Source organism: Eutrigla gurnardus (genome assembly GCF_963514095.1).
Source record: "Eutrigla gurnardus genome assembly, chromosome: 18".
Taxonomy (NCBI): domain Eukaryota; kingdom Metazoa; phylum Chordata; class Actinopteri; order Perciformes; family Triglidae; genus Eutrigla; species Eutrigla gurnardus.
This window is the reverse complement of record NC_139929.1, coordinates 5322045-5574556: the sequence shown is the minus strand read 5'-3', so window position 1 is coordinate 5574556 and position 252512 is coordinate 5322045. Positions and strand designations below refer to the sequence as shown.

General features: G+C 43.3%; 8 protein-coding genes across 11 annotated transcripts; 5 read left to right on the top strand and 3 right to left on the bottom strand.

Moving 5' to 3' along the window:
- Window positions 1-6903: 6903 nt before the first annotated feature.
- On the bottom strand, window positions 6904-50951 carry malrd1 (MAM and LDL receptor class A domain containing 1; the record flags this gene model as incomplete). The annotated part of the gene is made up of 34 exons (XM_084033654.1): window positions 6904-7069; window positions 7163-7270; window positions 8766-8826; window positions 8919-9015; window positions 9159-9250; window positions 11633-11699; window positions 13265-13390; window positions 13548-13826; window positions 14391-14592; window positions 15383-15540; window positions 17484-17645; window positions 17761-17889; window positions 19961-20141; window positions 25510-25667; window positions 26592-26837; window positions 31282-31570; window positions 32774-33021; window positions 33097-33310; window positions 33940-34050; window positions 34127-34283; window positions 35044-35200; window positions 35282-35461; window positions 35574-35661; window positions 36741-37186; window positions 37297-37664; window positions 38196-38301; window positions 39886-40032; window positions 40344-40460; window positions 43406-43502; window positions 44579-44743; window positions 44825-44913; window positions 45015-45146; window positions 49414-49438; window positions 50925-50951. The coding sequence occupies 34 exons, from the start codon at window positions 50949-50951 to the stop codon at window positions 6986-6988; spliced, it is 5313 nt and encodes a 1770-aa protein (XP_083889780.1). The 3' UTR covers window positions 6904-6985.
- A 5531-nt stretch (window positions 50952-56482) lies between these two features.
- LOC311028594 (leucine-rich repeat-containing protein 14-like) lies at window positions 56483-57867 on the top strand. The gene is made up of 2 exons (XM_084033261.1): window positions 56483-57098; window positions 57169-57867. The coding sequence occupies exons 1-2, from the start codon at window positions 56803-56805 to the stop codon at window positions 57785-57787; spliced, it is 915 nt and encodes a 304-aa protein (XP_083889387.1). The 5' UTR covers window positions 56483-56802; the 3' UTR covers window positions 57788-57867.
- Window positions 57868-58937: 1070 nt separating this feature from the next.
- On the top strand, window positions 58938-62118 carry LOC311028826 (leucine-rich repeat-containing protein 14-like). Its single transcript, XM_084033623.1, has 3 exons — window positions 58938-59581; window positions 59652-60464; window positions 60907-62118. The coding sequence occupies exons 1-3, from the start codon at window positions 59286-59288 to the stop codon at window positions 61472-61474; spliced, it is 1677 nt and encodes a 558-aa protein (XP_083889749.1). The 5' UTR covers window positions 58938-59285; the 3' UTR covers window positions 61475-62118.
- Window positions 62119-63138: 1020 nt separating this feature from the next.
- Window positions 63139-71030, bottom strand: dync2i1 (dynein 2 intermediate chain 1). The gene is made up of 22 exons (XM_084033260.1): window positions 70823-71030; window positions 70604-70657; window positions 69707-70508; window positions 69562-69629; window positions 69311-69484; window positions 69098-69148; window positions 68620-68851; window positions 68386-68482; window positions 68120-68249; window positions 67930-68041; window positions 67761-67846; window positions 67538-67667; window positions 67215-67387; window positions 66759-66921; window positions 65850-65963; window positions 65679-65740; window positions 65209-65260; window positions 65035-65095; window positions 64629-64728; window positions 64407-64538; window positions 63651-63874; window positions 63139-63563 (listed from the first exon to the last, which is right to left on the bottom strand). The coding sequence occupies exons 1-22, from the start codon at window positions 70835-70837 to the stop codon at window positions 63392-63394; spliced, it is 3204 nt and encodes a 1067-aa protein (XP_083889386.1). The 5' UTR covers window positions 70838-71030; the 3' UTR covers window positions 63139-63391.
- A 446-nt stretch (window positions 71031-71476) lies between these two features.
- esyt2b (extended synaptotagmin-like protein 2b) lies at window positions 71477-97560 on the top strand. Of its 3 annotated transcripts, none has more exons than XM_084034230.1 (23): window positions 71477-72143; window positions 76092-76133; window positions 76664-76798; window positions 77117-77193; window positions 78705-78777; window positions 80897-80986; window positions 83592-83647; window positions 87288-87408; window positions 88135-88311; window positions 88409-88491; window positions 88806-88854; window positions 88992-89081; window positions 89167-89262; window positions 89811-89912; window positions 91931-92005; window positions 92968-93054; window positions 93176-93325; window positions 94711-95063; window positions 95348-95446; window positions 95742-95873; window positions 96182-96287; window positions 96381-96430; window positions 96522-97560. In XM_084034230.1, the coding sequence occupies exons 1-23, from the start codon at window positions 71760-71762 to the stop codon at window positions 96589-96591; spliced, it is 2697 nt and encodes an 898-aa protein (XP_083890356.1). In that variant the 5' UTR covers window positions 71477-71759; the 3' UTR covers window positions 96592-97560. The 3 variants fall into 3 exon arrangements, with proteins under 3 accessions (XP_083890356.1, XP_083890357.1, XP_083890358.1); XM_084034231.1 differs by lacking the exon at window positions 89811-89912 and adding an exon at window positions 90552-90614 and having other exon boundaries at window positions 71478-72143; XM_084034232.1 differs by lacking the exon at window positions 89811-89912 and having other exon boundaries at window positions 71478-72143.
- Window positions 97561-98269: 709 nt separating this feature from the next.
- ncapg2 (non-SMC condensin II complex, subunit G2) lies at window positions 98270-107703 on the top strand. Of its 2 annotated transcripts, none has more exons than XM_084033682.1 (27): window positions 98270-98340; window positions 98577-98683; window positions 99437-99625; window positions 99739-99853; window positions 99948-100105; window positions 100194-100328; window positions 100421-100515; window positions 100587-100743; window positions 100829-100921; window positions 101011-101136; window positions 101266-101445; window positions 101667-101819; window positions 102421-102643; window positions 102753-102850; window positions 103167-103334; window positions 103415-103485; window positions 103585-103738; window positions 103827-103994; window positions 104102-104218; window positions 104297-104458; window positions 105548-105647; window positions 105753-105958; window positions 106050-106184; window positions 106291-106394; window positions 106553-106653; window positions 106739-106838; window positions 106955-107703. In XM_084033682.1, the coding sequence occupies exons 2-27, from the start codon at window positions 98606-98608 to the stop codon at window positions 107004-107006; spliced, it is 3438 nt and encodes a 1145-aa protein (XP_083889808.1). In that variant the 5' UTR covers window positions 98270-98340; window positions 98577-98605; the 3' UTR covers window positions 107007-107703. The 2 variants fall into 2 exon arrangements, with proteins under 2 accessions (XP_083889808.1, XP_083889807.1); XM_084033681.1 differs by having other exon boundaries at window positions 103164-103334.
- Window positions 107704-110426: 2723 nt separating this feature from the next.
- On the top strand, window positions 110427-217291 carry ptprn2 (protein tyrosine phosphatase receptor type N2). The gene is made up of 22 exons (XM_084034213.1): window positions 110427-110653; window positions 122034-122084; window positions 128534-128647; window positions 134800-135035; window positions 136915-137365; window positions 137489-137785; window positions 138037-138077; window positions 138604-139016; window positions 141535-141621; window positions 148424-148503; window positions 172031-172095; window positions 194252-194467; window positions 196520-196723; window positions 201133-201280; window positions 202692-202765; window positions 205905-205982; window positions 208815-208934; window positions 209020-209186; window positions 211155-211208; window positions 212227-212291; window positions 214051-214124; window positions 215868-217291. Exons 1-22 carry the CDS (start codon window positions 110569-110571, stop codon window positions 215937-215939), a joined length of 3192 nt encoding a protein of 1063 aa, XP_083890339.1. The 5' UTR covers window positions 110427-110568; the 3' UTR covers window positions 215940-217291.
- Window positions 217292-229248: 11957 nt separating this feature from the next.
- Window positions 229249-249224, bottom strand: dnajb6b (DnaJ heat shock protein family (Hsp40) member B6b). Its single transcript, XM_084034212.1, has 10 exons — window positions 249065-249224; window positions 242615-242739; window positions 241203-241312; window positions 240388-240447; window positions 240049-240153; window positions 237103-237240; window positions 236788-236980; window positions 236585-236655; window positions 230934-231092; window positions 229249-230038 (listed from the first exon to the last, which is right to left on the bottom strand). The coding sequence occupies exons 2-10, from the start codon at window positions 242677-242679 to the stop codon at window positions 229929-229931; spliced, it is 1011 nt and encodes a 336-aa protein (XP_083890338.1). The 5' UTR covers window positions 242680-242739; window positions 249065-249224; the 3' UTR covers window positions 229249-229928.
- Window positions 249225-252512: the final 3288 nt, after the last annotated feature.

Here is a 252512-nt window from a genome sequence, read left to right as displayed (position 1 = left end):
CATTATTTTCCCACAAACTGTAAATGAGCAAAAAAGCTTCGTTACTACACCAAATAAGCTCAGGTTTTATGTTGTTTGCTGTATTCCTTTTGTTTGATAAGAAAAAAATAAATTTACAGACAAACACAACCTCGTCGTCGTTTGGTTCCAGTTGGATCCCAGAGGTCTGATTTCCTGTCCCAGCTCTTAAACATCCAAACAGCTGTATTTAGGATTTGGTGGAGCTGCATAAAAAGTACAGTCAACACTGAATCACATAAACTGTGCACATTAAAATCCACTATATTTAACCACATTAACAACGAACAGAAGGGTTTTTCCGCAGGAGACGTGTCAAAGTCCTTTCATAAGCAATTCTCATAAATTCAGGCGTTTTGTGTGCCGTTAAAGAGGGCCGGGGGGTCTCCAGGACCCAACACATAAAACATGGGGTTAATGGATGGATGGGGACTTTGACTGACTCCCATTTTAATTACTCCTGGTTCCCTCCGTTGGCTATGTGCTGTCACTTTTCTGAGCAGCAGCCAGAGACCGAAGAACTTGGACACCTCTCATGTGAGGAAACACTCCCCCCCCCTCCCCCCCTTCCCATTGCTTAGTTTGTGCTCATTTTGAACAGGAAGGATAACTTGGACCACATGCTTGTTCCAATTAAGACACTCGCTGTGGGAATCCAGGAGCTGCAACTCATGGAAAAGCTAGAGAGAGGAAACTCTTGTATAAAGGACCACTTTTATAATTTACTTGGCTGCAGATCGAAGTGTTTTTTTTTTTACTTCGTGGTTAAAAGGGTAATAAAATACATCAAAATCAAAATGTGGGGGCACAAGTATTGTGACAGCCAGCCTCCCGAATAAAAACCGATCAATGAAAAGCAACTGCGTCACAAGCTTTATTAGTTATTCCCTTGATCATCTTCACTGGCTACTAAAATTCATCTGCTCCATTATCGTCGCAGCCGACTGCCAAATAAGCAGTGAATTGTTTTTGCACAAAAACGAACGCAGCTGCTGCTTTTGTGCCAGATGCAGAGGAGCGTTTGTGATGCTGCTTCATGAAGAGGAGCCCTTCAGTTTGTGTCTTCTTCTAAATAACTCACAGGAAAGTCAGCTCCGTAAAGGAAACGCTACGCCTAATGGTTTCTGAAAAGGACGCAGAGAAAGAGACTCCTTACGATAATTAATAGCATCATTTAACATGAAGGTGTGATGAGAATGTAACATCCAACTCTCCACCTAAGGACGTTATAAACGCCCTTCATTGAGCTTAGAAATCATATTAAAAAATACTCTCCTTATAGCTGCTGAACTTGCCTAAGAATTACCACGTTTTTACGTTTTCATCGATTTAAAAATAAACCCGTAATAGTTGTCCATGCATCCATGGGCACATTGTGAACAGGAGCTGCTAATAGCTAATTCGGCATACTTTTAATGGGGCCGGATCGAGACGGAAATAGAAAACAACCAAAAACAGGACTCAATTTGCAGTAACTGACTTCTTGGCAACATTATATTCCCTGCGTACATTTCTCTCTCATGAACATATTCGGAATGTGTTGAAAATCTGACAAAATATTCAAAATCCGCACCTTGCAGATCCATTCTCTAAGCTGGACTAATCTAAAAGACATTTGTTGAATAAACATCCCGTCCATGTAATGATGGTGCAGATTCTTATCCGTTGTTTGTCCGAGCCCTTACGTCCTGAGGGGTGAGGCGTTTAGGGACGTGTGAAAACATTTCAGAAGTAGAGGAAGCCAGTGGGTGAGGCACTTTCTCTTCCACTTCCCTCTAAAATAGCTCTGGGAGACATTTTTAAGATCATAAGACTGGGATAAATATCTGCTGACAGCGCCTGTCCATGATACTGTCACATCTACTATCTCCCATAAATCCTGGATCACCCTCCGCCCGGATTCAAGCAACACACACCTGCCGCGCACCCACGGGGACGTATATCAAACGTCTGTACGGCAAAAGCATACAATCCCACCCAGATAGACATGAAAATATGCTGCCCGGTGATGGATTTCTGTCATAAAAAGGAGATCTCTGTTGACAAATTTGGCGCGGCCATTTAAACCATAAAGCATCTTTTCAAATCGGGTCACGCGGTCCAGTACCGGCCTGGGATTTAAGTCCTGAGGCAAGCATCCTCCATCCACACACACTCTCTCTCTCTCTGCAACTCTTTCCAAGCACTTTAATCATCACAGTCGTTGAGTCTCAGCGGCCACAGCTCCCCATGCAGTCTGCCTCTCTAATCACCTTGTTCCACAACTCCAGCAAAACGAAGCCAAGCTGGTCCTCAGTTGACCACTCTGAAAATCTCTCTCTTTATCCACCCCTCCTCCTCCTTCTCTCGAAACTCCCCTTAAGCCTTTTCTATCTCAAACCTCCCCCCGAATCCTTCCCCGTGTGACAGAAAACACTTTCCCTCACATCATGACGTAAACTTTTGCTTGGCTGAAGACCAGGCCGACCTTAAAGGAGCATCAAAAACGCCTGGAATTAATGAAATGAGATGGGAGCGACATGAAGGGACTTAGATCGGATTGTGAACGTTCCCAAAGAGTGCTCGTGTGGAGATTTGGAGGTCCCACTTGTTGAGTGGCATAGCGCCGTGTCACCGCAGCATTTATGACGCCTGGCCACTTAATAAACAGAACAGGGTGAAGTCATAAACCGACAACACCGAGGAGAACAAGCTCCGCTCTGTTCCCGTCTTTCCATCGAGGGGATTGCGGATAATTAGCTTCGCCGTGCCACAATAATATGAACAAGTCCTGAAAGCACGCAATTATTTAGCTTTGCTTTGAGCAGAAGCTTGAAAAAAAAGGTCAACTTTCTTCCCTTTCTTTGTTTTCAGGCTCCAAATGTCAAATTGTTTTATCATAAATATGCTAACTTCGTCAGTCTTAATGATTTCTCCTCTTTTAACCATTTTAAATTGAATTTGATCGACGCAGCTCTCAGCATTGCAGCTAATAATGCTAAGGGCGCTCATAGCGCAAACAACGCAACATTGCTAATTAATTTACAGGAGGGAACTGGTTTGTAGTCTAGTGTTGACTAATCATCATCATCTGATACGATCAAATACATTCATAAAGGCTTAATTGACAGGAAGCGTCATTCTTTTCATTTCCTCTCATCAGGAAAACAAACCAAATGCACGCTAGCCTTTTACCGAACAATACGAACATAAGGCTCCCTCATGTGGCTGAAATGTGTACTGCAGATATAAATGTTAAATAAAAGACAGTAACAGGATGGCCCCTCCTCCTCCATGTGTGAAAACAGAGCTCCACCAGCTTTCTAACCAACAGTGATATTATTGATGACACTGCAGAGGTCATTCATCCCCATGCAATCATTCAAGGCCTCATTTGTGTATCTCATGAAGCAAACAATAAATAATAAAGCTCAACAATCTCTGTAATTCAGCAGTGTTTGATGATAAATTGGCGTCTCTGGCTGTAATGAGGTAACGGTCTAATTGGTTGCACAAGGTGCATTAGACAATTTGTGCTTTACAATTTATTTCAAGTCATAACGAGGCATCGCTGTACAACACAGTTAAGATCTGGTTTCAAGACCCCAAAAACCACAAGAGACCTCCTCTCCTCGGCCTCCACAACACACCGAGACCTTCTTTTTATTTTACGAAGGACGGTCGGAGGACGGCCCCCTCTCCACCTCCATCCACTCACGCTGGAGAAACAGACATTTTCCTCTGCACTCGGCCAGAGATGATGAGAGAGCCAATGGAGAGCTATCATTACGAGGGAAGGGGGTGGATTTCACCTCCACCTCGGGGCCCCCGCTGCAGGAGGAGGCTATCGGTCTGAGCGCTGCCATATCAGCTCGACAGTCGGGATGGGAGAGGACTCAGGTGTGCAGTTATGTAAATGAGGAATCAACCGTTATTTTGACAGACGGGGCCCTAAAGGCTGTCATTGTGGAGCGTTTTCATTACGGGAACCTTTTCCTAGTGGCACACAAACACAACAGTGACCTTTAGATGGACTCTGTGATTAACAATGGCCCTGCTGAGAAAAGCTGACTAACGCTGCCTTTACCAACAACAACACAAGGACAAAGGCTGGCGGCGTGCGGCGCGTGCTATTCAACGGGGCAAACAAATATGGAAGCTACCAGAGAAGCGTTGGGACAAAAAAGCCTTGATAGCTGCACATTCTCAGCCAGCAGGCCATCGTGGGAGATTGGCATCGTTTGTGTGGCGGCGGTGGCGGCGCTGCATCAGAAGGTTTTTGTGTGTCGCTGGGTTAAATGTCACGTGTCAGGGTTGAGACAAACAAACGTCGACGTAGACGCCGTGAAAAGGCTGAGCTGGTGTTTTTGTTGGTGTTTCACAGACTTCTATTGGCAGCTTGGCAGGTGTTAATAATGGTAATAAAGAGGGCTTCACAAATAAGAATGAACGTTTTACATCAATTCAACAATATTTGGAGAGATAGATGTATTTGCATGATCAATGAGATAACTGGGTTGACCTTTTTTAAGGAGGTAAATGCTTATTCAATGCTTAAAAAACAGTAACTCCAGAAGGTGTGAAATTAAGGGGAAATGGTTTAAAGTTTGCACAACAAATGCTGCTGTAGAAATGTTGCAACACCTTCATTTTCTACCCGTTTACAACTATTACGAAGCTGGATCATTCCCATAAAACTTAAAAAATATGTAGAAAATGCAGATCTATACTCTCTTTAAGGGAAACAGTATAAACAAACAAAATCATTTCTTTATTTTTGATTTACAGTCCGTAGGCTCTGTGTATGATGATATATGTATGTTTCAGCTTTTTGGCTTTGTAGGGCAGAATATTTTGTCAGAGGTAAAGGTGGCGGGCCAATATAAGAAGAGGGCACAAACAATAAAACAGTGCACAGCTCAAGGACGGAGATTGATCTTGTGGCTCTTTGATAAATCTCTGACCCAGAATCCATCTGGACTCAGCAAAGACTCCACAGTGATGGAGAACGAGAGTAAGCAGCAATGAAACCGGGGCTCGTGTTCATCCACAGTCTGGAAACCGATGTGGAGGAACAACACTCACAATAAAACAACACATTTACCCGACACTCATTATTAATGGGAATAAAAGCCAGATGTCGGCCAATCAGAGCCGGCCAAAGAAGTTGTTTTTGTTGCTACCAATAAAATCCATTAAGCGTTTGACATTAATTAAGACATCAGTAAATACGTCTCGTTTCACAGCAGACACTTTGAGTAAAAGCATCACAAAAGGAGTTACTATAACATTATTCTCACCATTGATTTTATTATTTCTCTGTGCCTTTACTTCTGTAATATGTCAAAATGTTTCCTGTGAAATTGACCTATTAAATGATGAAGGGCTGGTTGATAAGAAATGAAGCAGTGATTGCAGCAGCCCTGGCTTTTGCAAGTCAGTACTATTTCATAAATATTGAAAATATTTTTAAAAAAAAATGCTAATCGCATCAACTTTTTAATGGTTTCATCCAAATTCAACACACGTAGTCAAAGAGGCGAGTAAAATGTTCACAGAGCAACAAAGTGACCTTTTCTCTCCTCTTTTACCGCACAGCCGTTTGCTAAATGTCTTAAAAAATCCAATTAGGAGCAAACAGAAAGGAAGAGGATACGTTGAAGGCATTATTTATGCAACATTGGATTTAATTGTGTTGCCTAACACGAGATAACGTAATAGTGGGACACTTGAGGAAATGCATTTATTTCGCTTTCTGCCCTGAATTATGTAAGGTGGATATCACTCATCCCAGTCTTTATGATAAATATCGTAGTTAGAGGTTCATTTCCAGATTAGCTGCTTACACGTTTCCAGTCTTCATGCTGAGCTCCATATTTAACAGATAAGAGTGATATCAATCTTTTCACACACGTCTTGGCAAGAAAATAAGCGTTTTAACCAAAAATCAGTCCTCCCTACGACTAAGAGGAAGCTGTCGACACGAACCGATGCTCTCTTTAACATGTCGCCCCCATACAGAATGTGGAACTTAGTAAATCATCACGCTGGCTGTCAAATATGAAAAGGCCATTTACGATGAGACGCAGCTGAGGAGAGCCGTGACTGAACACTCGTCAAATTCATACCAGACCGGTTTAACTGTGCTGTTTACGGCCCGTCTGCTCAGCGCCGGGTTGACGGTTGATGCAGAGGATCCGAGAGACAAACTATTTTATTTGCACTTGTGGTGGATTACAAAGGAGGGCTAATGAAGTCGGGACTGTGTTTTGGAAGCTCCATGCTCCGTCTTTCAGTTCAATGAACTGGATGCTTTCTGCTTTTGCCAGCATTTTAGAAAACCTTTAATCACCATAAACAAGCTTCCACCACCCGACCATGCAGAGGCAGGAAGCCGCTTGATAAACTGCAACGCTGGCTGTGTTAAATGGAGAGAATGGCCAACACTTATTGTTCTAATGCACATTTTGACTTGTTTACTGCTAGATATCGACATTTCACTTCTTTTTATTTCAACACTCTCCCCAAATTCTTGTATTATTTAAAGGGAAAGGTTGTGAAATATGCTTATTCTCTCTCTTATGAGAATTAGATGAGAAGTTTGGTGCCAGTATCACAGACGTCTGTTAAATATGAAGCTACAGATTAGCTTAGTTTAGCATAAAACACTTTAGTTTTTGTATGAATTAAACAACCTTCTAGCTGTAGCTTCATATTTACTGTTTATATGTGACAGTGCTTTTTATTTGTGTATTTCCGAAAAATAAAACTATTACTTTGCTGCAATAATAGTAAAAAAAAGCTGTTTAAGAGAAAAATCAACACCACTGTCCACCTCTTTAAGTGTTTTTATTTAAATATATAAATGTATGGGTATTTATATGGACACAAGTTGTTTCTTTTAGCTTTTATAGTACCAGATGCATTAATAATTGAGTTCCCTATTACGTGCTGTTTGACCCGTGTCAATATGTAAAGTCAGGTGTTTCTATGCTTCAGAGCTATTAGCGTCAGACGGGTAATTGTACATTGGGTTGGTGAAGGACAGCTTGGCATCTTTCCAGACTGAGGCCTGCCGTGGACACAAAGAGACACAGATCACGTCAGCGACTTCTGCACGGACGATTTGGAGTAAAGCCCCGAAAACTGAGCGGAGACACCTTACCCCCACCTCCCTCCTCCAGGGGTAGACGCTGATGGAAAGCCCCCGACCGTCACTCCCGCCGGGGTCGACTCCGGGACGGCCGCCCGGACATTCGTGCAGGCTCGGAGGCTGAGGGAAAGACAATCACGCACAGTGGCTTTAAAATGAGATGAGCCGTAAAGTGCCGGAGCAATGCAGGCGCAATTCAAATCAAATTGACCCGCTATGTGTCCATTATTACACCTCCGACCTCCGTAAAGCAATCCTTCATCTTCCAGAGGTGGAATAAGCACTCAGTGTTACATTGTTGGCAGGAGTAAAACATACGATGAGCAGCAGCATGAGAACACACACACACACACACACACACACACACACACACACACACACACACACACACACACACACACACACACACACACACACACACACACACACACACACACACACACACACACACACACACACACACACACACACACACACAAGCATTAAGTCCATGATAATCTCCATCATCAGAGTCATGATGGTTCTGGCTCTCAACATCACCCTCACTTGTATTACTGGATGACACTAACAACGCAGATACATGTCATTTTTAGAAACACACACACACACACACACACACACACACACACACACACCATGTGATGCGATGGCACAGTGTGGGTGGTGCACAATAATAGCACGCCACCATCACACCTGTGAAGTGGTGGACAGCAGCTCGTTAAGTAGCCGCCATTTACTCAAGTATTGTACTTAAGCATAATTTTGAGGTACTTTATTATTTCCATTTTATGCTACTTTATACTTCTACTGCACACCATTTCAGAAGGGAATAATGTACCGCTACATTTACTTTCAAAATACAATGATTCTGATAATATTAACGTTTCATTTAGTTTCATTAGAATAACTGCTTGAGGCCCAAACTGGTCAAATTCAAAAAAGAAAATAGGAGCAAAGTCCTCACATTTAACACAGATATGTGTAGCAGAACTTTGTTTTTTTCTTCTTTCCTGCCATCATAAACCATCATTAATGATCTCATGATTGGGCGCCTGAACTGGTTGTGAATTGTATATAAAGAAGCTAAAAACAGTTCAACAACACCAAACAGGCCACATACATATTGATGCATCATTGGTAACAATGTGATAAGATATCATCTAATCACTCTCAGGGGATTTCCATGCAAAACATTTACATTTAGCTGATAATACTTTCACTGAGGTAAAAGATGTGAGAATGTCTTCCTGCCTTGTGATTTCTAAAGCCTCTTATGTGATATTTTTGTGGGATTGTATCAGAAAGCTGTTGATTAAACTGGTTATTTTTGGTGTTAAGCTTGTGTTGTTGGATTTGATCAAATTTAATGGTTTCATAATTGTGTCTGTCTGCAGTACGGCATATATATACATAAATCAAGTATCAGCTCAAATATCCACAAAATCAATAATCCTGAAGGAAAACTGTGATCCAAACTCAAACGCTCGCCGATCACCTTGTGACCTTCTCAAATGTTATGATCAGCTTATTGAATTAATGTGCGGCGCATGGTAGAAAAATGAGATTTGTATAACTGAGAAACCGAATGATGGATTGGACATTTCCGTTCGCTGACCTCTGCCCTCCGGTGCGACGCTGGGTTATCCATCACTCCGTAGTCCATCGGGCCTCGTGTTCTGTGGAGCCAGCGGAAAAAAACCCCACTCATCATCATGATCAACACCATCATCAGCAGCAAAACGGAGTCATTATTGTAGCCAGTACTCACACTGAGTAGCACTTCTCCTTGTAGAGAGCCAGAGTGCAGACGGCGACTCCGGCCACGAGCAGCAGCAGCCCGATGGCGATGCCAACATACGCGGCGTCTAAACAACAGGGACGGCACATTGAATTCTTGCACGGAGAGGTTTTTATGAACTGCGGAGACATTAACAAGAGCATGCGAGGATGGAGTAAATCAACTCGGGTTAAGACAGTTTAACTGAGCGGGGGAAGTTGCTTTTACTACCCAGCTGTGTGTCATCTGGTTTCGGGGTCGAGGTGGCGAGAGACGGCTTCTCCTTCACGTGGCAACGGTTGCCCGTCCATCCTGGAGAGCACCTGCCGTCAGATACCAGGAAACAAACAGAGTTACGATGCCGAGTAATCCCATGGAGAAAACAATTCCCAATGAAGGAATCAATAAAACCTAGTCTTATTTCAAGTTTGGACAAGGTTTGCATTCATATTTCTACCGATTTGGGTGCCAGAAGCTGGAGCGATTATTGTTATAATTATCACATTTGGTTGTTGGACCAATTGGACGTTTGGACTCTATTCACACACACTCAATAGTTCATAGTGTTATGGTGTTAAAACGTCCTCGGGTTGGTAGGAGGTGACTACTGGCTAATGGGAAGTTAGCGTCGCTCTGGTTCTCTCAACAAAAGCCTGATGGGATTTTTTTCCACTCATTTTGTTCATTAAGATAATCTTTGCAGATAAACACCACTGTTTGAAGCGTGAATGCAATCACAGGAAGTAAAAAGCCAACAAAGACACTAACCTACTGGCTTATTATTTGAGATGTTGCCTCTGTAGCCTCATTGAGCCGCTGGTTAGCAGCAGCCTTTTGTAAAACACGTAAAGCCTTCGAAATTCACAAGTGGAGGATTTATTGACTTATTTTTTGTTGTACAGCAACAATCTCTTAAGCTTATGTTAACCACGGATCTTTCAGGCATTTAACCCAAAAACCCATTCACAAAACCCACTGACTTTTTAAATGAGGGGACTGGAAATGCAAAAAAAGAATTGCTAACTCATAAATCACAATCTCTATTACCCAGAACGCACTCTTTCTCTCGGACCATTAATAAAACAAAACACGCATTACTATCTTGACAAATGGTGCAAGATTTATCTGCTGGACGTCCGGCGCGGAAAAACACACTAATTGCAAATAGTTTGGCCCGTCTAGTGAGGCTGCGTCTCTGGGAAAGAAAAGTGAGTCTTCGGCCTCCAGACTCCAAGTCGACATCTGTTCAGTATCAGCGTGATTTCCGCGCAACATTGAGCTTCTAATGCGAAACACACAGCTCTCAGCGACGCCAGACTGTGTCATTATCATTCAGAGGGGTCCGGGGTACATATTGTGTGACGGTCTGGCCGTGGCAGGGGGACGTCCCTGGCCTGCTTCCCCGGTGGATCCCGCTCAGCAGACAACGTGATGCAAATACTGAGCCAGAGGTGCCCTCAAAACGCCGGCCTTATCAACGCTGGAACAGCTACTGGAGCTCCACAACACACTGCGCAGTGAATGACGGCCGTGAAGTCCCGTTACATAATGCGAGGAGGCAGTTGTTGGCGGCGGGGAGACATTTGGGATTGTCGGACAGGAGAATGAATAAAAAGAGCAATCAAACAAACAAGCAGGCTGATTGAGAGCGGCGGAATATCTTCACGTTGCAGAAACCCCTTTTTATTTATTTATTTTTTGAACGTCCGACTGAAATCACATCCTTTTTGCATATAAAATGTCAGTGGCTGCGTTTGATTTACAGCAGCTGGCGGGCTGAGCTCCGGTGCTGGCGGCACGGTAACGAGAGACAGACTAAACGAACTTTTGGCCTACAAGCCGTGGACAGACAGTGTGCAGTTGCAGGATTATTGACTAGTAAGGACCACACAGGCGTTTAACGGATCAAAGTGGGTTTTGTTGGCACATTTGACACACAGACAGAGAGCGAGACAGATAGATAGATCCCACTGCAGAAAAAAAAAACATGCAATTCAAATTTCAGTTGGTCTGTTTTCATATTCCAGCGTTTTTTTGTATTTCCAGTAATATGACACTCGGATTGCATTGCAGACACATTGTGCAGCTAGTTATGTGAATCCATGCACATCCAGCCTGTGGAAACTGCAACCTTCGGACTCAAAGATGTGGATCCTTCAGAGAGGATTCAGTGGTGCATAATGATGTTAGCAGCTCCAGCAGCAAGTCTCATAATTGCATTCTTTCTATTATAATGAAATATCAAATTGTGGACATTCCAAGCTGCTGATGCAGACGACTACATTCATAAGCTCCTTGGAGGGAAAAAAAAAAACCTCCAACAGAGTGGGTTTTCTGTGGTCTTCCCACTAAGACCATTGGTTGTGGGGGCCGTGTTTAAATATTGACCGGGAGGATCCGTCGAGAGATTCCCAGGAAACACTGTGCTGGTGGATAAATGAAGGCACAACCAGCCTGGTTAAGCTGGAGGGGATAAGCAGATTCCCACATGCTCCGTGGAGCGTGTCTTTTCCAAGGAAAGAAACAAGACTGATGGGATTTCCATGTTTTAAGTCTCACAAAGAGAGATAAAGGACGGGAGGAGGAGTGGGGAGAGCAGACATGCTACTTATCTTTGTTTGTGCATGTTTACGAGCGTGGCAGGGTGGGTATCCGTGTGCTTATGAATGCGTGTCTATCTGTGTTGAGGATGGAGCTCAACTTACATGCAAACGGGCCCGTGATCCTCCACGAGGCATGAGCCACGATCCAGGCAATACAGCGGAGGGCAATCTGCGAATCACATAAGAAACTGCAGAATACCTTCGCAAAAAAAAAAATCACACAATATAAATCTTCTAAAAGGTTTCCCTCTGCTCTCCTTCTCTGCTACGAGCCGTCAGCCATACCTCTCCTCTCCTGCCAGGAAACAGACGTACACTCGAGCACGTCGCAGCACCGACATCACAACGCCAAATCAGTGAATTATGTTGCCGGGGGAAACGCTGCACTGTCAGGCATCATCCATTAACCTCTGCAGAGCGCGTCAGCTTGTACATTCAAGCACTTTAACGCATGTTTTTTTTTACTTCCATCCTGTACATTTCTCCTCCACCCTCCAGGTTGGGTGAGGGTTATCGGGGTTGCCTGTTAAATGATCATCATGTGTGAAAGTCCTGTTCAACCTCGACGTGGCAGCTTTGGCTTGGCAGCGAACGCCGACTAAATGTGAGGTTTGGTCTTGTTCCCTGAAAATGCAGGAAGGCAGAGGTTTTTAATGGATTTTGGCAGCTCGCTCGTAACTGTTGAGGTGTGCTTTGAAGACTAAGCAGCCAGACTCGAAAATGTCCTGGGAGTCACTGCTAAGGCTGGAAATGAGCAGACGTGAACCAAGTTGGGCAAAACTTGAGTCAGGATTGACTGGTGACTCATGAGACTATGATATAGAGAAAAGTAGTAAGATATGTATTAAACTACATAGAAGAATCCATGTATTTTCAAATATACCACTTTTGTAAACCAACTTAATGAGTCACCCAGCTTAAAGGCCTTTTTTTACTGTCATGGAGAGCCATATTTAAACTACATGTCACAATACATCTAGTGCAACTACGTGATGCATAGATGGACAAAATCTACATCTTTGTGAAAAAGTCTGAGCTTCAAGGTCTGGGAATCATAAGAGGGACCACAGTTAAAGTGGCAGTCCGTAAGATTTGAGATGCGGTTCTTCTAGCGGCCTCTCTGGCGGTAGATGGAACTGCAGGCGAGCCTCTGGGACGTCATCTTCCTCACCGAACCGTGTCGACTGTCTCTCATCTGCGTGATGCCTTCAAATGCTCCACCCTGAAAGGAGGTCCTTTGTTTTCTCTCGTCGGTGGTCACTTTGACTTTCCTTCTTCACTTGCATTAGTTTTTTGTTTCTTTTTCTTGGACTGGAAGTTGAATGGTCTTCTTTCTCTGGCTGTTGATCGTCCATTGTGAGTCAGCAGTAATGAAATGTACCTGGCTGCGATGGTCAAACACTTTAGAGTCTAGACTAGTGGGAGCCTGACTCAGCAGTTGGAAGTTACCGATTTCCGATTACAAGTAAACGCAGCATACTTCCGTGAGTAGCTCCACCTGGGCAGACCAACCACTGCTGACTAACGTTAAAAACCTCACTCATTTTGAATTGTGTGCGGGAATGTCGCCACAAACACGGAGATCCTATTTCTGGGCAAAGCAGCAAACTACAAGCATGTTTTAACTCTTTGATAGACAGTAACTTAAAAGACAATTAAATGGATGAAAAAGTTACCGACTGCCACTTTAATGGCGCCAAGCTCGAAAGGGCAAGGTATGTAAAAACACGTTACCATGGCAGCTGGACTCATCAGAGTGAAAAGGCAGACAGTCTGGAGAGCGATCACAGCGCTTCTGAAGGGAGATGCAACCAGGCCAACTTTCACACACCAGTTCTCCCAGCTCACACTGCAGCAGAGCTGGTGGGAAAATAACGAGGCAGAGATAAGGAAGTTGGTCATATGTGTAGAGGGATGTTCACTAAGAGCATACCACAAAAGATGACTCAAAACCACTTGATCCTTTATGTGCAAAGAGTGTACTTCTACCACAACAATCCAAGACTAATATACTTACGGCAGCTGTTCTCGTCCTCTCCATCGGGGCAGTCTGGGACGCCGTCACAGCGGAGTACGGAGGGGAGGCACAGATCATTCACGCACTGGTAATGTCCTGTAGGACAGCGATCCTGAGGAGGGAGAGTACCAGGCACCAGGGTCGGACAAAACTCCTCATCGGATTGGTCGGCACAGTCCAGCTCTCCGTCGCACCTCCAACTCTCTGGGATACACTGATAGGAGTACAAACACTGGTACTGGTCCGCGCCACAGGTCAGAGGCTGGGGAGTTACTGGTCCTGAGGAGACATATCACAGGGAGGATACATTACACATGCATGCAGAGAGCCTATCGCACCTTAAATCCCCCGTTATGGGTTTTAGTTCACATGCAGCCAGCATCCTCCAGTGAGGATTGTTTTAAGACGCCAGGTGTTTACGGGGGGAAAACAGAGTGCTATGCTAATGGTCTTCTTCAAGCAGTTCAGGGGTGAAGGGAGAACATTGGGTGGCAAAGGAAACAACACAATATAAATGTAATTGCTTTTCCCCACTATTGCCCTCTGTGCCATCCCTCGGCGCTGACCCGGTCTCCACAGTAAATTTATATGGACCTATAGGGCAACAGGCTCCATTTACTCACTACACTCACCTCGAGGGCCCACACAATTTATATGGGAACGGAGTAGAGGAGAATGGATGTTAGTGGACAGAAAATGTGGAGGAAAAAGGGGAAATGGGAGAAGGTGAAAATTGGTGGTAAATTGCATGAAAAATGAGCATGGCGCTGAGAGGACAGGAAACGATGAAAAAAAAACAAGAAATGGAAGCACAAGAAGAGACCAAAGACAAATAAGCTTTACCTTCTGCCAAGCACTCTGCCGTGAAGGAGACGTCATCCAAGGCGATGTCTGTCCACACGTCTCCACCCACCTCTGCTTGGAAGGTCACTCTGAAAGGCGCCGGGTTGGAAAGGATGACATTAGCGTACGTCCACTGGTTGCCATGGTTTCCAGTGGCTGCCCACATCAGCAGACTGGTGCCGCTGGGTCCGACCGTGTAGATCTGGTGAGGGGCCAAACAAAAAATGCACATTGTAGGTGACATGAGATGACATTGAAGACTAATAATAGAAAAAATAATTTAAAAAAAACCCTTAAAATTCACATTAAAATAAATTGTAGTCTTAATGATTTTCTCTCATTATGAAAGTCTTTTTATATTTTCAGCTAAATATCTATTTTTGACATCTCAAAAAATGTATTTGTGTTTTTATTTCCACATACTACACATTAATAATAATTAATAGGAGTTTAAGTGAACAGAATACTATGATTTAAGACATCAATAACTCTTTTATACAGTATTGCAATTGACTTGGACACTTTTTTTAAACTAATTAAAGTTACATTATAACACTGCACCTGAAAGGTGAATTCTTTTCTTCAGTGCACAAACCCAATTATTTCTTAAAAGGTTCTCTTATTGTTTGTTGTCTTGAAATTACCCCCGCTAACAAATACACCTAAAAAAAGACATGAAAAGATGGATTTGATGATCAGGTTTGAGAGGTGACATGCTTTGATGGATTATTTCCCGGCTGAGGGACTCGTTTTCTTCCTGTGGGTATCGGGTGATTGACAGTGAGCAGAGTGTAAAGTAGTGAAAGGAACAGTAAAATAGGAGAGACATTTATGTCAAAACCAAATTAAGCCTTCAGGTTGAGTGTGACGGATTATTTCAGCAAATGACAGAAAAAAAAAAAAAAAGGAGTTATGTTTGGAAGCTAGATGACACAAACAAACGCATGAAAGACTTTGAATTATTTATGGAAATGTGGCTCCGATTAAATCACCTTGAGCGTTCCCATCCTGTCTGAGCCGTGCATGTAGAACCAGAAGCGCAGGTGACACACGCCGATACTGGCTGGAAATGGACCCCTGGTCGTCACCGTGGCAACGTCGCCCTCCCTCTGAGTGGCTGAGTGTATGTACAGGAAGTTCCCGCCGCCGCCTTCAGAGATAAATACAGTGCGGAACACATTTGTAGTACATTTATGTCGTGTTTGAGTAATATTTCAGTGTGATGAATGCCGAAGCTGCAAGCATTCAATTCCAGCTTTACTGCAGGCCAGGAATCCAATAACGTTCTCCTGCTGCCTCCAATGTATACCCGATATTTCAACAGAAGAAAGCATTCGTGCCGTCGTGAAATGTTGTAGCCCGGAGCCAAACGCTGCAGAGCTTCTTCAGCTCGGCTAGGCTCGGAGATGAGACGGCTTCTGTGTGAGGGCCAGGACAAAGTGGGAGTTTTCCACATGAGTTAAAGAGGGTTTAAAGCCATCACAATCCACAGCCAAACCTGCTCCCACCCACAGCACCGGATTATTCTCTCCTGACTCGAAAAAACACATAAACACAGTCTGTGCATCCAGATAAAAGTGTGGACGCAAAACGTTGCTCCATCTGATCATGCAACTAAGTCTGCAGAATCGTGTGCACGTCTCGTCCCTGATGAGCATGTGTGTGTCACAGACGGCTGGGCTTATTGATCCGCTCTGGAGTGAGATCACAAGTTCATTCTGTGACACGCCGCCCGATGTCCACATTCATTCATCTCAGATCAATAAACTCAAATGGCCAAACAGAAGCGGGCGTGTGTTGGACGCAGCAGCGACTCACCCGCAGCCAATGCAAGGAGGAAATAGAGCAACACTGTAGGAGTCACTGAGTGCACAGTTAACAATGAAACCACATCACTGTCATAAATATAATGGAGGATATGATGACTTAGACAGGCGATAAATCAGTACTATCAAACAGCAATTATCCAAACTATTGAAAAGCCATAAGAAGGGCTGCCAAATTAATCAAAATGACAAAACAAAGTGTGAAATGTGTAGAAACTCCGTTTTAAATTACATATTGTTGTGGTGCATAGTTATCCTAGCCCACAAATCATATCCTCAGCCTGAAGAAAACCTCTTTATTTGTCATCTGTAGTTCTGGCTCCTTCACACACTCGCTTGCAAAAGTTCCCTGACGCCTCTGCGGGGGTTGACCCCTTGATTCAGTGCAGGTGGGAGAAAGGACAACCATGTCTAAGCCATCATCCCCGATGAAGACCATGTCCCCGCCCCCTGCTGGACACTCCGACAGCACCGGGCAGCTCCCTCAGCGAGAGGCTGCTTCACCCACGCTGTGTGATGGAGAGATAAGTCCTTCCTTCCTTCCTGCTATCAGACTGCACAAACAACACCGCTCTGAATTAATCAGTCGCAAAAATCACGTCGAGATTCCAGACAAACAACATGACGGATACTGTTAGGCTCCTCAGTTTGACTCAGTCTGACACTGACCAGGATGTATTATTAACCCTGCCTTCACATGCCTGTCGGAAGCTCCTATTTCCCAGCTGTCAGGTTGTAATTACAAAGGAGCTGCACTGAGCCGCCTGAGAGCCGAAAACATGGAGGACGAGAGGCGGACGCAGAAGTTGTCAGTTCTTAGGTTTGATTAATGATTTTTTTTTGTGCCGGCATTATTAAAAACGAGACAGTAAGCAAACGAATGCAGTGAGTTTTGAACGTAAACAAATAGCTGTGGGAATTTATAGCTGCGTGTCACAGTAAACCCACAAACTTGGGGCGTATCAGAACTGCTTTCTAAAGCTGCCGGTTGTGATTAGAACCTGAAGGGAGATTCATGTTCTGTGGTGAAGGTCGAGGATTATTATTTCTGTTAAGTTGTGTCTTCATGCTTCAGTTTTTCAATATTAAATCAAGATGATGATCAACCTTTTACAAATGTGCCTAAACAGAACCAGAAGTTGCTCTGAATGGAAATCTGAATGGATTTAATTTGTGACAGATGAAGTCCTCCTGCTGATAAGGGGCGGAGCCTGGATGAACGACATGTTTTCTCTGTCGAGGGTTGGAAAGGGAAGTGGGTACTGACCAGGACTGTGGTCGGTTTGAGGTCCAGCTCCTGGCGTCTCGCTCTGATGACCGACCCTCCAGTCAAAGTCATCATCGGCGTCCTGAGAAAGCTGGCAGGTGACTTCCCACTGGTTTTCATCCATGTCGAAATTACAAGCGCCCGGCAGGCCGAGGATGTGATCTACGAGAGAGGGAAGGCGTGAGAAGTCCGGGGCTGAAAGTAGTGTTTTCTGTTCTGCAATAAAGATGGCTCGACTCTCAATTCCAAAGAAAGCTATTTCCCATTTTCTACTCACCACAGTCCGTCTCATCGGATGCGTCGACACAGTCGGCCTTGCTGTCGCACACTAGGTGGGACTCGATGCAGTGGCCACTGTGACACACAAAGTCTGTGACTGCAGGGCAACTGTGTGGCTGCACAACATCTAGAGAAGCACACACAGAAAAACAGATCAGAGGGAGAAACTATCATCATTCGTGTTTACATTTCACATCAGGTAATTTATTCCTTTTAAAGGAACGACTCACTAGAGGAGAAACTATCTTCCCTTTTCCATTCAGACGGATCATATCTAGCTTCAGGGGAAAATGCATTCACATCTGTGTCTTATTAAAACTTCCTGTTCTCTGCTCTAAAGGACACGAGCAGCGGAGAAAACAGTAAACAAAAGCAGACAAAAGGCCTGTCAGGGAAGTCAGAGCCTCACTCCTCCAGCTCTGCTGCCTTGTATGAGATCAGGTGGAGCAGAGACCCAACCAATATAACTACATTACAGACTTCAGGCTCGGTTAATCCCATCACAGAATATACTAAAAAAAAACATTTAGCATGCATTTAAAATGTAGGGAAGTTGTTTGTAATACCCTTTTACCACCAAAATGATAACGTATATGCAGGAAACATGGTAAAATTTACTAAAATGATGATCGAGCTCTTTTTATATCCGTTACTTATACCAGAAGTGGTGATTATTGGAACAGTGGAAAGTCTAACCAAGATGGTTTTGATGAGTCAAGTTGATAATCACGGTGGTGAAAATACTGATGTCTGGCTGGAATCTGCTGGATTTGAGTGGGTCGTATTCATTGTTTTGTACTTAAATGACCTGTAATAGCAAATCTGTGTTGATTTTATTCATTATATATTCGCTTTAACGTCAAATCAAATGGCATCGCACCAAGCAAACATCAGCATGTCCACCCGGGTGTCGATCGGAGAAACTTTTCCACTAAAGTCAGATGTTGTGGGTTGTTTTTTGATCCGATGGTCTCGTTTTGGACCGACGCCCGTCTGCTTTGATCAATGTCAGCGAGTTTATCTCCAGGTCAGTGTTTATGTGTTGCAGAGAGCTTTGGCGAGGCCAGGACACATCCCGCATGGTGTCCAGCCTTGTGCCAGGTCCTGTTTAATATGCAACATCTGCCTCGGACATAAACATCGAATGGTGTCTGTCAGCGACTGTCTCCGTTCATAAACTGCTGCATCTCTACCAGCAGCGGAATCAGTTACATACCGCAAATGTTCAGTTGAAAAGGTTTTTCCAAGTACGTTTAACATTTTATTCTTGCATTTTCAAAGACGGTCAATTTACAGTAATTCAGTCATCTTCAAAGACATTTTTAAAGCAAGATATTATGAGATATTGACTGGTATGAAAAGACTGAATCGAGTGTGGGTTTAAAAGCATGAATATTTCTCTCAAACTATCAAAAGTTCAGTCGAATTAAAGTTCCTTTTTTAATGAAAAGTTTAACTTGTACTGCCCTTCTGCACAAAGCAACCTTAATATACTGACTGTAGAGGTTTGCTGAACACCAGTGACTCTGATTACTTTGCCAGCTGGTGAGATCGCCGGCTTTACTTTACCACTTTCCACTCCAACGCTCCAATTTTGGGGACGATGAAATTTCAAGGCATTTCCCCTCTACACACTCTTAACACCTCACACACAGATGAAAGTGCTGCGAGGTGTTGTCACACAATAACACTTCATTCTCCAGTTGTACAGCGCAAATGAGGTACTTGACTCGTTTTCATTTAAAACAGCCCGACTATGTAAACAAAAGCAAGGAGACGCTCAGTTAATGGAATTATATTGTAGGAAATAGTGGTTTGCTGCTATATTAATCATCTGGATGTTGTTTTTTGCTCATTTAAAACACTTATCTGCAGACCACTAGATGCAAAGAAGATTTACAAGATCAATACCGGTCTAAGTAGTTAGCCTAGCATACAATTTTGGACTTTTAGACGGAGCCAGGCTAGCCGTTTCCTAGATTTCCATGCTTTATGCTAAGCTAGGCTAAACATCTTACTTAAACTCTACCATACAAGTATGAGACAGGTACTGATGTTCTCAACTTACTCCTGGTAAATAAGCATTATTTGAGAAATGTCAAAGTTTGCCGTTAAAAGAGCAACTTAACACTAAATATAAAGATAATTAGACTGTCAAATTGTGAATTATATCTTTTATTGCTGTTCATATCACCTACTTGGGGCACAGTCTCTGAACTCCAGGTCATCCACGGCGGCTCCCCCGCTCACGTCCCTCGAGCGGACCCCCTCGAAGATCACCTCAAAGTTCCTCAGCTTCCTCAGAGGGACCTCCGCTCGGTTCCATTTGTTCCCTTGATGGCCCGTTTTGCTCCATGCCTCCCACAAATCATTCTCCGTCTGTGGAGGAGAGCGGCGTTGACAAAAAGGACGATCGCGTGGTGACAACGTCGACTGTAATCATTTCAGAGAACCTTTCAAGTGGATACGAGGATTCAGCAGTGATTATTTTCAGAAACATATACGTCAGATTTTGAAATGAGCTGAAATTCATTCTTGGGCAGACTGCTGAGAAACAGTGAACATCATCTAAGAGGAGTCATTAAAATCTCATTAGCATAACATTGTAGTAATAAGTCCCCCTGCTATGAGACCTGCTATTCAGCATGAAACTGTGCTCAGCCTGAGTGACGGTAATGGATTTCTCTCATGCCACATATGGAACATATTAAAAGACGGGCCGATGAGTATTCCTCCGTGAGCCCTCTCTGTCTTTTCCCATGGTGCGAGCCAGAGACTAAATCACGACTAATACAGCTTTGAAACAACAAATGTGACTTTTAAAAGGGGTTTAGTGGATGTATGTTGTAACTCTCCAGCGATTCTTTTATGTCCTGTCAAGAGCAAGAATGAGACATTTACAAAGTCATATCACGTCACATTAAAGATGCAGTTTTTGAAAGGAGAATAAGAGGAACTGATGCGGTTATTGTAGGAGAAAAACCAATCTATTCGGCATACCAACTGGGACATTTTGTAGCCAGCAAGGTAACAAAAACAAGCGTACCCAAGCACTTCACACACAATAAGGAAAAAACATTTAAATTATTTTGAACCGACAATAAATTGATCCCACCAAGTATTACCTCACCTATGCACCAAAGGTGTATTCATCCGCTGTAAATAGTCCCCAACAAACGCACCATTTCCTGTCATTCAAGTGACATTTGCTAAAAGATTGCAGTGCCCATGTGTTCAAGAAATTTGGCTTTTTAAGAAATTAAAGGATTAGACCCGAGGCATTAACATTATTAAGCAAGCCTGATGCATCACATGCTTCTGTGGCCAGAGAAGGAGGATATAAACTGAAAGGGCTTCCCTGCGACTTGCATCTAAATTATATCCATTTTGTGTGTGTTTTTGTCTCATTTCTCGCTTGAGGTGATTGGAGTGATTGTTAAAATCAGGTCAAAAGGGGAGAAGCGCTGCACGGTTAAACCACACAGTGTTTAATAGTGGAAAGTATAGATTTTACAACCCATCCTCCTGGAGTTCACGAGTCTAATATTGAGACTGCTATAACTCTGCAATTATTCATAACAGCTTCCTTGTCCTCGTGTTGTTTTAAAAGGAGGCAATCAATCTGGGTCTGAGGGTCTTTTTGGGACATGCAGGTGAGCAATACATTGGATTTCTAACGATACAACACGGAGATAACTTACTGTACTTGGGAGTAACAAGATGTGGCCAGAGGCTCGGCTGCAGTAAAAGGGACCTGGTGTAATGCACTCGAAACCAGAGGACAAGCAATGTCACATCCCACTCTGCAGTTTGAAAGCCTATTAAAATGCACCCTTGGGGTGAGGCGTGCACACGCTGTCTCCTCCGCTTTACGCCAGTGGAGCCCTGGCTTGAAATAATCTTGTTACTGTGAGAGTAGAGCAGAGATTATGAGGCAGCCTTACAGCACGACTTATCCAGATTTATGCCGTGGAGTAAAGGCACAATCCGTAAAGGCAGCCTTAGAGTGACGGACGAGTGTGCGACACCGGCATGTGTAGCTCACACTTGACGTCTCGGTCGAGGCTTTTATTCGATCAATTTGAAGTTTTATTTCCTGTGCTCGCAGTCAGCGAAAAGCGACCACAGTTTGCTGAAAATGAAGAGGTGATGTACATTTGCATAATTTTCTTTTATTATCCCCCAGCTGTGACTGTCAAGAGGCCAAAAAGGAAACAAAGAAAAATGCAATCACAATAAATTGCTTATTTTATCAAAATCCCCCTATATGTTAGCCTTATACTGAATGTTCCACTAAGCTGAAATCCAATTTGTATTCATGGCTTTTCATTGTACAGAACCGCTGGTAGCTGTTTCTCTGTCGGCTCGACTTCAATTCACAGCGCATCCATGTTTTTCCTCACTTAATCTTTGCTCGGTTAAGAAATATTACAACACTGATCTATTAGCATATTGTTTTTATCGTTACGCCATACGTAACCATTGAAAAGAGCAAATGGAAAGCTTTGTAACTTCATTTTAAAGTGAATAAAAAGTTTGTTTATGTGGATTCTTGCTAAGTTAGATGAAAAGACTGATCCCACATTACATTAAATATGAAGCTTATGTAGCTTAGCTTAGCATTCAACTTAACCATTTTAATGCAGACACATTTTAATGTCAGATGACAACTGACGTACTCGGGAGTTGTCCACTCACCTAACTCTCAAGAAAGCAATGAAGCGTATTTAATCACAGTTTTTATTCTAATCATACTTTTTAAATAACCTAATTGTTGGAGCTGACTAACAAAAACATGAGGTGTTCAGGATTAATTTTATCCCTGAACCCGAATCCCATCTAGAATTAATTTGCTAATCCCACATGACGTCCCCTTGTGATGCTGGAGCAGAATTTAATCAGACCATCACTTCTGTCAAAAAACACACAAGATCCGCATTTCAGAGTTTCCACAAATATTTGTGACAGAGTCGTTACTCCAAAAAAAAGACACGTTTTCGTTTCATTTTGAAACAATAACCAGGAGCAGGAAGAGCGGATGATTCCCGTCACCTCTAACTGCACCTGATAATGATTATTAAGTAATACCAAAAACAGAAAAAGTGCTTTTTTTGGGAGTCAATCTGGTAATTTCCTTGCACCACATGCAGTGATGCCTACATAAAAACGACTCCATGTCCAGTCGGAGGACGGTTATCAGTGTGATGAATAACGACTCAGTTCACAGGTGTGGTGATAAAAATAGACAGGACTATTGAGCCTCTTGTGAGGCTTCAGAGGGAAACACTTGCCAGGTAAATAAAATCCCCTCCCTCCCACTCTGTGTCTCTGCCCCGTTGAAGTCTCCGCCATCATCACCATAACTCCCTTTGTTCTTCAATCAACCTTTAAAAAGACGGCTCACACTAGATTTATACTATAAAGCTCACAGAGTGTGTTTATCTGTAGTCACGCCTGTACAAATACACGTTTGCCTTTAAGTAGCTGTTGTGACACGAGGCAACATCAGAGCTATGAAAATGCTAACATGTTGTAAATTATAACCCGGAGCAATAATGTGTAAGTGCTAATGCCTTTGAAACTTCTAGGTCACAAATGCACTTTACATCATTTATGATACACGGGTGACTGCCGGGACATAAAGTAAAATCATATAGGATAACCTCTGACCTCACCGCCCTCTCTGTCTGTGTCGTTGATTCTCTCATTTTCATGCCGAGAGCTGACCTTCTTTTACATTTCCCACCCAAACGTCAACAAGCGGGACATGTAAAACAGTCCACATGCATTCATCATGTGCTGCCTCTCACAGGCTCACGCCATCAATCAAACCAGCCGGCGGGCTCGACGGGAAGACTGGGGCGAATCCCATGATTGGAATTTCTAAGAGCGGCGTTGCCCTGTCTGGACCAAGACTTTAATGTGCAATCAATAACATACAGCAGTAGGGTGGCAGTAGGGTTGTATGATAATTAAATTGAAAACGGCATCGTTAAACGTAACATCCACAGAGTATGTGATGAGTATGAGAGACACAGCATTTTAAGTTACTTTACAGTCGGAACATTTAATGCTTGAATCGATTTATATTCTATATTTCCAAGAAAAAAACTGCCCTTTTTCTCTCTACTTACAGAGCGGCTGCTATGCTGTGGGTCGGGTCAGCGCTATCAGCTGTAGCCGCCATATGAGATATGATGTGAGGATTGCAGAGCGGCGTCCCGGTGGTAGACAGTGTGGCACGCTCGAACATACACTAAAAGCTCAGCTATGCAAACAAAGCGAGGGGAAGGTCAGATAACAACTTACACAGAGGGAGAGCGAATTCATTCATTCCTCAGAAAAATATTTCTCCACTATCTTTACATAGCAAAAAGTTGTTTGCTGTTATATTAATGTTCAGAGCGTTAAATACAGCTCCTTAAATAAATATCACGTAAAAAGAACATTAAATTCTGGGCCCTTCAACCGGGAAGCCAAGAATTAATCGGCTGAGACAGTAACGTTCACAGAGCAGAGGTTGTACAATGTAAACACTGTGGTTCAACGAGGACAGTCCATGTTCTTTCCAATATTGGTAACACTTGGAAAAATGTTGCACAGATTCCATTTTTCAATTCGTTTTTTCTTCGTCTTTGATTTATGGCAACATAGTAAAACATTGTGATTTGAAAAGCGATGCATGAATATATATATTTTCATCCTTAAAAAATAATTTTTCTAAAATCAGATGAGCACCGTCGATGACAAACATTACTCAGACAGAAATGAATCGTGCATCTGTTGGGAACTGCACTAACTGCGTCAATTAAGTTTGTTAATAGGATGCATTCATGGATGATTCTGGTCTTTTCATGGTGTTTTGTTTTACAATAAAAACAAAATTCTCAAGATTTACCCTTCCAGGTACTTTTGAATACTGAATAATTTTGACTTTCCCTCCTAAGAATCACATCATGAGCTCTGTTGCCTTAATGACTTCACTGCTGCAGCATGAGACAGTATGACTGTCATTTCTTTGCAAGAGTAATGACATGCGACCTCCTGCTATTTGAAGAAAAAAAAAGATCACAAATTTGCATGATAACTTGCTGACATGTTTTGCAAATTGTGCAAATGGTTTCTGCAGCGCTGACAGGGACACGCTAGTAATCACTGGCGTGCTGCGCATATGTGAGCATGTGAGCCAGATGTGCACGCTCGCGCACGCGACCGCAAGTCGAAAAAGATGAATCTACTCATGCACCTTGACCTTGAGTCCTGCCTGACGAAGTTAGAGTTGAGACTGCACACCCTAAAGGATGGAGGCACATTAAATCACAGCAGAATTACAAGTGCAGAAAAGCTGCAAGCAGAAATCTTAATCCATAAAAGTCAACCATGCATACACAAAAAGACGGCTGGATGCCTAATAAGCGGGAAGCCTTGAGAACTGGCAAGGTCTGGGTGTTCCCAGATGGTGGGGTGGGGCTGCTCTGGGCCGACCACCACCACCTTGACTCACCTCGAATCCCACAGAGTTTGACAGGCCCACCTCTCTTTTTTTACCAAAGTACTGACACCACTAGACATCAGGGCTAATACGATGTGATTACTGTCTACATGAACATGATTTAATATGTTCGGGCTCCGGTAACTACGCTTGATGGAAAGCGACGGCTCTGCAGGGTTCGTTTAATTCACCATCAGGAACTGGCATCAGTCAAATCCATCATTTCTTCTGAGGGCGTGCACAGGGATAGTTTACCTTGATCAGCAGGCGGATTGTTCCAGAGGCCTTGTGGGAAATGTAGTACCAGAAGGAAAGCTTGCAGATGGCACTCGACTCTTTCCAAACGGAGCTCCTAATATGAGCCTTATCGCCTTTGAGTCCCACCGGTGTGGCTTCCAGATAGACGAAATGACCTAAAGAGAGAAGAAAGAGACGTGGAGGAGACGGGCAGCGACCAGGGAGACGAGGAACTAGATAAATATCTCTGTATGAGCTGCTCTCGCAGCCGGTGACAAATTGCAGCGTGGGCCCCAAACAGTGTGGTCGGGGGAGCGGGGGGACCTGTGGTCCCAGAGTAATCTCTGACACAATCTCCTAATATCTCACTGCCGTTCGCCGTCCGGGGACCACTCTTAAAGTTTCTCACTCGAGTCAAGCTCATAAGGAAGGAAGAAAACCTGGGAGGAAGGCTGGGTGCAAAAGCAAAGGCATCTGTGGAGCCTCTATATTTCTAGCATTTGAGAGAGCTTTTTATCATTAAAACGTTCAGTAATGGACAATTTTCATGGTCTGCATTTCACACCATTTCCCCCGAGTTAAATTGTTAGCGGTGGAGTACGCCGTTCCCACTTTTTCAGATTCAGGCTGCCCTCTCACGAAAGGAAACCAGGCATGCACGTAATGTTTTTAATTACATCTCATTGATTCATGAATCCTGTTCATCAGTGCTGTATCAGCTTTAAGAGTACTTAAGAGAATCACCTCGATGAGTTGCGCGTGCAATTGTTGAAACGCACTTGTTTATTCATGCATATCCCTCGTTATCATGCACAATGGAATGGAATGGAATTACAGCTCCACGAGCCCCGCATCAATCTGAAAGCCTCACCTGCTGTACATCGATTTAGTCATGAATTAAACATTGTGGACCGCAGCAGCTTGGCTTTAACAGGTAGAATTCTAACAGTCAGCTCAGTTTCATTCTCTCCGATTACACAAAACCACCAAGAAGTGAAGACGCACTTCAATTACACAATGGTAATTCAAAGAGGAGGCTAGAACAGTACATTTTCCAGCTTTTAAAATGATTCATTTCAAGGAAAACCGTGAACACGTACCGCTTTCATTCGTCAGCGTGTGATCGTATGGAGGCCGTATGCTTTTCACAGATCCGGTCCCCAGAGTCCAATCGAAGTTATCGGCCAGGGAGCTCTTCCAGCCACAGCGTCCGGTCTCGAAGGAGCAGGAGGTCCCGCAAACCTTCTCATCGGTGCCGTCGCCACAGTCATCTGTGAAATCGCAGCTCTGCCCCGCGGCGAAACACCGGCCATTTTCACAAGGCAAGAAGCCTGAAGGGCAGGAACCTGGAAACAAGACATGCTCATATAATAAATCCTCATTTTTGTGACCTCAACGTCAGTCATTAGCCGGGTACATTTCCCAGCATGGACTTGATCATCGTCATATGGCTTAAAGCATATTTTTCAGCATTTAAATTACTCTAAATAGGACAATAATTTACTAAATTAACTTCAACTAGCATAAACTAATGTTTATAATGTTTAACAACACAATAAATCAAGTGAGAAGGAGGGTAATTTTCTCATGGTGGCACTGATCCTTTCATCCAAGCAAATAAACAGTTCTCAAAATGTCAAACTATTCCTTTAAAATTGGTTATTGCAATAAAAAATGCTGAGTTTTTTTCTTCCATCTTCTGTGTACTTCACCAGATTTAACAGCACCACAAGACTTCAGTATTAACTTCAAAGCAGAAGAAGTCGACCCAAGAGTGGGAGGAGCATCTGCATGCAGCGTCAGGGTCTCTTTAAGAAGCTTAAGGGGACAAGGAGGCATGGAGGCAAATCATTGTGTCATTGGGCGACGGTGCTGCAGGAGGCTGTAATCTGCTTCTTTTGGCGCCACACATTCCAGTGGTGTCAGTGCTTGGTTTTGGGGAGTGTTCGATAGGCAGACAAGGCGTGATGAAGAGGGGTAGTCCCTGTAAGTAAAGGAGAGACGGGGGTTTAAGTCCCTCCTAATCCTTTGTCCCTCTTCAGATGCGTAGGACCAGAAGCAATGAGTCCTAAACAAAAGGCACATGGGAAGCCAGGAAGCCACGGCTCCCGACTGTGAAGCCGTGCTGTCTCCACCTGATGTGGAGCATATTATGAATTCATTTTAAAAGTTAATAGGTCACTTCTTTCAGCATAAAATCTCTTTACATCAGCAGTCCTTCACCTGTTACTCTCTGAATGTACTTATCGCTCCTCTGTAGTTCCAGTGCATATCTTGTTACATGGTGTGTGCAATGTGACCTTCACACCAGCGACCCACTGTCCTCGGGTACAGCATGTCGGTCAGTCACCCTGGGTGGCATACTGCCCCCTGGTGCAAGGATGTCACTCCAGATTTTTTAATGAATTGAAATTGGAATTAGAAGTCTTGAGAGAGAAAGTGAAAGAAGTTGTCCATGATCCATTGTTGTCTTTTAACATCAAAATGTCCTGGTCCCTGCTTTGCTTTGTCTCGTACATGAAACACAGGCCGTCATAGCATTAAAACCTCTTATAGTAAGACAATCTGGCACAAAGAGTGTGCCTTGTGATCAAAAGCTGTCATTGAGAAAAGATTCAATTAAATGTGTGACACCTGAGGCCACCGATGACAAGCAGAGGACACGGAGATCACGTCTGCTAACTAGTCTAAATGATTGCTGGTTTCATCTATCCGCTGTAATAATGTTATGAGTGTGTGTCAGCTTCTTTCCCATACGGTCATAGAGGTGTTAATTAAATTGGAAGTAGCATTTACATCATAGTAATTGGTGGTGTTGTACTGGACTACATTACATTCAGAAGTGTATCTAATATTCTGCACGCCTCATGTGTATAAATAGAGAGGGGGGGGGGGGGGGGGGGGATGAGAAGCACCTCTGAATGTAATGAAGAAGAGTAAAACGGCATCTTTAACTACGACCTCAATAATCTACACACGATTCGTCATGAAAACGGAACATTATGAGCTTGGTACAGGTCGGTTTGATGGCAGGGCTGTTGTATGAGACTGCATTGTTAATACAGTACAGTGAGACAGTGATTTTGAGAAAGGGTTGCATGCAAAATGAAAGGGAGGAGGAAGAGAGTGCCATTAAAGCCTTAATTAAAGACCATTGTGAGCGCAGAAGACATCTTTCTATTTCTCTTCGAGTTAATGTGATACATTTTCTCATCGCTTTCATTATTTATAAGATAATCTGCTGCCTGGTTTATAGGCAAGACGATAAAATGTGAATCTTGTTTCTGATTTGCTCACATGCTGTTGTTTCAGGTATTCTACAAGGTCAAGATCAAATTCCCAGCCATAAAAAAACCAAACACAATGTGTCCCACCACTCCATCATACAATAAGTGACAGTGTGACAGAATGAAGCAGTGGATGAAAACGCTCCTGAGGCGCTTCGGTATATAATTACAGTTCCTGCTGTCTCATCACTACACCACGTTCTCTGCAGCCTGCAGCAGCTGAGGAGCAGTGAGAGCTCCTCTCCCGCCCAGGATGAACTTCACTGTCAGGGCAGCGGCGCTGCTCCCCGTCTAAACCGTCAAGAAATACATCCCATTCCTCTCCTTTCTATTTCCATCCTGCTTATTTGCCCTGCTTTTACTTTTTCTGAAAAATGAATGGAAGAAGAAGAAAAAAAAACATCTTTGTCCTTTCTCCCTTGCATATTTCTTGTCTGGTATTTCTCAACATAGTTATTCTTGTAGAATTCTTGATATGATTTGACTAGAATGACAGATAAGGCCAAATCTAAACATGGGACGATTTAAAACTTAAATTGCAATAGTGAGTCTGTTCTTTCTGAGAATTCCTGTTTTTTTTATTATTATCCTGATAATGAGAATTCACCGCGATCAACTTGTTAGTGTTTAAAATTCATAAAACATCATCTGAATGTGTACATGTATCTTACTTTCGATGCAATCACTGGGCTATACTGTCAACAGTACTTTCCCGTTGACAGTAATAGTAAGCTAGTAAGGGGTAAAAGGATTTATTTATGCATTATTCATGCACTTAAACCATTCACACACATTCAAACACTGAGGATCTAATATTATCTAATATACTTCGGCATGCAGACTGGAGGAGCCGGGATTCAAACCGCCAATCTTATTGGAGAACAACTCGCTATACCTCTGAGCCACAGCTGCCCCCAGTAAGTAGGGTAAAGAAGGCAGAAGGAGGACACATTGCTGTTTAATTATTTAAATGATATTATTACAGCATCATAAACAGCACTGCGTTCACCTCTACTTTCAATTGAGGCAGAAATGTCAGATGCTGATATCTCAAAACCTGGACAAATAAAGCCAAAATAGCTAAAAACATCTTGTTACAGCAGGCACCGATATTGGCACGCTGCTCAGGACAGAAAGATAATTTGAGCATCCTTTTGAACCTTGAGAATATTGGTGAAGGCGTCAAGCAGAGCGGGAGGGAAAGATAACAAACAGCATTAGCATGGATTCATCATTAGCAGGCAGACCTGCGTTACATCTCAGCGAGGCCGCACCACTTCACTGCTCTCTAGTGACTGATTAAAACCCCGACTCTGCGGGGGTCCACCTATTCACCGTAAGCGCCTTCACTGACAAATGCGGTGAGACAGCGAGACGAGCGAGAGAAAGAGACGGCTGTGAGGGGGGAATCCAACACATCACGCCACTGCTGCCCGACAGAAAGCTTCTCCGGCTCATCTCAAACAGACAAGGCGACTCCTGCAGAGGCCGCAGAGCTTCACAGTGTCTGAGCACAGACAATACAGAGACTTCTCTCCGACATCCAATTCAACAGAAAGCCAATACTATTAATGGGCCATTATAGCAGCGGTAACAAAGGCAATACATTCAGCTCTTGTTGATTTCTCCTGGCTTTCTCCCTCATAAAGATATAAGGGATGCAGATGAACCTCTAATAGAGGAATAACAGGATCTTTTTATCACGCTGTCAGTGATTTTTGAACATTTAGAAATATTTTTCCTGTAGGAAAGACTGCCGTCCAAGCATCGTCCATGCCGCAATGGAATTAAAAAGCTGTGATTGACTGGCGAGGTCTTTCAGAGCGATAATGAAAACCAATATGTGATAGCTTAGTCTACTATTGTTCCAGTATGAACAAACCAGAACTTTTACTATTGTTTTCCAAGGACAGCGCCTTCTCGACCCCGTAGTCTTTGTCTACTAAGCTGGAAGAAATACTTCACCGCCAAAGCGACTGTTTGTATATCAACTACTCATCCGTGTTACCTTGAATTCTTGAAGAAAATGTTTTCCTTGCATGCCTCCACGGTGAACGACGAATCACAAAACAGAGAAAGGTCTCGATGAATTGAAGAAAACTGTTACACAACTCTCACACAACTTGTTCTGTATAATCCATGACTCATTTATCCAATCATACGCTCAATACTTCAGCATCTTCTCTGAAGTCATCTCCATCAATACAACACCCACTGAGGAAATTATTGCTTCAATTGGCGACCTCAACACTAATTGAACGTCCACATAAAAGGCGCTTAATTTCAATTTAATTTTTGCATTAAAATCCGATAGTTGTTAAAACATTTCACTATGTACTAGATTTAATAGCAAACCATTTAATTAAATGTGATGGATAAAAGTCCTGACTATAAAAACAAAGAGATAAGTCCCTGGAAATAACAACATGAAAAACTCCAGTAGCAGATCTTCAAAAGGAGCTTATCATGTATAAAACAAGGGAGACAAAGTAGAGTGTCCAACCTGCGGGAGGCGAAGGAGTGCTGTCCTCTCCTCCAGCTGAGGAGACAAGCAGACATCCTGGAGAGAAAGTGATGTCATCCAGGCAGATGTCACCCTTCGGACTTCGGCCCACCTTGCCCTCAAACATGACCTGAAAGTCCCTGTCGTGGCTCAGCGGGATCTCCATCATCTGCCAGTAGTTGCCCTGATCCCCCGTCAGGTTTTGAACCGGATGAACATGTCCTCCACTTTTCCTGAAGACGCTGAGCGTCCCGATGCCATCTCCGGACATGTGGAAATAGAAACGCATCTGGAGAAAGGATGCATAATTAGAAATATGCCCAAACAAATTCTGACTCAAAAACTGATTTTGCAGCTACATATTTGAAGAATAATGCTCTAGCATACACATTCACTTGTTTGGCACTGCTTTCTTTCCATTATCTTGTTCACTTCACTTTCCCCCACAACAACTATTACTTCTCATGGAAGAATATGGAAAGAAACCAAAAATATGGCCGCAGAATGTTAATTAAGTTTTAAGCCAGTCGCTGGATCGATGCTTGAAGCTTGGCGATAAATTGTGTTTGTACATCACACAGCGCTGAGACAGTGCTGCGTTTTAGAGGCTCAAACAGCTACAGCTGTACAACTAACCCCCTCCGTCTCAGGAGGGAGACCGACCGTCCTCTGCTTCTCACCTCTCCCCTGAACAGGCCTCCCCGTCAGCTTAATTGGTGCCTTTTTTGCCGACTGCGTGACTGATTGACAGGCCTGGAGTCGGATAAGACAGACAGGATGCGTGGGGAGAACCGAGCAGTCAATCAAGACCACGTTCCCGGTGGGAGCGTCAGGCTGACAGCGGGGAGGACGCACACATCGCACTACGCACATTGACTCGATTTGTAATTGCTTGTTTAGTTGCAACACATTTTCAAATGCAAGCTCAAGGAATATCTATCTATATTCTAATAGAAGCATTAATCACAAGGGAAAATGCCTAAGTTTTGTTATTTCCTCACTGAAAATTATATTCAGTTATATGAACTTTACAGCTGATTACATCACTATTTCCACTTCCTCTTTAGTTATTTGTGCACTAAATTACATATACATAGAATATTAAAATATGCAGCATCTTCAGTGCGTAGTTAAACATGCCACACAGAGAGCAATGGAAATGTACATATTTGTCTCTTTAAAATTGAACAAACTGCAGGAGGTTTGGATGCACAGAATACAGATCAGCCTTCAAGTCATGAACGCCACATGAGTTCTTATGTTTTATTAATTTTTTTAGTGTAAATTATTCCATGTATTCTTTAATAGCTTTTTGCCTTTTATTTTTGTGGGTTGTCTTTATTTATTGAAGCTGTATATGCTATGCAGAACCTTTGTTCTCCATGGAGCCTCAATGCAAAACAAAAACAAAAGTACATTCAAAGTTATGGCATCATACTAACTTATTTTCCAGTTTGAATTTAGTGGCGTCTTGTTTTCTCTGCGACCTCACCTTGCACTCTGAGCTCCTGCGGCTCAGCACGGGTCCTGATATGCGGGCGGTGTCTCCGGCTGCCTGGGGGAAGGAGGTCTCCAGGTAGAGGTAGTGCCCCGCCGGGTCTCTAAGGGTGTGGTCGCTTGATGGCCCGGTGCCAACTGTGGGGGTGCTGCCCGCTTTTATCAGCCAATCAAAGTCATCCTGTCGACACTGACGCCAGGAGCAGAGGTCGAACTCAAAACTGCAGCGCCCCCTAAAGCCCTCTGAAAGACAGCAATAACGTAAATCAACCCAGGTTATCCATATTAATCTTTTGCACACACGAGTGGAGGCCTCACTGCAGACGTAGGGGTCCTCGTCGGAGTTGTCCCCGCAGTGGTTGACGAAGTCACACAGGTTGTCCTGAGGGATGCAGAGGCCGTTAGCGCAGGCGTACTGCTCAGGTGTACACGGCTGGTCTGAAGGCAGAGGAGGGGCGCAGTGCAGGAAGCTGACATCGTCTATCACCACATCGCCCATGTAGCTGATCCCTCGCTTGGCCCTGAACACCACCTGACAAAGGACAACAAAATGAAGACTCTGATCCCAATCCGTCACGTAAACATCACATTTATTTTAAGACACCAGGGTCGACGCTTAATATCATCGGACAAGGCGTTGGAACATAAGAGCCGATAGCTGCTGACCTAATGACTGATTTTATTCTGCTGTCAGTTGGTGAAGCTCCCAGAGAAAATAAGAAAATATACTTTGAGATTCATGGCTCCTCAGAGTGAAAATGACCTTAAGCTGCAGATTGTACTATCAGCAGAGATCTCACTATATCCAGTCTGACAAAGGTTGATATGCAAAAGTGAAAAAGGCCGCAGTACTTCGTCAAAGAGACGACCTCTGTCTGAATAGTCACAAAGATCCGGAGTAACTTCAGCAGGCAGACACCACGAAGGGACTGCAGCTCTGATTCCTGTCACACTCACAAGTTAACACTCATTAGGCTGAATTAGACTCAATCAAGTCATTGATCATCAAGTCTGGGTGTCCAATATAGTCTAGACCTGTTACATTGATGTGCACAGTCACTTAAGAGTCTTTCAAACTGAATGTCAATAACCTGAATAGCATGTCTATAAAACAGTCATCTGTTGTCGTATCATTGATTATAAACACAATCATTTACAGACCTGGATGTCATTTAATAACCCCAAAAACACTTCTCCACGTCTCCATTTGTTGCCCTGGTTACCAGACTGAGACCAAACCTCATGAGTGACATTTCCGTACTTCAGCAGCACCTGCAAATACAGAGAGAAACCTGTTACACCGAGTATGATTCTCACACTGAAAACAGTATTTTTTTACTAGCCTTACCTGCAGTGATCCCACTGTGAATCCACCCATGTGGTACCAGAAGACCAGGGTGCACTGTGGCCCAGTGGACGAGATGGCAGATGTCTGGAGGTCAGTGGTTTGACCGTAGCCACCATTTGAACTGTCTGCACACATGTACCAACCCTCTGGCCTGCCTCTAAAAGAGGAAAGGCATCAGAGTCCAGCAGTGCATGTTTGCATCAAGTGATAGCTTGCGTTATGTATGCTCTTGTATGCAAGTATTAAATACTACTGCTCTGAGGCAGGTTTCTGGACACTCATTGCTTTGATTGTGCAACACCTTTTTCTATTGTACGATGAATCGTTGTGAAGGTTTTCCACTTGAATGCCCAGAATGCCTCTCTTTCTCTTTTTTTGTGATGTTGAACAAACCCTGTTATATAAAAAGCACTAAAACTATCACTTCTTTGGTTCCTTATCTTATTTTTCTTCCACTGGCTCCTTCTACTGCAAATTCAAAGATCCCTTCCAGACACAAAATAAAATATTAACTTGTAACTTCTCCTTCTCCCTCATTGAAAAATCCAGAATCTATGAACCGCTGGTCATCAAACGTCTGGTTCTTCACTGTAAAGTTCGTGCACAACACGCATGCATGGATACGTCTCTCAAGTTTCCAGATCACGCTCGTGTAAGCTGCTTATTTAAGGCGAGTGCAGAGAAGCTTTCCCTATTCAGCAGATGAATGTGGAAACAGGCACGTACATCATTCTTCACAGTGAAACATCCAATAAGTAAACACATTTTATTTATTTCCATAGTCTACTCAGTTGTTATTTATCTCTTCTATAACAGTTGTGATCATTTTATTTGATTTTCATCCATTTGTTTGTTTTTAGATTCATCCATCTTTCTGTGTAAAAAATAGCACCATACATAGTTTTGCTGGTACTCACAGGGTGTGGTCATTGATGGGACGGTGGTACTGCTCCCCATCGTGAATGCTCTCCCCTTGGTCAGGTGACCAGCGAAATGCGTGGATTGGCACCAAAGAGGAGTCGGCGCTCTTCCATCCGCAAGTGTCACCGTCTTCAAAATCGCACCGTTCCTGCACTGGAGAAAGAGAAAGGTAAATAAATACACGAAAACACGAGACTGAACACATTCAAATGCAATAAGTAGATAATGTCTTACCACAGATTAATTCATCCGAGCCGTCAGAGCAATCCCGTCTGAAGTCGCACACTTTGCTGTTTGCAACGCACTCCCCATGCGCTCCACACACAAACTCTCCATCAGGGCAGCTGTGGGGCTGGACTGTGGGGGCTGGAGTGGTCACTGCAGGGGTGGTGGTGTTCACCGTGGGGAACTCTCCTGGAACGAAGCGTGGCAAAAACACACAAATCAACAGGGGGAAATTGAAAATAAGGGAACACAGGCATTACACGAAAACGTCGATATTTTCTGCTCTGGCATAATTATGTACCGTCGTATGGGACGCAGTCCAGGAAGGAGAGGTCGTCAATGGCAATGTCCCCATTAAAATCATCTCCAACGGTACCTTCTATCAAAATCTGACAACAGACAATATCGGTTAACAATTTAAGACTGCGTTGCACCAGCTATTTGTAAATCCATTTCCAGTTAGCCAGCACACATGGCGTGCAGGTATGACTTGTACATTCGGTGAACATAGTCTATATTTTGGCAGCTATTCTTTTGCCATTACAACATGCATACAAACAAAATCACCAAAAATAATCCCAACATTTGACACAAGGTTGTTACGTGCGGTGGCTTTTTTGTTGCTAATATTGTTAACAAATAACAAATGGTTAGCTAAAAGATTATTACTTCAGATGAGTTTTGTCAACAACCACCAGGTCTGTCTTTGTGCCAAGAAGTGGAATATCATTTGGAAATATTAAGTTTGATATTAGCTTTCAAAGAAAAGAGCGTGACCCTGAAAAATAAGGTGATTCTGCCGTAGTTGTTGTTGTAGTAATCATGCCAACACATGTGTGGAATGCAGATTAAAACATCTCATAAGAAAAGCCTATTTGAAGCGTGTTTTTTAAATGAATTAGCATATTTTAAGCAGCAGTGATGTTTTTAAATATTTTTCAGACATTTCCACTTGTTAGCTTGTCTGAGAAAACACTGGTTATATTAAATCTCAAAGGAGTGAGTTGGTACAACTGTCTTGATGTCAAATCATTATACAGCATGCCTATGTGGTAACAAATGGACCAGCCTGACTTTTTTCCACTTGTACTCGTTCTACAGTCAATTAACTTGACAAACAAAGCTCCTGTTTTCAATGCCACAATGAAGGAAAAGTCCTTAACTGCCTGTCAAGTTATACATACTCATGAGTAATGACAACAGAACATCCATCTTGGAGGGATCGATGTCGAGCAGTGAAGCTATTAAACGGCTCTTCGTTATACAACTCTATAGTCCACACTTAAACACAGACTCTTTGCTTCACTGGCGTTCCCTTAATGGCTGCTGGAACACCGTGTTTACCTGTGGCTCATGTTGACATGTCTGTTTTTGATTAACCAAGGGGACTGAATGAAATCATGATTTAAACTACCTAGCGTTAGAACATTAAACGCCCTTTTTGCACTAAAACTGAAGCATTAGTTACCTGGAAAGGCCGAGCGCTGCTGAGGTAGAGTGTCTTCCTGTGCCATAGGTTTCCTTGCGCTCCGTATCGCACCCACAGCATCTGCCCACGCCCGCCAGTGGCGGTCCTGAGGTACACCGCCAGGCAGAACACGTGCGAGCCGAACATGTGGTAATGGAAGCGGAAAACACAGCGGTGGCGGGACCTGGACGGGTCCTCGCCGCGCTGGTGGGTGGGCTGGAAGACTCTGCTCAGCAACACAGCTGTGTCTTTGAACTCCTGCGGGACAGAGGACTCGATGTAGAGGTAGTGACCGTAGCTGGTGCCCAGCGTGTGGTCCTTCCAGGGCCCCGTGTTGATGGTCGGAGTGGGGCCTCGGACGCGGGTCCAGTCGAACACGTCTCCTCCGCTCCGTTCTTGTTTCCAGCTGCACATCCCCCGTTCAAAGTTACACTGCAGCTCTGGAGCTGTGAGATATGACAGGAAATGACTTTTCAGATTAAGATTTTACAAACTTAAAAGATTTTTTTTGTATTTCTTCCATCGCTGAATATTTGTAACTAAAAGAGACACTCACAACAGCCCTCCTCATCGGATCCATCCCCACAGTCATCCACAAGGTCACACAGCTGCAGGTGCTCCACACATGCCTTGGTATGGACGCAGTGGAAATGTGTGTGTGCGGGGCACTCCGACACCGCGGGGGGCAACGAGCAGTTCTTGAAGGTGACATCATCCAAGGCAGAGACCCCATCAAACACACCGAGGCTGATCTTGGCCAGAGCGATCTGGAAGGGCTGGGTGATGCGTCCCAGCTGTACGGTGACCTGGTTCCAACGGGTCCCCTGGTCGTACAAAGTCCTCCATATGACGGTGTTGTTTTGGACGCCATGGATTCGGAGGTACATGTCTGCAGCGCCCACGGACATACCCGAGTTGTAATGCCTGAAGGAGATGAGGGCTAAAATGTTACTGACAAATTTGCAGCAAATTAATGTGTTCTGTGGGATTATACTTTTGAAATTATTTCCTCACACCAGATACTGTAAATCACAGATTCCTCTCGTGATAATGCATATGCTTGCAGGATATACTACATGAGGGCTTTGGATTACTATGCAGAAGAAATGGAATAAATAAACCTCTGCCAGGAGTACCCGTCCAACCATCCAGTGGGAAAATAAAACCTGTCATTTGACATAAACTTTTAGGGGCCACAAAGCTGTCAAAGTATGATGGATTCCAGTGCGTACCCTCTCATTGTGTTTGACTGTTGAATAAGGGATGCTGAGAGAGCAGAGCTGAGACAGGTGAAATGATGGTTGGTGGGGAAGGGAAAAAAAGATCAAGAAAAACACAAAAGGAAGAGACACAGAAAATGGAAAAAAGTTTGAAATTCCAGGCAGAACTACAGATTCGGCTTATGATAACGAGTCATGTCGAAAAAACTTCATAGAAAGGAAGCCACAGTCTCACCAGAAGGTCATGGAACACCCGGAGGCCGACTGTTTGAACCAGGGTCCTCTGAGAACAGCACTCGGATAAAGACTGCTACTGTTCTTCAATATAAACATGAAGTGTCCTGCAGAGAGGGAGACCACAAATTACTATTCATACCTTACCCACGTCTACTTTATTACACACACCCACACATCGCTGCAAACTTGTTCCCGCCAGACGGTGAATCACCTTTGAAGAAGCTGAAACAGTAATGGATGCACGGAGACTATTCCACTAAACGCCTTCGCTCTTTGTTGTCGTTGCCAGATGGGTCAATTTCATCCTCACAGAAACATCTCTCCCTCTGGGATTTTTTTTTGTGCACATCAAGGATATCAAGCATCATGGGACGGACAAAACGTATCCTGTTGACTGCGGTCGCCATGCCAACGGGGTTCTTGTTTGTGACACAGGTTGGAGGGCTTGATTGCTTCACAGCCGGGCTTCAAATGTGAAAATGGCTGCTGGGGGCGATGTGCAGGGGGCCCATTTAATTTCACACAACTTATCGAAACCATGCTGGGTTACTACACTCACTCACCAAACATGAGGATGCAGCTCCTTTTAAACAAAGTTGTTTTCAGGCTGACAATCAACAATATCGTACATTGATCTATGCAATTTAATAGCAGCTTAATCACACCGTTGACTAGCTAGGTTTTTATTCCTCTTCATGGCTGAACTTAGCTCCCGTCTCATGTATGTATTTGGAATAACAAACTGGTTGTTTACTTGATGTTGTTTCAAAATGTCTGTTTCTTATGAATTTCACAAATAGGAAAAAGCAATAAGTACATTTAGTTATAGCTATATCATAAGCTAACTATCTTATGGAGGAGTTGTGGAAGTTGGAAACTTTTCTTGGCTCCTATTAGGCGCCTAGCAGCCAAACAAACACAGCGTGAACATCACATACCTGCACGTTGTTGTGAACCTTTGAATGTTACAGTCACATTTTCTAAACCTTAAAGATGCTGCCACCTTGATACGTGTCATTTCACAAATCTCGCAGGATATAAAGAAGCTTCCCAGACACATAACTGGGACTTCAATTAACTGTCTACACCGTCTCCAAATCTGAATTTAGCATCCGAGAATCTTTTCACAGCATGTTCACACAATGAACATGACAAAACAACGGATGGTGTTGCTGGAGAAAATAACTGCATGATGTTATCAAGTCAATTTAGAACAAGATTCCTTGTTAAATCCACAAAGTCATCCTGAAAGAGAAATGTTTTCTGGAGGTTAGTTGTGGAGAAAAGCCTGAGTATAAAGACGTGATGGGGTATAATACACAGTACCATTCTGTGGAACATAAAGCCAGGAGAAACCAGCAGAGTATTGTGTATTCCAGTGACTGAGGGGGCGTTAATATTCAGAATGGGTACAGCATGTCGATTTTCTTTCTATTATTCAGACGACTGAGAAAGCATTTCTCCATGAAGTGCTTATCTCTCAAAAACACACAGACAAGGGATTTTCTTTCCTCCCACGAAAAAACCTCAATTTGATATATATTTTGCCGGTTATTTCACCCGGACACGGTGAAATCATCTTATCGGCTCATCATATTTCCATTCTTATTCCAGTGATGACAACTTCATAGTGCAGATGGAAGCGTTTGTACTGAGCATACACTATGTGGTGCCTTTGTTTTCTTTACCCTCGGTGCTGTTTGTAGAGTGGTCCAGAGGTGGTGGGTGGTAGTCTGGAGGCACCTCCACAGAGGAGCCCCATACCCAGTCAAAGCCATCGCCGAGGGTGTGCTCGTACCAGCCACAAGACCCGCCCTCAAAGTCACACTCAGAGGCTGAACGAGTAGAGGGAAGATGATTACGATTAAAAAAGAAAAGAAAGTTCTGTTCTGTGTGATGAAACCTCCAGAAAAGCTACAGAAGGTTGGTTTTAAACAGGCATGGATGAGAAGTCCTTAAGTGCTGTGAAAAATGTTGATGGGTAATAAAAAATAAAAACCAAAAAGGAGGAAATAGTCTTTAAATGTCAGCAGTTGCTATCATACTGGCGGACATATTTATATATACATCTCAAATCTGCTCACAGTCAAACGTAGAAATAGAACGTGAAGTCTTTAAATGGGTTACTTGGCAACAAGGTTCTTACGGCAGCTGTCTTCGTCCTCTCCGTGGGGACAATGTGGGGTGAAGTCACACACTTTGCTCTCCTCCATGTACTCGCCACCGTCACAGGCAAACAATGGAGGAGGAGACGCACTGCTCTCTGCCGCAGGAATCAGAAAAGCAAGATTAATAAAATCCATATTACAGTGTTTAGTTGCAACACTTTGATAATCGGGAACTATTAAATCAGATGTAGACCCCCCCCCCCCCCCCTTTCCCCGCCCCACCACCACAAGATAAGAAGAGCTACAGTCGTTATCGCTGACTCCTATCAAGTGATTTTATCATTAAAGAGCACTCCTAAGGAGCTCACGGTGGATTAATATAGATGAGCTCAGCGGCGTCCAGAGAAGAGCAAGTAGCCGTGTCATGGAAGATCAGACACCACTGTGAAGTAATGAACGGATATTTTGATCAATAGTACGTCCCCATCCTTAGAGACCCCATCCTTAAATCAACTTTACTCTAATCCTCTAATATTTTAGAGGTATTGGAAGCATAAAGTCAGAAATTGTTCCTTTTTTAAATGACTTTTGGCTGGCTATTGAAAAAAACGTTTTCTACTTTAACTGCAGTAACTTTTTGTTGAACTTGAGCTGAGCCAGAATGGCAATTACGTGAGGTCACCAAACTGCATTTACTTACAGACAGAATAAAAGCTGTCACACTCTAATAAAAAAATATATATATATAAAGAAAGAATAAAAACGTTCCACAGGGTTGTAGCAGCGTTCAAGGTAAACTTGGCTGTAAAGTTGCTATGGTTAACAAGATAGCAAACATTTACACATCCAGTATCCAACATACAACCCCTTTAACGTTGCACATTTAATTCATTAATAAAGGACAATATTGATTAGTGCAGCTTTAATAATTCCATATTGTCTTGTGCTTCTGTAGAACAGAACAGCCAGTCATTCCCAAAACACACGGATAACACATGGAGTGTGATTTGTGATAATAAGGTGTAAAGGAGGTGTCGAACTTTAGCTGAAAAGACAATCTACACAATAACATGTTTCTGTTTTTCCCCCTCACACCACCCACACATATCTATTTAACTAGTATTTATTATAATGTTACTATTTGTTACCGTGCACTTAATCCGATTTGATATTGTGAATCCATAACTCATCAAATGCAATGTGCAGCAGATTTATTGGCTGTGTAGGAGATAGGATAAAAAAAAAGTCAGATGGTACATTAAGAATCCGCTGTAAGTGACAGTGGCATGTTGTTGACAATATTAAATGTGAGCCACAAATCAAAAGGATATCCTTGTCACGTCAGCCTACACAAATATGTCAAACATACAGTCATAACTCTTTGCCTGTGTTATATAATGTTATTGGTAATTCAGGGTCACACCCATTGGTTATTTCCCCACTGGAGCTTCGACTATAAAACGAAGTTTGGGTTTAGGACTCTATCCGGCTCTTTGTCTTTTGCAAGGCGTTTTTAGGTTTAATGCTTGTTCATGATAACGAGGTCCATGCTTCTTGAGGTGTGGAGAATTGGACAAATCCACCCGAAGGGAGCAGAAGCTATGGGTGATTTCACATCGGAACGCTTTGGTCCGTTTCAACCTAACCCTGGAGCGTTTCGTCCAGTGGTCTGGATGGTTTGGGGTGCTGTGAAAGCTCATTTGAACTCTGGTCCGCCTGGAAACGTGGGTCTCGCTTCGGCACACTTTTGGGTGAGAATGCTATCCGAGCAAAATATAGGAAGCGAAACAAAAAAAGTGCAGTGTGGGTTGAGTGGACACTTTTAATCGCCCACAAGATCAAAACCCAGTTGGTAGCATTCGTGAACAATGTGTCTTATAGAGATGTGGTCAAATGAGGAAGAGGCGATCACATGGTGCAGCTACTCGTCATCATTTCTCCGTTATTTCCAATAGACCACAACCGTTTTGACAGTGTAACACTGGTTTATAATGTTTGGTGCTCAGCAAACTTCATGAAAAATTAAAAAAATATTGCAGCTTCACACTTCCACTGAACTACTGGTGTCAAGGTTCCCCCTTTTTCTTCTATTTAACACACATTTACTCAACTTAAAGCAGCATTACTTGATATTTTCAGCAATTTGGGATTAACTCAATAAACTGTAGATGCAACCCGGTATGATGAACAAGCTACAAACTTTAGAATTAATGCAGAGTCATTTAGAGTAAGAGTGAAAATTTTGGGCCAGAAAACCAAAATTAAGAGCTGGAAACGCTACAATAAAAACCCGGCATAGAACTGAGGGGTGTCAGGTGATAATTCTCTAGGTTTATCACCTATAAAAAAAGCTTTTTAGATTAATCCATAGTTAATAAAAATGATTGATATACAGCTGCTGATTCAGTTTGACAGAAATATGTCTGTTTCTCTAAAAGAAAACTTCAGCTCGACATGTTGCCAAGGAAAGGGATCAACGGAGGCAGCTCATTGTGGTCTTATGTACCATACTGTAGGGACAAACTGGAAATGTCAGCATCATGGTTAACTAAAACGTATCTCATCTACAGCTTTAGACAGCTTGCCTTCAGACCCTCCCTACTCTATAATATGTAATAAAATATGTATATTCTGTAAAAATCCTAAAACTGAAGGGTCACAGCCTAAATGACACAATCAATGGAGAGCAGGAACATCCTTCATTAGATGAATAATAGCAGCTGATAATATGTATATTATACATCAGCAAGGCAACATGTAAATAAGATTTCCAAAATGCTAGGACAGTCCTTCATCACACGCTCCCAGACACGATGTTAAGCGGTATCATATTCATCACTTAGCTGCAGGCAGCACACTGTAAAAGACATAAATAAACCCGTACATTGAGGCACTGACTGCTCCAGAGAAATGTATAGTAAGCACTATTTGAGTGATTCAGTTATTCTATCATGAATCCCTATTCATTAGGCGTCTCCCCCCGTTATCGGCATTCAAAACAGGTTTGTGGTGGCCTGTTTATGTGGGGTGATATTTCATAAATGATACGGTCTGGACTTGACCCATCTGTGCAGTGAGAGGTTATTAATGGTAGCAGTACCTGGCGCAGTCACACAGCCGGGACTGAAGGACAGATCGTCGATGGCCAGGACCTCGGAGGCTTTGCTGTCGGCTGAAAGTTGCCCTCGAATCACAACCTGGAAGGGAAAACATTCAAGAAATCAGTCTGTTTGTCTTTGTGCATCATGGCCTGTGTAGATCATTTGCATGTGATATATACTGTAAATATTACAGTCTGTGCTAGGTGCTAATGTCCTTAGTTTTGCAGATATAGTAAGTATAGTTGTAGATAGGATGCTACATCATTCATAATAATAAGGCTACACTGATCAAAGTCCACAGAACAGCTTTATCTCCACCAGTGGAGTTTTACAGCCCATCATTTAGGACTGATCTGAAGAAATGCTGGATTGTGCCATCCTGCATGATGGGAAAATGCACTCCAATATACATAATTGTCATTGGTCACACTCAGCTGGTACTTATTTATTTCCCATAAAAGTAATATAAATCGGAGGGATGGTAGCAATGAATGTATATATAAATGTTTATTTAGCATTTCCCAAACAAACCACAGTGTATTATCTGATCCAGACTATGTGCCCTTAGAACATCATTTTTAGTCACTTTGCTATTGCAAGTAGAATCAGCTCTACAAACTTAAATTGCCTCATTGATATGATTTTCTCTGTTTTGTTTCAAGTTGTAGGCGAGTTTACACTTCATACATATGCATATAACATTTAATATGCACACATCTAAATAAATCTGTCCCAAGGAAAGTGTTTTCTAGGTAACAACTGCAATATGGAGATTTTTAAGCAGGTGAAAAAAGTGCAGCACTGACTGAACTTGAAATCAACCCCGAAATCACCGCGGTAAACAAAAACCCAATTAACTCGGCTGCCTTTTAAACAGGTATTAGCTTAACGGAGGGGAAAGGGAATGTTAGCAGAGCCTCTTTACCATATAATGAAACTGATCTGGCTGAAGTCAGTGACAGATGGCGAAGGCGGAGAGGAGAAGGCTGACACACTGACATTGTGTCTGAGGATATACTGAAGGAAGACACCAGATGGCCTCTGAAGGGACCAGTTGGGTCGGTTACCCCCTCGCTGCACATAAACGGCTCCAGTCCTGCTGCTCATTTCTGCCGTGATGACTTTATCAGTCTCAGAGAAACTTAGTCAATATCAATATGAATGTCACATACCTGAAAACTGTGATTACTGGACAACGTAATCACTGTCTGCTGCCACATCTTCTTCGGCGGTCGAGTGGAGCGTTTCCACGCCTCTGTGCTCTGACCCGGCGTCTGAGTCTGAACCAAGACCTGAAGATCTCCGTGTTGTGCTCCGACATAATGATAGAAACTCATCTATTGTATCACAAATGAAAGAAAGACATCACCAGTTGTTGTAATGTGGTCGCTGAAGTTTTTTTGTGTGGATTTTGTTACCTGGCAAGTCCGACTGGGCAGGAAGACGGGACCGTTCAGGTCCGCAATGGTTCCGTTTCCACTGACCGGTAAAAGGGAGAGGAAATGTGCTAAAGGAGATGGGGTTGCATGCATGGAAAATATGAATTAACCAGAGTAAAAGGTTGTGAATTCAAATTTACAGTATATCCCATATGACATGTGCTCATACATGATGTGTTATTGGTGTGGTCTTGTTTGAGTCCTGGGACCTCAGTTGTTCTGGTCCATCCAGAGAGCGTCTCTGACCTCTGGACCAGGTCACAGAATCCCTCCTCGAAGTCACATCTCCTATAACTGGAGCCTTCAACAACAACAACAAACACTTCTCACTTGTGTGACTTGGTCATGAATCTGTGTAGGGGGATTAAGCTGTGGATTCTGCACACAATAAAGATTTGTCAACCCAGCAGAGCTCAGAAACAAAGCAGTTTCCTGTTAGGAGCATCCAAGTAATCCTATTTGAGGGTATGGCCAAATGTGCAACAAGGGACTGAAAAGAATTAGTGATAAAACTGTATTTTCAGAAGGATTAGTAAGGATGCAACAAAGAATTACTTTGATATTACTTCATATTTTTCACAGTTCCTGAATCACTTATAGATATTCTGTATAGCTACATCAACATATATACACAAACACACACTACAACTACTAATACATACATGCAGTGTAAATATACACACAGACACACATAAACACACACTACAACTACTAATACATACATGCAGTGTAAATACACACACACATACATATAAACACACACACATATGTATACATATATATTCCTGCTTTACTCACAGTCCTCCTCGTCGCTACCATCGCCACAGTTGTCAGTGAAGTCACACACACGATCCTCAGGCACACAAACCCCCCGCGAGCAGCTAAACTCCTGTGGCAAACAAGCTTCGACAGACACCAGAGAGAAGGCCAAGAGCAGCCACACCGAGCCCAGCGACAACTTCATCTGCCTGGTTATCGTTTGTCCTTTAACTACAACTCCTTCTCTTCACCTCCATGTAAAGCATTTTGTTGTTCGGGACGGTAAGGACGGACGTTAGACGAGGTAGCGCTTTCCCTTCCCGAGTACAGTTTGCCTGGATCTTGGAGGCTGTTAGCATGTTGTAAAGGGTAATAAATGGCTTTTATGGCTGTTGCTCAATAAGGTGACTTTGCTGGTTCCTGTGTTCAACACACCAGCATGCTAACCTGCTCACAATGATGATGCTAACACAATGCTGTTTTGCTTTTAACACATAAGTTCAGCATCCCAAACTGTTATAATTAGCACTAAATACAAAACAGGTATTTTTTATTATTAATTATATTATTATTATTATTATTAATATATATATTTCATGGCAATGCATCTTACAGTTTCATTAATAACCCACAAATGTCAACCTCATGGCAGCGCTAGAGGAAAAGTCATGGGGTCACTAACATCATTAGGATTCATCCTCTGGGCACCATGAGCACATGAATCCAATTCCACGCACATACATCCAATAGCTGTTGAGTTAGTTTAATTTTGTCCCTACAGCCACCCGTGGCTAAAAATCAGATAAGTACTTAGCTAAGCGTCTGTGTTTGTCTCCTGAGTGTATTTGAGTTGTAACCTGAACAGCATGCAACTATTTACTTTCCTATGATGAGCACAAAGGGATTTTCAAAATGATCTTTGCAAATAACACATAATTCAACTGGGAAAACTATGTCTGTACCGGTGCAAACTGCGAAGAGATTGCAGACAGCCCACTGTTTTCAACAACATAAAAATTAGCTCCGACTACGGGTTGGATTGAACCTATAAAAGAAGGCAGAGAAGAGATGAGGTTGGGAATATGAACTGCCATGAAAGGATCATTAACTGCGTCCTGTGGGGCTCGGTCCCACTTTACAGCGAGGCATAATTTCATTTCACAGGAATCAATAAAGACGGGAGCTTAAAACAGACATGCGGCACGCCAGGACAAGAGATGGTGTAGTTCAAATGAAATTAACCTTGAGAGAAAAGGCAAGCTCTACGGCTCCACGAGGGACGAGGGACTAATGGAACAAGGAAAAGATCACGTCTTTATTGACCTCTATTGGCAGTGGTGGTGAGCGTGAACCGAGAGGCGGTGGCAGCATGTTGCAACAGTGCCACATATAGTGCAGAATGTGTACTGTTGAGTTGTCGTTTCTGAATACCTCAGTCAATGGGTTAAGGTTAGGGGATAGGGGGTTAGTGTTTGGGTGTTAGGGTTAGGGTGTAAGGGGTTAGGGGTGATCCCCCGATAGTTGGAACACACCCTCCGATCCCCCTTTTTGAATAGAGGGACCACCACCCCGGTCTGCCAGTCCAGAGGCACTGTCCCCGACTGCGATACTGCAGAGACGTGTCAGCCAAGACAGCCCCACAACATCCAGAGACTTGAGGTACTCAGTGCGGATCTCATCCACCCCCGGTGCCTTGCCACCAGGGAGCTTCTTAACTTCCTCAGTGACTTTGGCATGGTTGATGGATGGATCAACCTCCGAGTCCCCAGCCTCTGCTTCCTCTATGGAAGGTGTGTCAGTGGGATTGAGGAGATCCTTGAAGTATTCCTTCCACCGCCCGACGATATCCCCAGTCGAGGTCAACAGCTCCCCACCTCCACCGTAAAAAGTGTTGGTGGAGGGCTGCTTCCCCTTCCTGAGGCGCCGGATGGTCAGAATTTCCTCGAGGCTGACCGGTAGTCCTCCTTCAATGTTGAGTTAGTATCATTTTGCCGTCCCTACAGCCACCCGTGGCTACAAATCGGATAAGTACTTAGCTAAGCGTCTGTGTTTGTCTCCTGAGTGAATTTGAGTTGTAACCTGAACAGCATGCAACTACTTCCATGTCCCCATGGCTAGTGTCACCGGCCGGGGATTGGGTCGCCCGGGCACCTGCCCAGGACAGCCACACAAATCACACCGCACCTGCCCCTTCTGAACCCTCCTGCGGGTGGTGAGCCTACTGGAGGGTAGGCCCACGTTGCTCCTTCGGGCGGTGCCCGGCCAGGTCCCGTGGGCAGAAACCCCGCCACCAGGCGCTCACCTGCGAGCCCCAACCCCGGGCCTGGCTCCAGGATGGGGCCCCGGTGACGTTAACTTCCTTGATCTTTTGTCAGTCATAGGGGGCTTAGAACCGCTCTTAGTCTGACCTGTCACCTAGGACCTGTTTGCCTTGGGAGACCCTACCAGGGGCATTAAGCCCCGGACAACATAGCTCCTAGGATCATTCAGGTGCTCAAACCCCTCCACCACGGTAAGGTGTCGGTTCAAGGAGGGGGTAGTGACAGACTAATCATATTATTCCAATTTCAACATGTGACAGGAAATGGCAATAGCAACGTGGTCAATCATGATGACTCATGACACAGTTAGCCAATATCAACAAGAGGGGAGTGATTATCATCGGCCAGCAAAGTGCAAATGACTTTAATGTGCAGTACATAAAAGGTGGGTGTTCATTAAATTAAGTTTTTTTTGTTTTACATCATATTAAGTGCAGCGGGATATCAAAGTAGTCCATTACACTAATACACTGAATTTCCCTTTACAAATATTCTGACTTCTGTGTGTTATAATGTAGGACAGAAGTGGTGAAAAGACTGCTGTAAGAGTTTCATCATGCTAGCAGCCCTTGATTCTGTTCTGCACAGGGGGTGCTTTGAGCATGCTCAGAATGACAATGCTAATATTTCATGACAATCGATCCAGTGCACTTCGGCAAGTCAAAGAAACGTGTCACATTTTCAACAAATCTTTCCTCCTCGGGAAGATTGAGTTCATGCATTTCCTTCCTCTTCCGTCTCACAGCGTATGAATTCTTAAGAACTCGGTGTGATTCAGTTCACCTTCATGAGTGAAATAGGGGTCAAAAGCAGCGTGTTAAGTGACTAAAATAAGACAAATGTATCAGTGAATTCCCCAGGGCTGGTGCAACCATTTGTCAAAGATGTGAACTAATCTATTTCACACATAGTTTTGTACATATTAAAACAAAGATGCGATTAAATCCTGTTCCCGTCTGTTACCAACTGATTGTCTTTGACCTCAATCTTTTGCCCTTCTGTTGATGTTTGTTCTGAGTAATGGGAGTTTAAAAAAACCCAATTATTAATTAAAAAAAAAAAGATACAGAAGGATTGTCTCGAATAGAAAGCCAAAGATGTATAAAGAAGTCTGCCTGGTGTGATTTGTTTAATGCAAAGCTGAAATAAATCAGGTAATGTCCTGCTGCAGTACAGACACAAAAAGGCAAAAGAACAATCAATGAAATCTCTGAGATCAATCAAGGACACACTTTAAAGTTTTCTGGCACATTTCCATTCTGTGCGACTGAATTTTATATTAAATGTAGCTGTTGGAGAGGAAGAAAAAACCGAGGTTAAGTTGCCTCATCATTCGTCTTCTACCCTTTCAACAGTTTGTTAATCGTAATGCATGCATTTCGAATGCAAATCGATCACTTTCAAAAATCCTTCTCTGAATGGAGAAGCCGGTGATTCACTTCTGAGTGAAGTCGTCATAACAGCTGGGGTTTCATCTTAACAGCGCACCTGCAGGAGGCATTTTACGCAGCACCTGCAACCAACAAAGGAGATCACGCAGTGCTCGTGAGGTGAGATTTGTGTGAAAAGCGGCAAACAGTGTTGACAAATGAGCTGCATAAGAGGAATGAGACAGAAACCCAGACTGCAGTAAACAGGCGACCCGTATGCATCCCATTTGGCAGAACCTTGTCCTGCCGGCCTGCCACCTGTCAGCGTTCAAGAGACACTCTGCCAGAATACTCACCGAGAAGTCACACAAGGTAAGGTACAGGAAGCCACTTCATTTTTTATAGCAATGACTGTGTCATCAGTCGCAATATTCATCTAAATCCTCGCCAAGCTAACAAATTGTATTGTAAAGCACTTCAGAGCTTCAATAAAGCTTTGGTGGAGAAAGTATACTGATAAAAAAATAAGTAAAAGTCCTGCATTGAAAATGTCACTTAAATTATGTTGGTGTCATCAGAAAAACATCCTTAAAAGTATCAAACAAATTTGAAAATCAGAATTCATAAAACCCCTTACTGGGGCGCAAATATGTAAAAGTACACGATTTCAGTACATTTACTTACATTCCAGTTCAGTGCAATACACATAAAAATCACTCACCTAATTACTAATTGACTTGTGTGTAACTTGCTGCAGATCAGCGTGACAGATGCTGTAAATAATGCATCAGATTATGACGAAGTGTTCTGAGATCAGATACCCTGTCATTCTCTCCCTCTGGATATTAGCCCTCAAAGCAAAATCATCTGCATAATTACAGCTTGATTAATGACGATGAAGAGAGGGAGGACGTTCATTAGACGGGAACGCAGGTTTTATAGCAGCCATGAAGAAAAGGTATATAAAAGAATAAATCTGACCAGCATTTCCTCCAACTGTAAATTTAACCTTTTTCCACACAACATTAAACTTAAACAGTCAGTGTTGTCTACATGATGAAAAATACGCTTCTAGCTGAGGAATGAAAAGGACAACTCAGACATGTTTGATATTCTAGTCCTGTAAGCTATAAATCCTAGGAGGGAAACGGCAGTATCCTCGACCGTGACAGGCCTGTGTGTGTGTGTGTGTGTGTGTGTGTGTGTGTGTGTGTGTGTGTGTGTGTGTGTGTGTGTGTGTAATGACTTTAAATCATGGCACGAATGGAGCATTTGTTTTAATTGAGGCTTTTAGTGAACACTTTTGGGTCAACATGCTGCCGGTGTCGTGCCCCGACAATTACCCTCAGATAGGAAGGTGTGCCCGTGGCAGTGGCCGCGGGAGCGCGCACGCAGGGAAGGTGGGCCTACGTTAGCTTTAAAAATATGATTTACAGCCGTATTGACTGGTTTATCGTGTTGGAACTGTTGTTTTATCAACGAGTTTTCCCAAAGTAACGCGTATGTATTTTAAATCTGCCACAAAACTACGCGCCCACCTCTCTATAACACAGCTTAGTCACAAGTTGAAAGACATTTACACCATTTTACAATTTAATAAACACGGATATAACAAGACTGAGCACGTACCTTCTGGTCTGCCGTTCTCCTCAACATGGTGCTAGCTTCCTAGCTTATGCTAACGTCAGCCATGTTTACGTGTTACGAGCAAACGACAACGGTCGCAAACAGCCAATCAGATTGTAGAACGCTGGCAATCAGCTTTGGGCATGCGCATTGCTGCTTTCCCACACTGGTCACTTGGGAACTCAATTAAAACACCACTTTCAAACTATTACACCAGCCACTGACCTTAGCTTGTAGAATAAGGATGTTTCATGTCATGCATGGGTCCAGAATTATATTAATTTCCAAATTAAATAGTACTAGTAAAACCATACACCACATGACAAAGTGTGCCCCAGGGGCCCATTCCTGATCCATTCCTGTTATCCGAGTACTAGGGCTACACGCTCCTCCCTGACAACATAATGTATCATAAGCCCTCTTGGAATATTGCTGATGATGACACATTGTATAATTCTCTGTTAATTGCAGTCATTTTTTGCAGCTAGAGTAATTCAAAGCAACCTCGGTGCCATAAAAGAAAATAAATCTCAAACTTTTCTGCAAATGAACTATGAAAAAATAGCCTAGAATGTAGGTTATGAAAAAAAAAACTCTGCTCATTAGCTTTGGATGATTATGCAAAACAGTATCTAGGCCCGAGACATAGTTTCGCACAATCATCCAAAGCTAATGAGCCACTTTGAACTGAATATTAAATATTACCTTTGTTTCAAAAGTCCCCCATGCCTTCATCACATCGTTCCTCTACCTCAAGCGCCGACTGACCAGGATGTTCATGTTTGATTTACAATGCATTAGTGTGACATATCAGACGAGCAATCCCCTCACCACTGGAGGAAGCCTCGGGCACCCAGAGAAGGCACACTTGGATGTTTCAATATCACAGCAGAAAGCTAAATGGGACTGTGTGATTGCTCTTTCTGCACCTTGAATTTGAAACCGCCTTCCTCGCCGTCTCAGAAAAGTGCATAGTATGTTCTCAGAGTTTAGCATTTTGTGCCTCTGGATGTTTATGCTTAGAGAGCTGCACAGGAAATGAAGGCAGAGAGATGAATGAATGACACGCAAGACTCAAGACGCTGCAGCCCTCGATCAGCACCCTAAACCTCGAAGCCACCAGGGCACCAGATGTCCATATGTCAAAAATGTTTCATTTATTTTTGTTTATTTGTTTCCACGTTAGCATATATTATATTCTGTATGTTAGTTTACTCCCATGGCATTATTAATTGCATTGCATGGCAGATCATAAGCAGCCTTTTTATTGCGACTAACTGTTTTAACAACTGTTTTCTCAGAGATGCTACTCACCCAGAACACAGCTTAGACACCATTAGATGTGTCTTTGCTCTGCTGGCTTGGATGATTCAGGTAATGCACTCCGGCCAGCCAGAAAGTTCAAAAGGCTCTCTTTTTGTGTGAAGTTCGCGTGGCCCGGGGTTCAAGGAGTTTTCCAGCAGATTCTGGCGGTGCCGGTGCTTCCTCTCCTGAATGCCCTCGATGTGCAGCGCCAGGAGGAGTTGCTTTTAACTTGTCAAAGTCACTTTTCTTTCTGCCTCATTTCAAGGGAGCCAAGTAACCAACTCGAAACACATGGACAGAACTGACATGAGGCTGACAAATTACCAAGTTTGTACTTGGACAGTTACAACGGATATTCTCAGTCTCACAAAATAGTCGATAAGTGTATTTTGTTGAAGAAAACTCACTTGGTTGTATGAGAACAGAAAACCCTGTTCCCTATGATAACAATTTACTCCAGTGTCAGAGAAGAGATATTATTATTTGGTTGTCCAAACTCTCTTCCAGATTGTTTTGCCCAGATTTCTGCATCATACACAATCCTCGGTCTTCCGCCACACCACATCAGCTAATGGTGCCGTTAACCTCACCCAGTGTTGCCAGACAATGGCTATTATATGTGTCAACTACCCTGCAATTTGAAAAAGGAAGTCATTTTAGATTTAGCAAAAGTTGGCTTATAAACCTGTTGCGATGTTAAACATGAACTATTAAACCACATAATATGTTTTACTCCTTTTATAAGTGTGTTTTTCTTTTAAATCTAGAAGCAATCTTTAAGGAAAAGACTGGTTTTACTCTCCATTTCTTGCTTTTTTTTGTGGGGTTTCAGTTCTTTATAGACAAAATTATGACAAAAATCAATGCAACTTGGAAGCAGGAAGCCCATTAGTGGGTGTTAATTGCCTCTTCATTTACTGTATCAAACTCTCACCAACAGCCACTAGAGGGAGTAATATACTTTAATTTTGTAAGACAAAAAAATGCATGTTGGTAACGAGATTTACACCAATGCAGCAATTTTCTGTTTTTGCAGAGGAAGACACTTTCTTACTCTTCCACTCTCTGGCTGTATTTTCTGTCTAGCCAAGCAACATGAAATGTATCGTCTATTTTCAGGGTTAGGGTCATATTTTCCATAAAAACATTCAGTCAGTGAGACGCGTCGGTTCTGTTTGGAAACAAAAAGGTTAATCACTTGTCCCCCAGCCCCCAGAGCAGTTGTCATAGGGACAAACTGAAAATGGCATTTTTCAAAGACTGCAAGAGATAAAACCTGAAAACAAGAGGCACACAGTAAGTTAAAGGACGTCAGCTTACAAATGGTTTGCTGCTGAATAACCGAACATCGTTATATAAACCATATCCGTACAGAAGTCATTCACAATGGTTCATTTTAAGAGCTTTGTGCGAGCTGTGCCATGCTGAGAGGGCTACGGTAAAGATTGCCTCTTGTACTACAAGCGTGCTCAGCGAGCATACTGGATGTATATGTGATGGAAGTACAGAGGTCATGGTTGAGCAACGAAGCATCCTCGCAAAATGCAAATCAAACTGCAGAATGTATAAGAGGACAGGCTTAAACTGACATTTATATGACAGGGCAAAATGGCATGAGAGCATTCGCTGCACAACACATCTCGGAAATTGAATTCTTCTATAAATGTATCAGCAGCCGAGGCACTGCGGTTATCTCCGAGCAGAGAATATCGGTCAAGCGAACACCGGTATTAATAGGAATGAATAATGAGAATGTTGACTGGTTGGGAAAGGGGGAATCAGCAAGATCCTGGAGTGTAGATATTGCTATTTGAGGATTGATGACAGGAAGAATTGCATGTTATATTAAATTAGAAGAGATTAGCAACAGAAGCTGCATGGATCAACACATTTGCAGCCATGAAACAAGAGATGACTTTACAGTTGAAAGAAGGTTGTTGGCCAATCATATAACAGGTTTCCTGTCAGTCCATGCAGTAGAAGTAGGACCTTTTGTCTGCAGTATGGATCAGTGGGTGGATTGTGTTTTTGAATGCTCCAAATCTGAGTTTTGGAGGGTATTTACTTTTTTTTTTTTAATGTGAGAACATCACAAGAATAAAGGTGTTTTCACTCTTCCTTGTGTTGTTGTACAAGTGCCCGAGGCGTCAATTCTGCCGGTCTGTTCAACATATGGTGTTTATTTCACCAATCCTAGTACAAATAATCAGTTTGGTCTCAATTCAAAATATTATTCCTGACAGATCAGCCCTGAGGAGGAAAAGCAACCCAGAACCTTGCATTGTTTGATAAGGTGTACATTTAAGAGTCTACACATGTGATAATAACAAGGCAAACATAACAGATTGTGAATAGAAGGTATTAAAATAAAAAGATTAGGCCTTGTTGATGAAAGTTGGTATTAAACTGCTTTCAAAGGCAGAAGTAATGAGATCGATAAAGATCCCCCCGCAGGTCATCTGAAGAGACTGCAGCAATAAATTAATGCATATTTATTTGTTTTGTGTGTGTGTTTGTGTTTTCACAAACAAAGCATCAACTACATCTAAGACATAAATCTAAAGCCTGAGTGAGTAGCGCAAAAACAACACTTCCATGCGTGATATATATCTGCTTATATTATTCATCCTAATCATAATCAGCAGTCCCAAAGTAAACAACACGTCTAAGGTCAGGATCAAGGACATCTGAGCCAATAGCTGACTGGAATATACAGTATATATAATATATATAATAAATGTGTGGTTTTCAGTAACAGCTAAAAGTATAGAAGGATAGTTTACAGGTGATTCATTAACTAATGATTCACAAAAGTATTGTTATCTTTATTATATATATATAAATACACCTGAGAGTGAATGAGAATGTATGTCTTTCTTTGTTAAAAGGCAGAGCCCACTCAGCTTACATGACCCTCTAGTGCCATCTAGTGACACACAATGTAGGCTTCTTTTAGGGCGATACAGCCAGTGAGACATACTTTACTTTCACCTTATTTCACCAGCATAATCCACTCAGCAAGTAAGTGTGGCGTTCCAACCAACTCCCCTATTTCTTGGACTGCTGTTTAATGTGTCTTTCTTCCTCAGTGCCAAATGCATATTGGCTCATTCTCCAGCCAACTGTTATCGTGCACAGAACATTTTTATTTTACACAGTGTTGTATAGCTTCTCTGCTTGTTATATATCACAGGTCCTGTGCTTCATAAGCTTCTCTGCAGTCATTATCACAGAACGTGGATGTTTCCCTGATGGATTATGGGAGAGTGGGCGTATGCACTGTGCTGGACTCATGGAGGTAGAGCTCTGCTGGCAACCAGCTGTGGAGCTTCTATAACTGTGTCCTTGTGCTGCTTCTATTTGCATTCACATGCACAACCACACCATTTGACAAATCAGAAATATGCCGTTGAATTATCAAATGAAATATTTAGTGTTTGATGTCGTGAATTCAAAAGGTATGATTCTGTCTCTTCTGCTGAATCAATCAGAGAAAAATAACTGAAGCTTAGGAAGCACAGGACCTGTGATATATACTGTAATTAGTCCTGGCAGTGGCACCATATGGTATCCTCCTTACAGACCTCTTTCATCATCGGCCTGGAGAGCTATTTTACAGTTTTTGCACATCTTTGGACACCTCTGCAGGAGGGTGTAATGCACTCAAAGAAGAGAGTATAGACCAGGGGCGTCCAATATTATCCAAGAAGAGGTGTGGGTGCAGGATTTTGTTTTAGCCCAGCACTCAGACACCTTAATCAACAAATTAACTAACTAGTGGAATCAGGTGAGGGCTAAAACAAAAACCTGCACCCACAGACAGTTTATAGTAAAATGACTTTTCTCTTGCTCTCCACAAGATGTCGCCACATGCATTGATAGTGATTAGGCCTATTTTGGGCAAGACACTCTGCTCTGCTGTGTGAAATGTTCACTCTCTGACAGTTTGTCAATGAAATAGCAATGTGTATTGATAAATGTGTGTAGTTTGGTGTTTTTGCAAGAGGAAATGGTCTTTAACTAAATCCTTTGGGGTTCCCCTTCCACCTTTCCTTAACCTCGTGACGTTTTCAAGGAAAAGGCGTTAGGAACTATTTTTTTTTGGACTATCCGTCCGCAGCCTGGGATTTGGCCTATTTGAATAAGAAGCGACTCATTCGCTGCCAACAGCGGATTCTAGCGAGTCAGTTTTAAAGAAGCGACTCTTCGGGCACAACGTCATCGCCAGTACGTGCTGCGTCACTGGCGTGCGTCCCTCTAGAATGTAAACACTCCTCGCGCTCCGGCGGCTGCTTCCTCAGTGGTAGTTTGCCGAGGAAGCTAACATGTTCCAGCGTTTAATACCCCACCAGCGAAAGGCTTCCTAGTTCATTACTGTTAAGCATCCACCCGAGCGGATATCGGATGATGTTATAAATTCTTTTTTTGGGACGTTACAAAACCGCATCAAGTTTCTGTCGTAAAGTTAATCTTAGCTAGTTCCTCCTAGCTACCGCTCGGACGAACAACGTCTGCTTCCTTCGCGGAGGGATAAGATAAGCAGCATTTTTTCTTCTTCTTCCAGTTGCTGTATTTTATGCTTCTCCGTCCCGACATGGTGCTTTCCTTGGTGAGCCTTTGTGCCAGGGAGGTGGTGAGTGACCACAGCTCGTCGCCCTGCTGGCTCAGGTGGGTGCCCAGGGAGCTGTACGGACCCCTGCTGGAGGCCTCCTTCACCAGCTGCAGACCGCTGGCTGTGGGTGAACTGGTCCAGAGGTGGCCTGAACGCACCCTGCGTGTCGGCACCCGCAGGAAACCAGGGAAAACGGGGCCAAATCGACTCTGCGTCCAAGCCCTGTTGCTTGCTGTTGTCAGAGGACTGTCGGACCAAAGGTAAGATGAATAAAATGATCCTAGATATTGTGTTTAGGTTGAGATCACTCACATTTCACATCTTTTCTAGGTGTGCACTACAAGTACTGGACCTCTGTGGACTGCAAGGAGACGAAGGAGGGATGGGAGACCCCATGGGAGGCTGGTCTCTGACTGTAGCTCTGTGCACCATGGTTGTTCAGGCCAGAGCTGGAGCACACCGGGCACAGCAGGAGAGGAAAAGGGTCTCAGCTCTGGAGAGAGAAAAGGATGTGAAAAGAGAGAAGAAGAAGAGGGAGGAAACAAATGGCGATGAGACCAACGCAGACGACGAGGATCCGGTGGGATCGCGCGGGATCCAGGGTGAAGAGGAGGTGATTAAAGGAGTCAGGAGGAGGATGGAGGTGGAGAGGAAGACGGAGGCGGCAGTGGCGGGTTTGGGAGTCAGCAGAAAGGCTGAAGAAAAAGACGTAAACAGTGACGTGTTGGTGCATGTGAGAGCTGATCTTTTTGTAAATGCTCGCTCGTGGGAGCGTGCTCGCGGTGCCCTCACCACACTGGCACCCCTCAAGCTTCAGTGCAGATACCTACGTGTGGAGGAGATTTCGGTGTCTAGTATCAGGACCCTGCTAGGCCTCCTGCCTCGCCAGGCTCTTCTGGGCATCGATGTTCGCTACATATGTTCACTTCTGACTGATAGTGCGATTTGAAAAATGCAGCAGGAATTTAAACGTCTGGCCCAGAAAGAAAAGGCGTTCAATAAAAATGTTGAATAAAACACTGTGAAAAATGAGAGCAATTTCCATGACTTCTTACAGGCCACTGTTGTACAGCCACTGCTCCTAAACTTTAGCATTTCTATTAAAGCAAACAGACATGAAAAGTCCTCTCACCAAGAAGAAGTGAGGCTTGAAGGGAGAGAAGTGGATGGAGGTGACATCGACAGGTCGGACTCCGGCCTCCTGAAACCCGTAAAACTTCGGTGGAGCCTTCAAACTGTGACTGGTTTCATGTGTGACCAGGCCCTGGGAAGAAAACATGTCAATACACATAATTACACAAACAGGGGAAACGTTCTCTGAATCTCTGAGAGGTTTAGGAATATGCTCACCATATTGGTGCCAATAAAGAAATGATTGGAGTCCGTTGGAAGGATTTTTAATTGAAATGTCTGTAACGGCCCTGATTTCGCTGCACCTCGTGGTGATGCCCTGAGAGTGAGAAGGTCAAAGGTTACCAGACAAAAACAACACAGTGAAAGATGAAAAATCATCATATTCATGCTGCACACACACACACACACACACATTTATATATAGGGCGTCCAATATTATCCAAGAAGAGGTGTGGGTGCAGGATTTTGTTTTAGCCCAGCACTCAGACACCTTAATCAACAAATTAACTAACTAGTGGAATCAGGTGAGGGCTAAAACAAAAACCTGCACCCACAGACAGTTTATAGTAAAATGACTTTTCTCTTGCTCTCCACAAGATGTCGCCACATGCATTGATAGTGATTAGGCCTATTTTGGGCAAGACACTCTGCTCTGCTGTGTGAAATGTTCACTCTCTGACAGTTTGTCAATGAAATAGCAATGTGTATTGATAAATGTGTGTAGTTTGGTGTTTTTGCAAGAGGAAATGGTCTTTAACTAAATCCTTTGGGGTTCCCCTTCCACCTTTCCTTAACCTCGTGACGTTTTCAAGGAAAAGGCGTTAGGAACTATTTTTTTTTGGACTATCCGTCCGCAGCCTGGGATTTGGCCTATTTGAATAAGAAGCGACTCATTCGCTGCCAACAGCGGATTCTAGCGAGTCAGTTTTAAAGAACCGACTCTTCGGGCACAACGTCATCGCCAGTACGTGCTGCGTCACTGGCGTGCGTCCCTCTAGAATGTAAACACTCCTCGCGCTCCGGCGGCTGCTTCCTCAGTGGTAGTTTGCCGAGGAAGCTAACATGTTCCAGCGTTTAATACCCCACCAGCGAAAGGCTTCCTAGTTCATTACTGTTAAGCATCCACCCGAGCGGATATCGGATGATGTTATAAATTCTTTTTTTGGGACGTTACAAAACCGCATCAAGTTTCTGTCGTAAAGTTAATCTTAGCTAGTTCCTCCTAGCTACCGCTCGGACGAACAACGTCTGCTTCCTTCGCGGAGGGATAAGATAAGCAGCATTTTTTTTTCTTCTTCCAGTTGCTGTATTTTATGCTTCTCCGTCCCGACATGGTGCTTTCCTTGGTGAGCCTTTGTGCCAGGGAGGTGGTGAGTGACCACAGCTCGTCGCCCTGCTGGCTCAGGTGGGTGCCCAGGGAGCTGTACGGACCCCTGCTGGAGGCCTCCTTCACCAGCTGCAGACCGCTGGCTGTGGGTGAACTGGTCCAGAGGTGGCCTGAACGCACCCTGCGTGTCGGCACCCGCAGGAAACCGGGGAAAACGGGGCCAAATCGACTCTGCGTCCAAGCCCTGTTGCTTGCTGTTGTCAGAGGACTGTCGGACCAAAGGTAAGATGAATAAAAGTATCCTAGATATTGTGTTTAGGTTGAGATTACTCACATTTCACCTCTTTTCTAGGTGTGCACTACAAGTACTGGACCTCTGTGGACTGCAAGGAGACGAAGGAGGGATGGGAGACCCCATGGGAGGCTGGTCTCTGACTGTAGCTCTGTGCACCATGGTTGTTCAGGCCAGAGCTGGGGCACACCGGGCACAGCAGGAGAGGAAAAGGGTCTCAGCTCTGGAGAGAGAAAAGGATGTGAAAAGAGAGAAGAAGAAGAGGGAGGAAACAAATGGCGATGAGACCAACGCAGACGACGAGGATCCGGTGGGATCGCGCGGGATCCAGGGTGAAGAGGAGCTGATTAAAGGAGTCAGGAGGAGGATGGAGGTGGAGAGGAAGACGGAGGCGGCAGTGGCGGGTTTAGGAGTCAGCAGAAAGGCTGAAGAAAAAGACGTAAACAGTGACGTGTTGGTGCATGTGAGAGCTGATCTTTTTGTAAATGCTCGCTCGTGGGAGCGTGCTCGCGGTGCCCTCACCACACTGGCACCCCTCAAGCTTCAGTGCAGATACCTACGTGTGGAGGAGATTTCGGTGTCTAGTATCAGGACCCTGCTAGGCCTCCTGCCTCGCCAGGCTCTTCTGGGCATCGATGTTCGCTACAGCAGCCTCGGAGTGGCTGGACTGGCCGAGCTGCTGCCTCTGCTCTCCACTTTCCCCGCACTGAACTCTCTTCGGTTGCACTACTGTAACTTGGATTTTCGCAGGGACCATCCTGGCTGGGAGGAGGCCCTGAGGGATTTGTCTCAGGGTCTGACGCAGCTACAAGAGCTGCGACGCCTCAGTCTCACCGCACTGCGCTTGCCTGGGCAACTTCGTGTGCTGCTTAGGTATGGCCTGATCCCCCATTTTGCACATGCTGTCCTGTAACTTTGTACGTCCTACACCCTAGGCCTATTAAATAACACGCTGTCCATTTGGTCCAACCTTAGATTAGGTAATGAAAAGGCATTGTTCCCATCTCTAATGGAGCTGAAATAAATGATGAAATCTGTGCCAATAAATTCCAATACATTTTCACCAGATGATAATCGTTTTTTTTTTAAATGATTTATCAGTGAAAGGAGAAATAATCAGCTGATAAATCCATCATCAAAATATTAAATGGCACCCCTAATCTCTAAGTACTGAAATCTGAATGGGACTTTTCATTGGAGACCTATTTTTAGTCTTTAATTAAATTTAATTAAATCTTCAGAAAGGAATTAGGCTTCTTTAATGAGTATTTGAATTGGACAAGACATCTTATTTGAATGTTTTTTTTTGTTTCAGCTCACTGCCTCAGCCTCTAGAGAAACTGGAGCTGCCATATTTGAGCCTGAGCCCCGCTGACCTCGCCTATCTGTCCTGCAGCCATCATGCCTCCACGCTGCAGCAGCTGGACCTCAGTGAGAACCGTCTGGACGAAACCACCCTGACCTCTATCCGCCGCCTCCTCTCCCAGGGTTCCAATAGCTTGAAGCACCTCTCTTTAAGTGGCTGTGGCCTTACTGATGGCCTGCTGGGCCTCCTGCTGCCCTCGCTGGGAGGCTGCAGGGCCCTCAAGAGCTTGGCTTTGGCCTTGAACCCACTCTCCATTGCTGGCCTCATGAACCTGGTGAGAATGGCTGTGAGAATGCCCTCTCTCCGTCAGTTACTGTACCCCAACCCCCTGGAGGACTATCAGCCGGGTCTTCCCGAACTTCCCTCCAGTGCTCAGCTCTTAGACTGGCCGCTGGATGAGGCCACAGACATCAACATTACCAGCAGCCAGCTGAAAAGGGTGCTGATAGAGAGCGGGCGGTCTGACCTCTTTCTGACATGCGACCTGCTCAACTATGATAAAAACTTGGTGGACTAGAGCAGAGGTGAAGGACATGGATGCTTTTTACCAGAGTAATGTACATACACCTGACAATCACATTTCCATCCATAATAATGGTCTAGTATACAATCATCTGTGTTTTAGTCTCAGTCAGAGTTAAGAGTGATGGTGGGGTTAGTGGGAAGTCGTGTGTCACCATAGCAACATTTCTATCACTATTGGGAGTGAAGGTTTCCTCCATTAGGGATTCACAATTGTGCAGTTTTTAATATTTGTTTGCCAGAAAAAAAAGGACAATATCTTCTACTCCATCAGGGAGACCATAAGCCATCTGCTTCAATACAATGGTGCTGTACTACTTTAATAAGTCCACTTGTTGGATGTATACATTATTCTGTACCAAAACCATTTGCATATTACACGTCAACAACCAAAACTAAGTTTGACAGTGGTTTCTGATTATCTGTCTGCTAAATATTTGCATATTTTTCCTTAAATAGGAAATGATTGTAACTGCATACTGTAATTCTTGTGTATCTATTTTAAAATGTATATGAAAGCAAACGTCAAGAATCACCATTATCAGGAAATGCGTGTACCAAATCAACCTTGTACCACATGAATGCATGAACATACCGTCAGTCACAGAATAAATCTGTTACAAAGCAGAGTTTTAAGAGTATTTAACATATTTCAAATGAATGTTTGTGATACGGCTCATCCGGTGATGGGAATTTAATGGACTAAAGATGGTGAGGTGACGCCTTCACACAGTCCTCCTCTGAGGAAAGGGGCTAAAAATGACCCGAGGTAACAGAAGAGAGATGAAATTAAGAAAGTTATTCCTGTGTCTTCTCTCCTGCAAACTCATCCAGTCCTCTAAAGCTCCCTGTGTTTCAGCCACATAACTGTAGAGTTGTAGGCAGCGAGCTGGACCAGGGATCGGCAGATTCTGGGCGTCGTACCCAGTCACATGGTCTCTCTGCTGCCAGGGCCCACTGGCCTCCCACCTTCCACTCTTGCATCAAAGTGATTGGATTAGTGAGGGGGTTGGCTTTGGAGCACCGTACCTGTGTCGGTCAGAGCCAACAGAGTTTTTTTATTTTTGCAGGCAGCAGTCAGTGCACACAATCCTCTGCTTTGCCTCGAAAGAAGTCAAGACTATTCCTGTTTCCAATTTAGAAGGTTCAGATCTCAACTCCCTTGTAGGAGAAGGAGAAGAAATATCTCCCTTGTTAGTGTCCTACTATGCATAATTCTTGACAATATATATTCCATATATCCAATGAGAAACATGTCTCCAAATTTGGAAACTTTTTTTCTGATAAAAAATAAAATGCTAATTTAATTAATAATAATGTATTAATTATTTCAAATTAAAAAACAAAAAAAATCCCTATTAGATTGCCACATTTAAGCTGAAAACAGGATTGTTTTTCTTCACTAATCACAAGTTTGATGAAATTATGCCTTCATGTTGGGAAATAACATTTAAAGAAGATATAACTGAACTGAATATCACTGAATAAATCAAATTTTAAGCATTCCAAATCATAATAAAAATACTTTTGTGCCGGATACTGTTTAAGGCCCTGCATATACATATTGTAATTAAACAGGGTTTAGAATGGTGCTTTTAAAAACTGAGTAACACAGAAATAAAAAATCCTCATAGAATTAAATAACTACAGATAGTCAGTTTATTGTAGAAAAAGTTGTCAGTAACATACAAATATTTTACATAAATCACCCAGTAGAAATATTTACACCAATAAACATTTACATTACATAACATGTTTCTTATGCTGTATTTATGCAGGATATTAAATTATGTTGTGCCATATGTAGATGATCTTTGGTACTATTGATTTATAAATTGATCTTTATGCTCTTCCAGAGTTTGAAAATATAGTAAATATCTTGAATTAACACAAACGCAGCTATACAAGATGTTCAGAAGGCTTCCGTTAACATACTCTCCAACTTCTCCTCTTCTGCCATAATGGCCACAGTCAAATTTCTTGCGAAATACTGCATTTCTACTGTTCCCGACTCGTGTGCTAGAGCTATTCCCGAGTACGTGTTTTGTTGTCCTGAGTCTCCGAAGACGGCCATGGCTGTCACCCTGAGGGCAGAGCGGAACACGAACACCACATATCAATAACATGAATGTCACTGAGACAAATCCTCCCTCCTGCCTGTCTGGTGTTACCTGTCAGAGTCCATGGTTTCAGTGATCACAGGCTCGGCGTCGGTTTTCATCAGGTCCCATATGTGGAGGCGAGAGGCGGCGTCCAGCACACAGAACACTGCTGGTCTGGTTTGGGCCCACTGCACTGAGACCACTGGTACTCCAGCTGTGCTGTTCTTCCACTGGGCCACAGGACGCTCATCGCTGACCTCATGCAGCCGGATGCAGCCGTCCCCACAACCCACCTGGATTAAAAACAGGGAAAAGGAGACTATATTATGTTATTCATAGCTTTTTTTTAATAGCTCTTTTATATTTAGGACACTTTGTGTTATGGCAATAAGGTTAATAGCAATAAAGGTCACTCTAATTAAACTCCACATAATTATTATTCTAATTTTCATTGAAAAACACATTAAAAATGATTATGTTGTGATTTTTGCAGAGATCTGTTGTCTTAAGTCTGTAGAATATGATATGAAGGCCAGGAACTCTCATCAGCATGACTATAATTCATTTATAATAGTATTCTGACACACATTTCACTTCTGACTGATAGTGCGATTTGAAAAATGCAGCAGGAATTTAACCGTCTGGCCCAGAAAGAAAAGGCGTTCAATAAAAATGTTGAATAGTTGTACAACCCAAACAAAAACATTGTGAAAAATGAGAGCAATTTTCATGACTTCTTACAGGCCACTGTTGTACAGCCACTGCTCCTAAACTTTAGCATTTCTATTAAAGCAAACATAAAACAGACATGAAAAGTCCTCTCACCAAGAAGAAGTGAGGCTTGAAGGGAGAGAAGTGGACCGAGGTGACATCGACGGGTCGGACTCCGGCCTCCTGAAACCCGTAAAACTTCGGCGGAGCCTTCAAACTGTGAATGGTTTCATGTGTGACCAGGCCCTGGAAAAAAAAAAAGCATGTCAATACACAGAATTACACAAAAAGGGGAAACGTTCTCTGAATCTCTGAGAGGTTTAGGAATATGCTCACCATATTGGTGCCAATAAAGAAATGATTGGAGTCCGTTGGAAGGATTCTTAATTGAAATGTCTGTAACGGCCCTGTTTTCGCTGCACCTCGTGGTGATACCCTGAGAGTGAGAGAGGTCAAAGGTTACCACATTACCAGACAAAAACAACACAGTGGAAGATGAAAAATCATCATATTCATGCTGCACACACACACACATTTATATATAGAGATACATACAGTATATATGGATATGTTCCAATCAAATGATGAGGTGACAAAAACACCAGCCCACAGTTCATAACAAACCGGATCGTATGACCACGACGGAGCAGCTGTGTTCCGCTGGGCAAAGACATTGTGGGGTATTTTGAGCCCAGTGGTCGGCAGTGACGGATGATCGTCACCAGCTATTTATCAATCTCACCTCTCAGCGGGGAGGAGGTGGGAGCTGTGAAGGAGCTTTACTTTGCCGCCCGGCCTGAGCCCTGCGTGAGAGGAGAGAGAGAGGGAGAGGCTGAAGTCGGTACAGCACATGTGTGAGAAAGACGAGTATGTTCGTGGAAAAAGAGCGAGTGCTCTAAAAACGTGACTGCCTTACCTAGATCTGTCAGAGAGCCAGCCTCGTTGGCTTTTGGGAGTTGCACCACCACCTAAAGGACACAGACAGGAAATCATGTCCATCACGGCATTACTTTGTTCACCTGAAAACATCATTTTATCTATGATATCTAAGCAGATTTCTGATCATTTATTTGGGATTAGTAGTAAATAAATCAGAGATAATGACATCCTCAGGAAGCAGGCTTTATCTAAATATGGGCATCATGTCTAAGCGTTTAGATGTGCCAGAGGTGAAGTCTGCGGTTCTGGTGCTGCAACTTCTCTGCTGACTCTGCTGATGAGCGCTGCCCAATCTATAATAACTAACCTCGTGTTGTTTTTACACCAGCAAGCACCTGTCCCTTTCACCTCGCCAGTGTCTTCGCCTTCACATCTCTCCCTCCTTTCAACTCTCCCCGATGCTCAAAGAAAAAAAGATGAAGGATCTACTTTGTTGGCCCAACTTACCCAGAAATTTAAAACCCCGATTTCATCCAGAGATGCCAGCTGGAATGACAATCCTGACGACTCTGGATTAAAAAAAAACAACAATTAAATGCAACGCCAAATGTGAATAGTTATGAAATGATACACAAGATTTTCCATCACTGTATTAACCATACTTGTAGCATTCCATACCTTCCTCAGATGCCAGAAGGGCGACCTTTGGCCTCAGCCCCCCTGCTACCGCGGAGGGGACAACTTCCACAGACGTCACAGAAGAGAAATGGCCTGAGCCGGCCATCACAGCATCTGTGTTGACAAGGTGTCGGAGGGGATACGAGCACACACACCGAATCAACACTGCTAGTTGTGAAAGAAAGCAGCCTCTGAACTTTAGGTGAGAGAAAGGGCAAAGGTGGTCCTGAACCACCGGTCGCAGTGAAGAAGGATGACTCCTTCCAGTGCAGAGAGTGAAATGCACAACAGCAAAGACGACAGCGTGAAAGATCAAGGGGCTTAATATTCTCAAAATAAAGACAGACCAAAACAGCTCGGCAAACACATGGTTGGTATAAGGTTGCTGGAAAATTAGCATGACCAATGACACGGCATATTTACTGATTTAAAAAGGCGTTGATTTTAATCTCCTGAAAACATCTTTGGAACAACAGGAACATCCCCTCTGACTTTACAGAAATGATTTAGCACATTTTTATGGATGAATCCATCCGTTTTCTGCTGTGTATCCAGGAATTACTGTTATTTACAATATATATGTATGAGCACTGAAAAATATGTCATAGAAATACTAATAAATTCATGCACTCTGTAAGTTATTCTCTGATCATCCCCACTGGTTTTCAGTGATATTTTTAATACGTGTATGATTGTATGAATAATGCCGTCTATGTGATATTAAAAATGTTTTAGAGTTAACTTGCTGAACCCTGTAGAAATCCCCACCGTCTTTAAATAATGACTAAATGCGTGCTATAGTGTAAAATAAAGAAGAAAATAGGAGGAACATGCACAAAAGTGACATGAAATATGGGAAAATGATATGAGTGAAACAAAACATGTCCTTAATTCCCACCAGTAACGTACCAGTGGAGAAGGTAGGCTGTCGGAAGGTCCACTCATCCTCCCCTATCTTCAAGCGGTAATGGTCACTAGCGTGCTCCCTCAGGTCCCACAGCACCACAGAGCCAACTGATGTGCCTGCAAACACCAATATGGCCTTTCCCGGGCTGAAGCAGCAGCACTGCACCTGCAGAACCCAGCATTCAAACAGGTTACTGACAGTGTAAGTAGAGGTGAAAGTAGTTCCTCCTGTGAGTTATTAGCAGATTTGGTTTCAGGCCACTAAATAGATTTCTGTGCATTTTAAGTGGCCTTTTGGGAAAATGTATTTTCAGTAGTCATGCAGAGCAATAAGGCCTGATGATTAATGCTAGTGGGTTGAAATTGTGAAATTGGACTTTTGTAATCATTAAATGTTGCAAAAGTTTAGATATTTATGAGATTGTACTTTATTTATCACAACCAACAGCAACCATTCACCTCGGATTCATAGACGAGAACTTTTTGAGGTCTGGACGGCTCCCAGATGTTCCAGATGCAGATGATGGTGCAGCTGTCCAGACGCACGGCACTGGGTTTGGTTGTCGGACTGTGGACTGATATCATGGCGTGCTTCTGGACCTGAGAGAAGTGCACCAGGCTGATGTGGCGACCTGCGATCGACAATCAAAAGAAGCGGTGCAATCAGTGGGAAGAGCTGCCTGAGAAGCGTAATCACACGCATGGGCCGGCCTATGCAGCGTGATGTGAACATTTGATGTAGTCCACAGGGTCAAGAACAAAATGAATGTCTGGCTGCGTACCATAAAGAAAAGGCAACTTAGTGTTGAGCTGCAAACTTCCATCGCTGAAAGACGGCATGTCTGTTTGAGACCTCAGCTTGCTCAGGGACTTCCTCTCAGCTCCATCCTCTTCCAACAGGACGACCATGACCTTGATTCATTCATAAAAGACAACAGACATTGATTTTGGAAAATGCAAAAAAATATATCATTGGAAGTCAAGAAGCTGTGCGTGAGTTAAAACCTGAGAGGCCGAGCGCAGAAATGCTGTCAGGCGCCGTGAATCGAAGTTCATTTCACTGTCTCGCGCTTCTTGGGAGATGTTTGGATCTGTCAAAACAAGGACAGCGTTGTTGAACTCATTTCAACACTGAGTTTGTGGAGAAATCGCCTTCTGAGCAAGCTTTCCTCACCCCCACAGGCTCCCTTGTGCTCTGGAGGATGCTGCGTCCACTTCTCACACACCTCGATCTCCTCCGTCTGGATGTCTCGATCTGCATTATCCTCGTTGCACTGGACATAAGCCTGGCAAGGAAACATGTTATTTAGAGATTCCCCCTATAATTTAGTTTCCATGTGAAGTTAAAGAGAACAAATACTGACCTGCTTAGTGTTTGCAGCCCCAAACGTTCTGATATACATGTCATATTCACTCACTGGAGGCAGATCCAAAAGGGACACAGACATTGAGAAATCCAGATCTATTAAGCGAAGAAGCTCTGTGCTGCGTTTCCTAAAGAAAAAAAAACACATATTCTATGTAATTCAGAAATCCTTGCTCAAGATTCCAATAAAGAAGTGCTCCAAATCATAAAAAGGGAGTCACATTGAGACTCCGATCATATTACAAACCATTCAAGTTAACTTACTTCTGTTTTGTGGAGACTTTCTTGCTGATTTCACGCTGCTTTGCGGCCACAAAGTCGATAAATTTCCCCTGTTGGGAGGCTCTAATTGGGTTCTTTTCTGAAAAAAAAAATTCAAAGGAGCAGAGATGTATTATATCCCTCCTATCAAGTCACAAAATATGCAGAAATGCAATAACATCAAGTGCTTTAGTTAAAATAGGGCTTGGGGAGATAAAACAGAATAATAAACTGTACCTCTGGACAATTTAGGCCTTTCTTCCGCCTCTCTGTTTGGAATTTGTCTGGACTGGGCTGTCCCGACTCTCTCGTTCTCTTCATTCATGGCTCTCTGAATGGCTTCAATTTCCTTCCTCCTTTGCGCCGTCACTTCCTCCACCTCTTCGCCCACCTCTGGATGCCGTGTCTCCGTCTCATCCTCACCTTCATTTGCACTCTCATCCACTTCCTCAAAATCCTCCTCATAATCCTTTCAACAAAAGCAATCCCGTCACTTATTTACATTCAGTATTTTAACGCAAAATAAACATTTTTACAGAAACTTGGAGAACAAACTTGGATGCACTCAAAAAAAGCTGTTAATACTCACCAGTTTCTTTTAACATAAATGGATTACAGCATGCAAAAGCAACACATAAAGAAATTAATGTTAAGAAAGAAATCAGACATGATGAGGAAACTTAAGAGAAACGGAATGTGATTTTGGTCATATAACCTCAAAGTCATCTTCATATTCCTGGTCGACCACATCCTCGTCATTGGCGACCTGCAGAAGTGACGGTATACGGTATAAAACATGCAGCTTCTGTGACTCCGTCATTGTTCTAGCAGTCTGGTGCTCAGATACTGTTTCTACATCCTGGATACAAAAATTACAAAAAAAAGAACCATGAAGAGAAAATAAAAATGAACTTATGTGCATCCTAACCTCAGTTTTGGTCTCATGCTCATGACTTTTCTCAGGCGCTGATTTCTTATCCGGTTCCTCCTCATCTCTGCGCCTCCTCTCTCTGTTTTTGTCCCGTTCTGCTCTTTCTCTGTCACCACGAAGAGACGAGTCTCGATGATCCCTGGATTCGTTGTCACGCGTCTTCTTTTCATCCTGGAGAACAGCAAGTCTTCTAGTTAATTCAAAATGTATAATAGTGATGAAAAATCAAGTTTACTGCAGATGCTTACGTGATATCCTCTGTCTTTATGTCTTCTATCTCTCTCCTCTCTTTGTCTTCTCTGTTCTTCTGTGTGCACTGAAGTCAGAAAGACAGAAATGCTTTTGGAAATAATAATCCTGTGAATGTGGCAGAGCAAAGTGTGCACACTTTACCTCTCTCCTCCTTCACTTCCAAATGCTTTCTGTCTCCATGTCTCTCTCGTCTTTCTTTGTCACTCCTCTTGTCTTCATCTTTGTGTCGTCGATCTCTCTTCTCTCTTTCGTTCCTTTCCATCCGATCTCTTTCTCCTTCTCCACTATCCCCGTGTCTCCGTCTCTCCCTCTCACTCCTGTGCTCTCTTTCCCTCTCTTCTCTTCGTCTTTCCTTGTCTTCCCCTTCCCTCCTTTTGTCCCTGTCCTCCTCATTGGGTCTCTCTCTATGCCTTTCCCTCTCTTCACCTCGTCTTACCTTGTCTTCCCCTTCCCTCCTTTTGTCCCTGTCCTCCTCATTGGGTCTCTCTCTATGCCTTTCCCTCTCTTCTCTTCGTCTATCCTTGTCTTCCCCTTCCCCCCTTTTGTCCCTGTCCTCCTCATTGGGTCTCTCTCTATGCCTTTCCCTCTCCTTCTCCTTGTCTCTGTGTCTCTCCCGTTCATGCCTCCCTTCACTCCCTTGCCTCTTGTAATCACCGTCATATCTTTTTCCATCTACCAACTTGTCTCTTTCCCTTCTCTTCTCCTTGTCGTCTCTTCTGTCCCTTTCCTTATCGCCTCTCCTGTCCCGTGAGCCCTCTTTACGTCGATCTGAATATCTGTCTTTTTCGTTGTCATCTCTTCTCTCCCTTGCACTGGGCTTGTCTCTCTCTCGTCTGGGCTCCTTCTCTGGGTCCATGTAGTGTCTCTCTATGGATTCACCACCACGGTGCTTTCTCTCTCTGTCATCTCGCCTCCTGACCTGGTCGTCACCATGTCCCTCCTCCTAAAGTAAGAGAAAATAATACAATTTGTATTGTAATGCTGTCTATATATATATTACTCCAACTTGAACACTCTCCTGAACTCTCAAAAACTTACCCTGATGTGTCTTCTCAGGTCAGCTGGTCTCCACGTGTCTTCCTTGGATAGTTTCTAAATAAATACGTTTTTTGTTCACCGGATTGTTCAACTAAATCCATGACAACTAGCAAGACAGCGTTCATTTCCTAAGACAACCACGGCGGACACGATATTCTGCTGATAAAACACGTCCTAGTTTCAGTCCGCGCACGTCGTAGTCGAAGATAAAGCACTTACCTTGTCGCTATGCATGTTCTCATCTGTGTTTTTGCGTTTGAAAGTCCTTCAAACGCCGAAAAGCAACTCATATTGTTGTAATGACGCCGCCATGATGGTAAATCTCGTGTGCGCAAGCGCAGTTTGTCGAAACCAAGGAGCTCGCGTCACTTCAGCTTGACAACAGGCTTACGAGTGGACAGCAGAGCAATCGCTGAAATCAACACTAGTTCCCACGGCAACGGCGAATGACTGAACAAATTCATTTTATTAACTAAATGTATTAATATTAATATTGTCGTTTAAAACATTGTAATGCTGGAAAAATACACATGCAATTGTGTGCCATTTTCTTTATTACGATGTTCTATGTAAAACTCATCTGCTGATCGATTTCTCTGTGCTCGACATGATACTAAAATCTTAACGGCTCTGGTATTTGAATGTTAGCTAGCTAGGTAGCATTAGTAAGATACGTATCGCGACTTGTTTACAATACAGACAGTTCCATACTTTTGTTTCGTTGTAATAGTAGTGTAACAGGTACTTCAACGTTACTGAAGTGAAGTAGATCATTGCGAGCTGTGTCTACCGCTAAGGAGCACCAGATGGCGGTGTTTTGTTCTTTTAGGCTAACGTCGCCACTGGTAGCTCACAGTGGGTTTGGGGGAAATGAGCATTTAACCTGTGTATACTAGTCAGAGCGTGTGGAGCTGTGGGCCGGACTGGACTGGCTCCGTTTTTGACCATGTTGAATGCATCCCCAAGCTTTTAGCCGTTGCCGAAACCCAAGTGGTCAATGCCAACGATCCCCCCGAAGGCGATGGGCTGGTGCGCAGGTGAGCCGACGTGAGAAAGGGGACCGCTTCGCACGTGGGGACCGTGTCAGCCACGCTCATCCGCATTTCGACCGCTCGAAGACGCACTCGGGAGCGCGGGGACATTGCGCGGAGACAGCATGAGAGACACACACGGAACCCATTTACCCAAGGAGAACGGACACGTCGCGCCGAGCGCCGCCGCCGCTCCACCTCAGCCCGGCGCCAACTTTCCCCATCCCTCAGCGGGGAACACACCCGACGACACCCCGGTGTCCTCGACCAGCGAGCTGACCCAGACCTGGGCTCACGTCGCCAAGACGTTCGTCCTCATTTTCCCCATTTACGCGCTGGGCTATTTCGAGTTCAGCTTCAGTTGGCTGCTGATCGGACTTGTTATCTTTTTCTGGTGGCGGAGGAACACCGGGGGGAAACACAGCCGCCTGAGCCGAGCTCTCGCCTTCTTCGAGCAAGAGGAGAGAAGTATCAAGCAGAGTCTTACGACCTCTGATTTGCCACCATGGGTAAGACGCAATGTTTAATAACGGTGGAATGAAATAATGTCCCAGCAGTGGGGGGCGTTGATCCCACTTGAGCTGTTTTTCCCCGAAGAGCGTGTGTGGTATTATTTGCGAAGGAATATTTTGGAGTTTCCAGGAAGAAATAATCAGCTGACGAGAGAGCAGGAGGAGCAGAGTTGAGCTGTAAAGCTGCGATGAAGCAGCTGTCCCCCTCCCTCCCCAAACGGTGACATTAGCCCGAGCCCCAGTCTAAATACAGCAGGGTACAATGGTAAACCAGACACCACGCTGTAAAGGAAACATACCCACAGGGTCCCTGTTATTTTGGGATTCACACTGCAGACACTCACTCTGTTACAGCAGCACTTTATCTCGACAAAGAAGTGTTAGATAACATTGTGGTTGCTGACTTTTTTCCTTGTCAGAGTGTTCTGTTGGGAATGTCCTGAAAGGGAGCTCCAGTAGTGTGTTATCAATATGAGATAAAGCTGCATTTAATATCTGAGAGATAAATATTTGATGAGTGTTTTCTCCCCCCAAAATAAACATCAGATGTTTGTTTTTTTCCAGCAGAACTCACCATTCTGGTCACATAGATGTGTCCTTTTGTGTCTTTTGAGGGTGTGAGACAGCATGTAATCCATGATGTTTACCGCTGTCTGGAGGGAGTTGCATTATGTCACCGAGGGGGGAAACGTCTCAAAGTAAATGGCCTATTTCTGAGGGTGTTATTATAAATTCATGTTAGTTTTCCCCCCAATGAATACAATATTTACGCATCAGTCATTTCAATTCCTTCCTTCGATTCAATCTCAGAATGAGCAAATGAAAACGAGCCTCAAGTCTCCACTTCTTCACTTATTGATCGGTAAATCCAGCACTTTTCCCACGTTGTACTCATCCCGGAGTCGAAGCTTAACTGGTTTGTGGTGCTTTGTGCAGCCTCATGTTTAGAGAACGGTTATTTCTGCTGACACACGGCTGAGAAACCGTCGAGGCTATTAAATGGGGGCGGAGGAGCAAGATGGGACGGAGCAACAGCATCCCACTTTGAGGGGAAAAGGGCATTAAGGAATGTCTTATAGAAGAAACTGCATGTCAAGCAATACCATGCACAGCTGCACATATCTCCCTGCATCTGCAGGAAATCCCATTACACCTTCCAGGGCTGTACAGATAATTGATTACTTGCCCCAGACCTCACAGTGTTTATACTGCGCTATCATCAGGGCGGAGGGATTCTCACCACTTGCAGCTCCTAAATCTTTGCTGCGACCAGTTTCTCCCCACTAGGCAAAAGTCTTAATAGACATGGCACTGCTTTCACTAATGCTTTTAAGTGTGAAGTGTGGCCATTCCTGGAGTTGTGCTGCTAAAGAGCCCTCCTTGTTCCAGTTTATACCCTCAGCTGTATTTGTCAGGGTGAGTCATTGTCTGGCTGTTGTAGCAGCTACTTACACTCAAAGTAATGATATGGATCTTACTTTAACACCAAAGGGGGAATACATTTTGCACTGTCTATTTTGTAAATTATGATTAATGATGTTTTGATCTGTCAGGTGCATCACAACAGTTTGACACACACACACACACACACACACACACACACACACACACACACTCACAGAATAAATTCTGGTTCACACCTTTAAAACTGTGAAAAGACAACACTTACAGCATATTACGATATCCATAATACTACAACATGCTCATGTCACAATATCAATCTTTTTGAGGATAATTTGTTGCCAGGGATGCACAACCAAATGCAGTTATAAACCCATTTCCTACACAAGATAAAACAAGACGAAGAAACAAAACGGAGGAGGAATGCAAACAGTAGCAATAGTCTGGGCAGATAACATGGCTGGCACCATAGCATTAAACATTTGACATCCAGGAATCCTGTTCCATCAGCTCTGACTCTGACTTTGTTGGAGCACCAAACATGAGGGCTGTAAACACAGAGTTCACCTCCTCTGGTCCCGTCGGAGACCTGCACTCTGCCCCACGGTCCGCCCGCTTCATTGATGGAGCCAGGTCAAGGCGAAATTCATGGGAGCTATACGGCTGCAGCATATACAAGTACCACCACTGTATATGTTGCACAGCCCTATATATATTTATACACACACACACACACACACACACACACACACACACACACATAGATGATGCAAATGATCCAATTAGAATCACAGACATGAGTCAAAGCACCACTATTCATCATCAATCTTACGGTTGCATGAGATATTACACAGTCATAATTCATGTATGATACAATTACATGCCATATACAGAACATTACTAGCAGTAAATATACAGTATATAGCTCCAGGTTATGTCACAGTTCTTTTGTGGAGAGATTTTTTCCAATTTCTGAATGTCACAAGCAGTCGTAAAGAAAGAGGAGGCCAATATGCTACTATATATGCTACTTTACAAATGTCATTTTACTGATAGGTGTGTTACATGCACCCCTGGCAGTTTGATGTATGAGGTGTCAGCTGAATCAAAATGGGTTTTCTCCCATCTCTGCATTGCTCCCATTTATTTATATTACATTTGTGTCTCTGAATGTGGTTCTTTCCTATTTTTTTCAAGGTATAGAAATGATGCCATGCTAATTCCACGTCTAATTGACAGCGAGGTTATTTCTTTGTGTTTGTTTCCAGACCCTGATCGCTTCCCAGACACAGTGTAGTCAATTCAAGCAGCTCCAACATCCCTCTTTGTTGCAAACATACTGTTAATTACACTTTCTAGACCGCTTTAGTTCACACCAAGAGCAACAAGCGGAACATTTAAGATGCTTAACTCCCACTTTCTGCCGCACAGCTCGGTTTTATCAGCCAGGATTTTAAAGCCGTCTCATTGTATCATCCATTCCTTCACCTGCACTTACTGAATAGGGTCACTGTGTCAGGTGTGATAATGAAGCCGGGCCTTCGTCTCTTCCAGACGATTTTATTATTTCCAACTCATAGCAGAACTATATGCCCGAATCTGTCAAATTAAGTAGAACTTTCTGTTCCAAGCCTTCCTTCTCTTGTCACTGCTTGACATAAGTGCCGGATAAGCACTTTTGCTGCCTCCATAAGGAATAGTGCTGTCCCTTGTAGACGTCGGACTGCCTGTCATATCTCATCTCACCAGCCCTCCAGACAGAGACGTCACTTTATCTTACTGCTGAGATTGGGGAACGAACACCTTCCACTCAGTGTGACGGAGAGTCGGGGCTGTATATCTCTTATTTATTAAGGTGGTGTGTGAGTTCGCTGCACACCTTTGTGCACAATATTGACTTCGTTCCAGGCATTTCCCTCACATCTTGTTAAATCTAGGCTTGATTTACTTAAATCGTTAAAGGGGATTAGTCTAACTGCAGCTCGGTCTCACAGCACTATTGCAGGATACTCATGTGTGGAGGTCTGGAAACGTCGGCATGAATGCACTTCGCTCACACTTATAATGTGAAGAAATGTAGGTTTGCATTGAAGGTTAGTTCAGAACACAAAAACGATGATTAAAGAACGGTTATAAAAGCGATGCTTTCTTGAGCTTCATTTTCATCCTCTTTTTTCCTTCGTCTGCTTTATGTTTTTATGAAGCACTCGCTATAAATGCTCTCCTTGCCAGACATGGTCTCATGCATCAAAAGCTAATAGAAGCCCATATTGCCCTCTCGCCCCCCGGTATTGTTTTAATTATGATGATGTCATCACACTGATGTATACGGTTAGGAAAGGGGATTAAGGTTGCTCTGCTACATACTGTAAGAATTTGGAAATGGAAGATGATTCACCTGAGTATTCCGTGTATTGAGAGCAGTAATTTGGTAAAAATTTCATGTCAGCTGACCATATATATTGTATGTGGACCATGCCCTTAAATGCTGCATTATCAGCCTTATTAAAGCCAACATGTGATGCTCTCTCTTCTTTACTGCAGGTCCACTTCCCAGATGTAGAGCGAGTGGAGTGGCTGAACAAGGTAACGAACTGAGCGCTTTAATCTGTTGGCTTGAACGAAGCCCTCCCCTTTTTTTTCCCTACCTTTTAAAAAATGGAGTGAATGTGATGTCTGTCCCTCTTTCGCTCTCTCTCCTCTTCCCACCGGGACCGTGCATGCTGTCACGCCGCGCACTGCAGTGCATTTTGACTGTGTTCCTGCTGCGCTCTGGAATGCATTAACCCTTCGTGAATCCCCATGGCAACGACCTGGATGCAAATTGAGAGTACGCATCAAAATGATCTGGATGCTGACATCAAAATAGAATTTGCGGGTGTCCCTGCTTGATGTCTGTATTAAAACATTTTGAATGTTTTAATACAGGGACCTGTATGAGGTCGCAAGAATAACCTAAGGAAGGGTGAAGATGATTTAAGTTGAGCTGAATATCCTACAAGCATGTACATGCCCTTTAGAATAATTATATAAAGGGCAACATTTCTGAGTTTGTCTCAGGGAGACTTCCACGACTTCTGTTTAAAGTTCAGCCTCCTCTGTCTGTCTCCCCTCAGACGGTGAAGCAGATGTGGCCCTACATCTGCCAGTTTGTGGAGAAGCTGTTCCGCGAGACGATCGAGCCGGCGGTGAAGGAGTCAAACGCCCACCTCAGCACCTTCTGCTTCAGCAAGATCGACATGGGAGACAAAGTGAGCCCCCCCCCCTCCCTCAGTGGTCCTGCATGGTTCTAACGGCGGCCGCGTGTCGCTGCAGCCGTGACACACAACGCCGGCTACTGGCAGCAGGTGCTGTCGGGACAGCTGACGAGGGTGTGTGTGGGAGCTTGGACGTGAAGCGTACACGCGTGTGCATCACTGACACGTTCATAAATAGTTTCCAGCTCGGGGGTCGGGAGAGGGGTCGACCTTGTGACGACCACGTGGGGAGTTTGGCAGGAGTGGAGGCGTTGCCGTTGGCGTTGATGATCTGAAGTGGTCCTAATGGTTCCCCTCTCTTTTGCGGTGTAGCCCCTGAGGGTAAACGGGGTCAAGGTTTATACAGAGAACGTGGATAAGCGACAGATCATCATGGACCTGCAGATCAGGTGAGCCCATCAGATCCCTGTGTAAATGTTATTGTATTGTCTCTGTAGCTTATTGAGCCTGGGAGTGGCCATAATTCCACAATTTATTTAATTAATTTGCATGCACAAGGTAAGTGTATATATAGTAGCATCCTTCAAGTATGGATATTTTTGAGAGTTTAGTCCACAAACACTCAATATCCTCAGTAATTGCCTTCTGCTAACAGTTGTCCTTTCCAAAGCATGAAATATTGCACAACGCTGCAAGTGTTGTCAACAAATCTTAATAACTCACTCCCAAGCTAAGGTAAATCTTAATAAAAGAGGTGCTAGTAACGCTCCCAAAGACACGTGCCTTAATCAGGTGACAGCTGGAATGAATGACTGTAATTAGTGCCTATGAATGAATCAAAATGGGGGAAGGGTTTAATTAAATTAAGATAAAGTATTATATCTTGTGTGCACAAATTAGTAGCTCGTGGCCTCAGTATGTGTATATATATATGATGCGAAACTCAACCACCGACAGTTGGGTCTGATGGTGTGTAATGCTAGTGGAGGCTAATGTGTCACCACTTCAGGCAATTTGTCAGATTTAGCACAGCTCCCCCTGGAGCCACTGAAGGCTTAACACAACTTTTCTCATGTATGCAAATAAAAATGTCAGAAATACAGCGGCAAAGCAACTGCTGTGTCTTGTTGCAGTGCTGCCAAACAAACTCACATTGTTTTAATAAAGAAGTCAAATGAGAACATGGCATTTGATTTCATGCTGCGCGAAGCCAAAGTAGTCGTTTATTTTTTTTACGAACATCAGCAGTAAATTTGGTTAGCTTGGTGAGAAGTCGGCGGCATTCCGCCTGTCGCCTGCAGCTCTTTATCTTCCAGCTCAGTGTGGTTGCTCTGTCTCGTTCCATTAAGTCCTGGAACATTTACAAGTGATTAAGTTTACACTTTTAATGTGAAGCAGCAGCAGTAGGAAATTATCAGCATGCATTAGAAGTAACTTTAATACGGCAGCACACAGCTATTTTCTGTTAACAATGGAATGATGGGATTGAAGTTCCATCGTTGTTGTGGAACCGGAGCACCCACGCTGTGGTCCTCAGCAGGTGTTGGCTCCGGCAGCGCTGTTGTCGTTGGCTGCACTGTTAGCTGCAAGCCACCGGCTCAACTTTTGCCATGTTGAGAGCCATTGAGAGGCAATAGATATCCTCTGAATTTGGAATTTAGCAGCCTGAAAAGTGGCCTTGAGTTCATAAAATCCTTTAAAGTTCTTGAAAACATGATGATTTATAATGACTGATATGACTCAATGAATAATGTCACATCAGGAGCAAAACCCTACAATGTTGACATGAACAGGAGTTTTCAAACAACTCTATGAAGATAATGAATAAAACATGGAGTCACCATGATGTCTAAATTTAACCAATGTCATGTGTCATCCAACCATAAAAGATTGATAAAAAAAATGTATAGTGAAGGAGCCCTTGCACAGGATTTTCATCTTACATTTTTGTGTTTTTCAGCTTCGTTGGCAACACCGAGATTGACGTAGACATCAAACGCTACTATTGCAAAGCCGGCATTAAGAGCATCCAGGTAAGGAAATCCCCTTTTTGTCTGATTCGTTTCACATCCCTCGAGGGAATTTCTCGTGGCGGGAGTCTCGGCCTCAAGAACGGTTGTCAGAAAAGTTTGGATGAAAAAGGTCCTGTCGGCTACAATTTGAGAGGCTTTTTCTTGTAGAGGATGAACAGCAGCATAAAAATAAAATGCTGAAGGTATCCGGACCCGAGCTTTTCTCTTTTCACTAAAGCATTAAAACTTCTTGTTATTTCTGGGCGGTGACGATTAAATGTCTGCTTTCAGCATTAGTGTGATGATCACGGGCTGCCGTGGAAGAACAGATTCGTCATGCGCACCGTGTACTCGTACTAATGAGGCCGTCAGGTAATGATTAAGTGATTGGAGTCCCTTTGAATTAAAGCCGTGCCTACTGCAAGCACCCTTCTGTTGCTGCTTTGCAGATATCTCGAGAACCATCACACGTAAAAGCTTTCACACTCGATGGGATAATTGCGTCACACGCCCAAGTTGCAGCTCCTCATGGTCAGAAACATGGGTGTATATCCTAAAAACTACCGGACAGATGTATTATTATTATTGCCTCACAGGGATGCATTCAAATATAGCAGAGTGGTTAAAGAGAATGCAAAAATAAAAAGAGATATAGTCGAATCAAGACATTTTATTTATATAGCGCATTTAAATACAACAGAAGTTGACACCAAAGCGCTTCAGAAGGCAAGAGGGAGGGCTAAGTCATACATAGACATACATCAGAGAGATACATTATACATAATTGTTGAAATGTTACTGTAGAAATATTATACCTATCTTTCTAGACTGAGTCTTCCTCTATTAGAATGAATGAATACCAGAAACATTTAGAAAATATTGAGAAAATGCATCATAAAGAATGTGTCACCTTCTTAATTTGCACCCCGCTCCCAGAGAAGCCCCCCCCTGTAGCGCCTGACTACATGACTGTGTCTGTTGTTGTTGTTCTTGTACGTCCTTGGCCGTCTTCTGTCGCTGCAGTGGAACATAGCAGGCGGGGAAAATAATCAGCGTGCCTCCTCCTCGGAGACAGATTGCCGCGAGGTCTGTTCCTGGGAGACGCTCGCTTCTCGCCGCTCCCATTACGTTCGTCGGGGAGGCCTACATATCTCCCCCAGCTCATTATAAGCCACTAATACGTTAGTCCCCTTCACTCCTTGAGCTGGTTCACGTTACACAGAGCAGGTGCGTGTGACTCCGTGGTAGTGCGGAGATTACCGACGGCTTTGTGAGGAGAGGGGTTAAACACTGACGGGTATCGGCCGTGGAGTATTTATTTAATATCAAGCCTGTCTCACTGCTGTGATGGAGGTCCTCTCCGTATCACAGCGACTTAACATAACAAATTACAGCCGTATTTATTTGGGTCTTTAAAAACAGATACGTCAATACTTGAAATACCTTTATGACTGTCTGTTAAAGCTGCATTGTGTCATAACAATGGCATTATCGCATAGTATAATTCATGCTCATACCTCTTAGGAATACAAGGGTATACATTTTTTGGATTGCCAGCTGACTCATTGAATCTAACAGAGGAGAAAGGGACGGATCAGTTCCCCGGTTTTTAGTTTTCAGGAAACAACCTCAAATTGAACTTTCCTTTGTCACAGAATTAATTGGGAGTCTTAAAAATGAATGCACTGGTTTCCACTTCAAAGAGCTGCATGCACACTTAAAGAGCCTTATTAGTATTGGTTTCGAGAGCGTTATTTGTGTTGGGTTCTTTGGCGTAATTGCTGTTTAGCTCGCTTTTTTATTTCCATTCGTCCTGAAAATACAAATATAGCCCCGAAAATGAATACTTTGCTGCCAGAATGTAAACATCTCTTGTTCTCCGGCGTGGATTAGAGCTCTCTGTGGCGTCACATGACACGTGTAAAGCACTCCCAATACAATAATCCTTGTAATTGTCATAATATGTTATGGAGGAGGTGGAGGATGACACGGGGCAGGTGTGAAGTCAGGCCCTGATCAAGTTTCCAACCTGTCATGTGTTACTAGCTAACGGCTTCACTGGTGAGGAATGTCAAGGGCCACGGGGGGGGCCTTTGTGTCCGTGCGTGTGTGTCAATATGTCCCTCTTGTGTTTCCACAGATCCACGGCGTGTTGAGGGTGGTAATGGAGCCGCTGCTGGGGGACATGCCTCTGGTTGGAGCTCTGTCGGTGTTCTTTCTCAAGAAGCCAGTAAGTTCAGATAATATGACACCAGTTGATTGGGTTAAAGCCGTTTAATAGGGCAGCAGTCGAGGTTATAACGACACCGCAGTCTGCAGTTTGATCCCAGTCGAGGAGATTAAACTGGGATTCGTGACAGGTAAACCTTTCCAGCACCTGAGAGACCGGAGACATTTACTTTTATCTTCTCTGTGCTCCATATTTGTGCCAAAGTTTGCACAAAATGTCCTCAATATCTTTGATACGCCCACTTTGGCTCTCCGTGTACTTTATATTCTCGCAAAATGACACCTCATAAAACAAATTCCTTACACTCTGTTTGCCTCTTTCAGGCAGAGATATCGCATGTACGTTGGGCTCAAAAGGTTTCTTATATAAGTCAAATCAAGCTTGACTTCCAGTTTGTTTTTCTTTCTCTGGCATCGCTACCTCTCCTTAAACGCTCTCCATAACTTCCCATGATTTACAATTCGCATCGCCAGTTGTTTGCATCTCAAATGGATTCCATCCATCTCTGCGTCCGACCACTGTGCAGAGGCACTGCTGCACGGCCTCAAAATGTTTGGCCGATTTATATACTGAATGGGAGAACCCAGTGGAACCATAGCAGGGCTTTAAATAGCCGCGGACCAAGCCAGCCCTACTTTGGCAGGTTTCTCTGCCCCAGGCACTCAGCTAAAGCTGTATTACTGTATGAGGCTGAAAGGAGAAGGCAGCGGTTCTCAGTTAATCATGTCGCAGCGCCACACACACACACACACACACACACACACACACACACACACACACACACACACACACACACACTAGTATGCATCTCAGTCTTCCTCCTCCTTCTAGATGAGGAATATTACTTTGGTATATTGGAGGAGAGAGTTCCAAAAGAAACAATCTTGATATTGTGTACGCTGGAATCCAGATGAATCATCTTCCGCCTCTCAGGGTGCCGTACAAGGCCGGACCCTGAGTGCCAAATGAAATGGTAACATTTCCAGACCATAAGAGGTCTTGGCCGCGGCGGGGCTGTGCAATTTCACCAATGCGACTCAGCGAAGTGTCAATAAAAAGATGCAACGCTTTCTGCTCATAGGCCTCTAAAGAGAGTTTGTTTTGATGATTTAATATATTGATAGAGCTGCTTTTTGAGTCATCGATTTATCGTGAGGCTGGAAAACGTCTCAAATAAGGTGAAGTGGAATCTTAAAGGGGCAGTTCAAGTTTACATTACTTTTTCAGAGAAAGCTGTCCCTATTATGGTACTATTGTGGTATTGACTGGCTTGAAAATCATTTAAAAAAACGTATTGTTATTAGGAGGAACTTTAAGAAACATTCTCACTTTAATACTTCGGCCTCTACACCTGGGATGAAGGAAGCTTAAGCTTAAAGGAGATGTGCTAAGAGAGTACACAAGAGATTTTCTAAAACAATTGACATAAAACTACCCTTATTCACTTTCTTGCTAATTAGTGTACAACCAATAGTCCTCTATAACTAGAATTAAAGCTTTCTCTCTTTATATTTCTGGCCAAGTTATCAAAAAAGTTCAAGGAAGTTTTCATTTTGAAGTAATTTCTTCTATTTAATTAATGCATTTGAATAGAAAATCCTAATATCTATGTATGTAGTAGCGAAAAACAGAAAGCCTAATTCTATTGTGTCAAATAATATACTTTGTCTGATCAAAATTTGTAGAAAAAACAAAACACGAAAGCCACATTCCTTGCTAAATATGTGTTTTTAATAACTTCTTTAAAATATATATGTATGTGTGTGTGTCCTTTCCAACCTTCCCACAAGACTCTTTGCCACATCCCATCACAGGCCTGCAGTGCTCCCCTCTCCCCTCTCCCCTGTGGCATCAGGGCATTTGTTAGCAATATTTGATCAGCAACTTGGGCAGACAAGTAGGGTGGGAAAGACTCATTAAGAAAGCCACTTCAGCTCCAAGGCAGCAGCTGATCAAAGCTCACCGAGGCAGGATCCGCCCGCATTTCAGGTTTCAGCTGATGCCATCCTCGCTCCCTTTGATTTGCTTTCTTCCACGGCCTCGATCCAATTTGACACGCCGCTGCCGGCTTTAACCTGAAAGCCAATAGCAATCGGTTGGTGTCGTATCAGTTTTGACTCTGGAATACTAAAAGAACTGCTACTGTTGTCTGGGACATGTCCCTGATCTCGTTATACCCGTACAATTAACGAGGCTCCGGAGGCACAGCGCTGCTTTTATAAATATTTTAGTAAGCAGGTGTTTTTGTATTCATTTCCAAACAAGGATCAGTGATCTCTGGTCTGTTGTTGTGACTCATAAACTGTAGGTGATCCATTTATACACCAGGGAAGAGGAAGGGAACTCAAAAGTTAAATACAATAACATTTTAGTAGGTAAAGTAATACTTGGTTTTCAAAATGGACCACCACAATTTATATATATATATATATATATTGTCTCTCCTCTTATTAATCCATGGAGTTTATGAGCCAAAAAGGGAGATTCCAGGTGGTAAATGTAGCAAGAGGGAGCAAGAAACAATAAAGTTTAATGTTTGGATCAATTTGAAGTCACACTTTCTGCTCAACTTATATGTTCTCCTTGCATTTTCCCTTCCTTATAGCTTCTGGACATAAACTGGACTGGCCTCACCAACATACTTGACATTCCTGGGCTCAAGTAAGTCAACTCAAACTTGCTTATCACGAAGTGTCTGTGAGAGAAAACTACATGAAAGTAGAGATTGCAAAGTGTTTTAGAACAAGTAGGGTGTTATTTTTGTGTTTTAGGATACTGGACAGGATACTGTAGGGGGTACTTTGACTGGAATAATGGGTGTATTTTCATTGGATGTCGTCTCGTTCAGTATGAGAAGACAATTTCCACCAAATGCTGCTGTTTCTCTGCTGGATGTCGGAGGGTGTCTTGGGTTGTCCTTGGGGTGTCTGGCATGTCCGTGTCCTTGTTACTGTCGTGATTAAGAACTTGACCAAACTTGGCTCAACTTTTTGTAATCAAACATCCGAAGTATAATGCATGTATTTGAATTTGCAGTACATTCCCAATTACCAAATTAATAGTTTAAATATCCAACTGGTCTGGTGAGGAAACGCGCTGCTTCTAGCCCGTTTCCTCATTCTTGCTTCGTCCGTCCTGCTCATATGAAGTGTCTGCTCGCCTCGGGTAGTTGTGTGGGCTGAGCAGAGAGTAAATGAGAGTCGGTTAAGAGACGCCAAACAGCTCAACCCAATTACTCGCTGCAGTCTTGGAGTGGCTCGTGCATTATTTACACTCCCTCCCAAATGAAGTGACACACGCGTGGTGCTGCGTGTGGTTGGATCACAGTTACTTGTCATATCCCCTGCTGATGTGGACTGTCATGTTGGCACAGGCGGAGCTCAGTGGCTGGTCTTCTGTCGAGTCCTCCGTGGGGGTGAAATGGAGCCATGTAGCTAGAGTGTGTGTGTGTGTGTGTGTGTGTGTGTTTTGGTTGTGGTGGAAGGGGGGCATGTGCAGGAAAAGAGGGGGGTAGCTGCTGTAGGAGAGGTCTAGATGGTGACATCGTAGCCGCAGTGACAGAGTTCTTTGAATGCAGCAGCAGACAGCAGACAGACAGACAGACAGACAGACAGCATCAGCTGTCTCTCTCTCTCTCTCTCTCCTAAACCATGTTATTGTCATTATGCAACAAATAGCTTGTTTACATGCTGTGATGTGTCACCACTCTTGAGTTGCTTTTAGAGTCGGAGTGAAATCAAGACCAAGAGTACATCCATGAAAAATGGCAACATGCTAAGATGGCTATCATGTTCCCCATATTCTGTTAGCGTGATAGCATGCTCACATGATAGTTATCACAAAGCACTAGCGTTGTTTTCCTTATTCTTTAATGTGGCTCCTGAGAGTAAAGCACCATATTATACTGTATATTAAGTTTGAGTGTTCATTCAGCCCTCTTGCCCTAAAAAGAATGAATAAATGGTCCCACTTTTATGACTTTGCATGCACGCACACAAGCGGGAGCGTGGGTTGCTCCAGTTTTTACACCGGGGGCGCAGCAAAAAATGCAGCATTAAGCGCTGAGGCAGCAGGAATCCCTTCACACCCTCAAATCTCAGTAGGAGAAAAGCTCCGTCTCTGATCAGCCTCCCTCCCCCACCAGAGAATCATAATGCCTCTAATCAGCTCCCTGAGAAGCGCCGTAGCCTGCCGTTTCATCAGAAAACGAGCTGATCAAATGAAGGATTCTCCTGACTCCAGACACAAACACAGCCGGTTTAATTGTGATTGTTTCATTACTGTTTTGTTTTCATCAGAGCAGATGGTGTGTGTGCTGCTAAAGTGCTGTTTTAGAGTAGTTTCTGCCTTTAAAGGGTGCAATGTGTGAAATCTAACGAATAGGGACCAGCATGTCACCTTTACCACTGGGTCCAATCAACATGTTATTGATTATGAACAAAGCAGTGAGCGGCAAGTAATCAGATGTCTTTCTGCTCTGTGGACGGACGTGTCCATCCTTGTTACGTCCAGATTCATACATAAAGGTGATCGAGCCGTCGCAGTCACGGCTACTAGACTGGGATTACCTGCCTGGGGAGATCAGGGCTGCAAAATCACTTTTAATAACTGACATTTTTAGAATTGCTTTCAGTGTATCATCTATGACGTTTCCGTTCGTTTTACTCTTTGGTTTTATGTGTTTAAGGTTGTGGCATTTAGTTCTGTGTTGTGTTTTTATTGTAAATCACTCTGTAAAGATGTTTTGAAAGGTGCTATATGAAAAGTAATTAGGATTATTATTGAATTGCAAGATTGCAGGCATTTATTAACATAAATTGTAAATCACAGGACTGGATTCCAACTTTGACCGCATTCTTTTAAAACACCTGCAAACTGAAAACCGCTCTTCGCTCTGAAATGTCAAATAGCGGCCGGCTCAAACCAGTCGTTGTTTGTTAATATTCCATTATTTGTATGGAGTATTTGTTCATGCGTGCCTGGGGAGAGGATCGGTTTTGGCCTGAAGGTTTGCTGGTGTCTGTCGGGGTCAGATGTGTTTGAACTATTTGCTGTCGGAGCTGGCAGCAGAAAGGAAGGTGGTGGGTGTCGCAGCGCGGCTGTAAGCCTAATAATCAGAGCAATCATTTCTACAGCGCCTTACAAAGCCAGAGAGCAGGGAATAGATAAACAGGGAGGTTGAGAGAAAAAGGTTTATTCAATGTGTAACAATGTGATATAGAAGCAAAACCTTAATGTTATTAATCCTCGTCACAGGCTTTTTTCATAAAACCTAAATATTAAGATACACATTATTAGACTGAGCTTCGAGATTGGATGTTGGAGTCAACGTGTATTTTTCAATTATAGATAACTTCACATCCTGTTTGACTTTTATGTTGTTTTCTAGTTTTTAAAGAAACACATTTCTATGGCTTATTATTTGTCCAACTCTAGAAAAGAGGCATCGTTTTATAGGGCAGTTGACAACTTTTTATTAAGCCGGTTGGAAACACCGTTGGGTCTAATTCACCACGACCCAGAGCCTAGGAGTTCCCTAAATTTATAACACCAATTACATACAGGCTGTCACCGAGCTACTGTAAAGTTGCCACGCTGGTGGACGATTAGAAAGCATGCGGGACAGGTGCATAAGCTCCTCTGTATTAGTAAATGTCCAATTTATTAGGCCACTTGTCATGCGACCGCGTTGTCGGATCTCACATGGCGCCACTTAAGCGTTTCCCGCCGCCCGTTTGGTAGATGTAGCCGGTGTGTTTTCACAGTCCCTGCAGACGCTCACAGCATCGCTTCCAGTCCACCAACACCTTTTGATTAGGATATCCACATTGTGATGTACGGACAGCTGTGCCGTAATCACAACTGCTACTCTTCAAGGGGACAGCTTGTGCAATAACACCGGATGATGATTTCCTCAGTGGGATTCCATTTATTTATTTATTTTCCCCCGGCCCTGATTGCAATTTTCCAGCTGTGGCACAGCTGCTAGATGAGTGGAGGGATGCCTGGCAGTGACGCCTCCTCCTCTGCCCCCTCATTGTCATTGTTGTTGTCACGAAGTGTTGAATCAGTAGTGGGATCAGATAGACATTCAGAGGGCCGTTGGCTGGCAGCAGCAACGTGCTTGAACCGACTCCAATTTTCCTGCTTTCTTCTCCCATGTAAATCAGGAATGCACTGTACTAAGCCCAGATTAAAAGGGGGGATATTTATAACCCAAGGGCACCCTTACTGTCTATTAAATAATGCATTGCCTTATTCTGTTTGTTTTCCTTTCTTCCCCTTCCTCCTGTCCTTACAGTGGCTTCTCTGACAATTTGATTCAAGATATCATCTACAACTATCTGGTTTTACCCAACCGTATCATCATTCCGCTGGTCGGGGATGTGGAACTGGCCAAGCTACGTTTTCCCATGCCAAAGGTACTAATGCAGTTTAAAAAGGCAGTTCAGTGTGTGCTTCAGTGTGCCTCTTCTAAGTGTTCGGATTCTTGCTTGGTTGCTGAAAAATCCTTGATATTCCAAACACATAAGGGTCGGTCTGAATCTTCGAATTATGGCTGTGATAACAAAATCAGGGTTACATTTTGTATTTAACTCCGACAAAAAAAAAGAGGCTTTGTTGCTCGTACCTGTATCCATGGCAACCGGATAAACACTTCAGTGCGTCTCGTTGCCTGATGTCAGACAGAATTGTCAACTCAGTGTCGACTTGAACTCGGTGGAGTGGGCGAATCCGAAAGGTCGGGACTCAGGCAAGTATTTCACCTTAATCAACATCCTGGTTGAAGAGAGGATTATGTGTGGTGTTCACAATATTTTAGGGGTTATTTATTATTGTTGGGCATTGTATTCTTTTCTTGTGATTATGCCGATCTGACTTTAATGAATGATCAGTTCAGTAGAGGATTAAAACACTGGATGGGAAGTTAAAAAAGTTAAATAATTTCTGTTGGAGATTAAATAAGATAATAATAGATAAGACCATTAGACATATTTTGTTTTATAGTTTCCTACCCTAGTAATGAGACACAGTTCTCTCTTGTTCTGTCTCTTGATGCCCAGGAAGGTAATTTCACATCCTATCAACTCCGACAAAGAGTCGGGAGCTGCTGTCTCCTTAACGCCGCGCTCTGTATGTCTCCACAGGGAGTCCTGAGGATCCACTTCTTGGAGGCTCAGGACCTGGAAGGGAAGGACACGTTCCTGGGAGGGCTGATCAAGGGCAAGTCCGACCCGTACGGGGTCCTGCAGATCGGCAATCAGCTGTTCCAGAGCAAGGCGGTGAAGGAGAGCCTCCATCCCAAATGGAACGAGGTTTATGAGGTGACTGCAGTTTAAGTGTGTATTCTCCCAACCCGCATCAGAATAGGTTATCTGTCCGTCGACTGTATAAGCATCAGCATCTCCTTGTCGTCGTCAGGCTTTGGTGTACGAGCAATCAGGCCAACACCTTGAGATTGAGCTGTTTGACGAAGACCCCGACAAAGATGATTTCCTGGGAAGGTGAGTTTCTCTCATTTCCTCCCAATATACGGGCAAAGTGAGGCTCCAGCATGGCATGACACACTCTGAAACCTGAGGAGAAGGTGTGATAGAAGTATCGGTGCCAGTAGATATCAGGTAAAGTAAAAAAAGAGGTTTTATCCCACAGTTCCAGCCCAAAGGCAGGGTCGATTGATTGCTGTAACACTACACCCGGCGCTGACAGCAGCAAATCCATAAGCGGACCCCGTTTCCGTTCAGAGGAACCGGTGTGATTCCTCTACTTACCGTTTGTCGACCCAATCCGAGTAGTAATTATCTGTCATTATTCACAGCCTGATGATCGATATGGCTGAGCTGCACAAAGAGCAGAAGGTCGATGAGGTAAAACCATTTCTATGGCACTCATATTTTTTAGTTTATACATTATACATCTTAATGGGATCATTTGAGACTGTTTTAAGATATTTTGTTTAGCTCAAAGTGTCAGTGATTTTGAGACTTTTCTAACACCGTTGCAGTGGTTTGACCTGGAAGAAACTCCGACTGGAAAACTCCACTTAAAGCTGGAGTGGCTCTCTCTGCTCTCCACTCCTGAGAAGTTGGATCAGGTAATGTAACAACTTTCTTGCTTTTAACGGATAAATCGTGTCCGTCATCGCTCTCTGTGCTGACCGCCGTTTCCTGTCCAATCAGGTGCTGCGAAGTGTGCGTGCAGACAGGAGCCTGGCTAACGATGGGCTGTCATCAGCACTGCTCGTGGTCTACCTGGACTCAGCAAAGAACCTGCCTGTAAGATACCGCAATGTTGCCTTTATGTTAATGCTGGCAGTGCTATTGATCCGATGCTGTACATTTGTGGTGAAATATACCATTAGGGCCTTTATGGCTTCTTGATCTCCACCCAGAACACACATTTAGCAACTCTCTGAACCAGTTTAGCGTGACGCACCACCTGTTTAAATAAGGATTATGGGTCAGTGTGCAGCAATGCTTGACTTTCAACAACCAGGGCAGATCGTTCACCGTTTTCCTCATTATCTCTGCGACTACTAACCCAGCATTAAATCCAGAGGTGGTTATTAAGGATGCAGCCTCCAGCTCTAAACGGCTCAATAGCTTTTAAACAAGTCTGTCTCATTATAATATTTCGTAGCTGTCAGATGAGGACCTTGAACCTCCTGAACTCTTGTACATTTACGGAGTTGATCAAATACGATTTGAAGTTTCATTGCACAAAGTGTGATACCTGTAACCTGCAAAGCACCATCAGTTCCAACGTAACACTTCATGACGTCACCCTTTTCTCTTCCCTCTCTCTTCCCTCCCCCCACATTAAGAGCGTCTTCACGGGCAGCTTAGGCTGCGGAAACTTAAGTGAGAGGAGAGCATCTGGTCTAGTCTTTTGCGAGAGCAATACCTCAGAGTATAGAACGATATTTGTGAGTCCCTCGATACGTTTTTTGCATCCTGCTAGTGTTAGCATTAGCCGGTGTGCAATGGCGTGGGTTGAACGGTAACAGGAGCTTTTTTTTAAAAACCTGTATCTTTAAAGCATGCCTCAGCTGCACGGTTTTACTGCAACGTCTGAAGAGTATTACCTCGAGTGCCCGATAACCATTAACACACAGCAGATGCCTCAAAACACAGGACTGTGCCAGCTTGATGCATATTCCACTGAATCAAGTATCTGCAGCACAGACCTGGCAGAGCTCATAACGGTCTTTGTCTGCATTAGTGAGTCAATTAATTCTGCAGCTGCACAGATACAGCAAGCCTGTAGCTTGTTTAAAAAAGTTGTGTCAAAGTAGTTCCTCCCACTCTTCCCCCGAAGAAGAAGCCACCCTCATTATTCCGGCCCGTCTTTTCATTATTCGCTCCCCGCCGTTGTCCAAAATATCAGCCCTCATGCTGCTGTTTATTTATCGCCCATATCATTCACACTCCCTGCACACATTCCAACATGTTTTTCTGGATTTGTTTTTCTCCATGCCTCTTAACCATCCCCAACTCCCGTCCTACTAACTGTGGGTGTGATTTTCTCCCCCCCCCCACCCCCTAAATCTCCTTGTGGCTTAAAGAGCAACCTGTCAGATTTCACCTATGACGGGTTGAAGCAAGTCTCAGTCTTTAAGGCCCTGAAGGTAACGTGGGAAAAATGTCTCGCATGACCAGATCACACCCTTACCTGTCCGTGTCTTCTTGCACCATCCACCAACGTGATCGTGATGATCAAACAAACACAGTGACGCTGTGTGCATGCACATGGATGATTGCATCGTCTGTTTTTGTTGTGTCGTGCTCTTTTTTTCCTCTTTTGTGATGATTTTCTTACTTGTGATCCCGCATGCCAAAGTCTGATATTGCACTCAAACATTTTCAATCTGTTCTAATTCTCAAAATGTGTCCAATCATTATGGTTGATTGAAACTGTGGCCGCGTTGGCAGCGTTCATATCAGGAGAGGAACGGCCTGTCCCGGCATGTCCTTCATTATTGAATTGGAAGTGGATCTTTGTCGAAGCAAATCAAACCTGCAGAGCAACCCATCGCATCATATGTTGGAACTTTCTGCATTTCCCAGAAATGGAGAGAAATAAACGGCTGCATTGTTGTTTCTTGCCATTAATAAAGGCAGGAAGTTTCAAGCCTCCCGTTGTCACGAATGCGGCGGCACTCCCTCAGTGCAACGTCGGTTTGTGGTGAGACACACTGCACCATTGTGCGTCGGTTTCCATCTGGCAATATAGGGCAAATACTTCCTGTTTGCTTCTCATCGCTCACTCTTTAGCCTGTCTGCGGTTTCTGTTAGCGAAGTGACAGACTGAGCCTCTCTTTGTTCCTTTTTTTTCATCATTTGAAACAAACCTTTACCTCTTTTTTATGAAACGTGCAGCTTTATTTTCTTCATTGTTGGGAAGTTGCTTTAACAGGAGACAAAAAGTAGAATATAGAGATATAATATAGAGACACATCATGATATTTTTAGGCAAATTAAGGACAACCATTTAATAATGATAAACATGTGCCTTCTCATTTGAAATGGTAGCACATCAAAGTGTAGGATTGGGTGAATCAGCCTGAATGTACAATGTGGAGCTTAACTGTAATGCTGGTGAGGAATAGCCGTCCAAGTGAAGCACCGCCCTCAAGAGAAGGGTCGGGTTAACGAGTAAGTTAAGACTCTCTCCCCGGCTTCCAGATGTAAATGGTATCATTATTCGTTAATGAGTACTGAATAATACTTATCGGCCTAAACCCAGCATGCTAAAATTAGAAAATCTAGAGGAGGGACGACTCGGTTGCCTGCAGCCCTGCTTGTGAAAACGTACGGTGATGTTCCCTTTTGAAATACAGACTCTTTCAGCATCGTGTGCGTCATACAGAGTCCCAAAAAGCAAATGTTTGGGTGTAATTATGTTGTCGCAGCTAACACGTATCTCTCTCTGCTTCTCTGAAAGTCTGCAAAGAAGAGTAGCAGCGAGCCCTGTCCTTTTGTCCAACTGACTGTCGGACACAAAACACTTGAGAGCAAGGTGAGTCACATGGGTATTCATTAGTATTATCAGATTCTCTACTTTCCTTTCACCTTGGGAAGAGGAATTTAAGAAATTAAGGTGATTTTTGTTCACAGTCTTGTCATTTTAAGCATCTATTTGCCAGAATGGATCTCACACAGATATAATGAAGCCAAAACAACAACATCTCACTCTTCCGCCGCCTCCCTCTGGAGCCGTCGCTGGTATTAAAAAAAGAAATTAACGGAAAACTCTTGTTCAAAGAAAATACAGTTGCGGTTACCTCCCAACATACCATTAAAGAGCTTCTCCACTGACATTTAATGTGTTTATTTCTATGCGGAGTTCAAAAGGGAAATTATGCCGGCGGAAGGAGCACTTACTGTAATTGGACCACGTTATTGTCGATGCTGAAGTTTCGCTGCAAACTTGTAATGGGTTTAGGGAGCTTTGTTCTATTAGATCCCATTTGTAGAGGAGTTATAATATGGTTGGACAGCGAGACTATGTTAGGATTGGTCTAAAGTTAGGGGACTGTAAGAACACGCCTGTGAGTTAAAGCTAAAGAGACCTATAATTCTCCTTTTCTGGTGTTCACTTGTATTTCAGGTTACTTTTATAACATGATTACATGCTTTAATGCTCAAAAAACGCTCTATTTTCACCATCCTGAGCTGCAGCAGCTCTTCTCAGCCTCTCTCCGAAAAGCTCTGTTTGACCTCCTGCCCCTCCCTCCCAAAAAGCCCACTCTGCTCTGATTAAGCTGGCCCGCTCCGTTGTGATCGGTCAACCGCTTAATGTGTTTGTCAGAAATGTCACCGGCCGTTCCACGACTTCCCCGCGTGCAAACTTTCCTCTTCGCTCTAACGAGTTACGGCACCATGGAAGGGTGTCTCCAGATGAATTGTGTTGTTAATTAGCTGCACTGTGGTGTCTTTTAATTAACGACTAAACAAATGACTACCTGTCTGCACATAAAGATCCGCTATAAGACCAAGGAGCCTCTTTGGGAAGATTGTTTCTCCTTCTTTGTCCACAACCCCAGGAGGCAGGAGCTGGAACTGGAGGTAAAGACGCACAACTCAACCACTCATTCAACATTTCACTCTTCTTTTTTTGTTATGAAATCATGCACAAAGTGGTGGAACTAGCTGTCTTGTGCTAAAGCAGATCTCTCTCGACGCATAGGTCAAAGATGACAAGCACAAATGCACCCTGGGTAATTTGACGGTGCCTTTAAGCAGCCTGTTGGCGGAGGAGGACTTGACGCTGACTCAGTGCTTTCCCCTCAAGAACTCCGGCCCCAGCTCGAGCATCAAACTCAAGATGGCCCTGAGGGTAAAGACACACTGTTATTCAGAGTTATTCATTTCAGGCGGAGAGGATAAGATGTGCTGATTCAAACCGAGTGGACTGTCAGACGGATGGAGTGGCACGGCGCATTTGAGCTAATGTACCGGCAAGTGTTGCAGTGTCAACACCGAACTAAAATGGTTTATTGGACAGCCTTAAGAGCTTATGATCTCAGCTCAATTCTAATTTGGCCCGCGTCCCTTCTTCTGCTCATCGTCAAGGTTCCTTCACAAGGAACTGTGCACTTCACACTGACAATGGAGGATTAAAACAATGAACGCTTGACACCAGAAGGAGGTCGGAAGAAGCCAACCGATGGCAACCGTCCCCCTGGCAGATCTGATCAGTTGGAGTTGCTTGAAAACAATGTCACCGGCTGCATTTATTATGTTTCCAGCTGACTTGTTTTGCATTTGCACAAGAATCGTCTAAAAGTGGGTTATATATATATATAGATGCACGTGATGCATGCATGATCTAATGCCAGAAACGGAGGCTAAAAATACTTTGTCCCCGGCGGAAAGTCAGCATCCTCACCACTGGTGGCGTATTGGGTTTCGGCCTATATATTCGGGGTGTTGTGGTGCTCCGTTGAGGTGAAGGTCGCCTCACCCACATGGCCAAGATACATTAAATGTAAATGAAAATGTTCTTTCACTTACATTCTATTTGACACATAGAACACAATGTACAGATCTTATCGGAACTACTTTCTCTCACTAACCACGCCACGTCATTGGTCGAGGGCTCCCAATTTAACTCCTGAACTCAAATGTTTTTCCATTACACCCTACTGAAGGAACTATCATGCTCATATTGACTTTCTATTTCAGACTAGAGTGATTTCAGTTACCAGCAGGTAAATTGCGTTGCCCTTCATGGCATCGAAAACAAAGCGTATTCCCTCGTATTGAATCATCACAGCTGATCGAATGAGAAAATAAATGCAGCCAATCAAAATAACGACCCGCGCTGAAATAGCTTTTTCCTGTATTGGATCACGACGAAGAGATCCAGATTCATAACGGATATCCAAAGAGGGAAATAGCCTTTTAATGGCTTATTGGAACCATAAGATAGATAACTCCATAAAGGCAGTTTTGGCAGCACAGACACCATTAAAACCGCTGATGTTTTTACAGCAGAATCAGCACTTCACAAAAAAACAAACATTAGTCACTCTGACCATTACATCTTTAAACAAGTCATTTCTTTTGCAAACCTAACTCTTTTTAAAAAAAAAGTTTTTCTGAGTTGCAGGAGAACAACTTATAAAAGTCTAAATCAGAATATCAGAATATGATTCCAGTCCTTTGCTGTTGTTGTTATTGATTTAATTTTTGCATTAACGTCCTTCTGTGTGTTTGTAGATCCTGTCCTTGGAGAAGCAGGTATCCTCAGACCAGCCGTCCTCCGTCCAGGTCAGGAAGTCCAGTGTGCCGCAGCCGGCCCCGGCCCCCACCCAGAGGCGATCGGCCTCAGACTCCCCACGGTCTCCGCCCACGCCGCCGCCCACGAAAGACGCCTCCACCCTCTCCCTCCAACCCAGGGACGGCGAGCCGTACGCCGCCAGCCCTCTCCGCAGCCTCTCCAACCTGAGCATGTGCATGTCCAGCTCCCAGAAACACCTTTCTCACAAGGAGTCCACCCCCAGCCTGGCCTCGGACATCTCCCTGCCCTTCGCCACCTTGGAGCTCCAGCAAAGGCTCCGTCAGCTGCAGAAGTAATCACCATTCACAATACGTTGTTTGTCTAACTATTTCCCTTCCACTGTGCCTGTCGTTGAGAAATAGCTCCTCATTTGTGAATTTCTTTTTCTGCTTTTTTCAGGAATGTTTTTTTTAATTATGCAGTTGCAGCTGACAGAATGCCATATTGACTTTTTTTTTGTGTATCTTTATGAATATTTGATCCGTCTCACCTGTCGAGCCGTCCCCATCTGTCCCTGCTGTGTAATTGAACTGCAGTCTCGGGGAGTGACACTGACTTACTCCTGTGTGTTGGCAGCGGCTCGGCCTCCAGCCAGTACCCGCTGGGCGAGGTCCAGCTGACCGTCCGACACAGCTCCCAGAGGAACAAACTCATCGTGGTGGCGCACGCCTGCCGGTGAGCTCCTAAAACCGCCATCATGCCCTGCATTTAAATGTTTTTTTGGAAGATATACGCTCGCTTTGCTTGAAGGTTGTCTCATTTCAAGGACTTTTTCCAACTCATTTGTATCGGGTCTTTTTTGGCCCAAGTCTCCGTCACTAATTATCATTTAGGGGTATTGAGTGTTCTGTATTCAGGTGCTCTCGCTTGCTGCAGAGCTACTAACGTTAAAGAATAAGCAGGCGTTAACGTAAACAACATGTGACCGGCGACATGTGAGTGAAACAATTTGTGTCCCGTGTGTCCTCAGTAACTTGATAGCCTTCACCAAAGACGGCTCGGATCCCTTCATCCGCCTCTATTTGTTGCCTGACAAGAGCCGGTCGGGGAGGAGGAAGACCAGCACGATGAAGAGGACCCTTAACCCGGTTTATGATCAAACGTGGGTTCAGATGTTATTACGATTACCTCATGTTTAAAATAAGTCAGTGACGTGTTTGTGATCTAACAAGTGTTCGTAGATATCAGATGTGCATATGTTCTTAAAGGTTCTTAGGTTCAATAATAGGCTTAGTATTAGTTTTCATTGTTAGTCTTTCTCACTGGCAATCGGGGATCAAGGGTGCAATTGTCGAATATTGAATTAAAATTTCTCAATATTTTTTTTTTGAAATAGTCTGGTTTAAACAAATGAAGCACTTTTATTTGATGAATCAGCGGTTCTGTATCTAATGTTGTTTGTGTTTGCAGGTTTGAGTTCAGCGTGTCGATGGTGGAGCTCCACAGGAGAACCCTGGATGTAGCAGTGAAGAACGGTGGGAGCATCCTGTCCAAACACAAAGGGCTTTTGGGAAAGGTAACTCCCCGCTGTTATCATGCGGGTTCTCCAGCAGAGAAGAGTGGAATCATATATTTAAAAAACTGGATTTCTTTTTCTGAAAAATCTCAGGTGCTGGTCGATTTAAGTGGGGAGGATATATCCAAAGGATGTACACAATGGTAAAGTTTTATAGCGTGGAATTGATTTATTTCGGTCATAAACATCCTATTTTCTTGCTTCGATATGTATTCATATGATTTCCTCCTGCAGGTATGATCTGAGTGAAGACGGGACGTCGTCTCAAGGCATAAGGAGCTTCCAAGACTCCCTCCTCACATAGTGAAGCCGCCTCTCCGCTGTAATATAGTGATCTTGTTAATATAAGGGCACATACTTTTTTTTGTTGTATTCATGTTCACTTTTCATATAGTTTACAGGAATTATTTCAGCATGCTCGATGTTTTGCAAACGTTTCCTACCATCATTTCATGAATTGAGGATGTTGTAACATATTGTGATGCGTTGAAACACACTAACTGCCTTGTCTCTGTTTTTAGTGTTTAATGTAAATATCAAATTGCTAATATATATGAGAATTTGCAGGGGGTTTTTGTGGCATTATGTTTCCTTCAGGGAAATTATATTGAATTCTGTCAAACGTTGTGTTATTGCTGTCCGTCCCATTCGTTCAAATGTGCCAAATCCTGTTTTGTCACCTGAGAAAACTTACCAAAGGAAGAGATACAATCACAAAAAGTAGGCTTTAAGTAGCGGTCTTGACATTATTATTTTGTTTTTGTCATGCAGTGTTATTTGATTGTTTACCTCTTATCGTTCTTTATGCTTGATTACGAACATGGAATGCACATATGCAAAGAATAAAAATGATTGCACTGTATATTTTAAGAGGATTCTGTGCAATATTGGATGTTACTGAAGACCCGAGGGGCATTTTAGGGCTATGAACAAGTGCTCTATATCATGAAGGATACTTGAATAAGGGTTTGATTGATGTTCAAACCAAGCGTACGTCGAACAAACTGAATAATATGAGCAGAGGCAACAGTTATTGCATTTAATGAGCAGGGCTGCCAGACGTTGTTATGATGACACACAGCTGTAATATGGTAAAGGCTTGTACGTGTTTTACCATGCAGTCATAGCTGTTGGAGGTTTTAAATACTTTTCTTGTTATCTATCCTGTGCCTTAAAACAAACAAACAACCGCTATGTAATTTTTGCCTTCTTAATGTTATTATTTTGAATGATATGATGCCTCAAGGTTTTGAGGAATAAATGGTTTCTCTTGTGAAAATGGTCTCCCTCATTTCCTTTGTGAAACAATTATACTTCTGTTCGGCAACAGAGAATATTAATCATTTCCACTTCAAATATGACATGTTATCAATAGTGGAAAGTACAGAAAGTATCAGCATCAAGTAACATGCAGAATGCCCCATTTCTGAATAATGTACATTATACTATTCATTATAATCAATGATACAGCCATGGACCTAGGTATCACTCTTAATGTTGCAGCTGGTAAATGTGGAGTGGTATTAACTGCTTAATATATAATAATACATCATTTTTAATTTTTGTTATTTCAATAACCCAAATATGTAGTAACTAAATGTATCCATTAAAGGTAGCAGAGTGAAAGGTACACTATTTCACTCTGAAGTGGAGTGCCTGAAAATTTAGTACGGTACAGACATTTACAGACCTCTATATTATAAGCCTCTATGTGCTGAAATTCCAATAAGCAAACATTTATTCAACCAGGATAATTTCCCTTGAGGATTTTGTCTGGAATCGATAAAGGGGAGATTTCCGTCAGAATGAATAAAATCACGTGTGCACCGCTTTTTTGAAGCCCTATGCAGGTTGTAAAGACGGCCCATTCTATAAGACATATGAGGTGATTTGTCGCCATCTAGTGGCAATTGAAGCAAACGACAATAATACGTCAACGTCGGAGCTGACGCACAACGTCATGACGCACTTTGATCCAAATTTGCGCGGGTTTGCTGTTGTTATGGGAGGCTGTCATCCAGCGGTTTTCCACTCGGATTTATAAACAAAAAGGGTAACTTTAGAAGCTATTTGTTGATATTTAATGCGCTGTTGGTTATAGTTATAATACATAGCAAGTGTACCAACAGACGGAGTAGCATTAACGTCCGCAAACATCACTTTTATCGCTAAAGACACACGGGCTGCCATGTTTGTTGTGATCTTGTTACAGTAACGTCAGTCAGCTAGCAGCTACGCTAAAGGAAATAGCTAGCTATAATGCTAACGTTACCGTGGCTTTCGTTGCAGGTTTACTGGGAAACTTCAACGCCGAAAACATGTCCAAGCGAGAGGCGTTTTTAGATGCCGCCTGTAAGGAACATGTGGAGGACTTCCTTCGCTTCGTCCAGCTTCATGTGAGTAACTTTCTCCTAACGTAAATGTAAAAGCAGCAAACCTACAGAGCCGTGAGAAATATATGACTTGTATAACAAGAGCTCTTGCCTTAAACTTAGCTAATACTGGAGAAATAAACTAAATATTATCACACATCTCAGTATGAACCTATAGAAAACTCTACACCACAAACTCTAGTCCTATAAATATGACGTAACGTTAAATAAACACCTCTAAAACTGTTTAAAATGTACAACCTTCATAACCTGCAGAGCTGTTTTATTTGACTACAACAGCTGTAGCATGTACTACATCTGGCAACTGCATGCTGGATAATGTTACAAGAAACATATATATATATATATATATATATATATATATATATATATATATATATATATATATACCGTATATATATAATTATATATAATATGCTATATCATTTGGGATAATATTTTTGAATTGTATTAATTCTGACTGTTTCTGAAAATCACATTTCTCTGTTCTTTGTTTAATGAATTGTTTAATTTCTTGAACTTGATTGTTAACTGTCAAATGTCAAAATTTAAGTATTTTAGTAATTTACTGACAATGAACCACAGAAAATGTGGTGTTTAATTAAATAACTGATTATCAGTTAAGTGTAATACATGTATTTTCTTTTAATTCATCTCCTACTGGGGATGAAAAGTCCTCTTGTAGTCACTGATTTAAAGTGTTGTATGTATGTATCATGTCATGCATGTCTGAAGTTGTTTTCTGTCGCCGAGCAGAAGGACAAAACGGAGCCGTTTGACGTGGAGGAGGTCGTGCAGGAGATGCCCAGACACCAGAGGCAGACTCTGTGGGGAAAACTGGCTTCACTCCTCCAGGATGTCCTGCAGGAGCTTCCCCCCGAGCGCTGGGAGGAGGGCGGGGAGGCCAGGGAGGAGGGCATGGAAGTGGAGTCAGCTCCAGACCCTGTGAGTTTACCAGTCAGTTCATGGACAATTGTGACATAAACTTAGATGCCGTTCCAACTTGATATTCTGTGGCTATTTGTGTTTAACGACATACGTTTTATTTATTCATTCAGACACGTGTCAAAGCTGTTGTGGATGGTGTGACACTAGTGGCTGCCATGTCCTTAAAGGTCCTACAGGACGGGGACACCTACAGTGCCCTTCTGGAAATTGCCCACAGGCTCCATGGTCGGTGTCATTGCTGATTGTCTCTCCGCTGGAATGATGTGTCCCTCTGGCAGTGGGTTATTTTGACTTCCCGGTGTTTGTGTCTTTCCCTCAGATGTCCTGGTGTCGCTGCCCGTCTCAGAGACTCCCCTGCAGCTCCACATCCACACGCTGTGCGAGGCCTGGTGGAAGAAAGGGCTCGAGGAGAAGGAGCAGTTCGGTCGCACCGCTTTCCTCAACTCTCTGCAAAAGAGTTTCATCCTGAAAAAATCAGTCAGTATATATATATCCTCACTTATATGTCAGGTTATCACTCTTGTAGTTACTCTGAATAATGTTAACACCCTCTCTGTGTTGTCAGGGTACTGAGATCCAAAGAGTCTGGAGTCTCCATGATGTGCTCTTGACTCTGGACTACACAGCCGAGGACAACAAGCAGATAATCGACTTGTTGCTTCAGTGCTTCCTTCGTCCTAACTACATTAGAAACGATGACGTGAGTGGGATGATATTGAGCCACTGTGTTGACTCTCTCTCTTGTGTCTTATTGTCATGGCTGTCAGCCTGATGATGTGCATGTTGTTGCAGGGGAAGCGCTTTCTGGTGTTCCTCTTCAGCTGGAACGTCAACTTCATCTGGGCTATTCACGGCACCATTAAAAACCAGCTGGAGTTTTACAGCAAGTAAGGCACTTACTTTGAAAGTAGTCCATTTCATCTTCGTGTTAGTTACAACTTACAACTGCTCTGTGCAGGACCATGACTACCCACATTACGGAGATCTACTTCAGGGCGTGGAAGAAGGCCAGTGGGGACTTCCTGGACAAGATTGAGGGCTCATGCATTCAGGATTTTATGCAGAATGCGATCCTCCTGCAAAGAGCATCTCCTGTCCATGCTAAAGTCCGACAGGTATTAGCTGCTTTAACTTTTTCGTTCACAATGTGCACAATACACTCACTTGTTCATTCTCTGATCTCCTTGCTCTTATTTGCAGATTGTGAGCTATTTCCACTCAAGGAAGGGCTGTAACAAGGTGGACAAGATGCTCTGTAATCTCTACAAGCCCATTCTCTGGAAAGCTTTACGTGTACGGATTCAGGTTTCTAGCATGCATTCTTTACCAGATTGTTTTGTATTTTAATCTCGTCTAACGTGTTTCTGTTTGACTTTCTTCAGGCTCCAAACTTTGAGGTGCGCGCTAATGCCACTTTGCTTTTCACTGACGCCTTCCCAGTCCACGACCCGGACCAGAGCACCAAGAATACAGATGAAGCCATTCAACAGCAGCTGGACACGGCAATGGTGAGAACCTGATAATTAACATATTTATCTCACGTTTTATTCCTGGTGCTGTACATCCACTAAACGCAGACACTGAGCTTAAAAAGGAGCAAAATTTTATCAAAACATCCACTTATCTCTCATCGTTAGGGTCTCCTTGATGACCCTCATCCTACTGTACGCTCCAATGCCACCCTGGGAGTCTGTAAGATCCTGGCCAAGTGCTGGGAGCTCCTCCCTCCCACAATCATCACAGACTTCCTGAAGAAGCTGGTGATGGAGTTGACGACTGACACCAGCTCTCCTGATGTTCGGTGCTCAGTCTTCAAGGTAGGAAATATGTGTCTCTCTGCCCTAATGTTTACTTCCCTGGAAAATGTTAGTTAGAAGCTTAGAAAGGACAAAAATTGAGCCTTTCCTGTCCTGCTGTGAGATTTTGTGATGCCACATTATAAGCATGATTTTAACTGCAGACACAATAAGCACGACTGATTTTTATTGGCAGTGGACGGGATATTTGATGCCTTGTGGTTTGTGTAATGTTTTCCCAGTGTCTGACTATTGTCTTGGACAACAGTCTCAGCCATCCACTATTGGAGAAGCTCCTGCCCACTCTCAAATACAGCCTTCATGACAACTCGGAGAAAGTGCGCATAGCCTTCCTGGACATGCTTATCAAGGTCAAGGCAGTGCGAGCTGCTAAGGTACTGTAGATGCAGGGTTTCTTTCTGCTTTATTCACCAAACAGACTCTTAATAGGGCTGGTTTAGTCTTATTTGAATTATTGTGTACATTATTTTTCGAGACAGATTTCAAAACGTCAATCAATGTAACCATCAGAGATGCTTGAGCAGCAAGTAGCATGTGAGATTAGCCATGGACAGATGATCTGGGGTCTATGATCTCCCCCCAGGTTAATGCCCGTGTAGCTCTTCAAATTAAATAAAAAAAGATAAAAATATCTATTTATAAAAGGCATTAACAATAAAGACACCAGAAAGGATGCATTTCCCACATAAACAATGAAGGGAAACCTGTTATTTGAGATGGTGAAGACATTTTATTTGATGTAAAATGCACAACCTGTCTCTAAAATACACAGTAGTTGTGTATAGACGTAACATAAACCCCCGTGTGCAAATCCAAAAAGGAAGTTCTCACAAATCAAATAGTTGGCAAGCGGCTGAAGTCATAAACGTCCGACACTGAAGATATACTGAAGTGCTCGGGACAGATTTCCAGCCAAATCACATTGAAACACAGTCCACGTACGAAATGCCAACTTTCTTGTGTACCGCCCTCCAGTTTTGGGACGTGTGCAACATGGACCACCTCCTGGCCCGCCTCGCCATCGACTCCCATTCGGTTTCCAAGCGTATCGTCGACCTCCTCTTCAAGTCGTTTCTCCCCGTCAACGAGCCGGAGAGGGAGTGGTGCTGTCGCTGCATCACCCTCATCCAGATGAACCCCATGGCTGCCAGGAAGTTCTACCAGCATGCCCACAAACACACCGCCCCCACTAACATAAGTAAGTGCTGTGTGTGCGTACGTGGCAGAACTTTTCATCCTCTTATTAAAACACCAGAAAATGAAATGATTTAGCGCGTCCATCCATTGTTTTCTCTCCTCTCTTTCAGTAAAGCTGATGTTGGCCATTCGCCGAGTTGTGAACAGCTGCATCCAGACTGACTGCGACCTGACTGAGATTAATGACAGCAACAAGGAGAACAGCGCAGTAAGACATTTACGCTATCAGAGTTGACAGAAAAGATAGTGTCACTTTTTTCTAAAGTCTAAAAAATGTCAAAAATGTCCATCACATTATTGCCAACATCTTCAAAATGCCTGTACTGTAAAACCAACAGTCCCAAAATCCAAAGAATCATAGAGGAACATTGGAGAAGCTGGAACCACAGTTAGCATTTCGTTTTTGATGTGCTAGGAATCGTGGGACACTGGCAAATGTAGACGAATGGTTGATATTAGCCGTATTTAATGACGATGAACCATATAATTCAGGCTAACTCTTCAATCACGTTTGATCTCAGCAGGCTGACCCTCTGTTGGGGAAAGACAGGGCCATCGTTTCCAGTCTGCTGGAGGTCGTGGTCATCCTGTGGACGAGTGTGGAGAAGGCCCTGAAACAAAACGAAGAGGCCCAGAAGTACACCTCTGCCAAGTTTGGAAATGTCATGTCCAAGTATTTCCAAGCCTTTGAGGTGCGTCAACCTCCGTGTGTTGTATTCTTTGTATTTTTGTATCAGTTTTCCTTCAATGAATTCTTGTTTTGTTTCTCCAGGAGGAGCGATGTACCGTTCCTCTCATACAACTGGCCTCATTAATGCCCCCGGCTGCAGTTCCAACATTCAGGTAAGCTCCAACGCGTCTCCCCGTCCCTCCATCCCATTCGGCTAGTCTGTTTTGCCATCTAACCCGTCTCTCTCTCTCTCATCCCGCTCTTGTTCGCAGCTGTGGCGTCCTTTCCAGACTGAGGAGGATGGACTCCGGAGCAGCGCCGTCACAGTTTGGCCCGCTGTTAGACTGCATGTGCAGCTGGGGCCAGGCCGCTGATCTTCTCGACCTCGTCACTGACTGGCTCACCGAGGCTCTGCCCAAGCAAGGGGTCAGTTAATACGACACCACCAGGCTAAAATCTGTTGTATTGCTGGGTTTCTCTGTTAAGTAAGAGGTTCAATCTAACCAAACTTTAGGATAACACCAAACGAAAGGTCCGTATCATGGAGACAGTGGAGGCTAAACCAGACCTGGCACTGGCTTACCTGGAGTACCTGCTCAGCCACACTTCAACCCGGGAGAAAGTCCTGGCTCTCGGTCAGAAACCTCTGAAGCAGCTCCACACAGTTCTAGGAAACTGGAGGGTATGTTTCACTTCAACACCCCTGAGTGTGTTTTTCCCTGTTTGAAAACATCTTCAACATTTATACATGGAGTAGAAATGTCCTCAAGTAGATATTTACCTCAACAGGCGGTGCTGTACACTCACCTCACCTCCAACCCAGAAGATCCTCAAAGTCCCAATGTAGAGACTGCACTGAAAGTCTTTGAGCACCACGGCCGTCTCGGTGCACATCTGCAACATAATGTGAGCTTCTCCTTTTGCACACAGTCCATTTTTCACTTGTATTTATCTAGCTCTAAATGAATCCCCTGCTTTTCCTAGTTCTCAGAGGGTCGAGACTACCTTCTGTCTCTGGAGAATGTGGCAGTGTGGATAGCCGAGAAGGTGTTGCCCTCCCTGGTGAAACCTACCAGGGATGGTGGTGATGATGATGATGAGGTGGATTCGGAGAAGACGCCGCCACTGGCTGCACAGATAACAGAGGTGAGCTCTACTGTAACTAATGTAAAGGAATAGCTGCAAAAAGCCAGTCTAGGACTTTAGACTGAGAAAAGTCCACAAAAAGGCCTAATTGAACCTAAACCAATATGTGTAGTAGTGGCATATTCTATTGGGCCTTGGCCGATTATAATTAGTGGAGCTGAAATGACTTGCTGAGTGTGCAGAGCTGCTGTAAGCACCAGCTTTTAATTTGGGAAAATGGGGTAAAATGTGTGTGGTGTCCATTAAGGCGGCTGGGACACGCTTCTCCAGTGCAGCACAAATGTGCGATTCAGGCAGACGAGGCGGGTGCATTTTCATAACCGAACATTCCAGTTTCAGATGAAAATGTTTTTTTATTTTCTGAAGAAGTTGTTTTTGGTCGTATCTTTTACCACAAAATGAGTCCATCACAAATACCTAATGGCTCTCAGTATAAGAGGTCTTGTGATGTTGATAACATAATAATGCTGCTTATTTGAGGTCTGCAAAGGATGTGGATGATATGGACGGACGGACGATCGTTTATCTGAATTGCAAAGTCAGTTCACGCAAGATTGTTTCTCTGCAGACGTGAAAATTCAATCATATCTCCTTGTTCATAAATTGCCAGTTTGGATTTTTGTCTCACTAATTGTCACGCTGATACGCAGCCAGTGCCAAGGTAGTAAGAAGGAAACAACCCCGTTATGTTGTTATCCAGAACATTTACGTTTGGTGGAGCCTTTTTTCGCCTCCTGCTTCCAGGACTTTTAGTTCTGCTCGGTAAAATCACCCCTCATAGATTGTTCTGCTCCACTCCACACACACACTCATGTGCATGCCTCCTCCTTCACATGCTGGCGTCCTGAAATGGGCTTATTTTCTTCATTTGTGTCATTTTTCTCCAGCCTGTCACCACACGACTGCTGCGATCAGATATTGAAAAAAAGAGCCTTCTTATTAATGTTGTGGTGGGAGATCGTAGGCAGCGTCTGCAGGCCACCAGACGCTCGTAGAAATGAACATTACGCTGACATGTATCTCCCCAAAGACTCATTTTAATGAGCGTCCTTATTTGGAGTGTGATGATGATGATGATGCATTTTCCAGAGTTTTCTGACCGTGTGCCGAGATGTTTTACTCGTGGGTTTGGGCGACGGTGCGTTCAAGGGTCAAATCCTCCACTTGTGCTCGCTCACCCTCTTCTCAGGTGAGTGTTGCAACATGTGACGTTTCACTTCAAACAGTCCTGTTTGGTCACGTTTCTCTACCTTGAAATGACGTCTTTACAAACGATGTATTTTTTGGTTTCCAGAGGCAGGCTACCTGTGTATTCCTGCTGTGCTGCCGATTTTGAAGGAGGTGGCAGACGGCGACGTACCCGAGGACGACAACAATCAGCCTCAGGGAAACGAGGAAAATGCATCCGCTGTCATTCTGGCTGTGGTGGCCAACATCTTCCAGAAGATCATAGAGCTCTTGGCTCGTCGTCTTAGGAAGGAACCAGAGGAGGGAAAACGGGTACGCAGACATTTGAACTCCCAGTGTGTTGATGTATTTCTGTATTTTTTATTTCTGTTAAGTATAACTCCGTCTTTGCGCCCCGTCTTAGCTGTGTCAGTCGGCCGTTCCCGGCCTGACCAACTTCCTCCAGGTGCCGCAGACGTGGGACAAAGCGCCTCTTAGCGGGGTCTTCTCCACTGTTTTTGCTGTCATCGTTGTGGAGAAGAGACATTTGCTTCAGAAGGTATTGGACCTACTTTGTCTGGACATGATAAGCGACTTGACCAATTACGTTCTTGAGCAATTTAATTAAGAGGATGACGAATACTGCTGAACTCTTATTTTTAAAGATTACCCAACCCGAAGAGTTGATGACCCCAGAGTCGGTGGAGGACATGCCTCCTCTGTCCAGCATCCTGCTGTCTGTCATCCTCAAATCACCCTCCATTACCAGGTAAATGCCTCACTTTCTCTTACATTTAAAACCTACAAGAGCCTTCCACTTCTCCTCTGATCATTTAGAGAGGTGAACCCGTTTCTTGTGTTCAGTTTAAAACATCTGCTTTATCTTAATGTCATAAACATACATTTGTTCTTGGATGTTTCTTTCAGGGCCTTTTTGACAGAAGTCAGCTCATCCGTAGACTCCGAGGCCATCAGCAGTCTGAATGAGCTGGCTGCTGTCCTTCATATCATGGCGGTCATCCAACACTGTGAGTTAAAGATCAGACGTATAAAAATGCCTTATTTTATTTCCGGTGAAGATAAATCACAGTTTATTGCATGTGACACTTTTAGCGGGACAAGCTAAAGCAGGTTTGAAGACGGCAGCCACATCCGTCCAGCAGCAGATTCACAAACATGCAGTCACATCGGCGGACGCCGGCGACATCCAGAGGTGAGCTGAAGGAAATGAGATGTTTTCTTTATACACACACCGTGGATGAATAAATTCATAGATTTTTTTGGTGTGCAAGCTGTCGTGACTAACCTCTTTATCCCTTCCTGCGGCAGGGTTATTTATGAATCGTCTGTGAAGACCTTGAATGATATTCTGGATTTATGAGTTTCCCCGTTTCATGAGTAATATCTCCTTCACATTTGTGTTTTATGAAGCTAAGGAGAGCAGTATGATGGCTGCTTTGCTGAACGCGTTACAGGCTTTCGGTTGCTGGCGGACAAAAAGAATGACACGATTGAATATTTCAACTTCACTTATCAGACTTTTAAAAAAAAATATGGGTTGGATTGGAATCTAAAGCTGGGGACAAGTGGCTGTCTGTTACCATGTATTTCCAGACTGGCTCCACTTCTCTTTGTTTATTTATTTCTTGATGGCACAAATCGCTCAAGTCTCCTCTTTCAAGTGTGTTGATAATGAGAAATATTGATGAAAATGTTCTCAGATTGAGTGGTATTCTTCTTTTGAAAAAGCTTTTCAGCTCCACTTTACAAAAAAAACACAACTATTTCATATGAAATGCATATATATTTTTTCATTTTTCACAATCTGTGTTTATATAACCGTTGTTCTGTAGCGTAATAAGAATAAAACAAACTGTAAGAACCAAACTAACCTTAATGGTTGTTTCTTTCTCAGACTGTACAGCAGTAATAACTGCAAACAAGCAATAAATCATCCTCGCTTTATTCTGAAGGAGCAATGGCTCCCATTTTAAGATTTCACAAGCTGTGTTTTTTTTTTCAGTCAATATTTATTATTGTGCACCGCGGGGACACAAACTCAAAGGTTTTATCTGATTTGTGCTACATGAAGGAGAAGGGCGAGTACACACAGTTCAGGAACATACATTATATTTTGATTATTCATTCCTGAAAGAAATAAAATATTGAAAGAAATATGTGGGATTGATTGCTCGTCTCCTTTTAAGAGGCTACAGTGTATTGGGTCAGTTGATCATGTTCTTACTGGTGGAAATTAACTAAGAACATTGTTGAGGTACTTAATTCAGTTCAGAGGCGAATGTTGTAGTTTATATTCTACTACATTTATCTGCTGGCTGTTGTTGATTAAGAGTTTATAAACAAAACATAAAAATCAGGTTGCTTAGTCACATTAAACATTAATACAATGTACTTTCACTCATCTTGTACTTTCACTTTAAATGTAGAACTTGGAATATACAGTATTTACATTGTAGTAGGATATTACAGTTATATTGAGATTCATGAGTGGCAATATATCCCTATTCATATTACTATTTGTTTGATTTTGTCAATAAGATGTGCCAACCCAGCGGGACCTCCTGTAGTATTTTATTATGCCTTTATGTTTTTCTGTCTTTGTCTCGTGTATCAGGTATTAGACTGGTTGCTCTTAAATCACCACAGGAATAGAAAAAAATAATAATAAATGACCACAAAAGGACTATTTAATAAATGTAGTGTCATTTTATGTATTTCTACAGCTTCCCTACAATGGTATATTTGTGTATCTCATCCATCTAAAATGTATTATTTATGGGGTTTTTCAGTCAAGCTAGAAAAAAAAATATATTACTCGGTTTTCATGTGTTCATGGTCTCCGGGCAGTAATCATGAAGTCAAACCTCCACCCATCCCTCCATCCTTCACTCATCTTTCGCCCATCCCTCCATCTTTCATCCACCCCTCCATCTTTCCCCCATCCCTCCATTTTTCACTCATCCCTCCATCCTCCACCCACCCCTCCATCCTCCACCCATCCCTCCATCCTTCACCCATCTTTCACCCATCCTTCCATCTTTCACCCATCCTTCCATCCTCCACCCATCCCTCCATCCTTCACTCATCTTTCGCCCATCCCTCCATCTTTCATCCACCCCTCCATCTTTCCCCCATCCCTCCATTTTTCACTCATCCCTCCATCCTCCACCCACCCCTCCATCCTCCACCCATCCCTCCATCCTTCACCCATCTTTCACCCATCCTTCCATCTTTCACCCATCCTTCCATCCTCCACCCATCCCTCCATCCTTCACCCATCTTTCACCCATCCTTCCATCTTTCACCCATCCCTCCATCCTTCACCCATCTTTCACCCATCCTTCCATCTTTCACCCATCCCTCCATCCTTCACCCATCTTTCACCCATCCCTCCATCTTCCACCCATCCCTCCATCCTTCACCCATCTTTCACCCATCCCTCCATCTTTCACCCATCCCTCCATCCTTCACCCATCCCTCCATCTTTCACCCATCCTTCCATCTTTCACCCATCCCTCCATCTTCCACCCATTCCTCCATCCTTCACCCATCTTTCACCCATCTTTCACCCATCCTTCCATCTTCCACCCATCCCTCCATCTTTCACCCATCTTTCACCCATCTTTCACCCATCCCTCCATCTTCCACCCATTCCTCCATATTTCACCCATCCCTCCATCCTTCACCCATCTTTCACCCATCCTTCCATCTTCCACCCATCCCTCCATCTTTCCCCATCCCTCCATCCTTCACCCATCTTTCACCCATCCCTCCATCTTTCCCCCATCCCTCCATCATTCACCCATCTTCCACCCATCCCTCCATCCTTCACCCATCCTCCACCCAGCCCTCCATCCTCACCCATCCCTCCATCTTTCCCCCATCCCTCCATCCTTCACCCATCTTTCACCCATCCCTCCATCTTTCCCCCATCCCTCCATCATTCACCCATCTTCCACCCATCCCTCCATCCTTCACCCATCCTCCACCCAGCCCTCCATCCTCACCCATCCCTCCATCTTTCCCCTATCCCTCCATCTTTCCCCCATCCCTCCATCATTCACCCATCTTCTACCCATCCCTCCATCCTTCACCCATCCCTCCATCTTCCACCCATCCCTCCATCCTTCACCCATCCCTCCATCTTTCACCCATCCCTCCATCTTTCCCCCCATCCCTCCATCATTCACCCATCTTCTACCCATCCCTCCATCTTTCACCCATTCCTCCATCTTTCACCCATCCCTCCATCTTTCCCCCCATCCCTCCATCATTCACCCATCTTCTACCCATCCCTCCATCTTTCACCCATTCCTCCATCTTTCACCCATCCCTCCATCTTTCACCTATCTTTCACCCATCCCTCCATCCTTTACCCATCCCTCCATCTTTCACCTATCCATCCATCTTTCACCCATCCCTCCATCTTTCACCTATCCATCCATCATTCACCCATCTTTCACCCATCCCTCCATCTTTCACCCATCCTTAACCCATCTTTCACCCATCTTCCACCCATCCCTCCATCCTTCACCCATCCCTCCATCCTTCATCCATCCCTCCATCCTTCATCCACCCCTCCATCTTTCACCCATGCGTCCAGGGCGCTGTTGCCTGGTGCACGCGCCGTCCCTCCTCGTCCCTCCTCACCATGTGTGTGTTGACGTCAGAACTTAGGAGGGGCTCCTCCGCCGGAGCTGGTCGCTGTTTGTGGTGCTGAAACAACGCCTGTATTGTGTGTGTGTGTTTAGCCGTTTAGCGGGTATTCTTTCGGCTCTTCCTTCCTATCCTCCCTCCGCCAACATGCCCCTCTAGTCCCGAGCGTCGTCCGAGCAGCTCGCACCCGGGTCGGCGTCGGCCACCACGCCGTTGTAGCGGAGGTGTGCGATGGATTAGTAGCACCGTGTCAGGCAGGGAGCGGTATGGATTCACCGTGGTGTCCCGTCCTCGTCGCCGCGTTGGCCGTCAGCCTCTGCTCCTCACCTGCACGCGCTGACAGGAAATTTGGTAAGCAATCTGATCTTTTCTTATCATTATTACCCCTCCCCCCCCAAAACAAACACCCTCTTCATGCCCTAGTGCTATAAACTGCCCATTATGCTAAATGCACCTGTCTCTGGCTGTTTAAACAAACATTGATAAAAGTTGCATACTTTATATTATAGTTCGCCATATTTCAGCTTATTTGAAGTGCAAGAAAAAAAACCTGTGATGTTTGGATGATATGTGAAGATGCAACTGGAGAAGTTACATAATCTCTCAGGCCCAATGGATGAACTGCTGGCTGGGAGACTTATTACTGGCACGATGCTGGTTTAATCAGAAACAGACTTTGTACTAAAAACCCCACTTTTGCAGCCAATAATGAGTTTCAAAGCCAGATTGACACACCATAATAATGCACTCAATTTCATATGGGTTTAATGACTTCCATGCCCATAAAAATGACTCAACACATGCCCTTAAGTAGCATGCAATTTTAAATCCATTTCAATATTTAGTAATATCCTATGCCTCCTCGGGAAAAAAGGGGATATCTTTCATATAGAGCTTCATTTTCAGACCTGGCCTCGGTTGTATTTTCATTACCCTTGATTTGTTCTTGCCTCAGACACTGTAATTTGAAAAAAAAAAAAAAAAAAAAAAGTATGGCAGATGTCCAAAGTGTGACACAGAGAGAGAGAGCCATCGCAATAATGGTGTCCTCTGGTTATGACAGACGCAGATTATAGGCTCTCATTTTAGTGTTTGAGGTGCGTGGGTGACTTTCCACCTCTAATCACACTTACTGCTCCGGGATCAGCAGTCCGAGCACGTGACGCAAACTTTATAACGAGCAAGAGGCAAATATAGGTCTCAGGTTGGCACTCCTGCTGTGCGATGATTCATCTGTCTTTATATTTAGAAGCAGACGCCGTCTATCCGCCCAATTCAAATATATAGACCTACAAAAACACACACATGTAACCTTGATGGCAGAAAACATTGGATTGAGAGGTCAGGACTTGTTATTTGACATATGTGGAGGGGTTTCACCCTGCGAGGTGGTTAATTCAGGCTTTACAATATTGTGAATGAGTCAGTGTTTATCCCCCCCGAGTGTTTTCCTCTCATTGAATCCTCAGCATGTTTTTCTCGGCGTGTAGTGGAGGTCTCCGTTGTAGCTGGGAGTTAGACGTGGTGATTGTTTTTAATGAGTCCCACTGCGCATTGCACCGTGTCTTCGGAAAGCTTTGGATCACACCTGCTGTGATGTACACATCTATCCATATATATTTATATATATAGATAAGAAATAAAATGCACGGGTGTGTTTGTGTGTTTATGTCCTGCCTGTCTGACAGCACATGAAAGTCAGACGGGGAGAATGGAGTCTGCAGCTGCCACGCTCTCGATTGTAAAATCATTAAGTGCTGCAAAATGTAATCAGCGATATGACTTTGGCTCCCGGGCATGGGACTCAAAAACTTCGGAACATTTTAAATTGCTTGAAAAGTAGAGTGTTATTACTGTTTTTTAAAGTGTTTAAAGCACTTCAACACTCTCTCCTCACACCTTTTTATGAGTTCACAGAATTTGATCTTTTTTTTTTAATGTGCAACAAAAATAGAGATAACATTGGGAATGCATATCATAGAAGAAGAAACAGTTATCACACATTTGCTCAAATTGAGATCTGAATCTCACTTTTTGGCATCAGTTAGCACCATGCTAGTAAGCTAATGCTAAAGCAGGCCTAGCAGGGAAGATAGCCATGCTAGCCTGAGCTAAAGCTACAACTTCCCTGACTGATTTTTACTTGAAGAAGCCCAAACAGGCATAAAATGAAGGCAATGCAACCTTTTTATGTGTCGCTGCCAGCCTGGAAATGTAAAAACCATAATTCTCATCTTTACTGTCGTAGATCAGAAGGCCCATAGCAGAGGTCACGCCTGCCTCACAGGGGTTTAGATTCACCCGAACGCCTCACAGGATGACGTGAACAGCAGTAAAAACATGCCGTTTTGGCCTTGATGCGATGGTAACGTCCCTGCCTCTCCTCACGTGGACTCTCACTCGCTCAACAAGCAGCCTTGAAGCGAGGCGTAACTCAAGAGCATCCTTGAGAGTTAGCCAACGTGTGGCGTCGCTACCAGTGGGAGGTGTTTGACAGAGTTAACAACGCTGTTGCACGTTGATTATGTTGTAAAGCATGAAAAGGCTGTGTAACGTTGATGGAAGACGAAGAGAATAAAAGGATGGAATTTAATTGAGGATCTTTTTCCAAGCTTTATTCTAAGAGTGCAAGAAGGTTAAGCCCTGTTTACACTAAGTTAGTGAGCATATCATTTAAATAATGAATTCATTGAGTACCGGAGAGCAGCCTGCCAATGGAAAAACACGTGCAGAAATTGATTTTGTTGCGCATTAGCACTCCAGCGCCTTGCAATCAGTGTTGCTGTGAGGCCCGTTGTTAGGATTCTGTTCAGCGTCTCCTGTCTGTTTGCAGACTTGGCAGTGTCCTGAATCCCAATAACAGCGGCTGCAAAAAAAAAAAAAAAAAAAACCCATAGTTTGTTAACTAGATGGCGCAGCCGTTCTCCTGCAGCAAGGTCATGTTTGTGCTGAAAGTTTGTTGAATATGCGTAAAGTTATTAAATCATGAATAGCTTTTTGGGATTGAATGGAATGAAGCTATCAATCCGACTCCAGGATGTTAGCCTCACTCTGATGATGAATTCACAAATGGTGCAGGAGCGCAGACATTTTCTCAAAAGTGAGACTGCATGAAAATGAAAAAAGATGGGAATGAATCACACTTTATTGATTGCGTTGCTTACACAATCCCTTTGTAGCGTTTGCCGCAGGTTTAAGGATTCTGTCTCAGCCCACCCAAACTCTAGAAACGACTGGAACTGAGGAGTGTATCGATGGATAGATAGATGTGAAAGGGAGGCTTATCTCCACTGTGTACATGGAAGCATTGTCCTCTAAGGCTGTGCTGCCGGCTCTTTTCATCACGGCTGGCTATCAGCAGCCGTCGCCTAATACACCCAGACAAGTGAGATTTGATTCATGGGCTGCTGAGCTCTATCTATTTTGCCTCTGTCGTCCCGTAGATATCAGGACTGAGTGGCGATATCAAATATCTTCCAGTGGTTATAAATCATCCGAGTGGATTGAAATGTGCTCTGACATGAGGGGAGACGTTTTCCAGCGGTGTGGGTGATGAACGCCGTGTCTACCCGAGTGAGGTTAGACATCTTGCTCGACTGGAAGTGCCTTGTTTTTGGTGCTGCGTGTCGTGTAGTTAGTTGTCGTGTTGTTTCCTGAGTTGCCATGGCGATCTGTCCCCCCGGGGGACCGGTTATTTAGACGACGGCTCATCCCGGGAGCAAGCTTCCTATAGTTCACATGAGGCGAGCATTTAAGGACCGTGTCAATTAATTGGTGAGGAAGAGGTCAAGTCATGTACTGTAACAAATGAGCTAAATGCTAACGTTAGCATTCTATTACACACAGTGCTAAGCTAAAGATGAAACATTTGCCGGTTAGCACTAAACGCACAGCTGAGGTTGATGGGATTAACATTTTAGTTTTTTAGTGGGTGATTTGGACAAATTAACATTTTGAATTGATTGTCGTGACAGGAAATGTCAAAGTGATTACATTTCATCCTGTGAGGGCCATAAATGTGTTTTAATGTCCATCCATTAAAAAAAGTGTATGGAAATGTTAATAAAAATCACAAATGTCAGCCTCATGGTGGCGGTAGAGGAAAAAAACCTTATAATCATAATCGATAAAGTCGGTAGGATTCATCCTCTGGGGAGCATGAATTTCATGACTCCATCCAATAGGTGTTTCGATATTTTAGTCTTGATCGAGGCCAAAGATGTTCAATCAGGCCACATTTTCAAAAGCTTTCAAAATGGCTCGTACTGTTTATCACATTTTAAAAGCAGAGGCCTTTCTGAAAAACATCAACTCAGTAAGTAAAATAAAGTAAAAGCTGATCCAAGGATGGAAAGTAATAGGGCTGCCAAAAGGAATGAAACATTGCCGCGGTGTCCCTCAGGGTCTCTGTAAAGGTCGGGGGCGTTCCTCTTATCTCTTCGGACGTCCCTCATCTCCGCTGAGCTGGTAAAGGTTCAGCCGGCTCCGGCCTTGACTTCAGTTACTTCCACTTTGGATGAGTGGCCTTTTTTTCTAGAACTCACTATTAAAATGGCAAACTCATTGGATGGGATGTTCTGATGCTGTACGGCAGGGCGGCTAAATGAGCATTTGGTGGGTTGTTGAGCAAAGCCTGTTTTTTTTTTTATGAATTCATAATCTCTACAGCTGCGGCATTCAGCGTGAGCTTAATGGCTTCGACGTCGAGATGTTTTTCAATGCAATATATGCCCATTGATTCGAACTGATACACGGCGTCACAAACGACCTCTCCGCAGAGCCGCTCCAGCTTTGTAGCCCGACGAGCTATTTTGCATTTCAAAACTGCACGGTGCAATTTAAGATCCTTTTTTAGTTCCATTTCAAAGTGCGAGCGCTGGATTTTTCCCCGACACAACGCGGGGCTGTATATTCCCCGGCTTGGGACGCCGCCACGGTCTGGTGTGATAACAGACGACGTGCGATGTTTCTCTGTGACTCGACAGATGCTCCGCAGGAGTGTTGGCTTTGAGGCGAGGGGGGGAGGGGGGGTGGTGGTGGCTGGCTGTGCTTCTTGTCTTTTCCCCCAGAATTCAAATGTCGGCGGCTCTTGAGGGGAAGGAAGTGAGAGGAGCTGTGTCAAATAGACGCGTCGGGGCGATCCATCTCGTTATTCTCTCTCTGCAGCTTTAGGTTCAAGGTGAGCCGAGAAGATATTCTGGGTTAAGGAGGAAGAGAGGCGAGGGAGGTTGTGAGGGCTGCTCTCCTTTTACCCTCTACTCTAAATGAAACCACGTTTCAGAGGAGGCTTTTTTTAACTCCTCGGAGGCTCGTCGGTGGAGGAACATGATGCATTGACGCCGCTCTGTTGGTTAAACATCTTTCTCACCTCGCCATATACCTGAGCTCCACCGCCTCCTCGCCGAGTGTGAAAAACATCCTCGGGCATTAAAAAGGAAGACTGTTATGTGTTTTTAACGAGCGCCTCGTGCAGTTGAAATTAAACGGTGCCGGTAAAAGGGGTCAGACTCGAAGGTCACCCCGGCGTCGCGGAAGGACAATACGCGCATTAATGAGAATCCTGAAGGCTGCGAGTTGAGCACCAGAATTAATCTATATACCGTCTCGGCTGTGATTAAAGCAGTGATGTGTCTGCTTCGTCGTAGCCTGATGCTGATTAATACTCCGGACCATTTGTCAGTGCAGCAGGGAGACCGAGCGTCTGTTGGGAGGAGGCGAGGCAAGGGAGAGGGATGCTGACAATCTAATGGGGGAGGTATTTTCCTATTTTGTGACTAATTGATGCGACCACCGTAGCCTGCAAAGTACATTAGTAACTTTCTGCAGGCAAATTTGACTCAAATCCATGAGGCGCCCTCCCAATTCTTCTTCCTTGTCGTAGCATTGCATTCGGGGCAAATAGTTCTATTTAAACCAACTTTAAAGGTGTGTTAGCACCAACGCAAAGCAAATTTCACTCTCTAACAACAGGATATCATTAAAAGGATTAAATCTAACAATTTATAAGGTATCCTGTGGATATTTTTGATATTGTAATGCAGATAACTAACATGGCACTGGGTCATTATAATACACAGTTGTCCATAAAGTTGGAATATTTAGTTTTTCACCCACAATCCTCTGTTTATTCCTATTTAAATGCACCAGTCATCACTTTTGACCAGGTGAAATGATTACATTATGTGTCCCAATTACCCAGGTGACATTAATTAATACAATTTGTTTGGTGCTATAAAAAAGACGAGCCATTTGCAAATTATTCCAACTTTATGGACGACCCCTGCATATTTCAGAAGCGGTGAGACTGGCATGGGTTCAGTATTTAATATGGTCCCAGCTCTTTGTAGGACAGATATTTAATCAGCTGAAGGGACGTACGACTGTGGATGACATTATTGATAAGAATCACCCATTAATCTAGGCCAAAAAAAGGGTTGCTTTAATTGTATTAAAAAGTTATACTTAATGGAAAAAAGTGAACGATGAGAATCTGTCTGAGTGAGTAGAAGCTTGGAAATTTAATTCCAACGTGGGCATCGAGTTGTCCCATTGATCTTCATTGACATAAGTGAGGGCTCCACAGCTGAGAAGTTTCATTCCTTAATGTTAAAATGACCCAACGGGCGCTAGAATCACTCATGACCCGCCTGCGTTTGAATGTTTACTTTCCCTCCGTACGTGAAGTAGTACCCAAACACTGTTGTGCTGCGATGAACTGCACTTTAAATGAGGTTCAGCTGCAGGACTGCAGATTTCCCTCGGGTCCCGGTTGTGTTGGTTTTCTTTAAGCTCCCTCAGAAAGGGGGGAGGGGGGGCGTTTGACTTGGCTCCGGTTCCGCATGTAAACACCCAATCACACCTCAGAGGAGTAGGGGGGGGGGGGGACAATCCGATGTCTGAATCATTCAACGCGGGTCAGAGAAAAAAAGGTCAAGCCAAAACCTATTTCTGGGTCCTCCGTTGCCGCGGCGACGCTGCCATCTTTAATTCATGGCTGTCGCCCCGGAGCTGGCGGCATGAGTGACTGAGAGTGACCGGCCTTGCCTGGGAATTCTGAGACAAATTCTCTGGAAAATGGGTGAGAAATGTGTTTGGTTCCAGTCCCCTGGATGTCAGATGGTCTCATGTCAGAACTCCCTCTTCCATCCAAGTGACCTCAAAGACTCCCTGCGTCTAGCTCCTACTAATTATTCATGTTCTGAGTATTACTTTAGATGTATTCACTGACGCGTTACATTCTACCTCGAGGAAAAGTTTTGACATCTTGGGAAATACACTTATTTCGGTATCTTGGAGAGCGTTAGATCAGACAGTAAGTGCAATATTCCTCAAAAAAATTGCACCAAATTGCCCTTTATCTGTAAAATAACATGAGAAAAGAAGCTGTAATGCTGCAAATATGGATTTTTAAGTGTGTTTCCTGGTGAAATGTCAAACAACCCGTGTAACAACGGCCCGTCGTGTTAAAATGGAAAGTGCATGGAGGAATATGACAATGTTGAGCTACCACGGCAACACTGCAGACGGCGTGGCGTGCAAGCCCTTGACAAGAACAGACCTTTTGGAGCAGCTCGGAGCCATCTTTAATTTTAGCAGGAGAGCGCCTTAATGGCACAAGCTGTTTAAATCTGGCGGACATGGTGTCAAGCTGATGCTAATGTGCTTGCAGGTGATGTTCCTATCTGCTGTCCCTGCTCCAGCCGCGCTCCCTTTTTCAATTCTCTCGCACTTTTATTGCTGTTGTCACCCCTGCCGCACTTTTCTGAAATGGCTTTTTTGGCTGACAGCACAGGTGTGTGTGTGTGTGTGTGTGTGTGTGTCAAGTGTCCTTGGTGGCAAGCTTATAATTATAATAAAAGATATGTTGGTGGCCCCAGAGAGTGAATGAAATATGTCCTGAACTGCAGCAGACTCTGGGAGCGGTTGTCCTCGCTGCCAGGCTCCCAGCATCCTCCTTGGCGCCCTCAGACATCACAGATGGTGTCCCCGGCTCCGGCCAAACCACCTGTGAGGACTAAAGTGAAGGATGAAGCCTCTGACTTCTTGTCCAACCTTTCGGTTTCAGCCTCATCGGGACGCACGCTCGACGTTCCCGGGCAAGGTCGATGGTTTAAACGTGGAGCTTATCCCAGATATTCACACATTACTTTCTAATGAGGGACCTCTCAGCCATTCTAATGTAATTGCTTTTTCCTTAAAATGACCTCAAATGAGCTTTTCCCCCCCTTTTTAAACACGCTCCTCGCTGATTTCACGCCCCTCGAGGGTAGACACCCTTGTTGTTGTGTCCCTGACACGCTGTGGAGCTGAGATTTTAGCTGAAGGTGATTTGTGGAGTGTGTGTGTGTGTGTGTGTGTGTGTGCTTGCCTTCTTATACAGAAGATGCTCTTGCTGCCCTTAATAACAACACGTGGTAATAAGGCAGGCGGGGGGCCATCATTAGAAAGTGTGTCTCTGCTACTTTCGAGAAGTCGAGGTCACAGATAATTGATCCAGGTTCTGCATGCATTGTATTTAGAAAAAGACACGAGGGGATCTTTAAGACGTTGCAGGCCATTTGGATGTAAACAGAAAGCAGAATAGAGGCCATTAACGACCAGTAAATCATGTTAAACGATGGTGAGCTGACTCTCTGCATCCGCTGACCTCCTGGATTCTATGTCGTTGTAAAATAGGCCACACGGTGCCTATTTTGGGAGGGGGAAGCTTCTGCACATCTACAGCACCTGTAGTTCACTCCCATCATTGCTGCTGCTTTCATTATTGTTTAATCTGGCAGTTGTTTGGATAGAAAAATACAGTTTTCCAGCGCTCAAGGTGATGCTTTGTAAGAATATTTAACATACGTTTATTCATAAGGCTGAACATGTTACTAGTTTCAGTTTTTTAAAATAAGAATATATGGTTTGGTCAAAACAAGCATTTGGAAGCCGACATCACAACACTGGGAAGATGAAAAAATAAAGATTACACACGAGTTTACACCAAAAACACGCTGAAATCCTCTCCGTTGATCCATCCAATCCCACTGAGGCTGTACATGCTCGACGTGACACGTCCCCCCCCTTGATGAGCCGCTGTGATGAGGTTGACATGGCAACAGAGCATCAACACTCAATAGCAAGTGTTGCGCTGTTTTTGAAAGGTCATTCTCTTAGACTTACACAGGACAATGTGGCTATTCTGTCGTCGGACTACTTCATTAAGATATAACCTGGATGTTTTTTTCCCCTTCCTCAGCCACGACGAGCCGAGTGTCCTTTTGTGTGCGTTTTTTTTCGCCTAATAAGCAACATCCACTGTGATTGCAATTTAATTAAAAGGCGCCATTTTAATCATCTCCGGCGTGGTGTTGGAGAACGGGGATGTGGCGTTATCAATCCTGTGTCCCTGCCTATCACACACACACACACACACACACACACACACACACACACACACACTGTATATCTGACTAACTACGCTTGACTGGATGCGTCGTAATTGAATGGAAGGTCGTAATTAATATTGAGAGCTGACAAGGCCTCCCAGAGAACCTGATGGATTAAGCCGGAGTAACACTAATCGCAGAGTGGCGAGATCGACGGTCAAGAAGGCTTTCTCTGCGCTCTGAATAAGTTTGGTCACGTAGTCATCTTCAAGCTAACGACTGTTAGTCTGATACACCTCTGTTTTAGCCCTGATGAGAGCCGTGAGAGTGAACCAAAATGGTAAATGTGCTGTAAGATGCTAAAATGCTCCTTAGAGCTGGGAGTGACCCTTTTTATATGGACACTAGTCATCGTTAATATAAAACATTGATTGCACCTTTAAAATTTTCCAAAAGAGTTCAAATATGTGTTTTGTTATGCTTCGGCTTCGGCTGTGACAAAATGTTTTTTCGGGTTGTCCGTCCTTATCTCAAGAAAGCCTGGAGGAAGTCATCAAATTTGGCACTTCCACCTGATCTCGATTATATTTTAAAGGTCAAGGTCACTGTGACCTCACGTCCGTCCCGTTCTCACGAACACGATATCTCAGCCTTGAGTGAATTTCCTTACAAACATGCACCAAAAATATTAGTCCATGTTGAACAGCGTCTTAGAGTTATGGTTTACCTACAAAATGTAGCTTAATCCATCCATGAAAATGAGAAGATGCATAAAGTATGAGATGTCAGACAAGCCATTTGTGGTATGGCTGTTTGAACGGCGGCAAGTTGTTTCTCCTCAGTTCAGAACATTCTGCCGTTCCGTTTTGTTCTAGACAGCTGAGCGACCTTACAGCACTGTAACGACGCCTCACTCTACATCGTTAAATAGCCATTTTGCTGACATATTGAAGCCATTACCTCCAAAAGATGTAATTCCATAAAAATGTGCCCTTGACTTCCAAATAAACTGGCTGTATATCGTGTCTGCATAATCAAGTTATCGCAGAGACTTTAATAATTACAGCAGAATAACCATCCCAATGATGGATCTGCAGAGAAGAAACTTCCAACAAAGTGATTCCTGCAAAGTTCCTGCCTCATCCACGGCCCGACCTGATTATCTTCCCTCTTCTGTGCGACTTCTCGCCCTTTTCTCACCTCGTTATTAAAGAGGTCTGACAGAGGCCTCTCCTCCTACTTCAGCCCGGTCACGAGCTGCTCGTCGCTGTCTGCCGAGGCCACCGGGCCAAGAGGGCGCATCCAATAACGTCATACCTGCTGATAAGCTGAAGCAGGGAAATAACACATATAAAGGACTTGGGAAGAAAGAGTGCTGAGGCGTGACCTAGTTGTTTACAGAAAAGTCCAACCCCACACACTCTCAGCGTGTTGAGGGCTTTAATGAACAAACACACATGGCTCATTTCTAGGCTGAAGGTCTGATTTTGACCTTTAATCTGACAGAAAATAACACTCCAAGTGGATTTTTTTTCTTTTCTCAATTCCCCCTCTTCCTGGAAACGTGTGAATATGGAGGATCACCTGCAGAATCAGCCCCCCCTCCCGCTCGCAGCGACTCCCACGTGTGAATTATGAAACACGGGAACGGCTATACCCATAATGCTCTTGCCATCTGTTCATTTATTAGTCTGGAACACCCAGCCCTGGTCCAAGCGCTAAAGTTCATTAATATTCATACAACATTCATATATGGAAACATTGGGGTATTAGTGTCGGAGGCTGGAGAGGAGAAGTCCCACTAATTGGTGATTGATGGGCTCTGCCATTAGCGGCGAGGCCCGCGGCCGGAGTTAATGCAGTGCTAAGCTGTGCTGCTGTAGAGCCGGGAGATGTATAGAAATGGTGACATCAGGGTAGCTTTGTTCTGCATTTGAGTACATTTTTATGTAGGTTCAGTCAACAAACGTTATGGCCTTATAATGTCCATTATCAGTGCCATTTAACAAACACCTGCTGGACTGGTTTACAGTCATTTATACCATCACGTTAGGCAACATTTTGAGATTCACACTTTAGAATTAGACGCAGAGATCGTCTAATTCAGTCTCAAACCTGAAATTTGAAGCTATCAGCCAGCAGCAGGTTAGTTTAGCTTAGCATAAAGACTGGAAACAAAGGGACACGGCTAACCTCTCTAGCTAACGGTAACAAAAATCACAAATTCCCATTTTCTCATATGCACTGCTGAAAAAAAACAGGATATTAATAAGTGAACTTTAGAGGTGCCGAATGGTGGATTTAGTTACTGCAGAGATTTTTGTTTCTAAGTGTTGTGTTTCGCCCTCTCTCCCCTCCAGGTTGCCTGTTTGAAGACGAGCTCTGTACCCCGTATGAGTTCTGCGTCAATGGTAAGTCAGAATCACGTCCGTCCCCCACACCTCCGTCATTCTGCACATCATCAACCAGCATCGACCCGACGCCGCTCCCGAGCCGCCCCGGCTATTTTTAATCATTCAGGCATTTATAGATAGATAGATGTCGAGCTGCTCGCGGCTCTTTCTTTCAGCTCACTTTCCACATATGAGTCATAAAAAAAAAAGAGGAAAGGAACAACATTTGGGAGCAGCGGATAGAAAAACAGCACAACCTGACTATTAAACATCGAATCCATCCGAGTGAAAAGCTTCGCATCGACACCTGCAGGGTGGTTCCCCTCCCACACGTCTCGTTTAACCGAACCCCCCCCTGAACGGTCACGACCTCATCTATAAAACCATCTTGTCACAGAGGATGGATGTGTCTGTGTCAGTGGTTGCCATGGTAACGCGTCACCTGATGAATAGGAGGGAAATGTCAAGGGGGGAGGGGGGGTCTTTTCAGTGTGGCATTCAATAGAATGATACGTGACGGCGGGCTTCAATTTTGAAGGGGATTGATAGCATGTCGATAACTGGGGATCATCTTCGAGAGAGAGCCGTCACGAAAGGTTAATGTATTCTCCCTCAGCGGCGGGCTTCAAACGCCATATTGTTCTTCTACGTGCACGCTGGAGAGCGACGTCCCGTCCCACAGCGTGTTTGTTTTTTAATAATTAAATGCCTCCGCTTTGAGGTTGTTTGTTTTGTTTGCCCCCACTTCATTTACTTTCTGCAGATTCATCGTTCAATCAATTCCCACAAACAAGACGGAGCCAGCGGGGGAACACGTGCCGCCCGGCAGACAATAGAATTACATGCAAAACACGATGTGACCTATAGGAGACACCGTGGAGTAACATAACGGATGAGCAATGAAAAAACAGGACGAGCGGCGGTTTGAATATCAATATGTCAATAAGAGGAGGAGGATGAGCTATAACCTGAGATAATTATGTTTGGTGTCGGCTTCTCTCTGGTTACAGTGTCTGTGTGGCTACTTGTTTTCATGCTGGCTTCTTTCCTACTAACATCTTGTGTATTTTACAATGTTTATGTTTTAATTCTCATACAATAAGGCAATTTTTCGGGGCTGCAGATATCAATTAGTTACACTATTCATTATTTCCTCTAGTAATTTTTTTTTCTAATAGATGTCATTAAATAGTGAAAAATCTAGATTGTCTCAGAGCTCAATGTGATATCTGCAAATTCCTTGTTTTGTCCAACCAACAGCCCAAAAGCAAAAGATAATCAATTCACTATTATATCTATTTTGTCAAAATAGTTGTCGGTTCATCTTCTGTCCATCAATCGATTAGTAAATGTTCCCCAAGGTGCTTTGCAGAGGCTGGTAGAGAATTTATAAAAACAAATGTAAAAGCATTCATATGCAGAATCTGAGAAAAAGAGGTGGAAAGCGCAAAAATACGACATAATCCAGTCGTAAACATCGTCTCAAAACTCCATTCTCATGTCTCAAATCTCTCTAAACAATGATTGGTGCAGGATAAAGGAAGTCTTCACCCCGATATCCGCTGGTACGCTGGCTACGCTGGCTACGCTGGCTGGAACTTCAGAGGTTTATCCATCGTCAGGCCGTTGGCCGGTGGGATTTGAATGAATAGCAACAAGCTGAAGAAAAGAGAGTCTGGAAGTATCTGCCTTCTTGCCAGGAGTAAGATAAGAAGATCGATACCACTTTCACGTAGCAGCCAGTTAGCTTAGCATAAAGGCTGCAAAAAGCTAGCCTGGCTCTGTCCAAACAGCTTCCCAGACAATCAGACAAACAGGATACTAGCTTAGTGAGCTTTACAGGTGCTGCATGTTTCACCCTTTCCCAGTCTTTATAGCTAAAAGAACCAGCTGCTGGCTGTAGACATTAGTCGTATCCGTCTGTTCCCAGCGATAAGATCTTTGGGTGTGCAGCATGTTGGAGGAGCAACATTTGGACCCTTATTTCCATATTAACCTAGTTCAGGACCAAACGGGGAAGGAGGAGGAGGCGGTGCAGAAGGGAAATGCAAAAGACTGACTTTAATTACACAGCATTGGTACAGAGGGGAGCTGTGTGGAGCCTAATAGAGGGAAATTGCTGATACCTCGTCAGAAAACCCCCCCAGAGGCACAGAGGAGGGTCGTGGTGGGTGTGGAAGATCCATATTACATCAGAATATCATGCAAAGCTATCACATGGATGGTCGTTTCCTTCCCCCCCCCCCCCCCCCCCCCCACATCTTTTCATCTTCTCATCGTCCATTTTATTTTTTTTACACCACTCTTTTTGGCCCAAGGAGCAGCAATCCCATTATGCCTCTCACACCGAAATATAATTACAAGCGCTACGGTGGATAAAGGCAAAACATATACAGGCGAGATTAATGTTATACCTAATATGCAAGTGATGAGACGTTATTCAGCTGCTTCATAACGCTCTTACAACGTCACTGCAGACGAGGATGAGTGGGAGGAACTAGGTCTGCCACTTCAACTCTTCTCCCGGGTCCCTGAAGGAGTAACCTGGTTTATTCTGGGCTGGGCCAACCGTGCTCTTCCTCACCCGTGCTGTTGCCATGCGATCGGCTGAGGGGTAGGGAAGGGTTGCAGGGGGAAGGGAGCGTCCCTCTGCGGGTGTCAGTCGCCTCCATTTTTATAGTTGTCTGTCACGTTACAATCGTCTGTGGAGGTTTGGCAGAAAAAGTTGTCAAAGTGAAAAGAAGTATATGATACGAAAATGTGTGTTTGCATCAGAAGTCATCCCCTTTTAATAGGAGACAGCCTAATGATGGTGCAGCCACTTACTTAAACCTTCACCTGTTAAGCTCTCTGCTCTCGGGTGCCACATATGGAGATAATGCTGGCAGATTTACCATCCAAACATTCTCCATTTTTGAAACAATGGGCATTAGAGTCCGTCTTCCTGTTGCAGACACATTACCTCTCCCCCAGCCCCCATCATTGCCGTCTCCCATCCATCCACTGCATGGCTTCTCACTTAGCGTGTCTGTGTTTGCGACCAATCCCTCATTTCCTGCGTTGTGAAAATGGGCCTCTGATGCCACACAGAAGTAAACAAAAGCCGGCTTCTCATTTCCAGCAGACGCACGAGTTTATTGGCTGTGAGGTTCAGGCTATGTTGGCTAACGATCCAGCTAATGTAGAAGACATTTGATCAACTGTAGATACTTTTTAAGGGGTACACATAGCAGCCTTAATAAATGAAGAGGAAAAGGTTCCCTCAATGTGTTCCCCTACTGTAGATGCTGTTGTGTCATTGATTAAGTGGGTCAATTACCATCCCCCATATATCATGCTGTCATGTCTCATTTTGGAACCAACCTCTTAAAATCTTTATTTCTATCTTCGAGGGAATACTTTGTCAGGGAGGGGGTTCTTCTAAAAGGATATGCCCCCAGTCCGGAAAGTCATTTTAATTTGATGCAACTCTCCAGAGTCTGTGGCTTACTGCTACGAAGAGCTGAGCAAAAGTACAGCAGATAAGTGCTACAAGTTCCCCTGCGGGCACCGGTTGTCTCCTATTAAACACTTAACCAACAGCTCTCCATTGATCGGTGGTTATCTTGCCTCCACTTGGGCCAACTTTGCCTGAAACGTCCACGCCGTGTTTTAGATTCAAACCATTTAAGTGATGCCCCCGATCGATCGGAGCTCGCGCCGAGTTCAACCGGAGAAAATAAACACTTTAAAAAGTAACCGCCGCGGAATCTATAAGCCTGAACAATCTGCATGGGTGGAGGGAAAGGAGCGCCAACGCAGTGGGTGCTAATCCAAGACCAGGAACGTGAAGAAACACTTCATTATAACCGATATGAGACACGAGCTCTTTGGTGGCAAATACATGGGGGTGTAATGGGAGACATAATATAAAAATAAAATGCAACAATAGGGCTCATTTATATTCCAAAACCAAGCTGAAGAGAATGTTTTGATGTAGCTCTGAGAGTCCGGTTTATCTTTATTAATATCTGCATTTGCATGCACGAATGTAATTATCATTTCAAAGCCATGTTCACGTTCAAAAAAAGACCTGAATAATCTACAAACACTTCATTTATCCTGATCACTTTTGTGTCTGCTCTTCATTAGCGGACTACATCTGGCCCGGCCTTGCTGCACAGATCCGGGCCCCCATTCATTTCCATGACTTGAGCTAATACACCTGTTCCAATACGTCTTAATTTGTCTCCCGGCTCTGTCTGCGCCTCCTCCCCGCGTACAGTCTTTTAGGAGTGCTTTGCTGACTGTCAGCTTTAGTGTTTGCTGCTGTTATCCCAGAGCATTAGCCTTCACAGTTTAAATAGCTTTAGCTTCAGCAGCGTCTCTCCGTCTGTCACAGCGGGAGGAGAGCCGGTGTCTGGATTTACAGCTCTTACACCTCCTTTTTCTCCGTCTTTAGTCCCGTCGACGCGCCACTTATCCAGACGTGGCGTCTCTCGTGAGGCTGAGGACGTCACCGATTGTACATCTAAGGGTTGATCGATTCCGTGGCCTGTTTTACGCATCAGGAATTAGATTGATCAAAGTTGATTTCCATTGCAGTTGCCTTCTGTTCGTCACAGTGACGCTCAGCTTAATATTCCCCCCCAAAACCTGACAGATGATCACTAGAAAATCACTGTGTTCTGTTCTGTTTGATGGATTCTGCGTCGTTCCCAAATAGCCGTGACTATGATGGCCCTATAGATCTATAGCATGAACGCTTTATTACCCAGCATTCCCGTTAGTTTCAGATTTGAACATCCTTTCCTCCCACCTGAAAATATAAATGTTGTTTTAAGGCTGTCAGAAAATCACTTTCCTACAATAAACCATTGTTTATCGATGATCCAACGTTGTGAATACACAATATGAAGTGATTCATCAGGCATGTGGCGCCCAAAACGCTTCAGCATCACTTCGGTAAATCAATGTTTGCCAAACAAGGAGTTCCTTGTTGTCAAATACCTCTGAGTTTGTGTTGCGTCTGTGAGATGGAAGTGGCATTGTTAAACAGTAGCCGTCGCCATGGAAACCAATTAGGGAGGCAGGGCATCAAACCTTCTGCAGTTTCCCGTGACTTGTGTCACCAGCCTTCCCTCATTCCTTACATAATGTGAGTTTGTTGTAGCGTCTGACTGGATAATAAATCATACCAGAAAACCTGCTTATTCGTTATTATGGCAACCTTATGTCATCATATTAAGCATGTCACCTGGCGAGGAGCGAGGAGCCAGCTGACTCCTCGTGATTCCAGACGTCTGTGATGTAGGTGGGATGTTTTCTTTCCCTCCGCGCCGTCTGAGATCCCCCAAAAATAACTCCCGAGTGTTATGCTGTGTTGTGTATGCTAATCCGCCGCCTCCCACGGGCTCCTTCCTGTACGGAGCTGTCATCTGATAGGTCACAGGCGGAGGGGGGTGGGGGGAGTCAGGGAAACACCCGCTTCCCTTTTTATAATAAGAACTGAATTCAGCGTCTGACATTATCTTTGTTAGCATCACTTGCTGACTTTTTACACCAAACATGGCACTGTAATTATATCTGTTTTAGTGGTGTTTAAATAGATGAAATAAAAAAGCAAAGGTGGAGCTCTGCGTCTCTTTCTTTCTCTCTGTGGCAAAATATACATTAGATGACTCAGAGATCATTGATCTTAAATGATGTAGAAACTGCATGCGTGTAGCGGACATCGGTGTTTGTGTACATTCTGCGTTCCCCGACGTGTCATCCCTACCGGTGATGTTTGCCGCCATTGTCCGACATCTTGGGCCTAATTAATGGGATGCTGCGGTGCGTGACAACGCGTTGATTCACATCGTTACATCCCATCTAATCGTGCTCGCACATACTCGCAGTAGTTTGCATGACTGCACACACACACACAGACGAGCCTCGGACTGAATCTGCAGGATTCATCTCTAGAGATCCTCTGATAGGTATTCTTTGGTTATGGTGTATTAAAGTTTATAGCATAGCCGACAACAATCTCCCCCGCGGAGAGAAGGTGACACCGTGGGTCATTTATATTCCGGGCGTTCCGTCTGCACGCTGCCTCCTGACCCCCCCTGATCCTCAGCATCCTTTCTGAGGTCTAGACCAGCCATTGAATTATGGGGGCTGATAGGGACTCGTGTGGCGTGGGTTGCCTAGCAACGCATATTGAGTGAGGCGGGAGGCCTGCTGATAGAGGGAGATTACCAGGGTCCCTGATAAAGTCCTTCCTGCCATGAACGGCTGCTTATCGCGGTGCTGTCACACAGGGAGAAATGTCAGCTGTTACCCTCCCCAAAACAGGAAGTTAGAGGTACGGAGACACATTACAACTCATTTCTCTTTAAAAATAAAACAAAAATGTCTCTCTCATGGGTGCATCTCACTTTTAGCTATGAAAGCGTATCCCTCATGAAGCTGTTTCCACAGTTTTCTCCATCTTCCCTCTGTAGATGGAGTGTTCGGGAGGTGCCAGGAGTTGGCTGCTGCAGACCTGTACACGTACGATATTTCATCCTCGGCTCTGCAACGCCTCAGGATCCTCCTACAGAAGCTGGCTCACCGAGGTACGTACCCCCCCTATCTATCTATTCAGCAGCCTTTATCACTCATGTACAGCAAATGCTTGTCAACTGCCATTGTGTGACGCAAGCCAAATAAGCCAAGCTGTCTCCTTGGCTAGCACAGTGCAACACCATTGAGCTAGAACGGGTCATTTGATTCATATCGGGCCATTGTTTCGCCATCATCGCCTAACTCCGGCAGCCAATCTAATTGGCTTGTGTGCTTGTGGGACATTTAGAGCTCATTTTGTGGATGAGTAACTGTGAGGTGTGCAAAGTAATCACATTAGGAGCTCTCTCCTACTCAATCATTGACAGCAGCTAATGTGTTTGTTATAACAGGCTACATGTTGGGGGGGGGGGGGGGGGGGGGGGTGTACAGTGCATTTACAATAAGACGTCTTCATAAAAAGAAATAACCATGTGGCTGATTATGAATTAAGTTACAGCAGGGATTTAAGGGTCTCCAACCTCGGAGCCCCGCTGGAGTCACAACCTCGGTGCTTTCACGTTAATGTGGGATTTTATATTCATGTCTTGTACTGACTGTGGTAGGTAGAGCTTCTTTTCGCTGATGGCTGTTTCAGTGTTTCAACGACAGAAATGACTGGAGCAGGGTGCCGGGATGGCTCAGTGGTTGAGTTGGAGCCCCACGTACCGGGGATGAGTCCTCACCACAGCGGCTTAGAATCTGACCGGCGGCCCTTTCTGCAATGTCATCCCCATCTATAAAAGGCATGGCCAAAAAACAAACAAAAAAAAAAGAAATGACCGGAGCCTCCAGACAGTCTGCTGTTATGGATCCATTGCTGCAAAACACACATATTTGTTTCTAACAAAACACAAAAAGACATTGTCTGCCCATAAAATGCCTTAAATAGCTTGAACGTTATGTATGTTGGAATATATCACTCAAATGATGACATTGGTAGTAAGTAAGTAATTTGGTCCTAATGTGAAACAGTGTAAAGTCAGTCTTCAGTTCAATTCAACAAAGTTAAGTGTTCGATACTAAACGATGGATGAATAAATATGAATTAAAAGTCCTTATTATCAGTACTAATTACATGGTTGTTTCAAGGATGCTTGTCAGAAAAAGATTAATACAGATATTTAGATATTTTCTCCACACATTTGGCTGCCTGTAGCTACAGTTACAGCCCACCAGGGGGCAGTAGACACCTTCAACACAGACTACGACCAACAAGCATCAGCCCTCCAAATATAATTGGCTTTGCAGGCCACTCTGAGCTTAATATCTTTTAACAGGCGTGAACCACTGTTGAAAACCATTAAGAGTAAGCAGTTGGCTGGAGGAAATAAAAAAAAAAAGAGAGGGAGAGAGAGAAGGGAAAAATTAAGTGATGAATATTAAGCAAAGGCGAGACCACACATTCATTCTAATTACTGCTTAGAAATAAACAAATGAGAGTGAGGAGGATGACAAGTGTGTAATTTCCCCCCCCCCTGCTCCGTTAAAGAGGTGTTTAAATTCTTTACATGCTTTTTCTTCGTGACTCTGACCTTGTGTTTGTAGACACCCGTTTACAGACGCCGCAGACATGACATCATCACTTTGAATCATTTCCCCCCTTTTCTGTCTTGTAGAATCACATCCAGCGACGCGGAGCATTATCTCCGGATGAGTCCACAATGCACTGTTAATGCTCGATGGCACGTTATTCTTATCAGCTCAACAGCTATTGAAGTGTCATCTCCGAGACAGAGTCGACACGTTTTTTTTTTTTGTCTTTCCGAGCCCAGACGGGGGTTATTGAGACCATTGTACTGTAACCTAAATTGAAGAGATGAAGGGGGTGAAAGACGCCCCAGGAACATCAATGGAATCGATTTACAATCCTCTTTATCTTGCATCTGAGATGCAGGTAGAAATCGCACAATCTCTGCTCACTGCACCAATGTCATTCAGATCAATAGGAATTGACCCTCGCACAAAAGGGCTGGGGTTTGTCTGGATGTGTCCCCCGTTGGCAGAGCACAATGTCTGGCAGTACGTTCTCGCCACAATACCTTGTTGAATGCGAGGCCCTGTCATCCAACTGCAAATGACTGCTCTATTACACAACACCTGAAGCCAGGCGGCGTTAGTATTCACCGCGTGCGTCTACGCGTCTCGTAGCCAGGCTGCTGTCATATCGCTGTGGATTCATTATGGCGCCGCTATACGTGCGTTGCGTGCAGAGCTTGTGGGATTGCGTGACGATAGACGCGGCCGCTAATTCGGTGATGTATTCATCTGAGGTACAATACAAAACGATGGAGCATTTAATTGAACGTTTGCTGATCCCTTTAGCACCAAATGTCCAATCATAGCTCTTTGCATTGGCATCTAGTTTTTCCTTGGATGGCGAAGGTGTGACCGGCGCTCTTCTACCCTCTCATTGGCTAGTATTTATCACCTTTGTTGGTTAGATTTGTTAGGTGTAGGCATGAGGAGTGAGACTGGCCAGGGTTAGGGTCAGAATGTCATGGTAAACCAATCAGAATCAGTTATTTCCTTCCCTGTATGAAAAACCCATTTGATTCATACTCACTAGCTTACATACATTGGTAACCTAGGGCTTAGCTTGAGCTATCGACGGTATTTTTGGGGGTTAGTTTGTTACATTACCTCATCATGACTAGAACACCTCCATGTATTTGCAAGAACCTAAAATCTTACCAAGTCTCACAGGGTCAAAACCTTATATAACATAAGTACAAGTGAGATGTAGACAATGAGTCTTGGATATCTTGTTAAGTGAAAAAATACTACTTAGCATTACATGTTTATTACCACACAACACTTCCTAATACTAGTGATGTATATCTCAAAATTTCAATATTACATCCTATCCTAAGAAATCTCATCGAGCAAATTTGTTTAAACCCCCCCAATGTATTTGTATTTGATTAAATTTGAGTTTTTTTAGTTAGCATCCAAACCTTCAAAGGGTTGTGTCAGAACATATCACATTTAAATATATTTTTTATTATAATATAGTACTAGCGTATACTAAATCTACCATTTTAGAGAGGATGCTAGCCTGTTAGCCCGGGGACAAGTAGCTTTAGCATCCGTCTTTTAGCACAATATCGTGTACGTAGCCGTCGTAGATTTAAGATCCATTAAGAGTATTTTAGCATCGGTTTAGTCCGTTTTTCTCTTAAACTACTTCCTGCCATATTTTTCAGTTACTGGTCAGCGTTTCTGACATCGAGCTCTGTCCTCTCAACATCACAGAGAATCATGTCAGAGTGTAACACCGGCGTCCTCCACGTATCACGTTAAAGCATGCTAACCTGCGGTCGATTGACCCCCCCTGACCGCTAGCGGAGCCGCGGATACCCTCACAGTACCGACAGGTGAAGTAGGATGATGCTTTGTGACATTTGCACTATGGCTCCATCGACAGGAGGCATCAGTCAGGGACAATCAGTGACCATAAGCTGACATCGTGTCACTCCGATGCCACTGAAACCTGAACGCTGCTTTGCTTCCTGCATCATTCCTTCTTTGACAGACAATCGACAAACAGACCTTTTGTTGCTCCTCCTCATATTCTGCTCAGTCTGTTCTTTGACAACCTTGCTAGGTGGTACTGGAGAGAAAAAAAACCCCCCGTCAGACTCACTCACACACTAACGTGCCATGTGAAAACTTGAGTTGTTATGAGGGGAAAACAAGAGTGCTTTTATCGAGCCGTTCAGTGTGTGTCCGTGTCTGTGAAGGTGGCGGGATCATTTCAAAGAAAACCCCTGAAGGTTTTTTTATTCGGAGTGAAATGATTTCCTACGCAGGCAAATAATCGTTTATGTCCTCGTAGATGTTCGCCAGCTGTTTTTGCCGTAATGGCGATATGAAATTACTTCAATGGAAGCGGTCAGACGGTCACACTTCGTCCAGATGCAGAGCATTTTATTCTAAGTGCTGTTTTAAAAAGCCAACTATATCGGTCTGGATTTTGGGGTAAATGTGTTTAAAATGATCGAATGTTAAAGAAAACGCAGCGTTAACATCATATTCAGATACGTTGATATTTGCTGGTGGAATGAGATGGAAAAGCTGGCTGAAACAATCAATAACGTAGCCATATTTGGTTGAATTTCTGTATCAAACTTGGATTGACACAATTCATTTGGGCTAATTAGGTAGAAGTCACTGCTAAATTATTCAAACTCTCTTCCTCTAATGCCTTTATAAAATCAGTCGGTGGACAGAAGTAAAGAAAAAAGGGGAAAAAAAATCTGCATTTCAAAACCCGGCAGATGAAACTACGAGACATGTAGACAGGGATCCCTTCTAATAGGCTTTGAATATTTAAGAGGCCACCCCTTTCCTCTCGCTTTCACACAAAAAAAACACGACAGGAGGCCAACAGAAATATCTCGCGTGTTTGAAAGCTGTTGCGCTAATGGCGAGGCGTTAATTAACTTGAGGCATTTGCCTGAGACGGCATCCTTTTCATGAGAAAAATAATAAAATAAACAACACTCGGTGATGGAACCTGCTCTTTCTCCGGACTTCCAGGTGAATTTGCATGACACTCAGCTCCTCAGTGCCGGGGTAATCAGAAGTTGATTGAGAGGAATCCAACCGTAGAGGCTCCATCACTTTTCTTTCTTGACTTTTTCTCTTGTAAAATAGTTCATTTTGATTCTTATAATGCACCGGCATACCTTTCCCCCCCTGGAGTGTGCCAATCACAGACACCCAACAACATGGTATGTATGGAAATGAGTGCACCATGAACCCATTTAACCAGTTGGATCCTGCAGTGCTCGAACCAGACCTGAACCCCCCCAATCACCGCCCCGATAACGCCGTTAATGATCATCGCCAGCGCTAATATATAACAAGCATCCACCACATCGGTTAAGCCATGGGTAGTTAACTGTCATTGTTGTGCGGATGGATGGCTGAGCCGCGTTCCAGAACAGCGGCAACATACGCTGCTTTGTGCTGCGTCCGACGCTGCCAAGAATGACTGGAGGCATCTGTAGCTGCTCTGCATTGCTCAGATCCTCATCTGGCGCTTATGAATATCTATGAGAACACCCGGAGCCTATATGGGTGAGGAGCCGGGGTAATGAAGACATTCTGTTGTGTTTTTTGAAAATTCTCACTGTTATTTTTATCACTATTAAACATGTCCACGTCATTAACAGCATTGTTTGATTGCATTAAAACGTGGGAGGAATCTATGCCTTTTCATGCAACATACTTCTTCCTCATTAAACAAAAAAAAATGCCTTTGTGCTGAAATGAAGTGTCATCAGTGGCTCCTTAAGAAAAAAAAAAGTGTAATATGTGTGGTATTTTTATGCTTTTTTTGTTTTGCCGATGGAATTCTGTGCCTCTTGGCTCTTTGGGAATGGGGCCATGTTTTGGGTATCTTTTTTTTTGCTTGGGTAGCTCCATCTGGTCCTGGCACCAGTGCGCTTTGCCCCTGCCCAGGAGTTCTGCATCCCAACTATGTGTTGGCAATTAGCAGAGATGTTGGCAAGGCGTCAGGCCGCAGTGTGACATTCTCCCTGGGCTTGTTGACTGGCTGTGGTGCGTGTGTGCGTGTATATGGGTGTGAATGTGTAGTCATTTAGGCGTGTCGTCATTTCAGACCTCCTCTACTCTTACCCTTTTGTTTACTGTGCCAAAAAACATTATTTCCAGTGTGATAGATGAGTATTTAAAATAATGTTTACATCGTAGTCTTGTTTTTTTCCCAGTGTATTGCATTTTGTTATTTCCAGGTAATGGCTGTCTTGCGTGCTGCCAAAAGAATTTTAAAGAGATATTTTAATATATGTGAAAGAAACTGGTTCGCCATTTTGCCTCCAATATTCATCTTTATCACAACAGAACCAGGAACTTGAGTCGGGAGTTTTAGCCTGACTTCCCCATTTATTATTCCAGTCATCCACGCACGATTCTCTCTCCCATTTCTGTTTGTAATAAAACGTCAAGGTGATTTTTTTGTATTCTATTCTTTAATCTTGACATGACATGTTTGTTGTCTTAAATCTTGTCTTAATAAGATATGACCAAATGAAGTTTAGCTTCCAAAGTAGTGTTTTACAGTGAGTGGAGAGGCATTTAAAAGACCCCATGACCAATGGGTTTATACTTATTTTTTGGATTCTTTATATTTTTCCAGGTTTGACATGGCAGGACGACATCACCCAGCAGGTCATCTCCAGAGAGCTCTCCAAAATGAGGACCGTTCCTCTCCACCATCAGGCCCCTGCTCCAGGCCCCCTGACCCCCTACAGCAGCTCCAGAGACAGGAAGCTGAGCAGAAACCTTCAACAGTACCTGACCAACCTGAACTTCCTGATGCAGCCTCAGGCCGACGGACAACCGGGAATCCCACGACAGGGAGCCAACGTTCAGGTGAGAGCCTCACACACTGTGGGCTTGTAGTTGTTCTTCTTCACAGGGAGAACTTCCACGTGTGCAAACAGTTGTGCAATGTCATCAGGGTTATTTCAGTTTGGGCTTTTTTTTTTACCAGAAAGCCACCCACAAACTGGAGGTTTATAGTTTGAAAGACAAGCACATTGAGGATGGGAAAATAAAAAATGGTATCTAGCTGTAGAAAAAGTGTTTAAAACATGTTAAAACCATTTAAAAAATGTACCATATTTTACTGTCTTAATAAGTTATGGCATTTAGATCCATGGTTATGGTAGAATTGGTCCACAAAGTAAACAAACAAACACTAAATTATTGCGGAGCCTCTTCCTATTTCTTTTGTAAAAGAGTCAGTATGTCTTTCGCCGGGGTCGCCCTCTTGTCCTCTCGCCCGCTTTTGTTTCCCTCGCTCTTCTGTCTTCTCCTCCCTCTCCCACTGAGCGGAGACCTTTTTTACACAAAGATCCTCCATCACTGCTCTTTACATTATTCAACCCTCATATTTAGGGGTGGAATCCCGGCTTTGTGCGAAACGCGCTCCGCATCCCTCACAGCCGAGCCGCTTCCTGCTGCTGTGTCAGTGCAGCCATAATGCAAAGTTGAAGAGTTCAGGACCTTCCTTATTGATGAGGCGAGCTCCTTTGTTGTGTAGCGTGATGGATAAAGGCAAACATGGTTAGCGTGAATGGCGGAGCACCCCCCGCCTCGCTGCGCTAATGCCATTATGGTCTCTCAGTATGCCGGGGCTCGGGAAGACTGACATTTTCTCTATATACATTTGAAGGACAGAAAATGGCACCAAGGGAGATAGCTAGTATTAGTGCTGCAGCGACACGGATAATAATGCTGCTCAGCAGATCGGATATACTGTATGCCGAGTCTAAGCGTGGGTCTTTATGATTCAGACGAGAAGAATGATTTCTCTTCCTGCGCGAAGAACAAAATCACACATTTTCGGTGCCAGTGTTAATACCAACTGTAATGCCAAATGGTGAAAAGGCCTCTAGATGCCCGCGTTACCAGTGCATTGTGATATAAACACGTCATTCGTCATGTGTCAAATATAAAGCTCATATGGCTCAATCTGAAATCAGATAACTCATAGTTTCTTTCTTTTTTTTTTTTTAGATAAGGGATTGCTGCTACTTTTTTTTTCTGACAGAAGGGGATATGCTTTTAAAGTTTGTTGTGGAAATGCGTGAAATTACTCTTTGAGTGACACTATCTCGTCTACGATTTCCATAATGCAATTTCCAAGGGCAGTTGTCTTTGATCTAGGATTCCTCTTCATATCCTGCCCTGTCTGGTTGAGCCCAGGTTGCTTCCCTTTTTTTTTATACTAAAAGTCTGTCACAACAATGCTGACCCAGCACGACCCATGGAATGTTCTCATTTTGTTGTCGCTTTAGTTTTACTTGGCTTCTACGGACATGCTAGCTGCTTCTGACATGCTAACACGTTCACAGGGACACTGCTAGCATGCTGGTGTTTAGCAGGTATGTTCACCGAGTTTGGCATCTTAGTTTAGCATGTTAGCATTCTAATTAGCGCCACACAGAAAGAACTAGCCTTGGTTGTTGGGAATGTCATTGTTTTTGCAGGTATTTCATAATAATAATAATAAGGAGGAGGTATATGCACATAGTTACATATTGTTTTATTATTCGTGAATGTCTTGCTGTTTTCAAGACTTTTCTGCCTTAACCACAAATGTAAAGCTGTTGTTGTGCTGGAGGAGTCACCAAAGTCATTGTTATTCATCCTCTGGGGGTCATGAATGCAACCATAGGACCACACCACGAACATGAATGATGTTTGACATATAGCAATGGTCTAAAAGTGGCATTTTCTATTGTAGAATGAAAAGTCTGAAGGTCGCTTGGAGCCCATCGGGTCAAGACCCCAGCAGGGCTGGAAGGAGACCACTATCTACAGCCATCAGAAAGGAGCCGGCCAAACCCCAGTCACCAAAGTCTTCACCCAGACCGGAGAGGGCAGACACCCCAAGCTCAGTGCCGCCTCCTCCAACAACCTGGACCCAGGAAGGAGCAATCAGCTATCCAGACATCTGGAGCAGCTTCTTGCACAGGTACCGAGTGTTCAACAGGGCGTCCAGGGTGCCAAGTCTCCGTGGCCCAAAGGAAAGCTCCGCTACCTGAGCTACATCCAGCCAGCTCCGAGTGACAACACAGAACCACAGACTCGGGTGTCTTTTGGCTCCAAAACCCAAAGGCCTAATCTGGACAGACTTCTGCTCAAGGCTGGCTCAAACCGACTGCCCGCCAAAGAACCTCTTAATGCCATTGACGGTACATTTCACACATTGTCCTTCATATGTGCACCACAATATAAATATTATCCGTATGTTTGTTTGATTTTTAGGGGAAATTGTGTTGTAAATGCATACGTCTCGTTTTTTGTCTCCTGTCCAGACCGATTCATGCAGAATATGGTGAACCAGCTGGGAAGGCACAGCATCAATATGGAGGCTTTGATGGGCAAAGACCTGGACCAGCTGGCTGAGGTCATCACAGGGGCTCTGCAGGAGGTGCATGAGGAGCGGCCCGTGGTTGGGGCCAAGCCAGGACCAGGAGCCGCTGACTCCAGGGGGGACATGGAGGCTAACAGGGAGCCATCGGCAGTCATGCAACAGAATCAAGACCAGGGCCTGAAATCAGACAAAGGGCAGGATCTAAACCAGGAAGTCAAACTGGTGATGAAACCGCAAGGTGAGTGTTTCTTGAGAAAGAGAATCAAACCTGGCAACATTGTGTGAGTTTATTTCAAGCAATAGATGGATGATAATGAGGCACTCTAAGCTTATAAATACGTTAATAATGCTTTGTCTGTATAATCCTCATAGAAAAAGCTGCCAAATGTATTTTTCATTTTAAATCATATCTGTTTCGTTGTTAAATATGAAAAGGGAACTTCAGTCTTTTTCTCCCAATCTGCTCACATAAATTGTGTTTGTTTCCAGGCCAACAAATACACGGTGCAGACAAAGAGCCTGTTGACAAGGTGAATTTAAAATTACTCTGCTCAACCAACAAATTGGTTTCTCAGGGAGCAAGACATGTCCAGACTTACACTTTATTCACTTTTGAACGCTACTTCAAATAGAGATGATTTGAAAGACTAGCATTGACTGTTGAAATTTTAAGAACGGGAAAGCAACCGCACGACCTTTTCACATTCCTTGAGTGTTGTCTACCCTCAGCCATTAGTATTTAATTGAATATTTTAAAGTAGTTTTGCATGATTCCAAGGGTATTTTGTTGAACTTTTAAGTAGGTGAAGTTACTGAATGCACCCTTTAATCGTTTCTGTGGTAAATGGATGTCATTAGACCTTGGACCACCACTCAGACATAGAAATGTATACCTTTGAAATGATTGCTATATCTATTAGATTAAAAGTCTCTATTCAAGGTAATTTTTTTTCTTACAACTTTATAAGCTCTCTTCTGAAAGGAAACTAAAAGTCACGTTTCTGTATCGTGTAGTTGCTTTCACAATTTTAAAGAGAAATCTTTGATTTACCGCAGCACGCGGCCTTCTTCTCCAAGCTGCTGGACTACCTCAACCTGGAGCCCTTCAGTGACGCTCCAGAGGTCAGACCATCAGCTCCCCTCCGCAAAACGGTCGGACTGGAGAATGTCCAAAGTCGCACGACGCAGGGCCAACTCCCCGTCCCCCACCGCTGGGAGGCGAAGACCTCGCCTGCCAAGGAAGGCTCCGCCCTGCGTTTAACCGCCGCCGGCGATGGTCCCGGCGCTCAGGTGGACTCGGAGATCCAGAGGTGGATGCAGGGGAATCAGGCCCCGGCGGGGGGGAAGCAGCTGGAGGAGCCGGGGAAGAAGGACATGAGAGTCAAAACTCAGCTGGTCCACGTGGCGGTGAAGGAGTTTTCCAGCCGAGGAAAGGACAGACACTTCGGCTACATCGTCACCGGATCAGAGTGAGTATGATTCTCATGTACGATACTGGCATAAACAGCTGTCCTCTGTGTTCACATGTATGTCTATGTCGCTCATATTCACTGAGCTTCATCCTCATTATGTCAATCATCTCTATTTAAACTTGTTTTTTTGTTTTGTTTTGAATTTGTCTATATTTTTATTGAAATCAATCAGATATTGATATTCATCCACATATACTGTATATTCACATGTATCCACATGCACACAAATATTATACATATGCATGATATACTTACATCCACATACAGTATATTAAATTAACTGAAATGACTGTAAGTTATGCTAGCATTAACCATCTATAGAATGAAGTAAAATAGAATGAAAATAACTCAAACAAAAGCAGAATGGGGATGTTTGTCTGTCCTCTAAGAGGTTTACACTGAGTACGCTACAGAATAATATTATCTCTTATGAACTGACTTGATGTTGTGGCTCACATCTTCATATCATAGCTTATTGCTCCACTCTCCAGATTTCTGTCACACTATTGGACCCGTTTCACGGCAGACTCGTTACATACCTTAAACCGAGCGTATATCTGCTTTGTTCAGTTACTTAAAACCTTTAAACAGACACAGTTTCTGTCTAATACCGCCCACATATTCACGTCTTTATGAAAAAGGAAAATACCGCGGTTTGAAATCCTCAGTGTGCGGCGGCACCTGATTACGAGAGCAGGAGTGATAAATCCCTCCGTGTGTGGGTATTACCGTGCTGTATTACAGCGTTAATGATGATACTTTGTCAAGAAGGATAGCCAAGTTCTCCCCCCCTCCTTCTCTCTCACCTCTCCGTCAGCTCACACTCAGCAAAGATAAGTTCCTATCGACTGTGTCTTCGCCCCTGGCCCTCTCTCAAATCCCTTTATGGCCTTATCAAGTCGCCACGTTGTCCTTCACCTGTTCAACACACGTAGGCTCGCGAAGGTGCGGCGGTGCACAATCTTCCTAACCTTATTGCCCCACATACAGAAACGCAGATTAAGACGTAAATATAGGTGAGCATACGCCAGGGGAAAGGAGCGGGTCACCTTCTGGATAAAATATCCTCTCCCCCTCCTCGTCTATCCGCGGCCCACTGTGCGGTCACCTATAGTTGGCCTATAGAGCCGTCTGCGTTTGCTGCAGACCTCATGATTGCACGGTTATTATCCCCGGCTCCTTCGCACCCTGCAGAGAGGCTACGCAAACTTGCTTATCTGACAGCTCCTGACATTGTGGCGGCGGTTGGGGGGGAGGGGGTGGTTGGAAAGGTTTGGATAGAAGAGAAAGAGACGGAGAAACCCAAGGGGAAAAGCACTAGCATCAACAACCAACTCACTCCCGGAGCTCTCCGGTTGCTAGAATTACCGCAGAGGGATGCAAACGTGTCTGGAATTGCTTCGGTTCAAATCTTTTAACTTTCAAAACCCCCCTCAAAAAAGTGGAGGGAAAAAAAAAGAAAGAGCCACCCATCCTCATCCTCATGCAGCGTACACAGTTCTGTTGGAGGGGAGCTGCTGTGCTTTAGTGTCAAACGCGGGCTAAACAACAAAATAACTGCGGGTTAATTTAACCTTGAATACGTGTTTTATAGTATATTTGAAAAAAGAAAAACGTATGTCGTCGTATCACCATCGCGTGGAATTGTTCCCCGGTTCATTTTCACATATCTCTGCTAACAAAAATCCGAAGCAATGTCTCGTTATGATCCATGACTCCTCGGTGCATGTCACCTTGCAGTCACTTGGCACTCTGTGATTCCAGGTTAAGCTGTCGGCAATAAACTAGCTTTCTGTGTGTCTTAGCGTGTGTGCGTGTGTGTGTGTGTGTGCCCTTCTCATTTCCTCCATCCAGCACGTTGGCCTGCAGATTGCCTTTGTTTGGTCTATTTCCTTGGCGATTTACTCTCTGAGTGAGAGAGCAGCCGCGGACTGAGCTGAGATGAGGCATGGCTTTATCAGACCACCATTACACTTCACCTCCGTTCCATTTGCACCTTATTATTCTCATCTCGCCGCCGGGCAGTGCGTGTGTGTGCGTGCACGCTCGCGTGTGTGTGTGTTTGTGTACTCTGCGTTTTTTACTTTGAGCGTGCGCGCCGGGAGAGAGAAAGCAAACGTGGGCGAAGAAAAAAAAAAAAAAAAAAGAAAGATGAGAGAGGGGAAGGGAGAGAAAAAGGCGCGTCCATATGATACAGCCATTACACCTCATGCAGGTTCCATTTGCACCTTATTGTTTGTCTCATTGCTGTGGGGAAAAAAGCAGGTGATTTACCAAGCCTGAGGAGGCAGCTGATCCCTTTTCCCTTGGCATGGCCCTTTGTGTGTATGTTTGTGTCTGCGAGTGTGTGCTGTGTGTGCAGCACATCCATTCGGACGGCCGTGCTTGTGTGCAATGAGCCGTTTGTGGGTATGAATTTTGTAGCACAAAATAAAAAGCATTTTAACAGCTGAATAGCTCCATGCATGTTGGATGGGTGTGGGTCTCCCAACTTGTCTGTGTTTCTCTCCACCAGCTCGCTCACCGATGACCAGAGCTCCGACCTGATGGAGCGGCTGACCCAGAGGGTGAACCTCCACGCCGCCGACCTCACCCAGCTCTCGTACGTGCAAAACACAAACACTCCTGCATGCCCACGTTGTCCCAAAGAATGATTTACCTCGCATACGTTGCATAAAGGATAATTGGCCACATTTAAAGCATTTTTAAAGCTTTTTTTTGTCGTGTGCTTTTGAGGAAAGCTTGTCCTGAAGCTGCAACGACTGTTTGTGTGAAAAATGCTGCCAGAGAATGTAGGCGTTTGTTGTTTTTCTGACCTTTTGGAGTGTTTGACTTCCCACAGGGAGAGAAATCAGGCCTAATTACCTCCAGACACATACTGATGTCTCTATTGTATTCAAAACACTGCCTCGCCACTATTGTCACTGTACGCCTCGTCAGGAAGAGAGCAGTCGAGCCATCAAACGACAGTTAGAGGCAAAGCAGAAAGAAAAGGGAAGCGGCCGAGGATCAAGAGCTGGAAACGGAGGAAGTAGTCCAGCAGGAGGCGGTTAATATATTAATGAGCGGGCGAACTGTCCTTGAACCCGGATTGTTGGGTGTTTTTTTGTTGCTTGTACCACTTTTCCGCTGTACATTCGGTGTCAGACCATGTAGGAGGCAGAGGCGATATGTTCGCCTACGATCTGACAAGCCTTTCAAGGCGCTCCTGCAGGAGAAGTGGTGAAGTCTGGGTGGCTCAGTGACACCCGCAGGATTTGAAAGACCAAAGCCGGCGCACTGCCGTCTGCGGCTGTACTGTAACTATAGAGCACTCTGGCTCGGGTAATAGCTACCGAGAAGGAGAGCTGTCTGACAGTACGCTCTGTATCTGGAGTTCAACCACGCAAATACACAGTGTCCTCAAAATACATGCAACCAAAGAGACGTTCTGATCCCAATCTTCTAAATTCAAGCTTTGGGTTTAATTTGGATGAGCAGGAACACCAGGATCTGTCAATAATTCTTGTTATTACGCCCAGATTACATTTCATATCACCCAGAATCAACTGATAATATTAAATAAACATGATAATGATGGTTTTATTTGGATGCGGATGAAACGCCATATGATGGAAGACGTATTCAGGTTGTCTACTCACGTAAAAGTAGTAACACTACAATAGTAATACAAGTTAAAGTATACAACTTGTATCAGTACAGTGTAGTATCAAAAGTATTCATTTTGTATAATCACAACAGGTATATATTGTATATTATATTATTGGCAAATTATAACCGGTGATTGTTATTTGTGATGCAAAAGACTCAATATTGAATTGAATTGAATTTTATAATGTGGTTTTGCATACATTTGCTAAATTTTGACCCGTACTGTTGTCAGGGTAACGCTCCTAATAAGTATTAGGATATTGATACCACTGATGCATTAATGCAGATTGTTTTAAACTGTGAGGAACAATTCCCTAGTCTCTCAAATCTAAACACACAGACATGCCATCCATACGTTTAGATTCAATATGATTCATTATCTTGTGGTTAAAAATCACAGAAAACAAGAGGCTCCTTATAGAACTTGCCTGAGATTCAGCCCATTTGTAGGCGTTCTTCACTATGAATATAATATAGTTATCTGTACACGCGTGGGTACATCGCAAACAGGATCCATCCATTATCAGTCATGGCTGGACGGACGCTTCCAAAATTGCAGTTCTCTCCATTTTGTCTGAGTGGTGGCCTCCAGTGTCAGACAGAAAACAACAAAAACAACCTGCATTAACACGTAAGAGGGTTTAATGTCGTAGCTGGTTGAGGTAGAGCTAATTATCTATACATCACAGTATAACAGGAGGTACCTGAATCAAATTGATTAGATACATTTTGATTTTCATGCATGTGTGCATTACAGGACTTGAGAAAATAAGAAATAAGGACGCAAAAGAAACAATAATAACAATTAGAGCAATAACGGGGGGAAAGAGAGAGAATCTCTGGGATGAAGAGGTCAAGTCGAGAGAGCTGGATCAGGAGTTCTCTATTCATTTATTTGTCCATTTCTAATTTATTGTTCTTTTATCAAATATTCCGGGAAAAAAGTTGCAAATTTACAAGATTTTGAAGTCATAAAGAAACTCTCTAGACGATGTGTACGATACCTGCGGTGGCTAGCCTAATCCAGTTGTATTTGTGGCATAGACTGCCGCCCGGGGTTCTCACAGCACAAGGTTGGCGGTTCTTAAGTTTATTTTTCCTCTTTTATACACACGTTATTCACGCAGCCAACTGGTACGTCAGGGAGAAAACAACATACTGATTTGGATGAGGTGATAATAGGCCCAATTCAGGGCAATTGTCTCTTCAAAGTGAGCCGTGAGACCCCCGGGTGGCAGCGGTCTATGCCACAAAAGTATAATTTCATTAGGTCACTGAAGGCATCATAGAGGCAAGTTCATGACTTTATAACTTTAATAAGAACGTAAATTTGCAACTTTTTTCCTGTAGATTTGGGACTTTTTTTTCTCGTAATATTGCCTCCCCCTCCCCTATTTTTCTTTCTTTTCTTTTTTCCTACAATGGCCCTAATAGGCCTCCGTAGTTTTCCTCCTTCGTCTTTGCTTTCTCCTGCTTTAGGTCTATCAACTTACAGATCAGATAACATAACTTATATCTGTAAAATCTAAATCTTCAAAGTTTCATATTAATGTAATACAATTATTGTGTCTTAGATTTTACTATAAAATAATAAAAATAAGTTTATTTGATAAAGCACCTTTTACAGACAGTCACAAAGTGCTTCACATGATAAAACTTGTTGAAATAAGACCCAAACAGTAAAATGAGCAGGAAAAGAAAAAATACCACCATTTTTTTTAAATAATTACAAAGATTTCAAACACAGAATTACCAAATAGCATAGAATGGCAATACTGAGTATGTTTCCCCAACAAAGCATACATCCACGATCACATTGCATTGCAGCTGTTAAGCCAGTGTTGAAGCCACAGGCAGACGCCTTTAAGCTTCACTGTATAACACCTCGCATCGATAACAGTATTCTATACAGAGACGACAAACACAATGAAAAAATGTCCTCTTTGTTGCGCTTGTTTATCGCCATTCTCTTTCCTCTTACAAACTAATGAAAGTGCATCGGGGTAGAAATAGCCAAGACGGAGGGCGTGATGCGAGCCCATTGTGCCTCTTGCCGTGTGGCCACGGCAGGTGAGTGTTTGAAAGCCTCCGTCTGAATATGAGTCGGCTTAAGTACGAGAGCTGGGTCAGAGCACGGCGCCCTGCTTCGGGGGTCGCTCGCTCTGATGAGCCCCGATAGGGAGACGGCAGAGAGGAGATACTCAGATATGACAACAGGCGAGGCGGCGAAGGATTTCAGACGGAGAATAAGAGAAGAGGAGGCTGAAGGTTTCCATGTTGTTGAGATTTTCCAGATGCCAAGCACAATTACCTTTTCAAGGCTGCTACAGTAATCAGCACAGAATATTCTCTTTTCAAAAGAGATGTGAAATTGTAGTTTTTGGATGATGATGGGCAGAGAGAGGGGGGTAATATGTGCTCTATTTCAGATGACGTAAGTGTTTTACTCGTCAGAAACACTAGGGGGAGTGGGATACACACTCACAAGCCTGTCCTCACACAGTCTGTGCACACACACACACACACACACACACACACACACACACACACACACACTGCCAATGTCCCGCCAACCAGTCTGCACATATACACTCGTCATGTCCCAGCAGCAGAGCTAATATGAAGTCCAAGCTTACACGTCCAATCACACAGGAGACGGTGTGAAGTCCTCCAGAAAACGTATCTCAACTGCATCTCCTAACTGCGGCGGTGTTTTTCCCCTCACAGTATATTTAAATATGGTTTGTGTGGCTTGATGGGAAGAAGAAAAAAAAAAAAATCACGTCAGTTCAATTTGAGATGCATGGAGTTCTCTGAGTGTACCTCCAGCCGGGAGGATGGAGGCAGGGGTAAAGATTGTGGAAATATTGACATTTACGAGAGCAAACAGAGCCCAGGTGAAGGTATTAGAGGAAGACATATTTCTGTGTGTGTGTGTGTGTGTGTGTGTGTGTGTGTGTGTGTGTGTGCACCGTGCATGGTCGCGTCCGTCCGTCTGGCAGTATCGGCTCACACATTGCCCCCTGGCAGAGTGGGTGTCGCCGCCTCTGTAGCGGGCTGACTGATGGCGAGTGGGCCTCGGTCACAGCACTCTGGCAGTCTGATGGATCTCCCTCTCCGCCGCACAGTCTGCAGAAGTACACTAAAAGTGTTCGTGGACTTAAAGTGGGAAGACATGTTGATGGACTGTAATGGCTTAGTGATCTCAACTGAGTTTATGGTCACTAATTATCATAGAAATTAAGGATCCATCTGCTCATCCATCTATTTATCCAGAAGTTCGGATTGTTTCCACCCGGTAAAATATCTCAGATGCCACTGTTTGAATTTGATTAAGTGCCAATAATGCTGCTGTTTCTGCAAGTTTTAATAGATAAATACCCAACGTAAACCCAGCTTTGCATACCACTTCAACATATTTCAGCTCAATCTTTTTATTTTTCCAGCTTCATGGTTATATAAGTGTCATTTCCAAGAGCTGTTTTCGGCAAATAAACCTCCAAAAGTCTATTTTACGTTACCTACTCACCACTAAATAGACAGACAGACACAGTCACAGACTGGCCGGTGAACGAAGTGGAGCATTTATCAGCTAAAGAGACAGATACATCCCCCAGGTGTTGGTGGAGACCAAAAACAGAGCTAAAAGAGCGTGAGTATTGAACTTACGTTCATTAGGTCGACTGAAGCACGACTTCAAATGGATGATGTTCCATAGCTGCCAGATTTATTAATGAGCCGGTGTTTTTTAACAACTTCAAAAGGTGATGATACATGTGTGTCTGAGTGGAAAAGATAATCAGTTTATGCAGTTTTAACTATGTATAATGTATAATCTGTAAATATTTTACAGAGATTCATGCTGTGGAGTTGTATATTGTATCTGCACTGATATAAGATGTCATGATTTCCAAAAAAAGAACGAAAAAAGTCCTTTTATGAATTAATGTTTTGTTGAGCCCAAAGATCGCTTTAAAGATTAACACCAGCCTGTTTGTTTAAATCATTTTCTACAAATGAGTGTCATTATTTCGACGCCCCCAACCCCCCAAAAAACAAAACACAAACCCCAAAACGAGGCTTCTAAAAAAAAAAAATTCAAACTAGTTAATTTGTATGGATGACAGGTTAAAAAAATGCAGCCACTTCAATGAGAGCTTCTTCACTTTAAAACAAAAAGAGACATTTGGGACTGAATAAAAGACTCAGTACTTGATAAGATGCAGATTTTCTCAGTGACGATCTGATTGCTCACTTCTGGCATTTTACATTTCTCACTAAACGGCCTGTTAGGATTTTCCTCCAACGTGGGAGAGTGATGCATCTGACGCTTGTTAGTGATCGGCCGCTCGTTATTCGTGTGGGACGATATCATTATTGCTGGCTTCTTGAAACTTGTTTTGAAAGACAGGACGATTTAGTCACTGCTTTTGTTCTGTTGGTCTTTAAATGCATCATGCTGTGCAATCATTTGGGATTTTCGGAGGTTACAGTAGACATGGGTATTTTCGTCTGTAAGCATTGCACTTTTTTACTGCAGGGAGTTTGCACAGAGTCTGGTGGAGTTGTTAGAGTTTATTTCATGGGCAAACCCATGACATTTATTCTGCCCTGCAGGGAGAGAAGTCTGTAGCTGACTCTTGACCAGGCAGAGTGTAGGCACAGGGAGTACAGGTGGGTTACTGGAGGTAAAACAAAACTCAGCATCAGTCTTTGGCCAAATTCAAGGAGAATTCATGATGATTCACATCTTTTTCTGATATATCTGGTACTTTGCAGCTTCTCATCATCCCCCCCTTTTGTGCATTGTGGCAAATTCTGCATTGAAGGTAGAATTACACATAATAAAACATTTGACAAATTCCCCCCAAAAATAGTTTATATCTCTCTAATATGTTCCCACCAGCTGGAGAAGTCGACTGCTTATTAACCAGGAGGCATGGCAGACTTTAAATAATGTTTTAGATATTTATTATTTCAATCGTTTCAGATTATTCCCCACTTCATTTTAAAAAAAAACTTCAACACATTATTCCGGCGATACGAGTAGAAAAAGAACAGCTGATTTTACAGAACGCTGACAATTGGTATTCATTCCATATCTGACGCGCTTCTAGTTTATTTCCCACCAAAGTTGTCTCTTAAATACATAATGCAACACTTATCAGTAATAATATTCGATAAGTATCAGCTTTTTCCTGCTCCAGACTATCATCATTACACTTGCCTTTAAAGGGGGGGGTTTGCATGGGACTATTTCTTGGCTGGAAACCTCCTGAAGTCTCTGCTCGAACCTCAAACAATGTCTGCAGCCCACAGCAGCTTGAGTGCTCCATTTACGCCTCCTTAGGATGTTATTGAATGTAGATCACTCGTGTTTTTGGCAGCGCTCAGAGCCCAACAGCAATCACTGTAGAAAAAATAATAATTAAAGCACGAAAATAAGCTTTGGGTTGCGTTTACGTTCCTTTAAATGGGAGTAAAATACACAAACCGTTATGCAACCTGAGTAGGCAGCTGGATTGAAATAGGAAGATGTCTTTTGACTGAAATCACGGGTCAGGACTCCAGGAAGAGCCAGGCTGGCTGCCTCCGGTCTCTAGGTTGAGCTCTTGTCTCCAGCTTCATTAACGGACAGAAATGAGAGTATCTATCTTCTCACCCAGCTCTCAGCCAGACAGCGAAGAAGCACAATGTCAAAACGATTCCTTTAAACCCTCATTTTTCCCCTTTCTTTTGCTGATTTCCTGCAGTGTCCTGGGTCCGGCATTGACTTTCAGAATCGGCCCCAATGCCAAGAACGTGACCACTGCAGATCTGGTCCAAGTCGCAGGTAAGAGCAATCAATATATATATTGCAATCAATACATATATATTTTCTCCTTCTCTCACCTATCACACCATGATTGCTGTTGACGACCGTCATTGTGATTCATCTCATTTTCACTCGCCAGACCACTCCGTCACTGTCTGTGCTTAAATGAGAACACAGATTAGTCTCTCCAGATACAGTAGATAGGCTGCTGTTCATCTTGTTCTGACAAAGCCCCCCCGTCCCAAAGAAGATTATCAACAGTGTGCAATGACAGATGACCATCAATTACTGAGATGATGAGCCTGTGGACACACACACACACACACACACACACACACACACACACACACACATACAGTGTACAGGACAGTTCATTCGGTCTTCTATTATGTCCGACAGGCTGACAGGTTGAAACAGGTTTGCACCAGCCAATCAGTTAGAGTGTACACTCCTGTGTGTGTGTGTGTGTGTGTGTGTGTGTGTGTGTGTGTGTGTGTGTGTGTGTGTGTGTGTGTGTGTGTGTGTGTGTGTGTGTGTGTGTGTGTGCGTGTGTGTGTGTGTGTGGCTGCCTGCATGTATGCACTTGTTTGATGTAGACTGATGGAGAAATGTCACCCACAGAAAGGAGGGTTGTCAATATGCCTCCACTCTCCAGTTTATTGTCTGCACTCCGATCTGCCCGGCGTTGTTGTTGGTGTGTGTGTGTGTGTGTGTGTGTGTGTGTGTGTGTGTGTGTGTGTGTGTGTGCGCGTCGATGTCCTTGCTTTGGTCGGAAATGACTTTGAGAAGCACAGCAATACTCCCAACAGTCAATATCATCCACTATCACCCCACTGGAATCAACATGGTGGTGTTGTTATTGGCTGAAATGTGTTGCTGCCCCCCCCCCCCCCCTCTTTTTTTTTTTCTCTCTACGTGGCGACGTTTTTTGGCACCGACTCGTTTCCTATCAGGGATGTGCTGGATGACGGCTGATGATACAGATTTACCGCAAGAAAGGTTGGGCCGGGTGTTGAGCTTTGGTTGGGCGGGTTTGAGTGGGAGTTTCATACACGTGTGTGTTTGTTGGATTACAGTGTGTATCCGTATTTATCCCTCACCGTCATCCCCCTCTTTTTGCAACGTTTGTTTAACAAAATGAGCAAATATTGCAGTTGCGGCAGATTTACCTCGCCCGCATGAGGTGTAATAACCAATACTGTATCATAACGTCTGTTATCTCGCTCTTTTCCATACGTTTTCTACTTCTTCTTCCTCTTTTTTCCTTTTTTTTTTTATACCTCCCATCTTGTGTGACTGACTTTGATGAGGTGGCGTGTGGCGAGAGCTAATGACGGGGCTGAAATGTCAGACCAAATGTTAAGTCAACATGATCATCAGCCTGACCCATGGTGATGAATTATGAATACAGCCCACCTGAATAGAGATTTGTAAAAAAAAAAAAAAAAGGGGACAGAAGAAGCTTATCATGCCACTTCGGGTGCATCGTTGTTGTCACTCAATCCCGATGGACCGTGGCTTGCACCTCTGAAATGTATTAAAAATGTAAAAAAAAAAAGGCGCCTGGAGATAGCAGAGTGGTTAAATCCTCTGTCTCCGGAGCTACATGTGTGCCCCCACTGACCTTAGATCAAATCCTATTTTATCTCCCTCCCACCGTGTTACCCCTCCTCTATTTCCACCACAGTGTGAAGTGTGAAATGAATGCAAAAAATCTCCTTTTAAGCAGCTTTATTCCAACTCCAAATATGCATGCACATTTAATGCAACACGGCAATGGCGTAGTGATTTCACAGTGGTTGCAGGTAGTGGAGCAACAGCATGGTTTAAGTGGAATGTGAAAATCAAGCCGACACCCGCATGTCACAAGCGGCGGGGACCACCTGGGTAATCCTGGGCTGACCATTGCCTTATGTGTGACTGTGCATAAATGACGTGGCCCCTTAATGAACTCATCAAAACCCCTGCTGTACTTTGTGCTCAACCTGCTGCTGAGAGCCTCCACAGCAGGCAGCATCGCACTCTTGGAATTAGAAAAAGCGAAAATGTGCAGAAGGCTGTAGTGAATGTGCAAAAAACCTCTTGTGAGTCTGATTAATAAGCGTTGTCCCACAAAAATATATGGTTCTACTACATATCGACATCAAATTGGGACTTTCTTGACGAGCAAAAGTGTTGAATATGAAATACAAACAATGCTACAATACAGTGTTCCTCAGCTGGTAGAAACAGGGGCGAACCAAACCATTTATATGCTGGTCAAGACTCAAAGCCCGGTCTATCGACACACCTAGATTAAACAGAAGAGGAAAGAGAACCAGGACTGTCTTATCACCTCCAGGACAAAGCCAGCTGGGGGAAGAAATAAGAACTTCTATTTTCTCAGCATTTAGCTGCAGGCAAACAATCAGCCATTCCGGTTTTTTTTTATAAAGTTGAGGCAATTTTGTAGAATGGGCGGTAATGTAGAGTTGAATATCGTCTGCATAGAAATGCTCGGAGATATCTTTTAAAATGACTTCTCATCTGCTAGAGTTTGCTCCGTAACACATCAAAAATAGTGAATGCTTTTAACAAGTTCTGAGAGCCCGAGGTCACGTTTTCAAATGTCTTGTTTTATCTGACCGACCAGCCAAAAACCCAGGGATATTTACGTTTAAATTAAAAATGAAACACAGGAAAACCTTCACATTTCACAAGCTTGAAGCATCAAGTGTTAAGAATTCGTGTCTTAACAATTAATCAGCGATCAGATGTGGTGGTGGTTAACATTCCTGTTGGAGAACTGCCTCAATTGAGATACATTTACTGTCCTGTAAATGGCTGTGTTTAATGTAAGTATGATATACTTACATGTGCACACTGTACGTGCACATTCAGATGCAAAAATCTATTAAACCTTACCTTGACTGTACTCTGCAGCCGCTCCGCTACATTCTGCTGTCCATCTATCTGCCCATCAATCCTATTTGATGTGTTCAATGCTCCATTGAAAAGAATAGACAAAGAGACTCGGTTGAAAGGCACGGACAGTATAGAGGAGATTTGATAACTCATTGAAAAGCATCTTTTGGGCAGCAGGTTCTTAGCGGCTGTGTGGTGAAAGGCCTGCTGGGAGGTCTGACTGTATTAGTGGAGGTAGAGGCTCTTGTGTTCTGCTCAACTGGAAAACCGCAGGACAAAGACCCGCACTGCCTAATCCCTGCTCGGCTGCAAAACAAAAGAGAAAGCTGCTGCTTTATCAAAACTACAAGGCATTCTGTGTGTCTGTGTTTGTGCACGCGTGTGTGGTTGTGTGCATGTTTGTGTGTGTGTGTGTGTGATTTTTTTTTTTCTTTTGCAGCTGTGTTCATATTGTGCCAAGAAATGATTTATTCAATATTTGATGAAGTGGCAGCCAAGCTGTTAAAACCAATGTTGAAATATGTTGTTTAGAACTTTTTTTTTTTTTTTTTTTTTTTTGCCTTCTTGCTGCCTCTCAATCTCAACGTGATTTCCAAACATGTAAATCAAATTCAGTTGGGGGAAAATTGGATCTGCCAGAGTTGCTCTCTTTGAAGCAACATTTTGTAGCTGATGATGGATTTGATCTACATCCTGTTCCTACATGTCTGTGCACTTCACAGTCAGTCGGGAGCTTTTGAGTGTCTATTATTGTATTTTTAATTGGCGATATAAGTGTTTTGATGGATCATCTTCCAGATTTTCAACACATTTGGGTTCTACTTGTGTTCAATTGATCACCAGGTTCTCTGCGTGATTTAAAAACGTGACGCCTGACTGTTGTCTACCAATATGTGGTCAAGAATGGCCAAAGCCAAACGCCACGATGAGTGAGTGTATATATGTGTGTTAAGAGAGGCTGGTAGGTGGTGGGTGGGAGCTGGGTGAGGACACCTCCATTGTCTCGGCTGTCATGGCTGGGCGACCCCAGAGCCCCTCTGAGGCCCCAAAGGCCCCAGAGGCCAGGCCGAAGCAATGAGTCCGCGGGGCCCCCAGGCCGTGAGAACCCCGGCCCTGGTCAATGAGCGCTGGGAGCCTGGGGACCCTGGGAGCAACTGGCTGGACCATCTGGAGCAGAGAGCAGGAGACCCTGACACACGGCTGTCACCCGAGGCAGAGACACGCCGAGACGTGGACACAGACAATGTCTGGCCCCGTGTTTCTGCCTCTGCTTCTGTCACGCACACACACACACACACACACACACACACACACACACACACACACACACACACACACACACACACACACGCACGCACACACACACACACACACACACACACACACACACACACACACACACACACACACAAACAACAGCACAATTGGTGTGGAAATGCCTGCGTATTTTTCACAAATCTTAAACAGATTTACCGAAAAAATCTCTGAAAATTTCATGAAAATATAAATGTATGCACGGTAGGAGTTAGGAGTTCCGCACATCAACAGTTGGTGGCGCTCCACACAGATCTGATGCTTTAGTGGACACTTGATGAGAAGCTTTCCCTCAAAGCCAAGAGGAGAGCCTCCTATAGTTTATGGGCAGATGTGTTGTTTTAGCCTAAAAACATGAGAAAAAATAACTGTTTCTTTTCTATCTCTTTCTGTCAGTTTGCATGATTCTGTCTGTCTGTCTGATTCAGTCTGTCTACTCTCTCTCCTCTGTGGGAAAGCCTTGTACTCTCTCTCACACACACACACACACACACACCCTTGCAGACAACTCTAAAGTGAAAACATGTTAGCCGCGGCTGCATAATGGCGCTAGCCACCGTTTGAGTGGTGAGTGGTAGTCTTTTCCAGCTGAGCAGATTAGCATAGATCTCCCACGCAGACAGAGTTGACCTTCACTCTGGCAAACACTTGTCAAAATGCCAACGATAATTACCTGCTCTCTTTGCAAACAGCACAATGGTTTATCCACCTGCATCTCGGGCGTGCGGGATGGATCCGCGGCGCCGCCGTTGCCTGTTTTTCGGACAAACGCTGTTTGTAAAGGCAATATAAGCCGCATGGGAGGGCTGGATTCCTACGTGACACATGTCGCGTCTGGTTTCTGCTTGATATACTATTATTCACCATCCGGCAAGCGGCCGGAGGCTAAAGAAATAAGTGGGAATTGCATTTTCCTGAATGTTGCCACCGCTTTTCAATATGCTCACGCTGGGACGCGGCGTTCATACGGCTGGGATGAAATTAGTTTCGTCGGCGTGGGTCTGCACGATCAAGAAAACCTGTTTCTCTTTCATGCGGCGGAGCTCGCTGGTGTCTGTGTCGGATGCCTGATTGTCTGTGTGTTCATGCCTTAACATCTGTATCAGTGAGCATAGAGGTCAGAAAACAACCCGACTCCTCTCTCCTCCTCCTCCTCCCCCCCCCGTCTCTCCCTCCCTCCCTGGGCACTCGCCTCTCTCCTCCTCATCACCCTCTCTGGTTGAGTGCTTGAATGTTCTCAGTTCGGTGATCAAAGTCTTCCTCAGTCTCTTCTCCTCCATCGCCCCTGGCTCTGTGTGTGTGTGTGTGTGAGAGTGTGAGAAAGTGTGTAAAAGTGTGTGTGTGTGTGTGTGTGTGTGTGTCAACCAGCTACAAGCCGGGCTCTCAGTCGTCTGAACCGTCAGTCTCACTATCTTCTTTCAGTCTCAGTAGTACCCTGCCAGGCTCTCTTGCATCATCTTCCTGTCGGCTAGAGGGCACACACACACACACACACACACACACACGCACACACACACACACAAACAGAAATGCACAATGATGCTTATTCGATACGACACATCTCCCTTTTCTTCCTTAACGTTTATGCATTGTTGATCTCAGAAACTTCTGCTGTCTGTTGCAATAGGTAACCAGCAATCTGTTTACGCCGCACATGCATGTGTGTGTGTGTGTGTGCGTGTGTGTGTGTGTGTGTGTGTGTGTGTTTGCTGCAGGATACCAGATAACCAGAGTTGCTGGAATCACAGTAAACCGCTTATTATTGCTGCTTTGCGTTGGTGGAAACTTTTGCGTCACTATCAGGGCGACAAATGTTCTTTTTAATTCCAAGGTCGCGATGCTTCGTCCTCACATTGTGTACCAGCACCTCCAGGGAGAGAAAATATCTCAAATTGACAGCTTTTAAACAAAAAAAAAGAAAAAAGAAAATGGTCCAACAGGCATCAGTCTAAAACAACTCGTTCTTATCCTCTCCCCTGGCCCGGAGAGTGAGCTTTCATTAGCAACTGACTCTTTGTGCTCCTCTCACAGAAAAAGGTGTCATGTGGAAACATTTGCTATTATGTCGAGGGGCCAAGAATGTCCCAACCGATGAATTGAGCTGTGTCTTACACTCCCCCCTTTATCCCGGTTATCCTTTTCAGTGGCGCTCGCTCCTGTTCCCCAATGCTCTCCCGATCTCCGTCAGGCCTCCCTCCTCTGCTCCGGTATTATCCCTGCGCCGCGCTGCACTGCGGGGTCAGGGCTGCACTGCTCCTGTAAACATATTTACTGTGTCAACATTGCTGTTGCGAAGCAGCTGAAGACAGTAACAGGTGCCTGTCAACAGCCGGCCAGATCTCTAGCGCATTAAAGGATCTCTGCTGTAGACGAGGATTAGTGTCGCCTGGCATTGTTTGTTTGCTAATTCCATCTCCAAGGTATTTGTGGAAAATAGGCATGAATAATTGAAAGCGATTTCTAGTAGACGAAACGAAGCTATCAGCGAATTAATGAGTAGGGGGGGGTGAAACGCAACGCAAATTGGAACAACGGAGCAACCTTTCTCAGACACCCGGAGAGACCCCTGAGTTCGTAAACAAAAAATTGAATATGCATTGTTTCGTTGGAGGGGTAAGCATTGAGATGGGAAGGACGTGGATTAAGAAAGGAATACAGCGATATGTTGAAATGTGAAGTGTGTCAATGCATGATGCTCCGGCATTAGGGTACTGTCTCTCCTGACGGTACGGAGCATTTTTTAAAATGAAATCAACATCGCGTCCTAAAAATGTGACAAGGTTATGAATATATTCACGCTGGTGTCCATGGATGGATTATCGAGCAGGGCACAGGCCAAGGGGCCTTCACCTGCAAAATGTCACTTCAAGAGACTCGAACTAACCACAAAGAAACATAAGGAGATGCAAATAACTACAACAAGGCTACAAAAAGGCACAAAATGACCACAAGTAGATGCAAAACAACAGCAAAGAAACACAAAATAACTGCATAAAGGGGCAAAACAACCACAAAGAGAAACACAAAATGACCAAAAATTTACAATAAGCTATCTCAAGAGACTGAAAAACCTCAGAAGATGGTCAACTTCTAACACCATCACCATTATAAACCACTTCCATGAATCAAGTTGAATCTGACAGCTCTTTAATTCCAGACTCAACACATATTCGGTATTTGCTGTTAGTTATTAGCCCGTTTTAGGAGGTTTCATTGATGACCATCTACTTCATGTTGTATTGGACCAAACAGTCGTGATCCCAAGAGGATGAACGCCAATGAAGCGTCACTGTGAAACCTTCTCTTTGTCCATTTACAAAGAGAAACACAAACATGAGACATCATAATAGATGTCAGTACTGTATTTTATGATGTACATATACACTAACAGAGGTTTCCACTATTTCCAAACCTTAAAACGTCTTGTTTTTTCCTTGTTTGGAAGATAATATGCACTTGTATGTTTTTCCAGAAGATTTGCACTCTGAACGCACATCAAACAACGGTGAATATTTGTGTTTGGCACCAAGCGCTCCAATTTGCAGGGACTCTTCATAATGTGACTCCAAGATTTTTCTAATTGATTTGCGCCAAAGTGTTGATGATTTCCATCTCGCCGTGATTGTGTTTCCAGCTGAGCCGAGCAGGACGACTGGCGACAACACATTTCCTCACACATGGTGGTGAACATAATAACACAATGGATCACTGGCTTCACGTTTCATGAACCGACGAAAACACACAAAAAAAAAAACGCCACACGTCGCCACAAAGTCGTAATGAGACGGTCACACGTCGGAGTTTTCTCCCTTCGTCTAAATAGAAGTAAAATCACAGGATTATTATCGTTTTTTAATCAATACTTTTCACAAAGAGCGGATCATTTTTGATGATTTGCTTTGATGAAACGTTCCAGAGCCCCGTGTCTTTAGCTACCTTTGGGATTTTACCGTTTTGTATTCTCTTCGAGGTTCTCGTCGCCACGACAGCAGGAGCTGAAGAAGCTGGCCATAGAGGCGGCGAATACTTGCTGCTGGTTTGAGCACCATGTTGAGCAGAAAATCCAACCTCCTCTTCGATTCTGCCGCCAGCAGAACTCTCTTATTCCTCTTTTGCTTCATGGCAACCCCCTCCACCCCTCCATCTCTACGCCCCCCCCACAATCCCTTCATCTTCCATGCCTGCACCCACGGTGAAGAGACCATGTGCTGATGGCCCTCATGTCGAGAACAGCAGGCACTTGTGCGTCGTGTTTGTTGTGAGCACAGTGGTTTGTATACTTGATGGGTGCTACTTTATGAGGCAGCAGATACAAACGGCTCCGTCAATGAGCTTCTTTCCATCTCCTGCTACTGCGTGAGTCATAATTCAATAAAAGAAAAGCGCTGAAACATTTCCCATTATGCTGGAAATAATATTTGCGACGGCTTTTGACTTATAGGGAGGTTTAGGCGGCGGCTTTATGTTCCTGTTTTTTACAGGGAAACGATGCTTTCGTTCAACGTGCAACGCCTTTGTTTTATAGCAAGAATGTTAATAGCCGAGTTTTCTCAGCCCATTAGGAGAAGTTTAACTTAAGATAATTACATTTTTTGGGACTCAGTAATGATCCGAATGATTTGTAAGGGAAGGAATATGTTTTCTTTATGTCGAATAGAGGCAATAATAGAAACTCAATCAACATGGATCGAGGGTTGCGTTGTTATTTCTGGAGGATTCTCTTCCATCTTTTGTGAGTTGGGTTGTACATCGTTTTGGACAAATGCGTTTTTTCCAAAATAAAATTGTACACATGGTATCTTTACTTTTTATCATGCTTTAATTAAATATTTTACTGCTTGTTGCAATACAGCAGCCAGTATGTGTCATAATAAATGAAGTCACACGAAACCCAAAAGAAAATGATCGAAGGAGCGGAATGAACATTTTATGTATTATATGTACTACTTTCTAACTTTATGTTTATCAAATCCTTATGCATGACCGTCCGGCTGCAACAAAGACTATTCCTACTTTAGTTTATCATCAAATGATACAAAGAGAAGCAGCAAATCCTTACAATGCTGAAAGCTGAATCGAGGGAATGTTTAACTTAAAAAATGAATACTTGATCGATTATCACAATAGTTTTCCATCTTTCACTCTGTTTAATCGACTTTTTCTTTCAGCTTTACTCCAAAAATTGAACATTTCATCAAAAAAATCGTGAAAACTCTTTATAACGACGTTTAAAGACATGAACCAAAGAGATATATACATATATTTCTGTTGAATACGGCTGTTAATGGACTTGTGTGTGAAAGAGGCTTGAAACCACAAAAGGTTTGGTGCGAAACAAAGTGGCGAGGCCATACATTTGCTGCACGACGAGGTGTGTGTTTGTGTTTCTATGGTGTATCACTGTCTGAGCTCATGAGCATGTGTGTGTGTGTGTGTGTGTGTGTGTGTGTGTGTGTGAGTGTGTGTGTGTGTGTGTTTGTATGTGTGTGTGTGTGTGTGTGTGTGTGTGTGTGTGTGTGTGTGTGTGTGTGTGTGTGTGTGTGTGTGTGTGTGTGTGTGTTTTCCCCTCTTTCTCTTAATGGTGCATCCACACTAAATTGGCCCCCCGAATGCAGTGCGTCTGCCAGTGGTTTTTGTGAGTTACAAGTGTAGAGACACAATGAGAGCCGGGGAGCTTCAAAGCGGGTGGGTGACATTTCGGGCTTTCCATCTTCAAAGCACTATTTGCTTTTGTAGTTCCTCTTTGAGAATAATTATATATATATATATTTTTAGTAAAAGCTGTCTGAAAACATAGCGTAGAATTCGAGGGCCATTTCGTAAAAAAAAAAAAAGGGTACACAATGTGCTGGCATTATTTGAAACGCATATATTCACTATTAATTGCAATTATGCATAATTGAATATACCTTTTTATATTAAAAAAAAATGCTACATCACAGTATTTTCCCTTATTGGCAGCGAATTGATGGCTGATCCCACGGAGCCACCCGGTGAGTGTCTCCAGATGGGGGAGACGTGAAATCCACCCATGTGTCCTCATTTTCATTCACCTCTCTTCCTCTTGTCTCCTTCTTTCCACCCTCCTCGTCCAAGTGCCTCTCTATAATTCATGTCCAGGTGCAGCTCCAGCTTTCTTTGGCACAGGGTTTGAAAAACAACTAAAAAAAAAAAAGAAGACAGATGTTCAATTTTCACTTCCTTTATGCATCTCTATTTATCTGTTTGTGTTCTTGTGGACCACTTTGGCCCCTGTTTTTCTTTTTTTTTTTTACCTGTAATGCAGATTGTGTCGTCCTGGTGAGTCTCTGCATCACCTTAAACATGAAACGGCAAAAACATCTGTAAATAATCATGTCGGTTATAACGAGCTGAGTTTTCGGACACCGTGAGAATCGTGAGGAGCGCGGATGCCAAGATGTGCCCACGGCACACAGCTGTATTTACATGCAGGTCGTGTGCATCTCGTCATAGAAAACGCATGAAGCCCCCGCTGACTGCAAACCGAGGGAGTGACTGAACTCTGCAGGTGGATATTTATATTGCTAAGTGACATGTACAGTGTAATGCTGTGCACCGTCGCAGCCTGGAGAGATCCAGCTTTCATGGCTTCCTTTAAGATAATCAGACATGCTGTATGTTTGCATTCAGGATTGTATTTACATCAGTGAGGTTGTCAGGGAGGGTTTATTTTTTTCTTCTCTTAATTTCAACAGTTAAAAAGCACACCATTTACAATAATGGTCATGTTGCAACAAATCCCCCGAACACCAACCGTATCGGATGATTCTGCAAAACTTTGTTCAATGGTGCCATTTTTCATGATTCATTGATCATTTTTTATTAAAGATATAGCTTTCTAAAATAACTGTTTATAGCAATTACACTATGGTTTGGGAAAAGAAGTAAACTATAAGGATAAAGTAATGGATGGAGATAGATGTTGGCAGCAAAAACATTGAGCCAAAGTTTCCAATGTGGATGTCATTCCAAGGAAAGTTATATGTTAAAAATATTCTTGCGTAAACACACTCGATGAGATCTTGTAGAGGATTTTCAACCATGATATTCAAACTGTTCCTATTAGAACTCACGGCACTTTAAAAGGAACGTTTTAATGGTTGAGACACCTTTTTAAAACCCACTGTACAAACTTCTTCATCAACAACAGACCCTGTATCATTTTTTAAGGTCACAATGTCACACAATAATTCACTTTTGGCAGTAACGCGCCTATATTATGGCTGAACACATCATTTTTTGTATTATAATCTGTAATAATGGATTCATCTTGCTGTAATTTCAAGAAACGGGGAAGAGTGTGTGTCCTTGTGTCCGTCCTGAGTGTGTGTGTGTGAAACAAGTACCACGGGGATGCATTTCCAAATAGGTTGTCGCTAATCCCCCTTAAAAATGAACATTCCCCATGCCGTGCTCCATTTGAAAGAGAAGGGAAGTATAGAAGGAAGGAAGAAAAGACAATGAATTATGGATACGTTTTAAGAGGGATATTGCTCCCTGGCCTCCTCGCTGTTTTTCATCCCCCCCCCTCTCTCTCTTTCCCTGTGTCCTCTGCCTCCTCTTAAATCAATACGGGCTGACTGTCATGGGTCAGTGGCCTGTATGCATCAGGCCGGACTGCAACAGAGGAGCGCTGCGTCTCCCAGGGCTCCTCTCTGGAGGTGATAACTCGCTCAACTCAAACTCACTCTTTAAGGCTTTCGATTTAACTCCAATATCCACCTTGAGATTGACTGGGGATGACACGGAGGGAAATACATGGATATTCATGTGATCATTCGTCCAGAAGGAAAGCCTAAATACATGCAGCTACGTCTTTACGTAGATGGAGAGGATTTACAGTTGATGATGTATGTAGAAGACAGGTTCTTGTACTGCTGTAAGATTAGATCAGTCATTTTATTCTAAAGTGACGCAGTTTGGCCTCATAGCTAAGATACTTTCACATGCTTTGATGATTGAATTTTCAAACATTTTGTTTTTCAATTCTATACAAAATAAAAGGCAGGAGGTTGAGGTGCTTAATAATGGAAAAAATCTAAAATTAGATGTTTCTTGGCCTTCAGAATAAAGGTCATGACTCGACAAGTTAGCTGCGGCAGAACAGACAAACTCACTGTTTAATGTTTTAATTCTTCGCACTTTTTTCTTATTTTTTGGGGGGTGGAGAGGATAAAAACACAGAACCCACCTCCCAAACTCTTTATATACTGACAATGTCTCTTCAAACAGGCCCATATGCACCGCTTCAATACGCAGAGAAACAAAGCAGCGATACTTCATAGGTGGCCATCTTTCTTTGGGAATATGACTGATTCTATTGTTATTTCCAATCAGACTTGTGGTGTGTGTGTGTGTGTGTGTGTGTGTGTGTGTGTGTGTGTGTGTGTGTGTGTGTGTGTGTGTGTGTGTGTGTGTGTGTGTGTCTCTATCTGTCTGTCTGTCTAGCCACAGGCTTCCTCACACTCCAAGTCCAATTACCTGTGTTAAGGCCACATCTGAGACGGGGGGGATTACAGTGTATTATTCCGGCACAAACAACAGTGTCTCTGCCCACCATCCTGCTCGGCAACCTGGGGAAGGTGTGAGAGGTGTTACATTAGCACCTGGATGTGCGAACAGCAGATGAGTGACCTTTTACCGGTGACTGATACACTACCTTGGAAAACTTGTCCGCCTCCTGTGGATTCTGCCTCCGTCCTCAATATCTTTCCGCCCATGCCTCTCACTTATTTTCTTTTTTGGCTCATTTTTTCCTTTTTTTTTGTCTGATTTTTGTGTGTGTGTTTTTTAAATCATCTTCTATTTCCGCTGCCGCGTCGATTGAAGGGCCCTCCACAGAAGCATAGCGTCTCCATTTTCCTCCCCGTTTTGTTGACAGTTAATACTTTAACCAGAGGTTGTTAGTGAAGATGTCGTCCTTCTCTCTCTCTTGACTTGTTGACACCACTTGAAATGTTCCCGTGATGCAAAATACTCTATTAAACCTCCTCAAGGCACCCCAGAAAGGCTCTGAAATCCCCCCCTCCGCACACAGAAACTAACTAACGTCACCATTCTCAAGCCATGATATCAAATCTGTCTCCGTTATTAGCTTGATTATTCCACTTTTGTCTCGTCTCCGTCCTTGTAACATGTGACAGCTTGCCATGCCCGTACAAATTGCTGCGTCTGAACATCCATGAGACACACAACTTCCTCCCGAGTCACCTGCCAGGGGCTCTAATTAGACTGATAAGCAGTGTAACTGGAATCAGCTCTTCCTGGTAATCAGCCCCACGGAGCCCAGACAGACGGCTAAATGAGGAGGAGATGAGCCGTGCAGCCCAACAGGTGTCCTTAAAAAGACAGGGAGGTGTGCTTATGCATCCCCCCCCCCCCCCTCCCTAACTACTCGACTTCAATCTCTCGGGAGAGTTTGGGACAAATAGAGAGAGTCTGCAGTTATTTAGGATGTGAAAGCTGGGAAAAAAATGTCCTCGTTTCTGCGTTGTATAGATTTAATCATCACGCTGTGCCTCACTTTTAAAAGCTCTGCAGTACGATGATTGATTCAGGGTGGGGGGGCTTTACAAAAGCATACACAGTTGATTTTTTTTTAGAATCGCCTCCCATCCCGAATACATTTCTTGCTTTTTTCCCCCCTCTTTGCAGACGCAGCTGCTCTGCTTTAGACATATAATAATGATGATCACATTTTTTCCCGGAGCAAAAATAGTAATAAAAAAAAATAAAAGAAAAAGCCCAGTTACACATCAGGCAGGGCTGAATACGAAATGATATCAGAACTAATGCAATCTCAGAAGGGAAATGTCATATTTGTCATTTTGACACCTGCGCGAGACCGTTTGTGTTACGCTGTCATGTTACACCCACCACTCCCAGCTGCACGCACGACGGCAACACGGCGAGATTACCACGGCGACGTTCACGGAGACGGGGAGGCGGATAGGACCGGTAGCTCGAGGTGACTTCATCCACTCTCTGAGGGAAACATGTCCATGCACTGTTGGAGTGGATTGACTCAAACGCCGCTGACGGCAAATGTGTTCCTCTTTGACATTCTTGTGAAAAACAACAAAAAAAGGAGCCTGGGAAATTTAATTTAAATTGCTCAGGCGGTGCATTAGTTGGATCTGGAAGGCTGAGATTGTGTGAGAAAGGGACAATACCGAAGCTTCGTAATCAATGCATCTTTCAAGTGTGCTTTCATAGCGTTGCTTTGATGAGTTCATACTCCGTCAGGAGTCACATTAGCAGCTCAGCTGTGGGTCCGATTCAGGATCCATTTTGGATGGTGTTAGAAAATGGTGGCGTCTTTACTGAGTCATGCTGTCACATCTATTCAAATAGAGTGCAGTCCTTTTTATTTTTGAAATAAAAAAGAGAAAGCATTCAAATGGAGCTGAAGCAATTAGCCCATTGATCGCTAAAAAAAATAAATGAGCTGCTTTTTTTTACGATTCGATATCTATTAATTGTTTCTCATATTTCAAACTGAAATGCCAAACTTGTTCTTCTTTGTCTTATTTGATAACAAAGTCAATATTTTGGGTTTTTATGATTGCTAGTCAGACCAATCACATTGATGACATTTATCACTATTTATTGGCATTTTAATTGATTGATTGGCAGGTTTTAGCCCTGTTGATTGCAGCACGAATTTCAAATAGGCAATCAACAGATTATGGAAATGTAATTTTTCTACTCATTTATCTGACAACAACAGACATGATAATGTTTGCTTAACATCGAGCAACTGTTGGACCTCTACGGCATCTACACTCATACACTAATAACCAAACAACACTTATGAGCCATTCCCCTGCATGCAAACACTCAAGAGGAAGCTAAGGAAACAGCATCCATAGTCCCGATATATGAAAATATATCTCACAAATTAAATAGATATGGACCTCGCCAAGAAATTTGGACTTAATGCAGTTAAAACAGTTAAAACTATACTGAAATATTTTGAATAGCATGTTTTATATCGAGGTTCACAACTGAAAAGTGTCTGATAAGCAGTTATAGTTGTCAGCTGCCCCGGTTATGGTGGATCCGTCGCGGTAACCATTAGAAAACCATGCTTTTGTACATGCATGTGTACATGTTCTCTGTTATCAATGGATTGTTTGATGATGGATCCTGTTTTCGGATCAAATCCACTTGATTACTGTCAGAGTTCCCCCCTCCTCCTGCTCTCGTCCTCTCTCATATTCCTGACTTGAGTGATGGCGTTTGTGATTCCTAATGACAGTCGGAACAAATCTACGGTAATGAGGTCACATTGGGTTCTTCTTCTTCTTCTTTTTTTTTTCCTTTCTCTGAAATCACCCTTCACAGCTCCACGCAGTCAACCTGCTCCCGAGACTCAGACTCGGTGCTGGATCCGAGCTCCAGTCAACCGGCGTGAAACAGATCAATTCCTTCCTCCTGGAAGACCTCCCTGCAGCCAAAATGGACACCTTGTCCTTCTGAGCATGTCTGCCCCCTCCTTCCCCAATATCCAAGACTTATTATCTCTCGACTCACTGGAGCTCATATCCTGGCCTCATGCTTATGCAGCCTGCTACGTTTCCCCCCCGACTCTGCCTCGTGACAGCTTTAGCATATTTATTGATTTATTTAGGGTTTTTCTAGTGTGCGTATTTGCCGACTTCTTAGCGGTCTCATCTATGATAATGCATTTATCTCCAACAGAAGAGGTATGTGTGTGCTCGCTCGCTTGAGCGCTCGCGTCCACGTAATGATGTGTGTTTCTCCCGGCTTGAGCAGGATGTCTGCACCAACACATCATTACGATTCGTTCGAGCCATTAGCTTGTGGAGAGCGAATTGTGGATGAAAAGCACAACCGCGTGGATGCAGCCGCCTGTGTGTGTGTGTGTGTGTGTGTGTGTGTGTGTGTGTGTGCCTATGAATATGTACAGCGTACTTGTGGGTGTGCAGTGTGCCCTCCTGTGCGTCAGTGTGCATACACAGTATGTGTGTGCTCAGTGATGTGGTTAGTAATGTGGAGACCTGCAGGAGACGGTCTGTGGAGAGAGCCTGCAGGATAATTACTGCCACAGTGACAGGTAGGGCTGCCTCTGTCAAGAGTTCCCTCAGTGGGGAAGCAGTGTGTGTGTGTGTGTGTGTGTGTGTCAGCTTCTCCATCCCTTCCTCCACTAAGTATTCCAGTAGGCTCCCTTCAGATGGTGGCAGACTTCCAGATGTTTTCATCTTGTATCTCACACACACACGCATCTTTCACAGAGAGCATCAAGCTTAAATCCTTTGGATATTAATTTTACCCCAGGAATGAAAGAATACTGTTTCATCCAGGTTCAGAGTATCATGTAGTTCCTCACACATTTGTGCTGTAGAGGATCTGGATGCGTGAAGACTCGCCCCCCCTGAAGACCGCTGTAAACATTCTCCATGTTATTGACAGCAAAGCTGCCAGATTGTGTTATTGCAAAAGGTCACCCGAAGACCCAGAAGGCACGGCTCCGTAGCGCGCCGGACTTCTGATGAGCGTGATTGTTTCAGATGTGCATTGTTCACCTCATCACATCACTGTAATCTCAGAACCCCCCCCCCACCCCACCCTTTCCGTGCTTCGTGAGCGATTGTCAGATGCGATTTACGTGGCGCCTGTCACACATCTGCAGAGTGTCATCTCTCTGAAAGGCGACGTCAACGATGTTAAAAAAAAAAACGTGATCCCCCCGGCGAGAACGCGGAGTGACATCCGCGGGGTTCCTTTACCACATCTGGAGGTGTCTGCCATCCAAGTCATTTGCCCCCACCCCCCCCCCCCCCTTCCCCATCTCCTACAGTCCGTGAAGAATTGGTGTCAGCGCCTATCAAAGGCAAAATGCCTATTCTACACAGAGTGTCAGAGCAGCCACAATCTATTAATCAAGCGGGCGGCGGAGAGAAACAGATATTATGTGTTTGCGTGTCTGCACATGTGCAGCGGAGGCATCCAGGTGGATTATGCAGCCATCTTTGAAATGGGCCTCTAATAAGGGAGGACGCAATTACGAAGGTGTCATGTGGGTTCTGTTTGAAAGAGGAAAGGGGCCGATAATACGTTTGATAGCAAAGGCCGTGACACGGTCCGCCGCGGACACAAGGCGCATGCTGATTACACGACCGCTAGCCATTAGAAAACCAGCTTCATCTTTTTTTTTTTTTCCTCGACCATTAACGCGTCGACCAGACACATCTGAGAGGAAACATGCAGCATTTTTGCGGGCGAGTTCAGTGTTTTTGTGTTTGATGGCGAGGGTTTGGTGGTGTGTGTTGATTTAGGCTGAATAACAGCAGTTGGTTTGTTTGGGAGCGCTGTTGGCTTATCCACAGGAAGCGATCGATCGGGGTGAATAAACAGCGAGCCAGCCAGGACCCCCCCGCTGTTAACAGCACGGCTCTGTCATGTGACAGAGCCTATATGATTGGCATCGCTGATTGGACATTAGGGCCTAATGATGTCATGGCTGTCATCGTGTTGGTATACTGACGGGGAAGATGGTTTCTATTCAGTTGATTCTTTATATCTTGTTTTTAGGGATTTTGTTGAACTGTATAAAATGATCTAATTAAATAGATTTCTAGATTATTATTATTATTATTTTTATTATAAGCTGCTTGTATTTAAAGGGGGAGTGGGTAGAGAGCCAAGGTAACGTCGCAAAAATGTATTAATCAGTGCTGCAATAATTAGTCAGCCGATCACTGAACTTAATGAACAACATTTGACTAATTATTCAATCTTTTAAGTCATTAATTTTCCAGAAAGTGCCAAACATTCCACTTTGTTAATGTGCAGATTTTCTTCCCCTGTTTTTTGTCTAATTGCAAATTGATTTAGGTCAGCAGCAAAGAATCATTTTCATCGTTGATTAATCTGATGTTTATCTCAATTCATTTCCCAAAAACCCAAGTGAACATATGCAACAAATATCCAGTTTATTGTAGAAGAATACCAACAAATATTCACATTGAAACGTTAACGATTATCAATTATCAAAGCAGATTTATTGTCATTTGATGAGCTAATTGAGTGATCGGTCACTTCGGCTCTAAATTGATTACTTATTATTTTACTGTTATGGATAAAAAATATATAATCTGAGCCATTAATCAAGTAATCGACTAATATATAATTTAATATATTATGATTAAATATTTCATTTTGACAGTTTTGTCATTGCACGGAGGCACTGAATGTTTTGTTTGCTTATTTTAACCTTTGCACTCTTTTATCCTCGGCGGGCTCGCCTCCACCTCGTCCCCTCTGTTTCATTTGTAGGTTTTCTCGGAGGTGCGGGGCCCTTTTTGATTTATACAAGCCGCGGAGCAGAATAACAATTGATACGCATGAACAAGAAGAGACAGGGGAGAGAGCAGCTTTCTGGGATTTTCATGGGCATCCGTGTCTGCTCCGATAGCAGTATATATTAAGTTATTTACAGGATGTTTATCCTCACCATGAAAAATCCCAGCTCATGTGAAAGTCATTTTTTATTAGTGTGCTTGTGTCTCCTGTAGAATATCCTCTCCATATACTGGTAGTGGGGGGGCGTGAGCAAATAAGCCTTATAAAAGCGACAACAATATCTATGAGCTGATTTACATTTTGATAAGCATCAGAAGCCAGATGTAAAGGGGTCACATCCACGGTATATATCATACATGTAATGAATACGCGGCTGCTCGGAAGTCGGCGCTTTGGTTCTTGGCACGGAGAAGTATGACGGGATATTATTGTTTTTGTTTCCCGCCTCGGATTTTTGACTGAGAAAATGGGTTGCCGTGCATCTTATCTGTCACGGGGGGGATCAGGTGCATCTCCCTCTTCCTCTCCTCCTCCTCCTCCTCCTCCTCCTCCACCTCCACCTCCTCTCTCCACTCTGATAGGTAGAGACAGCCATCATATGTGCACGGGGAAAGTGATGGGCGGAATGGCAGCTTTAATATCGGAGCGATTGCCTGCTGATAAGGCTAACGGCTGTGGAGAGGCGTGAGCGTCAGCCCTCCTCCGCAATAAACACTTTCATTTTGTTTGGTTGGAGTGACGGATGGAGAGATGGAAGTGGTGAATAGACGACCTGAGGAGCATGAAGGAGGGGGGGAGGGTGGATGGAATGGACGTGGATGTTATTCAATATTAACAGATCAATCAGAGGGTGGTGAAATATGCATTTTGTCAACTATATACCCCCATTTGGCCAAAGAGGCGACATTACGATCATGTGACGGCGCCGGCTGCTGCGCCGCGTTGAAATACAAAATACTTACGGCCTACAGTCGGTGATTTGTCTCCCGATGCTGAATTTATATTGCTTCTAACAATAATAACCCTGTCGCGTATCAGGAAAAATGAATATATATATTCATGACTTTAAGCTCTGATGACTTCATAATAATCATTTCTGAATTGCTATTAGAATCGATGATGAGGAGGAGCACAATCGCTTCGGGTTGCAGCATATGGCAGAGAAAAGGCAACATTTTAATCAAATTAAACCTCTCCACAGGATAATTTGTGTCGAGCGCTACGGAGCAATTTAAAGGTCACATAAAATCAAGCATAAATGTGTGCTTGTGTGTGTGTTTTTTCTCTCTGTTTTTTTGGTATTTTCATTCATTAGGCTGCGTGTCAAGAAAAGGCAATGATGTTTTGAATAATTCTTCAGAGTGATGATTGAAATGGCCTTTTCCTCTTCCTCCTTCCTCTCAAGTTCTTGATGAGTTTTCGGAAATCTTCCTCACTTCTTCCCTTTTCACCTGGCTGAACGTTCCGATGCTTAGCTGAGACGTTCGCTGCAATTCTAATATTTGATAACGCCAATGCCAGTTTTTAAAAAAAAAAACCTGAATAATGTTCTTTGGCAGCGGGGGCACAATTCCAGCTGAAATCATTCAATGTTTTTTATGCGTTACCGGGAAAATGTTTTATATAGAGAGCAGCACTCCGTGTGAATGGGCCTACTTTAAAATATCACATTTATTTATCACCATTGGAGACATCCTTCATTACTGGTGCAACAGCGAGCTCTCCTTGAGCAGCTACTTTGGAAACAGAAGAGAAAGTGGTTTATCTGTATAAAGTGCAGCCACACAAACGCACCTTATTTTAATAAAGATGTCGGCTGAATTGATGATGTACGTTTTGAGTTGGTTTCTAAAGAAGTTCACCTCACAGAGTCTGTCATCACCATAAATACTATAAAAGAGTGTTTTTACTTCATGAACATCTTTATTTTGGTGATTCGACAGCTATAGAAGTCCTTTTAATGATATTTTTTGTTTTAGTTTGTGAGATACATTCACAAAATAGACAAACTGTTGCACGTGTACGTAATTTAAACGTGAAAATGGAGCACATTTAACACATGCAAACGGCTTTAGCGTGCTTTTGTCGTCTACGGAACATCAGATGATGCGGCTCGGGAAAAACCGAAAAAGATTAAATGAGCAGCAGGCATCAGATCTGGATATTAGAGATCAGACTAGATAGGCTCAGACAATGCCCATTAAAATGGCTGGAGGGGGCTCTCTGAAATGAGACCTGACATCTCTTTTCCTCAGTCTGTCAGGAGTATTTGCTGGCTAATTTGAAGCTTACAAAATCTGTGAGGGGGAAAAAAAAAAAAAAGAGAGAGAGAGTGGGCTCCAGTGGGAGGTTAATATAAGGGGTGACCAGAGAGAGATGCTGTAGGCTGTTATCTGTACAGTTGGTGACAGAACAAGCAAATCCATTGGCTGGATTCTCAGCATCCATCCAGTTACCGGCTAATGAGCACCGGCAAGTACATTGTATTTACATTTAAAGTGGCTGTTGTGGGACTGTCCTTTCCCTCGGATTGATTGGAGAGTCCTTCGGCTTTGATTCCCAAGTAAATACTGACCTTCAGGCTCCTTTGGTTTCCACCGGTAAGACGGCTAATGTCAGCTTGTCAGTCAAAACCGGAGCTGCAGCCGCTGTGAGGGGGTGTGTGTGTGTGTTGATTCCAGGCTAATCTCCCCGTAGTTTGACTCATGATGTGCTGCGACCCCAAGAGGGGTCCTCATTAGGACCAAAAAAACGTTGCGTGACCTTTTAGCAGCTTCACCTTCCCCTCACCACCTACGCCCTCACCCAGCTGGGCCCAATTACCTCGCTCATTACCCCCCCTCCTCCTAAATAGCACCGCGCAGGTACCGTAGCCATCTACGGAGAGGCAGTATGTCTGTGACTAAACACAGGGGTGGCAACATGACATGAAAATGAGTCGAGGCACATTTGAAGACTCTCCTCATCTCACGAAGGGCAGAAGATTGTCATCTTTTCCCCCCTCCTCTGTCTTCTTCTTTTATGTGGCACTCTAATTTCGACACGTATGTATATTTGACCTTTCCAGCTCTCTTTATCCTCCTTTTCCATCCTTAAAAAAAAAGAAACTGACACCTAAAATATAACATGTCCGCTGCCATGTTGATGAGATGATAGGATGATCAATGTTTTTCAGGATCCTTAATAACCAGAAAGAGAAAAAAAAAAAGGGGGCGAGAGGAAGAGCGAAGGGAGATGGATGATTATCCTAAAAGTAGCGTGCTTAATTAGATGGAATGCTGCATACATTGTGGACTGAGTGGAATCATTGGGATAGATTAAAATACTAATTAAACAGGCCCTTGCCGAATTTGTAGTGTGAGGTGGGGTTCAGCTCTTCAGGGTCATTTGCATAGCCTTCATCTGCAGGGAAATGGGATTTAAAGGACCTGCTCTTTCTTTTTCCTCTCTTTAATTCTCACTTTTTTTTCTCCCACATTCACATTCACATGCTAACAAACTCAATTAAAATTATGCTGTATTTTTTATTTTTTTTTCTCCGTCGCACTCTATAATTTGGCATAATCTATTAAGGCCTCCTTTGATTTTGTTTTTCAATATAAATGTCTCTATCAAAGTGAGTAAGGGGCGTTAAGCGCAGGAGGGGAAAAAGCCGGTGAAATGTGTGATCTTGAACGATGGATATTTAACATTGCCTCACTTTGGTTTAATTTGCATGAGAATATCTTTCATGAACAAAGCTTTGGAAATAGCATGCCATATTTGATTAGATCAATAGATCCGAGGATCAAACTCGGGTGGTGTATTAATTACTGCAAGAACAAAGGCGGCTGCTCAAGTTATTGTGTGTTGTGAATCTACAAGCACTTCATCTGCTTTCTGATAATCTTTCAGCGGGCCCGACTCAACGAGCGTGACGAATAATGGGCAAACTTTTTTGTTTACATTTTATATTTTTAACCACGGCATATGAAATATGAAATTGTGTACGGGCATTCGTGGTTTCCAGAGGATGAACACTAGTTAATTTGATGATCTCCTAGCTTTTCCTCTTGTGACACCTTGGAGTTTTGTTTGAAACTTCTCAACAACTATTGCGTGGCTGCTGGGAAATTTGATCCCGACATTCACGTACCTCTAAGGATGAATTAGCATCACTTTGATGATCTTTTATTTCTTTTACAATTTTTATATAGCGCCATCATCAGGCCACAATGAAAAATTTTCCACCACAAATTGCTGCAAAACACACAGCGTTTTGTCTGAATTAGTAAATGTTAGCATGCTAAAATGGAAAACCTAGTTGGTGAACAACCTCTCAATAATGTTTGATGTTACAGAAATGTTACCGGGATTGGTCAGCTTGGATGTTTTTTAAAAAAAGGCTCAATTATCTTCCTGTTAACCTCTAGCATCAGCCATAAATACAGCTTGGACATCAGCTTGTTAGCATCGCCATTGTTAGCATGTTAGCACAACTGCGGCTAACTGTCTTCACGCTACGAGGCACCTGTTGACGTATTATGTCTTTAAGCAGCATCAGGAACTGGTTAACTGCTTTTTAACAGGGTTATAACAGGTTGAAGGCTGAAAAAAAAAACTCAACTTTGATTTCTCCTGCGTCATTTAGTAGCTTTGTGTCCCCGGTTTCAGCCTCACAGAGTTACCTATTAAAGGCTACCCACACAACACGTCATTCCTCCAACTGCCACAACCGACTCCTGTCAGCTCCAGAACTGCTTGCTGTCTTACCCTAAAGAGTGTTTCCTGCTCTTAGTGTGTCTATGTGTGTGTGTGTGTGTGTGGGCTGGTCATTTTCCATGACCGGTTTGACATCTGACTCACGCCGTTACATCCATTGCATCATTCTCAGTTTCACTGACCGACTTGTTTTTGCCTCGGGAACTGAAAAAATCTGCTACTTTGTCATCCAGTGCTCTCGTACTCAACACCTCCTCTGCTTTTGTCTCCCGTGCAGTCCAAGAGAAGCAGCAGCTGGAGAAGGAGACAGGCCTGAAGATAGTGGAGGCCGGAGTTAGTGATGTAAGTTATGCTCACTAAAAATATCCATTGTTCGGTGTGTGAAAAAAGAAAAGAAGAAAGAAGAAGGAGTGGGTTGTGCTTGTGATTGTGTCTTCTGGGTTTGTGCTCGTGGGAATAACTCCGTGATTCCAACTTGTCTTGGCATCCGGTTTACACCTGCAGCTTCAGTCGTGCAGCAGCCAAACACTAATCTACCGCAGCAATGAATTCCAAACACACATCCCTTTAAGTGTGTTGCTTTGATTACCACCACCACCCCCATGTTCATTTCCTTTAGGTCTCTAAGAGCTGTTGTCACCATGGTGAATAAAACACAACAAGACAATAGCAGGATGCATTTTGCGAAACTTAAAGTAAGTGTTAATCATCACAGACGAGCGACAATAACCAGATTATCTTGAGTGCTGTCACTTTGTCTGGAGCCCCCGATGCTCCTGTGACATATTCATCGGAAAGAATAAAGAGGGAGAGCAGGAGGACACTCAGGATGATCCAGATGAAAGGAGTGTAAATGTGTTTTCATTGAACACTGATAAATATTCATATGTATCAGCGGTAAAGATCTAATCAAGCACCCATTGATGCGTCCCAGCCCTCAGTGTTCGCCTGGTAAATGAGTTTCTCTATGGAAATGAGACAGACAGCCTTAGACCCCTGAGCTGCCCTGATCATGAGGCATGCTGGGAGCTAAATGGATGTGGCCTGTGCATCGCAGGACAGTTGCCATTGGCAACAACCGTCACACACTGTATAGACAAGATCATTTTCCCGTGTTAGTCCCTTCTATGCTGTCTCCCTTTGGTGTCACTGCCTTTCTTCGCCCATCTGCCTCCCACTTATATCTTTTTTAGCGCCGCATTTTCTCTCATCTTATTCCACATTGTGTCTCTATCACGTTCTTCTCAATTATCTCTGATTCACATTTTTTCCCCCCTTTTTTTTCATCCCCGTGACTTTTTGTCCTGTTCTTTGTCTGCCTCTCCTCGCCTCCTTTTCATTCTTTTATTCCCACTCAGACTGATTCCTGCGCTTTGCCAGCACTGGTACAGGGCTGTGTTTGTCATATTGGGCCTATTTGTAGATAATTAGCTGCAATAATAGCCTCTCTGCAGGAGCCAGGGTGAGGGAGGGATGGAGGGAAGGAGGGAGGGGAGGAGAGGAAGAATCTGTCTTCCTCCTCAGGGGGAGAAAATCTACGCCAGACTGCGTTTGTAGAAATGCGTGTCACGGAAGTGCAGCATTTACTGTACTACAAATTAAAGACTTGGCTACGTGTGAATCCCAAAACCTCGCTCAGAGAGTGTTTTATTAGCGACAGCGCTAATGTGCACGTGTGCGTGATCTCACCCGTTTGTGTGCAGGAAGTGAAGAGTTGAGGGTAAGTCGGGTAAAATAGTAGCTTTTGACAGGAGAGCCTGTGGAGTGGGCTCTTCAAACACATTAGTTTAAAAGGTGTTAAGCCAAAAGCCTGCTTTCAGTAAATTTGCAGTAAATTGACCACAGTTTTGAGTGATTGCATGTTGGAGGTTACAGGATGGCTCTTTACTAGCCTGCTTATACTTGCAAAAATAGAAATATGCAGGATAAAATTGTCCTGGATCCATAAGAGGTGTGGAGCATAAAAATTAAACAAAGTGTCAGTATAATGCTTCCCACAGACATGTATTCTCTCCACAAGCTTGTTAAAAACCCTCAATGTTGTTTGTATCATTAGGTCTTATCACTGACGACCCCCCCCCACCCTCCTCCGTTTTTATTTAAGAGGTGACAAATGACAAAACGGCTTAGGAAGATGTCCAGATAGAGTGAACGTCAATAGCGGTGGATGCGGACGAGGATAAGCAAATGTCAAAGTGGGTGGAAGGAGACATCAATCAATAGGCCGAGCAATATCTACTCCATTATGGATCGGCGGGAAGTCGGCTTCCTAAAGAGAAAAAAAAACGACAGAAAAATGACTACTTTGTTTATCTTAAGCAATGTATGTATGCTTCGGGGCATGAGCGGTGTATTTTCCGAGTGTCGTTCTTATTAACAGCTGTTTCCCAAGAGGGTGCTGCGCTCTTCTGGAAACCCAAAAGGCAAGAGGATGTTCTCTTTGCAGCAATTTGTGAGTCCTGTTAATGTGTGAAAAAACCTGTGAGGGGGGAAAAAAAGTGAAGCCAAGTGGAACGGAAATGCATCATTGGCGTGGCTTCTCTGCAGCTTTAGCAGCAACTGGCTCCGCCGTCTGTATCCATCCTGCGGTGAAAACATATATACAGTAAACACATAGAATTATCCATGCTGTCATCAGATACTCTGTATTCTAAATGTGCCTAAGACAGCAGACAGGCATGAGGCGGAAAGGGCTGCTTTTTGCTGGCAGCCATCGACACAGTGAGGCTGGTGCAAGTGGGGAACATGGGGACGGAGGCTGGGAAAGATATTTTCCTGAAAGGGAGGGGCATGTCAGACATATTTTGCAAGCGATTGCTATGATTAGTCAGAAAAAGTATTCTAGGTTGGAAATAGAGTGTACTGTAGAAATTAGTAAATCATACGGAATATGGAAAAATTTGATTCTAAAGTCAAATATTTCTCCACTAGCATGTCTCTAATCAAGATCTTAATGATCTACTAAGAACCCATTCCATTCCATGCTACATTTTTGCCTGCCTAAGATGGCACACTGGAATTTGAGCCTTATTATTGCATCTTATGGTTGCATCTATTTTTAAACAGAAAAAAATAGGGTTTCCTTTTATGGAAAAGTTATAGAAAAGTTTTGAAAATAAAATAGCAGTAATATATTCCCACATTTCCATTTTGCTCCACGCCAGTTTTTTTCAAAAACACACATGCAATGTGGATGCACATATTTCCACATATGAGACGGCCCCTATGTGTTTAAGGTCGGGAGTTAAATTGAGATTCATTGACATTTCTGACAGCGGTCTCATGTTCGAGATAACTCTAATGTGAAGAGGCCCTCATTAAGCATGGAATTCCCTGAGCTGCACGTCAACTGATTATTCAACCACTAAATGTAAATGGTATTATATATATACGGCGGGCGGGGAGTCTCTGCACTGTTGCGTGTGTGGGTTGTTTGTGCACACATGTACAATAAATGTGTGTCCTGTCCTCGATGAATACTGTAATTGGCAGTTATATGGCTTGAGTGTGCATTATTGACGCCTGTGACTATTATATGTGTTCCTACAGTAAAGTCACCGTTTGATGTCTACTCCAGCGACATAAAGACGGTGGCTACGTCTCACGATAGTTGAAAGCCCGGCCGTTAGATTTCTAATGAAAGAACTAAGTGCAGAGGCACAGAGGCAGAACTCATCTCGGAGAAAGGTCACATGTAGTGATAGCCCTTCACCGTGGATTTGAAGGCTTTCTTTCCAATATCCTGTGCCATAATTAATGCACGGGCACACCGGTTTCAAAATGTTCCGACAGGCTTCCGGAAAGAACGAGAAAAACAACAAGAATGGTACATCAGGTTTGGAGTTTTTATTGGATCAACAGCAAACTTACATCTTTTTATTTTTCTATAAAGCATCTACATGATGGGGTTGTATATGCTGTATATGTATAAGACCTGTGGTTGCATTGGTTTTGATAGTGATGGTGTGTCTTTCTGTTATATATTGCAGTTTGTATATGGAGATAACTCTTCATGCTAAGGTGGTGAGCATACTCAATCGCAATTGTGAGAATTTTAGCATGCTAACGTTAGCATTTGCATCAAATTCAGCCTCACAGAGCCACAAGCATCACTGTAACTTTAATCTTTGTGTTTACTCCTGTTAGAAATAGGCTTCTTGTGCAATGATTGTCCCTCCATCTTATCATCATATGTCATTTTTATATTAAAGTACGCTATATTGGAAACTTTAGCAACAAAAAAAACTACATTTGCACTCAATAGGATCCAATAACTTCTGATTCAGGGATGATCACATTAAATTTGCATTTTGTTTTGGTGGAACGCTTTTTCACATGAATATTTATTTCCACGTTTTTTTTTCATATAAATATATATATGAGTATGGTTGTCAGGCACTATCAGTGCATTTTGCTGTCCTTTAATCTAACGCCTGAATATTGTAGCGTATTCCACTTAACAACAAATACCACGCAACCGTCGGCGGATGCAATTCCTCCGAGTGAATGGGACAAATCATTTCAGAAGGGACTTCAAAGGGAAGAAGCACACTGACCGCTTCCTACCAGAGAGAAGAGAGAGATACAGGCTGAAATAAATAAATAACTGTGAGTTGTACAAATTGATCTCGCAACGGCATGGGTACATTGGTTTACTTCAAAACATGTTTCCCCATGCGGGTATTTTCATGCTGTGTTTTCTTTAAGAATCTCAAAAAGAAGAAATAATACATTTTTATGTTAATTTTTGGAGATCTCTCTCTAAGTGTGAGCTCGCTTCCTCAGAGGGAATGGCAGTGGCTTGATTGCACTAGAGGGTATATTTTCTACCCATCCTCGTGCTGTGTAGTATGTATACATGCACTTATATGTGTATTTCTACCAGCAAATCAATTCCCCCATTTGCCCCTCAATTGCTTTTTCCATATCGACAACTCATCCTGTCTCCTTCAGACACTGTAATAAACCCAAACAATGAAAAAATTGCCGCCTATAAAAATTTCAACAGTGCCAGGCAGGCCGACTGGCTGTTTTAAAAGTGGCTAAAATGCCATTACTGTGGCAGATCTGGATGTGAAATGTCATATTGGAGCAGCCCCACTGTGCCTGCAGCCCAGAGTAACGCTGCCTCTTTGGAGACTCCAGCTGCCTCCCACTGATGAAAGACCGTCCAGCAGCTCCGTTTCTCTGCAACCTTTTACCATCACCTGACCTTTGGACTGCAGAAATGCCTTTGATACCGTGCCATGCAGTTTGGTATTTGCCTCTCTATATATCATGACGTGTGCTTCTCCCGGGTGAGGGTGAACTCGTCCGTTTTTAATGAGTGTCAGAATGTAAAGTGTTTACTCTTCTACCTTTTGCTTCTTTTGTGTTCTTCTGATTTTTTAAGATAGGTAAGGTAACTGTGTAGTTGATGGTGGTATTTGATTTTTTTTCTGGTGCACTCATCTCTTATTCGAAAAGCTCAAGGTCAAAGTGGCTTTGGAAGTGTTATGAAGATTTAGATCAAATTAAAGGACAACTCAAAGATTCTCATACTGTTATGAATCACCAATCAGTGATCAGTGTTTTTTAACATTTCTTAGACCCCTTCAATTTCATGCATTTCTCACAATAACTTGCAGGTAGTTTAGCGTTTAGAACAGTTTCGTCAAAGCTCTAATGTTTTGCTTCCATCTCTCAGTGTGGCTTCGGTCTGACACTCACAGTTAAATTCATTACTGACTGTAATCAGTGTCGCGAAATATTGCTTTTGTCTTGAAAATGTTAGAAAACAGTGAAAAAATGTCAAAATAATTGCAAACCAATCGATGAATCGGTGTGTAGATCGAAGCGTCTACAATTTGTTAACATGAGACAGAGGTTGCTCATGAACCAAAACGATGGACTGTATTATAAAAATGTGTGTCTCAAAATTATAAGCATATTATCCAAATATTTGACATTAGTGATTAATAAATATACTGTATTCTTTGATTTTGAAGCTGATGATGCTCCAATGGTCCCGCAAAGTTTGGATAGTGCAACTTCTTCTACATGGAGATTGATTGAAAGCACATGAGTTATTTATATTGCATATTTATATGCCATTTGTATGTAGCGTCAATGGACATACAGCAGCTCTACTATACTTTTTACACAAGTTTCTCCAATTAGTCTACATAAGGACATTTAAATAAGCTGAGTTATGCTACAATGTGCCTCTGTGACAGACTGGTGCTTTGCATACTGGGATACCCTCCAATATACGAGCAAGTCAGAATAGTAAATGAATACACTTTTGGTGGAGAGGGAGAGTCGAGAGCAACGCTTGTAGTAAAAACCATTATAGCTGCAAGAGTAGGACTGGATATCGTTAAGAACAGTACTTCATTCTTATTACCTTTTTTTCTACTTCGATACCCGTCATTTTAATCATTGTTCATCGATTGGAGAAAGGTTTCGTTTGACTGGAGAAACAACGCTGCTACATGGGAGGAGGTTATTTCGGTTGATACCTTCATGGTGTCAAGTGCCGATAGCCCCGAGCAAGAGATGAGAGTGCCTCTATGTTTGTTACATGTCAGTAAATGGAGGTTCTAGAGAGAAAGGACCTTCAGCTCTGCCACACCGAAACAGCTCACAGTGTGCTGGGGTTTCATGCCATCGACTATCGGACAGTTGGAAAAAAAAACACAGCTATAGTGACAGTAATTTATCCTGACGTCCAGGTTTGAATTTACCACCGGTTCCCAAAATTGGATTGAAATAACTTTAAAGTGTTAACTCATATTTCCTTCAGATTAAATCTGTCCACGGGACTCTGCAGCTGCCGGACACGACTAAATTGGCTCAGCCATTCTGGAACTGTTGGTTTTTCGGGGGTGCGGCGTTGAAAATGAAAAAAAAAAAAAAAAAAAAATGTTGGACATTTCCATAACTCTCGGAGAAGACTTAATAGCTGCAGTGACATCCTTCTGGGCGCAGGTTGACCTGCTTGGCATATTTGAAGACGAAATAATGACACTCATGACTGCAGCCTGGGACTGACTGGACACCCCGCTGCTTCCTTCCATCTTCGCTTCAGTAAATTCACCATGTGGTGATCATTGAACTCAACTCTCCCTGATGTAGGGCAGCTTATGTTGTGGGTTAATACTTGGTGGACTGCTGCTGGACCTGACCGCAGCTTTAAAAACGACTTGTTTTGATCGTGTGATGCTATAATAGATTATTAGGTTTGTTCCAAATGCATCTCTTAAATGGCTGTTCAGTGTTTGTTATAAGACCTTTGCTACATGGCACAGTTTACAATGAAAATGATGGCAAATTTACCACTGAAAATGTATTATTTTTGCAAGCGTCTCCTTTTAAGCAGACTGGATATTTATCAGCTGTAGCTAGCCAAATATTTAAGCTAACATAGCTTCATGGGTCGATTGGGAAACACTTGACGGCTACATATGACGCTAACAGACTGAGGCTAAGCTCCATGTCCCAGCCAGAAGACATGGAAATAAACAGCATTGTTCTTGTTTGCAGTTGAGCACTAGTTAGTCCTGTTCCTTAGTATCGTAATAAAAAAATGTAAAATCGGTTATTTCATTCTAACATAATCCCGTTTGGCTCCTTGGTTTCCAAACTTGGATTAGCAAGTGCTTCATTGTTCACATGTTCAAACAGTGTGTGTTCATGTTGCTATGCTACCGAGAGGAGGCTTTTAGGATGAGGACCAACGGATGTTTTTGACGAACATAAGACTGTGTCAGCTAACGGGGTTTCGTTAGCTGAAAGTTTAAGAGCAGGACGAAGCTGCTCATGTTAGCTGCTAACAGTCATACAGTCCAATGCATTTTGCCAAGTGTCTGACTCGTACAATACACCTGCTTTTGCCCAATATGAATAAATACCAGTCCCCCTTCTTTAAAGCATACGGGAACTTAGATCTTTCCAACGTCACCCCTGCACTTAAAACTGAAAACAATGCAGCACTTGTTTGAACGACTTGTTTGTGGACTCTGGCAGCAGCAGTGGGTTTGAGGGCTGAGTGCCTGGGAGGGGGGTAGGGGGGCGGGGGGGGGGGGACCTGCAGTGTCCACAGCTGGATAGCATGGCAGAGGTTTTAAATGTCAGCGTCGAAGGGGGATGTGGCTGCCATTTGGCCTGACAAGCTGCATGCCAAGGGACTGGCAGCGGGATGCAGGGGCAGGGTGCTCCCGGTCCCGGTCCCGGCCACAGAGCTCTCACCTCCTGCCATTTATCATGCGGCTACTCGCCTAGCGCATCTGGCACCCTCGCATCGGCGGCAGCAGGAAAAAGCATGTTGCTGCGGGCTAACCGGTGGCCCGTGGTAATCTTTTTTAACATCGCCAAAAAAAATTAGGGCAGACGTATTCGTTTGAGTAAAATCCAGTCCAGAGTGGAGTTTAGTTGTTGGAAACGCAGTCATATTTTTGAGTGGTTTTAGTTTAGGAGCATTTGGGCAGATTGTGCTGCTGAAATGGACAATATGTTTCCAGAAACAACAATCTAATAGTGCAGGACGGGTTGTAAAAGCAGTAATCCCAAGCACTAAACAATTACCATCTCTGTTGATAGCCGTGCTATCCAATAAAAGAGGACACACACAGAATATACTGTAGTCATCCATTCATCGTTATCTATAAATTAGTCGCGGCTGTCTTTTTAGCAAACACTACATTTTGAGTTTGCGGTTGATGTGAAGCAGATTAATTATTGCTCAGTGAGCCCTCAATACGGAAACCACTTTGCTCTCAGCAAATTAAATATAATCAACTGTCATATCATCTTTTATTGACTTTAATTGACTGTAATTGTGAATCCTGCTGTAACTGCTAGTTACTGTCTGCATGGCAAGGTCAACTAAATTGCTTGATGAGCTGTTATGGTCTTTTACATGACGACCTTGACTTCGGGAGGGTGTATGTGTGTCTTCCATCTGTGGTGATAAAGCATGAAATGAAACCAGAACACTCGGCTTTACAGCATCTCCTGTTTGTATTTACTGCTTTAAAATGCTGTAATGGCCTGGTTTAATATGGCATGAATGTTTAAATGACAAATTATGTATATTAAACCTATTAAACCAACACAGCTATAAGATTTCAGTAGAAAAAGTGTGAAATTTTCCCAAAATAGGTGTTTCAACTTAGTAGAGAAAAATGCTAAAAGACTATATAAGTATGTTTTTCTCTGGAGAGCAAAAATATATTGAATCTAAATCAAAATATGGCAGAAAGTTGCAGAAATTGAAACTATGATATTCCTTTCTTGCTATTTGATATCTTCTAATCAATTACTGAGACTAATTAGGCCCGTCAGCCGCTGAAGACATGTTTGCTACACTATACGTTGTCTTTCATCCTAATATATGATGCAATCGTTGCAAATCCATGTGAAGGTGAAAAGCAGCCAAGATCAAACATCTGATGCTGTGAACTGGAGAACGATCCTGCTGTGATGGGATTTTTGCTTTACATATCACAGCCGTGTCCACGTGTGCACGTTTGCCAACTTTCTTCTTCTTCTTTTTTGTTGTTTTTTACAATCACGAACATGCTGTTGGGTGTCGTCGGTAAATGCACAGATGCAGGGAACACCTGACAGGTGGATCTCTGGTGTAAAAGGAGGATTACCTGCTCATTAACAGCAGCTTCCACAAGTACATCAAGCCTCCGTCGTTCTTTAAACCAGTTACGCGTCTGCAGCTTAAAAACATACACGACGACAGGATGTCAAACGTCTCCCGCTGTGGGACTTAATCTGTTTAGAACCAATTGAAGGAATTACATTTCATTGTCGGAAAACGACAAAAAAGGCGAAAAGGATCTCGGCAATCCATGTTCCGTGAACACACGCGATCGCACGTCAGTCACCGATTCATTATTCACTTTGAAGAAGGAATGGGAAAGAGAGACATCATCAGTGCTTCACAAAACGCCACGCGGAGTGTAATTATGTTTGAAAATAGGCCGGATTGATTATATGCATTCACAACAATGAGCTGTCGATGTATTATTACGTTACAGAGCAATCAAAGCCTTGACACGAATCAGAATGAATTGTGCCTCGATCATTTGTGATCGGCCGTACTTTGTGTTGTTGTCGGGGGGTTTGTGAAGAGAGATGTGAGCGGCTGATACCGCGGTTTAGCCTCGGCGGAGGCTGATTAGGGATTCACGGAGGTTCCTGCTCGGTTTGACTCGGGGGGCAGACTACTCTTATAAATCTGCTGGAGCTGTGAGACAGGCAGGCAGCAAGACACACGGGGAGTGTTAGCTCTGTTCGTGCAAAGGATTGTTTTGCAGGCCCCTGACTCCCCCCCACCCCCCAATCTGATTGGTGTGGCTTCATTAGCATGGGCCGTGGCTCCTCCAATTTGCAGTAATTAAAGAGAGAAATCAGAGCGCTTGCCTCCAGTCCAGACACTGTCAAGTGAGAGCGCCGTGGAACAGATCTAGCCTTGCAGGACGCTTGCCACTCTATAATCCCCCCCCCCCCCCCCCCCCCCCTCCCTCGTAAGAGTACGTCTGGAGGTTAGGTATGAGCTGTCTGTGCCAAGTTACCCCCTAAGTAACCCCCTGGGTGACACAGGCACACACGCCTCTCCCCCCCGTGGGCGCTCGCTGGGCCGGCGTTGTCATGGCGATAACAGGAGAAAATGGTTAATGGAGACCCTGATGAGAATTTATGAGGCTGTGGCTGTGTGCGTTTACAGGGGATACGACCCTTTAGCCTATCACGCGCCGCCTCCTGTGGTTCTACATGTATATCTCCACTTACGCAAGCTGCCGGCTGATCACCGGGGCGTATGGTCGGGCAGGCGGCCGCAATATGCCGCGAGTCCGGCGACGTACCAGGTACCAGCTGGAGGCACGTGGCGTCGGTCGGCCAATGAAGTTAATCCGGCGTGATCGGCGGAGCGTGTTGTTTTCATTTAGTCTAAAACAGAAGAATCTTGTCTGCTAATGTCTTGAGAGGCATTCTCATTGGGGCAATTTAAATACAAATTTTATTATAAGGTGTCTGTGTACCTCAGACGAAATTGAATTTGTTTGGTGCGGGACAAACGGCAGAGATGTGATCATATAAAAAGCGTTGATGCCAAACGTGGATAGCTAGCCATCAATACACCCCCTCTTAAATGGCCATTGGTGGTGTTTTACCACAGAAGTGCTTTTGGCTTCTTGTTTCCAGGTTGTTTTTAGCAGGTCGTGTCTGCTCCCGTAATGACTTGCAAGCTCCTGTATCTGTCATGAACATCATTATAAAAACAGGACAAGGGTCAGATGGAGAAGTTCAACAGCACACCAAATTAAAGTCGTTTAAAGTGAACTTCTGACCTCGGCGTGGACACTAATGGAGGCCCATCTGGAGTGTGAGGTCTTGTCAAGTAATTTTTTTTTTTTTTAAGGTACACATTTTAACCTTGTGGTGGATTTAATGAAGATTATTCTCTATGAAAATCGAAATTGCACATAGTTAAGAGAGAAAGAGCCAAACTTGAGCGAGAAAATTGAATGCTGGAGATGTATTAGTAAGTAAAATATGTGTATAATAAAGGGGCTCGGTTTGCAAATATTGATGGAATATTCCTAAATGTATGCAAATGCATGGAAACCTAGAAAGTAAGGACCACAACGCAAGGAGATGAACCAGGTTTATAATGAAATGCTCTTGTGAACAGAATTCAATGTGCTCCTCTATGGACCAGCCCTCAGGTTTGCTGTATGCTTCCTGATGCAAAGCAAATCTATTATTGCAACGAACTCTGCTGAATCCACTATGTTTCATCAGCACTGAAAAGAATGTCTGGATTATTGTAAAAAATACTGGGGGTGAACTGAGGACTTCTTTGCTGCAGCGACCTGCAATTCAACCTGAGCTGTCAGACACATTAGTTAACCGTTTTGTGACATTAATTACATGCAAAAATACAAACAATGCACGAATCATCGTGGGTACACTGAAGAGAAGGCAAAAAGGCGTAGACGAACTCTTCCACCATTAGCGCACAACGCAAGATGTGACAGATCATCTTGTCCTTGTCATTCCTTCCAGAAATTATCAAGTGGATCTCTGGAGTCGGGTAAGGCAGTCAAATCCCCCAACAGGCTGTTTGGACATTCACATTCAGCTCCACTCTGCTCTATATGTTCAAACAGCCATGGAGAAATCGTGTGTTTCAGAGGCTCTCAGATGTTCGGCAGGGCCCAGGTGTGGAAGAGGACCCATCCTATTGAACCCACGAAGTCACTCCACGCTCTCCTCTGAACACTTCTCTTTGTCCCTTTACTGTCAGTCTCAGTATCAGAGTCTAGCAGCCCACTAAGTCTCTTGTGACTGGGGGTTTCAATTATGAATGCTACCTTTGACTACCTCTGTTATTCCAGCAGCAGCCCACATATCCCTGCCTGCCACCACTCATGTGTGACTTGATGTATTGTCTCACTGTTTTCCCCCGTCCTTTCAAAATTAATTGCGGTTTTATCTCTCTCCAAGATAAAAAAAAAAAAAAAAAAAAAAAGCCAGCCGAGAAACATAATAGTCTAAAAGTAGTGTGGATTCTGTTCAAACAAAACAATTAAAAGACCTTGCTGTTTTCCTCCCTGTTTTTTGACTGTGGATGGAGGTTCTTCTTTTATCTCTCAGACAATAGAATGAAGTATTACCTTCAATTACCTGTAGCGATTTTTTTTTTAAGCAAACTCGGATCACGTTCTTGACCCGGCCATTTTATTTGGCGCCTAATGACTTTCCCCACCTACAGTGTCGTAATATCCCCTCATCAAAAACGAATTACATCTTAGAAGGAATCCTTGTCTTTGTGATTAATGTGTAATTTGCTGCGTCTCAGACCACAGTGCAAACATCCTCACCGATACTGAGTTGGTTTTACTTAGATTTTTTTAAGGTGTTGGCCATTTGCTAACTCAGTTTAATTAATTTGGGGGCTGGCACTTTAGCAAACTGGAACATTATCCTTGTCAAGTTGCTATTGTCAACACAGCTGCAGGTGGAGGGAATCATTACTGTCAGCTGGAACCAGTTGGGAATAAAGGCTGCTCCTTAAACAAATTCCTTTTCTTTTTTTTTAAGTTAAATGAAATGAACTCCACTTCCACAAAAACAGTTGACAGCTTGGTCTCGTCTGGAATGAACTAATCCGGCAAAGGACCCTTCTCGCATGCAGCCATTTTGACGTGTCACAGCACGGTAAAAAACAGGTGTAATTGACAGAAATTAATCCTGATTCCCGTTCTATTTAGTGTGTCACAGCCGTTTCCAGGGAGCCGGCATTCACAATACCGGCGTCTGGACCACAAATGGAACAGGACCATAATTTATTGTTATTATAACCCCTACAATAACGTGTCAAAATGGCTGCTGTGAAAAGGGCTCATTGTTTCAAGTAACCACTGTGTGTTATTGGCCTTTGATTACAAGTTTTATTGAAATGATTGTTTGCTGAGCGGCTTAGGAACATTTCCAAATGTTGAAGTGTGCATCGGGGTGTAGTAAAGAAAGAAACTCTAGAGCAAAATTGTAAGACATATGTTTATCTGCCTTTATATGTAATCGATGGCACGTTGAGCTAACTAGCTTACTATTCACAGAAGGTCAATAAACACATCATTAAGTAACATTTTATTATGTCGGGGGGTTACGGGTTTCATTAAGAAAAAAAGCCCTGAGCCGAGACAGCGAGGCCAGAGGTGTTGCTAAGTTGAATATGTGAGTCTAGTCTGCCTGACTCATTGATCCTGGATCTGACGGAGGTTTGAGCTGGACTCGACCTTGGCTCTGAAACATCAGCGGCCCGGCTGTGCTGCGTTTTGATGAAACCGAGGTGCAACGGATTTGTGATGGCGACCCTTTCCCGCCTTTCTTTCAGTCTCTTTCCATATGGATCTTCACCTGGTGAGGATGCTAACTTTTTGTTAGCTTTAGCCTCTGTCTTTTAGCATCATGTGCAAGCATCAATCCAGTGCAATATTTCAGACCTCTACAGGCTTCTTGTTTTAATATGAGCCAGATGGAGACCGTGGTTGAGATTATGTTATCTTTTAGTTACAGCTGATAAAACTCTGTCAGTGACAGTTAAGCTACTAAATTGAGAAGCTGCTTCTGCCTATACTTCTGTCTGGAATCAAGTACCCACTGTTTAAAAACTGATTTCTGGGGTAGTAAACCGCATGTGTCATGTTTGAGAACGGAAACTTTATGGGAAGAGAGACTCGGCTCGCAGTAAAATGAGCCGGAATTGAACAGAAAAGGGGCTTTGGCTGATCTCTTACACCATCGGATACAGATTAGACCATAAAATCCTGCCTATTCTTCGCTTAACCTATATATCATAAATCATCAGTTGACCTCAGCACACTGTACATGTAGAACGATTAAAAAACAGACAAAAAAAGAGCACTAAATATGCATCACTTTGTTGTCACCCTCATAGGTTAGAGCAAACGTTTTCTATCGTTTTACAGACATGGTGTGATTTCTCTACTCCGGGCTGTGACGCTGCAACACCGTGTCTTTTTTGAAGTGCGCATTGTTGTGCGTGTGTGTGTGTGTGTGCGTGCGTGGGTTCGCCTCTTGCTTTAAATATAGTCAAGATGACAGGCATAGCATTTACCTTGATGTTTACTGCTTTGAACTACTTGGCACGGGCGATGCCTGGGCTGGGATTCACATAAGAAAAGAGGGCCTATTTGAACAAGCCCATCTGGGGGAAAATACCAGAATGACATGGCTGACACACACACACACACACACACACACACACACACAGACACACACACGTAGGCTTTGAATGCTTCCTCTCTGAGCAAGTGATGAGCATGAGACACAGCAATTCAGATGTTTCAAGTAAAACCCAGAAATGGGACCTTTTTGTGTCTTTGAACATCATCCATTAGGAAATATGGTCTCTCTCTCTCTCTCTCATCTCTCTCTCTCTCTCTCTCTCTCTCTCTCTCTCTCTCTCTCACACACACACACACACACACACACACACACGCCGTGACACAATGCGTGTAAGTCTCTCACAGTGAGTGATGTTTAAAAGGGAATTTCGATGGGAGAGCAAGGTGTCACCTTTTTATATCTAATCTCATCATAAGTGCTGTTTTATAACATGGTAAGGAGAAATCAAACCGTCAAACCACCTGAAAAAAAACACACCAAAATTACATCACTGTGCTGTGAATGCAAATAGGCGGACTTTCAAACCTAAATTCTGTGTTTTGTTGCGAACGTTAAAGATAAGCATGGAGATAAAACATAAAAAAAAAAAAACAGATTAGGTTACACACACTAATATCACTCCAGCAACAACAATAACAGCTGGTGGATTTGATAAAGAAAAGAAAAAAAAAAAAAAAAAAGGAACACCCTAGCGTGTTTCGTTTCGCATACGTTTCTCTCGGCGTTACAGTTGGAAGCTAATCCTCCGACACCTTCCCCAAATGGAGCCGCACCAACAGTCGTGCTCAGATATTATTATGAATAATTTATCGCACCCCCCGTTTTCAAAGAGCCGAGCAGGAGAGAGAACTATTTTTGGGTGTAATGGTATAGGCGCGTTAGTTAAGTCTGCAGGTACGCGTGGCAGCTGTTGGTTTCTCCCGCAGCAGCATTAGCCTCTCTCTGATAGCGTTAACACTGTGATTGGTTTGTGGCCCACCGGCTCAGTGTGCCACCGGGCTTCTGTTTGCTCAAATATATTACAATCTCAGACTTCTTTTTTTTTTCTGTCTCCAGGCGAAGGTGTCCTTCCAGTTACACACACTCCGATGCACATACAGTACACCTATATGCATGGTTTGCACACGCAGGGACGTAATGCATCTAAAAAATTGTTCAGGTGCAAGCAAATATCCTCAACTAGCATGCACAAGCTCCGCTCCGCCATCTGAGATAGTGCACTTGATCGTGACATTTGTTTAACATCCCCCCTCGCCCCCTCCTCTTGAAGTGCCGCATACCTCTTTCTCCCGTTGTTTAAACACCCGTTCCCATCGTTTTTTTTTCCTTTTTATTATTAGAAAATGTGAAATGTGTCACGGAGGCAAACACCGGAGCATCAGGAAGGCCAGATAAGCCCTGGCAGGACTCACACGCCCGACTGTTCGAACATGTGTTACCCCCCCGAAGGAAGTACTTACTGGTTTTTGGACACCGAAGGCGTGACAGCGTCTGCAAATATCACCAGTGACCATAAGAGTGATTTCAGTATGTTCCAGAATCTACAGCTTGTAGGTTTTTTCTTTTTTCTCTCTGGCGAGAGTGAATCGAAGCGCGTCGAACCTTCCCTGGTGTGATAACCATTAGCACCGGCCTCGCTGGAGGACGTGACACTGGGTTGTGAAATCGTACTGTGCTAGTAGCAGTGGCTGAAACGTGTGAAAATGTGTCCATTTACGCAGAGTTCAAGTGAAGGAAAGAAACACAACAGGTGCCAAAGTCAGGCTTTCCCTTCAAAGGGCAGGTGGAGATGGTGTCTGCTTCTTGGTAGACATTTTATTTTATTTTTTTTCCCTCCCTCCATCCACGGCGGTGTCGGGGGAATACTCTTGTTTGGATGAGTGTGGATTTAGATAGGGCTGACAGGTGGATGACCAGGGTATCTGCTATGAAAAAGAGTGAGCGGGGCTCTCTTCCAGTTCACCAGAGAACATGACAGATATGATCGTGTGGTTGACTTAATGTAGGGGCTGATATTCTGGGGGATTAACTTCCGAAGCCACTATTTCTTTTCTCTCTAAAAAAAAAACCCACTCACTGGCGGTCATGATAAAAAAAAAAAAAAGTCTCCCACCATGCGTTACCCTTGCATCCATCTTGCATTCAAGCAACAGTGAGCACTGCAGATAATTCTGCATTGTATTCACACTGAATGCTGCGAGATAAAAAAAAAAAAATCTGCCTTTCAGACGACTGGTGGGTGCGCCATTTTTGTGCCCTCTGGCTGGCGGGAAAAAAAAAAATCTGAATGTGGATTCAGAATAATTCCTGATAAATGAGGATGCAAGTGTGCAGAGAGCATGACGTGAAAAGTGTCACCCGGTGACACGTCAGGAAGGAGCACATCTCCCCGAGTTTAGTCTTTTTTAAAGAACAAAAAAACGATAACAAAATGGACTGATAATTCCATTTTTTGTTGCTTTATATGCAAGGTGTATGTCAGAGTTTTGGGGACGCCTAAAGAGACTAAATGTTGAGTCAGTTTGAGGTGTTCTGGTCCACGCGGGTCCGCCTGGTTGGCTCTGCTTTCTCGAAGGTGGGGTGGCGTCCGATGCGGCACCGGACCCAGGCTGGACAGCGAGCTGGTTTTTGTTCTCCCCTTCACATTGCCAACTCCAGCTGTCACACAGAGGGACAATAGAGGAGAGGAGGGGGTGCTCTCTGAATGGAAAAAATAAACTGGAGAGCCCCCCCCACCCCCACCCTTCCCCGTCACACAGCCCCCCTCCCCAAGACTCGTCATCTGCATTTGACAGGACCCCCGTCCTCCTCTCTTCACCGCCCCTTTTCTTTTTCTTTCTCCCTTTCTCTCCCCGTGCTTCCATAATCCCCCTCTCTCTCTCTCTATCTCTCTCTCTCTCCCTTCTAAGTGCAGCTGTTGCTCTCCATTGGATCTTTTTTTTTTTTTTCCAGGCTGATTGCTAATTAGGATAGCTTTTTTTGGGTGAGTTTTATCTTTAAAACTTGTTAAACTTGCAATTTTCCTCTCCTTTTTCTCCCCCCCAACTCTTTATTCTGGCAGATCTGAGAAAGGAAGCAGAGAAAAGACTTTAGCCAATTACACACAATTTACTTTAAAGGCTGAACCTTTTTTTTTTTTTTTTTTTTGTCAGACTGCACCCAATGTCCCATGCAGCATTCATATAGTTTACAACTACTGTACTGTGCGGTAGCCTCTTATTATAGTGCTCACTTCAGCTTTGAATGCAAAAGCCTACTTTGAAGAATAGACTGCCCCATCTCCCTTATTCTGCTCACATAACTGAATCCCCGGGAGAGGGAGCGCAGGAAAAGGAGAGCCTGAGAAAACAGCAATTCACACACCAAACACAGAGACCCCTAGTAGCTCAACAAATGAGTGTCTAGCCCTATGTCCATTCATATCGCCCCTCGGCCCGCAAGCCTATTAGCCAGGCATCGCTCCTTGAACATTCACTGTCGACAACATGTGGAGGCATCGCTATAGCAACCAGTGGATATGACATGTGCAATGGACGGGGACTCCTGAGCTGCTGAATATAAGGAGGGGCTCAGCCTTAACTAAATGATCGCAAAAAAAAAAAAGAGAACCCAACCCCACCACCTCCCCGTCTCTTTTCATTGGCACGGAGGCGCTGAAAGGACTCACTAGTGGGGCTTCTGCACATTCTTCCGAGGCTCGGAAAATCAGGCGGGCATATCCCACATTCTTCTTCCCTTTTCTTATTCTCTCTCCCGACTCTCCCTTTTTCTCTCTCTCCTCTCTTTCCCCGTTTTTTCCCTTCATCTTCGTGTTGAAGCCGCGGTCTTTTGTTGGCGCCGGGGGGACGCATGGGGACCCTCGCAGGGGAACTTTTTTTTTTTTTTTTTTTTTTTGGAGAAAGCGGGCTGAGTGGGCGGCCGGGACGCACAAACGCTCCTTCTCTTCTTTTTTTTTGGAGCTGCGGCGGGCGTCACTGGTTCTCCATGCTCTCTGGAATACAGCACACAGCATCCTCCGTCCTCCGCTGCGAAATGTGCGCTCTGCCCCGCGACATGGATTTAGGTAATTATCTCCCGGCTTGAAAACGTGTATCTGTCCTGTTCTCTCTCTCTTTTTCCCCCTTTCTCTTAATGCGTCAAATGCGTAAAAACGCGCCTTAAAGGACCGGCTTTGAAAACTTGTCATCGGTGTAACATCACGTTGAAAGCTGGATTGCGGTGTGAATGTTTTTGTGTGTCTTTTTGCGGAACATTTTTAGTAGCGCCTGTTTCGTTTTGTGTCGCCCTCTCTGCTGCGATATTCTGCTGAGGCTGGGCTTTTTTGGGATAAAATGTGATCGAGGATCGGAAAAGAAAAAATATATATAGTTGAACCCAACGTAAAGTGATGGAAATGACCGTGTAATAGTGGATGCGGAGCCCCGGTGGTTTGCTGCGAGCACATCTGGGCTGCAGAGGACAAAGTTTGTGTGCAGGTTCACCCTCCTGGTGCTGCCGGGCTCCAACTCACAGTCTGAGGGCTGGAAGATGCTAAATTCGCTCTGTGTTTGCAGAGATCCATCTGATTTAATAGTAGCACGTCAAAAACAAAAAAATACTCGCAATAATCTTATTTATATAGCATTATTTTTTATTCTATTCTGGGATTTAATTCCTAATATCCAGGGTAGGATTGACTGACTAGAAATGCACATTTTATGTTGCAGTTGTAGTGAAAATATAAGTTAGTTCATATAAAATCCGTTTATTTTTCATTTTCATTATTTTGTAAGGAGTTTACAAATACGCCTAAAAAAATAGGCCTTATGTTTTTCTCTATATTTACAAAATTGCGGCATTTTTTTGAGCACTTGAGAATAGCATCCTTTTAAAATGCCGCTAAATTTTACATGTGATCTTTTGTGTTCATCGCAGGGCACATTTTAACTCCTTTAAATGTAAAGCTGATTCCAAACCTCTGAAATCTTATTGTGGCATCAATTGTAGTTTCAACTTTAAGCAGCGACCGTTGAGGTTTGTCAGTTGTGTGTTCGGGGGGGATTTTCTTGTACTTCTTGAAGGCATTGTGATGGGAGTGAATGGATCGCCAGCCGCCCCAACAACACCTCTCTGCCTGACCTTTCCTCTATCATTTGAATAATCCAGAGCACCGAAATCCATCTGCCCCTTGTCTCCTCTCGCATTGGCTAATTCACTACACATGGGCGACGTGAATAGAAGAGAGACACAGAAGAGGAAAGTCTTTCAGAGGCAGAGAGTAATAACTTCACCGAGTCCTGTACAAATAGCACCGGTGTTTGAAAGGAATCAATAAAAATGAATTTACCGAGATCTGAAAGAATTAATGGAGGGAAGAAAAAAAAAATCTCTCGTGGTGGTGCGTTCTATGCCCATCTGAAATTCGAATGAAAAATTCAAATGGGAAAACATTCAGCTCTAATTATTTGTGCAAGCTTTGATTTTGGTAACGTTTGGTCTAATAGCAATTTACATATTTTGATTTTTTTTTTAGTGTTTCTGAATATTTTTGTGAGATAAATCTGTTTTTAAGGTGTTCCCTAATTATAGTAAAGTAAAAATGATTACAAAAAAAACATTTTTTTTGAAGCAAAGGGCCAGAACTCTAAAGGCCCATGAAGGCAATTGTTCACCTTACATCTCCTCCCTTTTCCTCCTCCTCCTCCTCCTCCTCCTCCTCCTCCTCCTCCTCCTCCTCTCCTCTGCCTTTCGGTATCGCCTCTGGTGTCTTTCTAACACAATTACCGCCTTCAAACATTCTTTTATGCTTGCAGTGCGTTTCAAGCTTGTTTGCTCCCAAAGTGGAAATGCTTTTTTTTTTTTATTATTATTATTCATTTCAAGGTGTTAAATAGTAAGAGTAGCCACAGATTGCAGAGGGCTCTTTGATGAACTCGATTAGAATGTTTTCTGTTTTTTTTCCCCACAATAAAATAATGAAGTTAAAGGAATGGCTTGGAGTTGTCAGGCAGCTTTCAACCAATAGGTCTACAGGGGGCACTTTGGTTCCAGAGGCAGCAGTCTTTAACGACTACACCGACGTGACATGTTTTGTCTACAGTGCAAAAAAAAAAGAAGAAAGTTGAATATTGAAAACGTCTAATGAGGGTTTTTAACGTGCTGTATATTCAGTCTTTTAGCGTGTGATTGTGTGCGAGAGGATACTGCCTTATCAACGAGTGCTCCAGCAAATTGTCTGATATATTCATTTGATCACTGAACAGAAACGGACGAGTCATTGGATGGAGGCCATCCCTCCCCTCTGTACCCGTACACGAGCCTCTTCAAACCTCTCAGTTGTTGTGTAGCCTCTTAGAGCTTGATTAAAACGACATGCTCGACCACAGCAATTGCAATCAACAGCAACCGTCGCCAGGCTAGCGCGGTAATGGGGAAAAAAAAAAAAAAAAAAAGACCTCGCCGTACGCACATCTGCTAAAACATTGGCAATTACGAACCCCACAAGGTCAAACCATATTGTTACTGGCGTGAGGTGAAGTGTCTTGTTTTTGGAAATACAAGCTGTAGACATCCTTCAGCCGGCCCATTAGACCCCCCTCAGGCTAAATGTCAGAGCTCGGCCATTTTTTTTATTTCATCTTGTAGATTTGATTCACTTCACCCATCAATCTTTCAATCTCGCATGAAGGCGATTCGGAGCCTGCTGATGTATCGGTGCGTTGTTATTGATATTGCCCTTTTGCAGATAGCTACATGTATGCAGCTGATACAATTAGCTCAAAAACTGCATGTCTTTTGCAGAAACCCCATGTTTTTTGTGTCAGTCAAAGGGCGATTTATGTCAAATATGCAGGGGGAAAGACTCTTCTTAGAAAGTTAAATGCAAAACCAACTTGGCTACGATGTCTATATTTTATGCAATCAGCAAAGGAGATCTTAAACAGTAGCTACATATTAGGTATCATTAATTATCCCTCCAAATTAATGCTCCTAATTATCGCCGTTATGCTCTCAAAATATTCTGCAGCAGTGGGTGCCCACGGGGGAATTTATCACCACGGTAAATGGCCATGAGTGGACCAATTATCAACAACGTAGGGCAATTCTTTAACCTATACGCTGATCAGAAACCTCTCCGATGATATTATAGCATTAAAAAAACGAGTCTGCCGTTGTGAGACAAAGCCTATACCTTCCTGATTGAATTATCATGCAGTGGGGGTGTGAATATTTGAAAAGGCCTTTCTGTTGAAGTGTGTGAAGGTCCAGTCTGGGTTGCCTGTCTCTCTCCCTCCAGTCATGGTAGCCATTAGCTGTGCAGGGCTTGGGCCCAGGGCCTAATCCAGCCAAAACTCAGGACCAGAGGAGCTAATTAAGCACAAGCTCTTAGTATCCCAACCTCCTGTAGCTGCACAGTGCCAGCCCACCCCATGCCAGCACTAAATGGGGTTGTAAATATCTATAGTGGGGCACAGTGTGGAGACGGCACCGGACAAGGGGCCGGCGATAGAGGTTGACCGAGCCTGAATGCGTATTCTAAGGCTATTAGAGCTGGCTAATGAGAGGGGCAGACAGACAGAAAGAGCGGGAGAGGAAGTGGAGGTAAAGGGAGGACTCGCTGTTCGTATTCTTTTCACGTGAAAGTGGAGACAAGCCTTCAGCTGAGAGGTGATGCACCGCAGCTTTGATGTGACGGCTGCTGCTCCAAAGAACAAGACTACGTCAATCAATCAAAAAGAAAAAGATGGAGTGGCATCTTTCCTGCTCTGACTGTGTGTTCTCTCTCTCTCTCCGTCTCTCTCTCCAGAGAGGCAGCCTGACCCAGATACCGGTGGTGAAGGAGACCAGGGTGGAGTCGGGCCAGTTCCTGCTGCTCTCCGTCCTCTGCATGCTCTTCATCCTGGTGGCGCTGGCCGTGTCCACCACCTTCTTCTGCGTGCGCCAGCGCTCCCACCTCCGCATGAAGGAGAAGCTGGCCAGCCTGGGGACTGACACCAGCACCGATGCCACCGCAACCTATCAGGTTAGACCGGCCCCCCCTTTCCCGCTGTGAGCCAATCGGAGGCCGGGACACTTGGCCTGTGCTCCGCCATTGGACGAAGGCGAACTCACGCATTTTACGATTGGATCGCGAGAGCGTTTGTTCATGTGTGTATACGTTTGAATGATTCTACCTGCTTTTATGATGGGTTTTGGCTGCTGTTATGATCGTGATTTGCTTTTTTTTTTTATTATTGTGCAGCGTAATAATTGCACATCAGAAACCACTTTTTATGTTTATTTCGGGGGATTTTTGACTTAATGCTCCAATAGATATTCGCTCAATCCAATTGTTTAATGCTCAACCTTGCCTGACAAGAGTGTGTGTCCATGTGTGTGTGTGTGTGTCCATGTGTGTGTGTGTGTGTGTGTGTGTGAGTGTGTGTGTGTGTGTGTGTGTGTGTGTCCGTGTGTGTGTCCGTGTGTGTGTGTGTGTGTAAGACAGATAGAGACAGAGGAGCAGGCCGCCACTGTGACCTATTCCCTCTGTTCCTCCAGGGCCGTGGACAGCCCGGGCTGTATTGATTTTCAGCGTTGGGGGTTGGGGCTCAGCTGTGCCCAGCATGGCACTCAGAACATGTTTATCTGCATGTCGCGTTAACATTTTCAATATTTAATCAGGTTTTCACGGGGCTTCTCTGTCTTTCCAGAGCTGGAGACGTTACATAGACGACTACAAATAAGCATGAATAAAAAAAGAATATCGAAATACCATCCATTTTTTTTATTATACATCTGATTTATTTTGAAAAAATGTTCTATGCAAATGTAGCACCTGCTATACATTCATTGATCTGTCGTTCATGTGGCTGCATTCTCAATATTTCAATATTTGACAGATAGTTGTGTGTTTAGAGCGGTGAGACGCTGTTTCTGTCGTTTGGTTCTTATTACTGAAAGAGGGGGCAGATGGGGGAGTCTGTAATCCCACCACCAGCTCTCCTCTCTGGGCTCCATGTGTCTGTCCTCTGGCCCTCTCTGCTGCTAACTGCATCTCCCCGCCTACTCCCGGGACCATTTCTCGGCTCCGGGTACAGCACAGTGCTTTCGCGGAGATGCTGAGGAATAGGATGAATTATGAGGTGGACCTGGATGTTGCCCTAAGGCCAAGGCCCAGGGCACCGCTTCATGGCTCTAATCATTAAAGTCTGACGGCGGGAAAGCCGATCCAAGTCCAGGGCTCAGGGGGAAATATCACTATGATAGATCATGAGATAGCATGCGCTTTCACGAGGCGTTTTCTCTGCTCTGCCCTGCCCTCGCTGTTATTAATCGTGTATGCAAATTAATTCTGTGGAGATGAGTGATTTTTTTTTTTTTTTTGCCTCTGAAAAAGGATTCTAAATTTCACATAGGAAAACCAAGTGTGTCCACGCCTTATGAAGGGGAATCAGACAGTGTGTGTAACTGTGCTGGTTTGTTTACAGATTGCTTAAATCTGGCTATAAGGATTTTTCCTCCACCATCTTTTTAGAGCAGATTATGCTTCGTCTTTGAATTTTCGATTCCATGTCTCTGCACGATGGGAGAAGAGCTGAGTCACTGGGAGAAATGTAATCCATCTAGCAGTGGGCCTTTTAGTACGTCTTAGAAACCTGGAGATATCAATCAAAATAGGAAATTATACTTCACAATTGTGCCAATGCATTTTTTTATCTCTGTGGTTATATACATTCACCATGGAGCTCCTGTGTGATTGATGGATAGGTTATCCTGCAATCTTCTTTATAAAGGATGTGACTGTGCAGTATTGGGATTATTTACTTTAAAAGTTCACTTTAAAAAAAAGAATCATCCATTCTTAAACAACGAAGAGCCAGATGTGACATCCTGAGTTTATGTTTTAAACCGTGTAGGTTTCCTCAACCATGTATTTTTTGACACAATTAGTAAAAGCTCCATAATCCACGAGGATAATCCATTAATCTAGGCAAGTGAGCTGAGATACAAGAACCCACAATGTGCATTTACAGTGAGGATAAACACATAACCTACATAAAACTATTGTTTTATTGTATGAACTCTTAACTCCCAGGAGCTGTGTCGACAGCGTATGGCGATCCGGACGTCGGAGCGCGTGGAGAGGCCGGAGACGCTGCGTCACTCGCGGCTCAACAGCGTCTCGTCCCAGTTCAGCGATGGCCCCGCGGCCAGCCCGTCCACCCGCAGCAGCACCTCCTCCTGGTGCGAGGAGCCGGTGCCATCCAACATGGACATCTCCACCGGACACATGATACTGGTAAGGAACTCGACTCCCGGGACGATGCGAGCGATGGTGGGTTAAGTGGCGAGGGCGAGTAGTTGTCAGGGCCTCAGAGATTTTTTAGCATCAGATTGTTAGAACCAAACATAACCTGCCAGAGTGGTTGTAATAGTTTGAAATTCCAGCTTTTGGTGAGAATACATTAGGTTGAGACTGAGATCAGTGCTTCCCAACCAGCAGTACTTGCCCTGTTTTGTATAATCACCAGTTTAAAACCGATTCATTTGGTGGGATGGTGTTGATGTAGGGCTACTTGTGTGTTGGGAAAAGGGCCTTTGAGGATACGTCACAGGCTGTTCAGATGTTTCATGTGAGCAAACGTTGGAGGGTCTGTTTTTAAAACTCCTTGTGTCTATGAATAAGCCACGGCTTGTGCTGGAAAAAAAAAAAAAACAACCCAACAGCTTGATTTCTCTGTTTATCTGCTCGGATGTGTCTCTTTTTCATCCCTCTTTCACCTCATTCCCTTCAGAACCTTGTTATCTTTTGGGGGGTGGGGTTTTACCCCCCATCACTCTTCCCGCTGTTTTCTCCCTCTCGCCTTATCTCGGCTCGGTTGTCTTCATTTTTTCCTCCTCTACCTTTTCTCCTCCCTTTACCGTGTCATTTTCTCTCTTTATCATTCCACCCCTGCGTCTCTTGTCATTTACATCTTTCACCCCCCTCCATCTCTCTCTCTCTCTCTCTCTCTCTATCTCTCTCTCTCTCTCCCTCTCTCTCTCTCTCTCTCTCTCTCTATCTCTCTCTCTCTCTCTCTCTCTCTGCAGCAAAAATAAGGCAGACATTGTTTTGCGTGATGAGAGCTGCACAAAAACAGAAATATCATTATCCATCCGATTGTCATTCGGTGGTTTTAGACATTTAGTTTGGGTTGGAAAAAAAAAAGCTTTCGGTTGCCAACGCTTCCACAAACACACAATGGATTGTTTTAATTTTGCACAACTTTCGCTTCATTCATTTGAGACAAGCTTGATAAAAGAGATGGATAGATGCCTCGCAGTGTTTCCATTAATGGAGGGAGCATTCATCACACTGCACGTCTAGCTTTTATATTGGGAGGCTGTAATGAATGAGAGGGAATCTGAGTAATGCCTCGTATTGGTGGTAATAGATGGGTTTTGTTGCACTCGTCAAGGCTTGTTTGTGAAGCCCCTTTTGAAAACATTGACAATAGAAAAGCATTTAGCCCCGCAATAACAAAAGAGACACTGTGAATCATTTCTAGGAGCTGTTATTATTAGCCCTAGATTTTTCGCCAATGCAGTGCATGGCATTGTGGAAAGGTAAAACACTCGGGGACCTTCGCTGCTCTTTCTCGCCCATGATTGACATGGAGATGTCCTATAGGGGTCCTTCTTTAAAATTCCGACCGCCATCTCACATGAAACCATGTGTGAGATTGCTTTGTTATCGCTGATCTCAGACCTATATTTTCCCATCTCGGCTCTCCTCTCCTCTCATCTCCCCTCTCTCGCTCTTTGGCGCTCGCGCCGTGTGGAGAAGGATGATGAATACCCGGCTTTCCAGAGCACATATGCTGGGGGTCCTTCTTTTTTTTTCTTTTTCTGAGGCACCTCACACACACACACACACACACACAGCCACGATGTTGTTCGACCCCCCTCAAGACTTAAAAAGTCTTGCATAACGACTTCCAACTTCAGAAGTGAAATTGGATGCCTCTGTGTGCTGAGTCATCTGCTGTTTTTTATTTTTTCTCAGGTTTTTGACACACCTCTGCTATCTCACATCTTTCAGCTGCATTGTGGTGCTACAACCATGCAAACGTTACCTACTTAATCCTTCAAATCCACAAACCAAGTTTTAACGTGGCTGTATTTCTGCTCTCATTGCTGCAGTCCTTTTTCAGCACCACGGACAGCACTTTACAGCCAGTAAAGTTGTTATTCCTTTATAGCAACACCTCCGTCCCTCCAGCTCTACTACTGTCCACAAACAAGGTCACAATGTTGGTGCTGTTGCTGCAGCGTTCCCTTGGCTTAATCGCCTCTCTACTGGGAAAAAAAAAATCAATAATTGCGTCGCTTGAGGCTCTTTTTTCATTAAGTTGAGTAGTTATCGTTTTTGAAATGATAAATCATTTGCTCCAAAAAAAAAAAGGGGAATAAAGCCACACTGACTCGTGCAACATGTTCTGACCTCGGTAGCTTTTACTCACAATTTAGTTTATGAGCAAAAGAAGAAGTTTTTCATTCAGCACACAAAGACGTTCATATTGATAACGTATTTCTTTCCACCTCTCCCCGCTGTTTATCATATCATAAAGCTCCACTGTACCAACTGTTCAGAGTATTGTTCGCTTTAATTTGACGGCGGAGCTCGACAGTAATGTGTTACCTGTTGTGTCTGGCTCCCCCGGTTGTCCCTTCATCCTGATTTCACCCAGCACCCTCTGCTGCCGAGGAGACTGCTTAGGAAGGATTAGACATTGTTTCCCTGACACCCAGGCCTCCCATCCCAACCCTCTGATTGGCAGACATAATCCCCCCATTCACTAAACCTTCGTTACCCTGTCTCTGGAATACGCCATGGTCCACTGCCTCCCCCCTAGGAACGGGAGGGCTTGATAAGGGCCTGCTGGCTGCATTGCATTAAGCTGCCGGGGGGGAAGAAAAAAAAAAATATGAATTTGGAATGCAATCGATTCAGGGCATCGTTTGAATAGAATGGGAGGCAATTCTGAGTGGATTTATCAAGTACATGGAGATGTAATATTGGTCGGGAAGGTGGGATGCTGTCAGGCTGGCGAGCGGAGAGTACTTGTACGGGGTGACGAGAGCGTCGCGGTGACAGGCTCTGTCAAGTGGCCATAATGGCACGCTGTCATTTTCCCTGAGAAGACAGCGCTGTGTGTTTGCGTGGGCGATGCACAGCAACGCCCACGCAAATAAATGTGTGTTGGCTGCTATTACGATTGTCTTTAAGTGGATTTTTCTTTTTTAAAAGCTAATAAATAGATTTCTTTGCATGCGTGAAATTAAAAGTTCCGGGAATGGTTCAAAGTGTAACAGCAGAAAGCTTGTATTTCACAAACGTCCCTTTCTGTCATTAATGGGTTCGGGTAGGACACATTGTGCTGGTGTTTTTTCTCATTATGCCGCCGCGTTCATCACAATAGTTGCTTTTACTGTTCTCCCCATGACCTTTAAGACCCGAGCTGCACCTTTGCTACCATATGAAACAATAAACTTGATTTCCATTGTCTGTCGGGTTCGTAATGTTCTTCTAAGTCTCCTAATATCCTTTGTGCATTCAGGAGATGTCTGAATTCACTCGCCATCCAAGGGTAATTGCCTATTATGTGTCAGACAAGCTTATTTGTAACCGGAATTGTACAAATTCTGCAAGGAGTTGGATTTTCTTTTTTGACAGACGGGAGTGAATAAGTTGGATGTGACAATGGGATGTCACCTCTCGGCTCAGCCTACCTATACCGCCTTTAATATGGGATAAAACCCCGGACCATGTGGGTATCACTTTCATTGTATTAGCCAGCTGATCCCTGACATCAGTTTATGAGTCTGTAATCTTCTGCCTCGCACAATAGCAGACTAAGGCATTTAACCCCGTTGGGAGGGGAGCCATGATACAGGAGAGGAGCGAAACATGGTGCTATGCTACAAAAGATCGTCTTGCCAGCTACAGCCTCTAAGCTCCCGACTTGCCCTGGTTTGGGAGGATATACACACACACACACACACACACACACACACACACACACACACACACACACACACACACACACACACACACACACACGTAGGTCTCTTCCCCTCCCCCTTCTCTTTTTTTTTTTCCATCTTTGTCTCTCTAGCGAATTCAATTTTGTCTTCTCCAAGCGACGGCTTAAATGCAGACAATCTTATCAGTGGCTGTGCAAGCAGGGAGAGACGTGATTGAAACACCCCTGAAGTATTTCCAATGCAGACAAACCTTTCAAGAGTCTTAATTGTGCGTGATTTTCTTTCTCCCCTCTCTCTCTCTCTCCTCTCTCTCTCTCTCCTCTCGGTCAAACACACATGCACAAAGACAAAAAACATGAGCACACCTTCCCCATCTAGATCCCGGCAGCCTCCTCCTCCTCCTCCTCCTCCTCCTCACCCAGTTGTTACACTATACAGCGTAGGAGAATAATGCTCCCTGACATCTGATCACAGCTTTAATGGAGAGATGCTGTTGTCGGGGGTTCTAGTTTATTTATTTGTAAGCATGGTTAGGAAAATACAGTGTGAATAAAAGGATGTCTCGTTTAATTAAACCAATGCTCCCAAAAAGGTATTTTTCTTTTCAGCCCCATTTTGAGTTCTTTTGCTCCGGCTGGTTATTTGAAATGGTGGCTAAGGTGGCGTCTGTTTTCCCTCCAGTCGTACATGGAGGACCACTTGAAGAACAAGAACCGTCTGGAGCGTGAGTGGGAGGCCCTGTGCTCCTACCAGGCGGAGCCGGGGGCCTGCGGCGTGGGGCAGGGCGAGCAGAACACCAAGAAGAACCGCTCGGACAACGTCGTCGTGTGTGAGTCCATTCAACTTTTCTGTTGGTTTTTCATACACGAGCAGCTCCATCACTGTTGGTTATGAATAGATGCTTCAAAAAATTACATAAAACCGGTTGAGACAATGAGCCAAAACTACACTGTAAACTATGTTCTAATCAAGAAATCATTCTTAATATTATTTCTTAAAGACATTTTACTTACAACCAGTAAAGGTCAATTGTGGTGAGAAATGTGTGTATTTTTTTCAATGAGACTTCTCAGATGAAATTGACTGATTTATTAGCTTACCATAGATGTTTTTGGATGATTCGTGGCATGGGAGCCGAGATTATATGATCGGAGTTTAGAGTAAATCTGAAATACTCTACTTTTACACCAAGGCGAGCTAGCTCTACCCTAAAATACATGAACAACGTGGGTCCTTTATTCCATGAAGGTTATTTTAGCAAGATATTTTCTTTTTCCATCAAGTTCATACATTATTTAAGATTCCTTTCCAGGGTTCTCATTGCAGCTTGAAATAGTTGAAAGTCAGACTGAGTTTTCAACTAATCCTGCATTTCTAGCGTGCTTTAGCTACAGCTGATCAAATCAGCTCAAGAAAGTCGTCTTTTCAACTAACAAAATCGACGTCAGCGAGAAATAAGACGTGTTTTTGTTTCCTTCTGGTGAAATTCTAAGTAGTAATTCTGCCGCCATTATTACTGAGAATCTTTCTGCATTGACAACAGTAAAGCTTCACAGATATAGCAACAGTATAGTATAGCAGAAATGCATTGTGGGATTGTTGAGTAAGATAAATTCTTTCTAATCAAGTATACATCCGGCATTTATCGAGAACACAAAATCCCGGAAAGGGGATCTACAGTAACACACAATCTCTCTTCAAGCTGGTTTGAGGGGGCGTGGCTACATCAGAACACAGTGATGTGTCATAGTTCCATCCACCAATCAGGATTTAGCAACATTGGAATTACAATCTGATGACATACTATAACCTGCACGTGATTTCTAAACGTTGATTTCTGCTTATTTAGTCATGAATTTAAAAAAAAAACATGTTCAGGGGCCTTAACTTTGAAGCAGATGTGTGTAATAAAGAGATACCGAGGTGGGTTTAAGTTGACTGGAAACAGATTATCTGACTCTTTCAGCACTTTCACTTGTTTAAGAAAAAGAGGATTTTAAGGCTTACAGCTTACAGACTTCTTAAGATAAGATGTTTTATTACTATTTGGCTTGGAACGTTGCTTATTGAAGGTGAAGCAATTCAGGACTTCAGAACAGTGTGTGTGTGTGTGTGTGTGTATGATGAAAGACTGGTGAAATTACAGACAAGCAGCTTCTTACTTACATATACCTCTGTTGCTGCTAAAAAATGCTGTTGTTATTGTGTGGGGATTGATGGATTCTGCGTCTCCGTTACAGATGATCATTCCAGAATCACCTTGAAAGCGGAGAATAACCACGGCAACTCAGATTACATCAATGCCAGTCCAATAGTGAGTATTTTTTTATTCATTAGAGCTCTACGTTGTGGATGATATTTGTTGTCTGCTAAGCTTTTTTTTTTTTCATTTTGTACCAGGAGCACCTGTTGTGGTTGGCTTTTACTTTGAGATAAATAACGTTCCAAAAGCCTCGTCTTCGATCCAAGTCCCTTGATCTTTTTTTTTTTTTTTTTTTTTTTTCTTTAACTTTGTTCTCCAATCTGGGAGCCTCAGTGAATTGGATTCGGTGCGTCTTCTTGGCTCACACTGCTACTTTCACTGCTTTCAAAAAATGGCCACTCCCTGGAGAAGTTTTTTTTTTTTTACATCTACACTATAAAGAATTATCCCTTATTTTTGACTAAGCAAATGTTTCGCACTACAAATCCAGAAAGAACCTCAGTTTTGGATTTTTTTTCCCCCACAAAAAAACATTGCCAGTCATGATTTCCCCCGAGGCGGCTGAAAAGGGATTCCATCAAAGGCAACAGGAAACTATGCATTTCAAATACAGTGCCAAAATGTCTGAGGAGATAGATGGGGGGAACACACAGCTGCACTAAAAGCCTATTACTCTTCAGAAACAAATATTTATTCCTCCATTTTCTCTAATGGCATATTCATAGAAGCTCTGAGGTTATTTAAACAGTGCAACATTAACCATCTTATAGAATGGTATTAGAATAATGCTAATAGTGGTGGATTTAGAAAAAGCAAAGATATCCAACACTGTTTTTGGTGCAAAAAATCTAGGAAGACAAACGGATGTTGAAGATGGGTGAAGCGATGGCGGATGCAGTGGTGTGCGGTTGAAAGGACAGTAATTACGCCACAAAAGGGACCCCTGGCTGAGCCACAGCAAAACTGTGATAATTATGTCTGTCAATGTGGCGTCTTCCTCCTCATTAGCTGCAGGGGCAGCGGCCTACAAGTAAATAATCTGTGGCTTCTTTCTGGGAATCAGGGGTCAGGGAGGCGAGTATAGAAGCATGGATAATGCTTGACCACGAGTGATGCTAGCGCTCCCCGGATGTAGCATCGTTAGCAGGAGGGACGATTCGCAGCACAAAACGTGGCCGAAGCCCAGTTAGTTCCCCATGCTTTTGTTTTTTTTTTGTAAAACTTTCCGGGATGAGCTAAAGCCGGCGCTCCGTCTTACATAAACACGAGGCGTTGAAAGTTGAGACGCTTCTCTAGGAACAGATATTCCAATGCGAGCTATTTCAGTACGGAAAAAACAAAACAAAGAGCATTCTTTGCCTTTTCTTTTTTTTTTTTTTTTGTAGTCTATCTTCTTCCCACAACGGCGAGGGGAGGACAGACGAAAACGCAGCGCTACGCTTTCATGTCGGCGCTTTAGTATTCATGCAGGGATGTCAACGACGCCGCGTCTGTGTCCTTGAGATTGGCTAACGGAGTGGCAGCGCTAGCATTCAGCAGCAACCTTTCATTTCTTTTTTTCTTTTTTCTTTATTTTTCATACAAAACCATGAGAGGAATTTCAACCGTGAGGTATGAAGGGAAAATTGCACACGGTGGTTGTAGGTAATTGAAGTAGAACAGTGGGTAATGAACATAATGTTGCCCGCGTTTACGTGTCCTTTTGTGAAATTTCTTCAATAGAAAGGGAATGGAGTTTTCACATTTCAGCCCGCTTTTATGCAGGTGTGTTGAGAGATTTTCAGTCACTCAATACCCACAATAAATATTGACATCCTGTCTGACATCCCATAGACATAGACAGTGTTTCACTGCTTAACGTGGCATAATAACACAAACTAAAATGCTTTAAGAACAACCAACCGTAGTCTATTTCTGCCGAGCACGGCTCGAGATTAAATAACAGCTTGGAAGTAGATTTAAAAGAGAAAACAATTTGACATTTTTAATCCGCCGTAATGAAACCAAATTGCAAACAGACGCGAAGACATGAACAAGACAAGAAATTGATTTTGATTTGAAAATTTGGACCAAAGTTGTGTGCTCGTTTTTTTTTGTTTTTTTGTTATCAGCGCTTTGAGAATTAATCCTGTTGTTGAGGTTATTAAACATAAGGAGGGGGAATCATTATGGTAATATTAAATGAAAAAATGCTGCATAATTATTTTCCTTTTAAGGGTGAATGTCAGAGTCTATGAGCTCGACAGATGAGTCCAAGAGAAAAACAAAGAAATTAAATGGAGAGCTAGATGTTCACGTATTCTTTAGCGTAAAAAAAAAAACAAGAAAAAGTTGCTTACTTCCTGTCGTTGATAGGTCTACCCTTTACTTACAGAAATGCAGCTCTGTTTGGGTGCGTCGTCCATCATTATAATGCCAGCTATACATCAACAACGCACTGATACGTGGCCTCCCCGTTTTATGTCAACATCCTTCCCCTGATGCATCGGGCACTCCAGGGTGTGCATAAAAATTCCATTCAATGAAATGTGAGCATTGATTTTAGGGGGCAAACCCAGCCAACACCTACTCAATCAAGTCTCAATCACATCCTTCAAATCAAGTCCCCTCCCCCTCATGTTATTAGGTCTCACCCGAAACACTCAACACCCTCACATCAACAGCCTGCAGGCTTTAAACCCCCACCACCTTATAATGGTTCATGTAGAAACATGTCAACACATGACACTGAGATCTGAAAGCCATTACATGAGTTCATTGGCGTGAGGCCGTTGTGGAAGTGATTGAACAAATAAAAAAACGAAATTAATGTTGAGCTAATGAAGTTATTGAAGATAATCAAACAAACGCAAGTGTTTATTTTGATTTGGCAATAGACGGCAAAGGCCAAGGTCTTCAGGTCTTTGTGCAAACATGATGTTTAAAGAAACTTTAAATAAAATCATAAAGATGAACTGACACAAGCAGCGACCTTCCATGTGTTTAAAGCGTATCTGGCATGGGGAATAGTGCGTCGTTATCTTTATAATCCAATTGAATTTAGTCCAATCAGACCCATCAGAACGACGAGATCTTGACAACAGAAGTTCAGAGAGAACAAATCCGTGAATGAAAGAAAAAGAAGAAGCGAAATGTTTCCTCATCCCTCCATCCAGCCGGAGGCTTTGATGGAAGCCTTTTTACCCAGACTGTGTGTTTTCACGTGTCCTCCACCCAATCTCCATCTCACACTCTGCTCCCGCTCTCCCAGATGGACCATGACCCCCGTAACCCGACTTACATCGCCTCGCAGGGCCCGCTCCTCTCCACCGTGGTGGACTTCTGGCAGGTAAAGCTAAAGGTCTTCATTCCCAGTGGTTGTTCATCTTTTGCTGTCATGTTTCTGTAGAGATGAGGGTTGGGTAGAAACCACGGCAGAGGTGCTTTCTGCGCGTATTTACCGATTCCTGTGTGGTTCTGATGTGTTCTTCTTGGTCCGAGTGTGTCTTGATGACTGTGGTAGAGCAATAGTGGGATTTTTCCAAGCAAGTAGAATGTACTACAGTCAAATAGTCCCAGCTAAAGATCCAATTTTCCTAAAATAAAAATCCATCCCAGAAGGTCAATAAACACACTTTTGAGGGTTTTTCCAGAATCCTCAAAGACTCTTCTAATCATCTGGATGGAGACAATATTCTTTCTCTCAACTTGCAACTGGGTTTTGGAGTCCACACAACCAGAAACGGCCTATATTTCACATGCAAAATAATAACCCTTTCCTCTCTGATTGCTGCAATTTTTGTAAAAAAAAAATGGCACTCTCCATTTATTCTCTCAGTCGTAACTCGGTAAAGTCTGAAAATACAGACAGGAAACACATACTTTTAGATAAGATGACTCAAACGTTTCAGAGGATATCATTATCCAAATAAACTTGGTTGGAAATCATGAAAAAGGACATTTTTTAAAGTTTTTCCTCCATATCAAAGTAATCCAGTAATAGTCTACACAGAAATAGCTGATTCGGCAAACTTTTAATGATGCCAATTTGACAAAAATATACACAAATAAAGAAATGAAGGGGCTCAAGTTGTAGCCGACAACATAACTCTGGAATCCATGGGCAAAATCAGACTTCCTATTTACATCAAATCATAACGGGGAAGAAAAATTGTATGTTTTTCTTGTAAAATTGTTTGGTTCTGCCACTCAAATGATAATCATACATTATAAACCAGGGCTATGTTTCTGTTCCTACTCATCAATAAAACAGTGTCACCAGCCGAATATGTACTAAACCTGCAGCTTTTTGGTTATAAATAATAGTCTAGCTATGCACCCCCCAAGAAGTAACATTATTATATTATTTGTGATAATGCTGATGTTTGCTCATATTAGCATTTCTCTCCGTGTTATTTGCATCCGTTCCCCTGACCATAAATGTCAGCCGGCCCTGCCATTAATCACCCGATATAGGCTATTGTAAAACACGTCGTCTCGTGCGGAGGTATGCCTTAAATGATGCACGGTTGCCAAATGGCATTCTTATGTGTTAATAGGACAGCGCCGTCATAATTAGTAGGCCCATCGCCTCCATATGGTGGAGCAACTCTGCTAGCCGTGACCAGGATATAGAAGTGTGAAGCATAAATCCTGGCGGACCAGCTGGCCCCCCGCTCTCTGCGTCTTGTACTCGTTTCCAATCATTATGATAGTGCTGACTTGGTGTTAGGACAGACGTTGGCACCCGCTCGTGACCGGAGGAAGGGTGGCGATGCCAAATTCACTCTGGTCTGGTTCTCTTCTGAGAACCCAAAAGTAATCTTTGCTTTTTTGTGTGTAATTTGCTTTTAAACCCCCAAAAAACATGCTTAAAAACGTTTCACATGATGTTCAATTAAGTAAAAAATAAAAGATACACTACCTTTTATCTGGAAAGAACCGTAATTGACTACATCAGCTCAAATTGAAGGTCTGTTTCCTGTATTTAATTTCAGTTCCGTTCATGATTATCTTTTAGTTTGTTTGTCTGACAATTTCTTCCCTTGCCAGGTGAATAAATGCACATCCATTATCTAATAAAATTGATATTTAGTCCCGAAATCAACTATAAATCTTTACCAATTAAGCAACAAATTGATGGAGAATTACACACAAATTGACTGACAGGATGAATCCAAGTCTGTGAAACAGTAGCCGTTCCCTATTCAATATGGTAAACCTCCGGTTGTGGCGGGAGGAAAAAAAAAAAAAAAACCCTCTTTCCCCCATTAAAAGTAAACAAACAGAGGAAACACTGGCACTCTCATGCAAATGGGCCATGCAGGAGGCAAATCTTTTTGCTCTGTCCTATCTAATCCACAGCAGCCCCAGGCAGCGCTGTGAAAGGCGGCTCTGCTCTAATCCTCCACTCCTCATTCCTGCATCCCTTCAGCCTTCACTCCTCCATCCCCCCCCCTCCTCCATCCCCTCTGTTACCTGAGCTCTGCTGGGCCTCGCTTTCCTGCTTACCCCTTACAATTGAATACCGAAAAAAACAAAAAGCCCATCACAGTTCACAGAGCAGCAACTTCAGGCTTTTATCTGGAGCCTCCATGTTTCTATATGATGTATAGTAAGAATCTAGCTGAAGATAAATATACTCCACCTCTCTACCTGCAGTTATTTGCCAAATCTTACAAGACTAAATGGATAATATTCACCCACCGTATCACCTTGCCTAATCTCATCACATCCTGGCACAGTTGGCACAGTTGGCGTGTAATGTGTCCACTGGGCCGGATCACAGAAGCTCGTGATTAGTGTATTGTCAAGGCCATTGTGTTTTTATAGCAATCATAAAAGCCCACGTTTCCTCCTCATTTTCCTAATGGCTGCTATGGGGCCCTGTGTTTTGTTTCTCCCAAGGACACATTAGATCGTGATAAGATGAAACGGAGCGGCGGCTCGGTAGATGTTGCGATCTCACTCGGGGAACCTTCCCCCGCCGCACGACTTAACATTTATCATATGTCGCACGCCGAGAGGTGACATTTATTCATACTTCCTGGACCGGGATCAAGAAATCAATTTCAGTCGAAAAGACGAGGGTGCTACGTGAAGCTAATGCGCTACTCGTGACGTCACACACGTTGAGTGGCGTCTGAGGGGCCGTCTGACGTGGTTTTCCCCCCGTGTGCAGATGGTGTGGGAGAGCGGCTGCGTGGTCGTCGTCATGTTGACGCCTCTTTCTGACAACGGGGTGAAGCAGTGTCACCCCTACTGGCCCGACGAAGGCTCCGACGTCTACCACGTCTACGAGGTACGTCTTACTTTATTACCACACGAAAATACCCCAAATGCTATAAGATGCTGTAATTAATTCTGCTGTCTCTTCCTACATGTAGGTCAACTTGGTGTCGGAGCACATCTGGTGCGAGGACTTCCTCGTGCGGAGCTTCTACCTGAAGAACCTGCACACCAACGAGACCCGCACCGTCACGCAGTTCCACTTCCTGTCCTGGATGGACCGCGGCATCCCCAACTCGGCCCGGACCCTCCTAGACTTCCGCAGGTAGAGTTCAGATCCCCAGGTTTGGAGCTCGGATAGACTTCAGACACATTTCCAGCCTTACAGCTGGCCTTTTATCCTGAGCTTGTTCTTAATCATCTTCCCTTGTATCCCTGTCAGCGCTTCTTCTGGTCCGTCCTCCCTTTTGCCCCTCTGCCTTTTGGTGTCCTAGAGAATGGTTGTTCTAATAAGGACTGTGTTTCTGCACCATCCCTTTCATCCTGGGCCCTATTTCCCTAACCTCCCTCCAGCACATGTGATGCAGCAAATTAACAGCCCCGCACTGCCTGGCTTGGCTTGGGAAGAAAAGAAAAGAAAAGAAAAAAAAAAAACTCCACCTAATTCAAACACCCAATTAAATGAGAGCTGTCTCACTAAAAACATGGGAGCAGGGGGTGGGGGGGGGAAGCTAGTGACTGAATAACCTCACCCTGTTCTCCATATAATGTGTTCTGGCAGAGGAGCACCAATAGCTCCTCTGGGAGAACCCACAGGCAAAGGAAAAGCCCTCCAAATGAGAAAAGATGCATCTGATTTGTGGAGGGGAAGTCTGTGCTACCGGTTTGTAATGCAGATGAGAGGGGGGGGAAAAAAGAGAGGAGGATGTGCAGTGTTATCATGTCATCCTCACCTGACTGTCTGTATTTTGTGTTCTTTTTCAAATTAAACTGGGTCTAGCTTTGCAGTCAGTTCTATTGATTTATGATATTGGTGTGTAGGTTTGTGTTTTGATTGCATAAACGTTCATTTTTGCTGTTGAGGCCTCCCTACCGACTAGATGAAGCTCCATTAACGCTGCTGTAGGGGGGATCGGGAATCTAAAGCTCTCTGATCGTGTGAGTCAGAGGTCTCAGATCCACGTGATGTACGGCACACACCCGCTGCTTTTCACGGTTTCGGCCATCTTGGTATTTTTGCGGTTGCCAGTGTCATTTTTGTGATGTTGCAGCTAGTAATATGAGCCCAGTTGCATAGTCACAAAAGTGATCATTGGAAACTGTGTCTCCTCAGCCAGGCCTGGGCACAACCTGTCTCTCTCTCACTCCTGACTCTCCCCCCTCTCCCCGTCTCACTGCTCCTTCCTCTGGCTTGCATGGGAACTCCAACCATCTCTGAATGCTCTTTAACTGAGGACATATTCCCATTTTATATGTATATATATACTTAAACATTTAAAATAAGCATTTGATGCAATGTAATTTGATGTACAATCAAAAATGAATGCAAAATACACAAAAAAAGAAACATTACTTCTGTTTGATCACATTTTAATATTCAGCATCTGTCATGCTAGACCTACATCTTAGTAGAAGTGCAAATTGGCATATTGATTTATATGATCCATGTTTTTATGTTACATTTATTGCTTTATTTGCATGTTTCCTATAACAACAAATAATAAGTACGCGATTTGACGAGACATTTATTTGTCACTTTGTCGCCGAGCGGTGGGAAAAAAACGAGGGAGACGGAACGACGCGGAAAGCTCTCGGTGTAGTCAGTTTCCATGGCAACAGCGAGGGGTGTGAAAAGGGCTTGTTGGCCTTCACCGCCGCTGCCTGTGGTGGTGTGTAACATTTATAATTGGCTGGAAGTTAATGCGTCGGCGGTCAACAATCACAGCATCACACCGCCGCATCCATCACCTTCATGTCACAATAATGCCGTTTGAAAACGATGCTCAATTTGTCGACGTGGCGACCACACTTGATTTGTTTCTCCGTCCTCAAATTAAAGTGATTGATTGACAGGAGCGGGGGGGCGTCTCTCAGGATCCCAGTTTGCTCTTTTTTTTTGATTGTCGCTGTCATGGATTACATCCGGAGGCTGCCCGAAGGTCCTCATGAATCACGCTTTGCTTTAATTATCACTTATTATTCAACAAAACATAATACGTCTCCAACGTGTGATTTAGCAGCCGCCAAACTTGCAATAACATCATATTTTCTCTTTTTTTTTTCTTCATTTCAGAAAGGTTAACAAGTGCTACCGGGGTCGGTCTTGCCCGATAATTGTCCACTGCAGGCAAGTACAACTTTTTGAACCTTGTGACAGTGGCTGACGCCGCTGAATGGGGATGGTGATTGTGTGTCGGAGGGGAGGGAGAGGCTGTTTATTTTAAAACTGTTCAGTCCATTTAGTCTCTACTGGGTCCTCCGGAGCGGCTGTTTATTCCACCGGCTGCATCTTTATGGAGATGGTATGGCACAAAGACACTCAGCCGGAGACACTTCCATTTCCCATTTGGTTGAGTTAGTTAACCGGCCTTGATTGGTTTGTGTTAAACACCAGGTATCTGTCTGACCACTTTCAATAGTCACATCCTGTTAAGTCATGCATGGGGGGGAGGGGGTGGGGAAGTGGCAGCCTGCTCTCCCTCAGAGAGATCCGTACGGACTGAGTGTCTAGCAGTGGATTAATGAAGCAGTGGTGCTCAGGCCGCTCTCCTGTTTTATTGGCCTTGCCTTTATTAGAGAGATGTGCACGCCTTGTTTGCAATTAACATGCAGAGCCGTTGAATGGCCGGCGGGCACAAAGGGAGGCTTTTCATAAGACTATCTCTGGAGTAATGGAAAAGCAAGGCTCTCCAAAAGCTGTTCTCGAACCGCCCCTGGCCTCTCAACCTCTCCTCTGCTCCTGAGGTGCATTCATTTAAAAAGCCTTTGTCCCCAGTGTGCCTCAGAAACCGTTCCCTTCTCCCCCAAAAGCCCAGCGAGTCTCCAGACCACACATGCACTCGTGTGCAAATCACATTTATTGGAACATCAAATATTCAGATCTGTCCAGGTATTTTTCCTAAGAATATGAAGGATTATCGTCTTTTTTTTGCTATTTTAATATCCTGTTTCATCGTCAGTATCGGGTTTTTAAGCAGATGGAGCAGCGTGTGTCGGGGTGCATTGACTCATTTTTGTTTAAATATACTCCACAGTCTCTCAGCAGATGTAAATGAGCAATTTGTTTCCTTATAAGAAAAACATTCTCAGATTAAAGCTTCACTCTGCCTCCTTAATGATTAATCTCTCTCTCTCTGACTCTGCAGTGATGGAGCCGGCAGGAGTGGGACTTACATTCTGATTGACATGGTCCTCAATAGGATGGCTAAAGGTAACGATCAATGCCTTCCCTTTCACTCTTTCTGCTCGCGTTTAAGTGTTGCCCTGGCAACGCCAAAGCCTCTCATTTTCCACAGAGGGTCTTGGGGATGCATTAGAGGGTGACTTTCCCGAGGCCCGGAGAGAGGCAGACGTGGAGGGAAAGCCTGGAAGGAGTGCAGGAGGGTGGAACAAAGAGAAAAAGGAAAATGAAAAGGAAACCTTTACCCACATTAGTAATTATCTGTTTCAGCTCCCCGTCACGCCATATTGGTCCGCATCACAACTGCGACGTGAATTTAGATAGCGCCTGCATGGAAATGAAATGTTTAAAGGCGGAATTTTGGAACTTTGCTCCAGTGGTTTGAATCAACATTTAATATTTAATGGGTTTATTTTGTTGTTGTTGTTAATCCGTTTACACCCCCACTCTCACCCTGGACTGTATGTATGCTTTTTCTATTTTACCCCAAAAATATAAACTAAATTGCCAGAGATTTTTAGTTTTGCAATTTTGAGTTAGCATTGTATAATCCAAAAAAACGCAGACAAGGGAGATAAACTGCAATCGATCACAAATCACAGTAACTTCCCCATCATGTGTGTCTCCTGCACCAACCTCGAGAAAAGAGGCCGTCCTGCGTCACCTTAAAGCCCCCCCATAGCTTAGCCTGGCCTCTGCCCTTTGCCCTTTGACCTCCGCCCTCTACCCTCACCCTCCGCGCGGCCTCCTCCTGCGATCCTGGCTCCTCAGAGCAGGTTAGCAGATCGGCCTCCTCCGATGCAGTTCCTTCCCGTCCTGTAAAACAGTAATAAGGCTGACCCCGTCCCGGCGGAGTTCATCAGGTTCAGCCACAAACGCGCTGTTGTCCGTGGTGATCAAAGGTGCCACCCGGTCTCTTTTTAAACTTTTGTTTCCTGCTCCAGAAGCAGAATGTATAAAATGAACATAATCTCACTCTCCAAAGCTTTTTTCTTTCTTTGGTCGAAGAGCCTCTCTTCAGCTTAACTTTGGAATCCAGCCCTTCGGAGACATGAAAGTCTTGTTGGAGCACTGGAGTACTTTGAGTACTAAGTCCAGCTGCATTAAATCCCTCTCTTTTTACTCTCTCTCTCTCACTCACACATACATTTTTACTTCATCTCTTTTGCTTGCTTTCTCTGCCTTACTTTCAAAAACATCTTGAGAGTTCAGGGGCTCTCTCTCTCTCTCTTCTCCCTCCTCCTCCCTCCTTCCTCAAATGAGCTCTGGCATGTCGCTTGAAAAATCCATAAATCTGAAAGTCGGATAAGATTTCCAGATTAACGTCACACACTTTTCCGAAAAGCCAAAACAGACTTAACTGAACAGCAGCTGATCGCCGTTGAAGGCGAGCAAACTGTTGCATAGGTTAATCATCAGTATGGCTGCTGCGAAGGCAGGAAATCGCTTTAATTAGAGTTTGTTGATTCACACATACTGTACACACACACAGGTATTGTTGTCGCACATTATCCAAACCCATTTTTGAACAAGCTTCTCAGAGCAGTCAGCGCTTACGTTTTTTTTTTTTTAGTGCATTATTGCCCATTTCCCAGACCCCAAAAATATCCTCTTGCATATTTTAGCATGAAACAGTGTGTGGCTCTCGTCCAAGTCTTTCGAGGGATGAATGTAATAATTTTCAATCGCTGCGCTGTTCCAAAGGGAGCCCGGTATAAAGAGAGATTGACAGATGTGAGCTGGATTACTCCGCTGCTTTGAACTCAGTCCAATTTTCGGTCTGTTGCAGGTGCTAAAGAGATTGATATTGCCGCTACCCTGGAGCACTTGAGAGACCAGAGAGCTGGCATGGTCCAGACAAAGGTAAGGTCCCCGGCTTTGAGTTAGAGAGGTGGGGGGTTGGGGTTGGAGGGGGGCGGCGAAGGGAGGAGGGGCTTCAGCCATTCAAGCAGACGATTGTCTACTTCATGAGCACATGGATCAGGGGAAATGATGTGGTAACGATAACTGCTGCAGGATTAGACAAACGTTGTCTTGGAAGACAATAACTCACTCCTCCACCTTTATCACAGGATGCAGAGAGATCTTCTACCTTCTCTGGGATTTTCTCTCAACAAATAGTATGAACGTTATGTCTTATTTTATTTAATCAAAAGTCCAAAACCAAATGATATTCACTTCAAAATGATATGTAACGGAGAAAAGCTGCAAATCCTCCTGCAAAAGCTGATGCTTTCCCTGACAAACATCTGAGACAGTGAATCAGATATCAAGCATGTTGTTTAAAATGCTCTTTATCTTTAATTCCCTTTCATCTTATAACGTTTTACCACAGCAGTCTATGCTTCTGTCTGATCTATTAAAAACGTTGCTACTGAACAACAGTTTGCATCACAGCGGGTCGTCAACCTCACAACACTGTGAGAAATAAGTTGCCGACGAAGCATTTCCTCTCATCCACTTGTGTTTGTCTCTTATAATCGGAAGGTCTAATAATAATAATCATAAAGGCAAACTTCTTGCAGCGGTGGATGATGATATTTATGGAAGCAATTTGCTAACAGACTTCAGTCTTCCTAGTTCATTAACGCTGCGTTTACAGCCCTGCTGTATTCAGCACAGAAAAGCTTTTCACTCTCAGTGAAATTACATTGTAATGAGGTATTATTACATTAAAAGTTACATTTTAAGGGTTGGACAACCCAATTTTTTTTATTTTTTGGATATACCTCAGTGAAAAATAAAATACTATTTCCCTTCTTTTACTGGTTACTGATTCTGACAGACACCAACGTGATGTAATTACAGCATGTGTGACCATTTCTCTTCCTTACTAACGATCCATCTCTGATCTGCCCAGCAGAGATTGATCTCCCCCCAGTGGTATAAATGTGAACAGCACACGACACCTGCTCCTGTTCCTTTTTTTAAAACTCACAGAACTTTAAGTAAATGTGGTATTAGATAGAATGGTGTATACTATAGATGGATGTCGTTTTTTTTTTATATATTCTGGCCCCGATCACGCCATCAGAAGACAGATAACAATAGCAGAACCTAATCACTCCAGATAATCTCCACTGCAAAGCACAATGCACGGCCACCGGTATTGATTCAGCCTATCCTCAGGCCAGACTGTGGCAGGCTGTGGTGTTGACACATCTGAAGCCTGCTCCCTCTAAACTCCTACGTACCTTCTTCTCTGTGAGAGGACCTCGTGGCCTGCAGCCTGGGGAGAGGAGAGGAATATAACAAACACCAGGTCCATGGGGCAAAAACATCAATCAGCCCCCCCTTTTTGCGCTCCGTGGGGAGAACTATGAGTGGGATTCGCAAATAGATGCACATACACAGACGGAGCTGAGAGACTCTTTTATTTTAAGACACACCTGACTGGATCTATGACGCTCGCTCCGAGTTGAAAGCCCGGAGAGCGGCTAACCTTCGCCTCAAGTCTGTGGCCAAAACGCATCCAGGGGTCGGGTCAGGAGAGGGGGAGGAAGCTGCCAGTCATTCTGAAATGGCATTCCTGAGCTGTTACACACTAAAAACTGTCTTTCTCTCCTTGCATCCTTCCCTCCTTCTCCTCCTCCTACTCCTCCTCAGGAGCAGTTTGAGTTTGCGCTGACAGCCGTGGCAGAGGAGGTGAACGCCATCCTGAAAGCGCTTCCTCAGTGAAGGCATCACATCCCCCACCTTCTCCTCGCTCGCTGAGCACCGCTTTCCTCTGCCCACTCAAGACTGACGTCTCTCTCTGCCCTTCCTTCTCCTCGCTCTGTTTCTCTCCTCTGTCTCTGCCTCCCCTCCACCTCTCCCTCTCTCTATATATATATATATCTCTACACCGTATACTTATGAATGTCGTGCCGGATATCTCACCTGGATCCATATTTTGCAAAACAAATTTCGCCTCAGAGCAGGAACTGTCGATCGGGGATCTGTGTCGGACCAGATCCGACGCGGAGGCTTAGATCCAGCTTCCTGCTGTGAAATGTGTTTTTTTTTTTTTTTGGTCAATATGAACCCTCTATAACTGTGATGTTGTTCCTGAACATTCTAGTTCTAGTGCCACTGAAGAGCTGTTTTACGTGATGTCAAGTGAAGATTTTTGTTCCGAAATCAGCTATCTGTCGTTCGATAAACTGATTTAGATGCTTAGAAAATGGCACATTTACAACAAACTATAGTAGGGCTGCAACTAACCATGGTTTCAAATATAATATGCAGTTGGAGTTGTGAAGAAAAATGGCTTAAATTGGCTCATTTTGTCCACAAACACTTCAAATCTTAAGCTAGAAAAACAGGAAATTGTCACATTTAGGAAACCAGAGAATGTTTAATTGAAAAATGGTTGCCAATATATTTTTTGCTCACAAACAAATCATCGTAGCTCTCACTTATAGTACTTTTAGAATATTAACATGTAAAGTAACTTACGTTCGTGCCTGTAAAGATCCTGATATTGTACAGATCCCCTCAATGAGTTTGTGCGCTGGATACATATAGCGTTTTGGAAATAAACCTCCTCACGTTTCTTCTCCTCTGTGATCTGAATCAACCCACTATATACTCAGCATCACCTGTACAGATGTGGAAGTGTATATCGTTGTATTTTGGATCCAGTCATCGGCCTCACACGTCACGATTCTTGATATCTTCTTGACATATCAGGTGTTTTTTATTCCTCATTGCACTCATTTTACACATTTCTCCATGAACATCCCTGTCAATATTAAATGTAATACAAATAACTGAGTAATAATAGGATATATTTAAGCGGAACTTATATTGGGATTGTTGCTAAATTTGTTTGTCCCCCTCCCCCCATCACTATATATATTATATATGTATATTGTGATATATTGTGCTACATGATGGATTATTCCCTCTATGTATAGACGATGAATGACTTTATGAATCCCTACATAGTGCTATCTGAAATGTTTACCGAGAGCCTCAATGAGAACTATATATTTTGTGTGAAAAGTAACATTCAGGTTGATAATAAATCACAAGAGATTATACTGCTTCATCGTGTTGGTGTTTAATGTTATTTCTGACACACGGGAGGAGGAAGGCTGCTCTCACAGTGAATGGCATTTGATGGAGCGGTAGCCTGGGTAAAGTCACAAAGAAAAGATGTATCGTGCTCCCCGAGGGTTTGGATCTGGGAGCGACTCGCAGGTTTGTACAGATGAAATGTTTGGTTGGCCGGCTCTGTCAGAGGAGAAAGTGTCTGGGATTTGAAATGAAATCAGTCATGTATTTCAGGCATGGAGGTCCTCTATTACCAGTGGCGGCGCCAGAGTATTTTTTCTGGTTCAACTAAGGTGGGGCTAACTCATACGACGGTGGGGCTCAAATCAATGTCAGTGGACTCACTACACTGAGACTTGGTGCATCAAGCGATATGAGCGATTTTTATGACTCTTTAACAATTTTAAATATTTTTTTATGAATATATTCTGACTGACTTTTTCGTGAATTTTCGACATGCTATAGCATGACCTTTTTTTAACAATATGATCAAGGCTTTTTTTTTTAAAGATTATTTTCTTGCATAGACACCTTTGTATTTAGCGGTGGATAGAGAGGAAACATGGGAGAGAGAGGGGGATGTGACATGTATCAAAGGATCTCCAGCCAGGATTCGAACCTGAGGCTGCTGCATATATGCAGACATGGGTAAATGGCATGCACTCTAACCACTCAACCACCTGCCTGCCATGAATAAGCCTTTTTATGACTGTTTTGGACTCACTACACTCAGATTTTGATTGACACGCGATATAGAAGCATATGTTAGGACTTTTACATCATTTTTACAACATTTTATGAATTTTGTCGATTTTTCACTTTTTTTTCGACATGCTATAGTATGACTTTTTTTTTCCCTGAAAAAGTTGACCATGGCTTTTTATGGCTGTTTTGGACTCACTACACTGAGACTAGGCACGTCAAGCGAGATGAGCGATTTTTATGCCTTTTTAACAATTTTAAATATTTTTTTATGAATATATCCTGACTGACTTTTTCGTGAATTTTCGACGTGCTATAGTATGACTTTTTTGGGGGGGGGGGGATATGAATAAGCCTTTTTATAACTATTTTGCACTCACTACACTCAGATTTTGATTGACACGCGATATAGAAGCATATGTTAGGACTTTTACATCATTTTTACAACATTTTATGAATTTTGTCGATTTTTCACTTTTTTTCCGACATGCTATAGTATGACTTTTTTTTTCCCTGAAAAAGTTGACCATGGCTTTTTATGGCTGTTTTGGACTCACTACACTGTTTTGGACTCACTACACTGAGACTAGGCACGTCAAGCGAGATGAGCGATTTTTATGCCTTTTTAACAATTTTAAATATTTTTTTATGAATATATCCTGACTGACTTTTTCGTGAATTTTCGACGTGCTATAGTATGACTTTTTTGGGGGGGGGGATATGAATAAGCCTTTTTATAACTATTTTGCACTCACTACACTCAGATTTTGATTGACACGCGATATAGAAGCATATGTTAGGACTTTTACATCATTTTTACAACATTTAATGAATTTTGTCGATTTTTCACTTTTTTTTCGACATGCTATAGTATGACTTTTTTTTTCCCTGAAAAAGTTGACCATGGCTTTTTATGGCTGTTTTGGACCCACTACACTGAGACTAGGCGCGTCAAGCGAGATGAGCGATTTTTATGCCTTTTTAACAATTTTTAATATTTTTTATGAATATTTTCTAATTTTCTTGGTTATTTTGTTGTTTTCTTGGTGGTTTTATGGTAGGGCTAACGGTAGGGCTGACACAATTCTTGATGGGGCTATAGCCCAACCAAGCCCCTCCCTGGCGCCGCCACTGTCTATTACAGAGCCATGGAGGCTCAGTGGTTCACAAAAGTTCAATTAGCATCAATATTTACTGAAGGATGTAACTTTTTTTTATGATTGCCATGTCTATAATGCATGGTGAATATACATATAACTCAAGAGTTGTAGATTGACTGAGGGATGGATGGATGAAATTAGTTAGAACAAGCTGATTTAAGCTGATTTAAGATTTAATTTTGTTTTCCAGGAAGAATAAAACATTCTGATTTTGATATGAAAATATAAAAAAATAAAATGTAATTATTTAGGCATATATTGGTAAATAGGTGCACAATATGACCCTGGGTTAAAAGGCATTTTTTTAATCTCAGCTGCAGTATAATCATATAAGGTGTTTGAGTATGAGGTTTAAGTATGAGGTATGAATATGAGGTTTGAGTATGAGGTACGAGTATGAGGCGGATATGAGGTGTAGGTATGAGAATGAGGTATAGGTATCAGGATGAGGCGAATATGAGGTGTAGGTATGAGAATGAGGTATAGGTATCAGGATGAGGTATGAGGTAAATATGATGTATATGTATGAGAATGAGGTATAGGTATGAGTATGAGGTATATATGAGGTATGAGGTGAGCTTGAGGTATAGGTATGAAGTTTGTATGAGATATATATGAGGTATGAGGTGAGTATGAGGTATGAGGTGAGTGTGAGGTTTGAGTATAGGTATAAGATGTGTATGATGTATGAGGTGAGTATGAGGTATGAGACAATGGCAATACTAAAACTAATGTAAGCTCAGTTGTCTAATCAATTAAATTGTCTGACTCAGTATTATTACTGCTCAACTTCTGTGTGACAATCCATTCACGTTCCTATTCATGTTTTATAACTGATCTACAAAGCATAATTAAGCCATTACTCACAAGTTAGAAACTATTTGTAAGTGTACCAAAAATAAATATTGGAATTAAAAGAACACCTGTAACACAATATAATAAAGATTCTGTTCGTGGAGAGTCGTGTAGAATGTATAGAGAGTATTCCTACCTTTCAACAATGTGTGTGTGTCTCCAGCGTGAATGCATATTCATGTGTGTGTGCTGCCCGTTGACATGTCCCTCCCTCCCCTGACAGTTCTAATGGCTAGGCGTGAGGCTTTATGCACTTCCTGAAGCCTCATTTGCATATGATCCGCTGATGAGCTGCCACCGCTAACCAGCAACACCAAACCAAAGCCCTATTAATATTCTCCCATTCAGGTTGTAAAGCACACAAACCTAATCAGCTTAGAAATTACTGTATGGAAACCATAATTACGCATGTTTAATTGCTTATCATCTGATGGGTACAAGTTTATTAGAAAATGTATTCATGGTAATTGCTTCCTGAGGTATCTGGTGTGCCACAATACCATGTGATATCCTGTCAGCTCCCATTTGGGAGGATTAATGCGTTGTGAAAAAGTCACAAAATTAGATACTGTGTATTGCCTCTTTGGATGCTTGGTTTAACTCAAAGTGATTTTTTAATTTAGGGATTTCTAAATTACTGCTAAAGCTTGGATAAGTCTTCAGAGTGAGATCAGAAATCAGCGTTTCTCCTTGTTGTTAAGGAGTGCTGGCATATCGCAGGGATATAAATGACTGTTAAAGTGCCTTGATGCCACCAGAAAAATGCTCCCAAACCCGCCTGGCATCGCGGAGACTACACTTCTAACCACCGCAGAGAAAAGCTGTGAAATCAGGGGAAAACGCATGCAGGAGCCACCAAAAAAAAAGAAAAAAGTGCAAAGTCGCAGGCATGAAATGAGGAAACACAACTCATAAGAGAGAATTTGGAAGTAAAGCCACCTCAAAGCCGATGAATCATTCAGTGCTGGAACAAGCCGATTAAAACACACAGAGCAGGTCCCTCAGAAGGACCTCCACGCCGCCAAGAACGTCAAGTGGGCCTTTTCAGCCGTGGACCTCAGTGAGTCTTACAGCTCCTGCCCACTCTTTGATGATCTCTCTGTGCTTTATTGTAATCACCGTTGGCTCTCGTTCCCTCTGACACACTTGTAAATTCATGCAGCCCTTATAAGGAAAGGCGTCGGATAACTCCTTTTCTTTCATTAGAGCAGAGATTCCCGAGCAGGGGTGCTCGTACCCGAGGGCACGAAACGGATAATTCAGAAATACATTCATATATTTTGGGGATTCATTTGGGAGGAAAACTAAATTAAAGGGTTATATAATGGTGTTTGTGTTTATAGTTATCATCACAAAGTACTCGGATACCAACAAAAGTACCTGATGCTCATTTAAGCAGTTTCTACAGTTTAACTCGATTTTCCAGCTGCAGAAAAATTTGATAAAATGGCTATAATCGTTATTTTTATAATTACAAATAAACAAAACCACCTGTATGATTGTACGGGAGTGACCGGACGCTGCAGTTTCCTAACGATGGGTTTAGTACAGTAAAGTACAGCACTTTTCCCAGTGAAGGTTAGCATCTGCTGGAGTTTGCTGCAAGCCCCGTCTTCATTTTTTGACTTTTACACGCTAGACTTGAAGTGGAATTCCGTTATTAGCATTTGGTTTAATAGCCTCATGGGTGAAATATCCCCTTAAGATATTGTGAAGATAAGAAAAAAATGCTCATTAAACCACATCCCTTTGAATTATGGGGGCGAACTTGGTTGCTTAAAAAAAAAAAAATTGCTGAGTACATTAAAAAAAAAAAAGTGCAGCTCCTCAACTTTTCAAGTCACGTTTTCGGTTTGGAGCCAAGTCCGAGATGTGCTTTAAGCTTTTTCCACTCGAAAAAAAAAAAAAAACACCTGCGGGTCATTCAACTTTTCAATGATAACACACAACATGCTGACAAACATGTCATTTCCCCGCGGAGAGGGTTGGGAGATCCCACAGTGTTTGCTCGTTGTAAAAACTGTCTGGGATGCTTTCCAGGATTCCCCAAAGAGAAAAGCCGTGTTTTTCTTTGCTGGTGTTGTTGGGAGTGAATGGAGAGCAGATTGCAGAGGCTGTCCTCTCATGTCGGTCCAAGGCCTTGATACCTTTGATCTCCTTAAGGAACAAACAAGCTTTTAAACTTGGCACTCCCGGCTAGTGTCTCTCTTCTTCTTCTGTCTCTGTTCGTCAAAAAACGCTGATCCTGAGAAAATTGATCTTGCCTGAATACATATGCATACTCGTGCTTGCAATGACTTGTGGTTTAAAATGTGGACCCCCACCATGTTGTCAAAAGTAAGCAGAGTTAGTAAGCATAGGTAAGATAAAAACTTTTTTAAAAAACAGAATTTGTGATTTTACCATCATAAACGTGTAGTTTTGAGGTATATCTTTTTTTTTATCTTTGAAAAATCATTTTAATAAGCTACAATGTTTCAAGCATCTGATAATGTTTCACTTTTCATAAAGGATCAAACAATGTTATGAAAAGAGACGTCGGATTCTTGAAACCTGTTGCACCAAAAATCTGTTGATTTCAAACAAAATGCGATTGAACTACAGAACGTCTTCTGAACGTTAATAAAGCAGCAGGCAATTATTAGCAATGTAAAGATATATCGGAGTTACATAATCTGTAACATGACGCTTTCCCTCTGTGTGTGTTGTTGTCCGACCTCCAGTTCCCTCCTAACGCTGTTAGCTCTGCCAGCACTTTTGCTGTTGTTAGCACTATTAGCTACGAGCTGCTAGCTCAGCCACTGCCATGTTGAGAGCCATCGAGAGGCAATCAGACACTCCCGACCTCGTATAATGCTGGTAACGTTAGACTAAATTGGTCGGTTAATCTACGTTAGCTTAATCCTTCTCACTTATAACTAACTCTGAAACAGATTTATACATGGATTGACCTTTATTTGGTGTTACAGGGGTTATTGATGGAAGTCAGCCTGCAGCTTGTGATGCTACTGATTCCCGAACACCTACTTGATTCATTCCACAGAGCTACAGATGTTTCCACCAACCGATTTGCACTTTACAAAAGCTTTTACTAGCATTTGTAGTCCTAGCAGTGCAAACTACTTCAGTCAATCAACAGTATAAATAAAAACTTGTTTCTAAGAGCATGCAGACTTAGTGAAAGATTTACCAATAGCTGGTGCCGCCCACTCCAGGGGTCGAACCACGGGGTCGGATGTAAAATGGCATGTTGGATCCTTAATGGGATTTATGGTCCAGTCATGATAGCTGATGAGGTTTGATGAAAGGTTCAGAGATGTTAGCAGCTGAAGGGGACAAGTCGCGGCGAGGTCCAACATCTGGCTGAGCAGAAAAGGCAAAGTCTTCAATCAGGAAGCAAATCTCCTCTCATTACCCCCCCTCCCACCCCCCTGCTTCATCCTCTCCGGTTATTAATGGGCTCACAGCAGCCACAATGACATTTTACACTGTTTCATCCCTGTCCCATCAGGCAACTGGGGATACCATGGCATTTGGCGGGTGGGGGGTTGTTCATCAGCGTCTGCGGTGGTTGCTGACCAGCACAACTTCAATCCTGCTCACTGTCACTCATCATAAGTGAGTTTATCAACACGCATCTAATCGCCACACTCCGCCGGGACCTCCACCATTTGCATACTAAGATTGCTTTCTTTTGCTCGGCTGAGAACGCACCTTCTTTGCATAATTATTAATGATAAAGAGACGGTGAACAAATGTGTCAGAAGGTATTAGCGTCACGTATACAACTAGATTCTAAAGGATCCGTTTAGTGACATGCCAGGAGGAAGGATGAGGGCAAAGGGTAGGGAAAAGGAGAGGACTGTCAAGGGATGCACTTTTGCATGAAGGGAAGGAGGTTAATTAAAGGGCCGGGGATGGAACATATAGAGTAATGTGATTTTTTAATTTTTAATTTAAGTTTTAAATCAATTTTTTACCAGAAAGCTCACTGGAATTAGGAATACACAACTGAAATACAATTTAAATCAAAAATACTCATGAATTATAAGCAAAAAAGGAGTGAAAAAAAACAGAAAAGGACTTTCTAGGACCAAATAGCCTGAAATCTAACGTATAATTACATGAAAGAAAATATTGTTCCAGTAGAAGGTAAACCCACAGCGGTGAACACGAGATGTTTGCATCCAGCAGAGTCACTGGGTATTTCTGCTGTGTACCATTAAGGCAGCGGGCCCATATTGTCTGTCATCTGTTGTCTGTAATTACCACTTTTTTTTACACTGTCTTACCCTCTGTGGATAATGTTCAGCGTCTATACGAGAAGTGTTTCGTGTGAATGGTTTTTACTGTTTGCCACTTTATATGAAACAGCTGCACTCTTTTTTTACAGGAAGGGAATAAATAAGTCATGCACACTGTGGTTCAACCGAGGGTTTGAAATGCCCTCCCCGTATTCTCTGCTAAACACAGGCCCCGTATACTGCACAGGATAATAGCACGATATTAAAAATGCCCACAGCGATTGTTAAGTTACGGCAGCACATTTCGCGCCACGATGAATGACCTTTTGTGAATCCTAATGAGGCTTTTTCATGAGTTTTAAAAGGAAAAACTAGCATATAGCATAATAACAGCTGTGTGGAACGTCTCCCAAGTAAAAATTAAATCATAGGGTTTTTTGTTGTTGATTTTTCTTTTTTCCGACTGCAATTAAAATGATTAAGTTATTCTTAGAAGCACCGAGGTTGTGTTCCCTGAATTGTGCGTTAAATATCAGCTGTTTGCACGCATCGCCCCTTTCAGGAGGTGTGAGACTGTCCGAACTTCACAAGTCACAGCATTAAGAATAATCTCAGGGGTCAGGGGGGGTCATCGCCAGTGTCCCTCTGGCTCTCCCTGAACAAATAACTGATACTGACCTTTGACCCCCCCCCTGTTTTAGCATGAGAATTGATATCAGTATTCCACATCCCCCTCTATAGCAACCTCAGGACCATTTGAAATGTCAGGCCTTGACATCCAAACTTGATTTTTTTTTTTTTTTTTTTTTTTTTAATGAACCTATCCGGAGGGGGGGGGGGGGGGGGGTGCAGGGGGAGGAGACGGGGGAGGCGAGCTTTGGGCTCATCTGCATCACAGATTAGGGTGCTTAGAGAAAAATCAACCATCCATGATTCATTACATGTTTCCTGCTGAGCCTCGGCGATGGCAACCGTCCTAGCAACAGGATCCTAGCAACAGCAACAACTCTATGCCGCCACGGCAGCCAATCGGAAACTTTTATGCCTGATCAAAATTTAGCCAATCAAGAGGGGAGGAAATGTGGGAAATGTGACGATGCGTTTCCTCGTGCTGTTTGACTGGGTTGTGTTTTAGGGCTCTGAACTGTATTTGTTTTATATATAAATGCATTGATTGCTTAGTCATGTTTCATATTTGCTTTGTAGCAGATCCTCATGAATATCTGCAGTTTTTGTTTGTAAGGTATCCTTTTGTTTCAGCACAAACTTTTGCAAATTTAAGTAAATATAAAGCTGCCAGGAACCCAAAATATATGAATAAATCTTTGTTATAATTACTCAAAATATAATTATGGAACAAGTCCAGGTTAATACACTCTATTTACATGTAAAGTTTCCAACTCATTTTTGTATCTTTTAACAAAATAAACATTATTTAAAAACAAAAAAATGGTGGAAATGGTAAATATTGCATGATAATGTATTGGTTCATATTTCTCTCTGCTTCATTGCATCCAAACATGCACACATTGGCTATAATGTGGAAAACATGGAAATGTAAACACATATAATCTCAATTTTGTCCACTGACTGTTTATGCTCTTTATATAGACGGATTCAGAAATGAAAGTGATTAGATGTATTAGTTTCAACATCATTACATTACATTTTATGAACTGTAGTCTACACGTGTAATTAAATCTCTCGCTTTTTTCACAAGAACTTTCTGTACTTCCTTGTAAATGTAATCCTCCGCAGCCTAAATGCTACATAATGATGATGGTGTTGATTTGCAGCCTATACTCCTCTCACATGTAAATGATCCAAAAGTGTGGGATGTTTGTTCGCCTGCTTGTAATCATACATCATTATTCTAACGAGCGCTTTGACCGTCATCTGATGTCAGATAGGCCTGATCTTCATTTCAAAGGGAAGTGCTGGTCCACAATGCTCTGATAAAAATCAGGGTGATAATACATCACACTGATCTCTCTCCCCACTTCAGAGTCGTCTTGCTCCTTCCACTGTGCAGTGTGCAGGATATAAAATGATCAAAATGACACACAAAAATGTTAAAAACATCATGTTTCTCATGTCGCTGTGGCCTGGAGAGGATGACTAAAGAGTTGCACAAACTTCAAAATCAATGCCACTGAATGATAACTTTATATATTTGGACAGTTTGGCTTCTGGACATAAAAATATAGTAAAAAAAAAATCTAAATTTATATTTAATTTCCACATTTGGTGTGAAAAAGCACTCGGAGACAACAAAAAGTGATTCATTATTCTTACTGAATGTATGTTTTCTTACAAGAGTGTGCTGATTGCACACAGCAGGCGGGACCGTTTCTGTCTTTGAAGTGGTTTTTAGATTATGTATCTATATTTGTGGCAGTATGATTCAAAGCTTTTTTTATTTGGCTTTTGCTCAATCAGCAGACTGTTGTTTAACTCATAGATTGTCTGCAGTGTAAACACATCCCAGAGATTTAACATTTAAACACAACACATTTAGGTTGGGGTTAGGGTAACGCCAACCCCAAACCTATCCCTAACCCTAACAACGACCCCAACCCTAACCCCAATTTTCACATGTTTGATTATATCTCGGGAACGGAGGCTCATAGAGGGAGTGGGTGGCCTCTAATGTAATTTGATCCTTCTGAACACGCCACTCTTTCACCCGAGTCTCTACGACGTACCGTTCCGGAGATACAGCCAACCCTACCTCTAACCCCAATTTTCACATGTTTTGCTTATATCTCAGGAACGGAAGGTCATAGAGACTCAGGCGTCTAACCTTATTCGACCCTTCTCAATAGACCAGTCTTTAGCTCGAGTCTCTACGACATACCAATCCGGAGATACAGCCAACCCTAACCCCAATTTTCACATTTTTCTTATATCTCTGGAACGGAAGGTCATAGAGACTCAGGCGTCTAACCTAATTCAACCCTTCTGAATACACCAGTCTTTAGCTTGAGTCTCTACGACGTACCGTTCCGGAGATACAGCCAACCCTAACTCTAACCCTAACCCCAATTTTCACATTTAATCTTATATCTCGGGAACGGAAGGTCGTAGAGACCGGTAGAGGGTTGCTTCTAACATAATTCGACCCTTCTGAACCTACCAGTCTTTAGCCCGTGTATCTATGGCTTACCGTTCTGGAGATACAGCCACAATGAAAAAAGGAATTAAGCATAACTCCAACCCCAAACCTACCCCTTACCCCAACCCTAACCCCAAACTTACCCCAACCCAACCCTAACCCATAACCTACCCCAACCCTTACCCCAACCCTAACGTGACCTCCTGTCTGAATGGCTGCAGCACTTGTTGTTTTATTACAATAGCAATAAAGGGGCCGTCTGCGGTGATCTAGCTGAACAATAAGCCACTTCTCTGCTTTTTGCATGATTTAAATAAATCATGTGCGATGCAAGTCATGACGCCACAGATGACAAACTTTTTGCTATAATCAAGCAAATCCCTGAAAACCGCTTATGTTGTGCATTTGGTGCATTTGTGTTGTTATTTTGTAAAAAAACATATTGTGTCGGTACACTGGGGTACTGGTTTGTTGCTGCTTTTTGCACATTGTGGGGAATTTATGATTATGTATTCTTTTAGTTTATTAACCTAGTTTAACAAATCTTTTAGAATTATTTATAACAGACTTTCATTTTACTCTAATTCTACTGAGTGCAGATACTTAACTTTAACATGATTCCTCTCACACGTGGTGATGGGTGTCGATAGGTGCTGCGCTTCATCGGGGGTGCAAGTGGGTGATTTTTCTTTTAAAAAGGAAGCAGACAGTGGTTGACAGGGAGCTTGACAGTGAGCAGTCGATGTGCTCTTCGCTCTTCTGGAGGTAGATGTCCTCAGAGTGGAAGTCAATAGGAGGATTTCACAGGTTTTTTTTTTACCCAGTCGGAAACTGTTGTGTAATGACTTCGGGAGGAGGAAGGCTGTGAAAAGTAAGGCAATGGAGGGGAGATGGGCCACTGCCTTCGACACTGTTTAATTAAACCCTTAGAGACTTGCTGCATGGGAACAAGGGCCAAATGAGTTGCTGGGTCATGTGCATTCGTTCTGCCACATGAATAATACAAAACACTGCAGGCTCATTCAAAATAATCTGAGAGTACGGCTCCTTCCAGGGCTCTGCCCATATGACAGGAAAATCCAGGGTGTTTTGTCCCTGCTTCTATTCAATTACTGTGCTTGGGAGAGCAGTTGGTACACATACATATACAGTAGGAAGGAGACACGGCAGCTCAGGTGACGAAGAAGAAATGCAAGCTGATGAAGAGTTGGCAGTGTTCGATGATGACCTGTTTTTGAGCTTGATTAAAGATATTTTATTTAACCGTAGCTCGGGAGTGTTTTAATTAAAGCTGCTCTCATCAATACTTTTATATTTTTTACATTAACAATGACTGTTTACGGAATTATGACAAGACTCTTCAAGGCATTTTAGTGTCTTTCAGCCTATCTCTCACTTCCAGTGGGTCATAAGTGATGTTTCGGAGGGATTATGTTTGTATACATTGATTTAAAAAAATGCATTGTATACTTTTAATGTGTCTTTTATTGTTTTTTGCTATGAAGTGTACGACGGCGTATTAGGGCCACTGTCGAAAAAAAACACAAAAAAAACGGAGCCAAGATAGGTGGGCAATATTCTGAGATTAAAAGTCACAAATTTGCTAGTTTTAAAGTGGCAAATTTGCGACTTTAAAACTAGCAAATTTGCGAGTTTTTTCTAGCAAATTTGCCACTTTTTTCTCGAAATATTACCCCCCTCCCCCGGGTCCGTATTTTTTTTTTTTTTTTCATACTTGGCCCTAATACGCCGTCGTAGAAGTGCGTCTCTTTTATAATCAATAAAATGAATCCTCCTTCTCAGGATTTATAAAGTAATCTAACATAGAAACAATACTGTAAAACACGATTCAAGTTCATGACCCGTGTTTTTCCTTATTCATTTATTTGCAGGAGTCCATGAAAAATGAACATTTGTCAGACATTTCTACATTTCCACTTAACAGTAATCATGAGAACTTTCAACGACACATAAGATGAGAGGACTCTTACTCGGTTTTTAGAAATCTTTTACAAAAAACACCCCGCGGAAGGTTAACGTGTTGTTGAATCTACTCGAGTGCAAGTCGGCGGATAGCGGTGAAAGAGTGGTGACCGTCAGCATTCACGAGGTCTTTCTGTAATAAAATACTTTCATTCTACTTCACTCCCACAATCCCCCGGTGGCCCTCTACCTCTAGAAAAAAAATAGATCCACTAAATAGCTCATTCTCTAATTGCTACACAGTATCACTGCAGTGACCCGATCATCACCAACAACTGTAATTCTCCTTCCACCTGATCGCATTGAACTGGAAAAAAGTGGAAAAGTCCATTTACAGGAGATGAATTAAAGATCGGAATAATCCATCAGGGGCCCACCCACAATAAATACAGCAATAGCAAAAGCTATATGACTAAAAATGTATACGGGACGAAACAAAACACTGAAGTGAAGACGAAGCAGGCTACGGCTCATGGATGCAGGCGGGAGTTATGCTCTGCTAATACACGGGAGGGGATGAACTAATGCCACATATGATTGAAATGCTCTATATGTGCGTGTGTGAGGGTTTTTAATAAAAGGTACCGAATCCACCAAACCGAGGGAAGAGTCGAGGAGCCCTTTTCTTTTTGGACTCTGCTTCTTTTAGCCACGACTTCTTCCTCTTTGTGTCCGTGTGTCCTACAAATGAAAGAAAGAACATCATCATTAAATATGATTGGCTAATGCTTTGTGAGTCAGTTATAAGACATTAATAAGATCAAGTTATGGGTTGCCAGGTTGTGAACATTTCTCTGGCTGTTGAGTTTATTGAACAAAGCTTATTCGTTTTCTTGCTGTCGGTTAAATATGACGTTAAAGTACCAGCGGCCAATTTTTTCTTTAAAAAAAATGTAAAAAAAATTTTAAAGAAAAATTTGAAGCCAATACATTGATGACACTTTTTGAATTCACTGTAATTTAAATTACAGTGAATTAACACCAGCAGCCTAAATGCTATTCGTATTCATGATTTGTAACTCATCTATAAAGCATAAGTACATTCATATTAACTATTAATACAGCTATAAGTCCCAGCTTCTAAACACTCTAAAGAGTGACTTATCTTACTTTCAGCCGGCAGCAGTGGTGCAAAATGGACTCTGAGGACCCCTAATTGAGTAGATTTGTCGTTGTCTCAGAGAATCCGGGCCTTTGTTTGCATCCCGGCAGGAAGCATGCAGTTAAATTAAAGGTCCCTTCCTTAACTAACGAAGTCGCTATTAGAAAGCATCCAGCGTGTTGCAGATAATTGCTCGGCTTTTGTCTGCGACTTTCTGACCCCGTGAAGGAAAACAGAGGGCGACCTCTGACCTCGGCTCGTTACTGCAGCGGAGAACACAGCCGCCCTAATGAGCGGCCGCGGTCATCGGTGTTTACACCTGCCGATCAAACACGCCACTCTCCGTCACCGTCCTTTGTGTGGCCGTCAGACACAAAAGGGGGACAATTAGGTGCGCTTATTAAGACTCGGGTCCTTAAAGGAGAGCCCTGTGTGCTGGTAATTAATCAGCCCTGCAGTGGTGGGTGGGCGGACCTCTCGTTAGTCCCAGGCTCTGTAGGCCGTGCTCCTCCTCTTCCTCCGAGGGGTTTTGGGCGGAGTTCCTCAGGTAGCGCTGGTGCAGGCCGTGGCCGGGAAGCGAGTTCTGTCTGCGGCGACGGAAGTCTTCCTCCGCGGGCTCTTCGGCCGCCACGTCTGTGGGTGTGGGCAGAGCAGAGCAGATGGGAGTGAATCACACCTAAACCTGTCTTCCTCGCTGTCTGGGTGGATGGCCCGAGGTGTTCAAACAGACTTTTAGATATATTTATTTGTATTTTTCTGTATTTCAGCCTTCTGACATGAGATGTGTGGTCCAAAAAAAAGAGTCAGCTGAAAGGAAAACATATTACCTCGTGTTGCCCTTGGCAGTGTGAATACAATCAGACAGGGGGAGAAGAAAAAAAACACATCTATTACAGCAAGTTGAGCACAAGTGCACAAAGGCACAGGCCTATTGATGTAACCAACATGAAACAACAAAGATGATATAAAACAAGAAGTTGAAAGAGTCCCCGAGGCGACACGGAGCCCTCCTTCCTTTCAAACGCCAGCCATATATTTCATTCATATTTCATCCGCCTGACTTTATTGTGATTAGTCATGTAAATAAAATAAGATTTGGTTATTCTTTTCTCTAGGTAATTTACATTTATATTGAATTAGTGGCAGGCATTGGGTATAGGAGGGAGGGGAAGACTTATTATGCTGCGAGATTACAGGCAGATCTCATCGCCATTGTGTTGTGTAATTAAGGCAGTGGAGAGGAGAAGAAAAGAGGCCAGATGCTCGCCGTGCTGAACCTGGTCCCATTTAGAGGACAATCTGCACCAGCGTTTTTCACAATCCCCTGCACGGCGTGTGGAGCGGGCCCAGCCGGAGACACATCAGACGCCATTAGAGACGTGACAGCTTTGTTTGACGTATCGGCGTACACCTGCGGGACCGCCCTCAACATAAACATATAGTCATTTTAATCATTAATGTCGATGTATAACACATGGAAGACTACATTCCTTTGCGTTTTGGGACATTTTAGAGGGGGGTGGCTGTCTTTTAAGGCCCTCCAGAGGAGCTCGAGGATGGCTGTGTGTGCTCAGGTCCTAACGGAGACAAAGACATCCCTGGATTTAAATGTCTCATTACTGCAGCTCCATTTTGACCCAAATGGATTTTTTTGGGCACAAACAAATTGCATGCTAAAAACAGGTCACTTGTGTTGCTTTAGTCCTTCACTTCTTCTTTATTTATTTGTTTAAATGCACCCAAAGGACCCAATAGAATCAGGACAATTGGTGGCTTTACTCTCAAGGCTCTCAAAGCTACTTGTTCTCTATTTCCGGGGGAGAAAAAAAAACCCCAACTAATCCCAATTTGCATTCATCTGATGATCCAATCAGATGGATTATGCCCACATGTATGTGCCTCCGAGCTTGTTGCGCTCTGTTCCAGACGAGCAATATTTGGGGGGACCGTGCTATTACGGGCTGGGTTACCTGGGTGATAAGGATCCTTCCGCTATCAAGTTGCGTAATCTATCAAATCAGTTAATTAATTTCAACAGAGACGTTATGAAAATGCAGGCGATGAGATCTTCTAATGCTCAGTAAGGCAGCCTTTTTATTTTCCGGATCAAGGACTTAATTTGAAAAGCAGGCTTGAACACAGTTCTGGATGCTTTCATTTTGCAGCTATTGTCTTGAGAGTGCCTGTCATTTGTCTGCAGGCTAAACAATGCTGTGTGAATACACACTCACTGTCTAGACAGCAATACAGGAGCGTGTACACAGACACAAACACACGTTAACGCCTAAATGCACATGAAATCTTTGTGTGACAGACAACAGCAGCCTCACTTGCAACCGGCTGGAGCCTAAAGCCTAAAATAAATCTCTGCCCATGAGGAGGCTAACCCTACATGACAACTTCAACCAGTGGACCAGATTATTTTCAACAGTCCACCTTCCCCCAGTTCAAGACACACGTGGCGTCGTGCTGATGCGACTCCGCCACCGAGCACAAGCCTGTGTCCTTCACTCAAAGAGAATCTGGCAGCTTATCTGTGCCATCGTTCATTAGAGTGGCCAGCGGCTCAGCGGCGTTGCCATGCCTCACGCTAAACTGTCAAGCCGACGAGATAGAGGTGGGGTTTAACACCGGATGCTACTTTCTGCCAACAGGAAGCCATCTTTCATAACACGAGGAGGCGACAGGAAATCATACCGTGTGTCATATTGGAAAGGATGGATGCAGGAGGACACGGGACTTTATTTCTAAGGAGAAAACACGGAGCCAATTTGATCAAATTAGAACTAATAAAACCAATACTAACAGTTAAATATGAATATTGATGATTGAATTGAGGAAATGAAAGTTTTCTCATTAAAAACCAATAAAACAAAAAAAATATTTTTGCTTATGAATATAACTTGTAACATGCTGCTGCTGTTATCCAACTCATCGCTATGTGGTCTCTTTATATATATATATATATATATATATATATATATATATATATATATATATATATATATATATATATATATATATATATATATATATATATATATTCAGGAAATGATCATTCAGCCAGATGATGTCATGCAGGCTTTTGTATACAAACAGTGTCACCTAGTGGCCACTTCAGGGATTCACCTTCATATTCAAATGTCTTGTATCTGTCATATCTGAATTAACTAAAGTCTAATGATCTTACCTTCCATAGACTAATTATTTTTGATAAATTCAGTTTTTTTTCCCTACATGGAAGCAGGACATAATGGCCCTAATTAAATTGGAATGATTACCCAAGTAAGGAATAAGGAAAACAAAACACGTGTTTGATCTAAATCTATGATTTCGTTCTCTAGTATCTTCTCTTTGACGTGACATTAATATTAATCCAAGTTTAGCCACATCAGACCTTTAAAAAAAATCACTCTCACAGCAACAGCTGACATCTTTGAGGATAAAGTTGAAACCTGATCATACACACACGTAGCCTACATATAATCAGCATAAATCAGATCGAAAAGACGCAACTCAAAACTCCAGAACTCGCCTAAGAATCACCGCATGTTTAAGTTGTCTTCGGATTCAAACTAATGCAGTGATGGTTATTCTTACACACTTGGGTAAATTGCAAACAGAAACGGATAACAGCTAATTCGGCATGTTTTAAATCGTGCCAATTTGACAAAAATGTTACCAAATATAGGCAACAATGCAAAAACGGGTCTCAAGTTGGAGCAAACCAATTAAACTCGGTGAGTCCTTGGCAACACGAGCATTATGGGAATTGTAGTCCCAGAAGTTAGAGATGGATTACCTGCAAATACAAGTAAGACGATGATTAATAATAGGAATGACAAAATTCACTGCCTCTGGTTGTAGTAGCACAAAATTATAAAACATCGATTTGTCCAGGAGAGGGCGCTATTGCACCATAAATATAATTCCTGCTCCTGCAACACACATCCAACGTGCTTCTCCCCACTAATAACATGAACATCTACATGTTCATCATGTATAGATCCTAACATGATCATGTGATTTCTAATAAAATACTGCGGTTCCTGTAGTAATCCCTGTCTACGACATACATCCTTACTTCACTCATCACGTCACATGGAGGGGCGAGAGAGGGAGAGCATACGGGCTATGCAAGCAATAGATTGGCGCAGACCTGCAGTGTCACCTAGCAACAGGACTGCGCACGCGCAAACGCCCCTTTAATCAGCACTTGTGAAAAAGAAAGAAAAAAGAGGGGAAAAAACAAAAAGTAGAAATGGCCTTCACCCACACAAAACTTTGTTTATGTATAAATGTTAAATTAAATATAATAACCGTAAACCAAATCAGTCTTTATCAGTGCAGTGAGTCGACTAAAAGGCCTCACCCTTCCGCTTCCCTTCTCCTCAGTTTCCCACTCCTGACTTGTCTCACAAAAATATGCAGTGAGCTTGTATAAATAAACCCCCCGAGCACATTCCTCCAGAAACACAGCTCTCTTGTCTGCACAGTGACATGTGAGCCAAGTGCAATCATACGCAGCACTCAAATTAACGCGGAACCCCATCATACCTGATGTTTAATAGATGGCAGACCTGCATTTCTATTTATTGTCTCCAAATAAGGCAAGTTTTAAATGCTGATGAGATTTTCCGAGCTGGAGGATTGCTTTTTTTTTTTTTTTTTTAACAATTAGTTCACTTTTGAACACTTAGTTTGGCTGCGGAGCTCAGGTTGCATTTAAGGGCGTATTCACAAGAGGTGCACCATCAGCACTTTCACAATTCCTCCATAAAAAATGTCCTGATGGGAGGGGCGAGGAAAGAAAAAGAAAAAAAGGGCACATCAATCCTGTGGTGTCCTTCTCACCTGGTAAGCAAAAGGTAAAGCATACCTACCACAGAGAAAAGAATACACCTCAGGGTTCGAGGATAAAGGTGCGTCTTATCTGAAAACAAAGTGAATTTCCCCCCATGATTTAATTAAATGATGAACAGGATTTTAGTGAAAGCACACACACAAACAGCACATTACCGGTGTAACGTAGAATCAGTGACCAAGCCCTTATGTGAGTCATTAGTTTGTTAAAAAAAATGCACAATGTGAGCTTTGTGATGGGTGAGTGTACCAACAGAAGCAGCTGCTGTGGTTTCCTTTATTGCGGTTGTGTGAAGCAGGTTTTAAATGTGATCAGGCACAAGCACACACACACACCTAACACTGTAGAGGTAGAGTGAGATGAGGTAAACATCACAAAGACACCAGGTGACTGCAGCGGACTTTCCACGACGTTCCACGACGTTTTATTGACCAAATCTGATTTGTTTTTTTACAAAGAATGAAAATTCCCCTGTGCGTCCGGAAACAGTGTAAGGTTTGTGCGGTCTAGGTTCATGGTCCGAGCTGCTCACACAGTGAAACTACAAAGCAGTCTCCTGGACTCGGCAATCATGCAAACTCAAACGTACCGTGATGAGTCTCAGAAACACAAACAAATGTAAAAAGCAAGAAAGATGCACCGTTATTCTAATTAATTTATTAATGATCTATGTCATTCAAATAACACACGCGTGAACATGGTAACGGCTAACAGGTTAGCAAGGTGAAGTTCAAGTAAAAGACGTTAGGGTGAGGTGGTTAAGCTTTTATCATTCTCTTGTTAAATTGGTCAAATGAAAAAAAAACAGCAAAAATGACATGCGTCGGTTTAAATGTACAGCATCTTGTTTTCCAGCGACAATAAGACAATATCCATCCTAAAGGGAAAATATATATATCAAGCACGTAATAATCTCTGTGCTTAAGGCAGAAATAAAAAGCACAATTCAATTATTGTAGTAAACAAAAACACAAATCCCAACAAGATGGTCCCCCCGTAATAATGGAATAAAAACAAAAACAATAATAATACAATAAATACTGTGAACATCTGTCTCGCCTCCCTTGCAGCAAAGCTAAAATGGGGAAAAAAAATTGTTCTCCGGGATTGAGATGCAGGAGGACAGAGAGAGGGGAGCCCAGCCGCCGGTAGCAAACATAGTCACTGGATGAGTTTTTGTTCCAGGTGTGAAAACTGTATGTTGGTCAAATGCTGTGGCGAGATTATTACTTGTTATCCAGTCTTAGGAGCTGCTCCTTACCATTAACTGTTAGGGATTTTAACTGACCGTCCTCTTCTACTTCCACCCGCTCCTGGCCGTTCTCCACGATCCTGGAACAAACACATAAAGTCAGACATCAGGAAGGACTTCAAGAAATTGTTTGACACATCGCTATCTATAGGAAATAAGCATGTTTTCCCAAAATGTGGAACTATTCCTTTAAAATGCTGGCCTTAAAGTACCGTTTTGTGGTGATCTTTCTGCCGTTCATGAACTTGGTGGAGGTCGACACAGATCTGAAGTTACCCATTCCTCCCCCTCCTCCTCCTCCTCCTCCCCCTCCTCCTCCTCCTACCATCCCACTACTGCCGCCGAAAGATGATGAAGAGAAGGAAGTGAATCCTCCTCCACCCACTTCTCCAAATGAGCTAAAACCTGCAAACGACCACACATTAAACACAATTAAATAACAACTCATTAAAAATGGAAAGCATCCTAAAGTCATGGTGAATCTAGCGGCATGCGGAGTCATTTGTTGGCGTGTGAAGGTGACGCACCTGAATCGAACCCGGAGAGGTTATGACCGAACGCTGGGAAGCTCCCAAACCCGAAGAGCGATCCCCCCATCCTGCCTCGACTTGGGCCCCGCTGGCGACTGCGACTACCTCCGAAGAAATCGTCAAAAGGGTCATCAGCTGGGGAGGGAAACAGAAATGTACAAAATTGTGTATAAGAAATTGAGAAACCTTGTTCCCTTTAGGTTCGCCACTAACGGCGGCCTCTATTTGATCCATTGTTAATGTAAAAAATATTGATTAGAGGAGATTTAAGGCATAGCTTCTAAAAGCTGGAGGATGTAAAAGCATGACTTTGTACATTTCTGGAATAATCTTAACCCTAAACTGTCAATGTGCCCACCACTAATTCTCGTCCTAAAACCCCTGTGGACATGCTACTAATTGCACGCTGCCAATGTGGGTCGACCCAGCAGGATAAGGCTGGATCACTGGCACCATTTGCTGAAAGAAGACTCCTCCTTCAACCTTGAGTGTACCAAAGCAGCGACAAGAAAGCTTGGCTCGTTCCCTCTGGAAGAAACCTTTAAATAAAAGTACCTCCCCCCCCCCTCTCCGACCGCTGTTGTAACTGCATTTACCGTCCATTTACCTCGAAGGAGACACAAGAGGACACAGCTGATGCTGGGGGATGCTGCTTAGATAAAAAGCTGTTCTGTTTTGATGCTTGTGTACATCGTGAGCATATACAAAGAGAGAAAAGGTCAAGGCGTTCTCGCTCTCACACCGACATGCTCTGAAAGAACGACAAAAGAGCAGTCGAGCACAAAGACTGATATTCAATCGGTAAAAAATGTGCCCCACCTATACGACATGCCACAGGATGTAACCGCAGAGAATACGTCGACTCAATAGGTTTTCAAAATGAGCACCATAAAGTCCAACTACAGGAGCTACCCAGGGAATTACTTTTTGCATTTTAAATTAAAATATATACTTCTGGATGATGTTCAACAACAAAAAAAGTGTGTAAAACCAGTCTGTCACTCTTCATTTCCTTCCCGTCTGCCTCCTGCATATGCAAACTTGAGTGTGTGTGTGTGTGTGTGTGTGCGTGTGTGTGCTGTTCTTGGCAGACAACTAAGCCCTCGTCATCGTGTGAATCTGTATCCGTCTCTAGAGCGCGCACACCCACGCCCACCCCTCCAGTCTGCTGGCCGCTCCGAGGTGGGCGAGTGACAGATCCACAAGACCAGCTGCTGCTCACCGAGACGAAGCTGCCGGACAGTCAGGACTGGAGGCTGGATGGGATTTTAAAAACAACATCCGAACCCTATTTTTTGTGACTGCCATCTTAAGGAAGGCAAAATGCTCCTTTATATATATATATATAACTCTATATGAGGGAAAAACACCAAATATAGAGTTGGTATGAACGTGACAGGATGGATGTTTGGACATATCCTGTTGCATACCAATTAAGCATAATAAATCTTGTCCGCAGTCAAAATAGAACTTGAACTTAACAACGTGCTTTGGCTTCATTAAGACATCCTTGTTTACTAAGGAGAGTAAACAGCAACAGCTGTGCTCCACCACCTGATCTTATCCATGCTAATAAATACAACATTTATACATGTCAGTGTATAAAATAAAAAAAACAATCTGATACAAACGATGACTTGACTTTCCCTACCAGTTCTAATTTGGTCCCCCCCTCCTCCACCACCACCTCCACCACCACCACCACCCCTTTTAAAACACAATTCCCAATAACTCACATATTAGATTACGGTTCTTTCAATAACTTTAGGTGGCCGAGCCGGGCTCAAGTGTTCGCATCGCACCACGTTTTACATGTGCTCCGACACATGAAGACACACAGTGCACACACTTGGCGTTATTGCATCTGCTTTTGTTTTAATACGGAAGCTATTTTTGAAAGCATTCCAGTTGAGTGATGTAGACTTTCAAATCCATCCTCTGCCTGCGTCCGAACTCCATATTTAGAGCTACATGGGGTGAACTACACATGCCTTCCAATCAGACTTTTGCTGAACCCAGACAACCCAGGACAGACGCTAAACTCCTACGACTATAAAACACAACTACTGACACGTATGGTACAATCGACTATCACATGAACAGTCAGTGTATTACCTCAGCCAGCAGTATACTAGCTTACAAGGGTTGTATAAAAACAAAAAGGCTACCATCCTTTTGTACTTCTGGGGGAAATGCAGAGAAGTGGTGGAGGGGGAAAAAGGAGATGAGTGATATCTGTGATGTTTTTAAACAATTAACTTAGAAATGGTTGCAAAAACATGTACATAACTGTCAAAATACTGTAAATACATACATACGTAACACAAACTAAGGTGTATGTACCACTAACTGTTACTTTACTCCTCAACTGAGAAGCTGAAACCAATGAATGTTTGCTAGAAAAATAACTCACATCATGAATAGTTTATTAAAATAGTTGCTATGGGCTAATTGATTGTTATTAGCTCTACTCAGGTGGAACATTTCTTTGTAAATCAACATGTCATCTGCAACTGAGGTAAATAGCTTGCTCCATTTATTTATATCTGTATGTGTAGTTGCATTTAGTATTAAAGAAAAGGAGTTAAAAAAAGAAGAAGCTGGAGTAAATTAAGAGGTCTATCCCTGGTTAATAGATGAAGTCTATGGAATGAAGAGTATTGGAGATGCACAATGAGGTGCTGTGGAGGATCAGCTTCTTCCACATTTCTACACATCGAACAGGTGAATAATGAGAAAGAAAAATATCAATGTTTTACATGATAAACAACTACGATCTGCAGGATGTTCTCTCCCTTTTCAGATCATCTGTGTATACTTTTAACCGGATAAAATGATGCAGCTAATAATAAACTCTTCTGGTGCGCTTCAGTACCTCTCTCTTCATACTCTCTGAAAAGATGAAATCCCATCAGTGCCCCACCAGAATTGAAATGGACTTACAAAAAAAATCTGCAAATGGATCTCTTCCGCCAAAGAATTCCCTGAAAACATCTTCTGGATTACGGAATGTGAAGCCTCCGCCCCCAAAGTGATCGTAATGGCCTCCTGTAAAACATAAAACAAAAAAAAAGCTCATACACAGCAGGATTCGTTTATCAGAAGCAGGATCATAATGGCCGCTACAGTTACAAGTCGGGATAAAAATACCAACGCAAATCCATGCTATTTGAATTAATAACTGTTATTCTCCAAATAACTCTACAATCATACTCTAGTGAAATTGCATTATCTCCACGAACTGGAATTTATATTTTGCTATTTTTAATGTCACGTCCTTACCTCCTCCACCTCCCGAAAGGCCTTCTTTGCCGTATCTGTCATATGTGTTCCTCTTGCTTTCTGTTGTGGGAAGAGGACGACATTAGATAAGACAGAAGAAAATCCACACCCCGTTTTATTTGAAATCTCAGTTAGGGTTACGAAAGTCTTCCATCTGCAAAGTATGCGTTATCATCAGTAATTGCCCCTTTCAATTTTTGCTTTCTGTTATATATCATAGTAATCATCTAGAATTACTGCCTCACGGTTGTATCACTCCACCAATTAGTCAAATTGCAGGTTACATTCATGTCCGTCTAAAATGTCAATCCTTCATCGTTTTAGTTTACTAGACATTTGGGCAAAATTGTCATAATTTGCATATAAATTGTAGATTCATGGCCAAAAATGTGTTCTGTGAGGTCACAGTGACTTTGACCTTTGACCATCAAAAATGTGATTGGTTGATCCTTGAGTCTGGGTGGCCTTGAGGCGTTCCTTAGATACAGTGTTCAGGAGAATGGACCGGACGGACCACCCGGAAACATAATGCCCCCGGCGACGTTTGTCACCGAAGCAGAGGCATAAAAGCGGGTCATCATTTCCAAATTGCACGACACTCATATGTACTGTGTTATTCTGGTAATAGCATCCACTTAAGAAACATAATAACAGAGTCAATCGTAGTAATCAGACATGGACATTCAATCTCACCTTTCAACTTCAAAACCTAAGGTTCTAATGACAATATGTGTGTTTAAATGTTCAGAAAAACGCCACGTCACATATTCATCACTTAACATGACATATTTTCCCTCTAAACAGAAAAACTTTACCGTCTGAGAGCACTTCATATGCCTCTGACAGCTCTTTGAACCTTTTGTCGGCTTCCTCCTTGTTGTCTGGGTTCTTGTCTGGATGCCACTTCAATGCCAGTTTTCTGTAACTGAGACACAAACACCATTCTGTCAAAATGCTGACATTGACCTCAAAACAAGGACGAAAACACCTTCTTTGACACGTACTGTCGACATTCCAAGAGGAGATAGTCAGTTCTTAAACACCCCCCTATCAGAAACACATATCCGCATTCAAGTCTTTTTCGGGGGCGGCCCACACTGTCATTCCAAGCAGAAATATCTGAACTCCACTGGCGTGCAACGGAGGCTTGCACAGCGGCTTACGCTGAATCAGCTGTTTGTTTTTAAGCCCAGCAGCAGCACTGGCAGCGGGCGGACACACAGATGACAAGGACAAGACTACGGACAGAGAGTCAGCAAGCAAAAGAGGCTGTGCACACACAGCAGGGATTGACTATGGGTCTATAGTCAAAAGTCTTTGTTGTAGTCTGTGACATCATCAGGTTGTCTAAAGCCTGGTCAATGGTGAACCGGGCAGACAAGTTGAACAATGTGGTATCTTTGTAGTCAGAAGCCCGTATGTTTACTAGTAAAACAGCAGCCATGCAGCTCTTTAAACAGGGCACAGATTCTAGAGATCTGTAGGAAACAAAACAATCGTCAATCATCTCCTCCATCGTTGATCAAATCTGTGGTATGGCAAAGTGGCAGATTGATTGAGCAAACGACATTGTCACTAGAAGCAAGCCGCTCACGTGGCAAATACCTCAATCAGTGATGAAGAAGAGGGAGCTGGGTTCAGAGGCTAAAGATACGACTTATTGATTGGTGTCAGCCGAGATAACATTTGACTTTGGCGGCCAACAACTGAGTGCATTAGAGATAGAGGGTACTCAGCGTTGCCCATCTTTCCATGCTTGGAAAATTGGATTCGCTGGTTGATTTGATCAGCAATAAATCAGTAATGTTGATTGACTTCATCCTCTCTCACATGACTTTACGTCACTTGCATTAGCCAACATAAATGCTAATTCCCTGCTGGATCAGATCTTAATGTCAAACGGTCTTTGGCATGTAAATTAAATTCTTAGGAAACGCTTCACTTGTCGTAACAGAAAGGTGTTCCTGTGAAGAAGTGTAATTAACAGGATCTGGCCTGTTCAGTAGGCGACTGAGTGGTTGGTGAGTGTAGGGGGAAGGTATTCGACAGCGGCAAGGTTACAGGAAGAAGAGTGGAAACTTTCTGCATTGCAGCCTCTCTGTTCTCTCCCTCTCGTCAGTTTATACAGCTAGAGGGAGATATATTTAACCTACTGCAACCCTTTGATTGGGCATCTTTTAACGACAATACCGGGGGAAAATAGATCAGAAAACACTCGAGTACTTACGCTTTTTTGATGTCGTCTTGCGATGCATTTTTCTGGACTCCTAATGTCTGGTAGTATTCCAGCATGGTTCTGTCTGTGTGAGTTTATAGTTGCTGTCCTCTGCGAGAGTCCTCTATTTGGCAACGCTGTAAAAAAAAGAAAAGAAAAAAAAAAGTATGTTCTGTTAAGACATGTTAGCTTGGAGAGATAAAGCCCAAACTGCAACTGCGCGTAGCCATGTGTGACGGGGGAGATAACACCCTTGCAGACCCGAGGGGTAAATTTGTAAAGGGGTGGGCGGGGCCAACAGCATTAAACAGGGTGTCAATACCCAAAAATGTAATCAACTGCACTGAAATAGAGATGCGGGGAGGAGAACAGCTAAGCTAATACAAGCCCAGCAAAATTACATAATAAGTGGGTGATCATCCCTCACCCTGAGGCGTAGAGAGAAAGTGTGAATTGTGATTTTAGTTTGAAATTTGTATAAAAAGGTATAAAAACCATGACCAAATGTTGAAGTTAGCAACTAAAAAACAGGTCTGATGAAAATGTATCAGGAGATATACAAGTAATCTTGTTTTAGCCCCAGATTTCCAATTTAATTCGCAATATTACAAGACAGAGAGGGTAACCTGCACCAACACATCACTGTGTCATCAAAGCCTTGCGCTCAAAATATGTTCTGCACTCTGTTGTGCCCAGTTGGTTCGGAATGTAATATCTTTGAATCCGAGCTCAACGGTGGAAAACATTTCTGCAGGATGCACTCTGATGTAGAAAGAGGCAACAGAGACAAGTAGGATCACATGACTTGCCAAAATGTCGGTGGCGAGCCATCTTGCCATTGATAGTTCACTAAACCATCCCACATAACATGCGCTGCAAGCATTAGCATGTGTACCTAGCTCCCTATAGCATCACTTCCAAGGCCAGGAAGCACAATTTGCCCTGTAAAAAAAACACAACAACCCCACAGTATTCATTTTGTACCCATCACATGAATATCTAAGACCCCTTTCAGAGGCTTGACCATCAGTGTCAACTGTACAACACATTCTACCTACGGGAACCTCACCAGATTAAAAAATGATCTTTTAATTTAAAAAAATAATAATGAAGGCAACTTTGTCTGTAGGCTCGCTAATGAATGACAAGCTAACATGCTGAGGGTGTCTGTGCTTTTTCTGTTTTTAGCTGAGCTAAACCAGAGACTATTCAGTTAAAACAGATCGGTGATGCCCCGCAGTGCATTTTCTGTGGAATAAATAGTCTTTTAAATGCCACATTGCTTGTTGGCAACCAGTCATATGGGGAGGCAATTTTGCCTTGCATGCTCTGATTAATTTGGCATCAAGTAAACACACAAGTTCTGATTTTGTTTAAATGGAGGGAAAAAAAATGCACCTCCTGTCCTTTTGCTCCTGGTGTTCTTCTCCACTCTTGGCAGAAGTGAATAACAGGCGAACCAGCTTTAAAAGTGACATAGTTCTTTTTTAAATTAATGTAGTATGGTGGATCTAATGTTTGCCAAGTGTAGCCCATCCATCAGGCCAAAGCAACCTAGGGGAAGCCCTCAGTTTCATTACTACCAGTCACAGTGGACAACATCTTTTCTAAACCAAAAATAGCCTTTAGCAGCCATCGTTCTCATGTGTCCAGTGAAGGTTGTCAGTTAATAATGACCTTTATAATATTTTTCCCGCTGGGTTCTACACTTTGTCAGTGATATTGTGAATAATCCACTAACGCAATATGCAAATCACACGTGGTGAGCATCTTCTTATAATTGCTTGTTAACATGAAGATTAAATTTGCCCATTGCCATATTTTTTGCTGTGGGTGTGACTTAAACAGAGCATGTCAAAAGTCCTTTCATCGCCTACACAAGCAGAGCAGGCTCTAATTTTGACACTCTGCCCTGTGATTTGTACAAAGAGGAACTAAAATCGTATTTCACTTGCAGGAGAAAACAAAAGGGGAAACATGTCATGTTGTCCTATTGGGTTGCATTCAAATCTTGACCTTAGATGACCCCACTTTAATAATAAATGATACTGGATCATCCTTAACAAGATAGTTACTACAGTTACCACTCCCGCACGCAAACATTCGCTATTTACTGTAGGCCTCTTAAAAGAGCTGAAAATCTCCGACATCAAATATTGTCCAAACCTGGTAAATCACACCCAAAATTAGCCACACTTAGACCTTCTGGGTTTCCATGGAGACTTAAATTATCCTACGATTCAACGTGCATCAACATCATACAGACTGGCAAAATAATACAGCAACAGACCGACTAAAAGAACGAGGAAAATGCCAAGAAAAACCAGTCGACGATTATTCATCAAGAGATATCTTAGCTATCACTAGAAATGATAAACAAACCAGCGAGATCTACTTACACAGGGAGTCCACTGTGTCCTGTTTGTTTGCTATTTATAACCTGTGGCCTTTGCAGTTAGATTGTGTTTGTGTGTGTTGTGAGCATGTGGGGGGTTGGGGGTGTTTGGCACATGGCAGTGCCAGTATAAGTGACTCCTGGTTGAAACATGGCACAGGCACCGAACTCCACTCGTTAAGATGCCTGTGACTCAAAATTTCCCTGACACCATCATGTTTTCTGTTGAATTTGCATCTAATCCTTACAGTAAGTATGTCCTCCTTTCCATCTCCACATCTTAATATAGACCACAATCTAAATATAACGAAATATGACCCAGAAAGTCATTATTTTTCCTCTGGGGTTTTCTCTGAAAACCAACCCGATGTCTGGACTCTGATTTTAAAGGACTCTTCTTCTATACCCCTCACTTCATTCATTACGCCCTAAATGTAAATGACTATACTGACCCGCTCACCTGCCACCAGTTCCCCTGCGGCAGTTGGGAGTTAATGGACATGAGTGCCTGTTAGAGATGTGGTTACTCATGGTTATGTGCAGTGTGTGTATGCATGTGCATAAATATTTATGCCTTGTGGTAGCATTAAAACAGCTAACCCAAATCTGACAGATTCCTGCCCCTCAGTATGGATTACACCCAGATGTGTGTCAGTCAATCCCGTGAACCTGATGACAGTCAGAAGCAGTCCATTATTATATTGGACTTTTTCCTGAAATAAGGTCTATTAGGAGTAGAGAAAATGTTAACAAAGACAAAGGCCTTCTAAATTATTGTTAATACAAGCATAATAAAACAAAAAACACATGGAATAGCAGCGTTTTGCCTATTACACCAGCATTTTTGTGCCAAATTGCCTCTAGGAACTGCTGTTCCCATAAATGTTTTAACATTTGGGGATTTTTCCCATTAAAGTCCATTTCAAGAGGAAATTACAGTAATCAAAAAGCAATCAGTGTCGAGGGTGAAGAGCTGGTTGAAATAAAGAAGTATATTTTGGATTTTCATGGTTTCATGGTAGAGGAAACCATGAACCTCTTGGGCAAGTGTACTGAACTCAGGATTAGGAATGCACACCGATCTTTTGTATTCAATAAAACCAATAGCGAAACCTGGACTTTGGATATCGACAGATACAGAAAGTTCAATCAAACACCAGTGTTTAATTATTAAGCATTATGCCTCACTGTGTGAAAATGACTGGGAACATTATTTTATGGAGTAAGGCAACACCATGCTTGACTGAACATTGCTTTCCTAACGTTGTAAAACAAAATGTAACAAATAAATGCACAGCTTTACATGTACAGAACTGTTATTTAATTAAATAATGGTATTGTATTGTCACAGATACATTCGGAGAAGGTCTTTCTAGAGGGACTGCATCGCCCAGCTGGTTTGAAATGGCGAGGAGCAACAGGTAGAAGAACCAAGGGGAAAGTGGCTGCAACTTTAAATAACTATAAAAACACAACAATATATATTGAATTTCAGCAAAACATAGAATTGCAGATTATAAACATTTCTGTATTGCAATTTCATTTCCACGTTTCCATCACCAGATAGACCATATAAATCTGATATTTGCAACAAGGCAATATCGGCTAAATAACATGATGACAGATATCAGATATCATATAAACTCTATCCTCAATGCAATTAAAAAGGAGAGTTGTGACATTTCTCAAGGCAGAGCTATCCAGCTGCTATCCAGCCTATATCTTTATTGCTTTATTGATTTTAATGTGGTTGTATTGTAGGCTAGGTAACTCAATATAATAGGATACAGATCAGGATTGGAGGCCAACAACGTGACTGGAATTTCCCCAACAGTGACGACCAATGGCATCAGCCCTGAAGCCTAACAACTGCACAGCAACTATAAGCATGTCATGTTAGTAGATAAGCAGGGTATGGGCTCATAAAAAGTGTACATCAGTGTTGCTTTGGCGATTTACATCTGCAGAGCAACTCCCCAGTTAATTACCAGCAAAAGAAACTCTAGGTCTTATCTCCTGATTAAAATCTCGAAACAGACGTCAGTGTTCCGGTTTCTGTCTGCTTCGTGTCCAAAGCGAGGAATAAGATATCTTGTGCAATTGTTGCCTACAGGTTAAATTGTTTATTTAACCTGTTAACTAGGGGTCAACCCATGTGGTGACTCCTACTGTAAACCCACTCAGCCTCATACGGTTACACATTCAACCCTGAATTCACCTCACTGTGATTGCAATCAACAAAAGGCAGATGGAGTAGGCCTGTCAGTGTTCAAAAACTCTCAAACATCACAACAAATCTGACAGTAAGAAGACCAGAACAAACGGACAGAACAGGCAAGGAGTAACCAACACCTAGTACAAATCACAGGTGACAGAACAGAGACAGCTAAACACGACACATTAACAAGCTTGGGCCTTACCTAAAATTATTCATAGCAACAAGTGGATTGTTTGTGATTAAAAGAAGAAATGTGGGCACATGATCAGGAGCTCATGTGAGATTTTTTTCTGGGGTTTTCTCCTTACTTTTTCTATTAGTGGAAACATGATCTAAGAGCTCGTAATGACAAGAAGACCCTGTTTACTGTAAACAGCAGTGAGCATTGTCCTCTTAGAGAGGGAATGCACAGTATTTAATGTGATAAACCGGAAAATGCAGGGGGGGACTTGATCTGCTCCAGGCACCAACTTCATTGGAATTCATCAGCCACCATATATCAACAGGCTAGCTTCTGATTTAACCATATCTCATAAAGACGGGGCTAAGTGAAACCTGACTCACTTTCCTTCAAATGAACGCATGAAAAACCATTGTGAATTGACCAACATGTATATATTAATACCTCTTAAAAGGCTTTTTTTTAAATCTTTTGTATTTGTGGATTTCCTGGTTTCATTTCAGCGGTTTGAGGAAGAAGAAAACAATTCAATTGAGTAAAAATACCAAACTCTGATTGTTAAAGCCTTGTCCACAGGGTTCTCAAATGTCAGAAAACAATGGGGAAATGACTAAAACACATTCTTAAATCCCAATATGAAGTTTTAAAACATCTTCATTTGTCAGAGCCACAGTCCAAAACCAAAAATATCACATTTACAATGATCCCACAAGATGTGTATTATATTTGCTTGATAAAAGATTTAAGATTACTTAAAAACAACATATGTATTGTGTATTTACACTTGTATTTCATGAACTGAACTTACTCCTTAAACTACTAACCAATAACTAACTATCTTACAGTTGAGAAACAGGCTAAATGAAAAAAAAAAGTGTTTCCTTCTTCTGTTGGTACTATTTTTCTGTAACTTCTAGAAGCTTCCATCAACGGGCAAATCCGACATCAGCAACGTGAGGAACACAGATTAAAAGAAAGGCTCAAAGCCGAAAGGCATGTTTTGTTAAGATGCATTAATAGATAGTATGATGGCATTACAATAATAGCAAGACGATTACATAACAAAGTGAATCCATCTCTAAAAATAGTCCGAAACTTTAACGTTAGACCGGTAAAGTCTCGTCTTGCCAGACAGACCAACGTTAACCAACGTTCGCCAGATACGTTTGAAACCGACTGGTGACAGAAACATATCCCTATATTTATAGCTTATAGTTTCTACCGGCCGCTTTGATAATTATCCTCATAGTTACTACAAACGTGAACGCGTTTGGACGTGACTCTGGCTACCATTGTTGCTAGCTGGGTGTAGCTAAGTTATCGTTGTTTGGGTTCGGGTAGCTAGCTAAAAAAAAGCGAGGCAAAAAAAAAAAGCAGCGAGCTCCACTCGTTTGTTGTGTTTGAGTCGAGATTAACTCAACGTGGGCGACCACTCCAGTATGTCCCGACACTTTAACCTGCATATGTGTTTAAATAATTATAATGTTTAATTAATGACGCCGAGGGGGGGGGGGGGGGGGGGACACATCAGGTTGCGACACTACAGCATCCCCATAAGTGTACGTTACCGTTTCGAGTCTATGCGACAGGAGACGGTGATTTAACACAAATAAAAGCCGTATCGGCACATTCACACACACAATTTACATTTCTAAAAAGATGGCTCACCTCTTCTGTCGTTATTTCCCCCCGTCTTCGCCTGAGTGCAGCGTCTGTAACTGCAGCCGTTGGTGGCTGGTTGCCGCTGCTGCTGCTGGTGGTGTAGGACTTGATAACGACTACCCCACTATGGTGCTGCTGCTGCCTTCAGGTACTGTCGGAGATCGTAGCTGCCACACAATGGATGAGCTGAGGACACACTTCAAACCAAACATTATTTAGGAGGTGGTTGATCATTTTCACACACGAATGTCAGGATTGGCTGGCCCCTTGGACGTGATTCAAATTTATTTTGATGAACTGCTCCGGATGGTTAAGGCGAGCACCTTGCGTGTTCGCCTTGCTGTGTCAGTGTCTCTATGAATGTGTGACTGAGAAGCAAATTGTAAAGCACTAAATAAAAGTGATATGGTAAACAAGAACCCTAACATGGCTCCTGTATTTTTTACATTGTATGTGCTATACGATTTTATAGACCGGGATAAGAATATGTTGATCGTGGTAAATTTTCATTATCGGGATAATTGTGAATAGCAACTTGGAAAAGCTGTCCAATACTATCATGGTAGAGAAGTTAAAAATAGAGCCTGGTTTTTAAAAAGTATCACGTAATAAAGAAGCAGAATCACACAATGTTGCCATTTTTGAAAAATATATTTATAATGTATTTATGCAGTAAGGACTTACCTTATTTAAGATATTTGATTATTTGTTTTTTACAAAAAGAAGTGAACTATGATGCAAAAAATACATTTCTTTCTTGACAAAATGTGAGGGTGCATGATTCCAGTATGTTTCAGTGCGATTTTAAGAGTTTTAAGAATTTTTTCGATAATTATCGGGATAATATCGTGAATTGTAATTATTTTCTCATGTCCCGTCCCTATAGTAGGCAATATCAAGACTAAAAGCAGAGCATATGTCTGGTCAATTTCAACACTGTGGCTATTAAATGCACTTTGTATGATCTCTTTTTTTACCGAAAGCATGCCACTGGTTTGTTTTACGAGGGGCATTAGAACGCACCGCGTCTTTGAGTGTCGACAGCAGTGCTGTTGCGCTGACCCTCTGCTCACGCATCCATAATGATGTTCACGTCCAGCAAACAGATGCCTGCCTTTACCGTCCACGTGTCCACCGAGCACGAACCGAGGCACGAGGCCTCTCCTGCGCCTCTGGTATTCTTTAAAAGTCAGAGAATTGGGTTTATTATGGAGAGCATGCAGGTACAGGAACCGAGCCGAGACAAACGGCTTTCTGCGCCACCTGTCGTACAGTGTGGGGAACAGGTGATGATTATTCTAGAAAGCTTATAGCTTGGCCTACAATAGTGTGAAGCAACATGCATGCCAATAAAAGAGGGAACAATGTGAGTAACTAGGAATTGTGTAAGTACGTTTTAAAGAATCAAAAATGGGCCTATATGTCTTTTAATTATTGACAAAAAAAATTCACAGAGGAACCTTTTTACACATTATGGTAGAAAAAGCACAGGTAGGCTATTACTGCTATTAATGGTGTATAATACTGGCTGAAATTCCTGAGATACTAACAACACAGACTGGCTTTGCAGAGGGTTTGAGTGAAACTGTAAACGTCCTGCACTCCCACACAGGTGTTCATTACTTTTAGAGCATTTATGGCCCGGCCCCAGATTGTATCTTTGTCCTTGCTGCACGCTCAACCTGAACTCAGGCTGATATCCTCGGGCAGGAATCTGTCGGCTGTTATCACCGCCGTTTAAAGGTAAAGGCGCCAGAGCTTCTTCCTGTGAGGCGTCACAACAGGGAATTGCAAAATCAGTCTTCTTTTAAATGACGTTTAACTCACTAATGTGTGCATTTGTATTGGTGTGTGTGTGTGTCCATATATGTATATTAGACTTCATTGCGCCCTTGATTTTTCCTATTTTTTGTATTGTGTTGTTTGACCTTTGAAAGCACATTGTGATCCCTGACAAGAGCTCTATAAATACATTTTATTATTATTATTATAATAGTCAGCAGGGTCAGAGAGATAACACTATGTAAAATAAATTGTGTATCAGTATGCCGTAAGGCGACACGTTTTAAAGTCAACATATGAGTGACCATTTGTTTTTAAGTCTAAATTAATACATGGCAGAAATGGGCTTCCACATTTTCAGGTTACAGCTCAAAAAACTGGGCAGGACACAGAAAATCTCAGAAAAAAAAGAAAAAGAAAAGTAAATCAGTAGGATGAACTCATCATAACCCAAAGAAACAGAATGTAGCAGTGCAGGTTATTGCAGTTTTGAACCAAATTGAGGCTGAAATTACAGACTGGCATTGATTTTAAATGGAAAATGAAGGTCGTTCTTGCCGTTAGAGGCGGCCGGAGCTCTTGCCAGTAAAGGAATACCCAATGAAAATGACAGATGGCTATTAATTATACTGGACATTATGGCCAGTCAGTATCTAATTAGACTCATTGAGCAAGAGGATTCACAGCAATAGATCACTAGCGGGTCATTTTTTATCATACAGTCAATAGCTTTCCCTAAACGTATTCACATAGACCTTTTTATATGCTTTTCCTTGATTGTGATGACCGCAGGCTCCCATTTGCTTCACACACTTACAAATGCAGGAGGTCAAAAGGCAAACAATGATCATTCTTGACTGTAAACGGTAAAGCAGACCCAAATAATATGGACTGTAAGTCGCTGCTCACATGCACATTTTTGAAACTCAGGAAAAAAGGTTGGCCCACTCCTTGTTCATGTCTGGACAGGCAGAACACACACTCATAACGCTGCACTGTCACACACAAAACCATCCTAATGTGCAGCAATTGAATGAGCTTTTTTTTTGGTCTGAAACCTCGTATCCATATTCATACAGCCATATCTGAATTTCTTGTCTTTTTCTGCTGCAACCAAGCAGACAACAGTGTATTAATAATGCATCTTTGAAATGTTTCCAGGGGGTCACCAGCACAATGAGCTGTAGTTTACCCCCTTTCATTTATTAGAAGCTGACACTGGCAGGGAGACGGTGGAGGGATTTACATGACGTGACCCCACACATGTACAAAATGGAAAACGTCTCATGCTGTACCACTGTTTGACCACCAGGTGGTAGTCTGTTATAACTAAACGTAACCTGAGAGGGGTGCAACAGATTTTCTGTTTGATGCAGCACCTGCAGCTATGAATGTCTGGTGATTTGTTACATGTTCTTTAAAAGGCTGAATCAGGTATGATTAACTCGTCAGATATGCTTCCATGTTGGCCACACACTCATGTGGTTTAATGCACCCTTTTCCAGGTATGCACAGACGACGGCACTTTTGGAGTAATCCTGTGGAAAGTGGGCTACGATCACCCTGAAGTGGTGTTTGATGTTTCCTTGCTCTGCAGCAAGATAAACAAGGCTAAAAGCTTCAATTAGCTCTTAAAAGGCCTATGAGAAAGCTAAAGTATATTACGCACGGC

What these genes read in the sequence shown, in the direction of transcription:
- esyt2b (XM_084034230.1), top strand. Translation starts at nt 71,760, where the DNA reads ATGAGAGACACACACGGAACCCATTTACCCAAGGAGAACGGACACGTC. An exon ending in GGCAGGAGCTGGAACTGGAG is followed by an intron (nt 93,055 to 93,175) that starts GTAAAGACGCAC and finishes CTCGACGCATAG; the next exon opens with GTCAAAGATGACAAGCACAA. An exon ending in AGGCTCCGTCAGCTGCAGAA is followed by an intron (nt 95,064 to 95,347) that starts GTAATCACCATT and finishes GTGTGTTGGCAG; the next exon opens with CGGCTCGGCCTCCAGCCAGT.
- ncapg2 (XM_084033681.1), top strand. Translation starts at nt 98,606, where the DNA reads ATGTCCAAGCGAGAGGCGTTTTTAGATGCCGCCTGTAAGGAACATGTG. An exon ending in TCCATGCTAAAGTCCGACAG is followed by an intron (nt 100,744 to 100,828) that starts GTATTAGCTGCT and finishes TCTTATTTGCAG; the next exon opens with ATTGTGAGCTATTTCCACTC. An exon ending in GTGCACATCTGCAACATAAT is followed by an intron (nt 104,219 to 104,296) that starts GTGAGCTTCTCC and finishes TGCTTTTCCTAG; the next exon opens with TTCTCAGAGGGTCGAGACTA.
- ptprn2 (XM_084034213.1), top strand. Translation starts at nt 110,569, where the DNA reads ATGGATTCACCGTGGTGTCCCGTCCTCGTCGCCGCGTTGGCCGTCAGC. An exon ending in GTATGAGTTCTGCGTCAATG is followed by an intron (nt 122,085 to 128,533) that starts GTAAGTCAGAAT and finishes TTCCCTCTGTAG; the next exon opens with ATGGAGTGTTCGGGAGGTGC. An exon ending in ACGTCTACCACGTCTACGAG is followed by an intron (nt 208,935 to 209,019) that starts GTACGTCTTACT and finishes TCCTACATGTAG; the next exon opens with GTCAACTTGGTGTCGGAGCA.
- LOC311028594 (XM_084033261.1), top strand. Translation starts at nt 56,803, where the DNA reads ATGCTTCTCCGTCCCGACATGGTGCTTTCCTTGGTGAGCCTTTGTGCC. An exon ending in AGAGGACTGTCGGACCAAAG is followed by an intron (nt 57,099 to 57,168) that starts GTAAGATGAATA and finishes CATCTTTTCTAG; the next exon opens with GTGTGCACTACAAGTACTGG.
- LOC311028826 (XM_084033623.1), top strand. Translation starts at nt 59,286, where the DNA reads ATGCTTCTCCGTCCCGACATGGTGCTTTCCTTGGTGAGCCTTTGTGCC. An exon ending in AGAGGACTGTCGGACCAAAG is followed by an intron (nt 59,582 to 59,651) that starts GTAAGATGAATA and finishes CCTCTTTTCTAG; the next exon opens with GTGTGCACTACAAGTACTGG. An exon ending in CAACTTCGTGTGCTGCTTAG is followed by an intron (nt 60,465 to 60,906) that starts GTATGGCCTGAT and finishes TTTTTGTTTCAG; the next exon opens with CTCACTGCCTCAGCCTCTAG.
- dnajb6b (XM_084034212.1), bottom strand. Translation starts at nt 242,679, where the DNA reads ATGCTGGAATACTACCAGACATTAGGAGTCCAGAAAAATGCATCGCAA. An exon ending in TCCATTTGCAGATTTTTTTT is followed by an intron (nt 237,241 to 240,048) that starts GTAAGTCCATTT and finishes TTCCCTCCCCAG; the next exon opens with CTGATGACCCTTTTGACGAT. An exon ending in GAGCCTGGGACTAACGAGAG is followed by an intron (nt 230,039 to 230,933) that starts GTCCGCCCACCC and finishes TTTCATTTGTAG; the next exon opens with GACACACGGACACAAAGAGG.
- dync2i1 (XM_084033260.1), bottom strand. An exon ending in AAAGTCTCCACAAAACAGAA is followed by an intron (nt 68,250 to 68,385) that starts GTAAGTTAACTT and finishes TTTTTTCTTTAG; the next exon opens with GAAACGCAGCACAGAGCTTC. An exon ending in CACCTCCTCCCCGCTGAGAG is followed by an intron (nt 64,729 to 65,034) that starts GTGAGATTGATA and finishes TCTCACTCTCAG; the next exon opens with GGTATCACCACGAGGTGCAG.